A 260383-nucleotide genomic window follows, 5' to 3' on the forward strand; every position below is an offset into this window, starting at 1 on the left:
TCTTACATATGGCTGAATCCCAGAAAAATGCTTGCGTTATTTATATGAAATACCTTTATATAATAAGGTAAAATTCACAATGTCTGGCCTCCAGTGAAAAACAGGCATGCAAAATCAAGAAAATGTGGCCAAAATGAGGAGAAACATAATCCTTAAAAATAAACCCAGAAATGGGGCCCTTGGGTGGCTCAGTGGGTTGAGCATCTGACTTTGGCTCAGGTCATGATCTCACGGTTCGTGAGTTCAGGCCCCACATCGGGCTCTGTGCTGACAGCTTGGAGCCTGGAGCTTGGAGCCTGCTTCAGATTCTGTTTCTCCCTCTCTCTCTGCCCCTCCCCTGCTCACTCTCTGTCTCTGTCTCTCTCTCAAAAATAAATAAACATTTAAAAAAAGCTTTAAAGGGGTGCCTGGGTGGCTCAGTGGGTTAAGTATCCAACTTCAGGTCAGGTCAAGATCTCATGGTCCGTGAGTTTGAGCCCCATGTCCTGCTCTGTGCTGTCAGTTCAGAGCTTGAAACCTGCATCGGATTCTGTCTCCCTCTCTCTCTGCCACTCCCCCACTCACACTCTGTCTCTGTCTCTCAAAAAATGAAGAAACGTTAAAATTTTTTTAAATAAGTAAAAAAATAAAAAAAGCTTTAAAAAAATAGACCCAGAAATGTCTCAGATGATCAAATTAATGGAAAAGAACAATAAATCAGCTATTAGAATAGGAATCCATAAATGAACATTTTAAGTAGAGAGTAGAAAAGCAAACTTCATCTCCAACCGACCTAGCATACAAAATAAGTTTTAAAAAATCCTTCAGGCACAAATAAAATGATAACAATTAAAAATCTCTACCTACCCAAAGGAATGATGTGCACCAAAAATGGTAACTACATGTGTAAATATAAAAAAAATGTTTTTCTTAATATTTACATCTTTTTTAAAAAAGTAATATAATATATGTAGAAGTAAAATGTATAACGCCTATAACATAAGGGGGAAAACCAGAAGGGGAAAAAATAAGTATAATTGTGATGGTTATTATACTAAAGGTGAAGAATGTAACCTCAATGTGGGCTGTGATAAGGTGGAGCTATTATATACAATAACACTGAAGCAACCACTGAGAGAGCCAATAATCCAACAAAGGAGATAAAATGAACTCATAAGCAATACTCAAATCAAAATAAAGGAAAAAATAAAAAGGGAAATAAAAGATAATTGGGAAAAAGTAGCAACATATTAGATTTAAAACCAGTCTTATCAATCCCATTAAATGTAAATGGTCTAAACACACTAATTAATAGAGATTGTCAGGATGGATAAAAAAATGAAGACACCATTATGTACTGCTTAAAAGGAATCTGCCTTAAATATAGATACAAAACTAGCTTATAAGTAAAAGAATGGGTATTAACCCTTTATCAGATATATCATTTGCAAATATCTTCTCTCACCAGTAGGTTGCCTTTTCATATTGTTGATGGATTTCTTCACTGTGCAAATGTGGTTTGTTTTTTGTTTTTTGTTTGGTGTAGTCCCAATAGTTTTGTTTTTGTTGTTTTGCTTTTGCTTCCCTTGCATAACGAGGTTTTTCTAGAAACATATTGCAAAGGCCAATGTCCAAGAGATTATTGCTTGTGTTTTCTTTAAGGGGTTTCATGGTTTCAGGCCTCATATTTAGGTCTTTAATCCACTTTGAGTTTATTTTTGTGAATGGTGTAAGAAAGTGGTCCCATATCATTCTTTTGCATGTAACTGTCCAGTTTTCTCAGTACCATGTATTGAACAGATCATCTTTTCTCCATTATACACTCTTGCCTTCTTTGTCATAGATTAATTGACCATGTAGGTATGAGTTTATTTCTGGGCTCTCTATCCTGTTCCATTAATCTATGTGTCTATTTATGTGCCAGTACCATACTATTTTGAATAATATAGCTTAGTATATCTTGAAATCTGGGATTGTGATATTCTGGCTTTGTTATTTCTTGATATTGCTTTGGCTATTCAGGGTCTTATGTGGTTCCATACAAATTTTAGGATTATTTCTTCTAGTTCTGTGAAAAGTACTATTGAGAATTTATGCAACTCAAACCAAAAAACAAATAATCTGATTAAAATGAGCATAGGAACTGAATAGACATTTTTCCAACGAACACATACAGATGGCCAATATACACCTGAAAAGATGCTTAATATCACTAATAATCAGGGAATTGCCAAATCAAGACTACAGTGAGATATCACCTTATACTGTCAGAATGGCTAATATCAAAAACACAAGAAATAACAAGTGTTGGTGAGGATGCACAGAAAAGGGAACCTTCACGCACTGTTGGTGGAAATGTAAATTGGTACAACCACTGTGGAAAACAGTATGGGAGTTCCTCAAAACATTAAAAATAGAAATACCATATGATCCAGTAATTTCACTATAGGGTATTTTGCCAAAGAAAACAAAACCACTAATTTGAAAAGATATATGCACTCCTATGTTTACTGCAGCATTATTTACAGTAGCCAAGATATGGAAGCAACCTAAATATCCATCTATAGAGGAATGGATAAAGAAGATGGTGTACACACACCCACACACACATATATATATATGTGTATGCACACACACATATACATACACAATGGACTATTAGTGAGTCATGAAAAAGAATGAGATCTTGATGTTTGTGACAGCATAGATGGACCTGGAGGGTATTATAGTAAGTGAAATAAATCAAACAAGGAAAGACAAATATCATATGATTTCACTTACATGTGGACTCTAAAGAACAAAACAAACAGAAACACAAATATAGAGAACAAATAGGTTGTTGTCAGAGGGGAAAGGGTTGAAAGCACAAGTGAAATAGGTGAAAGTAATTAAGAGGTAGACACTTCCAGTTATAAAATGAATAAATCATAGTGAAGAAAAATACAGCACAGGGAATATAGTCAGTAATATTGTAATAAGGTATGCTTATTGTGGAGAGCATAGCTTAATGTATAGAATTGTCAAATGACTATTTTGTACACCTGAAACTAATATAACATCATATGCCAATAATACTTCAATTTTTTAAAGATGCAAAGATTGGAAAAATGTATACCATGTTAACATTAATTAAAAGAAATCTGGAGTTTCTATATTACTATTAGACAAAGTATGTTTCAAAATGATCTATACATCAATTCATCCAGAGGATATAGCAATTCTAAGCATTTATGGACCTAATAAAATACACGGATTAAAAACTTATGGAGGGGCGCCTGGGTGGCTCAGTCGGTTAGGCCTCCGACTTCAGCTCAGGTCACGATCACATGGTCCGTGAGTTCCAGCCCCGCATCGGGCCCTGGGCTGATGGCTCAGAGCCTGGAGCCTGCTTCCGATTCTGTGTCTCCCTCTCTCTCTGCCCCTCCCCCGTTCATGCTCTGTCTCTCTGTCTCAAAAATAAATAAACGTTAAAAAAATTAAAAAAAAAAAAAACTTATGGAACTGTAAAGAGAAATACATGTATCTATAATTATGGTACAAAATTTCATAATAATTGATAGGTTAAGTACCCACAAAAAACCAGTAAGAATATAGGAGATTTGAACAGCATTCCAATTATTTTAACCTACTTGACATTTCTTGAATGCTCCATCCAGGAAAAAGTGGGGAAAAAACATTTGTTAGAAGTGCGTTAAGAACATTTGCCAAGTAAGATCAAATGCTGTGCCACAAAAAATACTAAATAAATGTAAAAGTTTTCATAAAAAAATCAAGCATATATCTATGACATAGCCATTACACTCCTACATATTTATCCAAGAGAAATGGAAGTGCATTTCCATACAAAGAATTATACGTAAATATCCATAGATATTTACCTGTTGATAGCCCCAAATTGCAACAACCCAAATATTATCAACAGGTGAAGAGATAAATAAATTGCAGTATATCCATTCAGTAAAATATTTCTCAGAAATAAAAAGCAATTATTGACACACACGAAAACATAGGTAAATCTCAAAATAATTATGCTGAAGGAAAGAAACCAGACAAAAAGAGTACATATGGTGTGATTACAGTTATATAAATTTCTAGAAAATGCAAACTAATTTACCATAACGGAAAACAAATCAGTGGTTGCTTGGGGAAAAGGATGAAAAGCAGGAGGGAGAAATTATGAAGACACCTGAGAAAACTTTTGGGTATGATTAATATCCTCATCTTCTTGATTGCATTATTAATTTAATGGTTTTATATGTACATCAAAACATTGAACTACACACTTGAAATATTGCATGTCAGTTATAACCTCAATAAAACTGTTTTAATAAAATAGTCACACAGTTAACCCTTGAGCATTGTAGGTAGGGTTAGGAGCACTGACCCTTCAACACTTAACTGCCAATAACATGAACGTATTTTGTAAGTTATTATATACTGTATTCATACAATAAAGTAAGCTAAAGAAAATGTTATTGAGAAAATAATAGGAGAAAATGCATTTAAAGTACTGTATTGTATTTATCAAGAAAAATTCATGTGTAATTGGACCCACACACTTCAAACTTGTGTTAGTCAAGGGTCAACGGTGTATGACTTCCTCCAAATTACCATTGAGTTATTTGAAATTTACACACAATGCAAAAACCTAAATACTGTGATAAAAAAAAAATGGGCAGTGGGATATACACTTACTTATTTTCTGTAAAGTTGCTCCTTCATTAACTTTTCTAGACGAAACAAAAATAACAGCAGGATTTTATCATGATACCTATAAAATAGTCCTTGGGAATAATTTAGGCTTATAGGAACATGCTTTCATGATTTAAACCTCTAGTGCCATTAAATGCACAGCAGAAGTAATTCATTTAATGATTCCTCAGTGACCTAAAAGAATGAACACACCTGTCAAGGCTTCTAACCGTCTTATGCCAGAAGAAAGAAACTGATGGGGGAAAAGCTTTTCCCATTTTATTCTCATTAAACCCCACAAAATTACCAAAACATATCAATCTAGCATAACTTAGATTTACATGAATTACATATGGATTTTAGGACTTGGTTTTCTTTTCATGAATTCCTGTATCAAATTACTTTTGTTTGGGGGTTGGATATAAATTTTGTATTTCTTGTAAGTGATTAAACAGGCTTTCTTTCCTTAGATTATGGACCTCTTATTTTATTTTATTATTTATTTATTTTTTAGAGAGAGAGAGAGAGAGAGACAGAGAGAGACAGAGAGAGAGACAGAGAGAATCTCAAGCAGGCTCTATGCTCAGCACAGAACCCAACATGGGGCTCGACCCCACAACCCTGGAATCACTACCTGAGCCAAAATCAAGAGTCGGACCCTCAACTGACTGAGCCACTGAGGCGTCCCTGGAACTTTTATTTTGTTAAGGTTGGTAACTCTTCCAGAGTTTTTTCCATGTTTAGTGCTCAAGGTGCCAAGTGCTGGATTCTCTAATGGAAAGATAATTAGAGGAAGTAAACATATCATGATGGCACCAACCAGATTTAAGACAGGTTTAAAATGTTATTCTACCAATATAAGGCAAATATTTTGCTAGTATATTTTGAGATCTGTATCCTATATATAAAGATATTACATTAGATAAGAAAAATATGAGTACATAATAGTGATTTAATGAAATCAAACTCATTCATTTTGTGGAATAGATGAATGAAAACATTCTACTAACGTATATTTTCTCCTTCATAGGAAAATTCATATTTATGGGTTAGTGATAGGGGAGAATTGGAGTAGGAGTTAAAGAATTAAATTTTAAACCATGATTCACTGTTTATAAGTTATGTGATTGTCAGGGAGAAAGACCTTCCTCCACCCTATGGTCCTTCTAGCTGGACTTATAATAAAAATGCCATGAGACAGATTAACAGGAGAAAATCAAATGTAATAGGTGTATGTACAGGCAATCCACCCAGACATGAAATTTCAAAGACAATGAGGCAACATAAAGTTTATATGAGTTAAGGAGAGGGGCAGGGTCTGAGGACACAAAAGGGAGGAAGGCCATTAGCGGGAAGACAAAAGGGGATGTTTGGAAACAAGGTTTGCCCTATTATTACAGATATGTTCCTCAGGTAAAGGGAGTCTTTGTTAGCGGCATCTCTTTTGTGGTATAAGCTCTCCTTACCAGCATAAATTTAGGCAGTTGAGGACCAGGAAGAGAGCTTTTCCTCTGTCTGCTGGGTTTTGATTACATTTAACCAAAATAATATTCATGCCAAAATGGCCTGTCTTTGGCAGGCTGCCCCTGGCCTCTACATGATTAAGTGATGCAATATGCTACTGTCATTTTCTTCAATATTACAATAATTATTTTAAAATTATCTCATAGTATTATATTTTATGCATGTACCATGATTAACTTCACAATTTTCTTAATTTGGTACATGTAAGGGATATTCAAGCATTATCCTCCATAAATAGAGTTACAAGGAGTAATACCATCATTAGTTTCCATAGTGATCTATAGACAGCAATAGCTTCATGTTGGTAATATTCACACATCAAGATAGGCCACAAATTTCATTTCTATAATGTTTGAGGCTAATGGTCAACCAGAAATCCAAAAGATCCTCAAGATGAAGATTAGACAAAGCACCTATGACCCAAGACTGCCACACCTATAATTCTGGATTCATTCATTATCTGCCTCTCCAACACCTGCCTTTTGTCCCTTAATGGGCCATAACCTTTCAGGCTTCTGTGCCTTTGGATGTGTGGACTCCACTTTCCTAGAAATCACTTCCTACTCCCCCACTCCATGTGGCAAAATATCACTTACTTTTCAACGTTCAGCTGAAATGTACCTCTTGATTACAGTTTTCCAAACTGATTTAGTTACTTTTTCTGTTCTCAGGCAGTTTTTTTTTTAATATTTTTATTTATTTTTGAGACAGAGAGAGACAGAGCATGAGCGGGGGAGGGGCAGAGAGAGAGGGAGACATAGAATCCGAAGCAGGCTCCAGGCTCTGAGCCATCAGCACAGAGCCTGATGCGGGGCTCGAACTCACAGACTGTGAGATCGTGACCTGAGCCGAAGTCGGACACTTAACCGAGTGAGCCACCCAGGTGCCCCCTCAGGCAGTTTTTAAACTTTCAGTGTTATAGCATTATATGCTTAGTAAGACCTAGGACCAGAGTTTTCCAAACATCATATATCCAGTTCTGAGACTAGTGCTTGGAACTGAATAAAATTCAATGAATTTAAATTGAATTCAACTGGTGTAATGAACTGAATGCTTATGTCTCCCTCAAAATTCATATGTTGAAATCTTAACCCCCAATAGGGTATTGTAAAGTAGGGCCTTAGGAGGTGATTAAGTCATGAGGGTGGATTCCTCACAAGTGGGATTAGTGCTCTTATAAAAGAATCCCAGAGAGTTCTTTTCACCCTTCCTTCACGTGAAGACACAGTGAGAAGATTGTTGTTTATGATCCAGGAGGTGGTCTCTCACCTAAACTGAATCTGCTGGCTCCTTGATTTTGGGCTCCCCACCCCCAGAGTTGTGAAGGAAATATTTTTGTTTAAGCTACCCAATCTTTGGCATTTTTGTTATAGCACCCAAACAAAACAAAACAAAGGATAAAAGAGATGAGATAGGCAAGAGCTTTTATCTTTGAGTATCTTACAGGATGGAGCGTTCACATTCCCTCCAAAGTAATTCTTAGAGTATATTTGTTTGATTTTCAACATAAAATTCTGCTTTTGCAGAGCCTTAAAAAATGCTGTAGCTTTTTCATCAGTGTTGACCAAATGGTCTAGAACACTTACAGGAAGCTTTCTTCTAACATTGAAACTGGTGGTACAGAAATCTGGGGGTGAAAGTGAGGCTGATGGCGGGGGACAGAGCATAGGAGTGGGAACTGATTGAATATCACACGTGAACTTGCCTCTTCCGATATTCCAGGACAATGTGTGAATCAAAAACTAAGACTATAAGAGTAATAACTAGACTTTAGAGTTTTGAGAGATGAATACTTGGTAGGATTATTAGAACAAGAGATGATAACAGTTATTTATTTCACTTAGCACAGGCATCAATGAAGACAAAATCGGAAATTAAGAGAAAACAAAATCAATATATGAAATTAACAGAAGTAGCCCCACTTACTCTTACACTACAGGAGCATCACCTTACCAGTCTCTGGTCTGATGCGTTGTTCTCAGAGTTAGATACTTTGCTTTAGAAAGAGCAATAAATGGGTGTGCAGTTTAACCCAAACCTTTAGTAAAACAAATTATACGTTTATTTTTGTAATAAACTTAGTATTTTTTTTTCTTTTCAGATTTCCTATTTAAGAACCAAGTAGGTTAGGGGCACCTGGGTGGCTCAGACAGTTGATCGTCTGACTTTGGCTCAGGTCATGATCTCAGGGTTCATGAGTTTAAGCCCCACATCTGGCTCTCTCCTGTTAGCATGGAGCCCACTTTGGATCCTGTCTCCCTCTCTCTGCCCATCCCCTGCTCATGCTCATTCACTCTCTCTCAAAAATAAATAAACATTAAAAAAAAAAAAGAACCAAGTAGGCTAAAGGTTCTTAATACCTAAATGTAGAAGTCTCAATCTGATCACTACAATGATACCTCAGACAAAGTCTGAGGCAAAGTCTCTGCCAAAGTTGTGGCAGAGCTAAAAATTGATTATGTTCAGCTACGGAAGCCTGAAGAATATTACCAGGAAAAGCCATATATCTAGACAATTCCCAAGAAACTTGAATTTCATAAGAAATAAATTACTACTGAAAAATTTTGGTAACTAATGGTATATGCTAAAATGACCCATTCTATCATATTAACAGCAAACACATAAATTCTATTCATAGGTCAGAAATTATAATGGAAATAATGAAAAGGTTTCTACTGCAGGATCTTACAGTGTGCTATACAAATTTACTACATAGGGGCGCCTAGGTGACTCAGCTGGTTGAGCCTCCGACTTTGGCCCAGGTCATGATCTTGCAGTTCATGAGTTCAAGCCCCGCGATGGGCTCTGTCAGCTGTGCTGACAGCTCAGAGCCTGGAGCCTCTTCGGATTCTGTGTCTCCTTCTCTCTCTGCCCCTACCCCACTTACACTTTGTCTGTCTGTCTGTCTCTCAAAAATAAATAAACATCAGAAGTATTTTTTTAATTTACTAGATAAAATCTCAAGTCTGAGATTTAAATTCTATATCTGTGTTCTAATTCTATATCTCTGTCTTTTTTTTTGAAAGACAGAGAGAGAGAGAGAGAGAGAGAGCACATATGCCCTAGCTGGGAAGGAACAGAGGGAGAGGGAGTCAGAGAATCTTAAGTAGGCTCCATGCTCAGGGCAGAGCCCAGCACGAGTTCAAACTCACAAACTGTGATATTATGACCTAAGCCGAAATCAAGAGTCAGGCGCTTAACCAACTGAGCCACACAGGCACCCCGAGACAATTTTTAAACGGCTGATCACCCATTAAGGATTAAAGGCTTTCTGTCTATTTGCCCTTCTGGTACCCAGTTCCTGGGGCTTTTTTTGAAGTTTATTTATTTTGAGAGAGACAGAGACAACGTGAGCAGGGGAGGAGGGGAGAGAGAGAGAGAGAGGAGAGAGCATTCCAATCAGGCTCCACACTGTCAGCACAGAGTTGCTTTTGTTTTTTAATCTCAAGGTAACATATCTATAGGTTAAAAACTATCAAATATCTACAATTTTATGTGGTTTAACCTAATAACAATAATCCAATGAGTATAATTGCAAACTAGATATACAAACAAATCTAACTGTAAACACAATAAAAGCTATTTTAGGATATATAGAAAGAAGATGCCCTCCAAGGAGAGCAGACCAAATAAGAATATTGAGGCAGCTAACTTAAATAATTTCAGAAAGCCAAAGTCCACAATAAATTGCAGATTGCATTAATATTTATAATATCTTCATGATTATTGAAGTCTTATAGTTGACAATATTTAAAAAAAAATTGATTATATAGCTGAGTCCATGGCTTACATTTTAAGTAAGGAAGAACCTGCTAAAAATCAATTTTTAGCATTTCTTCTGCTTAGAGACTTAGTCATAAAACTGTCAATATCATCATTAAATCAGCATCAACAGCATGATATATTTGTACTTTATATATTGTGTCATGAAGTGGATTCATTGTAAATTTCTCAGTGACAATGAATTCCAAAGTAACAGATATATTAAACATATTTTTCCTCATGTACTGGAGAACTTATTTGCAAACATAAGTAAGAAAATGGTACATGAACTGTGTTAAAACAATGAGTTATTCATTTTTTAATCCATTGTTTTACAAATCAAGTCATTCACATGAAAAAAAAATAGAAGTTTAATTCCAAATAATAAAAAATTCACTCTTGGGTATTTATGGCTATATAGCTTTAAATCTCTTTTAAACATAAATAAATAGTTCATCTTTCACCTTTCCTGCTATGATTTGAACTATCAGCAAAGGATCCCACCTAAAATATCCTAGAAAAGATATTTTATTTTCACCATGTTATAGACATTTCAAGTCTTTCCTTTGCCATACCTATGTGAGTGAATTCCATTACCCAGATGCAGGGGAAAAAAGATGTGGGGGAAATGGCATAGTAAGAAGGAGAACTTCTTTTTTTTATGTTTATTTATTTATTTTGAGAGAGAATGCAAGCAGGGGAGGGGCAGACAGAGGGGGAGAGAGAGAATCCCAAGCAAGCTTCCTGCTGTCAGCACAGAGCCCAACACAGGGCTCAAACTCACAAATTGTTAGATCATGACCTGAGCCAAAACCAAGACTCCAATGCTCAACCAACTAAGCCATCCAGGAACCCCAGGAAGGAGAACTTCTGAAGTCAGATCACTTTCGTAGGGAAAACATTCCTTCATAGAAAATAATAATAGCAAAATAATGGTGATATGTCACATTTATCTAGCACTCAACATTCTCAAAATACTTCCTTGTACTTTATCTTATGTACAGAGGATTTGATATATACTAAATTATCAAGTGTCAAATGTCAATATGGCAAATGACAGATAAGACCTTGTACTGAATGATATACAAAACAAACTAATAGCTAAATAAGTATGTAGGTAGGTCACAGATTAAGTAGATTTCTTTTATAGATTATACTAGCACATAAAAATCTGTTTGCCTATATCATGAATGAACACTCCTTTTATAGGCTATATGCAGTCATAAACAGTTAATGTTCTACATTATGTTTCAACAGTTATGCTCAAGTGAAAGAGTTATTTCCTTCCCCAAAACAGAGATTGCTCGTGGCAGTAATCATATATTAGTCAAAACTATCTATCACAAACACATAGCATAACCCAATCTTCATAATTAAACATTAAATCTAAAAACGCTGTTTGTGATTGATTGCAAAATATTTTAAGGCACTTTTCGATTCATGAAATTTATCATAAATATCTTAGAAAATGAAAAAAATTGCATTTTGAGAGATTGACTTTGCAAATAAAATTACAGTTTTTACTGTCATAGATGAGAAGTAAAATATTCTTTCACTCGGAAATATAGCACTTATTTCCCAACCTTTTAAAAACATATAAGAATATTACTTTAAGAATTTCCACATTTCATAGATTAAGTATTTTTATGATCACATTTCTGGGGAATTTGATCTGTTACAGATCTTATTTGAGAATTCGAAAACAGACATTAATTTGATAAGTCAAAGGTCTCAATATTATATTTTTCCATGTTGCCCCACTGACCTTTAGAAAAGATATGAAATTTTCTTTCTAATGGCTTATCTCAAAAAGAACATGAACAAAAGACAAAAGGCCTTTGCCCTCTGAATCTCAAGGTGACATTTAAGACTGACATCCAGCTAGCAGAAGAAGATCTCAAAATTTATTCTTGTCCTGTGGGGATAAGCAAATCATTAATATAAGAAGGTATCAGGCCATTAAGTGCTTTAAACATCAACAATAAAACTTTAAAATCAATGCAAACCCTGACAGGAAGCCAATATAAAAACTGGAAGACAAAACTGATGTACTTTGAACAGGTAAGTAGCCTCACACTGTGAATGAACTGAACCTCGGAGATTGATTTATCAAGAAATCGAAACATCAGATGTTGAACCAGTCCAGTCTCAGTGATTATCACATTGTAGTATTTTCAGTACCATTCACGTCTTCGCCCTACTCAAATGATGTCCCAAAGAAGAGAACTAGGTCTTAACAAGAGCATCATCCTACACTGAAACCAATAACTAGACTCAAATTAATAGTAACACCAATCTTTGTACAATACTTTGGATTTCACAGTGTTCTTTTTTAAATGGAATTTTCTGTAATCAAGGAACAAGGAGATTCACAGTCGAAAGAATATATTCACATGCTTATTTTTGTCCTACTATTATTCTAATCATAACCCTAACAATGAAGACAAATATTAAAAAGTGAGAGTTATGGGGTTCTAAAACTTCTGATGTGCAAAATTTATAATTTATGGAGAACAGTTCTAATTTCTTTTCAATATACTTTCGCCATTTGATACCTTACATAAAACATAGTATAATAATAATAACAATAATGCTAATAATAGCTGACACTGGCCACTTTTAAGAGACATTCATGGACTGATTTAATCTACTACTACTATCCTAATTTACAGATGGGGAAGCTAAGGCAGACAACATGAAGTGACTAAGATTTTATAACATAAAAATATTGGGACCAGGGGCACCGAGGTGGCTCCATTGGTTGAGCATTTGACTTTGCCTCAAGTCATGATCTCACAGTTCGTGAGTTCATGCCCTGCATCAGGCTCCCTGCTGTCAATGCAGAGCCTGGTTTGGATCTTCTGTCCCCCCACCCCTTTCTCTGTCCCTCCCTTGCTCATATTCTCTCTGTTAAAAATAAATACAAACATTTTTTAAAAATATTCGAACTAGGATTCTGACCCCAGAAACTAATATGCCACATCTGCCCTGTGTATGTGTACACACACACACACACACACACACACATATATATATATATATACACACACTAATATATATATGCTATTTTAATACCTATATATACCATATATACTATTTTAAAATTTAATATGTTGGGGTGCCTGGGTGGCTTGGTCACTTAAGCGTCCGACTTCGGCTCAGGTCATGATCTCACGGTCCGTGAGGTCAAGCCCCGCGTCGGGCTCTGTGCTGACAGCTCAGAGCCTGGAGCCTGTTTCAGATTCTGTGTCTCCCTCTCTCTGACCCTCCCCTGTTCATGCTCTGTCTCTCCCTGTCTCAAAAATAAATAAACGTTAAAAAAATAAATAAATAAAATTTAATATCTTTAAATATCTAATATATATACTATTTTAATATGTATCTATTTAATATGTATGCTGTTATTCATATATGTGTTTGTGGGTTTAATTTGAAATGATACAATTGTCACATTGCAAATAGTGAAACAGCAAAGTGAGAAGTAAATCTATTCTCCAAAAAAATCACCTCTTTTTTAGTGAATAAAATCTTTTCATGTCAGTGTTCATACTCAAATGACTATTTCAAACAACAGTGATTGGAAAAGGAATTCTGTGCCTATTATTATTTTTTTCTTTCCTTAAAAGAAACATACAGAGTGTGTGCTTACATTGATTACACAGGGTCAGATAACTGAAAGATGCACAAGACTCCTCAAGGTGTATTCACACAAGCTTTGTTAAAAATAAAGGATATAGTACAATAGAAGAAAGACACTCCAGGCAATCACCAAAGAGTTCCAGGCCCCAGGATTCTTTCTAAGTCACACAGAGTGTGCTTTGTTTTCAGATTATGAACCACCAAGATATGCACAAAGTATCTTGATTTTAAGGGAACCCAAGTAAAAGTTTACAGCAGGGCTCTGCACTGTGTAACCAGTTAAAACAGGTGTAAAACATCAATAGAAACATTTCTAAACTGCATAGACAACCTTGCAGCAGGCGCCTCCAGGGAAGTTTGAACTTTTAACATCAAATCTCAAAGGACTAAGATGTCTCATCCTTACTTTGGCCAAAGATCAATTCCAGATTTTAGGCATCCACAGACATAAGGATAGAGCATTCCTAATTCACCTACAAAATAACCCGATCTTATACAGTGCTCATTATTGAGTGAGGCAATTTATTGAGCAGGTGCTGAGTAAGTACTGGTGGATTCTCTGGACCCTCAGCTAAAATTTGATACTTCTCTCTGTCTTGGTCCCATATCCTACTTTAAATGTACCAGCCTTCCCTGGAAGGCATGGTGGCAAAATTAAGAGGTTGATATTTACTTCCAGGGGGAGCCACCACACAGTTTAAAAAATAATAATAATGACAAAGCTAAATGGTGACAAAGAAGACAGAAGTGAAAACATGGCAGAGTATATCCTATTCTGGGGTTGGGAGATGCGATTTTAGTGCTCTCCTTTCTTTGCTTCTTTAGCAGATGCAAACACAAAACTCGGAGATGGGAATATCAATAGGAAGGGACAAAGAATTAGACAATTCATTTGAGCAAGCTGGAAACCAAATATTCACCTATTGCTTAGAAATGGTGATGCAAAATTCGTGTGTTTCCGATTTGACTGGTGTCAACTTGAATTACAAATGGCAGCTCAGGGCATAATTTTTCTTGGGTGAAGAAGAGGAGCTGCAAGTTAGAAATGCTGCACGTTTTTCCTGCACTGTATGTATAAATCATGTGGCAACTGCCACAGTCCCTACATCAAGATGTTGATGATATGTTACAAATTAACTTCTACCTTATTTATTTATTGCTGCTATGGTAACATTATTATGCAACTGATAAAGAACATAGCATTCTTTGTTATTTTAAAACAAATGGTTTACAGTGAAATCCAAAGACACTGAGGCTTCTCCTTTTTATCTTTAGGGCTGGGGGGCTACATAAGTGTCCAAGCCTGTAGGTCAAGTAGGTGGGGACTGATGGAGGTGGCAGAAAAAGGTAGATGGTGTATGTGGAGAGACTAAGGTGGAGTCACATGATCCTTTAAAAAGAGTGAACTATGGAGTCAAACTGTCATCTCTACTGTTGCTTATAATCCAAGATTTGTATCTTTTATGTCATATTGTCTAATGAATGTGTTAAGTATCTTATAGTAAGTTGAAAGTGTTAATATCAAGTCTCATACTGACCCAAACAGGTAGGATAGAATCAGCAAATTGTCTTTACTGCCATACAATTTCCATATCCCCATTCATATCAAACCCGAATGTGAAACAGCAGGATATCAAATTACTTTTGCCTTCCCATAGTCACACATGTATACTTGATGAAATAGCTTGAATACTGATAATGCTACAGGGAATGTGCAGAAATGAGACTTCTAAAATAGTGCTTATAATCAGGAGCTAGACCTTTATCATCTGGTCATGCTGATATCATCTTGGTAAGCAAGTTTCCATTTTTTTCCTCTAGAGGAAACTGACTTTTGTCCATTGTTCCAGCTGTTAAGAGTGTGCACATTTCAATTCAAATGCAAATTGTTTCAAAAGTCTTAGACATGCATTTTAATCTAAATTTAATAATGCCTATTAACAGAGAAATAGAACACCAAATATTTATCTTTTATTAAGGATTATCAAGTTTACCAAACTGGATAACAATGTATTTAACATTTTATTGGTTCACTCCTGACTCTTTGACTTTTGAGAAGATAATAACAGTCCTGTACAAAGGCAGTGTTTACCAGCAGGAGAAGCTAATCATTTGTTGACAACTGACAGTATGAACATAGTAGGTATTCATGTTCTCACTGAAGGAAATCAAGATTCTGTGTGACCTCCAAGCTGATTAAAGCACAAACTCCTAACTATGATTAAAGACGACTCCCTTATTTAGGAAATGCTCTCTTTGCTCAGTGCAAATTTAGGAGTCTGACATGTAAATGGTAACAAAGGCGAAGAGGAATATTGCTACAGTAGATGCTAACAAGAGCAGGATCTCTGGGCTTGTTGGACTGTAGGTGTTTCAACCAATTCGTTATTTACTTTTGCTCCTCACACGGGCTGCAAGGATTGCCCTAACTTTTATTTGTCTACATTTGATTAGAACCAGCTTGAACACCACATTCCTTTCCAGGAGAAAAGTCAGCACCTAATGCCGGGAGCTAGTATCTCCCAGACAATCATCCAAGTGACTCAAATTAGATGCTCAGTAAGATTCCAACCTCAGGCAATGAGGAGTGTTGGAGTTTGTCAGCTCACGGCTGCTTTACCTGCCTTTGCTCCTTGCTGTCACACACCCCTGTTGTAGAAAACTGGTCCTTGGCCATCTTTCCAAAGATGCTATTTGCACTGCAGTAAATTCTTACTTGCCTCGGTTTCGTTCTAAGGCGTTCTTCTCTGGAGGACAGATTTCCTTTTGTATCCTGTTCAACCCTGGCTGATCTCTACCCTGGCCCTTAATGCTCATTCTTTTCAGTGATCACTCCTAGCCATCCTGTTCCCCTGAACTCTCACTGCCCAAGAGATTCTCTGCCTAGAAAAAGTTGGGCTTAAAACAATTTCAACCACTGTTGTTCTTACCCAGGGACACCACCACCCAAGGGCCTGCTGTCTTTCAGTAAATCATTCATAGGACACTTAGTTCTTCTTGATAGCAAGGAAGATCGAGACTTTAACATACAGGAAGCCTAATTTACCAGGGAAGCGAGGGACCTTCTAAGGAGTGGTCCTTTCCTTTCTTCCCATGCCCACCACTGTCCTCAAATAGTCAGACAATAAAGTAACACAAAGTAATATTATAATACTCTGGTGAAAGAAGTACTGTGGACAGTGGTAACACAAGTTAAAAGCCTGGAGATCAGAAGAAGATTGGTAAATTTTGTAATACAAAAGGCCAATGTAGCCAGAGCAAAGTGAGCAAAAAGCATGTTAGGAGGAGAAAATTTTGAAAAAAAAAATGAATGAGGCAGGTTTATAGGGCCCAGGAGTCACTGGGAAGCAGTCTGGATTTTAATTAAGTGTTTTGAACAGGGGCTTGATATAATCTCATGTTTTAAGAAGAGCACTTAAGATTGTTATTGTGAAAAAATTCAGACACAAAACTTTGTGGACAAAAATGATGCAATATTTATTTCCCACAGTTGTTTAAGAAATGACTTAACAAATATAGTTGCAGTGTCCTATGTACGTTTCCCTAAGCAGATCTTCCTTCTATCCCATTCTTTGCACACACAGGCAACTGTTCCTCTGAATTTGGGGGTTATAATGTCCATTTCTTTATACTTTAAGGACATATTCAATGTTTAATAACATTATACTGTACTTGCTCATATTTGCTTAACAGTTATCTATGTTGATATGAATTACTCTGGTTCATTCATTTTTGCTGTCACATATTATTCCACAGCTAAATACTATCAATCTTTCTCCCATTAATATTACAATCAGTGATTCTATGAATATTCTTGTACGTCATCTTCTGAACAACATTATGTTTGTGTACATTGAACCATCTTGGCATCCCTTGAATAAATCCCACTCGATCATAGTGTTTGACCCTTTAATGTATTGTTGAATTTGATGAGCTAATATTTTGTTGAGGATTTTTGCATCTATGTTCATCAAGAACATAATTTGTCCTGTAATTTTCTTTTCTTGTAGCGTTCTTCTCTGATTTTGGTAACAGAGAAATGCTGGCCTCATGAAAGGAGTTTGGAAGCATTCCTTCCTTTTCTATTTTTTGGAAGAATTGAGATGGATTCGTACTAGTTCTTTAGATGTTTGGTAGGATTTGCTAGTGAAGCCATCTGGTCCTGGACTTTTGTTTGTTGGGAGATTTTTGATTACTGATTCAAGCTCCTTACTAGTAACTGGTCTTCTTACATTTTCTATTTCTTCATGATTCAATCTTGGTAGGTTATCTATTTCTAGGAATATATTCATTTCTTCTAGGTTGTCCAATTTTTTGGTATATAATTGTTCCTACAATTATATATGTATGTATACAATTACCCCTTAACATGAGCTGAGGAAAATATGACATTACTGCAGTGCAAATAGTCTCTTGTGATCCTTTGTATTTTTGTGGTATCAGTTGTATCATTTACTTTTCATCCTGATTTTATTTAAATGTACTCTCTCTTTCCCTTGATGGGTCTAGCTAAAGGTTTGTCTGTTTTGTTTACCTTTGAAAAAACCAGTTATTTTCATTGACCTTTTCTATTACCTTTTTAGTCTTTATTTCATTTATTTCTACTCTGATCTTTGTTATTTACTCCCCTCTACTAACTCTGGGCTTAGTTCTTCTTTTTCTGGTATTTTTAGGTGTAAAGTTAAGTTGTTTATTTGAAATATTTTGTTTTCTCTTTTTTTTAAACACTTTTATTCATTTTTGAGAGACAGAGAGGGACAAAGCGTGAGCAGGGGAGGTGCAGAGAGAGAGAGAGAGAGAGAGAGAGAGAGAGACAGATCCCGAAGCAGGCTCCAGGCTTGAGCTGTCAGCACAGAGCCCGACGCGGGTCTCAAACTCATGAACTGCGAGATCATGAACTGAGCCGAAGTTGGACACTTAACCAACTGAGCCAGCCAGGCACCCCTGAAATATTTTGTTTTCTTAATATAGACATTTGTATTATGAACTTCCCTCTTAGGACTGCTTTTGCTACATCCCTTAAGTTTGGGGACGTTGTATTTTCATCTTCATTTGTCCCAAGGCATATTTTTATTTATCTTTTGATTTATTTTTCGACTCATTGGTTGTTTGGTAGCATGTTACTGTGATTTTTTTAGTTTTCTTCTTGTAACTGATTTCTAGAATCCTACCCTTGTCATCAGAAAAGATGCTTGATAGGATTTTAGCCTTTCTACATTTATTAAGACTTGTTTTGTGGCCTAAGATATGATCTATCCTGGAGAATATTTCAAGTGTGCCTGAGAAGAATGTGATTTCTGTTGCTGTTGGATGGAATGTTCTGTAAATGTCTAAGTCCATGTGATCTAAATTCCAATGTTTCCTTATTGATTTTCTGTCTGGAGAATCTACCCATTGTTGAAAGTGGGGCATTAAAGTTCCCCACTATCATTATATCCCTGCCCATTTCTCCTTTTGAGTCTGTTAATATTCTCTTCCATGTTTAAAGACGTTTGTGATTACATTGGGCCCAAGTGGATAATTCAGAATATTTCTCTATTTTAAGGTTAGTTTTTTTTTGTTTTGTTTTATTAGCAAAGTTGATTCCATCTACAACTGCGATTCCCCTTTTCCATGTAACCTAACATATTAATATGGCCCAAGAATTACAACATGGACTTTTTGTGGGAGGACATTATTGTGACTACTACATGCACACACGGTAGAGTTTTCTAGAAGTGTGATTGCTTAGGAAATAAGCAATCATGATAGCCATTGCTAAATTGGTCTTAAGTAGCAATGTTGCTTCATATCCTTATCAACAGTACTAGACATTATTACTTGCAAATTTGACATATGTGAAATGGGATCTCATTCTGGTTGTAATTTTCATTTCTCATTACTTGTGAAATTAAGCAGTTTTTCTTAAGTGTGTTGGACATTGTTTTTTTTGCTTCTATGATTTGCCTGGTAATGTCCTTTAGTCATATTTTCCTTCTGAGTAACATTTTTCTTATTGATTTCTAGAAGTTATTTATATGTTCTGAATTTCAGGGAAATAAAACTGCACTAGATTTATCAGTGCTCCCTCAACAAGCTCTAGTCTCCTATGACATGAAATGTACATGATATGAAGATAGGGAATGCTTGCTTTCACTTCCTCCAGAAATATTTTATTCTTGGGGCGCCTGGGTGGCTCAGTCGGTTAAGCGGCCGACTTCGGCTCAGGTCATGATCTCGCGGTCCGTGAGTTCAAGCCCCGCGTCGGGCTCTGTGCTGACAGCTCAGAGCCTGGAGCCTGTTTCGGATTCTGTGTCTCCCTCTCTCTGACCCTCCCCCGTTCATGCTTTGTCTCTCTCCGTCTCAAAAATAAAAGCGTTAAAAAAAAAAATTAAAAAAAAAAATTTTACTCTTCATATACCTTGAGAATCTTATCTGTTTCTTGAGTTAATGGGTCTGACACAGAAAAGATAATAAAACTTCTCTTTTTTCCCTGAGTGAGTCAGATAGTTCTAGCCAGTCTAGATGCCTAGATTAAGCCTCTGGTGTGCCAGGAAGGCTGGAGCGTGATCTCCCCAGGTATTTGTATTTCATGGTAGAATGAGACCTAGAACTTAGAGACAATGCTAGTGTCTTAAAAGGCAAAAACAGATGGGGTTATCTGACTCCTTGAAATTTTATTTACATACTAAATGGAACAGGAAGAGAAGAGAAAGGGATGACTGTCTCCTTCATCTTTATTAACAGAGAAAAATCATTTTTTCCTTATCTCTCATCGATGGGGTATCTAACTACTGGAATAGAACAATTGATTTAATTCTCATCATGTTGCCCTAGATGTAAGGACTAACAATGAGACTTAATGCCATTATTTTAGTGAGGCATTTAATAAGAACCTGGTCTGTGTACATTCATATACAAGTAATAAATATAAAGATTAAAAAATCAATAAAAATAGTAATTTCACCATAACTGCTTCATGTTAAAGCCAAATAGATGTTTAAAAGGAAGGATGCAAGAGACAGGAATTGCAAGATACCTGTCTGTCCTAGTTAACCTACCCTGTTTTCGACAAGTGATTTCTTAGTTGTCCTCACTTGAAGGATAAGTTGTTAGGGGTTTTGGGGTGCCTGAGTGGCTCAGTCAGTTAAGTGTCTGACTTCAACTCAGGTCACGATCTCTCGCTTCGTGGGTTCGAGTCCCGTGTCAGGCTCTGTGCTGACAGCTCAGAGCCTGGAGCCTGCTTCAGATTCTGTGTCTCCCTCTCTCTCTTCCCCTCCCTCCCTCTCTTCCTCTCTCTCTCTCTCTCTCTCTCTCTCTCTCTCTCTCTCTCTCAAAAATAAATAAATATTAAAAAGATTTTATAAAAAATAAGTTAAAGGTTTTGACATGTCGTCATAATTGACTTTCACTGGGACACTGACAGGATACACCAAATTCTTTGCAGCCAGGATTCAGATCTCTACAAAGGAAAAATCATTTGAGGTCGAAACAGTAGAAAGTAGAAGAATGGGTAGAAAATCATTCAGGTAATGAATATGAGGGATATCTATCAGTAAGTAGTGACTATTCATTCATAAAGACAGGAGCATGGGGCATAAATCATAATGTCTCAAATGATTAGATACTTTGGGGGAAAATATTGACCTCCTTTCCCAAGTGAGCAGGAACCAAGCTTTTCAATTTGGCCTTGACTGTCAGGAGCAAAGGCTGGGTGAGATCGTGGGCATGGTAGATTTTTCACAGTAGTCTGCAGGAAATACGAAATGAAGACATCATCCTGAAGGGGACAGAAGGGCAACTCACAGAGAGGGGCCTGTATACTGTAAGTGGTAAGAAGGTTAGAGAACGAAGCCTAGATCCAATTGAAGGGTCTACAGTAGAACCACACAAGATAGAGCACGGCTTTAGGAAGTACAGCCAAAGTGTAACAGAAGAAAAAGTAACTTGGAAGTTGGGATTAAGGGGGCCTTTACTGAGCACCTTGTACTGTAAAGTAGCTGTGGACAGAGTTGAAAGAGAGAGGAAAGAGAGAGAGAGAAGGGGGGGTAGACAGACAGAGAGAGAGAGAGGGAGATTGAGAGAGGAGGGCAAGACTGATGTCCCAGAGAAACTGGAAAATAATGTGAAGTCAATCATGGGAGGAAAGATAGAGATCCAGTTACTGGAACTATAGAATAAAATGAGAATTTTTTATGTTATTAGGCTAAAGTAAAAGAGTTATTCCTTCTTTTCTCTCTTTTTTCTTTTTGCCTCTCTAAGTACTTATATTAAGCAAGGATAAATAAAGCTAGTCATTTAACTCCACCCAATGACTCTATGACAAATCATTTCTGTTTTTGAGTAGATGTTCCAAAACAAGAGGAATTTCTTTTAATATGGAGTAATCTTGGAGTACTCACTTCCAAAATTATGCAGTCACTCTAATTTTGTAAATTGAGAGAAGTTTCTTAAAGATGAGTATCTCTGATGCATATGCTTGCATAATTTCTAAATAGCACAATCATATTTAGGAAATATGTTTGCCATAAGATCCAGCATGAAAGTATCTTTAATTATCTATCATAGTATGAAAAAAAAAATAAGGGCTACATCCAGATTTTAAGATCCAGAAGTGTTTGTACCAATTTTAATTGCCTTTTACCCTGCAGTGATATGAACTTTGTAAGGATGGTTTACAACCATTTTCAAAATGTTTCCCAATCTTAAGGCAATTTTAAAGTAACTCTCCCTTCTTTTAAGTATGTGCCAAGCTTGAAATTGCAACACCAAACTATCAAAAACAGCCACAAAAAAAAAAAAAAAAAAAAAAACTAACAAAGAGCCAAAAAGCCAAACTAACAAAAGAGTTATGTTTACCATCTAATACTTTTGTTACTAAGAAAGACAAGATGGTGTGTTAAAATCATCTGAGATGAAGCCATTGAGAAAATGATAATTAAATGAAATCATCTGAAATACATCTGGCAGTTCATCAAATATAGTATCCTGCTTTAAGTAAAGGCGAATACATGATGCTCTAGCGTGGTGTTTGAAATGGGGCTACTGCAACTGAGGACTGAATATGAATTTATTTAATTCTAATTTTCTTATCTACATGTCGGATAGCATGGCTGTAGAGAAAGTGAAAGTTGATATGTCAGTGAAGAGAAGAAACGTTCTCTTCATGCTACACTTCACTGAAGAGTTGAGGGGAAATTTTTTAAAAGCATCTTACAACATGTTCAAAATGGAAAATAAACTGAAATTAGTAGAAAGGGTAGTTTAAGGTCAACCATCCATCAGTATTTTGCTGTCTACTCACACATACGGGATTATGGGAACATTTTACAGGAATTATGGGTCCAAGAGCAAAAGAGAATATAAAAACTTAGAAAATATGAGATATTAATATCAACACAATTGCACTTATTTGGGGGAAAAGTAAATGGTTTTTGTGAACCACAACCTGATCCGTGCTTTATTTCGAAACTATTAGGGAAATATGGTTCCATAATGGTTTCAGTCTTCCCAAATTTACAAGTTACCCGTTTAAAACCTTGGAGTCTCCTCTGTACCTCATGTCACTCAAGAGATACAAGAATTTCAACTTTGGGGCACCTGAATGGCTCAGTCAGTTAAGCGTCCTGATCTCAGGTCATGATCTCGATTTCATGAGTTCAAGCACTGCATTGAGCTCTGTGCTGACAGCTCAGAGCATGGAGCCTGCTTCAGATTCTGTTCCCCAATCTCTTCCTGCCCCTCCCCCACACAGGTTCTGTCTCTCTCTCAAAAATAAATAAAACCTTTTAAAAAAGTAAAAATAAAATGGGGTGCCTGGGTGGCTCAGTCGGTTATGCTTCTGACTCTTGGTTTTGGCTCAGGTCATGATCTCACAGTTCATGAGATCGAGCCCCACATTGGGCTCTGTGCTGAAAGCTCAGAGCTTGAGGCCTGCTGTAGATTCTGTGTCTCCCTCTCTCTCTCTCTCTGCCCCTCCCCTGCTCACTCTGTCTCTCTCTATCAAAAATAAATAAAATTAAAAAAGAATTTTTAAAAATTAAAAAAAAAAGAATTTCAACTTTAATCTTACTAGAAATTGATATCTTTATTCAGGTAACAGCCCCTGATTTTTCACTATATGAAGACCTTTGGACAAGGTAGCAATAGGAATTAGGAAAAAAAAAAAAAAAAAAAAAGAAACTAAGTAGGAAGACAAAACTATGCAGGTATCAAATGTTTGATAAACTAACAAAAGGCATCAACAGTAAGAGAGTGACCTGCTGAGTACCTGGGAGGATTTCCGAGATGTAAACTGTAGGAAACACTGCTGAGTGCTTGAAAACCAAGAAATGAGGGTGTGACAGCGACCCCTGGGTCTTCTGGAGCCTCAGATGCATGTATTCGTCTGTATGAGTACAAATGCCTGTGGACAGCCCATCCTCTATTATTTCTCTTTCTATAATCTGCCCTTTGCCTAAACCTGAACTGATGAAACCGGATTAGAGCTGATAAGAACTGAAGTGAGAGGAAGTATAGGTTGTCATTGTCCCTTAATGTCCTTGTTCTCCTTGCTTTTGTTTTCCCACTTTCACTCAGCACCAGTAGCCACTGTGTGTTGTGACTGTGACGTGAGTGTGAACCCTCTGCCTGAAGGTCACTGAAACTTGTCTCAGGTCTGAATGGCCTACATTATTATGAAGTTGAACCACTCAAAATTACCAATATCCAATCATTTTCTTACCTACAAAAGTGGTAATTTCAAATGTTTAACTTATAATATTGGTAGGGAATCTTGATTTTAGTAATAATTATTACAAAAATAAAATTAATGTATACATTATTGTTTCAAATAGTATTTTGAAAGAAAAGCAATTTGTTTCAATTTCACATAACATAGAAAATTTAAATTCTTTCCATTTGCCAATCTTTATTATTAAAATAGGAAATGGTGAGACATGGTCCCAATTTCTTATCTAAGTCTTACTTTCATTTGTGTGTCTCCCTCATTCACAAAATAAAGACTCTGGTTTTATAGTAAACAAAATGGACTATTAGTCTCTTTGGAACTTCAGCTTTCTTAATTGGATCATCTCCTCAATAATCTCTTTTTTAATGCTATCTTATAATGTGAAGTATTAGCAAATATCAGTAAGGTGACTTAATTTAATAACAGAAAATCTTTTAGGCTAAGAAGTAGAGTTAAGAATATGTAATGAAAATTACAGAAAGAATATTTTAATGAGTGGTAATGTGCACTAATATGAAAATATTCAAGATATGTTAAAATGACAAAAAGCAAGGCACGGAATACTGTATGATTTTCTGTCTTTTGTGAAAGACAGGAGAAAATGAACATATCTCCATAAAAACAGTAGCAGCATATATAATAAACTAGTAAAAGTGATGAAGAGGATGAAAGCAGGGTGGAAGCAAGAATAGTAACTGTAGGGGCACCTGGGTGGCTCAGTCAGTTAAATGTCCGACTCTTTTTTTTGGTTCAGGTCATGATCTCACGGTTTGTGAGTTTGATACCCACGTTGGGCTCTGCACTGGCAGCAAGGAAGCCTGCTTGGTATTCTTTCTCTCTCCCTGTCTCTGAGCCTTCCCTACTTTCTCCCCAAATAAAGAAATAAATAAACATTAAAAAAGGGAATAATAACTATATATGTCTTTATAAGTTAAAAGTTAAAAGATATCCTTGTAGGTATTTTAATTGGCACCAGCTTATAATTTTAATGTTTTCAATATACAGCTGTTACAGAGATGCCTGGGTTTAGCTATAGCAGCATTTTAGGAAAGAAATTCTCACAATGTTATGTGAAAGATAACTAACATTTAGTACAATGGTTCTCAAATTTTATTGTGCATAAAATCTCCCAGATGCTTTGCTAAAAATCCATATTCTTGGTGCCTAACCCAGATTATAAATTAATAGATTTGAAGTAGAGTTTAAGAATATGAATTTTAATAAACCCTAGGTAATGGTCATCCAAAAATTTATTGACCCTACTTTAAGTAATACTGTTTTATATTAGGGTATCTAATATCTTTACATTTTAATGCTATTGCAACATTAATAGGTTCTCAAATATTAAGAGAATAAATGTCTAAAAATAGTTTTTTCTTAAAAGGAATTGATTTTTTTGATCATGATTTAATTTTGCTCATTAGCTAATTTACAAGTTAATATTTAGAAGTCCAAATCTTTCTTTATATGTGACATTAACTGGTAAGGTTATATAATAAGCCATAAGAAGACAGTAAAGAACATTATAGGTTTGTCATTCAAATAATAAAGAAAGGCTCTATAGCAATTACAGAGTAAAATTGAAACTTTTAAAGTGAGTAGTAGACATTGTTAATCTTCATACCTGTTCATCTCCTGAACTTCATTTCAACATTTAGGAAGTTCTCTCAAGTGTTAAGAGGCAGAACCTACCCTTAGATTCAGAAGCTGGATACTCTCTTTTCAAAACATTATTTAGAGCTGCAACCAGACATGTAGAAAGCCTAGAAAAAGCAAAAGGGGGTACAAGTAGGTTAAAAGTAGGTAGCAGAAGGATTGGCTAAATCAAATTTTACACATTAATAAAGACTATGACCATGTTCGTAACATTTGATTTATAAATAAGGGATGGGAAGGCACCTGGGCGGCTCAGTCGGTTAAGTGTCTGACTTTGGCTGAGGTCATCACCTCACAGTTTGTGAGTTCGAAGCCCTGCATCAGGCTCTGTGCTGACAGCTCAGAGCATGGAGCCTGTTTAAGATTTTGTGTCTCCCTCTCTCTCTCTGCCCCTCCCCTGTTCACATTTGCTCTCCTCTCTCTCTCTCTCTCTCTCTCTCTCAAAAATAAACATTAAAAAATTAAAAACATAATAAAAATAATAAAAATAAAGGTTGGTAATTTTAACATTCTACTGTTAGAAATACACTGATCTGTGTTAAAGGTGATAAGCAATTTCTAGTAGTTGTTTCCTTGGTGATATGATATCCATTACTGGAACATCTTTTTTTTAATGTTTATTTATGTTTGAGAGACAGAGAGACAGAGCACGAGTGGGGGAGGGGAAGAGAGAGAGGGAGACACAAAATCCAAAGCAGACTCCGAGCTCTGAGCTGCCAGCACAAAGCCTGACATGGGACTTGAACTCATAAACCATGAGATCATGACTTGAGCCAAAGTCAGATGCTTAACCAACTGAATCACTAGGGCGCCCCATTACTGGAACATCTTTTCAGCGTATCATTTCACAAGGTGTAAATATTAAACTATTTCATGCCCATGGTTTGAATATTGACTTAGTTTCTCATTGATATTTACTAAATATTAAGACTGCTTTCATTTATTACTAATCTTCTTTTACAGTAACTTTTAGCTACCAGCAGATAAGGTTTTTTCTTTATACCTTGTCACGAAGTTATTTGCATGAAAATATGTAAATGTGTAATTGGTACTTCTATTTTAACACACTTTGCTTTAGTATTTTTTTTAAATTTTTTAAATGTTTTTTTAATTTATTTTTGAGACAGAGAGACAGAGCGTGAGCAGGGGAGGGGCAGAGAGAGGGAGACACAGAAACCGAAGCAGGCTCCAGGCTCTGAGCTGTCAGCACAGAGCCCGACGCGTGGCTCAAACTCACAGACCTCGAGATCATGACCTGAGCTGAAGTCAGACACTTAACCGACTGAGCCACCCAGGCGCCCCTGCTTTAGTATTTTTAAGTGAAATAAGCAATAATTTCTCTGTAAAGAGAAATATGCTAAAATGTTTCACAAGTATTTTCATAACATTGTGTTTTATATAGTAGGTTTTCTCAAAAGAGAAATCATTTCCATATATCGCATTTTGAAAATGAATATGTCCAAGTATCCCAGAAAACATGGATTGTAATCATGTATAGATTACTGATTTAAAATTGTCCCAGGCTTATAGAAAAAGGAATATTGTTGCAAAGGAATCCAATTCAACAGATTTCCAATGCAGGGCATTATTATTGTCTTCACATGAACTTTTATTGAAGAATTCTCACTGGGAAATAAGTAAACATAAGAGAGCCCAAGCTATGAAAAATCCATTTAGACCACTTTGAATATCATGCTAGATGCTATTAGACATTTATAAAGTGATTCATGTTGACACTCAGGAGTTCCGATTTATTTATTTTATATAATAAAAACACAACTTTCCATGAAAATTTGATGCAATATAAGAATTACTCTGAAAATTCAGTTTCTCTCATTTAAAAAGTTCCAATTGAATTACCACTTCCAGTAGAAATACTCATAAAGTTGTCAGTTTGTGTCAGCAAACTTCATGAGAAAGGCAATGTAAATTTTAAAATAAAGCAAATTTAACCTACTATTTATAGCAACTTTTCTTAAAGTGATATTCTTTTTTAAAAAAATGTTTTTTAATGTTTATTTGTTTTTGAGAAACAGAACATGAGTGGGGCAGGGGCAGAGAAAGAGGGAGACACATAATCTGAAGCAGGCTCCAGGCTCCGAGCTGTCAGCACAGAGCCCCACATTTGGCTCGAACCCAAGAACTGCGAGATCATGACCTTAGCTGAAGGTGGATGCTTAACTGACCAAACCACCCAGGTGCCCCGGCACATGTATACTTTTAAATGTGTGTATGTTTTATTGGAAAAGAGTGAATAGATTTTTGGTTTTATGTAATGCAGGCTGTGTAATTTAGACTGCAACTTACATATAACACAATCTTAAAACTATACAAAATATTTCAAATACCTTCTCTAGAATATTAAAGAGCAAACAACAGTACTCTGACAAATAGCAACAGGTTGACAGTTGTCCCCTCAGTAGCGAAATGAAGTCAAAAGACTGGAATAATTTATCAATATGCTGAAACTAAACATCTTTTATCTAAAAGAAACTCCTTTCAGTATGGGACCTAAAATAAAGCCATTCTCAAACCAAAAATGAAAGAATTCACTACTAGCAGACTGATGCTAAAGGAAATTCTACCAGATGACAAGTGAATAATGCAGGGGAAAAAAAAACACAAAAAAACAAAAACGAAGAGCACGGAAGCTACCACATATGTGGGACAACTAAATTAACATTGGCTTGTAAACTAATAATAAATATAACAACAGTAATAATAATGTTTCATGGCATTTAAAAGTATATAGTGTGGTGTTAGCCTGGGGATACAGAAATAGGTGAGTGGGATAGAGCATCTAGTAACGGACTGATGTGATGTATATATACTTGGCATATGACAGACGTGGTTTTGCACAGAAGTGCAAAAATAAATGGTCTTCAGACAATTAAGTATTCATGTAGAAAAATGAAATAGGGCTCTCCTCCAGACTACCAATATTCACAGAACTAAATATAGAAAAGAAAAATGATAGACAATAGAGATTTTAGGAGATAATAAGGAATATCCTGATAATACTTGGACAGGAAAATATTTCCAAAACAGGATGGAAAAATAAATAATGATAAAGAAAGGATTTATAAATTCAGCTACATTAAAAGTCAGAATTTCTGGGGTGCCTGGGTGGCTCAGTTGGTTAAGCATCTGCCTCTTGATTTCTGCTCAGGTCATTTCTCAGGGTTAGTGAGTTTCAGCCCTGCATCAGGCTCAGCATTGACCATGTGGATGGAGGCTGCCTGGAATTCTCTCTCTCTCCTTCTCTTTCTGCCCCTCCCCTGCTCTCTTTCTCTCTTTCTGTCTCTCAAAATAAATAAGTAAACTTTAGAAAAAAAATCTAAAGCAAAAAAAAGTAAGAACTTCTATTAAGGGCACCATTGGGGGTGTAAACATGCAAATCACATAACAGAATACAGTTAACAGCATACACAAAGAGCTTGCTTCCAGTACATATAAAGAATGCCTACAAATCTTAAACAGAAAAAGGCAACCCAAAGGAAAACTAGCAAAGATGAAGAACGGCCACTTCACAAAAGAGAATATGTAATTGGCTGGTCTACACATAAAAAGGTACAACCTCATTATAAATCAGGGAGATTAAAATTAAACTCCTAGTGAATTATCACTATGCAGGCACCAAAATGGAAATAATAAAAATATGACAGAAAGCATTAGAGAGAATGTGGAACAACAGGAATTCGTATGACGCTCCTAGGAAGATAAACTGGTACGATTACTTTGTAAAAAGCACCCTGAAATTATCTACTAAAGTTGAAAATATACAAAGCCTAAGGCAAGCAAATCTACTCTTATACCTTGAGCCATGGAAATTGCAGGCATATGGACCCCTAGGAAATAAGCATGAGTATGTGGATGGCAGCCTTGTAGGAGTGTCCTAAAAATCCATCAATAGCAAAATAGATAAATATATCTTGATTCATTCATACAACAGAATCAGATAAAATAAAAGGAATGAATGGAACTGAAACATTATTGACAAAATTATAAAAGGAGTACAGAGTAATAGAAGTCAAACACAGAAGAAATACATGTATTTCCTTGTGTTTTTTTTTTAAGTTTATTTATTTACTTTGAGATAGTGCATGCGTGTGAGCAGGGGAGAGACAGCGAGAGAGGGAGAGACAGAATCCCAAGTGGGCTCCATGCTGACACCACAGATGGTGCAGGGCTCCATCTCATGAACCTTGAGAGCATGACCTGAACAGAAATCAAGAGTCAGATGCTTAACTGACTGAGCCACCCAGGCACCCCAGAAATACATGTATTTCTGCATGATTTAATTTGTATAAAGTTTTAGAATAGCAAAAACTAAGTTACGGTACTTAGGAATGCATTTTGGGGTTTAGAAATATAGAGAAAAACAAGGAAATGATTACATAAAAGTTGAGGAAGGGAGGTGGAGAGTAGAAAAGGGCAACTGGGGAACTTCTGGGAACTCACAATGTTCTCTTGACCTGGGTAGTTTAATTGCTGTTCACTTTTTAATAATTTGAAACTGTGTACATTTATGTTTTGTATATTTTTTCTGTGTGTAACTTCATCATATTTTAAAAGAGATAAAAATTTTAATGGAAATAACTAAATTCTGGAAATCAAATGTTTAGACACAAAAGCTGAAATGGTATAAAGATTAAGAAAATAGGAACATGAAAAAATTATATGACATACTTCAAAGGAGGTTGATAGATCTAAAAGTATAAATTAATATAGTACTTGAATTGAATATTTAAAACACTCTTAAGGTCCCATAGGAGAAACAGTAAACAACTTGACAAATCTGGGAAGTAGATTTTTTTATTTTTGTTTTTAAAATCTCAGTCTTCTGACTTATGCTAATACTAACTTTCCTGTAATAAAGCATGTGGGAAAAAGGCCCTGCGCCCCCTACTTCTGAGCACACCCAAGAAAATAAATTTGTCTTCCATTACAGAAAAGAGTGATTAAGAAGTAGAATGAGAGGGGAAAATATAAGGCAGTAACAACTAGAGAAAAAGGGTTTATGGCATTAATATTATTTTTAATGGTAAATGCTAATGAGGCGTAATAAAGAATCATGATTTTATGATTAAATAGTGACTGAAGGGAAAATCTCAAGCCATAAATGTGATGTCAAAAACTGACCAAGAAGGTAAAATACATCAAATAAAACAGGCAGAAAAAAATGCTGTAAGAGAACAATGAAAATCTGTATACCGTATCTCTAAGAGACAGAGATATGGAATTAATACATTGTGTGTGGAATTTCAATTTCTGTCTATAGCTTCAAGAACGAGAAAATAATTGTAATGTACACAACATTAAATCTTCATTGTAATAAAAAAGTATGAAAGTTGCATGAGGATGAAAAAAGGAATAATATAGTAGAGTGAATTGTAAAGAACTATTAAAACTGAGAACAGGTCCAAAATGGAGTCACTTATGCAAACCCCTGGTCACCCAACTGAAACTTGACTTAATTATGGTTCGGTTCTCCCAGAAATGGAATCTTAAACCAGATAATTAGGAATCACCTGATCAGCACAAGTTAGGTAAGGAAAGTAACCTTGAAATAACCAAGTGCTATTTTGCCTGGTATAACTTCCTTGTCCCTGTTCCCCTCTGCCTGTAAAAGTCTTTCATTAAAAACAAACAACAGCAACAACAACAACAAAACAACAAATATATATATATATATATATATATATATATATATATATATATAATATTTATTTATTTTTGAGAGAGAGACAGAGCATGAGCGGGGGAGGGACAGAGAGAGAGGGAGACACAGAATCCAAAGCAGGCTCCAGGCTCTGAGCTGTCAGCACAGAGCCAGATGCAGGGCTTGAACTTGCTAGCCATGAAATCATGACCTGAGCTGAAGTCGGACACTTAACCAACTGAGCCTCCCAGGCGTCCCTGAAAGTTCATTTTAGACAGCTCCTTGGAGTTCCTTTCTATCTGCAGGATTAGATGCCACTGATTCATGAATTATTAAACAAAGCCAATGAGATCTTTAAAATGTACTCAGTTGAATTTTTTTTTAATGGCCAAAATAAATTTTTTCTTTGTCTTTTAAGGCATCAATATCCACCTGCTCCCACCTCCATGAAAATTCCTTATTTAAGGGGATTCTGCTCCTCAGCTATCCCTCAAATGTACATATTTTCTGTGGTTCCATCCTTGAGCCTCTTCTATTTTTTCTCTGTTTTCCTTGATGTGATTAAAATCATCCTTTCAAGTGTTTAAAATCACCTACATATCACTGATTTCCAAACACAGCCCTTATTTCTGTTGTTCTCATTGCCTGCTGGATATTTCAACCCAATCCCTCCATTTTCCATTTCCCCAAAGGAATATATAACTTTTCTGTGCAGAATCACAATTCTGAAATCAGAAATTCTGAATCAGAATTTCTTACACGTATGATTTTGGCAAACAGTATTAACCATGCATGTAAGTAATTCACGTAGAAACCTTGAAAAATTCCCTGAGCTCCCTTTTCTCCGTCAGTGACATTTTCAACCTTCTCCTCATATACATGCACAGAGATCATCATCATCATCTTCACCTTTGCCATTCTTACCAACACTCTCTGCATAATTCTGTTCTCTAGGACACCGCCAAAATTCCCTTCTTAAAAAGCAAGCCTGACTGTATAATATAGTTGCCTGCTTCATGTTCTCTGCTACTCCATAATTCTTCCGCTTGTCACTTAGAGAATTTTTAAGCCAGCATATAACAACCTAGTTTTATATCTAGTTTTCTACTTCGTTTACATGCCCATCTCTACCAGAATGTAAATTCCTTAAGAGTCACTCATGGGCTTCAATCCTCAAAATAATCAATATAAAATACAAGAAATGTATGGACTGGATGCATTCTTTGCATGGTTGCTTGCTGTAGACTGAGCATGCTTTAAAGCAGGAATTATTATTTTTTTAAATAGTTTATTTTTTACTTTACATCGCAGTTAGTTAGCATATAGTGCAACAATGATTTCAGGAGTATATTCCTTAATGCCCGTTGCCCATTTAGCCCATCCCCTTCCCGGAACCCCTCCAGGAACCCTTTGTTTGTTCTCTATATTTAATAAGAGTCTCTTGTGTTTTGTCCCCCTCCCTGTTTTTGTATTATTTTTGCTTCCCTTCCCTTATGTTCATCTGTTTTGTATCTTAAATCCCTCATATGAGTGAAGTCATATGATATTTGTCTTTCTCTGACTAATTTCACTTAGCGTAATACCCTCTAGCTCCATCCATGTAGTTGCAAATGGCAAGATTTCATTCTTTTTGATTGCCAAGTAACACTCCATTGTATATACATACCACATCTTCTTTACCCATTCATCCATTGGTGGATATTTGGGCTCTTTCCATACTTTGGCTATTGTTGATAGTGCTGTTAAAGGAGGAATTATTAACCTAGGGTCCTTGGATCCCAATGGGGTCCATGGATAGAATTTGCAGGTCAGCAAACTTAGTTCGAAAAATATGTACTTGATTTTCACTAACCTCTGACTAAAGTTAGCACTGTCTTCAAACCATAAATTATAACTTTGACACTAATAAAATCATAGATTTATTCATATTATATATGAGTTATTATAGATATACTGAAATATCTTTAAGCCCATAACTACTTTGGAATATGGCTACTATGAGATCCATGCTATACTATTCTATGTAATATGTTAATAATCATAAGCATATATTATTGCATAAAAATTTAAAATATTTTGGTAAACATATTCCACAGTAGTACATCCTTTGCATTTCATTTTAGTTTTTTATTATTCATTAAACTGTGAAAAAGAAGCGGGGGTACCTGGGTGGCTCAGTCAGTTAAGTGTCAGACTTCAGCTCAGGTCATGACCTTAAGGTTCCTGACTTCCTGGACCACGCTGGGGCCTGAGCTGACAGGGTGGAGCCTGCTTCAGATCCCCTGCCTCCCTCTCTCTCTGCCCCTCCCCCATTTGCTAGACAGGCATGTACTCTCTCTTTCTCTCAAAAGTAAATAAATATTTAAAAATTTTAAATCTGAGAAAGAAGGGTCCCATAGACTGCAACTGATGACCAAGTGGCCCATGCCACTAAAAATGTTTGGAATAGCTGTTTTAAAAATGAAATGAACAGAACACACCATTAAGAGATTTATTCACCATTAAGAGATTTATTTTGATTCTTCTATTTGATAAAGAGCTCTTTTTTTCTACACACAAAATCACTAAAGATGGACCAATAAATAAGTTGAGTAAAAAACCCTCAAAACCTCAAAGGATCTGAAGGCCAGCAACATAAGCAGAAAGAAGAGGAATTACTATCAATGCCTACCCAAGGAGACAAAGAGAGGCATGAGTAGAAAGAAAGGTAAACTACAGAACTAAAATTAAAATATAAGAATGTATAGCAAGGGGTAAAAAACCCTTGGATAATGGAAATAAATGGACATTGAATTGTTTAATCAGAATGTCTAAGTCTCCTGGAAAATACATAACAAGACAGAAGCATTTCCAAAGAAAATGGTTTGCTGAGATGGATAAACAAGAAGATTTGAGGCACTTAAGAATACAAATAAAGACCAAGAAACAAATAGAATAAAACCCAAAATAAGATAAAACGAATAAGCACAGGCCTAACTTGTAAGTTAGTGAATTGTTATAAATTCCACATGGAAGAGAACTTCATGGTCAAATATCAAGTCACAATTATATAGTTTTCTTAAATAAAACTGTTATTAGTTTTATGCATTTAAACTGACCTCCTTAGGAAATTCAACTTCAGTTATATTGTCATTATTGTCATATTTTGAGTTTCCTGCTTTAGCTTTTATTAGGTTTTATTCACATTCAAAATATAGGCCAACCACACTAAGTACCTGTTATCTACCCTATTTACCACTATCCAGTGATAAAGTATCTTTGGATCTTTTTACCTGTATTTCTTACTACCAAGAACAGAGAATGAGAAGAGATGGGAACAAGTATTTACCCAATGAAAGAGACACTATTTCAAAACCATTAAAAAATATGACTGGGGCGCCTGGGTGGCTCAGTCAGTTAAGCGTACAACTTCGGCTCAGTTCATGATTTCGCAGTCCATGAGTTCGAGTCCCGCATGGGGCTCTGTGTTGACAGCTCAGAGCCTATAGCCTGCTTCAGATTCTGTGGGTCTCCCTGTCTCTCTGCCCCTCCCCCACTCACACTATGTCTTTCTCTGTCTCTCAAAAATGAATAAATGTTAAAAATAAATAAACATTCTCTCTCCCTCTCTCTTTGCCCCTCCCCCCTCACTCTTAAAAAAATATTTTTGACTGACTGTACTCTGCTTATATACAAAGGTGCCACGTGCCATTCTTTAAATATTGCATGATACATTGAGTATTATTCTGGGTCTAGTTAGGCCCTGTGTTAGTTACTAAGGATAAAAAGGAAAAAAAAGCAGACACCATCAGTACCTTCATGAACTTGTCATCTAGGTAGACGTCACATTCAATCAAATCAACACACAATATATAATTTAATATGGCAAGTGCTACAAACACTATAAAGGAAAGATACATGGCGTACACAAGGAGAAATAACCTAGTCTGAATCCCTAAGGAAATGATATTTGTGCTAAGATCTGAATGATAAGTTGGCTAGATGTTGAGGGAGGTGCATTAGAGGATGGGGTGGCACAGACTCAAGATGAGAATGAATATGATATAACCCAAGAAATGAAAGGTAATCAATGATGTGTACTGAGCATGAGGTAGGTGGCAAGAGGTAAAGCAGAAGAGATCACACAAAACTTTATAGATAGTTTGACCATATACTACAGTTACCTTGAATTGTCTGAGTTTAAGATCAGTAATAATTAAGAATAATAATTACTAATTAATGTTGCCCTTTCCAGTCTTGGAATTATTCCTCATTGGTGATATATTATTATTCTACTTCTCTTTAGAAGTATGATAGGATCATGGTATTAGTTAGGAATTGCACTTGGTTGCTAGTATCCCATGTCAGAAATAATAACAGCTTTAAAAAAAAGATAGAAGTTTAATTTTCTCTCTCTCTCTCTCTCTCTCTCTCTCTCTCTCTCTCTCACACATACACACACACACACACACACACACACACACACACACAAAGTACAGATACAGAACGTCCTGATGATCTGATGCAGTTATCTTCTTTGTCTCTCAACATTCGTAGATTATGGTTTCTCCTTTTGTCATTGCATGGTCCTGGATGACTTTTTAAATCCCAGCCATCATGTCCACATTCCAGGCAAGATAAAGGAAGAATAAGAAAAAAACAATAAAAATAAAACAACAAGGTCTATATCATATTAAGGAGGCTTCACAAAAGACTGAGGTTAGGAGGTTAAAAAACCTTCCATTTATGTTTCATTGACAGGAATTTAGTCACATGGTATCACTTAGTTGCAAAGAAGGCTTTCTAGTTGAGCACACTGCCACCTCATCAAATGGAGGGAGTAGATATTGAGTAGGGAATTAGCAATTCCTGCAAAAAAACACATTAACAGTTTTTTATTCTAAATGAAATGGAAACCATGAAGAGATTTATGTTTTTAATTACTATGCTTTCCTACCTTTCTCTCTACAAGAAGCATCCTTGATTCCTTCAACCGTGAGAAATTGCTTCATACACTCTAGCCTGAATTGCTATACTGCTTGATCTGGACTTGTAGCCAGTCATTTCTAGCCACCATTAGTTATAATTATTTATAAAAATGTTGTAATTAGATTACCTACTAGGTGGTAAAATTCTCCGAGGCAAGGACTGCTTCTCATTCATTTTTTTTCCTATGACCTAAAAGACCATAGTTCTATTGTTTATTGGGTAGTAGCACAAACCCTACAGTCACAGTCTTGAGTAGACTCGATGTTACTGATTGGCTGTGTGACTTGAGCACAGCCACTAAAATTTATATGCCTGTCTCCTTGCAAAATGGAGTAGAAATCTTTCTTGTATGTTTGTTATAAAGATTAAATGAGATGATGTATATAAAAATTTTAATATAGCTCCTGATGTATAGTGAGAACTCATGAAATATTGATTATTTCCATTTTTCCAGCACATAATAGGCCTCAGTAAATATTTGTTGAATTCTAGTGGGGCGCCTGGGTGGCTCAGTTGGTTGAGCATCTGACTTCCACTCAGGTCATGATCTCACAGTTCATGGGTTTGAGCCCCACAACCAGATCTGTGCTGACAGCTCAGAGCCTGGAGCCTGCTTTGAATTCTGTGTCTCCTTCTCTCTCTGACTCTCCCTGCTCACACTTTGTCTCTCTCTCTCTCTTAAAAGTAAATAAACATTAAAATTTTTTAAAAAATATTTGTTGAATTATTGATTCTGTTTTTGAGATTATATATTGATCTGGTTGGTAAAAAGCACAGAAGAGGCCATACCTAGTTAAAGTCACGGGAGAAATGTTTTAAAATATAATTGCAATCAAGCAGTTCTACTTTAAGGTAAAATGACTAATTATCCATTCAAATTTTAACTCTCAAGGAATAGCTGTCAATTATTACCCAGTAGTTTATTCTTACGCATGTAAGAATGACATTCATGAGATAATATCAGATAGGGAAGACAAGGGGCTGCTTTATTTGAAAATTTACCCAGAATATTGTAAGATTTCCATCTATAAAAATGAATAATAAATCACAACCCAAGATTAAGGCTAATTATATTTGTAATTTAGGAAATGAAAATAAGAAATATTAAACATAATTATTCAAATTAAATCAATTGGGACTGAGAACAAATGGGTTTATGGGTTGTTTATTGTTCTAAACAGCAACAAGAAAACCAGATGTTTTCTAAGAAATAGGCAGCAGATAATTATTTTCATCCAACCCTGGATTGTAGTCTTTATAGACTGCCCTCCTTTGATTCTCATGTTGAAATAGTTAATGAAGGATGTTATGACTAAGTTACACAAATAATATTGCATGCTTGAATTTCTTTTCTTTGACTATTGAAAAGTACAAGTACTATATCATCCTCTCCTGTTATATTTATTTTTGGCTACATGGGAAATGCTATATGAACTACAAATCATTGCTATAGTGGAAATACAAACATATGTCTGTATTTTTTCTCCAAAAACTTCCCCAAAAGAAAGTTATTGTATTACTCTGGATGGGGAAGGGAGGCATTACTTTAAATGAATCTGCATAGCATTTAAAATGCCACACATGCCTTACTTACATGGTTTCTCTTTATCCTTCACCTTCTTAGACTTTCACTCTCTCAGAAGATTTTAACAGAATACTGATAATAATACTAACACTCTTGAAATGCTGAAGGGGAAATAAGATTAGAGGTAGGGAAATCATTTAGAAGAGTATTTTAATCATCCAGGTTTAGCTTGATGAAGTCTTGAGTTGGGATTAGTTTCTGTTATCTAAAAATAAACTTTTTATCCTTTATAAATTTTTAGTTCAAGTTCTGGTAGTAAAGGTGTTTCTCATAAAATGGACTCACAATTTAATGAAGCAGTAAGCCATCCAAATCTGAAATGTATAGGGAGAAAGTAGGTGATATACTCAGAGTTACTAGAGTTGAAACATAAATTCATTTGATTTCATGAGTCCTGGAGCCTCTGTGTGATTACTCAGTTCAAGTGGGGAATCTTTGAGAACCTTAAAGCAGTGAACTCGGAGAAAAAAGGAGCTAGCTTGACTGATTGGAAAAGGCAGAAGGGAAAGCCCCAGAAGTAGATAATGTGGAAGCTGGATTAACACATCATGTCATGCAGCAGCAGAAATTCTCTTTAGGTGGATGTAAGATGTTCCATAAGATGCAAGGGAGCTATTTCCTGAGGGATTGCCCTGATGTCTCTAAATTGGAGTCAGCCTAGAATATCAGGCATGATTATGCAGGGGGATAGAGCGTTAACAGAAAGGGGAAAAAAGTTATAGTGTGGGGAAAAAAAGTTAAAAAGTACAAAACAAAACCCCAAAGCAGTGGTTGCCAAGGGCTGGGACTGGAAGCAATGGATTATTTTTGCTAATAGAAGCAAAAAAAAAAAAAAAAAAAAAAAAAAAAGCACTACATGTGTGAGTGAATTAATCCATGACATTTTAATTTTTCAAAATGCTTATTTATTTTTGAAAGAGAGACAGAGAGAGAGAGAGAGAGCGAGCGGGGTAAGGGCAGAGAGAGAGAGACACAGAATCTGAAGCAGGCTCCAGGCTCTAAGATTTCAGCACAGAGCCCAATGCAGGGCTCAAACTCACAGACAACGAGATCATGACCTGAGCTGAAGTTGGAGGTTTAACCAACTGACCATGACCCAGATGTCCCAATCCATGACAATTTTAAGCTACAGCATGTGGATTAAGAGATGACCAGAGTTGAAAAGAAGAAGGGGATGGGAAATTGCATATTAACTTGATGTTTTTATTACTGGCTTAGTGATACTGTGTATTCTTTATGTGCAGGGATTTCACGTAGTTCTGTGCCTTGAACGTGGATCCTGATGGCAGAAATAAAGAGAAATGGTTCCCAGTTTGCCTTTCTAAACTGGTGGGTCATCTGTTGGGTTTTCCAGAAGCAAAAGGTGACACTAGATTTAGTCAACACGGTATTTTTTCCAAAAGAGAAAGGGGAATAGGCAAGATTGGGCAGACAAAGGAATCCAACTGCGATGAACTCAACAAAGCTTGGACAACCGGACATGGGGCTCTGGAGAGAGCCCAGGTGGTCCTCATGGGCATGTATTGATCCTCCCTTACCCAGTCGTGCTAGTAAACCCCAGGCTGCCTAAAGTGTCCAAGTGGTGGGGCACCCTGGCCCACTCCTGCCTTACTGCGTCACTCGTGTGCTGTAGCTGAGGCACACTCTGAGGAAGCTGACCCTGAGGCTGAATGCTGACTGCACTCCCAGCAGCAAATCATTATTTGAAGGGCATCTGGGTGGTGCATCTTCGTATTTGTCACAGTTCACCCTTTCAACCACCTTTGAACATATACTTTATATATGTTTAAAAATCAGCTCCTGGTGGGGCAGAAACTGGCAGGCCTCTTTTCCTAAAGGGACTGTGAGAAGTAGGAGGTTAGTGAGACAAATGACAGGACCTGACATGGCAGTTGTGCTTGGAGCCACGTCACAGCTGATACTCAGTTGTGATCTTCTCCCTCCCCCACTATCTACTGTAGGTTTCCTTCAACCTTAGCTACCCCTCTGCTAACATCAGTGACTTACCTGGTGGTGTGAACCAGACCCCCCATTGCAACAGGCCTGAGTCCCTGGTCACCACACTTCTCAGCCTGGGGTATGATGTACCTGTCTACCATCATCATTGGGTAAGGGGTTTTCAACAGGTGCCAGTGTGGATCACCTGAGTTCCTCCTGTATTCTCTCTCTGCTCCTAGTGCATTGAAAGAACCCTATTGCCTCCTGATGATCAGAATCAATTATTCCTGCCAAGGAAGTTATTCCTCTTCTTTCATGTTGGTCCATAGACACAAGGAACCCAGAATGGGCAGATAGCTGCTGTAGGTTATCATGCAATGAGATACTGGCTGTGGTCCTTGGAGAAAGTGTGTCCTCTTTGGGGACCAGGGCATTGAACACTGTAGAGACTAGAGTTGTGAGGACAAAAACACAAAGTCATTGGGAATGATCATAAGTGGGGCCACTTCTTCCACTCTTTGATTCTGTGTCCCCTCTTTTCTTTATTTGGGAATATAGCATCATTGAAGAATACTTGATTGAATGCATATACTATACTCTGGAGGATGGCACACTTTATCCTGTAAATTTTTGGTCACTCCAGCTGTGTCCTCCAGTCCATTGCAATGCTCTATTATGCCAGAAACTTTTAATGCAGGAAATGTAATAACCAATAGATAGCATGGTTAAGTGTCCTCTCCAGCATTTCCTTTGCTAAAAAGAGGGTTCCCTGATCTGATCTGTTATATGGGATCACATGTTGGATGGATGGATCAATCATTCTATTGGTTTTCAGATAATAGTGGTGGCTGAGGCCCTGTATTCAGAGAAGGCAAACCCTTATGTGAAATATGATGGGCTCATTATGACTAAAGGGGACCAAAATGGTGCTCTTGATATAGAATGGTCAGCTGGTCTCCTTAAGGTATGGTGCCATATCATATCAACTAAGAATTGATCTCTATTACTGGCAGATTGAATATGTGGCAGAAACAGTACCTGAATCAGTCTTAGTAAGTCAGAGTCTATACTTTTGGGTCCAGGCATAACCTCTAATTCTACCTCATGGCTACTTTGTTTATGTGTCCATCATAAGTTCATGGGAGGGGTCAGTGAAAGAAGCTAGCTATCATCAACCTACTGGTCACTTTGAGTACTTGATTGTTCATGACTCTTGTGGTGAATGCTCTCTTGGGCCATTAACATGTGGAGTGAACATTTTTCCACTTTATGACTACTCTCCTGTGTTCACCCATATGCCTATACTCCAGACATTTTTGTCCCCAGTCTTCCAATCGTTTTCTTTTCAGGCCTCTGAGCAACATCCAGGTCATTTCCTACTGCCTATGAATCAGTATGCATTCTAGTTTTTAGGGGCACCTGGGTGGGTCAGTTATTTAAGCACCTGACTTTGGCTCAGGTCATGGTCTCACTGATTGTGAGTTTGAGCCCTACATCAGGCTCTGTGCTGACAGCACAGATCCTGCTTCAGATCCTCTGTCTCTCTCTCTTTCTGCCCCTCGCCCATGCTCTCTCTCTCTCTCAAAAATAAACATTAAAAAATTAAAAAAAAAAAAAAAGAACTCTAGCTTTGAGCCACAACTTTGTCTACACAAAGTGGATGATCAGGTGTCCCACCTGAAACTTTTCCTATTAGGGTTTCCCCTCATCACTGTCTTTCAAGACTGTCCCTGAATAGATCTGTAATACAACTGCCCATGTTGAGTGGACCCATCCATAAACCAAGTTTTGCCTTTTATTTCCTCCTTCATAGAGCTGTATGGGATCCCTCCTACAGCCCTAAGTGTGGACTAAGGGAAGTGTGCTGATTCAGCAGTTGTGCCTGCCAGGGGGGTCTGGGCTAACTGCCACTATAACTTACTTGTGCTCTCTCCTGCTGCTTATGCTTGATTTCAGATGCACCATTGCTATCTTATAGTCGGTCACTGCTGGGTTTGCCTGACCTTATAACTTAGTAGGGCTGACAGAACTAGGCCGATTAATGGCAATATGATCTGCAGAGTCACTGGATGTCCCATGAAGAGGCCCAGTAGCCAGGAATTATTCTATCAAAATGTATAAAAGGTGTAAAATATTGTGCTGCAGATGACAATCATGCTTCAGAACCCCAGCGACCTTCGGAACCCCAGAGTCTCCTCCCACTGGGGATGGCCACAGACGCTATATGATAATTTTGTTTCTCACCATTGCTAGCACCAACACAAAGAGGGAGTTGAATTGTGTTTCTCAAGAAGCAGAGACCTTTCTTCCTCTGGGCCTCACTCAAAGACAGCAGCTTTTCACATCTCTCCATCTATGAGCCAGAACAGTGTCTACAGGTGTAAAATATGCTGCCTCAAACACTCAGAGGCAAACAGATGGCATTCTTCCCTTTTCATGGTAGGAGGTACAAAATGTAATAATTTATCTTTGTTTTGGAGGGGATATCTGGGCACACCATGAAACACTAGACCCCTATAAATTTTAAAGAATTGGAAGATTCCTAAATGTGTTTATCTCCCATCCATGCATCTTGCCATGAACTCCATTGTGCTTGCCATTTCTTGGTCATTCAGCCTGATAAATATGATGTTATCAATGTAATAGATCAATATGCTATCCTGTAGGATATCCAGATGGTCAGCTCTCTTCATACTTTATCATGAGAGAAGACAGGAGAGTAGCAGAGCCTTGAACAAAACTATAGATGCATATTATTGTTTGGGGTGCCTGAGTGGCTCAGTCAATTAAGTGTCCGACTTCAGCTCAGGTCATGATCTCATGATCCGTGAGTTCCAGCCCCGCGTCAGGCTCTGTGTTGACAACTCAGAGCCTGGAGCCTGCTTTGGATTCTGTGTCTCCCTCTCTCTCTGCCCTCCTCTGCTTGCACTCTGGTGTCTTCCTCTCAAAAATAAACATAATTTTTTTTAAATGCATATTATTGTTCATTCCATATGAATGTGAACTATTCCCATCCTCTTTTCTAAATGGCATAGAAAAGAATGTATGTACTCTAATTGGTGACCCCATGCCATGTATTGGAAGCTGGATTCATCTGCTCTAGCAAAGAGACCATTTCTGGCATGATGGCAACAACTGGGGCTACTCCATGGTTGAGCTTGTGGTAGTTTATGATCACCCATCAGAAATTATTTTCTAGGGGCGCCTGGGTGGCTCAGTTGGTTAAGCGTCCGACTTCGGCTGATGTCATGATCTCGCGGTCCATGGGTTCAAGCCCCGTGTCGGGCTCTGTGCTGACAGCTCAGAGCCTGGAGCCTGTTTCAGATTCTGTGTCTCCCTCTCTCTCTCTGACCCTCCCCCATTCATGCTCTGTCTCTCTCTGTCTCAAAAATAAATAAACGTTAAAAAAAATTTAAAAAAAGAAATTATTTTCTATACGAACCAATTCAGCTAATTAAGTGAAAATATTATGGTATCACCATCCCTTCTTCCTTTATGCCTTTAAGGGTGGCACTGATCTCCTTAGCTCTACCTCTGGCTCCTTACCATGTGCTCTTGTTTTTGATTTCCTTTCTTGGTTGGAAGGGAGTGGGTTAATTTCTAGGGCCTTTACTTGGTCTTCCCGCTATAGTAACTTTCACCTCAAAGACCAGGCGTTCAATGTAGAAATTACTCCCCAACTATCCAGTGTTTAAATCCACTGAACAGGTCCATTGACTCAGTGAATTTACTGTAAGCTGGATGTTGGCAATACTTCATTTATTATCTGGAGTGGAGTCCATATGCCCAAAATCTAAGAAGGGGTGTGATGATACTTTGGGTTTTTAGGTGTCAATGTCCACTCATTAACTCTGTCCTCCAGTCCTCATATTTGGGCTTCCCTCTTTCCTAATAAAGTAGCTATGGCTCCTTTGGGGAAAGACTGGGGGGGACCACTCAAGTATAACTGTTACAGTTTTACAGGGCTGTTCTCCTAGGAATCAGCCACCTCTGTGATCAGCATTCCAATTGCAGGTCTGGAAATAGTGGAAATGATCTGTGTGTGTGTGTGTGTGTGTGTGTGTGTGTGTGTGTGTGTGTGTGTATGTATGTGTGTGTGTTTATGGGGTCACTGCCCTCTACCTCCCCACCCAGTGATCCAAGTTTGATTTCTTCTGCTGGTTCAAGATGAACAGTGCTCTTGTCAGCTGTCCATCTATTATGCCCATTGATATGTCATGTTCTATTAATCATCTTATTAACTTTCTGTGAATGAGCCCAGTTAGGATGCCAGACCAGACTTATTAGTCATTACATGTATCAGCATATCCTGAGTTTTGGAAGTTAAGCATTATTATCTGGGGGCTCAGTCAGCTAAACATCTGACTCTTGGTTTAGGCTCAGGTCATGACCTCACGATTCATGAGTTCAAGCCCCACCATCAGGCTCTGTTCTGACGGTGTGGAGCCTGTTTGGGATTCTCTCTCTAATCCTCTCACTGCCCCTCCCCTGCTCACACTGTTTCTGTCTCTCTCAAAATAAATAAATAAACTTAAAAAAAAAGCACTGTATCTGGATTATGTTGTTTTGAGGTCATATAAGTCCTACTGTTATTAGTGAGTCTAGTCTTGCCTGAACTACAGAGGAGAGATACCACTGAACACTCTAGTGATGCTGGTGTCCCTGTCACTGGCACATTCATCATGCCCTCACTTAACACTGTGCTGTATGGCCTTCCTGTGGAATAGATACATTCCCTTGATGCTCTTTCTCTGGAGAATGCTAATAGCATTCAGCTAATAGCAGAATGCTGCTATTATGTTTTCTATTTTTTAAGGAGCCTTTTAGTAGAGAATTCATACCAATTCCTGAGGTAGGTGCCACTGTGGTAAATTCTGTATCTGAAAATGCTCTTTTCTGATCCTGGGCAATTCTCGGACACCAGCAGGGTGTCCAAGAATTCAGTTCGATTCTGAAACCATCTACCTAGAGATAGAATCAGATTCCACACGTAAAGGGCTCAGTTCCACAAGACTGCCCTCCACTTCAGATGCCCAGGATGTTATCCCTGCTTCTGAACAACTGGCTATTAATCAGAGGTTCCTACTACCCCTCCTTGGGTTCGATTAATTTGCTAGTACAGCCCACAGAACTCACAAAACCTGTTAGCTCACTAGATTACCAATTTATTGCAATGGATATTAAAGCATACAAATCAACAACTAGATGAACCGATACATAGGGTGAGGTCCCGAACAAAGAAGCTTCAGTCGTTGTAAAGCTTGGGACTCGGCACAATGGCACATGGAAGAGCTCTTTTTCCTCAACCTGGAGGCTCTCTGCACCCCCTCCTTTTGGGTTTTATGGGGGCTTTGATACATTTGCATGATGAACCCAATGGCCATTGATTATTGTCCCAACCTCCAATCTCCCTTTCTGGGGAAATCAGGGGTGGGACTGAAAGTTCCAACCTTCCCTTCAGAGTTGTTTCCCCTGGCAACCAGTCCCCCTCCCCAGGTGCTTTCCAAAAAGTCATTTCATTAACATAAACCTAGTTAAGGTAGAAAGGGACTTTTTATAACAAGACATCCATTTCACCTTTATGGCTCTGAGGCATTTTCAGGAACTGAGAACAAGAGACCAAACAGCATAACAAAAGACGCTCTCATCACTCTTATCGCTCAGAAAATCTCAAGGGCCTGGGGAGCTGTGAACCAGGAAATATGAATGAAGACGAAATATACACTGTCCTCTGAATGACCAAATACATGTATTTCTTATAAATTATACTATCGCAACTGCCAAGTCCACCAACTTTTTACTGTTTAATTTTGTTTTGACCCCCTTGATTAAACGTCCTTAGAACTCAGTCACACAAGCACTCCCCAGTTTCACTGGCCACGTCTTGTAACTGCTTTGGGGTATGGTCCTGTTATGCTAATAGATACTGTTTTCTCCCTACAATAAACAGTCTGATACTTAGCTCTCACTAGTGCATACCTTCCACTGGCTTGTCCCCCAAACACGGCTGAAAAGTCTTAACAAATAGACCACCACCTTGTCCCAGAAGTTGTTTGTGATGGCATCTTCACTGACAGCAAGGTGATGAATAATGCCGCTCTAAGATCCTATGGTTCCATTTGCATTTTCAGACCCCTCTTGATGCCAGCTTTCAAAGGCTGGATTACCTAAAGGCAGATTCTGAGAAGTTGAGGGTGCAACATATTTATTAGGAATCAACACCTAAGATAGGAGAGGAGAGTTAGCAGGATTGGGCAGAAGAGGAAATCAAATTGTGACAAAAACTGGCAGGGATCTCCAGAGCAAGTATTACCCACCAGCACATCTCACCTCAGGCCAAAATGACTGGGTTTTTATACACTTCCCACACTCAGTCAACAGATGCATGCTACCCCAAAAAAGAAGCTGACATCAGAAGATATGACTTCCTGCAGCTAAGACAGAGCGTGAAGTTGCTGACATGCCTGCTAACCACACTGTGCATCCGGGCTGCATATGGGATCCTGGAAACACAAACGTTTCTACCACATGGTCTAAAGTTTTCAAGAACAGTACATGAAACAAAACAAAATCAAGAAACACAGAACAAACTGCTTGGTTCTTTTCCTGTATCTCGCGCCTGATTTTCCTAAGAAAAATTGTAGGCAAGTCCACTTACCAATTAGCAATTTTCTGCTAATATTCCTCCACTGGTTTTCCAAATAGAGGAGGTGACAGAGAAAAAAGCAAAGGAACAAAGTGTCGCAGGTTGTGTTTGCCAAACTGCAACAACCCCTTCCATCCCATATGCTTTCCTAAGATACATCCTGGCTGCTCCCCATCTAAAGGTAGGATCTAATTCCTCTTCTCTGATGTGGTAGGTAGAATCAACCTTCCTAAAGATATCCACACTCCAATCCCTGGATCCTGTGAGTATGTTGTTTCAGGATTTTGCAGATACACGTAAGGTTATGGGCCTTATGATAGATCATGCAGGTGGGCCCAATATAATTACATGAAGCCTTAAAAGCAGAGAAGTTTCTCCAGCTGGAGATAGCAGAGATGCAATGTAGGGCAAGTCAGAGTCGAGGCATGAGCAACAGGTACTGTTGCTTTTTGAAGATAGAGGGTCAGTGTGATGAGGAAAAGAGGTGACCTTAAGGAACTGATAGTCACCAAAGAACTGAGGACCTCAGCCCTACAACTTCGAGTACTTGAATTCTGTAAGCAACCTGAATGAAATTGGAAATAAAATTTCCTCCAGATTGTGAGACCCAGAGCAGAGGAACTAATCAAACTCACTCCGACTTCCAATTGACAAACTATGAGCTCATAAATTTGTTTTGTTTTAAATCACATGGTGTTTGATAATTTGTTACAGCAGCAATAGAAAACTAATATGGACTATGACTCACTAGTTATCTGTAGGATGCAGTGGAAAAGACCCTGAGTAACTTCTGAATTTAGGTCAATTTCCACGTGGATCTTGGAAGGCTGGCTCTCACTAGGTTGCCTTTTGGAACACAGTCATCATGCTGTAAGAATCCCAAGCCATAAGGAGAAGTCATGTTTCAGTGCTAAGGAGACCCAGGTGAGACTAGCCTTTGAGTCATTCCAACCCAGGAACAGATGTGTGATTGAAGAAGCTTCTAAGTGATATTAGGACACTGTGTTCTGACCTTTGTGGTTGAGGCTCTAGACATTATGGAGCAGAGGCAAGCCAATCCCGCTCTACAAACAGAATCCATGAACATACTGAAATTGTTATTGGTTTATAATACAATTTTAACCTTTTTATATAAAAATAGTAACCAGAGCAGAAAGGAAGAAAAACCTCTCAAATAAAAAGAGGGATGATCTTTAAAGATCCCACACCCAGCTCCATACCTAGAAAAAGAGATAAAATTCTCCAGAATAGTTATGAGGAAAAATTTTATTAAGCTATAATTTGGTTGAGAGACAGAGGGAGAGAGTACAATTTTATGTACTACTCTACAACTGGGTCTGTAGCTTATAATAAATGATTTTTCTTATAGCTAATCATATATATGAGTAATCTTAACTGAACAGGAATTTATTTAAAGTTATGAAGCCAAAAAGTGATTTTTATTTATAAAACTATTTCTGGATTTTGCAATTGTCTGATTTTTTCTTTAAAAAACTTATTAAGGAGATAAACTTAAATATCAAATTTTAATTAATTTTACATTGCGTTTGATTGTTTACACAATTCAAATGATGTCAAATCAGTTTGCTTTACTTATTTTATTTCTGAGGGATTATTTCCTAAAAATTTACATATTTTACATATGATAATACCACCTTTCATTTCTATTAAGCTTTATAATTTAGAAGGCAATTCCATTTAATTATCTGGTTGACCCTTCTTTTTTTTATGTTTATTTTTGAGAGAGGCAGAGCGTGAGTGGGAGAGGGGCAGAGAGAGAGGGAGACACAGGATCCAAAGCTGAGCTCTGAGCTGTCAGCACAGAGCCTGATGCAGGGCTCGGGCCCGGGAACCATGAGATCATGAGCTGAGCCGAAGTCGGACGCTTAACTGACTGAGCTACCCAGGCGCCCTGTCTGGTTGACCCTTCTTACTAAGCCAAATCAAATTTTTACTACTTATGAAGACAGTAACATTTAAACATATTTGTGTCTTTGCCAATTTAGTGCATTAGTGAAGGGCCCAGCTAGACCTATATCCAGTATTCAGATGCCGAGTATCTGAAATACTCATTTCAGACATTATATTGCTTTAACAGTTTTTTATTTTATGTTTTAAAAATCAAACTTGATATGATAACACATGTCCACAGAAATACTTGTATTTAAATATTTATAGAAGCAAATAATAAAAATCATCCAACTATGCATCAACATGTGACTTGATAAAGAACTTGTGGTATTTCCACACAATAGAACACTACTCAGCAATGAAAAAAACAAACTACATACACACAACTAAATGAATGAATTAAAGATATACGTACAGAATGAAAGAAGTCAATAGATTATATCATTCTATTTATATAACATTTTAGAGTAGGTAAAACCAACTAGTCTTCGATGATAAAAACCAGATCAATGATTGCCTGGGCTGTGCAGACAATTGACTAAAAACAGCAAGAGGGAACTTTCTGGGATGATGGAAGTTCTCTAAATCTTGACTGGAGTAGTGGTTAAGTGGATATATAAATTTTTCAAAATTCATCTAACTACACACTTAAAATGCAAGCATGTTAATGTATGTAAGCTATATTTCATACACATTTATTTGACATGAAATAAAGCTGCTGTATTGACAAAGAAATCCACAATTTCTGATTGAGTCTTTGGCCTCATGGAAGAAAGCACATTCTCCTTCATAAAGTCTGAGGAAGAACTGTATGTGTCTTTTTTGAAACCTATTTCTGAGTGTGTGGGTAACTCTTCAACTCAATGACTAGGATGGTCTATTCCTGTTTGGATTTAAAAAAAACCTACAAAGAATATCATTTAAGAAACCTAATATCCAAATATTTATAATCTGGTGTGTATGTATGAAGAAACATAATTATGCAGTGGATGTAATCACAGCATTAGGATCATAATCAGTCTGAAAATTAAATAAACAGTGTATAGGCTGCTTGAGACAAGCACTACATACATCGAAAAACCTGATCACAGTGCCTGGCAGGTTGTCTAATAAATATCCTGAATGAATGAAGTTCATTGAAGATAAATATTTCAAAGTCATTACTGGATTCCATGACACTGGCCTTGTATTGAGAAGTGAAAGTTTCTCAATGAAAAACAACAACAACAACAACAACAAAATCGATAAATCTCAGGTAACCACCTACACTGCTAGGCTCCAGCCCAAATCCTAGGGCTAAAAAGGCATAATCACATTCTGTTAATTTGAAACTGATACCATATTTCATATAACAGATCTCACAGAGATCATTTCTTGGGAAAAAACCTGTAACAAGTGATAGTACAACATCCTTATCAACAAGATCCCAGAAAAATTAGCCAACATTAACAAATCAATTACTATTACATAGCAAAAGAGCACAAAACAAATATGTAGCTTGGGTCAATTCCTGGCAGAGAGGAAGCAGAAGAAGAGTTCCTGAGTGAAAAAATGTAAGTGTGGCCTGAACTTTAGCCACAGAAACAAAGTAAAGGCAGTTGAAATTTCAGTTTACTGAAAAGCAGGTAGCTGAGAGTATTTTAGCAAGAAATTCTCTAGTGACCTGTGAGGCATTATGTAAATACAAATAGTGACTCAACCTTCAAGGACATTCCGGGCATCTGGCAAGTTACTCAATGTTACAAGTTAAACAGGTAACTTTATGGTTGCATTTTATGAAGTGCATCCATATAAGTAAATATCTATTTTTAATTTTTTTTAACGTTTATTCATTTTTGAGAGACAGTGCATGAATATGGAAGGGGCAGAGAGAGAGGGAGATACAGAATATGAAGCGGGCTCTAGGCCCTGAGCTGTCAGCACAGAGCCCGACGCGGGGCTCGAACTCACAAACTGTGAGATCATGACCCGACCCAAAGTCGGACGCTTAACCAACTGAGCCACCCAGGCGCCCCAGTAAATATCTATTTTTAGTTAATTAAAAAAAAAAAAAAACTCTACATAAATATTTCCTTCATTTGTTAAAATTATGCATGATCTTTGTGGATCTCTGCACCCTTAAAGTGCTTGAAAGTACCACAGAGTTTTAGAAAGTTAAGATTAAGTGACCCACCTAAGTAACACTACATGCACAGGAGAAGGCACTGAAACTTAGGTTCCTAGGTACCATCTTCGGTCATCACTGATTCATTTAAGTAAGTTCAGTAAGTATTAAATAATTATAAGACACTATTTACAAGATCCCTGCCAGAATGGTTTACAGTTTAGAGTGAAAACTTTTAATCCAAATTTCTAATTTTATATGCTTTCAGAATAATTGAAATATTCAGATGAAGGCATGTATAAGACACTTATAATTAGAATCTATTAAGCTTACTTCATGGAGAGCATTAAATAACATGTAGAATTAGAAAAATGCCAATGGATAGGAGTTTCAATGCAGAATCCATCAAGAGATTTTTAGAACTCCAAAGGTCATCTATTTTGACAAAAGACCTCTCTGGGCAATTGTATAGTTATGGAAAGTCATGCCATACAGCAATGTCCAATACAATTGTTTCCCTTTTTTTATTCTTTGTACAATGAGAATAGGTCTGCATTCTCCACAATTCTATGGGAAGCTTCCATAGAAGGTATTTCCAAAGTAGCCTATATGGATGTACTCAAGATAAGAATCTATAAGCAGTGGAAAGACGTCTTTCACAATTTGTACATTCTGTGAAACCAGGTCAGAGCAATCATAGTCACAGCTGCTAGCCAGCTGCAATCTTAGTTACTGGCTGGCAGGTACACGTTTCTTTTCACTCAGCCTAAGGGGATTATTTGGACATTTGGCCTTTTGTCCTTAGTTAAAACCCATCTATTGTGTGTAGTTTACCCACGCACACGCACACGCACACACACACCCCTACTCTGGATTCACAGAGTCTTGCCATGAAAAAGCTGCTAAAAATCTATTGTGAGTTGTGAAATATCTATAGTTAGTCTTGACTTAACACGTTATGGCATTCTCTTAAGCTCAATGTTTCATTGGCTCTTTATTTCATTATGATTTATAGTCTTACTAAGTAACATTGTGTATTGGTCATAATAGGCTAGGCTATGTTCTTGTAACAAATAAAGCCTGAAATATTAGTGGCTTAACACAATAATGGTAACTTTCTCACCCAAAGACCAGTGCAAGTCTTTATCTTTTAGTGACTCTAGTTTACAGCTACTATATCTAAAACATGAGACTGTTAGAGCAGGGAAAGACAAGAATGGAGGAGGCACACTGGCTCTTAACTCCCTTTGCCCAGAAATGATATATGCCATTTTCGTCCATACTCTATTAGTTAGAACTAGTCACGTGGCCCCAATATAACTGTAAGAGAAACTGGGAAAAGTAGTGTCATGCAGATCATGGATATTGTGAACACCAACAGCCTCTAGAATATATCTGTTGCCTAAAGTCACACTATCATTTCTTTCCTCCAATTGTCAAACATTATTGATTACCTTCTAGCTGCAAGAATTTGTGCCGGACGCTGGAAGACTGCAGAGATGAATAAACCGTCCCTAACAGATTGGGGAGACAGAAAAGAAATTATAATACAGCCGTACTGTGAAGCAGAAAGAAAATGCCCCAAATAGAGGCATATACCACGTTCTGTGAAAAAGAACAAAGAGGAAGATGGACTTAATTCTTATTGGAGGAATCCCTGAAATGCTAGAGAGATGATGACATATTTGCTGGACCCAAAGGGGGAAAAAAAGACTCAGACCAGTTTGAGATGGAAAAGAGAACATGGGGAATGCAACAAGTAAGCAAAATGTGCGAAGATATGGCATGTCTGAGGAATGAAGAACCTGAAAGTATACAGCTGAGGGTAGACAACCTGGAATATGAGGCTGGGGGTAGACAGTGAAATATGTTTAGCTTTATTAGTTTATATGTTATTTATGTATTCACTAGTTTACTTACTTGTGGAAAATGGGTTGCTAGAATATTGAGTATATTGCTATTTGTTTCTTGCACTGTTATTTCCCCTTATGAATACACATTAAGGCAAAAATTTTTACCAAAAACATTTCAAGTTCTGGTCATATGGTTTGCCTTTTCCCTACATTGTATTCTTTTCTCAACTTCTGAATAATATTAAGACTATAAGTCACAGGATAAATTGACTGGATTTATTCCTACCTAATTCTCCTTTGAGATTACTTTTTTTTTAAGTTTATTTATTTAGAGAGAGAAAGAGAGAGAGGGAATCACAAGCAGGCTCTGCACTGTCAGCACAGAGCCCAATGCAGGGCTCCATCCCACGAACTGAGAGATTCCTGAGAGATTCCCATGAATCTGAGCCGAAATCAAGAGTCAGATGCTTAACTGACTGAGCCATCCAGGTGACTTGTCAGATTCCTTTCTAATCCAACCATATATTTACATAGCATGCCTGGCCAGAGCAACAATGCACCTTAAGGATGAATCCCCAAATACTAACACTGGGGCAGTATGTAAATTGGATTGAGTTTTTAATGTTGGAAAAACAAGACTTAAAAAAAGAATTCTTGTTACAGTTATGATTAATGCTATAGGGTAGTGATGTTTAGGAGTTTGAAAATGAGTTAGACCAAGAACACGGCACAATAAAAACAAACAACAAATGAGACAAAAAAAAAATAAGGAAAAAGGAGAATAGGGTCAAAATTCAGGAACTATATGGTCTTTCTTCTTCTTCTTCCTCTTCTTTGAAAGGAAATGAGTGATGAATGAGCAGGAAAAATGTCAATAGCAAACACTCAAGAACATGACCTAGAGAGATATGTCTTAGTTTTGCTTCTTTTCAAAACGTGCCATTATTCTTTGTAATAAAAATGAAGTGCTTACAGTCACTGTTAAACATCCCATCACTATAAAATGTACCTTATTATAAATGTCATTTTACACATTTTTGTTTTTATTTTATTTTTAATGTTTATTTTTGAGAGAGAGAAAGAGAGCCAGCGAGCACAGGGGAGGGGCAGAGAGAGAGGGAGACAGAATCCAAAGCAGGCTTCAGGCTCTGAGTTGCCAGCGCAGAGCCCGATGCGGGCCTTGAGCACAAGAGCAGTGAGTTCATGACCTGAGCTGAAGTTGAATGTTCAACCGACTGAGCCACCCAGTTGCCCCACTTTTAAAGAAAAACTAAAGTTCTTTCTAGCATTTTCTGCCTTCGCCTTGTAGTTTTTGACACCCCTTCCTCGGTAAAACTGTCATCCCAACCTTTTAAAGTTACTAATAATAAGCCACCATTAATTCATCTCATATTATCTACCAGCTATGTCACATATATCATCTCACCTAAATCTTATGACAGTAATACGAAGTTGATATTATTTCTTTTGTAGCTGCAGATACCAAGATTCAAGTTTTGCACAAGACTACAAACCAGCCGTGGCAGAAACAAGTAATGTGGATTTAGCTAAATGACTTAACTCTGAAGGGGAGCAGAATATGCCACCCCCAAATATGCCACTTTGGCATATTGATTATTTGCTTGAGGAACAGTCAGTTCAAGGACACTCTGACTCTGTTCTGTCCCCCTTGAAATAGGAAGTAAATCTTTCAGGTGAAGTTACCCTCCCAGTACCAGGAGGAAGAGAGCCATCCTTATCACCAGAGATAGGGAATTCAGGGCCAGAAAGGAAGTATAAATAAACCTTATCTACTTTGGTCACTTTTTGGAGTCTCCTATTTTATGGGCTCCTAGACATATGAAATTAAATTTGTTTTTCTCCTGTTAATCTGTCTTGTGTCAATGTACTTATTAGGCCAGCCAAACAACATAAAAAGGAAGAAGGGAAGAGTTTTCCTCCCCTACACCTGTCTATTTCCAAATTTGTAAACTGTGAAAAATCATAGTATTCATCCAATAGGTTTATTTAATTAATTGAGAAAACCCATAAAACTGCTTAGGACAGTGCCTGACAACGAGAAGGACTTAATAAATCAGTGTAATTATTATTATTATTATTATTATTTTTATTGCTGTTACTACTATTACCATTTGGATTCCTTGTCCCGTGGGCTTCAACGCTCCAGTTACTTCAACTAAGTTATCCTGGCTTCTTACAAATTATTTCAGTTCTAGAATAAACAAGAAAAGCTTCTAGGGAGTTATATTAATATTTAGAATTCACATCACTTTGTATGTTTCACTTTTCAGGAGCAGACACGTGTGTCCGTGGGGGAGGGGCCTGCTACATGGGCAGAAAAACTGCAATTATGAATTCTCACATTCAAGCCCACATTTAGTCTTCTGTTCCTTTTCTTCCAAGCAGCACTTCAACAGTAAAGGCACTTAAGGAACCCGATCTTTGGTGTGACTTACATGTTCATTTCCTCTTTTCAGCTTCCCCAAGAAACATGTTCTAGACAGTGGAGGGAAAAAAAAATAAAAGCAGGAGACACCACACCAATGGCTGCGGGAGGACCACTATCCCTAGCGCTACTCGTTGACAAACCCGAAGCCCTACTTTGAAGACTTAAAGCATTTGAGAAACAAAAAAATGGAAGGGACTGTTTCTAAGGGGCTTTCCTATTTCCAAGTTCTCCTCGCACTACTTTCGGCACTCCTCGTCCCACGGTGTACATTTTATTTTTCCTTTAGAGTGTGCCGGTTGGTGAGCCTCAACTCCCGACACCGCCATTCCTCCCTTCGCGGCAAAAAAGACCTCGATGGCAAAACGGCCCTACCCTTTCGCGCCACACTCGCAACGAGAAGCTTCCAACCTCCCCGCACCGTGCCGGCTCCTCTCCGGCGCACACGCTTTCCTCTCACACCGATTTCACAACTCCCCGGGGGTTATCGAAACGGGGCAACGGGCACACCTGGCTGCTAGGTTCGCCGCCAAAGTACTTCGGGTAAAGCGTGTCACGACCGATCCGGAACAACAGTTCTCCCCACCTGATTTCTGACTTTTTTCTCTCCGGGCCCAAACTAAAATCCGAAGTGGAGCGCCCCGAGCCCCAGAGAAAGTGTCTACAGCGGCGACGGTCGCTTGGAGCATGCTCAGTCGGCCCGGAGTCACTGGGCGGGGTTCGCCCCCGCCCGCGGGCGGCCAGCTCGCCGAAAGCCCGGCGCGCTAGCCCCCGCCCTCCTTCTCCACCTCTCCCCTCCCCCCACCCACGCCGGGCGCGCGCTCCAGGGCACCCACGAGGGCGCCCGGCGGCCGCGCCTCCCCTCCTCCCCCGCCCCCGGCTGCGGCGGGCGAGGACAAGTCTAGGGCCGTAAATAAATAAATAATTCCATTCACCCGGTGACGGCGAGGCGAACCGGCTGCGGCGGGGGGGGTGGGGGCGGGCTGGGGATCGGAGAGCTGCGGCGCCCACCCCGTGCCAGAGACCGGGTAAAGTAAGTACACCCCGGGAGGAAGGGAGGAGGCGGCGGCGGCGCTGGCCCAGAGGCAGGCGAGCGTGCCTCTGCCACCCCAGCTGCCAGCGGAGCCGCACGCGTGTGTAAAAATAATGGCCAGCCCCTGACAAACGCGCCGACGCAGAGCTGGCTAGCGAGCCCTTATATAGACAAAAACCCCCGAAGCGGCCGCGGGAGGAGAGCTCGCGTCAGTCAGACGCGCAGACAGCCGCGCGGCAGCTGCAGGGGCGCAGCCGGCGCGGGGTCGTGCGCGCGCGCGCGCGCGTCAGGGAGGTGGGCCCGGGGGGTCCCGGGCGGGGAGCGCCCGCGCGCCCGCGCGCTTATGGCCAGGAGGTGCCTGTGTCCCGAGCTGTTGCGCGGAGACTCTGCCGACGCTGTGCTTCTCCCCCTCTGCTCGGCCCACGAGTCTCCCAAGCCGGTTCCCACCAGGCGCGTCCCCTGCCTGCTTGTCACCAGCATCTCGCCCTAGGCCCGCGAGCACCCTGGGGTGGCCTCGTTGCCGCAACACCTGGGGACGAGTAGTGGTGAAAAGTGTGGGTAGGGGCGTCTTTTCTTGTAGCAGACGATCGGGAGTCCGAGAGGCTGGGAGGGGACGGAATACCAGGGAGGGAGGTGTCGTTTTCTTTTTTGGTCCCCAGGTTGCATAGTGGGGCGGAGGCGTATGGAAAGATGTGTGCGGGAGAGGCCTGCGCTCGGGCAGAAGGGAGCATGACTAGACCCGGGCCGAGGAGGGCCTGCGCCGCCCGGTATCACGCTGGTTTCCTGCGCCGCTGCGCCGCTCTGGGGGCGCCAGGTCTGTGCAGGTAGTGCGGGAGGCTGGAGACGCGGCTCGCGTGCGAAGTGCCTCCTCTGAGCAGATGTTACGTTGCTCGGCAGCTGCCCTCTGCGGCCCCTTTTCTCCTTTACTTCCGCGAGAGGGATTGCAGACTGCCTTGGCAAAGGCGGTTGTGACCAGGGCCACTTTCCCGGTAGGGCTGGCGAGGGGAGTTTGTGGTCTACTCCGGGGATATTAAAATTATGCGCGCGCGCGCGCGCGCGCGCACACACACACACACACACACACACACACAGGAAATGAGCGGTTTCTCTACAAGTGACTCTACCATCTCTTCCTGGAGAAGTAGTACTCAGTGGGATGGGTTGAGTGAGGGCTGGCTGGTGTTAGTAGGAAAGCTAGTATTTCATGTCCTCCTGCCTTTCCTGGTCCAAGAAGATTCATAGTGGAGAAATGAAATAGCAGTCGTGAGGGTGATGTGAAAAAGACTGGGCAGGAGTAAACGGTGGGCGCTAGATGCCCTTTCCTGGCACCCTGTACATTATGGTTAAACACAAACCGAGAGCTCAAGAGCAAACTTTCAAAAGACACATTAGCTTGAAGGTGCTGTCATTGGAACCACAAATACTAAATGTGCAGTTTGGGGGAGTGTGGCTGAGAAATCAAAGCTGGGTGGTGGCTGCAGAGAGTAGACGAAGGTTGAACAAGGTGACCCTTATTTAGCCCTGGTGAAGCAATCTTAGCTTCGCTTTCTGCTTCTGAACACATTGCATTTAACGCAATCTAAGCGAGTGGGAAACTGAATGATTCAGTGAAAGGGAAAGATTATTACTTTAATAAGCAACTCCGTGTGTTGTGTAACAACTCATAAAGTCAGAAACCGTTTTTTTTTTTTGTTTTTTGTTTTTCAAAATTCACATCAGCAGATTGCAATTACATACTGCTTCCCCCTGCCCCCCAGGGTGTGTTTTAATAATGGTAAGTGGGCTGAAATTTTAACACCTGTTTCCCAAAGTACATGTTCTTGAATCATCCTATAAATGCTCAGTTTATTTCTGGTTATGCATTTACTCCTATATAATATCCGGCTTGTATTTTCCACCTAGAACCCTCCCAAAGAGAAGAAGGGCAATGTGACCTACAGAAATTTTCCTTATCCAGAGTCATATTCGTTGGTCATGAATCTGGAATGAAAGGAAATTCCCTGCATTTACTTTTACTTCTTATATTTATTCACTGAACATTTTTTTCGAGACATTCACATGGGAAAAGGTAATTAACTTCAGAGTTAGATGTACTTCAAGGTCAGTTTTGCACTTTCGTAAGGTTGAGTAATTATTTAACAATCTCCTCAGTTTTTTCTTATCCTGAAAATATGGTTGGTGGTGCCTACCCTGATGTGCTATTGTGAGGAATAAAGTGTGTGGAAAACACCTAAAATATAGACTAGCTAATTTTGAACCCCTGAAATCATTCTAGACACTGCACTGTGGTTGCCAAGATGGGTGAGGGTGAAATTCTGCTCTCAAAAGATTCATGTCTGGTTATCCAGGCTAATCTTCCTCCAATACTTTTAGCTTTCTTTGTTTCTTTCTTTTTTTAATATAAGTGTTTTTAATTTTTAAGTTTTATTTAAATTCCAATTAGTTAACATACAGTGTAATATTAGTTTCAGGTGTACAATATAGTGATTCATCATTTCCATATAACACAGGTGCTTATCACAATATCCTATTAGCTTTCAATCAATTTCTTTCTCAGTGGAAGAGACATATATCCTAAATAACTTGAAAGAAATGTTTATAAGAACTGCTAAAAGGCAATTGGAGAAAGGCACCTCGCCTCAGAAACTGGTGTATTCAGCCCTATTCTTTTGCTTGTTGAGAGTGACCTTGTAAAAACAGGAAATGGTGATTTTCTTCTTGCTGTGAGGGGAAGACACTCTTTCCCTGGAAATTATCTTTGCCAATGAATTGATTTCCATTTTTTTAAAGAAGAGACTAAATTGCAGTTTATTATATGCTTTGATAGACTACCATTCACCTGCTCTGAAGAACCTGAGTATAGTAACTGTAACATCTCTGTAATGCTTACAGTGTTCTAGGCACTGTGTTAGAACACTACTTTCTGTAGGTCTATTAATATCCATGTTTGCAGAAGAGGAGTTTAGGTACAAAGAGTTAACTTGCTCAATTTGCACAGCCAGAGGTCTAGATCTCTGGCAAAAGAGGGATGAGGGTAAGAGCGGGGCGTCTGTAGTCTGGTCTGTCTGGGTTTTGATCTTGGCTCTGCCATTTACTAGCTAGGGCAAGTTGCTAAACCTCTAAATCTCGGTTTCTTCATGTGTGAAAATTTCTCAAAATCCGTTTCTTCATGTATAAAAAGAGGATAATATTCAATTCCATATATTGGTTGTAAAAATTAAATGAGATAATACCTGTGAAATACTTAGCACTGTGCTGAGCACATGCATAATGGTAGCTAGTGTTAAGATTTTTTTTAACGTTTATTTATTTTTGAGAGAGAGAGACAGAGTGAGTGGGGAAGGGGGAAGGAGAGAGGGAGACACAGGATCTGAAGCAGGCTCCGGGCTCTGAACTGTCAGCACAGAGCCCGACACACGGGGCTTGAACCCACAAACTGGGGGATCATGACTTGAGCTGAAGTCAGAGGCTTAACCGACTGAGCCACCCAGGCACCCTGCTAGTGTTAAGATTTAAATGTGTGGCATTAAGGCTGTTAGGTTGTTAGAAGGATCACTGGCTCATTCTTCTTAACAGATAATTTAGAAATGCTTGGAAATGCCTGTTTTCCCATTAGATGGCCTAACAGTGTTGGATTGCATCATAAACCGTTACATGGGCTCTCATTGTCTGAGAGGTCATCCAGGTTTGTCACAGGCTTTCTCAAAACTGGATCAAAGCGATTAGGAAATGTGTTGGGAAACAACTGTACACCAAGTCTCAGTGAGAATCAGAACTTAAAAAAAAAGTTAAAGAAAAAGCTTCATTTTCTCAGGTGTTCCCCTAAATGGTGAAGCCAGGGGCCTGGTCTGCCTACTTGGGAGATTGAGGAGTTTACAGTCATGATATGAGAGAATAGCCTAATGTGGACAATTGTCTAGAGAAAAAAAAAATAACATTTACCCCACATACATGGCAGTTAGTAAACAAGAAGGGGGTATGTGCATTTATGCATAAACTGTAATCATCAAGAACACTGGGAAAAAATTAAGCACAAGTTAAACAAATTGAACTTGACTATAATATAACTAGTCCACCCAGCACTGGAGTAATTGGTGCTTGGGTGCACCAGAGACGTGTTCAACATATTCATAAATATCAGTGTTAACAAGTGATGCCAATATTTTTGAAAACATTTTTCTGTCCTAATATCAAAACCTCTTGCAGATGTTCTTATTAATATTCATTGAAATCCCAGATGAGTTTATGAAAATCTTATAGGGCATTTGAGTGACAGCTATGAGACGCTGGTATAAAGATATTTTTTGTTAAAAGTTGTGTGCAATTAGGATAGCCATACAAAAGTGGGTATATTGAATGGTTCGATGATCTAAACAGGTAATGAATTTTTGGTAATATTTGGCATTAAAACAGCAATTTTTCAGTTAGAAATATTTAGTATGAATGGTGCACGCAAGAGAAATATTTGTTTAGAGAACAAAGATCTGGATAAAGTGTTGGTATTTTTAGAAAGTGTTTTATGTCAAACACCGGCAGTTTCCTCACCTAGTAATACAATAAAATGTATGCGTGGTGATCGCCTATAGCTCTAAACAGACACTGATTAGAGCTTATATGTAGGTGAATTATAATTTATAAGAAGAAGCTGTCCTGCTAGATAATTTGCTTGAAGACCACTTTCTTTAGGAAGTAGATTAGATATGAATCAAAACTAAGCAAAACTAAGAGGCGTGAATTTACTTGAAGAGTTTCTAAGGAAGGAACTATGTTAATGAGTTTCCCTTATTTTAAATCTGAGTCTCCAAAATTTCAGAATCCAAAATTCTATCAGTTCTTTTCAACTATGCAAAAGGTGTATTCAGTGATAAACGGTGTCATGTGACAGTGTTTCTCAACAGGTGGTACTGTTGGCATTTTGGCGGGGACCTCTTCTTTGTGTGGGAATGCCTCTTTCATTGCAGAACATTTAGTGTCTATGGCCCTGTTAGCTTACCCTCAGTCATGGTAATCACCAAGAATTCCCGTGGTATTTAAATACGCCTCTTAGAAGAATCGTACTAGATGTGGCTGAAAACTGTTGGCCAATACGATCAAATTGAGAATGTTTGAAGAAATGATCCTTGAGATTAGAGTATTTCCAAAAGCATCTTTTGTCTTTGCTTCAAAGGCTAGCTCACGTGAAAATACTTGGATTTGAAGGACTAAGTTCTTTCTTGTAAGATGTATTAAGCATAATTATTTAATAGTCATGTTATCCTAGGCTCCAGACTTTCGTTTGCTTTAACCTGTCATCAGCCTTGGGCAGTGTTGGCATCTGCTGCTTCTGAAACTCCTGTTTTGGCTTCCAGGTGCTCCTTGTTTTCTTACTTCTCTGACTGCTTGTTTGCAGCTCCTTCTTGGGCTCTCTTTTCACCTCCTGCTCATTAAAGTATGTGTTCCTCAATTTCTGTCCCGAGTTTTCCTTTTGTGTATATTCTGTCATTTGACAAAGCTCATCCTGTCTTGGTTTCTGCCTTCTGTCCCACGACTTTATCTTCAGCTTTGACCCTCACAAAAGCTTCAAGCCTGCCTTTCCAAGTGCCTGCTGGACAGCTCCCCTTCACTTGCACTGCTAACATCTTCAACAACACCCTCTGAGCTCTCTGTCTTCCTTCTTTCCTTTGTTCCCATTGCTTTGGTTGGTATTAGCATTCTAGTCTAGAAGATTTGAGACCTCTCTCCTCCTGGAAATGCATCTCCGAGTCAGTTGCTAACATCTGACAATTGTACAACCAAAATACTTCATTTCTCAGAAAATTCTCATTTCCGATGTTGCCACAGGGTTTGGGCACTTTTTACATGCTACCTAGAATCGTGCCAGTCTCTTAGCGGCTCCTCTCACCTCTGGCTTCTCACTCTACCACTTAATTCTGTATGTTCCACCAGATAGTCTTATTGAAATACACCTCTCTTACTGATACATTACTAACACGATGGTGACTTCCATTTTCTGGGTCCAAGGACTAGCATTTCAGCCCCTGTAATTCCAAAAATTTTTCTGGGCTTATCTTCCACCACTATCATACTTGAGTCCAATTGAACTGTCCCCTCTGCCTCATTTTATTTCCTGCCACTTCCTTTGGCCATGTTATCCTTTCATTTTAAAATGCTCTAACTTCCTGCTATTTCGTTTCTAGCTTTAACCTCACCTTCATAACTAAGTTTATGTTCAAATTTCTTCTGAAGCCTGTAGATAAGTAGAAGAAACTTTTACACAATTTTAGTAACATTGCATTTGTAATATGTCTTGTTTTAAACATTTTATTATAGTTGCATTTGTAGAAGTCTTTAGTTTCTCTATATAGTGCAGCTTTCTGGATGCCAGGTATAATTATCCATATTTACATATCTTTTAGCACTTTGGTGCAAGAAATTTAGAGGACATCTGTTTCCATTTTTATGTACTGTTTCTTCAGCATCTTTCATAAACCACCATCTATTGTTTATTTTAAGTATACATACTGAGGGAGTCTATTCTTTTTAAGGCATTGCCAATTATAACAGAGTTGTTTTTGCTTCTACCTAGAGTCCTTACTCAGCTTTCTGAGTCTACACAAAATAAAACCCTTTTGGGTTGATTGACACCCTGTACATAGGTGGTGAAAAGTTATGTCTTATATTTTCTCTATCAATTTCACATATTCAGTCTTTCTTTTTTTCAAATGTTTATTTTTGAGAGAGAGAGAGAGAGAGAGAGAGAGGCAGAGAGAGGGAGACAGAGGATCCAAAGCAGGCTCCACGCTGACAGCAGAGAGTCCGATGTGAGGCTTGAACTCATGGACCATGAGATCATGACCTGAGCTGAAGTTGGATGCTCAACCAACTGAGCCACCCAGGCACCCCTCACATACTCAGTCTTTCTACCTGTTGTTTTTGAAACCTGGTTAAGGCTGCTATGCTTTTGGAGCCATTCAGGTTTAGAAAGTCTAGATAGTGTCAGTGGTTACCTCAAATCAACCTTGGGAACCAGCATAAGTTGTGCCTGTGATATTTCAGAGGTATAAGCAAGCAATGACCCAGGTCAAGTTAGTCTTGCTAAGTAAGCTAAATTAAGCTTTGTTTATATGAGTCAAACTGATTTTGTCCATCCAGGAATTCTCAAGTCTGGTCTCTTGTTTTTTATTTTAGTAATACTGTTTAAGTGCCACCTATGTGTCTGATTTTTTATATACGGTATTTCTAATTCTCATTAATCCCATGTAAGATAGATTGTATTCATTTATAGATAAAGAGAATAAAGACTCAGCAAGATGAGGCTGCCCATTAGGGAACTGCAAGAATCAATGCTTTAGTAAATGTTTCAATGCAGGTGAGATGCTAATGGCAACTAAATCTTGCTCCCATATCTTAAATCATTTCAAATCAGTAAATAATTAGCATTGCTATATGAAGTACTCTCCAGAGATAGCTGAATATATGTGTAAGACATCATTCCTGACACCCTGAGGAGACTATAATTTCAGAGACATTCTTGATGTGCATACTGGTTATGGGTATAATCCAGAGTAGAATTGTCAAACGGTAGAGAGCAGTGATAGTCTGCAGCAGAAGTTGACAAACTATAACCCTGGGACCATATCTAACCTACTGCTGTTTTTGGTAAGTGAAGTTTTCCTGAAATACAGCTACACTCATTTGTTTCTACATTTTCAGTGGCCGATTAATTTCCTGCTGCTGGATAGAGTTGAGTAGTTGTGATTAAGCCTGTGAAACCTAAAATATTTACTATCTGGCACTTCAGAGAAAAAAATATTTGTTGATCCCTGCTCTAGGATTTCTGAAGAGGGGGACTTTACTGTGTGATGGAGAAATCAAAAAAGGCTTAAGTGAAAGAAGTGGGCATGTTTTGGAGCTGAGAGGATAGTCTTTCAGTGAAATGAGGAGCTGGTCTATGTAAGTGCCACAGAACTCAAAAGCAAAACCAAAAACATGGATAAATATAAAGATCTGCTTAATAAGGATCATAATACTGTATATAGTTCATGTAATACTATAACTATTTGTCTGTGAGTGTACCTTTTGTACCTAGAACAGTGGTTCCTAAACTTGAAGGTGTTGCAGGATTCCCGGGATTTGTTGTCTCGCCACTTCAAAGAATGAAGAGGTGGACACAAAATGAGCAGTAGGCAAAAGTTTATTGGAATATAAGATTAGAAAGGAAAAGTAGTAGGAAAGCTGTCTTTACAGAGAGGGGACATTTGAAAGTGAATGCCCAAGGACCATAGGCGAGGTTCTGGTCAGCCCTCCCCCTTCCCTCTACCCCCTTCCTTCTCAGGTTCTACCCTTCCTTATTGGCTTGATAGCTCTAGGTGCTGGGTTGTCCATTCCTGATTGGTTCGTTTCCATTGTATGAGAGGTGGGCTGTGGCCATACTTAGGTCTTTTGTCCAATTCCAGAGGGGAAACCTGAGAGGGAGTAGGTGGGGTCTGTTACATTCTTACAGGAACCTTATGCCTGAGGGGGCTTGCTGTAGTCAGAAGCTCCCAGCAGTGTTCCAAAATAGGGGTTTTTCTGCACCCAGGACCTCAGGCCCTAATCTTATCATCTCTGCCTACTGAATCCTGTCTTCTATCATAAAGGGACATTTGAACCAATTGGTGAATTACTTCAGGATAAGATTTTGGTTTCACTCAGTAATCCGTGATACTAAAGTATAGCCCATGTGGAAAATCACTGAGTCAGAATACTCATTCACTTGATAAAATTGATTATTTCCTGTAGGGCAGAGAAATTTTTTTCTCACAAGTTATCCAAACCTTCAGAAAGTACATGTGTGCTGGACATGTGTTAATTAGTTTTGCTAATCACTAGTTTAGTAAAAAATAAACAACAAAAACTAGATATTGAGAACACAACTAAGTGCCAGCACTGTGTCAAGAGCATTTCATACCTTATCTCATTAAAAACTTACAATAGCCCACTGAGGACTAAGGTGGATGTTGTTATACCCATTCTAGGGAAGAGAATACTAAAGATGAGATAGAACAGATTCTTGGTTTAAGGCTGTAGTACTAGTAAATAGATCACCATTGTTCAATATGACCAAGAAATTGACTTTTTTAAAAGGAAACTTTTGGAGCTGGGACATAGATAGGAATGGACTTCAATACATTTTAAAAAAAAAAGCGAATTTGCCGATTTGTTCTATTGTATGACTGAATTCTTTTTTGTTAAAAGCATTGTGCTGTGTTTTTATAAAACTTGAGTCTTTCACTACAAATTTATCTGCAGATTTTTATTGAAAATACCGGTGTTTTATTGACCCAGAACTTTCTATGTTCTCTCTGTTTCTTTTTGTCTCTGTTACTTTCTGTCTATAGTCCCTTCTCTCTTTTCTTTACCTGTTAATGCTTAGTTGTTTAGAATGTCTTCTTTTATCCCCCTCCATTTTCCTGTAGTATCCCTTCCTAACCTTCATAAAAGTCCCACTTACTTATGGCATGGTGTCTTCACTGAAGCAATCAAGTCCTTCAATGCATTTTCCTAAAGCAATGGCTTTTTTAGAGGAAAAACAAAGAATCAATGCAACTTAATACAAGTTTTTTTCCCCCCTGAACTTAGAAAGCAAGAGATACTGCAGAAATATTTGCATATCACTAATGGATATGACAAAATAATAAGTAGATAGGAAAAGGTGAATGATTCAGAAGAAGCTGCAGGGAGTGTATGAAAATGTAAATCCATCCCTCATGGGCCACATTAGCATCTCTGTGGAGAGTAATCTGGCCACTTGAGCCATGGAGAAGAACATTAATTACATTAATGGCCTGCTACAGGATTCACAGATAACAGTTCTAAAGCTCACCTAAAATTATTTCCTTTTTTATCATTAATTGCCAAGTAATAGATGCTGTTAATTAAAAAAAAAAAAGTTGCTTCATTGAGGAGACATGCAAATTTTTATTGTTATTATTTTTTTTAATCAATAACAGACTTGTTACTCTATCTCAGTAAGGTACCTGGCTGGACCCATTATCTACATTTGTTTTCAAATATTCAGTAAAAGGGGGAAGAGACACTTCTGTAGACTTATCACCAATTAAAATTAAAATCTTATTTTGAATGCTTAGAAACTTAATTATTGTTCATTGGGATATTTCACTGCTTATGATAAAAATTATTATGCATATTGGGTCTATAACTTTCACTTAAGAATGAATGTTCCCTCAAACGTTTTTAGTCTATTAGCTATTTAAATTATTTCACATTTTATTAGTCCTTTTACTTTACTAGCTTTTGTCTTGTAGCAACAATACTTAACGCCTCCTCAGCTATACGTTCAGATATTGAGTTGTGGTCTGTAATAAAATCTAAATTTAAAAATGTGACTTTTAAAGTATTCTCTTGTGTCCTAAGGATTTTCAAAAAAGATTTGCTCACTCAGATTTTTGGTATTGGAAAAGGGGAAAGAGAAGACAAAAAGCATAGTTGGTGCAGGTTATGTGCCAAAGAGAAGGTGCAGGATTACCTCACGGAATCCTGAAAGTCATTATCTGAAAGCCTCAACAACACTGTAACATGGGTCCCATTGTCACTAATTTAGGATCCAAATGAAGAAGCATCTCATGTCTCAGGCATGTTAGATAACAAAGCTCTATTTTCAAAATCCACATTTATCCTGTTCCATGTAGTCTTCCCAAGCAGAGTGGAATCTTCCCTCATGGAACACACATTTTCTAGAAAAGGAAAATATGGGGAGGATAAAAGAAAAATATTTAGGGTTCTGTCCTTTTAAATTATGCTAATTAAAAAAATGTATTTTTAAATACCAAAATCACACGTTTAGGTCGTTCTCAAAAAATAAAAGAGAAAATTAAAAGGACAAGAAAAATGTTGACAAAATTTTATTTTGCCCCTCTTCCACATTGTCTTAGTCTGTTCAAGCTGTTGTAACAAATGCTGCAGACTGGGTAGCTTATAAACAGAAATTTATTTCTCACAGTTTTGGAAGCTGCTGGTCTCAGATCTGGGTGCCAGTGTGGTCGGGTGAGGGCCTTCTTCCTCCAGGTTGTAGACTTCTCCTTGTATCCTCACATGGTGGGAGGGATTCAGGAACTCTTTGGGGTCTCCTTTACAAGAGCACTAATGCCATTCATGAGGGCTCCACCCTCATGACCTAAGCCCCTGACACCCCATCTCCTAATATCATCACCTTAGGCATTAGGTTATCAACATATGAGTTTAGGGGGGCCCTAAACGTTCAGACCATAACACACATACATGATCCTTCTTTTAAAAAATGTTAACTCTGAACTGTGTATGTTGCGACTGATGTTAGCACCAAGAAATTAGATAGACATGGTTAACACTATTGAATTAGGACTGTGTTTAAATAACTGGGATTTGAATATTGTTTTCCTTTTTTTCTGAGTGCTTGATTATGCTTTATTAATAAACAGGTGCATTGATCTCCATTTATATCTTAATAAGAAACTATTCACATCTAAAATCCCAAAATCTTAGTAATAATTGGTTCATTAAACTACCAGAATCTCATCATAATTTGAATTCAGTTTAAGAGTCCATCTTAAACCCATTTCAAAGGGATTTAGGAAAACCTTCATTATATGCAATTTAGCTCGTAACTATAGCATGAAAGGTCAAGTACATTAAGCTGTAGTACCTAGAAGATGGTGCTATAATGAAATTCCAGTATAAAGATTAAAAATATGTTTTTTTGTAGTAAAACAGTTTCAGAATACATGATTGAGATACTACGTGCTGCAAAATGTGAGGCAGTTGAGTTGAACATTGTCTTGTTTATCAGAGTTTTATTGTGTCTAATGGTCATTCAATGTGAGTGGGATTTTTCATTGTAGATGACAAGAGAATATAATTTATGCATTGTAATTATAATATCCCTTCTTAATTCCAAAAAGATATCCAATCAAGGAGGTATGGGAAAATTATCAGGTATTATTAACACTTACTGAACAGTATTTTATAGGAGACAGTTGATGGGTAAAATAAGAAATGCTCCATTGTTAATTGAACATTTTTATGGACAGATTAAGAGCATAGTCCATCTATTTTTAGATAATCTATAGTAATTAAATTTGGTAGTTTACCAAAACCAAGAGTCTAAGGACAATAATTCAAACAAAGAGTGGTTATACAAATCAGATATTCCTGTACGCATGGGTCTTGCACAAAAGTAGAACTAGAGGTTCAAATTGATCTATTTGGATTATTAATCCTGAATTAAAATATCCCCATAAAGTCTGTTGGGGTGAGAAAAGTTTCTATGTGGACTCTTTTGGCTCCTGAAAAGGGCCATCTTTTGTAATCAGATCATTAATGATTTAAAAAGAAATAATTCTAATGTGCTGTCCATGTTACTAAAAAGTATCAGAATAATATAAGCTAATCAAAGTGCCATGGTTCTTTAATGTTATTTCATTAGACAGTCAAGTTTGTTTTAAAAACTAGGCATTCTTTGTCTGTACAGCCAGCTCCTTCCTACATTCCTGGGAAGTCTCTCAGATTCCTAGAAATCTGAAAATAGAAATACACATAATCACATAATTTATCAATTTTTGGGTATAATTTCTGTCTTAAATATGCCAGTGATCACTAATAAAAAACTTTCTTTTCCTTTGCTTGACATTGACTTTTACCTTTTTTTTTTTCCTTTGTAATCTCTTAAATGAGAAATTACCTGAAATTGAAAACAAGGGTTGAAAACCCTTGTTGTTTTCAAGGGTTTGAAACAAGTATATGGAGGGTTGAAAACAAGTATATGGAGAAAAGCGTGTGTGCCAAGATTGGCGAACATTCAGATGCTCAATTTGCTGCCTCTGTGAAACCACCACACTGTGTGTGTAGCCACACAATTGCTCCAGTAATAATACTAGCGAAGTTATCAGTCATTCATATCTTTGGTGACTATTCCTGTTCTTGGATTGCCATGGATGGTGTTGCCATTGCTCCAGAAATCTGCCTTTGGCCTGTTGCTGAAAGTGTTCTAAGCAACGTAAAGACATTTGTGTGGCTGACAGTTGGGTTTTCTGGCCTTTACCTTGCTCACAAGATGTGGATTTATCCTGTGAACTCTAAAGTGCTGGAGTCTAAAATGATGAACCTGTTGAAGCTTGCTTGTTGCCTCATCTTGGACCATGACTTGACTCTGTTGGATGTTGGCATTCACTTTGGCCAGGACCTAGTGACTGTTCCCTGAAATGCCCTTCAGTTTTACTGGAAGGCAAAACTACAAATAATAGTCATAAGAACCTAACAGTTGCCAGAAGTCAAACTGAGAAAGAAAAGTGTAATGGACAGGCAACAACATGATGCCTATAGAACTGGCTTTTAGCTTTACTACCCCAGGCCTGTGACCTTTAAGTATAAATACATAGAATAGGGATTTCATTGTTTAGTATCTTAACTGTCATATAACAGAAGAGTTGGAGGTGCTTATTAAAATATTCTGCAAAGATAAGAAGCATCCTGATAATACCTAAAATATCATTTTACGGGAATTCTCTCTTTTGCTTCTAGCCAAAGTATTTTATCATTTAGTTTGAACAAAACTAAAAAAAAATAGGTACCAACAACAAAAATCATTTGTCATGCAATTGAAATATTCTAGGTAGGCCACTAAAACTTTCTGAATTTGTGCTTAAAATCTCTATAAGGAAGTTCATAGGTTTTCCTGAATTTATTTTCAATATTGATGGATATTTTAGTTTCTTTTTTCTAATTAAAAAAAAAAGCAAGTTTATTTATTTTGAGATAGAGAAAAAGAGAGAGAGCCTAAGGGTGAGTGGGAGAGGGGCAGAGAGGGAGAGAGAGAATCCCAAGCAAGCTTTGTGCTGCCAGCACAACACCCCATGGGGAGCTCAATCCCAGGAGCCATGGGGTCATGACCTGAGCCAAAATCAAGAGTCAGATGCCCAATTGATTGAGCCATCCAGGCACCCCAGGTGTTTTAGTTTTTTTAACGAAAAAAATATTGAGATATTTATTTTTCACAAATGCAAAAAAGAGATATTCTGAGTTGATTTTAAGTTACCTGGTTAGGGTTTTATTGTGTAAAAATAACTCCATTATCTTCTCAAGACTTTGCTTGATTCTATTTCTTAGTTATTCAGTTGTCTTAAATCAATTGTTTGTAAGGGTGAAAAATAAAGAATATTCAGTAGAACGAGCAGGGGGAACTGAGTCACTGTTATTCTGGAAAAAAAAAAATTAGCCGTGGATATAAAGGAATTACAGCATTTCAAGAATAAGCCCGTTGTATGATACATGTTTTTTATTTACACAGTTCCCCTAAAATTCATTATTTAAAAGGGAACTGAAACTCATCTCTTCTATTATATTAATAGTATATTTGCTAGCATCATTCCCCAGTTAGAAGTCATATTCTGTCTGAGAATTTACTTAACATGAGTGACATTTTATAGATTTTAATTTTACATGTTTTGGCACAAATACATTCTTTGGAGAGGTGGCTGGCTAATTTTATTAAATAATCTAGATTTTTTAAGCATTATTGTTAGGCCCATTTCACCATGAAGTATGGAATCAAAAAAATTAATCTACATATATTAAGTGCTATATTCTGTCAGTCTTTAGTCATGTGATTAGTCATGTGAATGTATTACTTAAATTAGTACACATTAATAAGGGCTTCATAAAGGCAAAATGGTTTTTTATTAAATATATGCACCCTTCTCATCCATCATCATTACTATGCTTATAAAGTTCTGCTTGGCTTTGGATAAGCACTAGCCTCTAGTCTAAGTTCAAAATTTCCCAAGCTTATTTGATTACAGAGGTGATTTTGAATAGAATTTCATAGCTTTAGAATTTAATGGAACACCATTTAGGAAGCATTGCCTTGAGACAAGAGCTCTGTGTTTAAGACAAAATAGAATTTGGAAGTATTTATAAAGCCCTGCATGTGTCTGAAGAGTAACTAAATTTTGGATTTCATTGTCACAGTTTAAACATGTGACATATTCTCAGGTGTCTTACGAAGTATGACCAATCAGGTAGCTGCTATCTCTGTTTTCATAAGAAAATGACAAACATCAAGGTCATATGGGTTAGTAAAATTTTAATATTGATATGGCAAACAACAATAAGAAGCAGAATGAAAAATGGAATTATTGAGGTGGGGAATCCATTGTTGAGACCTGGGGTCTGTTCTAGTAGACTCAAAATCCTTTAATCTAACTCATGAACTAAATGAACAATTCCCATGTGAAAATACTATGGTTATCTTGTTTGTTATTCATAGAATCACTCTGCCTTTTCAAATCTTGGGATTTTAATCATTAGAAAAAGCATTTACTACATTGACATCTGGTTCTCCTTGTGTATGTATGATGTGTATTGCCACATCATACATAGAGGCAATCTAAATTTTGAATTCCTTAGCTTGTAAAAGCTTTAGTTACTGAAATATAGCTGTATTTTACCATAGTTGACTGACCAAATTTTGTGCAATCCTGAAGGGTTTTTGTTTTGTTTCGTTTTACGACACAGGAGGCAAAGACATCTAGTGTGTGTTGCAGGAATACTAAGAAAAAAATTGAAACCATTGCTTGTTATCTGTATATAGTGTTGTATTGTAGCTTGTAGCCATATCAATGAAGTGCTTAATTATCAACACCATTTATATGATTACCTGCTCAATAGACTTTACCGATGTCCTTAAACACATAACTCAACATCTCTAAATCATTTTTCTTACCACATTCTGAAGTTTTCTGCCATACACGTCACACTCAAACATTTATTAAAACACATGGCTAACCAACATAAATTGTTATATTATAGATTTAAAAGTATGCTTAGTATTTTTTACTCATTATCTTTCCATATACTGTCATTCCATTCTATCTAGTGTGACTGAGACCAGTGAACCTAAAAATATTGTTGTACTCAATAATGGGGCTAAAAGATGAGTAAAAGTCACCTGCCTTCAAGAAGCACAAGAGCAAGTTTCCTGAATTTTGACTAATGTTTGCCAGTCTACTAAAATAGCACACTAGACTTTTCCTTCCATACTTTCTATACCCTTTAAGGTAATGAAAATTAAGACGATGCAAAGCTAATCCTTTCAAAGTAGCACATTCCCTTCCAGGTCCAAAATGCATGACAATTAGCAGTCTTCCTTGCTCAACACACACTTTGATGGTATATGATTTTCCCTTCTTAATAGTGGCTCTGCTTATAATGTACACAAAGGTATTCAGGTCAAGAAATTCCAAAGAGAAATGGTTGTTCCTTTTGATCACTGCTGCCACCATCCCCTCTTCCTTCCCACAACTCACTTTTTTCTTGATTTTGTGGAAATCACCTATCTGTACTGAAATTTTGGTGCAATAAATGGTATCTTTGATAGTAGCATAATGTTTTGCTTGGAAACTGGCTACACTTTCTACGTAGAATTCTATGCTGATATAATTTTGTGATTTTTCTCTTCCTCTATTTTCCCACTTACAGTACCTGACATTTCCATGGATCCATCTTATTTCTCAACCACACTGAAAATTCTATAGGTTAGATGTATCTAAAATGAGCATTTAAACTTTTTGAGTGAGCTCTCACTTTAACATCAAGATTTTACCACATATTTTCTGTTGAAGTGGATATTTACCTGATTTACAGGGTATTTACCCTTTTAATCATTAGAAAAACATTTACTGTATTGACATCTGGTTCTCCTCGTGTATGTATGATGTGTATTGCCCCATCATTTTATAGGATTTAAAGGATTGAAACATCATTTTATAGGATTTAAAGGATTTAAATGATTTATAGGATTTAAACAAAGGAAAATTTAAGTTCTAGATTTGCATTGAAGACTTTACTTGAATTTAAGTATCATGGATTTTACACAAAATCTATATAAATTGAATCATGCACTCAAAGAAACTTAGAAGTTGTTTAGCCCAATATTTCAACCAGTGTATTAATATTACTTGCTGAATCCATGAAAAGTGATTACCCAGCTTCAATTAAAAGGTTTGCAAGCATACAGTGAACTCACCATCTTACAAGCAGCTCATAGATGTCTTAGCCAGCTTCATTTGTTGGTAAGTTCAGCCATAGAGAAAAAGTCCCTATGAATTGTGTTCTTGACATTTTTCTTAATCTATGAATTGGCAACATAGAAGAGCAGGCAGAGAGAAGAATGGCATATATGCTCAAAACAAGCAATTATAATAATGCTATCACAATGACTTAGATTTATTTAGTGCCTACTGTCTCAGACACTGTCCTAAATATAAATACTTCATGTGTTATCTTGTTTAATTCATACACATAAGATAGGTACCATTATTACTTTTTTTTTTTTTTTAACAGAAAGCACAAAGGCACTGAGACGTTAAGTGATTCAGCAAAGTTCACAGTTAGTAAATAGTGGAGATAATGTTTGGGACTAGACACTCCAGATTCCACATTTTAATACTTAGATCATATTCTTAGCATCTGAACTGTTCAAGGCCCTAGAGAGACAGAGGGGGCCGGCAGCTGCCTAACAACATATGAGTTCTGCAGTTGAATTCTGTGTTGACACTGTTTTTGTTTTTTTCTCTTTTCCTTAAGCTGTGCTGAGTGGATTTTGATTTTTTTGCAACCATAGATCCCTGCCTTTGAAAAAGGTTTGATTAATCATGTTATTCTAAGTTCTGACTGCACAAAGAACTCTGAGTGTTACAGATTCATTGTTGAGATTCTAGATGCAAAGCAAAACATACCAACTTGGAAATTACCTACCAATTCATGTAAAAACCTTTTCCTCTGAGGATGTCCAAGTTATTATTGAATTTATATGTTTATGAAAAATCGCATATGGAGATATCACACTATGGTTTGCATTAGAATTAATACTGAGGAGGCAGGCATCAACCAAGTGGTTACAAATGGGTTTTAAAATGCAGTTTTTGCCACGGGGTGCTGTAGAAGTCATCACATTTCTCGGCATTTTCATTAGCCCGGAAAGTCAATGACTAAGTTTCTTCTCATCAGTTCCTATTCTTGGTTTTGCAAAAAGAATGACATTTGTACTCACAGCTCTGTGACAACAGGATAGAATTAGGGTTGTGTGTCTCCTTTGGAAGGAACAGAACATAGGAAATTGGCAGGAGAAAATGAATAAGAGTCTGTGTAGCAGAGGAGGAGGTAGGAGGCATGTACTTGTGAGGAAGAGAAGTCAAGCATACAATCAGAATATACCTCAAAAGGGAACCATATGGGACTGTTAATCAGAAATAGAAAATTATGCACAAAAATTCACCCCCTCCAAATCTTATGGCCTTTTGTCTGCTTTCCTTAGTTGTGCAAAGTTGGCCTACTGATTATACTTACCAGCTAGCTCAAACCTAATCTCCTTTGGCAGGCCAATCCGAATCGAAGCAGAATATATAATTAAACAGTCTCTGCCTAGGATAGTAGGAAGTAGTGAGGCTAAACTGGAACTGGGTGACCCATTACTGTCAATCAGAGGGGTTGGCTTTTACAGTGTTTTTCAACAGCAAGTTTGTTTCAAGAGTTGGCCGACTGGTTGAACCATGGGTCTCTACCATTGTTCTCTCAAGTCTATCCTCTTCTTTTCTTTAAAAGAAATTTTTTTAATGTTTATTTTTGAAGGAGAGAGGCAGAACGTGAGTGGGAGAGGGGCAGAGAGAGAGAGAGAGAGAGGGAGACACAGAATCCGAAGCAGACTCCAGGCTCTGAGCTATCAGCACAGAGCCTGACATGGGGCTCGAACTCACAATCTGTGAGATCATGACCTGAGTGAAGTCAGTCGCCTAACCGACTGAGCCACACAGGTGCCCGCCTTTTTTTCTTGATAATGTGTTACATGCCTGCACTCATGAGCCTGATTTTCCCAGCCTCACTTTCTTCTGCTGTTAGGGCTACTTTATACCTGTTTCCACATACTGATCACTGCTTGTAGAATTCTCTGGCTCCCCTATCCTCTATGAACACTGGGCACAGACATGTTCTTTACAGTTTCCTTCCCTGGGGAGAGGGGTCTTTGAACTTCAGTCTGGGAGCTAAAGTCCTGCTATCCTAAAGTGGATCATATTTGTGGTAACTTCTAGTTCACCTAGACTGTCAGCTATCACCCATCATACACACTCCATTCATTAGATTGGGGTCCTAATTCATGGTATGGATTCTTCCTAATTCTTACTAGTGATTGTCATATGTCCTCTGATATTCAACCTGATATGAATGTCCTATTATCTCTGCAACTGGCTAGCACTATTCACCTTGTACAAGAATTGCCACACTATTAATTGTTTTCCTCTCATTCTTAGATTACAAAGACCTTGAGGGGCGAAATCATGTCATAGTCTCCTGGGATCCACACAAAGTGTTCCTATTGTCTATTTCTCTCTGACAAATTAAGTCTACTTGTAGAATCATTGGCTCATACTCACACTGCCTTTTCTGAGTGTGATCAAATGACCATGTATTACTGTTTGGCACTTCACGATACTAAGTGATATTTTAAATTATTTGAAGTTGTTTAATATCACTATTGTTTTTACCATATGCCAGAAGCTCAAAAATCCTCTCGTGCTTCTTTTAGAATTTGGTTAAAACTAAGATTTAGTGCAAACTATGCCTCTTGGGTATGTAGTGTGAGTGTAGTTTTGATTCAAATTTTGAGGTATAGAAATATCAACTTTTAAAATTCATTTCATTAAAATATGAAGACTTTTTTTTTCTATATGGAAAGTTAGGAAATTGTGATTTGTTTTTTATCCTGTCTGTGTTGTGTTTTTGGAGAAGAGGGTAAGGAAGTGGATGGTGCATTGAATAATATGTATTCATGTTAATTCAGGATTGGAAATTTTCTTTGCTTTGAGGAAACTACGCATTTCAGTTATATTTTGAGTATTTCCTCATAGTTTACAACTTAATCTCCTTTTTCCATTCCACCCTCCAGGCACACACATGCCTTTATCTTCTCTGATTCTTCTGATTGAGACAAATATGAGATTAATGCCTTAGTCACCACCAAATTTTGCACCCGAGTGAGAAGGTGGTATAAATATGCTCTGTGTGTCCCAAGTACTCTTGTGTGCTCAAAGTAAGGTGAAAATAAATTGTTAAGGGAACTAGAAAACTGTCTTTTAATGAAGGATAAGCTAACAGTAGAAGTATCTACTTAACTACATGTTCAAACATTATTATCAGCCTACTTATATGTTGCTGGGATGCTGTCTAAACCAGTATAATCTTTCATCCAGGCCAGAAAATAGATTGTTGTTGGCCCTCCTTACTCTTGATGATTTAAAATGGAACATGCAAATTTGTCAAACGTTTTAGTATATATATTTTGATAAAATAAGTCAAATTGTTATTACCATTTTCTGCCATCACATAAAGTACCTGATAAGTCTTTTGTCCATTTTTCTATGTGAGTGTTTATCTTTTTATTGCTTATGTAGGTTTTTATATATCCTGAATGTTCCATATATGCATGTTACAAATACCTTCCTTCAGATAAAGGCTTTTTGGGACGCCTGGGTGGCTCAGTCAGTTAAACGACTTCAGATCAGGTCATGATTTCACGGTTCCTGAGTTTGAGCCCAGGGTCAGGCCTGTAGCCTGTTTAGGATTCTGTGTCTCCTTCTCTCTCTGCTCCTTCCCCACTCACATTCTGTCTGTCTTTCTCTCAAAAATAAATAAACATTAGAAAAATTAAAAAAAACAAAGATAAAGGCTTTCTTTTTCATTTTTTATATAGTGTCTTTTGATAAATAGTTCTGAATTTTAATAGCTGAATTTTATCAGTTATTTCCATTTTTTTCTTGTTTGTTTAATTTGTTATTTCTTGCTTGATATATCCTTCTCACCCCCAAGAGCATGAAGATACTATCCTAAGTGTTCTCAGCACTGTCCAATAGACTTTCCCTACTGATGGAAATATTTTGTATGTGGCACTGTCCAAAATGATAGTCACTAGCCACATATTGCTTTTGAGCACTTGAAATGTGAATAATGTGACTGAGGAACTAAATTTTTAAATTTAATTTTAAGCAATTTAAATTTAAATTTAAATAGACTCATGTGGCTCTTGGGTTGGATAGCTCAGCTATCTAGCTTTGTTTTCTCATCAGTGGTGATTCATTTATTCTTTATTTTTCTTCACGGTATGAGGGGAAGATCTTATGTCATAATTTCCAGTGCGGGTGTTTCCCCTACTTGTTGGTAATGCCAGTTTTGGAATAAAAATAAATTCTGTGTGTATTTATTTCCTGGCTTTCTGTTGTGTTTCTTTCGTAAATTCATCTATCCTGGCACTGGCACCTCTTAGTCACCATAGCTGTAAAACCAACCTTGATATTTAGTAATCTGTGACCCCCTCCATTTGTTCTGGTTTAGAACTGACTTTGCCATCCTGGCCTTTGATCTTTCAATACATTTTAGACCTAAGTTTCAAGCAAAAATTTAAAAAAAAAAGGATTTTTCATTGCATTTGAATCAGTACATCAATTTGGCAGTTTTAATGTATTGATATTCTTAATTCATGAGTATTGTTTATCTCTATTCATTCAGGTCTTCCTTCATGTCTTCCATTTTGAAAAATTGTATCTGAAAAGAATTTGCCACATTTTGTAATATTTTTTAAGAAAGAACTATGTAATGAAGATATATGTTGTCTTTTAAAATTGCATATATTTTGTGATGTGTAAATAATTTATTCTTGTATGATATTTTATCTACCAAACTGACCATCTACTTGATTCTAGTATTTTATTTGTAGATTTTTATCCTATGCAGAGAGATATATCTGTAATCTGTGTATAAAAAGAATTTTATTTCCGACCCCTTACATATAATTTCTTTCTCTTGTGCCTCACTGCTTTTCCGGGGACTCTTAATAAGACATTGTATAGATCTGATTCTTGTCTTGTTCCTAATCTCTTACAGTGATAACAGTAAATATGATGTTATACATTTTTATTTGTTTTTCTTTTTGTTTTGTTTTTATACATTTTATTCACGAGATTAAGGCATTTTTCTTCTAATTTTAGGTTGGTAGGATTTTCAGGAGATTTTATTTTTCCTGGATTCTATTAATGTGGTGAACTATAATAATTGTTTTTTAAATAGTAATGTGTGTATATATGTATGAATGTATGGTTTGGTCCTCAAGTTTGTGACTTGCTCTCATTATTCATAGGTATTTTAAGTTACTTGTTAAAACAGTGAAAACCAATGAACCCACTAACCAATTCAAGAGCTAAAGTATTAACAGAAATCGAATCTTACCTGTGCTCATCTCCCTAGCATCATTCTTTCTTCCTCATTCTGCGCCCCTCCCAACTCTTCTCAGAGTTAATCACTATTAAAAATTTTATATTTATTATTCATTTGCCTTCTTTTGGTTTTATTTGGTTTTAATAATAAGTCATATATGGGCAAAAGTTTTTAATGTTCAGTTCTTGTACAATTTCTTCACGGTCTCTTATTCTTTAATCATATTTTAGTCCTTTCCTTTATAAAGCGTATTTAATTTATATTTTATCTTTGATAATTTTGTTATCTAATGTCTTTATGGACCTGATTCTCTGTCTGTAGTTTCTCCTGGTTCTTGCTTAATAATGCCTTATTGCTTAGATTTTTGTCATGTGGGAATTATTTGAAGTTTGGGCTAAGCTGGGTTTATAGTTGAGAGAATTTACATTTCCTTTTGCCAGGAATGTAGAGCATTACTCAACACTGTAAACTGGTTTTAGATGTTTGAGCTACCTTCATAATATGAAATGAGCTGCAAAGCCATGTGAGTGATGACTGTTGGTCATGAATCCTCAGGTGATTTTTGTTGTTGTCTGTTGTTCCTCTTCACTAGTGCCAGGTTTGGAGGCAGACTGTTTTTTTGTTTTTTGTTTTTTTTTTTTTTTTTTTTTTGCAGTTGCCAGCTGTGTGGGTGTGTATATGTGTGTGTACTCTTATAGACTTATTTCTCCTACAATGACGATATAGTTTTATTGGATTACAGGAGGGCATATCACCTTTTGGAGACTTTCCATCTCTGGCTGGCTTTGTGAATTGTGATCTTTGCAAGCAACCTTTGGGCTGTGAAACCTTAAGTCTCAGTCCACCCAGTTCATCAAATGTCCCAAGAGGAAACCTAAATAATGTACTCCTCTTAACCATCTGGTTTCCCCTTTCAGTTAGTTTTATTCTCTGGATATTTCTTTCTTTCTATTTTTCCTATTTTATGTGCAATTTTTAGTTGATTTCCATGGAGGGATTTTTTATACTACAAAGCACAGAGATTTGTACAAATGAACTCAAATAATAAACTCATTGATTGGAAATACGGAGGGATTTCTTAGAGCCTGATTTCAGGAAGTACAGTCAGATCTTGCTGGAATGGTAACGCATGACTGATTTTCCCCAGGGTCTGCCCATTTTGCATGTTGTTGCAATGCTAAATGACCTCATGCTTCTAGCATCCAACACAGTCCAACTGACTCAGTCTCTCCATGAAGTTCTTCAAATTTTTGAGGTAGAAAATAAAATTGTCTTAGCCTCACCTATAGATAGTAGTAAAGTGGCATGCATACTATTTCAGGACAGTATACCATTGTGGTTAGAGTTCAGGTTCAGCAGCTGGACTGGCTGGATTTGAATCTCAGCTCCAAATCTTGTTAGCATTGTAATCTTAGGAAGCTTTCTTAATGATTCTGAGACTCAGTTTCTTCCTCTGAAAAGGGGGATGATAATGATAGTAACTACCACATAGCTGTGGTGAGCAATAAGTGAGTTACTACCTGTGAAAAGTAGTAAGTAAAAGTGATGACTTATATATAGTGGCTGCTCAGTGAATGTTTATTATTTCTTTCCCTTCACTTGATGTAATTGCTGGTCTAATTGGCTATGGCCTGGGGTTAAGATCATGTGGTACAAGCCTGTCTACCTAGGTATGTTCTATCACCATCATCAAGAAGCAAATTGAAAGAAAGGGAGGCAATTGAAAATATGTCTAATGTAGACTCGTGAATTAGAAACAAAACAACTTGTCATTTTGGGGAAGAAATTTTTTATGTAATTTCCTTTACATAAAAATATGCTTGAGTAATAAAATTGTTACTAAAGAGACAGAAATTTCAATTTATCATATATTTAGTGACAGTGATATTTCTTATTTTGTCTCTCGACTTTCAAGCTCATGGCTGATGACAAGTTGGTCAGATTGAGTTACAGGGAAAACAAATTTTGTTTGGTAAAAGCTAAAAGGATATAGATTTTAACCTGGACAGTTTTAATTTCTTTGCCACTGAGTAAAATAGATTTAACTTTCCATCTGAATATATTTTATGTGGGAGTTTAATGTGTACCAACAAAGAGACTTTGTTCTACAACATCTATAAATATTATTTAATATGGTTTTTTTCCTACTCTCAAGAACATGGAGAGAAGTTGTTTAAAGTACTTGACCTTTAAATGCAGAGTGTATAAATTAATTCATGTTATTACTTCAGTTTCACAGCTGAGTTGTCTTGTAAATAAAACTTTTCCCTCATTAGAAATGAAGCCAATCTCGCAGTTCCCTGTAGGTCTCATATCACTTACACCATGCTATGCTTCGTATGTTGACCTGGCACCCAAGAGAGTTTATGCACAATTGGTGAATTAAACCAGAAATAATTTCCTGTGGCATTATGTCACAACCTCAACGATGAAAAAAATCCATTAATTTCTCTTGCATTTAATATGAAAATTTAAATGAATCCTTCCAGAAGTACATAAAATTTGGTAGGTCAGTATTTAGATTTCTTGTGCTATGAAAAGTACATATGCCTTTCTTATGTAAACTGTGTAATCATGCAGTTGTCTATGTGTATGTATGTACTAGTCTTTTATATTTATTTATCTTGTCCTGTCTGATGTTTGTCATTAATTTTACTAGAGAGAAACTTTAGCCTCCCGAGGAAAGATTTTTTTTTTATCTTTCAGTAATGACATATTTTTGTCCACAAAGCTTCAGAGGAAGCAAGATTAAATATGAGGACTCTCTCTGGATAAATCTATCATCTTTACTTAGTTCCTGTTCTTTTTTATACATTTGACAATCTTCCTCCCTATCTTTGTCTCCTTCATAGACTCAACTATTTTTTTTTTATTCACCCAACACTATTTATTTCTCAAATGTCTGCTTTTTGCTTTCCTCTGTCATTTTTTTTTTTCTTTTCAGTGACACTCCTGTCTTCAGAGTTTCAGCTTAGCCTTTCCAAGGGGATATTTTCCAGGTCTACAAATCTTGCCCGAATTGACCTCCTTTGATTCAGTCCTGCATGGCCATTGCAAATATTCTGTTCTCCCACTTCTTGGTGTTCCTCCATCCATTAATATCCACCCAATCTCGACACTGGATATACAAGGTCATTCTTGACACTTCTAACCCATCTATATCCATATTTTCATCAAACCCTTAAGACTTGATAACCCTCTTCTCTCTTTTATAATTCTCCACATCATCTCAAACCAATTGTACTAAAAAACAAAACTAATTATGTCCCTCCCATGCCTGAAGATTTACCTTCTGCTTACTGTTGTAACCCTTAGCTTTCCTTTTACTATCAAGTACTGTCATACATTTTCAGTCTTCATTCTTGCTTTTTGTAATCATGCATCCAATGATTCATGGCCATCATGTGCTAGACCCTTTCAAGAATTATGACTTTGAATATTCTGCTCTTTATATCTAAATGATCTATCAAACCTTTTCCTCTAACTGCTTATCGTTCATGATTACTTTCCATTGCCACTTCCTCTACAAAATTATGCCAGAATCCCATAGGAAGTCTTCATTGCTTTCACAGGGACTTAATCACCTCCATTGTAGCTTTTAGCACACTTGACTATAATTATATGCTTATATAATCTATCACCCCTACCATGTAGTAAAGGAAAACACATCATATTCTTTTGGTGTGTGTGTGTGTGTGTGTGTGTGTGTGTGTGTTTAATATATGAAATTTATTGTCACATTGGTTTCCATACAACACCCAGTGCTCATCCCAAAAGGTGCCCTCCTCAATACCCATCACCCACCCTCCCCTCCCTCCCACCCCCCATCAACCCTCAGTTTGTTCTCAGTTTTTAAGAGTCTCTTATGCTTTGGCTCTTTCCCACTCTAACCTCTTTTTTTTTTTTCCTTCCCCTCCCCCATGGGTTTCTGGTAAGTTTCTCAGGATCCACATAAGAGTGAAACCATATGGTATCTGTCTTTCTCTGTATGGCTTATTTCACTTAGAATCACACTCTCCAGTTCCATCCACGTTGCTACAAAGGGCCATATTTCGTTCTTTCTCATTGCCATGTAGTATTCCATTGTGTATATAAACCACAATTTCTTTATCCATTCATCCATTGATGGACATTTAGGCTCTTTCCATAATTTGGCTATTGTTGAGAGTGCTGCTATAAACATTGGGGTACAAGTGCCCCTATGCATCAGCACTCCTGTATCCCTTGGGTAAATTCCTAGCAGTGCTATTGCTGGGTCATAGGGTAGGTCTATTTTTAATTTTCTGAGGAACCTCCACACTGCTTTCCAGAGTGGCTGCACCAATTTGCATTCCCACCAACAGTACAAGAGGGTTCCCGTTTCTCCACATCCTCTCCAGCATCTATAGTCTCTGATTTGTTCATTTTGGCCACTCTGACTGGCGTGAGGTGATATCTGAGTGTGGTTTTGATTTCTATTTCCCTGATGAGGAGCGACGTTGAGCATCTTTTCATGTGCCTGTTGGCCATCCGGATGTCTTCTTTAGAGAAGTGTCTATTCATGTTTTCTGCCCATTTCTTCACTGGGTTATTTGTTTTTCGGGTGTGGAGTTTGGTGAGCTCTTTATAGATTTTGGATACTAGCCCTTTGTCCGATATGTCATTTGCAAATATCTTTTCCCATTCCGTTGGTTGCCTTTTAGTTTTGTTGGTTGTTTCCTTTGCTGTGCAGAAGCTTTTTATCTTCACAAGGTCCCAGTAATTCATTTTTGCTTTTAATTCCCTTGCCTTTGGGGATGTGTCGAGTAAGAGATTGCTATGGCTGAGGTCAGAGAGGTCTTTTCCTGCTTTCTCCTCTAGGGTTTTGATGGTTTCCTGTCTCACATTCAGGTCCTTTATCCATTTTGAGTTTATTTTTGTGAATGATGTGAGAAAGTGGTCTAGTTTCAACCTTCTGCATGTTGCTGTCCAGTTCTCCCAGCACCATTTGTTAAAGAGACTGTCTTTGTTCCATTGGATGTTCTTTCCTGCTTTGTCAAAGATGAGTTGGCCATACGTTTGTGGGTCTAGTTCTGGGGTTTCTATTCTATTCCATTGGTCTATGTGTCTGTTTTTGTGCCATGTGTGTGTGTTTTAATCCACCAGTTAGCTTAGGGCTTTCCATATGGTAGGTCCTCAATTACTGACAAAATGAATGAATCAATTAATTAATGTCCCACCGGCACTCAGATTAAATTTTCCCATCTTTAGGATGAAGATAGAAATAATTTTTTTTCTTTTTTTAAGATAGAAATAATTTCTTTTTTTTAATTTTTAAAAATATTTTTTAAAGTTTTTTTTATTTATTTTGATAAAGAGTGAGTGAGAGAGAAGAGAAGGGGTAGAGAGACTGGGGGAGAGAGAATCTCAAGCAGTCTCTGTGCTGTCAGCACAGAGCCCGATGTGGGGCTTGAACCCACGAACCATGAGCTCATGACCTGAGCCCAAACCAAGAGTCAGATGCTTAACTGACTGAGCCACCCAGGTGCCCCAAGATAGAAATCTTAGAAAGACCACATTGAGTCTCAAAAGACTATCTTCTATTTTCATTTTTAAAACAGTCAGTTTGTCTTTAGGCAATCCGTCTATCTGCCTAGTCATCTGCCTTAGTTAGTTGCAGTGTTGTAATGAAATCTCATAAACTGGTTGCTTAAACAACATTTATTTCTGCTAATTCTTAAGATTGGGAAGTCCCTCATCAAAATGCTGATTCCTGGTAAAAGCCCTTTTCCTGGTTTGCAAATACCCGTCTTCTTGCTGTGTCCTCAGATGATGGGACAGAGACAGAGACAGAGAGAGAGAGAGAGGGAACAAGTTCTCTGGTTTCTTCTTGTAAGGACACTAATCCCGTTATGAGGACCCCTACCCTCCCACCCCCATGACCTCATATAAACCAAATTACCTCCCAAAGACTCCACCTAATGTCATAATGGGGATTATGGCTTTAACATATGAAGTTGGGAGGGGGACACAAACATTCAGTCTATAATGTTTTTCATCTGACTGTATCTGTCTCCATTGTTTGCCATATGCAATGATAGAACAGTACTTGGACAACCCACTTTTCTCAAATGATAATAATAAAATTTTCTATCTAGAAGCTATGTGCCTGACTATTAAAATGATATGAACTTCTTATATTTAAAACACTTCATTATTACCAGTGTTCATATTATACATTAAATTACAAAAAATTATCTACACATAGGTCGAGCACCTGGATGGATCAGTCGGTTAAGCGTCTGACTCTCGGTTTCAGCTCAGGTCATGATCTCACAGTTCGTGAGTTTGAGTCCTGCATCGGGCTCTGTGCTGACAGCATGGAGCCTGCTTGGGATTCTCTCTCTCCCTCTTTTCTTTGCCCCCCCCCCCACCCCCCGCCTTGCTTTCTCTCTCTCTCTCTCTCAAAATAAATAATTAAATTAAAAAAATTATCTACATATAGGTAATAAAATGAAAGAGCAACTTTTATTTTTTTTAAGTTTATTTATTTTAAGTAATCGTCTACACCCAGCATGGGGCTTGAACTCACAACTTCGAGATCAAGAGTCACATGCTCTTCCAACTGAGCCATCCAGGTGCCTCTGATTTTGTTTTTTGTTTTTTTAATTTTTATTTACTTGTTTTGAGAGAGAGAGAGAGAGAGAGAGAGAGAGAGAACTAACGAGTTGGGGAGGGGCGGAGAGAAAGGGAGACAGGGAATCCCAACTAGGCTCCACATTTGCCAGTGCAGAGCCCAATGTAGGGCTTGAACTCATGAACCATGAGATCATGACCTGAGCGGAAATCAAGAGTGGCATGTTCAACTGACTGAGCTACTCAGGTGCCCCCAGATGCCTCTGTTTTATGAACAACTTTTAAATGGAAGTGGTTGATGATCCTTATAAGTCATTGTTTTAAAAATCCTCCTCTACAAAAGATTTCAGAATGTGTGCCTACGTAGTTTCTTAAACTTCACATTTTATTGTCATTTCCCAAATATGTTATACAACTTTCTGTATCCAGACTTTTGATTTCTCAACTTAGTGTATTTTCTTTTACAATCTGTACCTATTGATACTAAGCCTGTCCTTCAAGGGCAGCTCAAATTCCACCCTTTTGAATAATGTGTATCCTCATGACCCCAATCAGAATAATCTGTTTCCCCTTTTGAATTTTCATAACACTCAGCAATCGAATAATATTTAGAACTCATTGTATATTTTGCTTTGTAAATTTCTATGAATTTCCTGTAAACTTTTTGAAGAAAACCGTTTACTTCTTTTACGCTGTATAGGAGGCACTAAAGTGCCTTATGCACAGTAGGTCCAAATCAAGTTGTTGAAGCAAGGAACAAAGAAGTGTGAACTGAATTGACACTGTGTGAATTGTGATCCTTTCCGATTTTCCCTTGCTTCTCTGTATGCTCCACCGAAAGCCCAGAAGAATGGTAGCTTCCTTTTGTCACTTATCTTGATGTGGTGCATTTCCTCTTGGGAAGCTCAGTCCTTGCTTAACCTTGAATATTATTATAGCTTAACATCAAGTTGCATGTATTGATTCACTAGTGGAGCACTCTTAAAATATGAGCAGATTTTCTGCCCTTCGTAGTGAAAATGTAAGCCAGAACATTTTCTGGATAGCAGTAGTTTGACATGATTGGACGTTCATGCTTTAGAAGCACTGTTTACCAGTGGTATGAAAATTGGCAACTTGCTAAACCTCCTTGAGGCTGTTTCCTCATCTGCAAAAGGTAGGTGGTGAAACCTCTCCTAGCAACACTGGATGTTGCAACCAACATGGAACATATGGAAATTGAATGAGACACCCATGGAAATTACTTGGCTCATAGTGGGTGTTCAAAACAAGTCAGCTGTCTTTTCCATGGATGAACAATTAAAATGATTTTTACGTAGCACAGAGTCAGGTAACACTGTGAGAAAATCTAAGATAGTAGTTCTGTGACCTCACATTTTGGAAATGATCATGTCAATGGAATATATAGGCATTTAATCTTTAGTAGAGTTTTTTTTTTTTCCACACTATCTATTTCATAATAAACTTGTAAGATCAGAATTTAATCTTTCCCAGTGCTACTTAAAGGTTACGCCAATTCCCAGATACGAAGATGAAAAGACTTGGGGAGCCTGGGTGGCTGTCAGTGGAATGTGTGATTCTTGGTTTTGGCTCAGGTCGTGATGTCAAGGTTTGTGGGATGGAGCCTGGCATGGGCTCTGTGCTGAGGGTGAGGAGCCTGGTTGGGGTTCTCTCTCTCTGCCTCTCCCTGCTCACACACTCTGTCTTTCAAAATAAAAAAATAAATATTTTAAAACAAGGTGATGAAATTATTAAAATCAGTGGTTTCATGGTATCCACAGGGGAAAGGCCTTCAGTTTCCTTTCTGTCAAATCATATATTTAGAAACATATATTACATTTGTTTCAAGGATAAATAGCCAAAAGATTTGTATTGTGTTGTATTCTATATTATATTCTTTTTCAATAGGAGGTGTTTATAGTTACGTATTAATCACTTAGGCAGTCATAGCATATTTTTTATTAAAAGTCAAAATTAGAAATGTTTCAGAATAGGTCAAGGTGAGTAGGGATTGTTGGAATGTGCTTTCAAATGGCATCAGTTTGGCTTCCTGAGGAGTTTGACAAACTACAAAGCTATTCCTTCTACTGTTATTAGTAGTTGAGTTTATTTTCTTACTGAATTTGGACTCAGAGCTCAAACAAAGGCAAAGTTCTGCTTCTGCTAGAATAGGCCTTTGGGGAGGAAAGATTCTGGGCATTTGTTTGTAGCAAAATGTCAAGTCAGTTACCTGCTGAAAACAAGCCTTAAAAATTCTGGAAGATCAAACTTGAAATAGGTGGAGACATCTGCAAGAAAAGAGACTTGGTACCAGATTCAACAAGGCCAGGAAATATTATGGTTCATGGTGTCTGTTATGTATTATTTTTTTTACCTGCCTCATTGGTCAGTTTAAAACATACATTGAGTGCTTTCCATGTTCAAAGTACTGTTCTACATAGAGGCAGTTGGGAAAATAAATATAAAGAAAACCTGTCCTGTGCCTATAAGGAGGTTAAATTACTATGTGTGCATTTGTATGCATGTTTGTGTGGGGTGAGCAAATAAGTGACTGCAGTGCAATATAAGAGGGAGAGAGAAATACATTTGAAAAGGGAGGGGTCACATTTTGACAGCAAAGGTATGTTGACATCCGGGAGTTAAAGGCAGTGTGGGTGAGTGAAAGCAGCAGATGGAAAGCCTAGGGCCTGGACACAAGAGCCAGGAAGGAAAGGGTCGAATTGATTTAACTTCATTGCAGATGTGAATGGGAGTAAAGTGGATGGAAGATAATGCTAGAATTCGGGATTATTTCACTTTTAGGCACATTTAACAAAGTGTGATTTTAAATTTGTAACTTTAGGGGTGCCTGGGTGGCTCAGTCGGTTAAGTGTCTGACTTCGGCTCAGGTCATGATTTCACGGTTTGTGGGTTCGAGCCCCACGTCGGGCTTTGTGCTTACAGCTCGGAGCCTGGAGCCTGCTTTGGATTCTGTGTTGCCCTCTCTGTCTGCCTCTCCCCCACTCACTCTCTGTCTATCCTTTCTCTCAAACATAAATAAACATTAAAAAAAGTAAATAAATAAATACATTTGTAACTTTAATTAAAAAAGACAGGGAATCATTTTTCCAACCCTGATTTTCTTTAGATTCTTTAAACCAATCTGGGTTTCTCAACCTTAGCACTATTGATATCCTGGACTAGATAATTCCTTTTATGGGTGCTGTTTACTAATGAGGCCTGGGAGGCAGCCAGGCTACAATATTTAAGGAGGCACCCCTTATCATGGGCATGTTGTTTAATCTTGCACTTGTATGACCCTAAGAATGAGTGAGTGTGTTCTTAAGTGTTAAGTCCTAGGCACCTCCCTTGACTCACCATAGTTTGTCACAGATTCCATCTCCTAGCAGCCTTCCCAACTGCAATGGCCAAATATGTCTCCAAACAATGCCGAATGTCCCGTGGGAAACAAAATCACCCCCGGTTAAGCACCATTGCGATCTATCTGGAATAATTCAGCATATTTCTTTTTCAGTTGTAAAATGTCCAGAAGAGCTGCCAGCAGTGTGACCTTTTTTGTACTCAATGTAGCAACTAAAAACAGGTGTATTTTGGGCAGCTTATGAGTGCCTGAAACACACTTGGTACTCAAGGGAGCAGTACAGGTGTATTTTGGGCAGTGCAAGGGTTTTCAGAGTGAGCTATGGAAAGAGACTGCTGTGATTAATGGGCTGGTGGACACTGAAGTTAGGAACAGACAGGTTTGTAACCTTCAGGTTACCTAAAAGTGAGGAATCCATCCTGCCATTAATAATATACCTGAATTCTAGGCCTTGGCCGTGTGGAAGAATAATAATTCTGCTGTTAATCTTGGGGTGGAGATGACAAGATTTCCAGGTACTTTTTCCTGGTCCTTGTACATAGGCTCAAGAAATCCACAACGTGCACTTATTTTCTTTCTACAAAATTTGACAGTCTTCTTGGTTAATACTTCATTATGGTATTTATATTTGTTATTGTCGATTCCGCTCTTCCCTACTCTATTTTCTTGGATTGGGGAATCGGTGGCAGCTGGGCAGTTGCAGTGTGTACAGTGTGACTTCCAACAAGGCTACAGATCCATCAGCCCCCAGCAGGCTGCTAATCAGATCAGTTAGTGCAAGGTCACAAAGCACATCACGGTGTATGCTGTCCATTTTCACGGGAAGGGTTAACTAGGAGTGACACGGTTACTTAATGCTGAGCAGTGGAGTGTGGTTCCTAAGATTCCATGTGTCTCACATCCAGTAATGTGCCAAGTAGCATGTTGCTTCATATCTTTTTGCATCACTTCCTACGAAAGTTGGTACATGTTAATAAAAATAGCGAATTAAACAAGTGAGTTTCGCAGCTCACTGACTTCTGCCAGGCAGTGTCCTGTGTGTTCTATTTGCATTTATTTCTCAGTAACCCTTAGTGGTGGTTAGTAGCATGTTCCTTATTTAATGGGTTTGGAAACTGAACTTAGCTAGGTTCATTAACTTGCCCATAGTCACATGGTTAAGACCTCTTGATTTCAGATCTGTCAACTCTGGAGTCCATGTTACTTAAATACTACTTCAGAGCTGCTTGTAGATGGCCTTGCAGACTGTGCAGCCGCAATTCCAGGTGGCCCTGTACATTTTGTGTGCATTGTGAGTGCTCTGAGATGACTCTGGTAGGTCATCTCAGGCATTTAAGTGAATTCCAAGGCATTTAAGTGGTATTTATTTTTACATTTTTGTTCTGAATGATATATGGTGAGTGATGGGGCACTAATGTCTTCCTCCCTTCCACCGTCCTTCCTTCCTCTCTTCCTGCCTTTTTCTTTCCTTGCTTTCTTTCTGTAGGGACCGTGCTTAGCAATAAATTCCGTTGAGGAAAGGATGGACTTCACTCGAAAGATTGTGTTTTGCCTATTGTGTTTTCTGTATTCTAGTGCAGCTGATGCACTGAGGAGAATGAAACTACCCCGTTAGAACTATTTCTATAGCTAGTGTTAGTGAAAATTGTATAATGCCACCAGAGTTCTTTTTCTGAAGCCTGAGGCTAGAATATTGTCTCACCATTATTTATTATTGTCATGGAACCATTAGCTTTTGCCATTAGAAACTATACTTATACTAAAGGTGTTACAGCTGGATGTATGTGCTCCAAATTCTCATTACATGCTGCTGACCTTTCCCTATAAATCTCAGCTTGGAGTTATCAGCTTTCTACTTGTTGGCCCTAATTGGAAAGTTCTCTGCTATATCCAGGTACAAAATGTACTATCAGAGCTTGAATTTCTGCCCCTTATTAACATTGCCTTTGTGACTTATTTCCTCAATTCTCTTTCCATTGGCAATCCCGCTGAAACAAATTCCTTAGTTTTATATACAAATTGAGCTTATGGTAGAACATGTTACAAATCATGCAATGCAATAAACTCAGAGAGCACATTCTAACACTTTTACCATTTAGAGGATATTAAAATGTCTTTTACTAATTAATTATTTGCATGCCATTTTTTGACCTAGTAATCTACAAATAAATTAATGAATTTTTAGCAGTCATTTTACAGTCTGAAAATCCAAGTGTCAGGTATCCAATAGCAAATTTCATGAAGGGCTTCGAGGGAGTTGGTTTTATAATTTCCTGAAACCTACCTATACTTTAGATGGATTCCAATTTGGCAAGATTTGTGTAATCCGAAGATGGTAGAAGGAATGTTTGTGACTCGATTCATCTGTCTATGAGGAAAAGTATTTCCCTGAGAAAATCCTTTATATTTCCCGTTTAAGTCATTTGTTTAAGCTTAAATGGTGGGTTTCCAAAGTGGTTTATTACCATGTTCCTGTTTTACAAGGTAGGGACCCTATATATTGTATTTAGAAACTCTTTAACACTCAAATACCCCTGTTACAGTTTTATTTGACATATATATTAATAATGAGATGCTAGAAATCAGTATTACTCACAAAGATCCACCTTAAATGCAAACTTAGAAGTATTTATGTTTTCAGTACAGATTTAAATAATTAAACAATTATTTCACAAATCTCAATTAAATAGCACTTAACTTTGAAACAATTGTGTAGAGTATATTGAATGCGAGTTTTCTTCTTCTTAGGCTTTAATTTACTTAATTTTCTATTAAAACCATATTACACAGTGTAAATAAATGAGCTCAAGCTTCATGAACTCATGAGATAAAATGATCAAAACTGTATGTGTTCTAAGTTACGACTTCTATAGAATTATGGGATGGTGGGCAAAATCACCTGGAGACAATAGATGTGTTAAGATGAACTGAGGCACATTAAACATTTTCAGAGTTTATTTGAGCAAAACTATATTGAAATTGGGCAGTGCCAAACTGCAAGTGTTTAGACTGCCCCTCCGACAGGAGCGTGGGGGAGACTTTTAGAGAGAAAAGGTGGAAGCAAAGTAAGGAAATTATTGACTGGCTGCAGCTTAATGACTAGTTGGCTCTTTATGATTGGTTGCCTGTAGCGTTTTCATTTTGCAACCTTGAGGCATCTACAGGCTGAGATTTCAGTAGGTTTATGTAGGCCACCATGGCATCGCAGCCACCTCAGTCCGGTGGTCTCTTTGTTTAATTAATTAGACAAGTAATCCATATTTAAGGAGATATATTATGAGTTTGATTACATGAATTTAAGACCAGAGATTTCAGTGTTCATGTAGCACCAGACACGATGTGTTAATCTAAATTGTATTCTCTGAGCACATGGGCTTACTATTTTTCGGATACTTTGTAGATTATGAGAAAATAGTTCCGGATTTCAAATAATTTACAAAATTCTGTTCCTATTTTCTTTTTTTAAATTTTTTTACATTTATTTATTTTTTGAGAGACATAGAGAGACAGAGCACAAGTTGGGGAGGGACAGAGAGAGAAGGAGACACAGAACAGAAGCAGGCTCCAGGCTCCGAGCTGTCAGCACAGAGTCCAAAACGGGGCTCGAACTCACAAACCGTGAGATCATGACCTGAGCCGAAGTCGGACACTTAACCGACTGAGCCACCCAGGCGCCCCTCTGTTCCTTTTTTCAATATGGGTCCATACCAGTCAAATACCACTGACCTCTTTGTGCATTTCTTTGTAGAGAAAATGGAAACCCTACTAATGGTTAAGAATTGTAAGCTTCAACCCTTTGAGTATTAAAGAAGAAACTATCAACCAAGTCACACTATTCAATTGTAAATCTAGTCTTTTGTGGTTTAGTAGAAAAGTTGCCTTTGTTTCAACCTCAGATTGCCCTTAGGAAAGAAGCAGTCACACTGTATTCTTTTTATATGCACACTGGAAGAAAGCTGTCACATATATTTAAAATTTTCCAAGGTACATAAATTTAGTATACCATAAAATCTTAATCTCAAATCTAAAGTATTCTGCTTACATGGCTAGGGCTTAAAGGACTAACAGAAAACATTTGGGGCCAAAAGGATCTTTTTCCCTAAATAGTTAGCATATAATAATAGTCTGACATTTTATCATGACTTGCCATTTTCAACTCTTTATGTTCTGTGGCTTTCCTTCTCCTTAGCATTCTCTTTGTTTTCTCCTTCTTCTTTCTGTAAATAGAAATGTATCCTACTGGCATGGTCATTGCCTTTTTAAAGTTGCCATTATTTTCCAATCTTGTGTTTCTTATTTTGCAGAATTCTAGCTGGAGGAAGAATTTTTAAAATAAAGGTTCTAGCAACATTCTCTTTTCTGTTGTCCATTCCACTGGGTTAATAACTGTTTTCTGAAAAAAAAATGTATAATGCTGTGTGTCATACAGGTACTAAGCTATCTGCAAGTAGCAGATCATTTATTCTTTCAATGACCTATGAGGTATTCCCAGTTTAAAAATGAAGAAACATAAAGGGGTGCCTGGGTGGCTCAGTCATTCAAGTGTCTGGCTCTTGATTTTGGCTCAACCGTTTGTGAGTTCGAGCCCTGCCTCAGGCTCTACTCTGACAGCATGGAACCTGCTTGGGATTCTCTCTCTCTCTTTCTCTCTCTCCCTTTCTCTCTGCTTCTCCTCCATTTGCACTCTTTGTCTCTCAAAATAAATATATAAACTTTAAAAAATATTTAAAAAACAATGAAGAAACATTGGTATTCAGGGGTTAACTAAAATTTCCAAATTCACATAGTTCATTAATAGTTGCCTGAAGAAAAAAAAAACAGATCCTCACTCTTAATTCTTAAATGGTCTGTAAGTAATTCTTGAATATCTTAGAATTAAATATTTACTAAGTCTTTAGTCCATCAAGTATAAACACCAAACTCTCTGCCATGATAATTTTTTAGGTAAAAAAAAAGTTTTACAGACTTCTAAAAAAAAGTAGATTAGAATCTCTGATAGTTGTTTGCTAATAATTAACACAGGGAACAGAATACAAGTTATATGAATATCAATTTAAGAGACAGTGTAGGTATTTTCATGTGTTCTGATGGGTTACTATATATTTGTATACCTTTTTTATTAATAATTGTACTGTGGTTGTTGACATTATTTGAGTTAGAATGATTAATTCTTATATGAACATCAAATACTGATTTAATAACTTGCAATTCTATCAAGTTTTTGTCTATCATTTGAAAGTATCAATTCAGTAATACATACCTGAGCAAACTTAATAATCCTTTTGCTCATAGACTTTCACGTTAAAGCCTTTAAAAAAACAATGTTGATTTTATTTTCCAAAGATTCTTTTTTTAAAAAAAAATGTTTATATATTTATTTTTGAGAATGAGAGAGTCAGTGCACACAAGATAGGCAGAGACAGAGAGAGAGGGAGAGAGAATCCCAAGCAGGCTCCGTGATGTCAGCACAGAGCCCGATGCAGGGCTCGATATCATGAACTGTGGGATCATGACCCAAGCCGAGATCAAGAATTGGCTGTATAACCAACTGAGTCACCCAGGAGCCCCTTATTTTCCAAAGGCTCTTGGCAATTCCAAGACTTGATTCAGGAGTTTTGAAAGCTAATTTTTCATAACAGTCTTGTAATTGTTACCATCATTCTTTGGGTTTTATCATTCCCTGTTCTGAAAATAAGTTTTTAGTTTGCTCCATCAATTTTTGTATGACACAAAACAGGGTTGTTGTGCCACTATCTTTTTTCTTTTCTTATATTGTTTTTATAGATATTACTATTTATAAGTGATAAAACAAACATGAAACAACCTAAAAGTACACCACAAAACTCTTTGTGATAGTGAGGGAGTTGAAGCCATGCTGTATAGCCAAAATGATGTAGCAAAAGGCAGTCTTGCCAATAAGGGATGGTAGTGATTTCCACTGGATCATTCTCCTCATGGGCTTACAATTCACATCTCTAGTTAGAGCAACATCAACAGCCTGTTGATCTGTATTTTAGCCTTGTGCCAGATTTAAGTGGTTGTTAGGAAACCCAGGAATATTACTAGAAACGTAGGAGGCATTGGCTTATGAATAAGTAGACCAAAATGACATTTGTGATTTATTACTTGTTTTTTTTAAAGTATTTTTTTTTAACGTTTATTTATTTTTGAGACAGAAAGAGACAGAGCATGAACGGGGGAGGGGCAGAGAGAGAGGGAGACAGAATCGGAAGCAGGCTCCAGGCTCTGAGCCATCAGCCCAGAGCCCGACGCAGGGCTTGAACCCACGGACTGCAGGGCTTGAACCCACGGACCGCGAGATCGTGACCTGAGCTGAAGTTGGACGTTTAACCGACTGAGCCACCCAGGCGCCCCTATTACTTGTTTTTAATATTTAACTTTTGGGGGTAATTCTGTGTTTTCAAATCATACATTCAATAATGAATTTTGGTGAATGTCCCTTTTTGTCATTTGAAATGAAATCTTACATTAACTTGAAGTCTGCATTCTGACAGAAAAAAAATACATCAGAATTTTAGTTTTCTAAACATTGTGATTGTTATTTTTGTTTGCTACAAGAAATTAAATGGCTGAGATTCTGAAAAAAAAATAGTGCTTTCTCTAAAATAATCTTGGATTTTATCTACCCAGATAGCAGAAGGATCCATGTCACTCTTGGCTACTGAAAGTACTTACCATGCCAAGTGTTTGCAATTGTGTAGGCTTTTTTTTTTTTTTCAATGGTATGTTTCTTTTTTACCATTTGACTGACACATATAATGAAAGTCACTGGTGGCCTTACTAGAAACAAGTACTGCCGTCTATTAACAACTGAAAACATACACCTTTCATCTTGACAATCTAATAAGAAGCTTAATAGTCTAAATGTCTTTTCCAAAAATTTTTAAATTTTAAAATGGCATATTTTGGTGGTTAGTCAGAGTTCTCTCAGGAACCTTTAAACTAATGGAGTGCCAGTTTTTTGAGAGGAGTTGCATGTATGAAAAATGACTTGGATGGGCAAACTGAGAAGTCTAACATAGTTTCTAGTTGCACAAAACATTGAGGGCAGCATTTACATAGAAATTCTTTTCTTTTTTAGTTCATGTATATGTATATTTACACATTAACATACATATCAGTTGAAACAATCTTACGTAAATTCTGTAAGCTTAAATTTCTCTGTCTATAAATTGGAAGTATGATAGCTGCCAGGATACCCTGTGATGAGAGCTATGTGAAACATACAAAGTATTTACCTAGGTAAATATTGTATCCTACCCCCACCTTTCCCATCACAGAAGCCTTCCCTAATCAACTAGCTGAAGGAGACATTTCTCCCACCCAGTATTCCTCAGATTCTTTTTTACTTTACTTCATATAAAGCCATTCTTTTAATTTGTCTGTTTGTATCCCCTACTATGGTGAAGACACTGTGTATTCATTCGTTTGCCACCAAATTCTCCTGAGTTTAGTCTTATACATAGCATGCATTCATTTATTCATTCATTTACAAATATTTTTTAGAACTTTTATTGAGATGGAAAAGTGTGATGAAAAAATGAAGACTTTGCTCTGATGGGACTTAACACTAATTGTTGTATTAATAAATACATTTCTGGGGCACCTGGGTGGCTTAGTCAGTTTAGTGTCCGACTTCAGCTCAGGTCATGATCTCGCGGTTGGTGAGTTCCAGCCCCTCGTCAGGATCTGTGCTGACAGCTCCGAGCCTGGAGCCTGCTTCAGATTCTGTGTCTCCCTCTCTATCTGCCCCTCCTCCTCCTCCTCTCTCTCTCTCTCTCTCTCTTTCTCTCTGTCTCTCAAAAATAAATAAACATTAAAAAATAAATACATTTCTTTTTTGATGGGTCCCAATTTATTTTACAATTGTGCAGTAGTTTCTAGGGTTATTATTATACATGTATCAGAATGGAAATTAAGTCAGTCTTGTTTTTTCCCAAATGTCTTCATAATGTTTCTACTTTTACATTCAAGGGAGTCATTTTAGTGTGTGTATTTCTGACTTGGAGACAATCACTAAACAATATTGGGTATCACTGGTTCTTATGCTCTCCATTTGTCAAGAGGGAGCTCATTCCCATGCTTTTCTATAACCAAGGGCTTATTGAACCCTTATTGTTACCAGTTGTACCTGTCAGTGTGTGTCAGTTTCTCTTTATAGAGCGCCATTGTGGTCTTTCCTAGATCTCACTAATAAGATTAGTCAGTTTAGAACTTGTGTTTGGTGGGAAAAATGTACAGTAATGCTAATATTCCACCATTTTGGAATATCGTGACTGTATCTGTGTGACCTGAAACACTGAATAAAATATAACAAAACAGATGCTTCCTAATATTGCTTTATACGGTGGTAAGAGAAAAATGTTTGAATTTACAGATTAGAAAGGATTGTAATGTTAATTCATCTTAAACAAAATCTAGAACAAACCCTTTCCTAATTTATGCTGGAGACATCTTTGTGAATTGACGTAAAAAAAGAGCTTCAAAGTAAATTTGCTGTGTTAGTGAACAGACCATCTATGGTTTCAATGCTTCATACTGGCCCTCAGGCCTGGAATGCCCCTCCCCTTGTCCTTTTAAGCCTGCTGTTTACTCTTTATAAGAACCATTGCTTTCTACGATTCTGTCCCGGTTCCTCACTTACTCCAGGCTGGTTAGATATCCCTTCTCTGTTTTCAGAAAGCCATGCACATAATTATTTCACTTGCCACATTTTTCACACCTGTTTCTAAGTTTGCATTCCCTAATTAGATTTGAGCTCTTTGATACCAGACACCTTACTGTGTTCATCTTTGTAACTCTGTATTCTAGCATGGTGTCTGGCATATAGATTGGGCTAGTCTGTTTCTGCTGCTATACCAAAATTCCACACACTGGGAAGCTTCTAAACAACAGAAATTTACTTCTAACAATTCTGGAGGCTGAAAGTCTGAGGTCAGGGTGCCAGCGTGGTCAGATGAAGATCTTTTCTGGGTGGCGGATTTCGTGTCATATTCTCAGATGGTGGAAAAGAAAAGATAGCTCTCTACAGCTTCTTTTAAGGCAGGAATCCCGTTTCTGATCACCTCTAAAAGACCACATCTCCTAATACCATTAACTTAGACATTAGGTTTTCAACATATGAATTTGGGGGAGCACAAACATTCAGACCAGAGCATGGATGGTACTTAGTATATGCCCGTGAATGAATAAATAAATGTTAGGACTTTAGACTGGATCCGATTCTTCATGCAGAGGAAAGAGCCCGAAAGCAGGTATAGTCCAGAACACAATCTAGGGAAGATTTGCTTTTTCCATTGTGATAGTGGTTGGAATTATGAAATATAGGGGCAATAATGAAATGAAAGTTGATTGAGAAAGAGCATGCAATGTAGACCACAGAATTGAACTAACCATGAATTAAGATTGTAGTTATGGGGACCAACTGAGATAGATTCCAAATGCTTAGGAAGGATTTGGAAGTAGTGTACAGAATAACAAATGATGAAATTTAATTGAAAGCAGCTTACTTAAACAGCTTCTAATAATTGGGAATATAGGCATAAAGGCGCTGGAAATTTCTGTTTAATGCCATAAATTATTGATGAATTATCACTGCGAATGTATCCTCAAAATAGATTGATTTTGTCAATTTTAAAAAGCTCTTGGATAACATTATATATATATATAAATATATATTAACATATAATAATAAACATATTGTAATATATAATAATATATAATTAATATATATTTATATACTTATATATATATATAATTCACTTACAAGCTATATGAAATATTAATAAGTAGTATTACCTACCACATGAAAACCTTGCTCTGTGCCACGGACTGAACTGCATACTTTTGTATGCATTGCATTAATTTTAATACTTTAGTGCAGTTGTTCATATTTTACAGTTGTTTAATACTTACTCCAGTGCAAAACAGAGAGGGGGTTATAGAGTTCAGCCTGCTTGCCTTTGATCACACAGCTATTAAGTACCAGATCTGGTATTAAATTCATTCCATTTGAATTGAAAATCTGTGCTTTGTTATAGTATGCTATTCTATGTGCCACCAAATCTCTGAAATACGTATACATTTTCAGCATGAGTTTAGAGTGACAAGCATAAATGTATACAAATGTAGTTATCTCTTCCGGTCATCATTCATTCATTTATTCACTCATCAAACATTTCTTGGTTGGTCCTCTGGGCACCATACTAGGTGCTACATGTACAACATATCCACAAGCTATAGTGAAAGAGAATGGCATTAGAAATATATAATAGAAACTGTGTAACAACTATTTTGATAAAGGCTATGAAGAAAAATATAAAGCCTTTTATTTAGTGGATTACAGAGCAGGATTCTCATGTACTTGCTTTCCTGTGGGTAAGTGTAATTAGATTTACAATATAGCTTACTGTAACCCAAGAAGATGCTTAAAATAGCTTTAGATAAGTTGTACCACACCAGTGTAATCAAGCTGAACAGTTTGAAAACTGGTCTTACAACAGCCTTTCCACAGCACAAAGGGAATTTTGGTGAATTGAAGAAAATTGTGTTGTATAATGGCTTTGAAAATTTACCAAATGTCAAATCTGTATTCCAGCTTTGGAAGGTGACTTTGAAACTATCTCAGCAATGACCTACATCTGTTCACAAAAAAAGCATAAATATCCATGGAGATGATTCTTGCACTGACCTTTAAAGAGTCGTATCTATCCTGCTGCAACTCTGAGCATGTGGAAGGTTTTGTATTAAAATATTGAGGGAGTTTTTGATAAATTTGAATATTGGGCCTCATCTATTGCTAACGTGGCATAAAATCTAAACAGTGGTAAAGAGAGAATTTATGTCGTATAGAACTTAATAAAGCTAGATGGCCCAAATAAAACAATTAAACAACCAAAAATAAATGCAAAGCAAAGCAATGTGAAACATTGGCAGATGTTAATAGCAACCTACGCTGTTTTTATTGCAGTTCAAGGTTATAAAATCCTAAATTTCAGTTTCAGAAGTTACCTTTGGGCTGTATTATAATGATATTATAACTAACTGGTATTCAAGGAATTTGTGAAAATTACAGAAAAATCGAAATCAATGTCTCTGTTTATTTGATGTTGATTTTCTCTCCAACAAACGTGTGTTGTAGCTTGACTTCTTTTTCCGCCCTCCCCTTTTCAACTCACTTCATAAACAGATGGAAAGCTGGTAATTTTCTGACAGTTGGAGATATTTTTGTAATTATCTGCAAATTTGAAAGGTTTAAGACTCTATTTCTTAGCTGTCAGGGAGCAATTGAAATGCTTTTCATGAAATAAGTGTAAATGTACGTGAAAGAAAGAAGTTAAGCAAGAAACCCAATATCATAATTGAAACTCATTATCATCTATCAGCTCTAGATATTGTGAGGCTTTCTTATTATCACCTTTTCTGGGAGGGTTTTTTCTTTTTTTAATCCTGCCAATACTTCTCATTATCCTCTCTTTCATGTCTTTCCTGTACACTACCCTCACAGAGAAGGGACTCTTAAATTGGGTCTTGAGGAATAAATAGGAGCTTGCGTAACAAAAGCGAGAAGGTTCATCTATGGGCACTGACACCAACTAAGGCAGTAAAGGCACAAAGGTGTGAAATAGTATGGGAATGAACTGGAAACTGAAATTAATTCAGTGTTAGAGCATATAGTGCAAAGGAAGAAGTGGCATTACAGGACACTAGAGCCGGGGGTTCGATCATATGGCGAAACTCTCAGAGGTCAAGAAGAAATCATCACCTATCAGGTGAGGGTCTGTTTGGTGACCAAGAAGGGCAGGTTTTGTGTCCAGCAAAGAACAAGACTTTGTGAGATTTCATGCCTGGTCTGAGGGCTTTCTTTTTCTCTGATGGAGAAAAATGGATGGGCCACAGGTGATGACTGGAGGTGGCTGGGGAACTTAAGGAGAGGGGAGGATGTATAGAACTATAGTGGAAAGGAGAGGAAAATACCAACAGGTGTGAGAAAAGCTTACTGGAGAGGCATTAAAGATCTTGCTGAAATTGGAATGTGTAGTGGCATCGGTCTATACGGTTAATCCATTTTTTTCCAGTTCTACTCAGTCATTGCAGGGTCTACTCTAATTGCAGGGCCCATTCCAAGTTTGGAGTTTTCAAGGTCCTTGTTGCCGGAAGACAAAGGTGTGAACGACCTAAATAAAGTGTTATAGGGTATATTAATATTTATCGAGTACTTATAATGTACTAGGAATTATACTTAGTATCTTATATATGTTACCATATTTATTCCCTTCTTTCCTATGAGATATAAATATTATTTCCATTTAAAAAAATGAGGATCCAGTAATTTTCCCAAGGTATCTTACCAATAAATAGCAGAACTGGGATTTGAATGAACATGGCAACTGAACAGAGAAGAAATTGAGGTTAAAAAAGGTCTAATAATTTGAGAGAAAATGTCAGCGTCAAGGGAGTGAATATTTCAAGGAGATTCCAGAACAGTATTGATGGAAATGACATTTTTAAGGTTGCACGAAAGATGGGAAACTAAGTGAGAAGTAGAATTTCAAGGTTTAAGACTCCAGTGGTAGAGGCGTTCAGCTGGGCCGGTAGGATCCAGTTTGGAAGTTGGTTACTGACGTGAGAGTGGGACTGGAGGCTATGAATTCTCTGGATCAATAAGATATTGATTGCAATGTGTGGGTATTGATTATGGATATTGATTATGGTGAGACCTTGGAATGAAAATAAATGAATTTTAAGGAAATGACCTGAAAGCTGATGTGTCCTAGTATTCAGGGTGATATAGCTTGGTGAAAGGAACTTAATTGAAAAAAGATTTCCTTGTATAAGTTAAAAAAGGAAAAGTAGTTATATGAAAGCCACAGAGGGGAAATAGGATTATGTTGAGCATCTGTTCTGGATTTGATGATAGGGGTATGTCTTCAGGGACTTCATGTGAGTCAGGTCCTCAAGGAGAAAAGGATGTGGATACAGCACAATGTCCATGCTAGGAATAAGGAAGTTTGTTTATTTAAAAAAAAAAAAAGGGGAGATCAAGAAGATATGGTGGAAAATGTTAGGAAGTATATTAAGGGGGTGTGGGAAGGTGGAGAGCATAATGGAAAAAAATACCTAGCCATGTGAGTGTGAGATTGAGAAAGAGGATTAGTGATTAGAGGAACATTCTTTTAGGGCTTGAGAGTGATGGGGACCAGAGTCATTAGTGGAATTTGATGGCTTCAAATTTGTAAATGGAACTTTGCTTTAAAGGTATTTTACTATTTTGATTCCAAATAGTGCCCTGACTCGACTTCAACCACATTAACATTTGAACTAAGTGGGGGTGGTGCTGTTTGAAGTTCTCTAGATGCTGGGCTGATACATGTGCCTTGTTGGTCTGTTCAGGATAAGATTTGGGTAAAATTAACTGGATTTCTACCTCTGGTTTTGTGATCTTGCTTAATAGTATTTTGCTTAAAAATTCCTAAGCCTGATATTAGTACATATTTCATAGACGTATCTTTCTAATATTTTACTTGCTCAAAGCATTACACTGTACTGATTTAATATTTAGTGTCTAGGATTTATATATCATCATTTTTGATTATTAGAACAGATACCTAATTCATAATGTTAATTTCCATTGCTGTATTTAGAAACAACATAGACTTACCTGAGCACTTTGGTAACTGTAATCTGAATTAAGAATTTTAAGTTGGCTGTATTTATACATTTCCTTGTTCCACAGTGTATGAAAAAGAAATGTTGCTTATATGAAATAAAACCGCTCTGACATCGTCAAGTGAATTTTCTCATAAAATTCATCAAAGTTTAGCACTGGAAGTGTTTTTACATACCACACAGTTTGACCATCCCTTGGTGACTGAGGCAAGCATTCAGGATCTTTTCATAGCAGATATGTCTTCTGACTGTATGGTAATTGTGGGGGGAAAAAAGGGTGAGCAAATTTGAGGTTGGAATATTGGCTCCTGCTCCTGAAATTGTTTAACCCTGAAAACTTGGCTTCTCCAAGCTAAGTGTTTCCTGTCCTGTGAAATGGAGATGTTAGTATTATCAAAGAGTAATTGAGGGGATTGGAGCAGTCCATTTAATTTTTAGATACCTCTGATATCAGAGGTTATATTTCCAAGGAACAAAAATCTCTTTGTAGTTTTCTAACCCATTTGTTGTACTTTAGCTTCCTAGAATAACATTGGAAAGCTGAAAATAATTTTATTTCTTTAAAAATTTTAATGTTTATTTTTGAGAGAGAGAGAGATATAGCATGAGTGGGGGAGGGGCACAGAGAGAGGGAGACAGAGCATCTAAAGCAGAGAGCCTGTTGTGGGGTTCGAACTCAGGAATCATGACCTGAGCCACCCAGGTGCCCCTGAAAATGATTTTAAAACTAAGTTTCACACTTAGTCAGTTGCTGATATTTATGAAGCAACCTGGGCTTTGACAACTCAATAATAATAATAGTTTATTTTCCCCAAAGATAACTATTGAATATCCAACTTAGGCCAGGCAAGACTAGGCCCCAAATTGGTCACCAGAGGAGTCCCATGTGTCCTAGGTACAGTCTGCCTTAATATCCCTGCGGTGCTCACGTGTAGGCTGAGAGCAGCCAGTGGGAAGTGTGGACTCTGTGCAAATCCAGCAGTGGATTTCGGAGCTCAGCAGCTGGGGCCGTTGGTCCGTTACACTCCCTCTAGTTGGAGGTTTTGAGGCACATTCTTAAGGGGACCATACCATATTTGTCCACCCTACTCATATGTAAAAATAATATTGCTAAAGGCTCTGGTGCACAATTTGCTTCATAGAATGAAAGATAAATGTAAATTTGGCTGTAGGGGAGAGAACCACTAAGCAGCTAATAGAAGCTCCTATGTGTTTGAGTCTCTTCACTTTGCCCATGCAAGCCCCGTCACAGCCACCCCCACCTGCATCATAGAAATAAACTTGGTGACATATCAACAAGACAGGATTATTAAGATACACTTTTGCAATATGTTTTGGATTTGTCCCTCTTCATGGTTAACATCAATATAATACTAAAGACATTCTATTTGTTTTCCATACCAGTCAATTTTCTTTCATCTTTGACTTCCTCAGTTAGAAGGGAGAAAGATTTATATCTCCATAACGAAGATATTTGAATGAACTTTTTGTCAAAGTTCTGCAATAAACCCTTTGTTTTAATGTGTTTTCACTTTGTGTTCATTCTGAGATAGTGAAAGTCATTTCCTTAGATTCCACTCATGTAATTTTATTACACTTGTTTAGAGATTTTAGATTATGCTGCTTAGTAAGGTGTGCAATAGCATGTCTTGAAGTTGGCCGTGAAAATGGCTATACACAGTAGCTGTAAACGCTGTTTCTGTAGTTGTATGTAATAAGGCTTAGGAGAATCTGTCTCCTATGACTTTCAAAGATCACCTGCGGTGGTTGTATAAACTTGAAACAGTGGATTTGTTACGGGATATCTAAGTATGACGTGGTGCCACATGTCAGTCACGGAAGCAAAAGGAATGTTACTCTTTAGCTTTGCCATAATGCCCTCGCTGTTCTTCAACCCTGGGCCTGTCAGCCACTTGTCAGCTGATGTGATTTTACGTTTTTGCCTCAATCATAACTTACTCTAAATTCTCCTTTCAGTGTTTGATGTTTGCTTCCAAACAAACATCTGTTCTGGGTTTGTGAGGAAAAGAAGGGAGAAAGAGATTTAAAGAAAAATAAAAGAAGGGTTCTGTTATTTTGGGCTTTATTGCTGATGCTAACTACTATCATAAAGTATGGACTTACGATTGAGGGATTAATGAATAATTCATTCCAAGAACTTTTTCTTAAGCCCTAGTGAACACTGAATGTTTAGAAACATAAATGGATGATGCTGTTAAGTTTAAGGAGAAAACACTTTCTCCTAGGAGAGGAGAATTATCTGCTATTTCTTCTGAAAGTTTGAGTGTGGATTTATATAGTGTTAAATATTCTTTTTATGCTTTACTGTGTTTTCCAAAATAGTTCCTTATTTTTGGAAGACTTCCTGTCTATGTTTTCAAATACATCAATAAAATTACCTATTTCAGCTAATATAGTTTTCCCTGTTTATCACTCTGTAGGTAATAACCAACCATGTGTAAATATGAATAATATATTTCCCTTCTCAACATCATACATTCTTAGCTCTTTTAATAAACAACTTTATAAAAGTATATTTTATTTATGTCTTAATTAAAATTTTTTCATGAGCTAGAAGAGATCACAAACCCTGGGTAATGCATTTTAGTTGCAATGAAAATTCCTAAGTCAATTAATTATGAGATGACCATACACCAGACATAGAACTTTATGATGCTGCGGAGTATTAAAATGGCAATATTGAAATAGCTGCCGTTTCTTTCTAAAAGGTAGGGCCATTTAAATCACCTAAGTAATGGTCTCTGAAATTACAGAATTAAAAATACCGTATTTTTTCCTACCTGATAATTGGATGGGACATTGAACATTAACATAAACTTCCAAAGGTTTAGAGTTTCCTGTGGGTTTTTGTTGTTGTTGTTTTTCTTTGTTTCCTTTTCTTATTTGTATTGATTTCAGCATAATGGATCAAGGAATTTCTCTTGACTTGTAGACTTTCCTAGAAGTACACCTAAGATTGGTATCGGTTTTATATTCAGAGAACTATAAAACAAGCTTTTTTTTTTTTCCAATTAGTAAAAGTCTATGTAAAACTTATCTGTGATATAGACTTGCATGTTTCAGAAGGTCATATATCATAACTTTTGTACAAGGTGAAGATTACTCACAAGGTCAAAAGGCATGCCAAAACAAACAGAAAACGTTTTATTTCATTTCAACTTCCTTTCCTTTAAAAAAACATATTTAATGGATATGGTCATTTAACTGTCAATTTAGTCCTTTTGTTTTTTGCATATCAGACACAAACACATACCTTTTAAGGTTTGTTTCTGTTTCTGTTTTTAAAAAAAGCTGCACATTAAAGTAAAGGAGGGAACTTCTATTGCCCTATTTTTGCATAACAAACTACTGTAAATTAAACTTAACTCTGGTTTTCTAATGTTCTAGTTTTAATATTCTAGTTTTTAATGTTCTAGTTTCTAATCAGAGAATTTCTAAACTCACATCGTTTTAATAGGTTCATAGTTGAGACACAGAAAAAAAACCTGCCTTATCTCATTATTCTCAAATATGAGTGACATTATTTTATCTCACATGGGAATCAAAATATGAGAGAAGTTGCTTTTCAGGTATGGGATAAGGAATGTAATTATGCTGATGAAAGCGGATTGTAGCAAATAGTACCAATATGTCATTGTATCTATAAATGAAATGAATTCAAAATTATATACTTCAGTGGTAGTCACTGAAGCAAGAAAGAAAATTAATTGTAGTAGGATGTTATGCCCTTAGATATGTTAACTTTATCATATAAATTTTACTTATTGTGGTATGATAATGCTAGTAATTTTATAAAATGTATTCTAATATTGATTCTAAACTCAAATAGATTTAATTATCATTGGAAGAAAAATTCCTTGCAGGTAGAATGGACAAGTTTTCATGTGGTATTTACTGAATGAGACAATTATATGTACATAGTCCGCTTATGATAGTCTTGGAATTTCACACAGTAAACACTTTCACTGCCAGCCTAAAATTCCTTCCGTTGTAGGCTGTAATGTTAAAGTTCTCTGGTCAAATTAGGTAATGATATCAGTACTATCCAAATGACATTGTATTACCTCCATTCTCTCCTCTTAGTCTTTGCTCCTGTAACGTATATTTAAATAACTTTAAAAATTTTTTGATCTTTTTAAAATATTTTATTCTTTATTTTTGAGAGAGCACAAGCAGGGGAGGCGTATGGAGGGAGGGACAGAGGATCCAAAGTGGGGCAATGAACCCGATGGAGGGCTTGAACTCATGAACCTTGAGATCATGACCTGAGCGGAAGTCAGGCATTCAGCCGACTGAGCCACCCAGGTGCCCCTTGATGATCTTTTTAAAGTGTTCCTAATTTATTGTTAGAGCTTTGAAATCTTACTGCTGCTTCAGTTTGTTTAAATTAATAAATTTAATGTAAATAGAGTTTTAATGTATTTATGTAATAATTTCAAACTATTGCTTTATAAAAAAGACCTATACATACACTTATATATTATCCTACCAAAAGTGGAGGGAAATGTCTCCCAAAAGTTAAAACAGGTTATAGTTTTGAAATCCCAAATACATTGGACTGAAGTGGGTCTCTTTGATGTTTTGTTAGGAACTCCTCAGCACTTTGGGAAATAGAACTTAAGACAGAAAACGTAAAGGCAGGCACAAACCAAGGCAGGCACCACAATTATGATGTAGGATTCATGGTGAAGTGAAGTAATATAATTAGATCTGTCCGTATCTAAAGAGGGCCTTTAAATAAAACTCTGGAGACCTAGAGAAAGCAAACAGCAATTTCAGCCAGCGCAATAGAAAGCTACATGCTACATCTTTCAGAGATGGAGTGAGATACCTTTTTCATTTTTTTTTTTTTAAGCATGCATCTCAGTATTTTAGATAGTTATTCTCAGGTTCTTTTAGGAGTGGCTCTTCAGATGTGATGCTTTCCTGTGAAAACTCAGACACGGGAATCTTAGGAACCAAAGGACTTAGGACTCTGTGCCGACAGAACTGCTTTGTGAGGGCTCTCGGTGGGTCTAGTTTCTGCCAAGTCATGCTGCTTGTGGAATTGGTGGATCTTAATGTGAATGGGCATATCGTCTTGGCTGGTGTTTAAATCTGTTTTTAAAAATAGAATGGATTTGGAAGTTGGCACTCTTAGCCTCTAGTCCTTCTATGACTCTGTATTCTGTGTGATCTCAGGCAAGAGATTAAGCTTCAGTTTCTCTGTCTATAAAAGAGAGCTGGATATAAACCCTTCCTTCATCAGAAGAATATTTGAAAGGTAATAAATAATAAATTTCAATAATAATAAGAACTATGTTATTATTACTAATGTGAATGCTTGTTTTAAAGGAAATATGGAGACTGTAGGTACATACTTTTATTTTTATCTTTGTCACTCTTTGAAAAATAAGTATATTTTGAACAAAAATAATGATACTGTGTTTCTTATGTTTATATTTTATTTGTATGAAGCTTTATTACTCACAGAGTTTTCACAGTCATGGTTTAATCTGATTTGATCCTTAGTATAATCCTGGTGTAGAGTATGTCAGGTGTTATTTTCATACTGTGTAGATGAGAAAACTCATTTGGCACTGAATCAAGACTCATGCATTGTTGAGAGATCATTTGAAGTCAAGTGTTCTTATAACCAGTGCATTGTCTTTTCAGAGCTATGTTTAATTGGCCAAATTTCCTTTTTGGATTTGGATTGCTACGTATTTTAGCTATATTCATAGAGTAGCATGATAAATTTATAAAGATGTGTCATACTCGTGACATGTATGATCTTCTACCTTAAACTCACGAACAGAGTATGGTTATGTCCATATGGCAGGCAGAATCATGTTTCCCCACATCCTAACCCTTACACCCTATGAATATGTTCCTTGGGATGGGAGAAGTAAAGTTGCTAATCAGATGACCTTGAGATTATCCTTGATTCTATGCATGGACCCAATGTAATCACCAGAGGCCTGATAAGTAAAGGAGAAATGGTAGCGTGAAAAGGACTTCAGGTGTTATTGCTTGTTGGACAATGAGGGAATGTGGCCATAGTCCATGGAATATGGATGACTTTTAGAAGCTAGAAAAGGCAAGGAAACAGATTCTTCCCTTGGCCTCCCACTGACACCTTGATTTTAGCTCAGAGAGACTTCTGACCTTTAGAACTATAGGATAAATAAATTTGTGTTGTTTTAAGCCACTAATTTTGTGCCACTTTATTGCAGTAGCAGTGGAAAACTAATATAGGCTGACACACTGCAACTAGGGGAAGCTTGAGAGTAGAGTCATTTATGCCAGGATGACCTCAGGTCGATCATGGGGGGATTTGCTCCTTTTATTTAATTTTTGTTCCATACTAGGTTTATAATTGTCAAGGTAGGTTATAATATGTCATGTGCTTCCTTTGGGATGCATTGCTTATTAGGGGAACTGGCTATTCCTTAACAGTTAAGTGTACAGATTATGGATCCTGAATATATAAGTTCAAATGTTGACCTTGATTCTTACTAATTATAACCTGCCGAAACATCTTTTTCATCTGTGAAATGAGACCAGTAAAAAGCATCTTCTTCATAAGGCCGCTGTGAGAATTAACTGTGTTAATTTATGTTAAATACTTAGCTCAGTACTTGGTACATAGTACTAAGTATTACCTATTATAATTATTATTTTTATTCCGTAAATATTTTCCTTCAATGCTTTCTAGAGTCATACTTTATTTTCAAATATAGTCAGGAGAGCGTCCAAACTTTAGGGTGACTATCTTTGGGGTAGAGACATTCTAATGCAACTAAATTCTGTCAACTTCATAATTTGTTATTGAATGTAATTTTTAAAATTTCTTGTACTTTTAAATAACTCTCTTCCTTGCCCATTCTCATTATCACTAATATGTAGATGGAACAAATTTTGCATATTCTATAATCACTTCATTTGATTCATTTGTATTTCTGTTTTATCTGTCATATTGTAAGCTTTTAGGTTTGTTTTGATGTCATTGTTTAAGCATGCATATTTCTTGGTTCTAGGAAAAGTATGCAACACCCTGTAAAAAGAGCTCCTCGGTAAAAAATAAATAAACAAAATACTCTGCAAGTGAGAGAAACCTAGTCAGAATGTTGAATTTGCAAACATTATGTTAAGAGAGGAACCTCTGAAGTAGATGGATAGAAATTGCTACTTCTGTCAATGTTACATTCTGTGTGTCTGGTAATGATGCGGTAGGTCTTCTTTAGGCCTAATAATATATATTTGATCAGCCTTTTGACTTTGGCCACAGTAACTATATTCCAGGGCACGATACAGGAATTGATTCAGTCAACATGTATTGTGTACCTCTGAATGGCAACAGATAAATGAAGTCTGTTCAAGACTTTCCTCCTGTGGTGGGGAAGAGCCAATGATCCCTGAAATAGCAGAGATCCTAGTAGTGGAGTTAGTTGGATGTAAGAAGTTGAAGAGTTAGGTTGGGTATGACATCAGATCTATGTACTCGCTCTGGCTACCTACACACAATAGAAGCATGCCACGGTTTCTTAGATAGTTTGTAGTCATGAATTGTTCTTATAGAATAGCTTGTCTCTACTGGTTTGTTTCTTTGTTTAGCTCCCCAGGTTCTCTCTAGAAACTGGATACTTAAAAACTATAATCACAGACCAATGAGTATATGGTTTAGAAACAAACCCCAAGGGGTGCCTGGGTGGCTCAGTCAGTTAAGCCTCTGACTTAGCCCAGGTCATGATCTCGTGGGTTGTGAATTGGAGCCCTGTGTTGGGCTCTGTGCTAACAGGTCAGAGTCTGGAGCCTGCCTCAGATTCTGTGTCTCTTCCTCTCTCTCCCCCCCGCCCCCCGCCCCATGCTCTGTCTCTCAATAATAAAATAAAACATGAAAAAAAAAGAAAAAAAAAAAGGAACAGACACCAATAGTCACGTTGTGTGCTTTTATTTTTTAATTTTTTCTTATTTTTATTTTTTAATTAATTTTTAAATTTACATCCAAGTTAGTTAGCATATAACATTGTGTGCTTTTAGTTCAATGATATTTCTATTTTTCTTCAAATACATTTGACATCTTGGTGGTATGCTTTAGTCGATCCCTTCCATACCTATTTCATAGCCTCATTCCTCCCACACTTCACTAAACGGCATCTCTTTTGCCTGGCAAAGCTAAAAATCACAGAAAATTAGGAGGGGCTTTCCTCAAAGCACTTAATTGTGTGGAAATATGTAGATTGTTGTATGCCTTTAGAGAAACTTCTGAACCTACAAAGATATCACTCTTGTCTCTGCTTTAACTTTAATCCAGTGGTTGACAGGGGATGGCAGGAAAAAAGAGAAATTATTTGAACAAAAAAGTCACTGGAATGAATGAGTCAATGGCAGGTTTCAAGTAAATTACATATAGAATACCTTGTCATGTTTTCTTACCTCTATATACCTTTTTACCTTTGAAACCACATCAAGAAATGAGTAGGGAAGTAAACTGAACATGTCTGACAATATTCTCCGTATTAGATATTCTGCTAAGTCACTCACTGTGTCCTTGTTTCTTTTATGTAAACTTTGGATTCTGTTGGTAATGTCAATGGTGATGACCAATAATTAGGCGTTTTCTTTCAGGCAGAATGGGTCAGATTTGTGTACTTTTGGCAGTGTCTTAAACCTAGGGAAAATTTTAAATTAAATGTGTAGTCTTCTCCATTCATGTTATGGTCCAGAAATAATAAATTGAGAGTTCCCATATGAGCAAATCAGTCACATTTGCTAATGTGTCCATGGAAAATCTGGTTGATAATAAATATACTGGTTTCAGATCCAGGGGAACATTTCTATGATATTGTTCTAACATTTCTAACATTCTAACATTTCTAAAATTCTAACATTTCTTAACAGCTTTTTGATGTTACAGCACATGCCTTGAGTAGGTAGTTTTACGGTTTTGGTTCTTGCCTTTAGTGTATGTGAATGTATGTAGCAATGAATTAAATTATACAAGAACTACAGTAGATGACAACTCTAATAATACTTTATATCTCTATTTTAACTTTAATAATTCAGACTTGTTAACTGTATATTAATCTATCTTCCTACATGGAAGAGTGATTGAGAAAAGATAATTCGTCTTATTTATCTTGGCATCATAATATCTTTTGTATATGCTAGCTGCTCACCAAATGTTGGTTAAATTGATTAATTAACACAAGGGAAAAATAGATTCAGCTAGTCCTTTGACTCATCTATTTCTTTAAAATAATGCTAAGCTAGAGAATGTGGTTTGGATATATGGTCAAATGGGGTTTCTAGTTGAACTTATTTGCAACACTTAGGCTTTTCTTTTGTAGGAACAGAATTTGGCCCAGTAGAATTATCACATGGTATAGACCAAACCAGAATGCATCTCCTCTGTAGGAAGGCACATAAGGAAAAGAGAGAACCCAGAAACGTCCATACTAAGCTTACATAGTTGTTTTTTTTTTTTCTTCTTCCAAAGTCATCAGTCACATGGGGGATGAACTGAAGTGTTATTTTACCAGAAGCGTCTCCATAAGGAAATATGAAACCAGTAGATAGGTGAGAAGCCTGAGATTCAGAGACATTAGGTAATTTGTTAAGGGTAAAAAGGAGAGGGTATATCTGAACCTAAACTTTTTAACACTAAATCGAGACTTTTTTTTTTTTTAAAGAATCCTTTAGAATAGTGTGAGGAAGGACAGAAAGGAGCTGTGCTGCACCATGGTAGGAAATAGCTTGTTCCCCAAGGGGTGAAGCCTAGTGAGTGGGCTGTGGCCTGTCTCATAGGGCCACAGCTAAAGGCACAAAGGTTATGTGCTCTGGCTGCTGCTCAGTGGGACACCAGGAAGGTCAAAGCCAAAGTCAAGTCCGTACAGGGAAACCTGAGAGGAATAAAAAAGATTGAAACTGTATGATTTATTTATTTATTTATTTATTTTTTCATTTCATTTATTTGAGAGAGAGAGAGAGAGAGAGAGAGAGAGAGAGAGAGAGAGCAAGTGGGGGAGGGGAGCAGAAGAAAAGAGACAGAGGGATAGAGAATCTCAAGCAGGAGCTATGCCCAGTGCAAAGCCTGCCATGAGGCTTGATCCAACAACCCTGGGATCATGACCTGAGCTGAAATCAAGAATGGGATGCTCAACCAGCTGACCACCCAGGCGCCCTGAAGCCATATGATATTTGTCACCTTCTAGACATGATCATAATTCCTAGAAATTGCCTTTGCCATATGACTTGACTTTACTTTTTTTTTTTTTCCCCAGCTCTCTTGTGATATAGTTGACATGGAACATTGTGTAAGTTTAAGGGATACAAGGTGATGTTTTGATACAGATGTATATGGTGTAGTTATTGTCACCATAAGGTTGGTTAACACATACATCACCTTACATAATTATCATTTTCTTCTTGTTATGGTGAGAACAACTAAAGCTCTACTTTCCTACCAACTCTTAAGTATACGAAATGGTGTTGTTGACTATAGTCACCGTGCTGTACCTCAGATCCCCAAAATGTATTCATCTTATAACTGAAAGTTTGTACCATTTGGCCGACATTTCATTTCTCCCACCCTCCAGCCCTCCACCATTCTACTGTCTCTGAGTTCAATATTTTTAGATTCTAAATATACATGAGATCATACCTATTTGTCTTTGTCTGACTTACTTCACTTAGTATAATGTCTTAGAGGTACATACATATTGTCATAAGAAGCAGAATTTCGATCTTCTTTTATGGCTGGATAATATTCCAATGTGTGTATATGCCTGTGTGCATGCACACGTATCACATTTTCTTTTTTCATTCGTTCGTTGATGGACACTTGTATTGTTTCTGTATGTTGTTTTGGGTATCCGTGAATAATGCTGCAGTGAACATAGAACATAAGAGTGCAGATATCTCTTCGAGGTAGTGATATCATCTTCAGCCAGTATATATATGCATAGAAGTGGGACTGCCAGATCACGTGGCAGCTCTATCTTGAATTTTTGATGAATTCTGTACTTTTTCCATAGTGGCTGTACCAGTTTGCATTCCTACCAACAGTGCACTAGGCTTCCTTTTTCTGCACATCCTCTCCAGCCTTTGTTATTTCTGGTCTTTTTGGTAATAGCTATTCTACTTTTCTTATTTATATTCCATTGCATCTGCATTTGAAGATTTTGTGCTTCCATTTAAAATAATTTAAAGGGCACCTGACTGGCTTAGTAGGTAGAGCATGAGACTCTTGATTTTAAGGCTATGAGTTTGAGCCCCATGTTGGCTGTAGAAATTACTTAAAAATAAAATCTTAAAAGTAAAATAAAATAGGGGCGCCTCGGTGGCTCAGTTGGTTAAATGTCCGACTCTTGGTTTTGGCTCAGGTCATGGTCTCATGGTTTCGTGCGTTTGAGCCCTGCGTTAGGCTCTGTGATGGTGGCGTGGAGCCTGCTTGGGATTCTCTCTCCCTGTCTGTCTGCCTCTTTCCCACTTGTGCTGTCTCTGTCTCTCTCAAATAAACAAATAAAACTTTCAAAATAAAATACAACAAAAAGTCTTAAAGGCTTTTTTTATTAACTTTTACTAAAGATATAAACTTATTTTGAGGTGTGGAAGACTCTCATACCTGGTGACATATGACTGGGCCAGTATATAGAATGTTGCCTTAAACTCTGTTGGCTCATATCTTGTTAATGTCTAATGCCTTTGTGGTATTTTTAAAACAAGGAGGATTAACAGCTTCTAATTTACTAATGGCAGTGAAAAGCGAATGCACGTTAAAACACCAATGTTAGTATTGTTGGCTCTAGCAATAGATGGAAACTACACACTTGATCATATTATTTTATAACCTATCTCCTGGTGTGTGTGTGTGTGTGTGTGTGTGTGTGTGTGTGTGTACTCACACATACAGATAACTGTGGTGTCAATGTTGGGAAGAGGAGGCAGGGAGTTACTGACCAATTTTGACTTGGGGTGTGCCATGGTCTGAGCTTATGTTAGCTGTCTCATTTAGGCAACGATATTGAGGCTTTACTCAAATAGAGAGATTGGATGCCAGGACGACAATTGGAAAGCTACCAGATTTATTGAAATTAAATGATGCTTGTGGGAAAGAAGAAAGGTAGATCGATTTGAGTCTCTGTGGCAGTAGAAACTACAAGGATTGGCAACTTTGATTTGATGATAGAGAAAAGAAGACAATACTGCTGACTCTGAGACTTTGAGCTGAGTCACTGGCAGGATGCTGGTTTATTTAATAGAAAACTATGAGGCCCCAGTGCATGCTGAGGGGATGGCAGAGAGCTAAGCGGATTCAAAGGCTTGGGCTCAAAAGGTTTTTTTTTTAAAGCACTCTGTCTCTGAACATGTTTCCTATATTGGCTGAATATAGTAGGATCTTCTGTTGACTGGATGACGGTCAAAGAAGGAAGGGTCTTAAATGTTCCATATTCTCAAATCACTCTTCCAATAATTCTGTTCAACTAATGAGCTGTGTTTGGGACCATGTTGCTCCCATCTTATTTTAACCTTAAAGGAGGTATTCTGTGCAAGTTTACTGATGACCTTTTCCTTTTTATGCTTATCAAGGTTAAAGAAAAAGATTCCTTTTACCTTGTAACCTAAGGGATAATGAACTCAGGATTGTTTTCTTCTGTGTGCTCCTTTTAGCTTTATTATTATTATTCTGGACTTCAGAAAATAATAGGATCACAATCAGTAGTGCAAAATGAGTGTTCAGATGATGGTACTTGCTCCAGGAAAAGAAGAAGAAAAAAAATTTTACTCAGATGAGGAAAGCAATCCCTACAAAGGTTCCCATTGTGTTTGGGAGGTATTTATTTGATTTTTTTTTTTTTTTTTACCTTCTCACTAGTTCTCTGCTGTTTCTCACCCTAAGTATATACCTGAACTTTCTGCTCTGTGGAATTTCTTACAGTTTTATTCAGATGACAAACTTGGGCTTTCCACATTAATTCAGTTTTCACTCCTTAGTCATAATACACAAAGCATCAAACTCTCACAAGGGAAATGTACAAATGCTGCGTGGAACTTGGGAGTAATGCTATAAACAAATTCATTGCCAAGAACTTATTGTCATGTTTCAAATGCAGAATTAATAACCTGTTCCAAGAGCACACATGCTATTCATCAAGGTTTTCCCCTGAGACTATATTTCCTCTCTCTACTGTCCCCACATTATTGAAGAATTGTGGAAACTGGAATTTAAAAAAAAAGTCTCACATTATGATAGTTTTGAAATTGCTCTTGAGAATTTGTAACCTTGGCAAAGGTTAGTCACCTTCAGCCATTTTTCTCCCCAGGGCTCCTGATGAACAAGTCTGTTTTGCATGTGGCTTTTCTTTTCTCAAAGGTTTATGTAGCAAACATGACTGTCTGTATTTATCTCACATCCCACAGAACTGAATTGTTCAACTTTAATACCAACGTGATTTCTCTGTGCTTTAAGATATATTTCTTGTTGAAAGAAAGAGTCAAATTGTTGAATATTTTAGTGTGATTACAAAGCTGTCCAAAATTGCATATTTAAGTCAATTCATTATTTTTGCCGTTTTTTTCTACTTGAGTAAACACTAAATCTAAATTAGGTAATTTTGGCTTTTTGGTAGATCTGCTGAAAATGCATATTTAAGATGATAAAATAATTTAGTACAGAAATATCTTATGTGACAAAAGTAAATTCTACATTGAGAAAGCAAATATATTATTTATAATCAGAGCTCTTTAAATTTGTCTAACAAACTCTATAAAGTTAACTAACAGACCATGGGTTCTATCACATAGTAATTTTTTAAGGATTTACTATTGTGACACCGATAAGAAAAATCATACAAAATAAGAACAAGATATATTGTACACATTCCTTCCAATTCTAATATTTCTAGACCTTATGTTGTTACTTTCTTGATGACATAATTTTTACATATCAAACTTTGATATATCTGTATTTCTCTTTTTATTTAACTTTGGAAGTTTTTATATATACGCACTTACTTAACAAAGTTAATAATCATTTCTTTGCAAAAGTTGAGTCTTATTGTCATATTTCCATTATATAAAAGCAGTTGATAAAGCATGTGACTTTATTGAAATTTTGTTCTTCCGCTTTTTTGGGAGGCAGCTATGCTCACCACTAACCACCAATGCCGGCTATTTTTCCACTTTTTTTTTTTTTAAAGTTTGTTCGTGTATTTTGAGAGAGAGAGCACAATCAGGGTATGGGCAGAGAGAATGGGAGAGACTTCCAAGCAAGTTCCATACTGTCAGTGTAGAGCCCTACGCGGGGCTCGAACTCACAAACCATGAGATCATGATCTGAGCCAAAGAGTCGGATGCTCAACACACTGAGCCACACAGGCACCCCTGTTCTTCCACTTTTTGGGAAAATAATCTACTTTGAGGTGTATCTACAAAATACCAAATTAAGTTATTATTGATTAATCACCTATATTACATTAGGCAATTTTACTCCAAATAAATATAACTGAACATTGGCTAGCTACTAAGCACTTTGCTGTGTTGGAACAAAGGTATTTGAAGAGTTCTCAGTAAAGATATTCTTTGCTTTTGATTATCAGATATACTACATGATTGTAAAATCCATACTACAATTTATTAAGGATATTACAACCTCAGTGAGTGTCCAATTTTGTATGAGGCAAAATTTCTTAACAATTTTATTTTATTTTTTGAATTGAATTTTAATAAGGGAGAGAGAAAAAATACCATGTCATATTTTGTAAAGGCATTTGCTTTATATCATTAAATAAATTAGGGGAAATGCCCAGAGACTAGTTATGCTATTACTTGGTGATTGAAACCATGATATGCATTTAGAAATGTGGCCTATTGAGGGGCGCCTGGGTGGCGCAATCGGTTAAGCGTCCGACTTCAGCCAGGTCACGATCTCGCGGTCCGTGAGTTCGAGCCCCACGTCGGGCTCTGGGCTGATGGCTCGGAGCCTGGAGCCTGTTTCCGATTCTGTGTCTCCCTCTCTCTCTGCCCCTCCCCCGTTCATGCTCTGTCTCTCTCTGTCCCAAAAAAATAAATAAAAAACGTTGAAAAAAAAAATTTAAAAAAAAAAAAAAAAGAAATGTGGCCTATTGAAATATTTGGGGGACACCTGGGTGGCTCAGTCAGTTGAGTATCTGACTCTTGATTTCAGCTCAGGCCATGATCTCACAGTTTGTGGGTTTGAGCCCTGTGCTGGGTTCAGCCAGTGCAGAGCCTGCTTGGGATTCCCTCTTCCTCCCTCTCTCTTCCCTTCCCTGCACCTGTGCTTTCTCGTCTCTCAAAATAAATAAATAAACATTTAAAAATAAATAAATAAAATAGTTAGGAAGCATATTTTATAGCTAGTTATTACTTAGTGCCTTGGTCTTAATAATGGCATCTTTTACGTGGGGAATCAAATTCTTCTCACCCACTGACTATGCAAAGGATGGTCTACTGTTCAGTGGAGAGAAATACAGATTTGGATTCAGACAAACCAGAATTGGAACCCAGGACCCAATAATTATCAGCTATATGGCCTTACATATGAGTGATCAAAACTCAGCGCTTCGGTGTTTTCATACGTAAAATATGTATCATAATGTCTATATTTTACAGTTTATTTTTATTTTTTTTTAATTTAATGTTTATTTATTTTTGAGACAGAGGCAGAGCATGAGCTGAGGAGGGTAGAGAGAGAGAGGGAGACACAGAATCTGAAGCAGGCTCCAGGCTCTGAGCTGTCAGCACAGAGCCTGATGCGGGGATCGAACTCATGAACTGTGAGATCATGACCTGAGCCCAAGTCGTGCACTCAACCAACTGAGCCACCCAGGCGCCCCTATATTTTACAGTTTAGAGAATGAAGTTATGGTTATAAATTGTTTGGTAAAATAACTAGCGAGGATATGAGAAACACCCAGTAAATGGTAGCTCTTTGTTTCTCCAAAGGTCAGTGTCATTTCTTCAAATACAAAGATGGCAACACTGACCCATCATCAGAATTACTGTCACATTCTTAAGTGAGGACGCTTTCTGATGGAGGTCTTGCATTTATAGAATGGCTGGTCGAATAAGGAGTGTAATTTGTGATTAGGCAACAAAAGGAAGCTGAGGACTCCTGGAGGGATTCAACACATGACCTTGGCCTTATTGTTCATTCCTTACTGAATTATCTAGTTTTAGACTCAGTGAAGATTCACTGGCACATAAACTTATATATTATAGTACTTTTGCAGTGTCTGTACATGAATGAAATCACATTGTGGTAAATACACTTGAAACTGTGGTATATCAACTCAGAGAAAAAGGATTAGAAGATTAAATTTAGCAGTTCAAATTGCCAGACTTGGTTACCTTCTTTGACCCAGGATATAATTTAAGCCAAGTTAACTTTATACTGTGAAAAGTATGAACTAATTGTGACTCTCAAAGCAAGTTCCTCAAGAAAAGAGGCTACCTTTCCCCTATTTGAGAGAAGAGAGAGGGAAGGGAAAAGCAGTCTCTTGAGATAAGTGTGCAAGTTCGCTTCTGGCTAAAAGTTAATGATTAGTTGCCTCTGTTCTCAACTCTGAGCCCTGAGAAAAGTGGAAAACTCGTGTTCCCTATTCAGGTAACTTAAATTAAACAGATTGTATCCATGTTAGGCTTTCCTTAGATTATAGACATGCGGTTTTTTTTTTTAATTTCTTTAATATCCACTGATTTCATGTTATAAGCTTAATGAAAGAACAATGAAAAACTGTAGAAAAAGACTAGCCAACATTTAAAGATTTTGCTTTTGAGTTGTATGGAGTTAAGGCTAGTGAGGTATTCTGTGCCTGCATTAGGGAAATAGGATTTTAAATGTTTTTCTAAAACTAGTCATTCTTCAACCTCTTGGCTGAAAGATGTATTAATCGCAATTATGTAAAATAATATGGTATATTATGTAGCCTGCCAAGTCTTCATTAGTAAGGGAAATCTTAAAGTTTGCTTAACACTGACATTTTGAAAATAACACAATCTTCAATCACTAAAATTTCATTTTTATTTGATGTTATATAACAATGTCAAAAATAATCTAATTTTTCTTATTTTAAATCATTATGTTTTATAACTGTCTGTGTGTACTTTGCTGAAAAAATTGTAAAAATAAATTTATTCTTTATGGGGCTTAGGTAATTTGTTCCCAGAATGTTCGAGACTGTATTATGGCAAGATAAGAAGTTTCTGACAGCTACATTGCAGGTGATGCTGTCTTTATAGGTTAGATGTAATTAAAGACATTGCTTACTAGAGTTTATAGTTTTCAAAGTTGGTTTCTAAAAATAAAAATATTTACTCTGTACATTTACAGAGTAATCATATTCTGTATTGAATTCTGAGGTTAAAGAGATAAATTGCTTAAGCCACTGGAGCCATAAATTAGAAGAATTTATGTTGGGAGTCTTGGTTTTTTTCTAGAGTGTCTGACCATTGTTATCACAATTCAGCAAGTATCCAAGGCCAGGAAAACTTGTTTTGGTTGAGACTCAAGTGATAAAGACGAGTAAAAATTAAAAGCTAAAAGTTAATTGTGGTAGTTTTCCATGTATGTTTCTTTGAACTTCAATTAAATGTCAATCGAGGATTGATGATTTTGCAATTGAAATTTGGAGCTACCAGGGATCTTGAAGACCATCACACTATGTCTGAGAAGCGCAGTTCAGAGATGGAAAGTAACCACAGCTGCTGGGAGAGCTGGGACGAAAACCAGTCTCTACTTACTGGGGGGACAATGGAGTTAATGGGTTATTAGTCAATGTTTATACTGGTTTTGAATGGGAAATCATATTTTAGTCCTTAAAACATTTTTATTTAGAGGTGTATCTAAATAAGCACCAGCATTATTAAGGAATCGTTCTCTAGTGATATTTTCCAGATTCACCCTTCGCATTGCTAAAGTTTGTGTATCCATTTATTATAATGTATAGAATCCAGTCCTTCTCTCTGAATATGGACATGCTTAGGTACATTTAAGTTCTCAAGGTTAGAGAAGAGAGTGTTTCTGGTAGTCAGTATGAGACACAATAAAGCCATGCCAGCAGGTTCCTCATTTATAACTTAATGTTTAAGTGGCTGTAGTAACACTAATTAAAGAAATTTAAAATATGAGTAGAATACAAATATGCAGATAAATATGAAGTATCTTTATTTCAAGTTTTGAAACAATCTGGGAGCACCTGGGTTGGTCAGTCCATTAAGCATCCGACTTCGGCTCAGGTCATGATCTAATGGTTTGGGAGATCGAGCACTGCTTTGGGCTCTGTGCTGACAGCTCAGAGCCTGGAGCCTGCTTCAGATTCTGTGTCTCATTCTGTCTCTTCCCCTCCCCCACTTGTGCTCTGTCTCTGTCTCTCTCTCTCAAAAAAAATAAATGTAAAACAAAAAACGTTTGAAACAATCTGCATGCCATCCAAGATAAAACAATTATTTGACTTATGATTTAAAAAATTAAGTTTTGAGGCCCTAACAATCAAGGCAGTGTTTTTAATTTTTTAAAATGTTTATTTATTTATTTTTACGAGAGAGAGAGAGAGAGAGAGAGAGAGAGAGAGAGAGAGAGAGAGAGAGAGGGAAATTGAGCAGGGGAGGGACAGAGAGGGAGGGAGACCCAGAATCTAAAGCAGGCTCCAGTCTCTGAGCTATCAGCACAGAGCCTGATGTGGGGCTAGAACTCACAAACTGTGAGATCATGACCTGAGCCAAAGTCAGACGCTTAACTGAGCCACCTTGGCGCCCCAAGACGGTTTATTAAAGTGAGGTACGTATAGATTTCTTATCATATTTTTTAGTAAACTCTTCTATTCCTCTTTTATTATTAGATATTCAGATATTCAGAATCATAATATGTAGGTCCTTTTTCCAATTCACTGTGTCCATTGGATATTCACCTACTTCTCAGTTTTCCTTTGGGAATATACAAATCAAGTTACCATCAAAAAGGTTGTCTGTGTTCCTTCAGCCCATTATCCCATAAACTCCATGAATTGCTGAAAAGTTCACTAAGGCCCTTTGGCAATTACCCATAGATATTAACACATACATGCGTGTGCATGCACACACACACACACATGCACACACAAGATCTATCTCAAAGGTAAACAGAGAGTACCAATCCTTTCAATGCTGTAAAGGGTAGGTGTCAAAACCTAGCTCATGGCCTCAGTATCACAGTTAACTTGCTTTGCAATCATGGGTAAATCACATAACCTGTAAGAGTCTCTGTTACATGAGTTATAAGTGGGGGTTATAGCAATAATAGTGCTTCCTCCACTTGTTTAGCATGAGAATCATGTGAATTTATATAGAACGTTACCTGGTAAACTATAAATCCTTGCTAAGCACTTCCTAGGTCTGCTGTAACAACGTATCACAAACTAGCTGGCTAAAAACAACAGAAATGCATTCTCTGTATTTTGGAGACCTGAAGTCTGAAGTCAGAGCTTTGGCTCCTCTGGGCTTTCTTGGAAGCTTCTAGGAAAGAATCCTTCCTTTCTTTTTATACCTTCTGACAGTCCCAGGCTATGGCAGCATAACCCCAGTCTTTGTCTCTGTCTTCACATGACATTCTTTCTGTGTCTCCGTCTTCACATGGCCGTCTTCTTATAAGGATTCCTGTCATACTGGTGTATGATTAGGAGTCCACCCTACTTCAGCATAACCTTATCTTAACTGTTTCCATCTGCATTCGCCCTATTTCCAAATAAGGGCATGTTCTGAGGTATTGGAGGTTAGGACTTAAATGTACTTTTTTTTTTTTTTGAGGGACACAGTTCAACCAATAACACTCTGCCTCTGACCCTCCCCAAAGTCATGTCCTTCCCGTGTAAAAATACATTCACCCAATCCCAGTATCCTCCAAAGACTTTAACCATTCTGGCGTCAGCTCTAAGTCCACATTCTATCTAAATCAGTAAAGGGTGGGACTTGGGGTCTAGTCCCTCAGGGGCAAAATTCCTCTCCGTTTGTGGACCTGTGAAGCCTAGCAAGCAAGTCACCTGCTTCCACAATGCAAGAGGGCAGATGCAGATTAGATACTCCCCTTCAAAAAGGGAGAAATTGGAAGGACGGAAGGGTCACTGGTCTCAAGCAAGTCTGTGACTTAGCAGAGCAAATGCCATTAGGTTTTGAGGCTTGAGAACAATTCTCTGTGGCTCCATGCTCTGTCCTCTGTATTAGGCAGGGTTCTACAGAGAAAAACAAAAACAAAAACTGAGAGATTAATTTTAAGGACTTGGCTTATGCAGTTACAGGTCCTGGAAAGTCTGCAATCTGCGAGGAGGCCGGCAGGCTGGAAATTTGTGTAAGAGTTGATATTTCAGTCTTGAGTCCAGAATTCACAGGGCCTGCCAGCAGGCTAGAAACTCCGACAGGATTTCTATGTTACAGTTTTGAGGTAGAATTCTTTCTTCTTTGGGAAACCTCAGTTTTTGCTCTTAAGGCCTTCAGCTGATTGGATGAAGCCCACCCATGTTGTGGAAGGTAATTTTCTTCACTTAATTAAAGTCACTTGGTTATAAATGTTGATTACCTCTGCAGAATACCTTCACAGCAGTTATCTGGACTATTGTTTGACCAAACAACAGGTCCCATAGCCTCGCCAAGTTGATACATAAAATTAACCATCACAAATAGGAAGTATATGGAGAAGCCCTTGATTTCTTTTTTTTCTTTTTGCTAAGTGTTCTGTCTTTTTTTTTTTTTTTAAGATAAAAGTTGACTGGGAATTTGGACATTTTCTAGGGAAACTAATACTTCCACTTTTTATCTTTTGCCTCTTCAGCCTTCCTTCCTTCTTTTAAGTCTTTTATGACTTATTCTCAGTGTGACATAGACTGCTGAGAAGTTGGTAGAGACCTGAATCCACGTATAGTGCATTTTTCTATCTCCCACCAAACCAGAGTTGTGTTAAAATAACATAACTATTCTTCTTGTAGCTTTTTATTATTTGCAGTGTGCCTCTACATCTATTTCCTTTTGTAAATTATTTTTAAGTTTATTTGTTTTTATTTAATTTGAAAGAGAGCTGGAGAGAGAGAGAATTCCAAGCAGGCTCCGCACTGTCAGCGCAGAGCCAAATGTGGGGCTTGAACTCGCACGAATTGGGAGATCATGACCTGAGCCAAAATCAAAAGACAGACGCTCAACTGACTGAGCCATCCAGGTGCCCTGTCATTTTGAATTTGTCAGGCACACCAGCCTCAGGGCCTTTGCATGTGTTCTACCTTTACCAAGAATTCTTTCCTCCAGACAACTTTTTATCTTGTACTCACATCTTTTCAGATCTTCTCTTAAAAGTCACTTTCTCAGTGAGGCTCTCTCTATGCAGCACTTTCTGACTCTGAGGTTTAGACCTGCAGCAATCTACCCTCAGTTCTCCATGTCTCCCTTTTAGGTTTGATTTTACTGCAGAATGGTCGCCATCATGGGGAATGCTTCACATCTCACTTACTTGTTCCTTCTCTGCTGCCTCCTCTTTTTCTACTGGAACATAAGCTCTGTAAGGGCAGGAGTATTAGTCTGTTTTGTTTATTGCTTAAACCCAGTGCCTAGAATGGTGCCAAGCACACAGCACGTACATAATATAGTTACTGATTGAATAATTAAATCTCGTCTTAGTTACTTAAGTACTAATAATTTGTAGACACAGAGGAACGCCCATGTTACTCTCCCGTCCTGTGGCTCCCCTTTTCCCCTTACCTGCTTCCTGTGATAATGGCCTTGCTGAATTTGAAGGTTATCATTCTCATGATTTTATACTTTATATGTATTTATTTATATTTTGTTATATTTATTTATTGTATTTTATTATATTTTCTGTTCGTATAGATTATATATATTTTTTACACAGTTTTATGAGTTATCAGGCCTCGTGATAAAAGAAAGCATGCATTATTTTGCCACATGCTTTATCTGAGGTGGCTCAAACACACAGCTTGCGCTCATCAGTTTAACTCTGTATATTACATTTTATGAATATGTATACTTTATTTTTTCCTGTTTATTTTTTAAAAATTTTTAATGTAAATTCAAGTTAGTTAACATACAGTGTAATACTAGTTTCAGGTATAGAATTTAATGATTCATCACTTATATACAACACCCAGTGTCATCACAGGTGCCTTTTTTAATACCTGTCACCTATTTAACCAATCCCCTGCTCACCTCCTCTCCAGTAATCCTCAGTTTGTTCTCTATAGTTAAGAGTCTGTTTCTGCATTGCATTTCTTTCTTTCTTTCCTTCTTTCTTTCCATGTTCATCTGTTTTGTTTCTTAAATTCCATATATGAGTGATTACATACAGTATTTGTCTTTCTCTGATTGACTTATTTCGCTTAGCATAATACACTCACTCTAGCTCCATCCATGTCATTGTAAATGGAAGCTTTCATTCTTTTTGACAGCTGAGTAATATTCCACTGTGTGTGTGTGTGTGTGTGTGTGTGTGTGTGTGTGTGCGCGCGCACACCGCATCTTCTTTATCCAATCATCAGTCAATGAACATTTGGGCTCTTTCAATACTTTGGCTATTGTTGATAATGTTGCTATAAACATCAGAGTGCATGTTTCACTTCAAATTACTATTTTTGTGTCCTTTGGGTAAATACCTAGTAGTGCAATTATTGGATTGTGTGATAGTTCTATTTTTAACTGAGGAACATCCACACGTTTTCCAGAGCGGCTGCACCAGTTTGCATTCCCACCAACAGTGCAAGAGGGTTCCCCTTTCTCCACATCCTCTCCAAGCCTGTTGTTTCCTGAGTTGTTAATTTTAGCCATTCTGACAGCTGGGAGCTGGTATCTGTTTGTGGTTTTGAAATGTACTTCCCTGATGATGAAGGGAAATACATTCCCTTCATCCTCATCCTCATCCTCATCCTCAAAAAGTTGAGCATCTTTTCATGTGTCTGGTAGCCATCTGGATGTCTTCTTTGGAAAAATGTCTATTCATGTCTTATACACATTTTTTAATTAGAATATTTGTTTTTTGTGTGTTGAACTTGATAAATTCTTTATAGATTTTGGATACTAACCCTTTTTCAGATTTGTGATTTGCAAATATCTTCTCCCATTCCATCGGTTGCCTTATAGTTTTGTTGTTTCCTTTGCTGTGCAGAAGCTTTTTATTTTGATGAAGTCCCAATAGTTCATTTTTGGTTTTGCTTCCCTCGCCTCTGGAGATGTAAGAAGTTGCTATGGCTGATGTCAAAGAGGTTGCTGCCTGTGTTCTCCTCTAGGATTTTGATGGTTTCCTGTCTCACATTTAGGTTTTCATCCATTTTGTGTTTATTTTTGTGTATGTTGTAAGAAAATGGTCCAGTTTCATTTTTTACGCTTGTGCTGTCCAGTTTTCCCAACACCATTTCTTGAAGAGACTGTCTTTTTTTTTCTGTTAGATATTCTTTCCTACTTTGTTGAAGATTAATTGGCCATATAGTTGTGGATTCACTTCTGTGTTTTCTATCCTGGTCCATTGATCTATCTGTCTGTTTTTGTGCCAGCACCATACTGTTTTGATGACTACAGCTTTGTAATGTGGCTTGAAGCCCAGAATTGTCATGCCTCCAGCTTTGCTTTTATTTTTCAAGATTGCTTTTGCTATTGGGGGCCTTTTGTAGTTTCACACAAATTTTAGGATTCTTTGTTCTGGCTTTGTGTAAAATGCTGGTGGTATTTTGATAGGGATTGCATTACATGTGTAGATTGCTTTGGGTAGTATAGACATTTTAACAAGAATGTACATACTTTAATTACCTATTCTTTTATTTATATACATTTAAATTGTTTCCAATTTTTAAAAACTCCTATTTACAGACAGCTATAAACATTTTTTACATGTCTTCTGCACAAACATGTTCACCTAGGAGAACTGAGGATTGTAAGATATGCAGAACTTCAATGAACATTTCTCAAAATGGAGAAGAGTTCCTACTGTTCAACATCCTGTGCTTGTTTGAAATCTATAGCAATCTACATGTAAGCCATGGACTAGCTTTGTTTGACTTTTGTTGCCCAGTTCTGCCTGTGTCCCATTGGCTCTAATGTCAAGAAATATTGTTCCGGTTGTGATGGGCAACGGTTTGCTTTTTTCTTCCTCCACTCAGGAGGAATTGAAGGAGGAGAAGACAGGCCTGGACTGGCACCCAGCTTACATCATTGGGCAAGTCTAATATCTGGTGTTGCATGGAACACTTGCTCAAGTTCTCCCCTCTATTGTACAGAAGATGAACTTTTGCTTCATTGACCGCTTTGGTTCCAGATTCCAGCAGACTCATGTTTTACCACATCGTGCTTCTGGTCAATGGAAATGTTTCTTGTTGTTGTTATTTGTTTATTGTTCTTCTTATCATCATCATCATCATCATCATCATCTTCATTTAGATTAGTTATTTGCTTTGATTTTCTCTTTTCAGGTTTTATTTTTCATCATCATGTACTTACAGCAGACGTGTTATATCCAAATGCAAATTTACAGAATTATCTTGATCTTGACTTTGGACTAAAGTTGTGTAGCAAATAATTAAGACTGAAGTGTTTGGCAGTTCTGTATCACCTATTGCAATAAGATAGATCCACTTTGTATTCTAATTCGATGGATTGTGAAAATGGCATTGTTATATACAACTCAGAGCCTTGCTTGTATTCTTATCTAGGGGAAGAATGTACCATCTCTGTATCAATATGGTTCTGCAAGGGTACTTTATAGTAGTCCAAGGACTTTAATTCAAATGCAGTTTTGGATCTAGTCAGCTATTTGAATTAAAGCTTTAATAAAGTTACAGAATTCTGCACTCTGAAGCATAAAAGGGTTGACTCTGACCTGGGATGTTTTGTAGGCAGGAAGTTTCCATTTCTATCACCTCTATCATAAAATAACTTACAAGGCTCTTATAAAATTTAGAATTTTGAGCAGTGTAATAAGCATGTCAGGATGATTTTGCTATATAATACTCCCATGTATAATAAAGCTAACCTGTTGCATAGAATTTTTAGCATTTTATACCTGTAGAAGAATAGCTACCAAAAACGATGAGTTAGGTTTGGTGTAATTAATACTGAGCTATTCTTTCAGACAGTAATTGGCAATAGAGTCCGTTGTTTCTTGAGGCTACTTCTGAAATAGTCTGGTAAGACCATGTCATCAACATAGACAGAATAAACACTGAAGATAAGAATCCGAGAACGTTGAATAAAATTAAACCTAATTCAGGAAAGTGATGCACTGTTACTTAAAGACTAGGCAAGTTGCCAGCAAATGTGGGTTTTTATTTTGCTGTTCTTGTTGTTTTTCTACTGGTAGTTCTTAGTGGTTCTTAGCAGTAAAACATTTTATATTAACATTTAATCAATACACTTTCTTTTCCTTAGTGTAAGTTAAAATTATGTAGACTAAGAGGCTATCAGCAACAGTGAAAAAAATCGTAACGTCCATTTCTTATCCATTACATTGAACTTACTTTCGGAAACACTTTATAAGGATGAAACTGTGTTTCTCATTCGGTGTGTTAGTTCTTCCAAGTGATTATAATTTTAGTCTGTATTGGACTTTGCTATGCTGTTTTCTGGGGCATCATTGGTTAGCTATCAGAAAGAGGGAATCGATTTTATCTGTTAGTTTTACAAGTGTACTGGCATCTCTCCTCCCAAGACTCTGTGCGAAATACTCTTTAGTTTTTCTTACTTATTTTTTTAAATGTTTATTTATTTTTGAGAGAGAGTGCAAGCAGGGGAGGGACAGAGAGAGGGGGACAGAGGATGCAAAGTGAAGTAGTCTCTGTGCTGACAGCAGCGAGCATGATGTGGGGCTCGAACCCACGAACCATTAGATCCTCACTTGAACCGAAGTTGGCCACTCAACTAACTGAGCCACCCAAGCATCCCCGCCTCCCGCCCCCTTTTTAAAATAGTCTCCATGCCCACCATGGGGCTTGGAGCCCCACAACTTGAACTCACAACCCTGGTATCAAGAGTTGCATGCTCTTCCAACTGAGCCAGCCAGGAGCCCCCAAAATATTCTTATTTGATTATTTTTCTCTTTTCTTTTCACTTGACTGTTCATGTTCGTCAATAAAGGCTCAACCAAAATGTATTTATAATCTCTTCAGGCTGGTTTGTTTGTACTTCCTGGTGCAATAGTTATTGATACAGACTGTTTTTTTCTCAACTGGAGTTTGATGAGACAATTACTCTTAATGCCATAAGTCTTAGAATGGATTGAATTAACTTACTGTCTATACACTGAGGTACACACTGTTTATGTAACATACTTGAGACAACTGAGAAAATAGTCACTGAAGTCATTTCTATATTTGCTGGTTCAGATCATTGCAGTTGAGAAAAGCTGCCACAGGGTATTATTCCCCACCCCTTTAAATTTTTTTTTAATATTTATTTATTTTTTGGGAGACAGAGAAAGACAGAGTGTGAGCAGGAGAGGGGCAGAGAGAGAGGGAGTCACAGAATCCAAAGCAGGCTCCAGGCCCCGAGCTGCTAGCACAGAGCCCAATGTGGGGCTCGAACTCACGAACCATGAGATCATGACCTGAGCTGAAGTTGGATGCCTAACTTTCTGAGCCACCCAGGCGCCCCTGCCCCTTTTTTATTGTTATCTCCCAACGAATTACATACTGTGTGAATGCATGGGCTGCATCTTGTTCCATGGTTGTGTCCCTAATCTTAGCCTGTTGACCTCTTTCCATGTAGTTTGAAAATATTTGTGAATCAAATGCTAGAATGAAGGAAGCTTCTTTTGGCAGAAGTTTGATAGTAGAACTATTTAAGGCGATCACTAATTCATGTCACAGTGTCCAAGGAGGAATATGTGGAATAATGGTATTCCACTAAAGAATCACTAATTCATGCCACAGTGTCCAAGGAGGAATAGTGTTAGTATTTGAAAGGCCCGGTGAGGTGGGGAGAGTGGTAGTAATCTGCAATTATAATTGTCTCAGAGTGTGGTAAGACTGATCCTCAGCTCTCAGGTCATTTTACTCATGAGCTAAGTTAGTCTGGATCAGCAAGAACAAAGATGGAATAAGGCCACGTGTCTCTTATTACCCAGCGGGCTACCTCAGACTCCTTTCTCGGGTAGTGATGATGGGGGTCCAGAAAACAAGAAGAAAGGAGGGACTCAAATGCACAAATGGTCTTGAAGTCTCTGTGTCATATTTGCTGTTGTTCCATTGGCCATAATGTTACAGACTGAATACTTGTGAGTTCCCTGCTTCAGTCCATTTATTAAACTCCTCATTCCCAATGTAATGGTATTTGGAGATGGGGCCTTTGGGAAGTAACTGGGTTATGAGGGTGGGGACGAGGTCTGATGGAATTGTTACCCTTATACAAAGAGAAATCAGAAAGCTTGATATCTCTTTGCACACATGCATTAAGAAAAGGCCATGTGAGCACATAGAAAGTGGCTTTCTGCAAGCCAGAAAGAAGGTTGTCACCAGAATTCGACCATGCTGGCACCCTGATCTTGGGCTTCCAGAAAAAATAACTCTGCTGTTTGAGCCACCCAGCCTATGATATTTTATTGGGACAGCCTGTACAGACTAATACATACACAGTAAGTCACATGGCCAAGCCAAGAGTAAATGTGAAAGGGAACTATTTAGAGAGGTGGATATAGAGAGGGGAATATTTAGTAGGCAATTTTGCCTTATTACCATTTTGCATCATGGTCTTTAAATAAATATGATGCATGACGTAATAAAATTTATGTAGGTATCATAAATTAATGAATTATGTTTCTTTGCATATGAAACATTCTTTAAAAACTCCAAAAGCTAACCCTTTAGAAAAAATGATTTGGAGTCACACATTCTGATGTTATTCAGTGCTTATATGCCATGTGATTACCTGTTAAGTATACTTCAGGACTATTGTGTGTTTTACTAGTTTTGCAGGCTATCTGGTATCTTCCAAAGTATATGTACATGAGACCAAATGACAGTGCAGGCTACATATTCATTAAATCCACCTTCACATAATCTGTTCAAAATTTAAAATTTCTATTATTTCATTGCCAATTGACCTTGAGGCAAATTGTCAAGAAATTTATGAGGGTAACAGCATGAATATTGTGTTCTCAAGTGCCTCCTGGATAAAATATGACTCATGGCTTTCTTGCTTCTAAAATGATTAAGCCTCAAACCTGAAGTTGACAGCAGAGTCATTGTACAGATTGATGTTCTCAATGACTAACATTTGACAGAGTTTGCTTCTGATTTATTATGCTTCTAGGTAAAAAACAATTTACCTCATTTTTTAGTATTTTGACTATGCGCTTTCACTAATTGGATAAAAAATTCAATTTCTTTTATATTGAGGACATGTGCATTTTAAATAATCTAATCATTTTAAATTAAAGCTTTATTTTTAAAAAAGTAAAGTTTCATTGTGTTTTTAATTATGCTGACATGGTCCTGCTCTTCTTTTTAAATGGCAAGTAGCTCCTGAGATTTTTTTTTTTTAATTTGTACCTAGCAGTAAACCTAATACTTATATGAAAAAATCTGTTTACTAGTTATTGGATTTTTGCTACAATTATCTATTTGAGTACAGCAAATGTACTTGAAAAACAATCATAGATAATTAGGTGCAGCCCTCACTAACTGAACTTGTAATTTCTGGAAAACAGAAAACTAACAAATCATTTTTCTCTTTCTTCTCAAGGGTACTTTGTACTATTATAACGTTATAAATTTATTTTTTTAAAGAATTAAGTGTGTCACATTGAAAAGGAAACAAAATGCAAGAAATGGAAGGAAGGAAAATAATACACATTTGCTATAGTTTTCTCATCTACTAAGAAAATAAAATAACACTACTATTACTATGTATTTTCTTTATCACTGAAACATATGTGATAAATACAAAACATTTTAAGTAACATTTACATAAATTAGAATGCATATTGATATGATAAATATCCAGAAACCTACCATTCAGCTGGAGAATTTACTAGAAACATCCCTTGAAATGACTTTATTCCCCTCCTGTTTCCTCTCCAACCTGCTCCCAAAGGAGGTAACAGTTATTCTAAACTTTGTATTGATCCACTGTGTGTGTGTGTTTCTCAGATTTATTGAGATATAACATTGTGTTAGTTGTTGTGTAAGATGTGTTAGATGTAAAATGTGATTTTTTTTAAGTTTATTTATTTTGAGAGAGAGCAGGGGAGGGGCATAGAGAGAGTGAGAGGGAGAATTCCAAGCCTGCTCCACACTCTGTCAGCGTGGAGTTGGACACAGGGCTCCACCTCACAAACCATGAGGTCATCACCTGAGCCGAAATCAAGAGTCCAACACTTAACCAACTGAACCACCCAGGCGCTGCTACAATGTGATGATTTGATACATTTAAATATGGTAAAATGATTACCACAATAGGGGTAGGTTACACCTCCATCACCTCATATAATTACCATTTTTATTTTGTGGTGGGAATATTTAATATCTATTCTGTTAGTAACTCTGAAGTATATAATAAAGTTTTGTTAACTATAGTCTGTGCTCTATATTAAATCCCCAGAACTTATTCATCTTATCAGTGGACATTAGTACTCTTATTTAACATCTCCCCAATTCCCACACCCCTCAACCTCTAGCAGCCACCATTCTACTCTCTGTTTCTATGAGTTCACTGTTTTTAGATTCTACATATGTGAGATCATACAGTCTTTTTTTTTCTTTGATTTATTTCACTTAGCATAATGCCCTCAAGATCCATCCATGTTGGCATCAGTAGCAGAATTTTCTTTTTCTTGTTTTTTCAATTTTTTAATGTTTATTTATTTTTAAGGGAGAGACAGACAGACAGAGGGTGACTGGGGGAGGGGCAGAGGGAGAGAGGGAGACATAGAATCCGAAGCAGACTCCAGGCTTCGAGCTGTCAGCACGTAGCCCGACGTGGGGCTCAAACCCATGGACCACGAGATCATGACCTGAGCTGAAGTCGGACACTTAACCCACTGAGCCACCCAGGCACCCCCCCCCTTTTTTAAATGATTGAATAGTATTTCATTATCTGTCTGTATATATTTGTGTTTGTGTATATATATATACACACACACACACACACACACACACACACACACACACACGTGTTGTATATCTCACATTTTGTTTATTCATTTAACCATCAATAGACACCACTTAGGTTGTTTCCATGTCTTGCCTATTGTGAATAGATGCTGCAGTGAACATGGGGGAGCAGATATCTCCTCGAGATAGTGATTTTATTCCCTTTGGATATATACCCAGAATTGGTATTGCTGGATCTTACGATAATTCCATTTTTAATTTTTTGAGGAATCTCCTTGCTGTTTTCCATAGTAGCTTTACTGATTTATATTCCTGCCACCAGTACACCAAGGTTCCCTTTCCTCTGCATCTTTGCTCATTCTTCTCTTGTTAATAATTTGCCTTCTATATCTTGACTATTGTAAATAATGCTGCAATAAACATAGGAGTACATATATCTTTTGAATTACTATTTTGTTTGTTTGTTTTCTTTGGGTAAATATCCAGTAGTGGAATTACTGAATCATATGGTGATTCTATTTTAAAATTTTTGACAATACTCCATAATGTTTTCCATAGTGGTTGCACAAGTTTGCATTCCCGCCAACAGTGCAGAAGGGTTCCCTTTTCTCCACATCCTTGCTAACACTGTTGTTCCTTCTTTTTTTTTATTTTTTTAAATTTTTAAATTTGTTTATTTTAGCCTACCTGACCGGTATAAGGTGGTATTTCATTGTGGCTTTGGTTTGCATTTCCCTGATGGTTAGTGATGTTGAGCATCTTTCCATGTATCTATTGGCCATCTTTATGCATCCTTATGTTTATTGCAGCATTATTTACAATAGCCAAGATATGAAAGCAACCAAGTGTTCATCCATAGATGAATGGATAAAGATATGGTATATATATTCAATGGATTATTACTCAGGCATAAAAAAGAATGAGATCTTGCCATTTACAACAACATGGATGGAACTAGAGGGTATAATGCTAACAGAAACAGAAATACCATATTATTTCACTCAGTGTGGAACTTAAGAAACAAAACAAATGAACAAAGAAAAAAGAGACAAAATACAGACTCTTAAATACAAACTGGTGGTTACCAGAGGGGCCATAAGTGGGGGGAATGGGTGGAACAGATAAAGGGGATTAAGAGTACACTTATCTTGATGAGCTCTGAGTATAGAATTGTTGAATTGTTACTTTACACACTTGAAGCTAATATAACTCTGCATGTTAATGACACTTCAATTAAAAAAACTTAGAAAACATAATGAAAACAATAGTCCTTCTAACAGGTGTTATGTGATATCTCATTGTGGTTTTGTTTTGCATTGCCACAAGGATTAGTGATATTGAGTATCTTTTCATATATCTGTTGGCCATTTGTATGCCTTATTGGGGAAAATGTCTATTCAGGTCCTCTGCCAAATTTTTAATTGGAATGTGGTTTTTTATTTTTTTGTTTGTTTGTTTTTTGCTTTTGAGCTATATGAGTTCTGTATATACAAGATATTAATTAACCCTTTTTATAGAGATGGTTTGCAAATATTTTCTCCAGTTTTATAGGTTGAATTTTTATTTTATTGATTTTTTAATTTAGTTTGGTGTAGTCCTACTTTTATTTTTTGTTTTTGTTTGCTGTGCTTTAGTGTCATATCCCAAAAGTAATTGTGAAGACCAATTCAAGGAGATTTTCCCCTGTGATTTCTTCTAAGAGTTTTAGGATTTCATTCTTATGTTTTAAGTTTTTAATCAGTTTCAGGTTATTTTTTGTGAGTGGTGTAAGATAGAGGCCCAGTCTCATTCCTTTGCATGTGATAATCCAATTATCCCAAAACTATTTATTGAAAAAGCTATCCTTTTTCCATTCAGTGTACTTGGCTTCCTTGTCAAATATTAGTGACCATATATCTGTGGATTTATTTCTGGGTTTGTGACTCTGTTATAATTGATTTATGTGTCTATTTTATGATTATACCATAATGTTTTGATTATGCTAGCTTTGTTTTACAGTTTGAAATCAGAAGTATGATGCCTTCAGGTTAGTTCTTTTTTCTCAAGATTGCCTTGGCCAGTCAGGGTGGTTCCATATGAATTTTAGGATTGGAATTTTCTATATATTAAAAAAAATGCCATTGGTATCTTGATAGGGATTGCAGTGAGTGTTTAGGTTGCTTTAAAATTATTAATTCTTTTTATTTACTGCAGATATGTTTTCACTTATTTCTGTCTTCTTCAATTTCTTTCATCAAAGTCTTATAGTTTTTAGTGCACTGATCTTTCACCTCCTTGGTTTAATTTACTCCTAAGTATTTGATTGTTTTGATGTAAATGGGATTTTGTTCTTAATTTCTTTTTCAGATAGTTTACTAGTAGCGTATAGAAATAACAACTGATTTCTGTGTATTGAATTTGAATCTTGATTAATTTTAAGTTTTTTGGATGAATTATTTAGGATTTTCTATGTATAAATTCATATCATCTGAAAATAGAAATAGTTTTACTTCTTTCTTTCTAATATGGATGCCTTTTATTTCTTTTTCTTGCCTAATAGCTCTGGCAAGGACTTCTGGTACTGTTGAATCTAAGTGGCGAGAGTGGATATCATTGTATTGTTTCTGGTCCTAGAGGAAGCTTTCAATTTTCCTCTGTTGAATATCACATTAGCTCTGGGATTATCATATATGGTCTTTATTATGTTGAAGTACATTCATTCTATTCCTAATTTCTTGAGAGTTTTTATCATGCAAAGATGTTGAATTTTGTTAAATGCTTTTTCTACATCTACTGCGAAGATCATGTGATTTTTATATTTCATTCTCTTTATGTGGTGTATCAGATTTATTGATCTGTGTATACTGAACTATCCTTGCATGCTAGGGATAAATCCCACTTGTTCATGGTGTGTGCTATTGTATTTGTTTGCTAATGTTTTGTTGCAAATATTTACATCTATGTTCATCAGGGAATTTGATGTTTAATTTTATTTTCTTATAGTGTCCTCATCTTACTTTGGCATCAGGGTGATGCTGGTTTCATAGAATAAGTTTGGGAGTGTTTCCCCACCCAACCCCCCCCCCTTTTTTTTTTAACATTTTGGAAGCATTTGGGAAGGATTGGCATTCATTCTTTTTAAATATTTGTTAGAATTCAGTACTCAAATCATCTTGTCCTGGCCTTTTTGTTGTTGGGAAGTTTTGATTACTGAATCAATCACCTTAATTGTCATTAATCTGTTCAGATTTTCTCTTTCCTCAAGATTCAGTCATATTAGGTTGTATGTTTCTTCTAGTTTATCCTATTTGTTGGCATATAACTTTTCATAGCGGTGTCATGATCCTTTGTATTTCCATGCTATCAGTGGTAATGTCTCTTCTTGCATTTCTGATGTAATTTATTTGAATGTTCTTTTTTTCCTATCCTAGTCTAGCCAAAGATTTTTCAGTTTTTTTATCTTTTCAAATAAACCAGCTTTTAGTTTCATTGATCTTTTCTAATTTTTCTGGTCTCTAACTTATTTCTGACCCAATCTTTGTTATTTCTTTCCTTCTGCTAACTTTGGGCTTATTTGTTCTTCTTCTTTTAGTTCCTTGAGGTTTAAAGTGATTTCATTTCAGATCTTTCTTTTTTCTCAAGGTCGATGTTTATTGCCATAAACTTCCCTCTTGGAATTACTTTTGCTACTTCCCATAAGTTTTGGCATGTTGTGTTTCCATTTTGTTGTTGTTGTTGTTTGTTTCAAGATATTAAAAAAAAAAAATTTAAGTTTATTTATTTATTTTGAGAGAGAGAGTGTATGAGCAGAGGTGGGGCAGAGGGAGAGAGAATCCCAAGTAGGGTCTACACTGTCTGTGCAGGCTCAATCCCATGAATGATGAGATAACCTGAGCCAAAATCAAGAGTTGGATGCTTAACCAACTGAGCCACCCAGACACCCCACAAGATAATGTTTTTATTTCTTCTTTGACTCGTTGGCTCTTCAGAAATATATTCTTTAATTGCCACATGTTGGTGAATTTTCCAATTTTTTTCCAGTTGTTGCTTTCTAGTTTAATTCTATTCTGGTTGAAAAAAATACTTGGTATGATTTCAGTCTTCTTAAATTTTTTAGTACTTGTTTTGTCACCTAACGTATGATCTACCCTAAAGAATGTTCTGTGTGCAATTGAGAAGAATGTGGATTCTGTTGCTGTTGAGTGGAATGCTTTGTATATGCTGTTTGGTCCATTTGGATAAAGTATATTTCAAGTCCAGTGTTTCCTGATTGATTTTCTGTCTGGATGATCTATCCATTGTTGAAAGTTGGGTATTGAAATCCTCTAATATTATTATATTACTGTCTTTTTCTCCTCTTTAGATCTGTTAGTGTTTGCTTACTGCAGTTAGGGGGTCCATTTTTGGCCTCATATATGTATTTATAATTGTTATATCCTCTTGATGAATCGACCATTTTACCATTATATGATTTTTTCTCTTCCTAGAGTTTTTGACTTAAAATATATTTTGAGTGCTGTAAATACAGCACTCCAATTTCTTTAGATTTACATTTGTATGGAAATCTTTTTCCATTCCTTCACTCTAAGCCTATGTGGATCCTTAAAACTGAAGTGAGTCTCTTATAAGTAGCATATATTTTTTTTCTTTTTTTTTCCATTTGGTTTTGGTGACTCCATGACTTTTGACTAAGAATTTAATCCATACATTTAAAATAATTATTGATACCATTACTAATGTCATTTTATTGTTTTAACTATTCTATAGCTCCATTATTTTTTCTTTTCATTTCTTGCTGTCTTCTTTTATGAATTGGTGAGTTTTCTTAATGGTATGCTTTAATTTCCTTCTCTTTATCTTTTGTGTATCTTCTATCGGTTTTTGCTCTGTGGTTACCATCAGGCTAACATAAAACATTTTATAGATATAATGGTCTATTTTATGCTGATAACAACCTAACTTCAATTGCATGTAAGAACTCTACTCTTTACTCCCCTTCTTTTCACAGTTTGTGTCTTTAATGTCATAATTTACCTTTTTTATGTTGTATATCCATTAAATTATTATAGCTATTATTTTTAATAAATCTGCCCTTCTGTCTCCCTGGATACTGTTTTCTCATGTCTTTTCTAGATTACTACAATAGAATTTAACTACTTTGTTAAACCATCTCTTCAATCATCTTCTTCTCTACTCTATATCTAGGATTATTTTCTAAAATGGTAACTAACTAAATCATCCCCTTTCTCAAAAAGCAGAATGTAAGTCCCCAAACTCTAAGATGAATAGAATATATGCCCTTTCACCTAATTTCTCTCCAACTACATCATGATGTCATGCTGTCTTTTATTTCTGGGACATACCAACTGATATATTTTCTTGTCATCTGTTACCACTCCCTATCCCACCAGGCCCCAGTCCATCCCAGTAGTGGATCCCATTTATATTTCAAGAGTCAGCTTACCCAGGTCATTGTGACTTCAACTACTCTTGAGATAATTCCTTAACTTCAGTATGTGGTCTCAGTTTTCCTCATCTTTCTCCATAGAAATCTGAATTTACCCATTTAATTATGTTTATCATACTCTGAATAGACCTACCCTATGACCCAGTAATAGCACTGCTAGGAATTTACCCAAGGGATACAGGAGTACTGATGCATAGGGGCACTTGTACCCCAATGTTTATAGCAGCACTCTCAGCAATATGGAAAGAGCCTAAATATCCATCAACGGATGAATGGATAAAGAAATTGTGGCTTATATACACAATGGAGTACTACGTGGCAATGAGAAAGAATGAAATATGGCCCTTTGTAGCAACATGGATGGAACTGGAGAGTGTTATGCTAAGTGAAATAAGCCATACAGAGAAAGACAGATACCATATGGTTTCACTCTTATATGGATCCTGAGAAACTTAACAGAAACCCATGGGGGAGGGGAAGGAAAAAAAAAGAGGTTAGAGTGGGAGAGAGCCAAAGCATAAGAGACTGTTAAAAACTGAGAACAAACTGAGGGTTGATGGGGGGTGGGAGGGAGGGGAGGGTGGGTGATGGGTATCGAGGAGGACACCTTTTGGGGTGAGCACTGGGTGTTGTATGGAAACCAATTTGACAATAAATTTCATATATTGAAAAAATAAAAATAAAAAAAAAGAAACGGAAAAAAAATATCATACTCTGTTGTAACCATCTACTTCATAATTCACCTCCTAGATGGAGTTATTTCATAGGTCAGAGACAATATTTTGTGTCCTGGTCATCTTTATATTTCTAATGCCTTGCATAAAATGAGATACCCAGTATATGTTAAGTGAGTGAATGAATGTATCACCACAGGAAACAAGAAGATATGAAAACACAATGTTCTGTCTTGATTTCGTCATGAGGGCAGACAATTAGAATGAAGGAAGAGACTTGCAAGGCTTATCTCCAGGAATGAGAACTCAGGATAGAGATTCATTTTCCACTTTAATTATCATCTCAGAGACAGGCAAAATCTCTAAAGACCAGCACAGTTAATACTCTAAGCTGTAAAACTTACCATATTTATCATTTTTACTATCCCCGTGTATTTCCCCACAGTGATGATTCATAATAACCCCCAAAACAAAGGAGTTTTCTGTCTAACTTTAGGACTGTCAAGAAATGAAAGATTTAGGGAAACTATCCCACTTTCCAGTCAAGACTACAAGAGTAGAATTTAAAAAAAGACAGAGAGGCAACAGACAAGAAGACTAGAAAACAGGCTGAGTTCCTGGGACCCATAGCCAAGAAAGAATGAAGCAGGCGGTGAATTGATCCTTAGAGCATCCAAGAGCCCTGGGGCTGAATATCACAGAAAATGGGGGCATTTTCCAATATAATGTTTTCCAGAAAACAAACGGTTAACTATATTTGAAAAACAACTTTGAACTTCATAGGGATTATATCTAGTCTTATTTCTCTTAGACTGAGGATGAGTTATCTTGATTGCAATTAAGTTTTGGATTGAGAAGAAGTCAGGGAGAGAAGGTTCTTCAACTTCTATTTAGAAGGAAGTGAAATAAAAATTCCTCCACATTTTACTTCCTTTACTTCCCCTGGCTACTTTATTTGCAAGCTTGTTTTTTGTTTGTTTGTTTGTTTGTTTGTTTATCCCACCCGTGAATGATGAATCTCTATCATTATACCCTGTTTATTTTCCTTTTTACATGGTATCAGTCTGTTATTATCTTGTCTATATTTATAACATTCTTTTTGCCTCTCTCCTCCACTAAAATATGCAACCACGGGTGGGGATTTGTTTTGTTCAGCACTGTAGCCACTGCACTTGGCATACAGTAGGCTTTCAATTCATACTTCTTGAATATTAACTGAATATGGAGTCAGGTTGATATTAATGATCCCAGTTCTTCTGACTCTTCACCTTTTACTTTTTTATAAGGACTTTGAATTCTCTGAAAAATCTTCCATCAAACATTTCTGGGAATCACATGAGATCAGAAAGAGATCAGATGAGGTTTTCCACTACTGCTTCTCACCAGTAATGCCCTCAGTGAAAACAACAACAAGAAAAACGAAACATTGCCAATGGAAAAGACCTTGTCTTCTGATGCTCCAAAAGTAATTGACTACTGAGGGCCTGAAGCTGGCCAAACTTTATCTTCTGAATCTTAAAACTTCTGAATATACCAAACTTTATCTTCTGAATGTTAAAACATCAATGTGTACAGACCTTCAAAGTCTTTTGGGAAAACAGTTTTCTTGAGGTTCTGTCCCTAAACTCTCTGTCCATTAGAATCTGCAGACTGAGCATGGGTACTATGCCATACATCTTGTTTACTGGATTATTTTACTCTCTCCTGGGCCTCCATGCACTCTTCTCTCTGCCTTTAGCCACATAGCAAAACAAAACAACAACAATAACAACAGCAGCAACAACAACAACAAAACAGAATTGTTAATTCGTGCAAATAGATTCCTAGAATCATCTTCAGCTCACTAGCTCTATGAGCATAGTTTGGAACCTCAATTTTACCTGCATCAGAACAATCGTCTGTATAAACATATTGTTCTCCTTTGAATCTAGAAGTCTCCATACCTCATTACAAACATTTTCTTAAAATTAGAACTGCTCCAAAAATTGTAGAAAAGTTGTTCATAACATTTTTTGTAACCAGCGAATCTGCTGTAATCTCCTGGTTTACCAGGAGATGCATAGTAATGAGAGAGAGGTATAAGCATGGTTATGAATGAAGAGAGATGAAGAGTGTTTCTCATTTTGTAGCCCCTTTTAAGGTCAGGTGTTACTGAACATAATATTTTAAATAGTGATTCAACCTACAGCATGTCTTAGTCTTTTATTTGGATGGGGATCTCTATTACAGGTTCTTTTGAGAGAGTCAGCTCTAGACATAGATGGCATCTGTGTCATTCAGGACATTTTTCCTTAGGTCCCAAAGGAGCATGGCTTAGTCAGTCTGAACTCCTCTCAAGAAAGGGCTAGATTCAAAGGCATATTTATTTCCATCACTTTGATGGGTCAGCTTAGAACCAGGTAGAATTATGAGCCTCTAGGAATCCCATGATACAGCTTTATTCCCCACGGTCCTTGGTAATACATTTTACATGTTTGACCCCAAAGGAACTGGGTGAAACTAGAAATTCTAATTAGTTTGACTAGAATCTGACTGGCTTTTACAAAGTTTTCTGTGAGGGACGCCTCCGTGGCTCAGTCGGTTAAGCTTCCGACTCTTGATTTCAGCTCAGGTCATGATCTCATGGTTCGTGGGTTTGAGCCTCACATCGGGCTCTGCACTAACAGTGTAGGGCCTGCTTGGGATTCGCTGTCTCCCCCTCTCTCTGCCTTTCCCCTGCTCACACTCTCTCTCTCAAAAATAAATAAACATTAAAAATTTTTTTAATTAAAAAAAGTTTTCTGTGAGACCAAAATTTACCTAGTTTCATTTAGTTCTGTGTGAATCCCCGACCCCATTTACTGAAATAAATTGAGCCATTGAAACTAAATACATTGAGTAAATTTTGTCATTATCTGCAGATAATGATTCTAGCACCAATGTCTATTTTAGGATTGTATGAGTAACAAACTCCATGTTAGGATTTTTATGTTATTACTAAGTGCCAGCTTATATAATTGAATGTACATAAATTTCTTCATTCGAAAGGACTATAAGAAGTGAAGTACTCTAAAACACAAAAACAACCTGTGTCAAGTTTTATATATCCTGGAATGAAGTTATTTACTTAATCTGAGGTTACGTGGTAGGTACTATAGAGAATATAATATGATTTATTCATGATTCATGGTCTCAAGATACTTACAGTCCAGGATGGAGGATAGACGTGAATAATTTCAAAATAAGATATGGCATAGTGTAATAAAATGGCTTTCAGAGTTTAGAGAAGGTAGATTTTCCCTTCTCATAAGTTATTAGAAAGACTTCCATGATTTTATTTTAAAAGGCATCGTTTATTTGTGTGGAAGGATGGGCATTATTTCATCATGTGACTATGTAGGAGGATTGAGTAAATGAAGGGAAGGTAGACTTCTTGGGGGGAAAAAGCCCCTTTCTGCCCTAAAACAAGTCTGGGAGCTTTGTATCCTATAACTAAAGCAAACCAAAATGCATATTAACAGTGAAGACTGAGAAACTGTGAAATAAACACATCATTTAGCAGAGAATTCCTCAAATCTACCTGATTACTTATATGTAAACATCTCGTGGGACAGGTATTTTATGTAATATATAGAGTATTATGCAAATTTAAAACTTGAATGATAAGAATGAGCAAGAAAGATTTAGTATAGTCAAATATTGCAATGCCTTGTACTCTGCGGTACCACTGAAGTTTTTGAGTGATGCAGTAACCCGATCTGAGGGTACTGTTGGAAGGTTAATCCTGCTGGGGAACATCAAAGGGAGGCTGGCTGTGTGAAGAGGTTATAGGAGGCAAGCATGGGAAATTGAAGATGGGACAGTCCCTTAGGAGACAATGTGAGATGAACAGGAGTGTGAACCATACTGGTCAAAGAGAAATTAAAAGAAAGATGCATTCAAGAGCTATTAAAGAAAAGTATCCATGCGTAAGGAAGGACTTATGGATTTACAGCCTAGGACCTGACTGTTACTACAATTAACAGACTTAGGGGAATTTAACATTTCAGTGGCATATCCTTTTGAAAATGTCTAGGGAGTAGTACGAAATAAAGAACTATAAGTTAGGAAAAACATAGCCACAAGGGATAGAGAATTGCTACCTCACGTGTAAAAGTGGTAACTGAATTTTTAGAGGTAGATGCTATTATGGAGAGTAGGTAAAGGAAAAAGAGAATCAACAATATGACCTTTATGAGAACCCACATAGTTGGACCTGAAGAGGAAAACTAGTCATGGAAGGAGGTAGAGTGAAGGAGTGAGATAGAAACCAAAGTCTCAAGTACAAAGTACAATTAAATATTGTTAAATACCATAGAAAATTCTGAAATGAGCGCCAGTGGTTTTGGAGATTAGGAAGTCATAGCTCGTTTTTAAGAGAAAATTTATTCAGCAAAGCTTGCAAGTGAAAGGTTCCAAGCAAGGAATTACGAGTAGATGGTGAGAAAATAGAGGTTTTAAGGGAAGATGTCTCTTGCATGAAGTTTTGAGGTAAAGATGAGAGAAATATAATGAAAGCTCAGGAAAAAAATGGTAACTGGAGTAAGTTATGCTTTCCTGTTCTTTTTAGGCTTGAAGAGGTAAACACAGGGTAAAGGAAAGAACCAGAATAGACAAATACATTAAAAATTAAAAATAACGCATGGAAATTATTGTTTCCAAAGCCCTTAGAAAGGTCAGAGAGATTTCCTTAACAATGATAAATAAATGAATTAGCATGAGAAAAGCGAAGGATGTCTTTTTGTCCAGAACAGAACAGGAAGAGAAGGTTTGTTTGCAGTGGAGGTTAAAGATAGGAATTCCCTTTCTGCTGTCCCCAGGTTTGGAAAGTTCTAGGGAGAAACGGTAGCAGCCTGTAGTTCCTACCTCAGCTGCTTGTCTTGCTGTCAGTCAGGCTGGGATGTGTTGGACGAGCAAACTAAAAGAGAAAGCTTAGCGCTGTCTTGTAAAGCAGCAAGGAGTGTAAAGAAAGCCTCAGGGTGGGGGAGCTCTTCCCTGGCTGAGGCAAATTCAGAACAAATAGGAGTGAATCGCCTGGAACAGAATGGTACCCAGTCAGGCAGGACAGTCTCTTGAGAAGATGGGTGGATGCCAGGATCTACAAGGGAACAGCAAGGTGGAAACAAAATTAAACTAATAAAAATTGATTAAAGGTAGAGAAATTAAATTGACCTCAAATTGCTTGGAATTATCGATATCATCCTTGCCCAGGTGGCAGCAAAATCTGAGTGAAGCCACCAGGCTTTTAGGAGAAAGCTAAGGGGAAAAAATGGATACAGCGTGCAAAGATGAAAGGGTTCTCATCATTTCATTACTCTAACTTTGTGTGGTACTAGTGTGTCGTCTGTTCTCAGATGACTGCATTTGTTTCTGTATTTTTGTGGGAGTCACAGCCTTGACTAGTACTGTAAGGAAAGGAGAAAAGGAGTGAGACGATTTTCTTTTCTCTGCATTGGGGATGATGCTTCTTTCTGGTGACCTTCTAGAAGTGACAAGCGGGATCCAACCAATGGATTTATTTTCAGTGGCTCCTGTAGCTCTCATCTAGGTTCTATTTAACTTTGGGTTCATTTTTGTTCCAGTCAGCATCAACTTCATTATCAGTGTTCAGTGCATATCACATAACAATAACATCAGATTTTAAATACGAGGGCTTAAAATTGTGGATTCTGTGGGGCTTTACAGGGAAGTTTCCTGAGAGGATCTTTAGAGTGATTCTTGAGAATGTCATAAAATGGGATGAAAGTAATCACTTCGACTCTGCCTCCTATTTCAGCTGGGTTTTATTGATCTTTTATAAGAAATGACTGCAGTTAACGGTCCCCACTGATGTCAGTTTCATAAAATTTATATATAAATTAGACAAGAGGGATACCTTTTGGAATGTTTGTAAATAGTCAATTCTTATGCATTATTAATGATATCTTCAGTGACTGTTTAAAATTCTATCGAACATGTTATTTTTACTGAACAATAATATGATGACCTGATTCCCTTTTGGTAGTTGTATAGTACATTTTTTTTTTATTTAGGGATATATAAATTGGGCAAATTTGGGAACTAAAAATATATAGTGTATGAATTGAAATATTACATAGTTTTTAAAACACTTTGAATATATCATGTGCAAGGTGCTGTTTTCACTCTGTTTTGGAAAGATGCCTTCACGTGATTTATTTGCAACACTGAACCAAATTGTCCTGCTTTTATGGGAACATATTCTGTTAAAGAACATGGCAATATGCGTCAATATTTTAATCCTGATCATGAAAAACCATTCAAACACATACCAACCAGGTCCTCTGAGGATCTCATATAATAATTTTTATGGAAACTAAATTGTGATTTGGGAATTGAATAAAATTCTAAGCACACTTAAGGAACTAATACTTGTCCTGTAGGAGCCTTCTTGTATTTAAGTATGTGGCCCAGTCCCCTTATATAATGAAATTCCTTCAGAGGATTCTTTCAAAAGAACTTTTCTCATTTCCAAGTTTTTGGAATCTTGGAAAACTTGCTCAAATAATGTCTATCTGTTCATTACTTATTTTCGGAGAGAAAGAAATTTGTATTTCACAAGCTAAGAGAGTCTGTAAAATAGGACTATTTTTGTGTCATAGAATCAAATATAAGCTGAAAGGGACCTCAGAGAACGCTTAATCCTGCTGTCTTTTTACAAATAAGGAAACTAAGAGCCAGTGTGAATGCCACTTGCTCAAAGGGTTACAGCACTTTAGTGACATTTAATGTGATCTATGTATTCAAATTTTCCAGTGTTAGATCTCTGTATGTCACATAAAGCAAGATGCAGGATATAGGAGTCATTTTAATCACTTGATCATTTTATATTTCCAACAGACACTATTCCATTCTATCCAGGCTGATGACAACATTTTATAATATAACCCTTTAAAATGTTTTTAAAATTATTTGATTCCAATTAGTGCAAATAAGAACATTCTCAGTTTTTTATGAGCAATGCCTCTCTAAATACACTTAATGAGAGACAATTTAAGGTTACTAGACCTTCAGAGACCAACGATTCATTTCTTTTCCACCCCTGCCCTCAACTATTTTTTAAACTGAAAGAACTTACTGGTGTCTGACTCAAGCCAGTAAGAGATTTTAAGAAAAAGCACTAAGGCTGCACCCTTGGTTTGGCCTTTTCCCATGACCTTTTGATTCAGTTTTTGCATTGAGGCAGTGTCTTAATTTGAGAATCTTTTACCAGGCTATCTATAGGGGATGGAAATGTGTCTTACAACCCTCCAATTCCCTGTAATACATGGATTGTCCCTTTTTCCTTTCCACCCTTGCTTGCAAGCAGATCAAATCTATTATGACCTTATTGCCTCTGCTAGTACTTATTAAATGTAGCTAGTTAAAACCAACTCATGATACCAACGTTCTTTATCTAAATCTCTTGTCCCAAAATGCCAACTGCCCTGTGTGCATTTTCTGCCTTCCAAGACGCCACAGACAAATAGTTTTACCAAATATTTTGCCTCTGCTTAACATAAATTGTCATTTTTCTAATCTCTTCTAACAGGGTCCTTCCTCACAACCATCGGCCTATCCCTAAAACCAATGCCACACATTTTAGGATTTTGTTTTACACACACCACCTCAAATTTTGTTGTTCTGTCAAACAGCTCTAATATGTTAAGGCTTATGACAATAGATATTTATTTCTTATTCATGCTACTTGGAAATATGGGTCAGCACTAGCGCCGGTTGGCTCCTGGCTAACCTTCAAACATCAGGGATCTAGGGACATGTTTTCATATTAGAAGTAAGGACTATAGGCATAGTGTCAAAAGATGCAAACATATTTTAAGGTGACTCTTACTGCTTTATATCGCATTGACAAAGCATGTCCAAAGTTAGTGGGAAGGGAGTATATTTTGCTTTCAGAGACGCAGGGCAAACATGACTAGACCAGGACAAATAATGATGAAGAAAAAATAAAATTGTCAATCAAATCCATTGCTAAGTGTGTAGTAAAAGAAACAACTGACAACTTGGTTAGGTTTCTAAGAGTTGCACAGCCCTTCCCTTCAAAGCCTTATAGTCCTGACTCTTGATACCATTTCCTGAATGCACTGGATGGTTAATTTTCCGTGGGCTCCAGCTTTTGTTTCCTCTTCCTAGTTTGGCAATTACCAACTGAATGTCTCCTGAAGTCTCCTGGGAAGTACAGAGCTGAAATGGGTGGAAGGCAGAAAGCCTAGGCAAGTGACAAGAAGCAAAGCAGAATTGGAACAGGCAAAATAGATAGTAGGGTGGAAAAAGGGCGGCAACGTGCACACTGCCAGTGGCTCAGGATTGCAGAGTAACACGAAGATAGTAGGAAGCGTACAGTTCTTAACTCTGAGCGCCTTGTCCTAGAGTGAAACAAGTGCAGCAGGTAGACGTAAGGAAAGATACCCGACATGGTTGGCTTTCAGTTCATTGTCTGCAAAATGGAGACAATAGCTACTCAATAGAATTATGAGAAAATACAGGTCAAAATGTCAGGTGTCTTAATCAGTGATGCTTACTTGTAATTTAAGAGGTAACAAGAAGTGTTATTTACATGGGTAATTGGTAGTGAGAAAATGTAATGTATATCTAAACTGATACATGGAGACCATCTCTGGGTATCCTCTTTACAATACAAAAGCCTCATCATTTCATTTAGGTATAACTAAAAACAAAATCATATAAAGCAAGACAAAAGGAAACAAAAACAGAGGAAAGGTCTCTAAAAATATAGCTTCCAATTTCACTCTATTACTTAAAATAACCATATTTGAATTGGTTGTGTATGAGTTAAAATTAATCTATTTTTCAAAGCAGACATAAACCCCAAAATTAGGGCAAATAATTAAATGTGTAAGATTAACTTAAAGCATTTTATATAGTAAGATATTATAATAAGTGTTATTCCAAACTAGTATAGTTAAATATATATATTTTTTACCAACCTCACCCAAGACTATGACCTATGTGTTGTTGTTGTTTTTTTAAATAAATACTCATTTTTGAGAGAGAGAGAGAAAGAGCAGGACCAGGAAGGGGCAGAGAGATGGAGACAGAGGATCCAAAATCCTGATGTGGGGCTCAAACTCACAAACCCTGAGCTCATGACCTGAGCTGAAGTTGGACGCTCAACTAAGCCACCCAGGTGCCCTTTATGAGGTCTTTTTAAATGCATCTCTTTTGTCATATATTTTGAATTTTGCTATCATACACATTTTTAGCATCATGTTTTCACTGAACATTATATAATACATATTTCCTTTGTTACTGCACAACTTTTGTAATTATCATTTAATGTATGTATAACAGTTTACCAAGTGAATGGCAGTGACATATGTTCAACCACTTCCCAGCATTGGTCATTTAAGTTGTCTTTACTTTCCCCATATTATAAATACTATTACTCAAGGGTGAGAGGATGCAGGCATTGTAGAATTGGGTTACAATTCTATTGGGGGACAAAGAGATATGTCATAGATGGAACTAAAACAGGATTCTAAAAGGAGCATTGCTTCACAGGAAGCTTCAGCCACCTGGTGAGCAGAGGAATAAGGGAGCTTATCTTGGTGAAATGGAAGACCATGTTACTTCATGTCTCTGGCTGGGTTGATTCACCTTGCTCTGGTACTGTATCTTAATCCTGCCCTCAACAGTATTGTATTTTATAGAAACTTCTAGGAGATTCTAGCATATTTCTCAATCTCATCCTTGGTATCCGGAGATCTTACGGATTTTTTCTTTACTTAATTTTTTAAAATGGGCTTTGTAATAGAAAAGTGAGAAGGGTATTCTATGGCCCTGTAATCTTCCTGGAAATCTTCAGGAATTTTTTTTAACACCCCTTTCTTAGTGCCAGTTAATTACCTTCCTTTCAAATTGAGGAAAGAAACAAATACCAGAAAATCTTTGAAGACTAAATGCATAATGGAAGACCCAAAAATCTGTAAATATATTCCATTTTTCCAGGTTGACCAGAGAATGTCACTAAAATATAAGAGGTAAAAAAGATAATGTCAGACAGCATCCTGCCCCCGGTACCGAGTTTTATCTTAGTCTGTTAAGGCTGCTGTAACAAAATACCATATACTAGGTGGCTTATAAATAACAGAAATTATTTCTCACAGTTCTGGAGACTGGGAAGTCAAAGATCAAGGTGCCAGCAGATTCAGTGTCTGGGTAGGGCCCTCTTCCTGCTTCATAGTATCCTCATTCGACAGAGGGAGCAAGGGAGCTGTCTCGGGGCCTCATTTAAAAGGGCATGAACCGTATTCATGAGAACTTCACCCTGGTGACCTAACTGCCTCCTATAGGCTCTGCCTTCAAATACCATCACCATTTGGGATTAGGTATCAACATCTGAATTTTGAGGGAACACAAGCACTCAGGTTCTAGGACCATATGAGGTATATTGCAGATTCTAGGGATTAGACATGGACATCTTTTGGGGGGCCCCTATTCAGCCCACTCAAACTGCTTTTACACAATTCTAAAGTATAGGATTAGAAATTAGGAATTGCTTGGTGTGGGATGTCCATTTCCAATTCTTTATAAATAATTATGTGCTGGTTCATATTATTTTTTATAATTTGCCCATTATAAAAACATCTTCAGTTAGTTTGACCTTTATTATCAATTAGCATTCTCAGAGTCCTTTTAACTACAGCAGTAGTTCACATCTAAAAATAGGTTTTGTGTTACTGACATTTTGTGGGCCATGCACTATTGATATCTCTCTTGTCTAGTTGTCAAAGTAAATCAGTCTATAGGATTTAAAAGATGGTCCATCTGGAAGAATAAAATAACCTCTCAGCATTAGATTCCCATTTTAATTCAATTACCTGTTGGAAAAGAGAAGATTTGGTTCAGTTTAATTCCTATTGTAAAATTGGGTGAGTTATCATCTAAACTTAAATATCGTACGTTAATTTGACACAACTCTATCCTTTTGTATAAGTAAAAGGAAGTAGAAAGCAAAAAGTCTTCTTCATTATTCTTTAAGGAACATAGTAATCCCTTTAGGTGAAAACACAGCCAAGGTAGGATGTGAAGAACAAGCTATGCTTTATCTATGGGGCTATCTAGATGAATTTATAATGAAGTCAATAGTCTCCTCACATCAATTGATTTAATTTGGGACTTAGTTTCCTGGGAATATTATTTCTGGACTGTATTTTGCAACACAGACTTCTGGATGGCTTGGACTATTGATAAGGGTTCATAAAATTGAGGCATCCTGATTTAGATTTGGGTAGTTGAAGAAAAATTATTTGCAAAATATATAAAGGAACATTCTGATATTCTGTGCAACTGAACGAGAAAGGGCCCTAAATATAACATTGGAGTCTACCCATTGATCATCACTAATAGTTATATTATTTCTTTGTACTACATCTTCCTCTCCATAGATTAGTCAACCCATATTGATTGCTAGAAGATAAAGCAAGGTTTTGGGGCTTTAGTATGTCCCCCCACATAAGTTTTTTTACTTTAAAAAATTTATTTTTTATTTTTTATTTTTTATTTTTGTACATTTATTTATTTTTAAGAAACAGAGTGAGACAAAGTGTGAGCAGGGAAAGGGCAGAGAGAGAAGGAGACACAGAATCTGAAGCAGGCTCCAGGCTCTGAGTTGTCGGCACAGAGCCCGAAGTGGGGCTCGAACTCACGAGCTGTGAGGTCATGACCTGAGCCGAAATCAGACACTCAACCAACTGAGCCACCCAGGCGCCCCCTAAGTTTTTTACTTTATAGCCAAATGTTTTCAGTAGTCATTAAGTCACCCTTTTTGTCAATGACAATGATATATTTTAGTCTATATACTCAACCACATTATAGAGAGGGTAGATGTAAATAAGCTGAAATAGTGATGAATTCCTAAAGACTTTGAAGGATAGTTGAGGTTTAGAATTAGAGAACAAATATTTGAATTCCAATGGACCAGACAGACAAGGATATATGCAAGAATTGAAATTTGGAAATTCACCATAGAAATAAAACCGAAGGAATGTATTTGTTAGCAGAAAGAGCAGCCTCTAAGTTGCTGTGTCAAAGTGGAATCGGTAACAATGGGCCTAACAAAAATACTAGTCATGGTACCAATTTGATCACTTACTGGACATTACACATAGGAAAAATCACTTAGCACCTCTAACTCTTCATGCCCTCATCTCTCTCTCTCTCTCTCTCTGTGTCTCTCTTTTCACAGAATCCAGTGATTTGTTTTGTTTTAGCTTATTTATTTTGAGAGAGAGAAAGAACATGAGCAGGGGAGGGGCAGAGAGAGGGAGAGACAGAGAATCTGAAGCAGGCTCTGTACAGTAAGCAAGGAGCCCAATGGGGGGCTCAAACTCATGAACTGTGAGATCATGACCTGAGCTGAAACCAAGAGTCGGATGCTTAACCGAATGAGTCATCCAGGTGCCCCATATGCCCTTATCTCTAAATGTGATTAAAAACACCACTTCCTCTTCATTTATGGAATTATGATAATTAATTGAATCTTTGGGGGAAAAATTAAGCATTGCTGTTTTTTTTTTTTCATGCATCCTGTTGTAAGTAAAAGCCATCATGAAACAAGTGGCATATGTGAGAACTGCTAAGAAACCAAATTAGCTGAGAGCATAGTCCAACTTGCACCTATGGTAATTAATCCAGCTTTTGTAGGGACACATAAGCTTTATGCCTTCTTGGACTTTAGGAAACAATCTCCAAAATAGTTGCTTTCCCAAATTAAAAGAAAACCTTCCCATATTCTTAAGGATTGTTGATCTTCTACTATTTTTTTAGTAGGGCACACAATTCTAAAACACTACTTTTCATTTTTAAAACTAAAGACTGGAGCACCTGGGTGGCTCAATGGGTTGAACATTTGACTTTGGCTCGGGTCATGATCTGACAGTTCGTGAGTCCCGAGTTGGGCTCTGTGCTGACAGCTCAGAGCTTGGAGCCTGCTTTGGATTCTGTGTCTCCCTCTCTCGCTGCCCCTCTCCTACTTACACTCTGTCTCTCTTTCTCTCTCTCTCTCTCTCTCAAAAATAAATAAACATTAAAAAAAATAAGAAAAAACCTAAAGACCAATATATGGGTTGTATGGATATAAATATATTTGCATAAACATGTATTAAAATATGATAGTTTTAGAGATGTAGAGAAAGGGGTGTAAAATAGGTTAATATAGTTATAATTACCAAGCAGGAAGTTATAACTTACTGGATTTTTGGCCAGTTTGTTGAAAAAGCCATGCATATGCGTTGGTCTTTCGGTAAGAAAATAGACCAGTCAGGTTAAAGCACTGTGAAAGTTTTGTAGAAATGTTAGATGGCATTTAGAATGTGGACTTGTCAAGATTGCTTGTTGTGGCCTCTCTGCTGACCTCCATAAAGCATGATGATAATTAAGCATGGACTGCAAGGTCGGAGCCCAATTTTCAGGAATGCCTCAGGCTTTCCTCTGAGGCTTTGCCCTGAACTCAGGGCAGTTCTCTGTGCCAGAGGAAACGGACAGAAACTGTATTTTGTAAAATATAAGAAGGGTTTTCTGCATTCGGATGGGCTAGTTACATGTAGTAGGATGGGGCTGCCATCCCTAGATTACCCGGCTTAAAGTTACCAAGGTTCCCAAGGCACCTGGTAAGACCAGAACAGATGTTTCTCCTCGCTGCTGTTACCCCAGACCTGGGAGACCCATTTAGCATGAACTCTTTTTTCCTAGTGTAAGTTAAGACTTTAATTCCAGCCTTGTCCATTTATCAGATTTTATTCTTGACTTTATAATCCCCTGAGTACTCTTCATTCTGGTCCCCACCCTCAGTTTCTCACTGACTTGGCAACTAGATCACAGGCTTTGCTCATCCTGTCATACAAATCTCATTTGTATGGTCTGGTGGCTCTGTTGCCTGCCTTCAACACTTTAGATACAGCAGCCTTGTGTGCAAAACAGGAAACTGATTATTTAATTGAAAGAGTTGACTTTTTCTCAGCTTTAATCTGGGCAAAGGAATGTCTAACCCAAACAAAATAAACTCTAAGTACTAGCTTCTATATATTCAGCACAAGATTCAAGTTGAAATAATAGTATTTGATGTATTAGGGAATTTTAGCCTATTTGTCTGTCACCCAGATCTGATTAGGAAGTTTTAATTCTAAATCAGAAGGTCCCTAAAATACTTTTATTCCTTTTCATGACCCAGTCTGTCTCATTGTGAGACATATATATTATTGGTAATATTTCCCATAATTCTCTTTTAAGCTTTGTTTCCTTTGTCAATGGATATTTTCTTTAATTGAATTTTACAGCAAATTATTTAAATGAGTATAGAAAATTATTTGAGTGACAGCTAATGAATACCAATAAATTTCCTTCTCATATTGTTAGATATGCAATCTATTATTTACTTTTTTAAAAAATGCCTAGTTCTTCATTTTATACTTATAAATTTTTTTTTCTCACACATGTATGTTTGTCATTTTGTTCATACTGTAGTAATCCAATTGATGGGTTGACAAAGAAATTTTGCTAATTATTAAAACATGGTCACATGTTTTCCTGGGATGATTAAAGCCAGTGGCTTTAATGAGGCTTATGGGATTGAATTATACATGTAACCTTTGTTTTTTTCATTTCTTTAGGAAATACAGAGTCTGCTCTACTCTCCCCCTTGCATTGCCTTCACATATCACTTCAAGGAATAGTGACTAGGCTTAAAAATTCCACGGATAATCCAAATAAATCTGTTCAATTTGGCATCTATCAACAGGTAAAATTATACTTTTAATTCCTATTTTTTCTGATTATTTCCACAAATAAAAGGAAAAAGACACAACAGCTATAAGTTGTGTAATATATTAACAGAATTGTGCACAGGAAACTAACGAGACCATTGAATGTGTGAATTGGATCTGACTTAATCAACTCAGGAGTTTTTTAATACCGAACAGGTTGGGGGCACCTGCATCGGACTTTGACCCAGGTCATGATCTTGTGGTTTGTGAGTTCGAGCCTCGCATCTGGCTCACTGCTGTCAGCACAGGACCCACTTGGATCCTCTGTCCCCCTTTTTCTCTGTCCCTCCCCTGCTCACGCACACGCTCTAAAATAAATAAACATTAAAAGAAATAATGAACAGGTGAAAGTGGAATATTTCAAGGGCTAATTGGTTAGGCTGTACTTTGTAATGATTTAGTTAAGAGATCATGAGATATCAATTTATATGGAAAAAACTAAACAGCTAGGAGATAAGGAAGTGAAGAGGTATAAATGGTGCCTCTCAACCTGGAGTATGTGGTTATAATTAAAATCAAGCAAATGTGCTGTAAACAGATAACAAAAGATCACATACTAAGATAAACTGGTGAAAAAATAACAATACAAAACAAGGATTGAGGAGAAAAAATATTTCAGTCATATAATCCTTTTTTGTTAAAAATTTTTATTTTAGAGAGAGAGAGAGAGTGAGCGCATAAGCAGGGGAGGCGCAGAGAGGAAGGGAGAGAGAATCCCAAGCACGTCCCATGCTGTCCGTATGGAGCCTGACTCGGGCTTTATCCCATGAGCTGTGAGGTTATGACCTGAGCCAAAATCAAGAGCCAGATGGTTAACTGATGAGCCACCTACGCCACCTATATAATCCTTTTTTTAAGGGCCTTTATGAGCATAGATTCCTGTCTATACAATAGAAATCCTAACATCAACCTAGCTTATTAGTAAATTTCAGTATTCATATTCATAACATGATTTGAATATTAGTAAATTTCAATATTCATATTGATATAATGCTTAATTATTTAAAAGTGTATTTAAGATTATTTAGAAATGTTATTTTTGAAATGATAAAACAAATCATTCAGTTGTATTTCTGAGTGTTTACAATAGCAGATGTAATAAAAACTTTAATAGTTTAAACACATGAATTAATAATGAAAGACAGATTCTTTTATGCAAACAGGAAAATTGCAGAGAATTGCTCTACCTATTTTAGGTTTCATTTTTATCATTCTTCCTATGTGAATTTCTGAAAGCAAAGTCCTTCAGTATAACTATCAGCAGATTATAAAATTTTAGAATTTAGACTATTTTCATTCAAAATCTAAATAAAAAACACATATAAAAGATCACTGAAAGTATCCCTGATGTAATCTGACATTAAAATAAAAAATCTGTCTCTGTTTTTATAGATATCTGTTTAGTTTTTCGGTAGGTTTTCTGAAAACAGGTGGCAAAATTAGTTTTTATTAACTCATTTCCAACATTATTTTACTAACAGAAAATTGCTTCTCTCTTTCCTCTACATTGCAATTGAAATATGTTCACAAATAACATGAGAGTTGTAATAAGAAGACACTGAGAAAGGCTGGCAATTACAGCAAAAGCTAAGCAAACAACTTTACAAAGAAACATTGATGTTAGGCAACCAAGGAGTTTTAAAGTTAACTTCAGTTGTATTAAGTATGTGTGATCATTTCTTCCACAGGAGAGTGGGTGCTATGTACCATAAAGTTAGTGGTTAAGTGTTCCTAGTCAAATCCAGAGAGAAAGTCCTTTCTTTTAACAAACAATAACATGCCATTCATTTGTTTGAAAGAATTTCATTGCTATGAAAAAAATGCATAAAATATATCATTCATTAAATGGTAGCACCATTTTGAGAAGAGTGGTAATATTAATTCATTAAAACCATATAATTTCTAATGCTATGAGTCTAGAAAACAGATGCATGTGAAATATTTTTAAGGGTTCTCAATTATTAAAAGAAAAATTCTAAAATGTATCTAATGATCTAATATTTCTACTAATTTAAAAATCTATTCTTTAAAATCTATCAGATTTAATACATGGTCCTTTAAAATTTTTTTTTAATGTTTATTTGTTTTTGACAGAGAGAGAGAAACAGAGTGCGAGCAGGGGAGGGGCAGAGAGAGAGGGAGACACAGAATCTGAAGCAAGCTCCAAGGCTCTGCGCTGTCAGCACAAAGCTTGACATGGGGCTTGAACTCAAAGACCGCGAGGTCATGACCTGAGCTGAAGTTGGACGCTTAAACCAACTGAGCCACCCAGTTACCCCATACATGGTCCTTTTTAAACTTTGTAAAGAAAATACTAAGTATTTTGGATTAAAAATGTAATCTGGGTTTTCTTTTTAAGTTTTTATTTATTTACTTCAAGAGAGAAAGCACAAGTGGGGAAGGAACAGAGAGAGAGGGAGAGAGAGAGAGAATCCCAAGCAGGCTCCACAGTGTCAGCCCAGAGCCCAAAGCAGGGCTCGAGCTCATGAACTGGGAGATCACCACCTGAGTGGAAATCAAGAGTCAGACACTTAACCTACTGAGCCACCTAGGACGCTCAACCAACTGAGCCACACAGGAGCCCCAAATGTATTCTGTTTTTAAGTGATAATAGCTCTGTTTTTACTATGTTTAGAAATCAGATTGAGATAGCTTTTATTTTGGAGTTGGTACTTCAGTACAGAACTGAAACTGTTGAGTAATTTTTATTTCTGTAAGTGAATTAAATGGTTTCAACTTTTAGCCCATAGCAAAGTGACATACCTCATTCCATTTTTTTTTTTGTTAATTTTCTGAGTATAAGAGTATTAAAAAGTATTCATGCAAAGTTATGTAATTGTAGCTATAACTGGAATATACTATTTTGGTGATTATCAAGAGTAATGTATGAAAATGGAAATATGGTTTCAACTGTTATTTCATTTTCTTTAAACAGGTTATTTGAATTTCAAATAGAGGAGCAGACATGCCACCCCCAGCAGGTGCCCCACTGCATCCACCTCCTGATGGAGGATGGGGCTGGGTAGTGGTTGGAGCATCTTTTATCTCCATTGGATTTTCATATGCGTTCCCCAAAGCAGTCACGGTGTTCTTCAAAGAAATTCAGCAAATATTCAACACTACCTACAGTGAGATCGCCTGGATATCATCCATTATGCTGGCTGTTATGTATGCAGGAGGTAAGGTTTCTGGTAATAAATGGAATTGCCAATTAAGAAAACAATTCTTCCATACCACAGTGTTTTACATGTAGTGTCTTGGTGTATATATTGTCACTTAAAACCAATCAAACATAATTCCAAATGAATTCTTAATAATTTTATTGATTCCACCTCTTGAACTATTCACCTGAATCTGAGTATTACTAGAGTATTTATTTGAACGATAATTTCTTTGAACAAACTAAGATTCACTAAATTATAGAATTTCCAAGGGAGCTACCTTTCCATTTAATTTGGAGTGAAGTCTATACTGTAGTGTCAGTATCATTTCCTACCACTGCTACAGTTGGTAGAAATGCTTTCTTCTTAATGAGAAATAACCTACAATTGCTGACAATCTATAAGCCTAGGAAGTACTTCACTTTCAGCTGCAAAAATGGAGTGTTATCAGTACATTCTGGATCCATTCAGGTTTGTGTGATCAAAATAATTCCTTATCTCTGTAGTATTCATTAAATATGACAGGTTTTTTTTTTTTTCAACGTTTTTTTTGTTTTTTTTTTTTTATTTTTGGGACAGAGAGAGACAGAGCATGAACGGGGGAGGGGCAGAGAGAGAGGGAGACACAGAATCGGAAGCAGGCTCCAGGCTCGGAGCCATCAGCCCAGAGCCTGACGCGGGGCTCGAACTCACAGAGTGCGAGATCGTGACCTGGCTGAAGTCGGACGCTTAACCGACTGCGCCACCCAGGCGCCCCAATATGACAGGTTTTAATTTAAATGGTTGCCTGAAAATTATCTCGTTACATTCCTTGTTTAAATGAGGTAAGATTCATGAAGGATAAAAAATAAAGTACCGTATCACTTCTGAATATTTTTTAAAAAATGGAATTATTTATGCAGTATTATGTAAATTATTTTCTTTAAATCAATCTCAACAGCAGACTAGACTGTCTCTAATTTTTTTAAGTCATTGCTTAAAATATTTAGGTTTTCGAGTTTTCATTTTTCAACTGGATACTTGATTTTAAGATACAGATGTAGGCTTAGAATATAAGCACTAAGAGAAACCATACAAATCATTTAGCACAGTTTCTTACTTGGCAGTTGAAGGTAATATGGCTCATTAGTGATAGGAAGATACCATTAGAAATAATATTCAACATTTATTAGTATTTACTTTCACATAAGTTCTCTCTAAAACGCTTGTTATGTATCATATGATTTAATCCTCTTAACAATATGTGAAATAGGTATTATTTTCTCTCCATTATATAACTGAGGAAATCGAAACATAAAATAGTTTCCCAAGACAGACAGCTCATTAGTGGCAGATGGAAATTGGACTCCAAACATTGTGACTATGCTCTTAGGCCTTTCTCATTTCTTCCTCTCTGCCTCTAGAAAGTGATAGAGCCAGATCTAGGCCAGGCCTTCTACTGACCTGATTCAGTGATACCTCCACCGAGGTCATTTGTCAATGGCATATGATTATTCTGTAGGATATTGGTCTCTTTAGTGTGCTACCGAGGTGAAAATTTTATCCTCCAATAATCCTGTGTGTGTGTGTGTGTGTGTGTGTGTATGTGTGCCCATGTGTGCTCATGTTGATATATGTGTTTTCCATTTTCTATATGTCACTGATTTTACATTAATCCAGTTTGCCTTTCTTAGCTTTTTAGCTAGGTTAAATTGCTGCATTTTTTGTTCTGGTACCAAAAGAAATCTTTAAAATGCTACTTGGGGGCGCCTGAGTGGCTCAGTCGGTTGAGCGTCTGACTTTGGCTCAGGTCATGATCTCGCGGTCTGTGAGTTAGAGCCCCACGTCGGGCTCTGTGCTGACGGCTTAGAGCCTGGAGCCTGCTTCGGATTCTGTGTCTCCCTCTCTCTCTGCCCTTCCCCTGCTCATGCTCTGTCTCTCTCTGTCTGTCAAAAATTAATAAACATTTTAAAAAAATTAAAATGCTACTTGGGTGGATCAGTGAAAACTTCTGCTTCTAAAACACTTTCTGAGTATCTCCTTTGGACAGTTGCTTTAAGGAATATAATTATAGTATTTCTGATGACTATAGAAACAGTAGATACTGTGCACCCTGTCTTGTTCCTCTGGCAGAGGGTCAGGTGTTCTTTAATAACACTTCACTAGAACTACACACAAATTCCTCTTTTCCTGAGCTACAAAATGTGCTAATGTTAAGATATGAATTTTTTCCCCTTCTTAAATACAAATGAAACAGATTCCTCTAGAAGTCCATTGAATTTGAACATCATAATTTTTTGTTGAATAGGTAGTTGACTAACTCACAAGCAAGACAAAAATTTGTATAACTTTTAGATTAACTCAAGTCTTGAGTTTATTACTTTTAAGCAAATAACCCAAAAATCCCAGTGCCTCAAAGGAATACATGTTTATTTATTGCTCAAGCAATGTTTCATCTAGTGGCTCTGCCATCACCTGAGACTTTGTGGTGTTTCTAAAATCTGTTCCATTTGTCTGGAGAGAATGAACACAGACATCATGGAAGAACATGTGGAGATATTTTAGGGCCAGGCCTGGAAAGGATAAACAGTACTTCTGTAATATTCCACTGGTCAGAATTTGTGTGTGTGTGTATGTGTGTGTGTGTGTGTGTGTATTTTTCAAAATTTTATGTAAATCCAAGTTTGTTAACATATAGTGTAATAATGGTTTCAGTAGTAGAGTTTAGTGATTCATCACTTACATATAACACCCAGTGCTCATCCCATCAAGTGCCCTCCTTAATCCCTTCACCCATTTAGCCCATCCCCCCACTCACAACCCCTTACAGCAACCCTCAGTTTGTTCTCTTTAAGAGTCTTTTATGATTTGCCTCCCTCTCTATTTTATCTTATTTTTCCTTCCCTTCCCTTATGTTCATCTGTTTTGTTTCTTAAATTCCACATATGAGTGAAATCATACGATATTTCTCTGACTTATTTCACTTACCATAATACGCTTTAGTTCCATCCATATTGTTGCAAACGGCAAGATTTCATTCTTTCTAATCATTGAGTAATATTCCATCGTGTATATATATATACCACATCTTCCTTATCCATTCGTCAGTCGATGGGCATCTCGGCCTTTCCATAATTTGGCTAGTGTGGATAGTGGTGTTATAAACATTGGGGTGCATGTTCTCCTTTGAAACAGCATAAGCATATCCTTTGGATAAATACCTAGTAGTGCAATTGCTCAATCATAGGGTAGTTCTATTTTTAACTTTTTGAAGAACCTCCATATTTTCCAGAATGGCTGTGGCAGTTTGCATTCCCACTAATAGGGCAAAAGTGTTCCCCTTTCTCCACATCCTCACCCACATCTGTTGTTGTCTGAGTTGTTCCTTTTAGCCATTCTGACACGTTTGAGGTGGTACTTCATCGTGGGTTTGATTTGTATTTCCCTGATGCTGAGTGATATTGAGCATCTTTTCATGTGTCATTTGGCCATCTAGATGTCTTCTTCTTGTGTCTTTTGACCATTTCTTCACTGGATTATTTGTTTTTTTGGTGTTGAGTTTGGTAAATTCTTTATAGATTTTGGATACTAACCTTTTATCAGATATGTCACTTGCATATATCTTCTCTCATTCCATAGGTTGGTTGCCTTTTAGTTTTGTTGATTGTTTCCTTTGCTGTGCAGAAGCTTTTATTCTTGATGAGGTCCCAACAGTTCATTTTTGTTTTTGTTTCCCTTGCTTCCAGAGATGTGTCTAGTAAAAAATTGTTGTGGCTGAGGTCAAAGAGTTTGTTGACTGTTTTCTGTGCTAGGATTTTGCTGGTTTCCTATCTTACATTAGGTCTTTCATCCATTTTGAATTTATTTTTGTGCAGAGTGTAAGAAAGTGGTCCAGTTCATTTTTCTGCATGTCTGTGTCCAGTTTGCCCAATACCATTTGCTAAAGGACTGTCTTTTTTCCATTGGTTATTCTTTCCTGTTTTGTGGAAGGTTAGTTGGCCATATATCTGTGGGTCCATTTCTGGGTTCTCTATTCTGTTCCCTTGATCTATGTGTCTGTTTTTGTGCCACTACCATACTGTTTTCATGATTACAACTTTGTAATACAGCTTGATGTCCAGAATTGTCATGCTTCCAGTTTTGGTTTTCTTTTTCAGTGTTTCTTCTTTCTTTTTTAATATGAAATTTATTGTCATATTGGCTTAAATACAACACCCAGTGCTCATCCCAGAAGGTGCCCTCCTCAATGCCCATCACCCACTTTCCCCTCCTTCCCACCCCCCCATCAACCCTCAGTTTATTCTCAATTTTTAAGAGTCTCTTATGGTTTGCCTTCCTCCCTCTCTAACTTTTTTCCCCCCTTCTCCTTCCCTATGGTCTTCTATTAAGTTTCTCAGGATCCACATAAGAGTGAAAACATATGGTATCTCTCTTTATCTGTATGACTTATTTCATTTAGCATAACACTCTCCAGTTCCATCCACGTTGCTACAAAAGACCATATTTCATTCTTTCTCATTGCCAACTAGTATTCCATTGTGTATATAAACCACAGCTTCTTTATCCATTCATCAGTTGATGGACATTTAGGGTCTTTCCACAATTCGGCTATTGTTGAAAGTGCTGCTATAAACATTGGGGTACAAGTGCCCCTGTGCATCAGCATGCCTGTAACCCTTGGGTAAATTCCTAGCAGTGCTATTGTTGGGTCATAGGGTAGATCTATTTTTAATTTTTTCAGGAGCCTCCACACTGTCTTCCAGAGTAGCTGCACCAGTTTGCATTCCCACCAACAGTGCAAGAGGGTTCCTGTTACTCCACATCCTCGCCAGCATCTGTAGTCTCCTAATTTGTTCATTTTAGCCACTCTGACTGGCGTGAGGTGATATCTGAGTGTGGTTTTGATTTGTATTTCCCTGATAAGGAGCGACGTTGAACATCTTTTCATGTGCCTGTTGGCCATCTGGATGTCTTCTTTAGAGAAGTGTCTATTCATGTTTTCTGCCCATTTCTTCACTGGGTTATTTGTTTTTCGGGTGTGGAGTTTGGTGAGCTCTTTATAGATTTTGGATACTAGCCCTTTGTCCGAATGTCATTTGCAAATATCTTTTCCCATTCCATTGGTTGCCTTTTAGTTTTGTTGATTGTTTCCTTTGCAGTGCAGAGGATTTTCATCTTCATGAGTTCCCAATAGTTCATTTTTGCTTTTAATTCCCTTGCCTTTGGAGATGTGTCAAGTAAGAAATTGCTGCGGCTGAGGTCAGAGAGGTTTTTTCCTGCTTTCTCCTCTAGGGTTTTGATGGTTTCCTGTCTCACGTTCAGGTCCTTTATCTATTGTGAGTTTATTTTTGTGAATGGTGTAAGAAAGTGGTCTAGTTTCATTCTTCTGCATGTTGCTGTCCAGTTCCCCCAGCACCATTTGTTAAAGAGACTATCTTTTTTCCTTTGGATATACTTTTGCTTTGTCAAAGATGAGTTGGCCATACTTTTGTGGCGTCCAATTCTGGAGTCGTTATTCTATTCCATTGGTCTATGTGTCTGTTTTTGTGCCAATACCATGCTGACGTGATGATTACAGCTTTGTAGTAGAGGCTAAAGTCTGGGATTGTGATGCCTCCCGCTTTGGTCTTCTTCTTCAATATTACTTTGGCTATTCAGGGTCTTTTGTGGTTCCATACAAATTTTAGGATTTCTTGTTCTAGCTTTGAGAAGAATGCTGGTGCAAGTTTTACTGGGATTGTGTTGAATGTGTAGATAGCTTTGGGTAGTACTGACATTTTAACAATATTTATTCTTCCAATCCATGAGTACAGAATGTTTCTCCATTTCTTTGTATCTTCTTCAATTTCCTTCATAAGCTTTCTATAGCTTTCAGCATACAGATCTTTTACATCTTTGGTTAGGTTTATTCCTAGGTATTTTATGAGTCTTGGTGCAATTGTGAATGGGATCAGTTTCTTTATTTGTCTTTCTGTTGCTTCATTATTAGTGTATAAGAATTCAACTGATTTTTGTACATTGATTTTGTATCCTGTGACTTTGCTGAATTCATGTATCAGTTCTAGCAGATTTTTGGAGTCTCAGGTTTTCCATGTATGATATCATGTCGTCTGCAAAAAGTGAAAGCTTGACTTCATCTTTGCCGATTTTGATGCCTTTGATTTCCTTTTGTTGTCTGATTGCTGATGCTACAACTTCCAACACTACGTTAAACAACAGTGGTGAGAGTGGACATCCCTGGCGTGTTCCTGATCTCAGGACAAACGCTCTCAGTTTTTCCCCATTGAGGATGATATTAGCTGTAGGCTTTTCATAAATGGCTTTTAATATGTTTAAGTATGTTCCTTCTATCCCGACTTTCTCAAGGGTTTTTATTAAGAAAGAATGCTGAATTTTGTCCAATGTCTCTTCTGCTTCGATTGACAGCATCATATGGTTCTTTTCTTTTATTAATGTGATGTTTCACATTGATTGATTGGCGAATACTGAACCAATGCTGCAGCCCAGGAATGAATCCCACTTGATCATGGTAAATAATTCTTTTTATATGCTGTTGAATTCGATTTGCTAGTATCTTGTTGAGAGATTTTGCATCCATATTCTTCAGGGATATTGGCCTGTAGTTCTCTTTTTTTTGCTGGTTTTGTCTGGTTTGGGAATCAAAGTAATGCTAGCTTCATAGAGTGAGTCTGGAAGTTTTCCTTCCCTTTCTATTTTTTGGAACAGCTTGAGAAGGAAAGGTATTATCTCTACTTTGAAGGTCTAGTAGAATTCCACAGGGAAGCCATCTGGTCCTGGAGTCTTATGTGTTGTGAGATTTTTGACAACTGATTCAATTTCTTCGCTGGTTATGGGTCTGTTCAAATTTTCTATCTCTTCCTGTTTGAGTTTTGGAAGTATGTGGGTGCTTAGGAATTTGTCCATTTCTTCCAGGTTGTCCAATTTGTTGGCATATAATTTTTTCATAGTATTCCCTGGTAATTGCTTGTATTTCTGAGGGATTGGATGTAATAATCCCATTTTCATTCATGATTTTATCTATTTGGGTCTTCTCCTTTTTCTTTTTGAGACGTCTGGCTAGAGGTTTATCAATTTCGTTTATTTTTTCAATAAACCAGCTCTTGGTTTCATTGATCTGCTCTACAGTTTTTTTTAGATTCTATATTGTTTATTTCTGCTCTGATATTTATTACATCTTTTCTTCTGCTGGGATTGGGGTGTCTTTGCTTTTCCACTTCTATTTCCTTTAGGTGTGCTGTTAGATTTTGTATTTGGGATTTTTCTTATTTCTTGAGATAGGCTTGGATTGCAATGTATTTTCCTCTCAGGACTGCCTTCACTGCATCCCAAAGCATTTGGATTGTTGTATTTTCATTTTCATTTGTTTCCATATACTTTTTAATGTGTTCTTTAATTGCCTGGTTTACCAATTCATTCTTTAGTAGTGTGTTCTTTAACCTCCATGCTTTGGAGGTTTTCCAGACTTTTTCCTGTTGTTGATTTCCAGCTTCATAGCATTGTGGTCTGAAAGTGTGCATGGTATGATCTCATTTCTTGTATACTTATTACAGGCTGTTTTGTGACTCAGTGTGATCTATCTTGGAGACTATTCCATGTGCACTCAAGAAGAAAGTGCATTCTGTTGCTTTAGGATGCAGAGTTCTAAATATATCTGTCAAGTCCATCTGATCCAATGTATCTTTCAGAGTCCTTGTTTCTTTACTGATCCTGTGTCTAGATGATCTATCCATTGTTGTAAGTGGAGTATTAAAGTCCCCTGCATTTACCACATTCTTATCAATAGGTTGCTTATGTTTGTGATTAATTGTTTTATATATTTGGGGGCTCCCATATTCGGCGCATAGACATTTATAATTGTCAGCTCTTCCTGATGTATAGACCCTGTAATTATTATATAATGCCCTTCTTCATCTCTTGTTACAGCCTTTATTTAAAGTGTAGTTTGTCTGATATAATTCTGGCTACTCCAGCTTTCTTTTGACTTCCAGTAGCATGATAGATGGTTCTCCATCCCCTCACTTTCAATCTGAAGGTGTCCTCAGGTCTAAAATGAGTCTCTTGTATACAGAAAGTAGATGGGTATTGTTTTTTTATCCATTCTGATACCCTGTGTCTTTTGGTTGGAGCAGTTAGTCCATTTACATTCAGTGTTATTATTGAAAGATATGGGTTTAGAATTGTTGTGATTTGTAGGTTTCATGCCTGTAGTGATGTCTCTGGTACTTTGTGGTCCTTGCAACATTTCACTCACAGAATCACCCTTAGGATCTCTTCTTGTAGGGCTGGTTTAGTGGTGATGAATTCCATCAGTTTTTGTTTGTTTGGGAAATCCTTTATCTCTCCTTCTATTCTGAATGACAGACTTGCTGGATAAAGGATTCTTGGCCGCATATTTTTTCTGTTCATCGCACTGAAGATTTTCTGCCATTCCTTTCTGGCCTTCCAAGTTTCAGTAGGTAGGTCTGCTACTACCCTTATGTGTTTACCTTTTTGTATCTTAGGGACCATTCATCCCTAGCTGCTTTCAGAATTTTGTATTTTGCAAGTTTCACTATCTTATGTCATGCAGATCGATTCAAGTTACCACTTTAGGGAGTTCTCTGTGCCTGTTGGATTTCAATGCCTGTTTCTTTCCTCAGATCTGGGAAGTTCTCAGGTATGATTTGTTCAAGTACACCTTCAGCCCCTTTGTCTCTCTCTCTCTTCTTCTTCTGGCATTCCTATGATACAGATATTTTTTCTGTTTGATTGCATCACTTAGTTCTCTAATTCTCCCCTCATATTCCTGGATTTTCTTATATCTTTTTCTCAGCTTCCTCTTTTTCCATAATTTTATCTTCTAATTCACCTATTCTCTCCTTTGCCTCTTGAATCCGTGCTACGCTGCCTCCATTTTATTTTACACCTCATTTATAGCATTTTTTAGTTCCTCATGACTATTTCTTAGTCCCTTGATCTCTGTAGCAATAGATTCTCTGCTGTCCTTTTTGCTTTTTTCAAGCCCAGCAATTAATTATGACTATTATTCTAAAATTTTGTTCAGTTATATTGCTTAAATCGTTTTTGATGAATTCGTTAGCAGCCTCTACTTCCTGGAGCTTCTTTTGAGGAGAATTCTTCCATTTTCTCATTTTGGATAGTCCCTGCAGTGGCTCCCAACTGTAGGGCACTTCCCCTGTGCTGTCTGGAGTAACTTGTGTTGGAGGGTGGGGTCATAGTCAGACCAGATGTCTGCCTGCAGCCCACCTCTGGGGCCACAGTCAGATGGGTGTGTACCTTATCTTCCCCTCTCCCAGGGGAAGGACTCACTGTAGAGTGGTGTATCCCCTGTCTGGGCTGCTTGTACACTGCCAGGCTTGTGGTGCTGCTTTGATGGAATCTGGCCAAGGGTGTATTAGATGGGTGGATCCGCAAGGTACACAGGGGTGAGAGGGACAGGCTTAGCCTGCTTTGCAGTTGGTGGTACCCTGTGGGAAGGTCCCTGCAACACTTGATGGAGGCAGGCCCATAGGAGGGATGGATCCATAAAAGCACAGTGTTGGGCATTTGCGAGGTGCAAGCAAGTTCAGGAATGGGAACTGGTTGCTTTTTGGAATTCCAGCTGGGGGATGTGAGAGGGAAATGGCACTTGCCAGCACCTTTGTTCCTCCCGCCAAGCTGAGCTCTGTCTTCTGGGGCTCAACAAGTCTCCCTCCTGGCGTCCTCTCGCCCTCCCCGGTCTCCGAGAGCAGAGCTGTTGACTTTTAACACTCCAGATGTTAAGTCCCGCCTGCTGTCAGGACTCTTGGAGTCTGGCCTCTCCACTTTTTCAAGCCAGACTTCTGGGGCCTCTGCCTTGCTGGGCAGGCTGCCCCTCCACTGCCCTGGCTCCCTCCCGCCAGTCAGTGTAGTAGACACCGCCTATCCTCCCTTCCTACCCTCTTCCGTGGGCCTCTTTTCTCCACTTGGCTCTGGAGAGTCCATTCTGCTAGTCTTCTGGAAGTTTTCTGGGTTATTTAGGCTGATGTGGGTGAAATTTAAGTGATCAGCAGGACATGGTGAGCCCAGCGTCTTCCTGCACTGCCATCTTCCCCACCTAATCTCTTTCAGGGTTTCTTTGGCTACTCCAGGTCTTTTCTGGTTCCATCCAAATTTTAGGATTGTTTGTTCTAGCTCTGTGAAGTATGCTGGTGTTCGTTTGATAGGGATTGCAGTGAATGTGTAGTTTGCTTTGTTTTAACATTTTTAAATATTTGTTCTTACAATCCATGAGCATGGGATGTTTTTCCATTTCTTTCTGTGTTTTTCAATTTCTTTCATAAGCTTTCTATAGTTTTCAGTGTATAGATCTTTCCTAACCTGTTTGGTTAGGTTTCTTCCTAGGTATTTTATAGTTTACGGGACAATTGTAAGTGGGATCGATTTCCTTGATTGCTCTTTCTGTTGTTTCATTATTGGTATATAGAAATGCAACTGAACAACTGATTTCTGTGCGTTGATTTTATATCCTGAGACTTTGCGGAATTTATATATCAGTTCCAGCAGTTTTTTGCTGAAATCTTTTGGATTCTCCATGTAGAATATCTCGTCATCTGCGAAGAGTGAAAGTTTGACTTCTTCTTTGCTGATTTGGATGCCTTTTCTTTCTTTTAGTTCTCTGATTGCTGAGGCTAGGACTTCCAATACTATGTTAAGTAACAGTGGTGAATGTGGACATCCCTGTCATGTTGTTGACCTTAGGGGGAAAGTTCTCAGTTTTTCCCCACTGAGGGTGATACTAGTTGTGAATCTTTCATATATGGCCCTTAATGATCTTGAGGTATGTTCCTTTTATCCCTACTTCTTGAGGGTTTTTATTAAAGGATGCTATATGTTGTCAAATGCTTTTTCTGCATCTGTTGAGAGGATCATGTTATTCTTACTCTTTCTTTTATTAATATGATGTTTCACATTGATTGATTTGAGGATTTTGAACCACCCCTGCAGCCCAGGAATAAATCCTACTTGATCTTGGTGAATAATTATTTTCATGTATTGTTGGACTTGGTTTGCTAGTGGTATCTTGTTGAGAATATTTGCATTCATGTTCATCAGGGAGATAGGTCCTTAATTCTTTTTACTGGGGTCTTTGGTTTTGGAATCAAGGTAATGCTGGCCTTATAGAATGAGTCTGGAAGTTTTCCTTCCATTTATATTTTCTGGAGCAGTTCAAAAGAGTAAGTTTTAACTCTTCTTTAAATGTTTGGTAGAATTTCCCTGGACAGTCATCCAGCCCTGGACTATTATTTGCTGGGAGATTTTTGATTACTGATTCAATTTCTGGATATGGGTCTGTTCTGATTTTCTATTTCTCCCTGTTTCAGTTTTGGTAGTTTATATGTTTCTAGGAACTTGTCCATTTCTTCCAGATTGCTCAATTTGTTGGCATATAATTGCTCATAGTATTCTCCTATTAATGTTTGTATTTTTGTGGTATTGGTTGTGATCTCTCCTCTTTCATTCATGATTTTATTTATTTGGGTTCTTTCCTTTTTCTTTTTTATAATCTTGGTAGGAGTTTATCAATTCTGCTAATTCTTTTAAAGAACCAGCTCCTGGTTTCATTGATGTGTTCTACCGTTCTTTTGATTTTGGTATCATTGATTTCTGTTCTAAGCTTTATTATTTCCCTTCTTCTGCTAGTTTTGAGCTTTAATTGCTGTTCTTTTTCTAGCTACCTTACGTATAAGGTTAGGTTGTGTATTTGAGACATTTCTTCCTTCTTTAGGAAGGCCTGGATTGCTTATATACTTTCCCTTTATGACCGCCTTTGCTGCTTCCCGGATGTTTTGGTCTGTTGTGTTTTCATTTTCATTGGCTTCTACGTACTTTTTAATTTCCTCTTTAATTTCTTAGTTAATCCATTCATTTTTTAGTAGGATGTTATTTAATTTCCAAGTATTCATGGTCTTTACAGTTTTTTTCTTGTAGTTGATTTCAAGTGTCATAGTGTTGTGGTCTGAAAATATGCGTGTATGATATCGACTTTTGTACTTGTTGAGGGCTTATTTGTGACCCAGAATGTGATTTATTCTGAAGAATGTTAATTTTCCATGTGCACTCGAGATGAATTTGTATTCTGCTGCTTTAGAATGAAATGTTCTGAATATATTTGTTAAGTTTATCAAAGTATCTGTCATTCAAAGCCATTGTTTCCTTGTTGATTTTTTGCTTAGATGATGTGCTCATTGTTGGATTTGGGGTGCTAAAGCTCCTTACTATTATGGTATTATTATCAATGAGTTTCCTTTTGTTTATATTAATTGATTCATAAATTTGGGTGTGCCAAGTTAGGGGCATAAACATTTAGAATTGTTAGATTTTCTTGCTGGATATACCCCTTAATTATGATATAATGCCCTTCTTCATCTCTTGTTACATCTTTATTTTAAAATATAGTTTGTCTAATAGAAGTAAGGCTACTCCAGCTTTGTTTTGATAACCATTAACATAATAGATGGTTCTCCATTCCCTTATTTTCAATCCGAAGATCTTTGGTTCTAAAATGAGTCTCTTCTAGGCAGCATATAGATGAGTCTTTTTTTTTTTTAATCCATTCTCATACCCTGTGTCTTTTGATTGGAGTATTTGGTCCATTTATACTTAGAGTGATTATTGAAAGATATGAATTTGGTGCCATTGTGTTGCCTCTAGGGTTCATGTTTCTGGTAATATTCTCTGGGTCTTTCCAGTCTTTGTTGCTTTTGGTCTGTTTTGTTTTGTTTGTTTTGTTTTTCTCCACTCAAAGAGTCCCCCTTAAAATTTCTCACGGGGCTGGGTTAGTGGTCATAAACTCCTTTAGTTTTTGTTTGTCTGAAACTCTTTACTCTCTTTCTATTTTGAATGACAGCTTTGCCAGATAAAGAATTCTTGGCTGCGTATTTTTCTGATTCAGCAGGTTGAATATATCCTGGCATTCCTTTCTGGCTTGCCAAGTTCCTGTGGACATATCTGCTGTGAACCTGATCTGTCTTACCTTGTAGGTTAAGGACTTTTCTCTCCCTTGCTGATTTCAGGATTCTTTCCTTGTCTGTGTATTCTGTGAATTTGACTATGATATGCCTTAGTGATGGCATTTTTTATTGAATCTAATTATCTGTGCTTCTTGGATTTTGATGTCTGTGTCTTTCCCCAGATTAGGAAAGTTTTCAGCTTTAATTTGCTCACATAAACCTTCTACTCCATTTGCTCTCTTTTCCTTCTCTGGGACTCATTCGATTCAAATGTTATTTCTTTTTAATAAGTCACTGAGTACTCTAAGTCTCGTATCATGATCTTTCCCCTTTGTTTCCTTCTTTTTTTCTGCTTTATTATTTTCCATAATTTCTTCTTTTATTTCACTTATTTGTTGCTCTGTTTCATCCATCCTTGCCATCATGGCAAGATCCATTCAAGATTTCATCTCAGTTATAGCATTTTTAATTTTGTCCTGACTAGATTTTAGTTGTTTTATCTCCACCGAAAGGGATTCTCTGGTATCTTCTATGCCTTTTCAACCCCAGCTAATGTCCTTATAATCGTGGTTTTAAATTCTAGTTTAAACATCTCATATCTATGCTGATTAAATCCCTGGCCATAATTTCTTCCTGTTCTTTGTTTTGGGATGAATTCCTCCATCTTGTCATTTTGGAGGAAGAAAAAGAATAATAAGATAAAAAAATAAAAGTTAAAAAATTAAAAACAAAACAAAAAAAAATCAATGAAAGGGAGCTATATCCTAAGTGTGTTACTTTCTTCTGCTTGTTGAGAAAGAAACAGAGAAATAGAAATAGAGAAAGAAGATGAAGGAAAAAAATGTTAAAATAATTTAAAATTTTTAAATCATAAAATTGAATAAAACAAAAAAGAATTTGGTCTTTCTGTTTCCAAGAAAGAGAAATAAAAGAAAGAAAAAAGAAACAACCTAAGCAAAAACAGAAGCAAAGAAAATGAATAAATAAACAAACAAGCAAACAGAATGAAACCTGAATAAAGTTACATCCTGTTTCCCTTATAATTGAAACTCTGCAGTACACTCGAGTCCATAGATTGATTTGCAGGTGGAAAGGGTTTATGCTGGTCTTCTGGGGGATTGCCTGAAGGGCGCAGGTGGGTGGGGCTTGGTGTAATAGCTCTGTGTCACTTGGTTGTGCTGCTTAGCTTACTGGGGTGGAACTGTGTGTGCTAGCGTGCTAGGCATGCTAGAAATGAAAATGACTTCAGCTAGCTCCCTAGTCTTATGCGCAAGAATTCCACATCCTCACCAACCCAGGATCAAGCATCTCTCTTTTGTCTCAGGCTTCTGTCCGCTCCCTGCCTCTACCCTGTCTGTGTTCAAGCTGTCTACCTTCCAGGCAACACCTCCCTCCAGAGTTTTATCTCAGATGGGGATGTGTTTCAAAATCCCACACTTCAGAGACCCTTGCAGCATGGACCTGCAGCAACTCTCTGGGGCAGTGTCTCCCTGAGCAATGGCTAGATGCTGGCTTGTCCCAGAAAACATTCATGCTTTCACACAGTGGCAGAGGCCCAGAGTTTATGGCAAATCACATTACTGAGCCCGTGTCTGATTTTGCTGCCCTCAGGCAGTTTCAATATCAGTCAACATGGCTGTTCTCTGGGCTCTGCTGGGACTTTTGCTCATGGGGAGGCCATCTGACCTCTACCAAATGCAATCCAGTCAGGGGAACCGCTTCTCCCTGTGTGACACACTGACCCCTCAGACCCTGCTTCCTGCTCTTGGGGATTCACCCTACTTCCTCACCAGAGCACTGCTAGTCACTGAGCTCTGAAACTTCAGACTCTGTGCTCCAATATTTATGGAATCCTGGCCATAGTGAAGCCCTCTCCTCCCTCCTCATCAATGGTTTCAGGGAACAGATTTTTTTCTCCTGTCTCCTGCAAGTGTTTCACTCTTCTCTCTCTTTCTTTCCAGCTACTTTCAGGGGGAGTGCTTTTTTTGCATGATCCTGATGCTCTGCACTCTCCCCATTTCTCTTTCTCTCTGTCCTCTCTCTGCAAAAATGGCTCCCTACCCTATGTGGCTCCATGGCTTTTCTCTTTCCACTTATTCACCTCTCTGTACCATATACCTGCCAAGTTCTCTGTATCCAATTATGCAGATTGTTGTGTTAATCCGCAGATCAATTTCCCAGGTATTTAAAATGGTTTGATTCTGATCTAGCTGCATTTCTGGGATGAGACAAGTTCAGGATGGCCATACTAATCCACCATCTTAACTCTTCCCCCATTGTCTTGACTGATCAGAATTCTTATACTGCTCTGCCTAAAGACAGAGGCCAGGGTTGCTGGAAAATGCAAGATTCCTAGAGGAAAAAATAGAGCTGGTATCATCCAGTGAGTCTCATATAGAGCTTGATACCCCAGCAATTATTCTTCATCCAATGGAAGCACGATGTGTTTATAGACTTGCCAGTGTCAGTTGATAGCCTTCTGCTCCCTGGCTGGATCTACAAAAAGGCTTATTAGAATGAAGAATGATAAATTTCTTTTCTCGAACCATTAAATCTCAGTATCAAATTATAATATGTCAATGCCTATAATATATATTTATCATGAAATAGTTTTTATTTTATTCATTTTCCTATTTTAAATACACATAGTATACATGTTTAAAAAGCACAAAAGCGAACTCTTTTGAAGCTCATAAAGAAAATGGTAGTTTGGTTAAGTAAGTAGTTATCAATTTGGGATAAAAATGCCTTAAATGTTCAGGGTAATAGATGAAAAAATGTGTCTAAATTAAAGATCAGTAGGGAGTTTCTATCTGAATGTTTCAAGAAAGCAAACGCTAGACACATAAAAATACTCAGTATGTAGTAATTGATAATGGTAATATCTAGGTGAGATCCAAGTAAGTAATTGGAATATTGCTAGAGTCCTTAGTCATTAGAGCTGAGACATTTTGTTTATTATCCCTGGCCATAGAGAAAAGTCAGGAATTCTAGGAATTCTTCTACACTGTGTTCTTTCCCATGAATTTTGAAAGCAATCCCAGGCCCATGGGCTGCAGGATAGAAGTGTCATTGCCTTCCATGTCCCCTGGTTAATGGAGAACTCATTACACTTTACATGGTTTGTTGCAAATAACATTTGTGTTTCATCTCAATAATTGTTTTTAATTTTTTAACAAGAAATAATTGGTACATTTAAAACTGTAATCTCAATATGAAAACAATCCCCCTTATATGGATTCAGATAATTTTTTCAGAAACCTAATAACTATTAGAAAAAAATTCTGATACATTCAGTTAATCTAAGAGACAGATATTGGTCCTGTTACCAAAATGGTAGTGCTTTTTCAAGCATGGTCCACAGACTTTTTGCTTTTTATTTAATGGGTCTCTTGTTTAAAATGCATAGTCATGGATCTTCTCCTAAACCCCCTTTTTTTAAATCAGAATTTCTATTGGTAGAGTCTAGATACTTGAATTTCAACAAGCATCACTGAAAAATACTTCATTTCATTTATAGCATGGGGTTTCACTTTTGTTCAAGAAAATCCATAATTGATGTAAAAATATTTAGCTTATCCTTTAATATTTGAAAGATCTCTATTTATGGAGGACTTTTAGGTTGATGATTATGAAGTAAATTTAAAGACCAAGATGTGAAAACACATAGTTTAGTATGAAGTTTAACGAGGCTCTCTACTAAGTAACTGAAATACTCTGTTCAACATAATGCTAATTACATTAGCCTAGAGAACATCTAAGATCTGACACACTCATTAGGCCTTAGCACTCAACCTATTAATCACCATGGTGGGGTCACCGGGTAAGATGGAGTGTGTTCTGAGGCCTGGCCTGTGATGTCAGGACTGGAGTCTCTTGTAGTAATTAGTTGGCATCTGAGCCTTGGTAGCAAGGTATTATCTTCCCTTCTGATGTCTGAATTAAAAATGAAACTAACAAAAGGTATGCAGGAAGAATGGAAAAGAATGCAAATTATGTTTATACCTTACTTCATCCTTCCAATAATGACATTAAATTACAGCAACCCATCTGGTCATCCATATGGTCTCCTGGAGCTCTAACGAATTTCAGCAAATAGGTCAAGCACAGTGGTCACTCCATTAATAAAGCGCTAAGTAGAGGTAGAAAACATTACAATTTAAACTTTCCACATTGTTTAGATGGATATAGGGGTTTATTTTGTAAACAGTGATTACATACGATTATCTTTCAGTGCAATGTTTGCCTTTGTTACTCTATCAAAAGATAATGCAAACTTGCTTAGCTCCATGATAACTGAATATGGATTTGGGGCTGCCAGTCTCTGTGAGTACCTCTTGTTATTTTTCTGGTAGTATCTGTTATGACTTGGAAGAATCAACCATTCTGGAGGGGAGAGTTGGTTTGTCTCCATGGTAACATACTCTTCTGTTTTATGTGAGCAGTGACTGCCAGTTGTACTAAGGTAAGGGTGATGGTTTTATGATGGAATACTTTACACAGGGGGCCAAGCATCAGACCACCAAGTTTTGTTTTGGTTTGTTTTTACTGGAGGCCAAGAAGCAAAAGATTTTAGGCATGAGTGGTTGGTGGTCATAATATATAATGTGTATTTTTCTATTCTTTCTTAAGTCTAAATAAGCTCACTACATTATTTTGCTTTCTACTCTGAATATTTTGCAGAATAAAAGAGCCATTAAAATAATTCATAAAGTGCTCTCTTTTAGTAGCCAAAAAAAAATGAAGTTTATTCCATTCCTGTGATTGAGATAACGCAGGGCTTTCATATTAGCTTTATAAAATCTCAAAAGTACCAGGTACATTTGGATAGTCCTATGCAAGCAGGCTATGTACCTTTTATACCTACAGGATGGTAGATTTTTTTTTAAATCCATGAGCATTGCTAAAGATATTGCTAAAGTTTTCCTAGGAAATATGGTATAGTGTGGCAGAAAGCATTTTGCTTACTGTATATATCCATGTGTTCCTGTACATTTTCCAGCTTCTCTATGCTCACATTGAGATCAAATGATTAGTTCTGACCAATGAAATGAGAGTGAAAGGATGTATATATTCCCTGGACACCTGGACAAAACAGTTCCAGCTGGTGTGCAACTTCCTTTTTCCTCTTCTGGCAGCAGTCTTGTTCCATATGACATGGCTACAAGGGGAAGATCCTTGGTCCGCCTTATACTTTGAGTAATTAAGAAAGAAATTTTTATTAAGCTTCTATAGTTTCTTGTTCCAAAAAACCTATATGATACTGACCAATACAAACATGAAGGCCTAGATTGTTATGTAATTACAATATAAATTATGGAAATTGTAAATATGGACTAGAATATACTTTAGTCATTTGGCTCATATCATGAGAAGGTTTCTACATGGGCTCCTTCTTCAGAGCTCTGTTAGGGAAGAAGGAAGCCTTCAGTTTCTCAAATGAAAAAGGAGCTGCACATGGAAATAGTCATTGCCAGTTTTCATGGGGATAGAAGTGAGAGGCAAACACTTGCACCTTAAGGCACAGAGATTGGGATCAAATCATGCCAATGGAGCTTTTTATAATTAAATGTCTCTTTGTTCCTCCCAGAACTTGGATGGTAAGAGACAGGATCAAGGGCAGATCTTAAGTATGCTTAGGCCTAACTAGTCCAGGAGATACCGTCCCTATAGAGGGGTGATAATTCAAATAATATAGGATTATTACTAAATTTTATTTCCAGGAGAAAAAAAAATTAAGGGGTGCTTGTGTGGCTTAGCTGGTTGAGCGTCCGACTCTTGATTTCGGCTCAGTTCATGATCTCATGGTTCATGAGATCGAACCCCGCATTGGGCTCTGTGCTCACAGCTCACAGCCTGCTTGGGATTCTCTCTCTCTGTTTCTCTGTCCCTTCCCTGTTCTCTCTCTCTCTCTCTCTCTCAAAAATAGATAAATAAAAACTTAAAAATATATGCATTAAAAAAATTAACAAACTATTTAAATCCTTTTTGATGTGTGTGCTTTAGATAGTGAACATTTATCAATGTATAAAAAGAACCTTCTTAATTTATGGCTTAGTAAGAATAAGAGTACGTTTCCTGAATTGTGGCTTAAATTCCTCTGAAATATGCTATTGTATCATTGCATATGCAAATGTGTTTTGGTTGCAAATGACAGAAACCTGATTCAACCCCTTGTCTAAAGAGAAGTGTTCCTGCATACAAATCAGAAGTGGCACACAGGTGTCAGTGCCTTCCAGGTCAACCAGCAGCAGTGATTTCTGTCTGTCATATTGCTCTCTCTTCTCTCTCCTCTGCCTCTTCCAGTGAGGTAGCTTTGTTTATTTATTTTGGTATACTCCCATTGACAGAGGGGAAATGATTACCAGCATCGCAGGCTCATATTTCAGTCTCAAATTTGACATGAGACTGCCCCTCTTCCCTAAGTTATAATTTGACAAATGCTAAGGACGATTGCTAGGATCTGGTCTACTTTGCATCAGCCCCTGCAGGCAGTGGATGAATGAGGGGCTAACACTGGCAGTCTGAGTGGAACAATATATGTGGGGTAGGAAAAGAGCAGTTCCTAAAAACTAGGGTGACACTCTTCCCAGAGGAGAGAAGGTTTTTGAAGAGACAAAACAATCAGTACTCACTACTTCACTGTTTTTAAAGTAGACTAATATGTGATTTTCAAGAATAAAATATGTTGCTTTTTTACTAGTCATCCATGATTACATTTAGATAGTTTCTTTATAGCTAAGTGGTTAGATGTGTGTCAAAATCCATATTCTGTATTTAGAAACTCGATCACCTAATGAAATATAATACTTAGTAGTTATCTAGACTGCTCAGTTGCACCTTACAAGGTTTGGTCCTTTGAGTGGAGCTTAGATATGGAAAGTCCTGGGATCTCATGAGGGTTTTTTAATGGTTTATGTTCAGTGAGAGGCAGAAGAGTATTGGTGTTAAAATAATGAGCTCCAAAATAACAGACATAAAGTGTGGACTTTGCCATTTCATGGCTTGGGCCACCCATTGACCTCGGATTTTCACTTTCCCCATCTGTAAATCATAGAAAAAATACATGTGAATGTACATATGATATCTACTCCTCAGAGTCATGATAGAATGCAACCACAGATTAGGTGCAAGGAAGATAGTAAGTCTGATTAGAACAACCCGTGCCAGTAAGGTTTTTAAACAGACGTTAAAGTAACAAATAGGTCAGTAGTCAGTTCTAACAACAATGCCATGGCCTTTACTCGTATTTGCTGTGGCATTTCCCTACGCCACGTGCTATTTGGGTAGCGCAGTGGATATTTGTCATTCTTCTGGGCTATCATATACCTTTGGGATCCTTCCTATGTTTAGGGGACTCCCAACTTTGTGATTTCTTGCCTTCCCAAATAAAAAGTCAGAAATTTACTTTCTGAGAATTCCTTGCACCTAGGGCACCCAAGCCCCATCAACCTAGTTTGGTAAGGCCAGGTTTAATTCAGAAACTACTGATGTGAAGAAACAGATGCCTCAAAGAATACATTCAGGCAAGGAGGTTACAGATAATCCATGATCCAGAAGTAGCACAAAAATAGTGTCACTGTTGGAAGTCGGTGGGATGTGTTTCATAAGCTGTAGTGTATGTGGCCATTGGTAACAGCGAGTGATGTGCTTACTGGAGCAATCAGTTTATAATGTTGATTCGGGCAGTGCTGTGGACTGAGTAGCATCTCTCCACCAAATCTCAAATTCATATGCTCTGTAATTTCTATAAAGAAATAATCTTCCTTAATATTCTGTGAGTTACTGTTAGTCCTCAATGAATGTGTTCTTCTTTAAGTAGAATAGACATATGATAGATATATGTCAGGTTAAGTTCCTAAAAGGTCCTAGCATAAAATACTTTCCTGAACTATATTGATTAATTTAAAAACTGTTTCTGAGAATATTTCTTTTAAAACAAGGAAATATTCTATCCCCTCTCAATCAGCATTAGGATCGAGAATATGTAACAGGTGTTTTCAATTAGTTATCTTAAAAGGACATTAGGAAAATAGGAATTAATTTTCATTTTTTTTGTATTCTGTGAGTGACTTAAGTTTGATGATTATGGAAGAGAATTTGAAATACCCTTTGATTACTTCTTTTTCTCCCCTTCCTTCCTCCCTTCCTCCCTTCCTCCCTCCCTTCTTCCCTTCCTTCCTTCCTTCCTTCTTTCCTTCCTTCCTTCTTATAGCAGTAGTGACAGACACAGTAATTGCACTTTTCCAGAGAGTTTTTTAAATGATTAATCTAGATGGCTGTTCTTGTGCAAGTATTTGCTCAGCTAGTTAGAATTAGATATGCAGATACGGGGTTCATAGATCTGACCTTAAGATGAGGCCCCTGGCTATGGCAGAAACTCTGCTTCTGCCTAATTAGTACACAAGTACACAATTAGTACACAAGTATTTGTTTGTGATCATCAGAGGTAGAGATAGGTGGGTAATCCAGTGTCATAACTGGGGAGAATTACTTATGGGGAAATTACTTATGTAATTTCATTCATTTATTTATTCTTCAGATACACACTGAGCATCAATAACATGCAAAGCACTGGTTTACCTGGGAAAGTCACATCGAGCAAGCAGATGCAGTCTGTGCTTACAGGATAATAAATTTCATTTATTTAATTATAGCTATCATATGTATAAGTAAGGAAGCACAGCAGTTGGCATGAAACTGATAAGAAAGGTAATAGATCTCATAAGTGTGTGATCAGGAAATGTTTCTTGGAGCTGAACTTAAATGATGAGTATGCAGCATTAATGAAAGTAAGGAAAGTATTTGAAGCAGAGCACATAATACAAGTGAAAGCCCTAAAGGGAGAAAGGTCATAGAGAGTTCTAGTAGCCCAAAGGAAGTGAATGTGATTGATACAGGATGAAAACATGGAGAGAGGTCTAGCGGATAACCTAAAATTGACTCAAATTATCCTGGACAACTAATTTGTGTCCATGCAGACACGAAAGAAGACAATCAGAAGATGACCAGCTGGGATACCAAAATCACAACTCTGGGCAGTGTCCCAGTTCTTTTCCTATTTTAGGATCATAATTCTGAATGTATTAAAATGCAGCTGATTCTTGGTATTCACATTAGTTATGTTGGATGAAATTGCAGTGGATGCCGAATCAGTGAATACTGAGCTCCTGCTCCCAGGGAAAATACAAGGTTAGGTTCCTATGAGCCTCTGGTCATATTTTCATCCACTGCTCAATATATAATCTTGTTTTATGTGTTTCTGTTCAAAGACATTTTTCTCCATAAGGTACAACACAGCCTTCTTGTGCTTAGAAACACTAGCCAGTACTTAAGCATTTACGCCTTAAGACCACTTTTAAACAACAAAATCATCAACAAAAAGTACAAAAATGTGGAAAACATGGGAAGGAAAACTAAGGAAGGAAAAGGATACTTGTTTACAGTAGGAGAACTGAAATAAGAAGGCAGAGTGTCACCTTGCTTGACCTTGGGAACTTGCATGTCAGGAGGTTCCATTTTTCCCCTACTCTGCACATCTCTGAATGACTGTGAGTACTGATTTGGGAGTTACAAATAAATTTTAGTGAGTAGGCAAGTTCACCTAAAAAGGGAATCCAAAGAGAAGGAGGAACCACCATACCTGTAGACTTTCTCTGATAGAATTACTGTTTCCTGTGCTGTGTACAATAATTTGAAGTTACCCAATGTTTTTGTTACAGTTGTTTTCCCTACACTAACATTTATGTAGATATACCTGGATTACAGCCATAGATTTTATCAAGGTCCTTCAAAAGGAATACAATTTTCTCAGGCTATTAAAATAATAATAATTACACCTAGGAACATTATAGTAACGAGAGGGGCATTAATTCTAAAGCTTTGTAGAACTGCTATGGAAAGCACTGATGGATTTTTGAAGACTGATACATAGGTGATGCCCCATAGCCTTGAATTATTCTGATGAGAATGTGTTCTGCATGGTGCTAGTGGCAAGATGATATGGTATGTGCTGGGGAAATGACAACTGTGAAATCCGTGTGGCACAAAGAACAGGCAGTTGGATATTTGACTTTTTGGGCAAGAACTGGGCTACAAAAAGTTTTTGAAACAGAAGTCTGTCTCAACGGTACAGATTTCTATCATCTTCCCAAGGGTGGATGCAATCTAAAGATTGAGAAACTTTTCAAAGCTTCTCTGTGTTCTGTGCCCTTGTTGTTGTCTGGGACAAATTTTTTATCTTCTATCAGAAATCTGGAAAGGGTTGACTTTTAATAACCTCACTTAGAGTGTTCTTGAACACATAGAGGTTGTTATTAATCTTCCAAATACTTCTTGGGTAAGAGAAGTCACAATTAATGTAAGATACATGTAAAATATCTGTGTAGAGTTAATTTTTCATTTTCAGATAAAGAAAGACAAGTTTAAGGCAATGACTGATAAAATGAACAATAAGCCTTTTTGATGAATACCCCTTCACACGAGAAATGATACTAAATACCATTGTGTTGTGGCAAAAATATTACTTCAAGGTGTTCCTTAAATCAAACATGATGTGTTTTAGAAGCTGAATAGAACTTTCCACAGGCAACATAACCTCTGCTCCTTAAAGTTGGCTCCCATTTAGTTCAAACACAACTCAAGTAGAAGCTTGAGGCAATTCGAAAGTGCTTGCGAAACTACATGTCCTGACAAAACAGCCTGGCTCCATACACTCTTGACATTCCAAAATAAATCTCTGGGAGAAGAAAGGAAGACCGTTTTATTCACTTCATATTTTAAGTTCGTATTTGTGACCTCTTATTTTGTCTTTTTGACTACTTTTACTCTCTTAGGTTTAATGAATGAAGCATCAGTTAATGTTGAATAGTTATTAGACACAGGTATTTTTTTCTCTCTACTTGTGGAAGCATCAAAATTGAAAACAGAAATGTTTCTGTTTCCTTTATGTTCACCATTCATTCGTTCTCCCTTGGGGGTCGGCAGTAGCAGCAGAAAAACATATCTCACAAAGGACCTGAATTTCTGTTTGGTTTCAGACAATACTTTTTGTTGCTTTAGCTAAGTCATAACTATTTCTTTACCATAATAGGAATCTAATAGCCTGAAATTCAATTAGCTAAACATTTGAATATTAGTTTTACTTTCAGTGATAGTTATTCCTGATCTTCCAACTGTAACTGTTTTTTCGAAGAGGTGCTCCTCTTTCAACTGGCAGGCTGTGTCACTTACCCTTTTGTGGTGCATAATCATTGAGTCTAGATAAATTGTTGTTTAAAAACACACCAGAAACTTTCAAAGATGAATAACTGATTTTTTTCTTTACTAAATTTCTAAGCAAAAGAAGTCTTATTATGCTTTTTTTTTTTTTTTTAGATGTAATGTAACATAGTGGAATAGTGGTTTAGGGCACGGACTTGCATTTTTGACTGTGCTCAGATTCCAGTGCTGCCACTTAACTAGCTGAGTAGCTCTGGCAAGTTAATATTTCTCAGCTCAAGTCCCTTATAAATAAAAAGTCTGTGCTTTTTTTCATGAATATATATTTCTGAACTCTCTGTGGATTAGTTTCATCTCACCTAATTAAACACAATAAGGAAGAACAGTGTGGTTATCTGGGCAAACATCTTACCATGTAAACCTGTATGTGTTAAGATAATGTTCTAACAATGAGCTTAGTTTAGGTGTTTTGAAAATTCAAAATTATTCAGAGACCTGGACACCATCACCAGTGTGGAAGAATGGATTAAGAAGGAAAGAAAACTTCCTATGATAATGTAAACTTTGCCTTAGATTTCAACTTAGAAAAAAAAATCACAAAAAATAAAGGGGGGGAAAGGATCCATTTTTCTATTACTTTGACCACATTTTGCCGTTCTAGACATTGTCTAAATTAGATGACTCAACCTTTAAACTAGATTTATGTTCTGTCTTCTAAGTTTCCTCCTTTCTTGTCTTTTTCAATGCAACATATGGAGAAAGTATGTGAGAATGTATGAGTTGCAGAATCCATCGTAACAGCAGCTAAGCCATTGTGCTTTATTTTTGTGGTGAATGGCTGTATATTATGTTTGAACAGATTTTGATTCAGTAGATGCACAAAATGAGCACCATACAAGTAACGTAATGCAGGCAGAGAAACTAAAATGATCAGAAACACATATTTGTGAGTTTTTGTTTGTTTTTGAAATGGAGAATACTCTTCTATCAAGACAAATCATATTTTATCTTTACACGGTAGAAATACCAAGTCTAAGAAAAGATAAAACAATAAAACAATATGAAGTTCTGAAGGGTATGTATTATGTGAATAGATGTGCTAACTGAATTCTACAATATTGGAATTGTAGTGAGAGAAGAAGGAAACGTGAGGACCAACAAGAGGAGACTGGAAAAGATAATTTTTATTATATAAGGGAATGATGATCCCATATAATTTATGATCCCAATAAAAAATGAATTAGGCAAAATTTTTAACAGACTCAAAGTTTAGATAAATTCATGCATGATATGTCTACATAAAAGTGGAAACAAAGTAATTTAATACATATTCTTAATCAAGTCATCCTTATTAGAGTCTTACATTTAGTCTTTCATCCATTTTGAGTTTACTATTGTGTATGGTGTAAGAAAGTGGTCCAGGTTCATTTTTCTGCATGTCACTGTCCAGTTTTCCCAGCACCACTTGCTGAAGAGACTGTCTTTATTCCATTGGATATTCTTTCCTGCTTTGTCAAAGATTAGTTGGCCATACATTTGTGGGTCCATTTTTGGGTTGTCTATTCTGTTCCATTGATCTGAGTGTCTGTTTCTGTGCCATAGAAATATATCTTTCTATTTCTGAAAAGGACCAGTCATTGTAGTATAAACTTCTCATGTCACAAAAATTAAGAGAAAAAAGTATAACTTTGAAGACAGATAAACCCAGGAATGTCCTGTTTTGGATACCTCCTTAACCATGTTATCTATTCCCTCTAAGCTTAACTGCTTTCTCTACAAATTGGAAGGACATTATAGATTCCAACCCAGACATTTGGTGAAATAAAAAAGGTAATGCACAAAGTAGTAGTTATCACCACCTTCACCATCACCACTGCCACCATCATCCAGTCCCTCTATAGTAACTCCTGTGTTCACATCCTTAAACTGTCCTCACCAGTAACTTTTAAACCCTTCATAATCCCAATTTTCTAATATTTGACTCTCTACCAGTAGGTCCTGTCTTCTGCCCATTTCCTTTAGTCTCCCAGCTCTGCTAATCCTTCAGCCCCACTGGTCCTATCCTTCTATTTATGCTGCCGTATTTATCACAGCTCCCCTGATGCCATCTTTCCAGTCTTTACCTAACTAACTGTCAGATTCGGTGATTACTACTTTTTTTGTGTGTACATTCTCAATTTGCTTACCTACTGCTCATTTTCCTGTACCCCTTCATGCAACCAGAGCCAGTTAAAGCAGGCTGTCTACCTGCTCAGTGCCTGCATCTACACAGCTGACTGTCACTAAAGAAAAATATGCTGCAGGATTTACTGCTCTATTTTTATTCACGATCAGTAATCTCAAGTGGATCCTTAAACTGTCTGGTCACTGTACTTTATATTCTGTTGTCCTAACTCAGTCTTTCTCCCATTCTATGAGATGGGTATTTCTCCTTGAATTCTCATTCCTCAATTCCACTATCATCTCCTTCATCCCAGGTGACAACTTTGATTTTTACTTCATTTAGAAAGTTGAAGTAAGACATGTCACATATTTCTACCATCACAGTTTCCTACGTGTTTACATCTGGACCTATCTACCCCCCCCCCTTCTGTCTTGCACTGTCTGCATCCTAGCTGGGATCAACCCCTTTACTCATGCCATTTCATTTTTTTACCACTCACTAGCTGAAAGACATGACTATAGACAAAAATTGCTTCCCGTTAAAACAGAATCATGCCCGTAGCATATATACATACTTTATCTTCCAACTTCCAAATAGGTTAACTTCCAAAACAAGATAAATAAAAAATGTTCTCTCATTTCCTGTCAGCCACAAACCCTACTTATGTCCTTCCCTTTAAGCAAAACTTCTTGAAAGCATTGCTATATTTAATATCTCTGCTTTCTTTTCCATCTCTTTACCCCATTCCAGTTGGATGTTTGTTCCCACCATTTACCTGAAATCGGTGTTTTCAGGGTCTCCCTGACTGCTATGGGATCAGTTTTGTCATTTCTCAGTTCTCATCATACTGACCTTTCAGCGATTTTAGACACAGTAGCTGTTCACTCTCCCATCAAACATTTTCTTAATCTTACTTGTAAAAGACTGCACATGTTATTTTCTTCTGATGGTGTTAGTCATGCCTTCTCAGTGTGTGTTTCTAGCGCTTTTTATTTCCTTAAACTCTCAGCGTTTGAAAGATAGGCTCTTGGATTTCTTTTCTGTATGTATTTGCTCCATAGGTGGCTTGTACTTCTCTATGACTATAGCTGTTATTTCTACGTTGATGCCTTTCAAATTTATATCTCCAGTCCTAATCTCTTCTGAACTCTAGACCTGCATATAAAGCATTCCTTTAACATTTTCACTCAACTTCTTAACAGATATCTCTAACTTAACCTATCTAAAATTGATCTCCTGAAATTCTCCCCCCGTTATTGATCAGTTCAAAAACATTGGAATGTTTCTTAATCTCTCTCTCTCTCTCTCTCTCTCTCTCTCTCTCTCGTTCTCTTAATTCTGATTAGCATATCTTTTGGTTCTACCTTCCAAATACATCCAAAATTTGATCACTTTTTATTACTTCTGCTGCTCGGTTCAAGACACTATTATTTGAAGTCTAGATGAATATTATAGCCTGTAATTTGGTGTCCCTGCTTCTGTATATAGCTACCAGTGAAATCTTGTAACCTAAGTCCAATCTTTTCTTTCCTCTGTGTGTGTTCCCATCTCACTCAGAATGTCTGCTGTCCCCCATTACTTCCCTGACCCTATTATTCTATCTCCCTCTGCTCTAGCTATATTGCCCACCTGCTGTTTCTAGAATATACCAGTCATGCTTTCATCTCAGGGGCTTGGACTTATTCTTCCCATTATTGGAATGATGTTCCCTTGATTTTATAAATGACTACCCCTATGCTCTCCATTTCTTTCAGGTCTTTACTCAAAATTCACCTTCCTAGAGAGGTCTTCTCAAGCTTGCCAACATCATATCCACACAATTTTATCCTCTTTCCTTGCACTGTTTTTCCCACCTGTGTCATTTATCACTATCTATTATTTAGTTTTTACTAGAATGCTACTGCTCTGTAGAACTTTGTGTGGTGATAGAAATGTTCTATAAATCTGATTGTCCAGTAAATGTTATCCACTAGCCGCATGTGGCTATTGAACCCTTGAAATGAAGTTAGTTTGAGAAAGGAGCTAAATTTTTATTCCATTTTAATTTAAATTTTAAAAGCTTCAGTTGGTCAATAGCTACCATATTGGACAGTACAGGTTCAGAAGGTAAACTTTCAACCTCAAGGAGTTTTATCCAGCTGGGAAGAAAAATAAATAAAAATTACTAAATCTATGTGATAATTTTAATGACAGAGATATTAAGCGATAGGGGAGAAAAGAAATAAAAAATATCCTTAATGGTCAAAGGAATAGTTGGTGGAAATGGGAATGATACAGCTTCCTGGAGGATAGAGAGGATTTAAACTGTTTAGAAAAAGTCAGCATTTTAGTATAAGGACAACAGAGATCATCTTTGAAACTAGTTCCTTCCTCTAACATAAAATGTGGAAGTATTATGGGATATTTGAGTGCAAGGCATCGCATGATATGACTTTGTGTGCTATTATGAGGTCACAGTATAAATATTCAGAGAATACTTTTACAAAGTTGGAAGTCCTTCAGCTACTTTCTGTTATAAAATTCTAAAGCAATAATTATTTGTTTTCAACTGTTGTTACCCCATTTCCATTGTTCTTTTTTTATTTCCATCAATTTTCCATCTACACAAGAAATATTTTCTTGCTTTATAGTGAATACTTTACAAATTCTTCTTTTTTCATTCCTAAAGAGGCATCCAGTTTACAAAAACTGACAATGAAAGATTGTTTAGACAAACTTTAAGTTTTATTTTACTTTCAAAGATTATGGTCAAGTTCTCTCTGCTATGTGGAATCTTTTTGAATTGTCTAATTTTCTATTAAATTTTTAATTTTAGGGGAGGCTGGGTGGCTCAGTCAGTAAAGCGGCCGACTTCAATTTAGGTCATGATCTCATGGTTCTCATTAGTTCAAGCCTGCATCAGGCTCTCTGCTGTCAGTACAGAGCCCGCTTTTGATCCTCTGTCTCCCTCTCTCTCTGCCCCTCCCCCGCTTTCGCACGCTTTCTCTCTCTCTCTCAAAAATAAACATTTAAATTTTTTAAAAGTTTAATTCCAAAATATTTACCATACAGTGTTATATTAGTTTCAGGTGTACAATATAGTGATTCAACAGTTCTATACATTATTCAGTGCTCATCATGATAAGTGTACTCTTAATCTGCCTCAGCTATTTTATCCATCCACTCATGACCACCCCCTCTGGTAACCATCACTTTGTTTTCTATAGTTAATCATCGCCTTTTTGGTTTGTCTCTTTTTTTTCCTTTGTTCATTTGTTTTTGACAATGACAAATTTAATTGTGGAGATAAACAATGTATGTATATATAATGTCTGTTCTATATAACATATGTGTGTCTATGATTTTAATATCAGAGATACCTCATAAGCTCCATAAGTCGTCATAGACACTCCAAGAAAACTTGAGTGCAGAAAAACCTGAAAGGCCACCTGGTATACAGCAGCAACTCATAGATCCTTTGTAGAATACAGCTTTTGTGTCCTTCTCTTATTCTAGTGCCGAGGATTAGGTGACAGTGGAATGAAGAGTACTGTTAATTTGGTAAAGCAAGGTGCTATTTCAAACCTTTCACACCAGCCAAGGAACTTATCAGGTATCTCCCCTGAAAGCATAGCTGATTGTCACAGTTCAATATCAGTTTTCAGGTGCGCATAGGAAAAAGAAAATAAAATTATTAAATATTAACATCAATATTAACAATATGCTTAAAAACCCATATCTCAAGTCTTTCTTAAGGTTAGTCTTCAGGTTTTTATATCAATTGTATACAATAAAAAAGAATCATAATTGAACTTGCTAATCGGATATGTTATTTACCAAGTAAACATATGTTGCATTTGGTAAGATAGAACCTAGGGGAGACTTGTTGGAGTTAGTTTGGTGCTTCTATCTGAGGTGTTTGCTAAGTTGTCAAACAGAATAGGACTAGAATTTGAGACATAAATGTGATTCTAACTTAATTACGCGGAGCATTAACTAGTTAATTTTATCATAAGAATATTTTCATTAAAAGTATACTTGAAGAGTGAAGGTGCTTTTGCATTTTAGGAATAGTTTTTTTTTAATTGAGATGTACATGAAATTTCTACATTTGAGAGTATAATAACAAGAAGTCCAATATAAATCTTTTACCTGTGAAATGAAGGTGATAATAGAAAACTTTTGGTTTATGAAAATTCCAGTTAGATAAATTACCCAAAGTGTAGTAATGCTATGTAATAAGTTCCAAAAAAATTATAGTTATTGATATTCCAGCGCCAAAGAATAATAGTATATCTCCAGAAATACTGTTGCATGAATACTTTCCCTCAAGAACACAATCCTGTTGAAAGCGCAGAGATACAGGAATTAACTATTTGGCTTATATTCATAACTAAATGGAATGTTGCTTATGGGTTCTTAGTGTATGTTATTGGTGTGGTTTATCATTAAACAGCTAGAATCCACTTCCAACTCCATATAATTTAATATTCTTTAAAGAAACATTTTATACTTTGCCTCATAATTACATGTGTCCATAGACCTTTACAAAGTGAAGGGAAGTTTCTTCCACTTTACTGCTGTTTTATTTTATGGATAAAATACCAAGAAAGTTCTGAGTTTTTCAAAAGCCATATAGTATGTACCAGTGAGAGGATGAGGGCATTGGCTTCTGACTTCTAGGAGTCATCTTTCAGGATTCCTTCTGCTAGATCATTCTCTATCCTTCCTATTCGAAATAGCACATAACATTCTTTGATTAGAAATAACTTTCCTCAAATTATTTTCACCACAAAAAAAAAAATGTTTGATGGGTGTAAAATGTTTGTACTGCTTAATTACACTCTGAGGTATGTGAGATGTATTTTGAAAATTATACCAAAGAAACATAAGCTATATAGTGATTATGATTATTATCTACTTGGTAAATAATAAATGCTTTTACTTTTCAACATGTTAAGTCCCTCAAAAAATATAAGTAGTTATTTCATTGTCCTCCTTGGCATTATTTGACCAAGCTACTTATTTTCTGTTCTCTTAATCATCCCTCATAAATCAGTCTCTAAGCCTTTTAGACATTTCACTTATTTCTCCCTGAACTGCCTCCTACATGTTCTTATTATTGTAATTTATTTTTTGAGTGTTGACGGTTTGTTTGGCACCATTCAAAACATAACATCTTTCTATTTAGAGAGGTGACTCAAATTGCCACATTGAGTTTGTGTGGTCTCAGCAGACCACAGATGGAGTGTGGACTAACCCATCCCAATCAAGTTGGAGATATGAGGAAGGGATTATAACGATTAGTTAGTGCGTAGAGCTCAGAAGCATTTTTTAGCCTCAAACTCATGGTCCCCATGACGGTGTTTAAAGTTATCTCAGTTATAGTGCAGAATGAGTGCATGTGGCTAATTTGAGTTGCTTTGGACCTATAGATTACCAGAGAGCCTTGAGTACCAGTGGAATTCATATAGAAAATGAACGTGACTTGAAACTCTTTTGAGAAAGGTCTTTGGAGTATGAAGAAATAGCTATATTAAGTTAGCCAAAGTGTAATTTTTAAACTGTTTTGAAAAAGCATATTTAAAGTTTTTAGGTATAGATTGGTAAACATTTAAGTATATGGCTTAAATTAGACATTTCACTTTAAAAGAGAAAGAAATTAATGTAAGGAGGGAAAAATGAAAGGAAGGAGAAGATACAGATTTCAGGAACTATGATAGGCAGGTTGTTGTTTACTACAACCTTGTCACTACTCTCACTGACCTTGGATATCAAATTATATGGTCTAAAATCTTATTAGCCAATTTCTGATCCACTAGATCTTAATGACTCTGTTAATAGTGAGCAAGTTAGTACATAGCATTGGAAATTAATAGGGTACAGAACTAGGCACCAGGAAATCTGACTGTTAATCTTGTATCTTCCATCTTTGGGCTATTAGGGTTGCTGGCTATGATGGTACAGGCTGTGCTCTGCCTCACCTTCCTGTCCTGGGACCTAGCACTCTCATTCAAGTCCTCCAAACATTTGCCACTCAGTAATCATTACTTATATCTCTGGAAAGAAGTTAGGAATTTTATGTGATATAATACTTGGGAATAAGATTGTCCAGTGATGTATTCTTTATGGCCAATGCATAAGTGGATTAGAATAAAGATAGGCACCATCACCTTAAAGGGTAAGAAAGGAACTCTAAGCTGCAGTAGTAATCATACTAAATCCAGTTATCTAAATAAGAATGTTTTTCAAAAAGAGGGTCATAAGATATGTAAGTGATGAATCACTGGGTTCTACTCCTGAAACCAATACTATGCTCTATGTTAACTAACTTGAATTTAAATAAATCTGTTTTAAAAAGATGGTCATAAGGCAAAACTTGTCAGTATCAATCCAAACACTGTCCAGTGGTAAAGGAACTTTAGCCAACTTATACTGAATATTATCATTATATTAGCAAGACCATTGAAAATATGGAATGAATATAAATGTACTGGGGAAGGGATAAGTGTGCACATAAAGGTATAGTGGGGTTGTTGTTCTAGAAGATGAGTAAGTCCCTGGTGATGACTTCTCTTGTCTCACCACAAACTGACTGCAGGGAGATGGGCATGGGAAGAGGGAGAATAGGGCTTTGAGGACCAAGGGAGTTGGGTGTGAAACCTCAGACAATGGGAAAGCTAGATTATTAGAAATCACATAGCAGTATTGAGACACTGTTGAGATTCCATTTGGAGTTTGATATCATGAAATGTGAAGGCATCTGTTACTACAGTCCTGTGATTTTTCTACAGCAATTTTCAGGTCTTTAGTGTAAGCCATCCAATTTAAGTTCTACAAGGGAAAGAAAAGTAGGAGACCTTGATAAATGTTGGATGTTGGAGGGGGAGCAGTAGCATCTATAGATTGGAAATCTTGATGAGACCTTAGAAGTTATTAATAGTGAGATTGAAAGCAAGTGAAATGAAAGGCCCAAGGTGGTGAAGGGGATGTTTGCATTCAAATTGTCAGGGGAGAGAAATGCCATATTGGTTGATGACAAATTCCAACTATGACCATTTCAATGTATCATTGAGGTAGAATGTGACAAAAAAGAATTAAAGGAAAAAGTTTGGGGTGGGGGGGAAGCTCAAGAAATTGAGAAGTCACATGTATATTGATGTCCCTAACGAAGATGATTGGCAGTGGGGTAGAGAGAGGCTCTTAGCTATGTGCCAGCCTCAAAAGCATGATTGGGTAAGAGACCCAGGTGCCAATCGATAATAGCAAGAAGGGGGGTTGGAGAGAGTGCAGAAACTTGATGGAAATAGCTTAAAAGAAGCACAAAGATTTATAAAAGAAAGGGTAAAGTTGGAGAGGAGGTTTAAATTTGATAGAGAAAAGGTAGAACGCTTATGCCGCCCCCTAGCCCTGAGGTAGTTGGGTGGGGGAAGTTCCCAATTGAAAGGTTATCAAGGGAAGTAGTTTCGCTTTAAATTTTTCTGTAATGTTTATTTTTGAGAGAGAGAGACAGACAGAGCACGAGTTGGGGGAGGGGCAGAGACAGAGGAAGACCAAATCTGAGGCAGATTCCAGGCTCTGAGCTGTCGGCCTTGAGACCCTGATGCACGAACCATGAGATCATGACCTGAGCCGAAGTCGGATGCTTAACCGACTGAGCCACCCAGAGGATCCAAAGGAAGTAGTTTTGTAATGAAACAGTTAGGGCACTCAAGGCAAAACAATGAAACACAAACAGAGCATCTTCATAGTGTACGGGAGAAGGACAGAACAGCGTAATGGGAACAGGACAGGTAAAAAAGCATGGACACTCACTCAGTTCTAGTTCTCTGTTCGTAAACATTTTCTTTAGTGATGTGGTGACACTGACTGCATACTCTCCTCTGAACTACACGCAAGGGCATGAGCCTGATGGCTGTGAGCAACCCTTTAGGCAGCAAAGAACAGTGTGTCAGTGAACAACAGTGGCTTAAACTAGGATGGCAAATGGTCAGTATGAGTTTGCCCTTGAGAAGTGGATATGCTTGCAGATTACTGACAACTAGTGTTTAGTCTAAACACTAAAAACCTGCCATCAAGCAATGTGCAACCTATGGGGTAATATCACCCATGCTTCCCCCTGAAAGGACACACGCTTCTACATACTGTGGTGTACTTTTCTTTTTCTATTGCACAGGAAAATAGAAACCTAGAAATTCTGAAAGTTTACCAACTTCTGAAATGAGGAAATATCAAACAGAGAGGTTTCCTATGTAGATATGTATCTGAGATTGTTTTTTCCAATTTGCCTAAACTTTCACCTTATAATTCATTTTTTTAAATTAAAAATTGCAAAACACTTTTACACTTCAGAGTATTAGTGGTACCATTATGTTGGGTGAAACTCACGACCCATGTGTATTGTCACCGGATACACCAACACATTCTCATTAGTTGTGTCTATGTGTGGTTTGAAAAAATAAGTTCATAATTATTCACATTTCTTCTTAAAGTCATTTCTTCTTAGTAATGAGCTTGCCATTAAGATCACAGTTTCAGGGGACCCTGGGTGGCTCAGTCGGTTAAGCATCCGACTTCGGCTCAGGTCATGATCTCATGGTTTGTGAGTTCAAGCCCCATATCGGGCTCTGTGCTGACAGCTCAGAGCCTCGAACCTGCTTCGGAATCTGTGTCTCCTTCTCTCTCTCTGACCCGTTCCCACTCACACTTTCTCTCAGAAATAAACATTAAAAAAAAAATAAAAAATAAAACCAATTTCATAGAATCCATAGAGTTTACGGGAATTGATTGGTATTATAACTCACGAGATTGATTACCAGTCAGGTCAGGTGGGTATTTCCTTTCCTTTCCTTTTTTTTCCCCTAAATTTTATTTTTAATTTTTTAAAATTTACATCCAAATTAGCATATAGTGCAACAGTGATTTCAGGAGTAGATTCCTTAGTGCCCCTTACCCATTTAGCCCATCCCTCCTTCCACAACCCCTCCAGTAATCCTCAGTTTGTTCTCCATATTTGAGTGTCTTCAGTTTTGTCCCCCTCCCTGTTTTTATATTATTTTTGTTTCCCTTCCCTTATGTTCATCTGTTTTGTCTCTTAAAGTCCTCATATGAGTGAAGTCATATGATTTTTTTATTTCTCTGACTAATTTCACTTAGCATAATACCCTCCAGTTCCATCCAGGTAGTTGCAAATGGCAAGATTTCATTCTTTTTGATTGCCAAGTAATACTCCATTGTGTGTGTGTGTGTGTGTGTGTGTGTGTGTGTGTGTGTGTATATATATATATCACATCATCTTTATCCATTCATCCATCGATGGACATTTGGGCTCTTTCCATACTTTGGCTATTGTTGATAGTGCTGCTATAAACATGGGGGTGTATATGTTCCTTCAAAACAGCACATCTCTATCCCGTGGATAAATGCCTAGTAGTGCAATTGCTGGGTCATAGGGTAGTTCTATTTTTAGTTTTTTGAGGAACCTCCATACTGTTTTCCAGAGTGTCTGCACCAGCTTGCATTCCCATCCTTTCCTTTTTTTATCATCTCTTTATTATTTCTTTTATTAAAATATTTATTTATTTTGAGAGAGAGTGCATGTGCATGTGGGGGAGGGGCAGAGAGAGAGGGAGGGAGAGACTCCCAAGCAGGATGGGGCTCAGTCCCTTGAACCATGAGATCATGAAGTGAGCCAAAATCAAGACTCGGATGTTGAACTGACTGAGCCACCCAGGCGCTCCATCTCTTTATGATTTCTTACATCATGTAAGTGTTCTGTGAAAAAAAGAAAAGAGTAATTTGGAAAGGGTATCCTCACTCTGTCTTTCTCTCCCTTTTGTTTCTCTTTATTAAATGTCACTTTCTAATTCCCATGTCATTATTTATTCAACATTTTCATGCCTCTCATTTGATAATGTTATAGTCTTAATTCTTTATTTGTGAAAACTAAAGGTTTTATGACTCAACCTTTCTCCATAAGAAGTTCAACTTTAAAAACAAGATTGTGGAGAGACTCTCGGAAGATGGTGGCATAGGAGGACGCTGGGCTCACCTCATCCTGCTGATCACTTAGATTCCACCTGCATATGCCTAAATAACCCAGAAAACCACCAGACTCTAGCAGAACAGACTCTCTGGAGCCAAGCATAGACAAGAGGCCCACAGAAGAGGGTAGGAAGGGCAGAGACACATTGCGTACTACACAGGCTGGCAGGAGGGAGCCAGGGCAGTGGAGGGGCAGCCAGCCCGGCAAGGCAGAGCCCCCATAGTCTGGCTTGCAAAAGCACAGGGCCCGGACTCTGTGAGTTCTGAAAGCCAGCGGGACTTAACATCTGGAATGTTAAAAGTCAACAGCTCTGCTCTCAGAGAGCTGGGAGGGTGAGAGGACACCAGGAGGGAGAGCTGTTCAGACCTGGAAGACAGAACTCAGCTCAGCAGGGGACCAAAGGCCCTGGCAAGCGTCATCTCCCTCTTCCATCCCCCAGCCAAAATTCCAAACGGAACCAGTTCCTGTCACCAAACTTGCTTGCACCACGCAAATGCCCAAAGCTGTGCTTTTGTGGATCCATCCCTCCCACGAGTCTGCCTCCTTCCAGGTGATGCAGGGCCCCTCCTGAAGGGGAACACCAACAGCAAAGCGAGCTAACCCTGCCCCTCCCACCCATCCCACCCCTGTGCACCTTGCAGATCCACCCCAGCTAATACACCAGATCCCACTGAAGCAGCACCACAAGCCTGGCAGTATGCAAGTAGCCCAGACAGGGACCACACCACTCCACAGTGAGTCCTGCCCCTGGGAGAGGGGAGGATAAGGTACACACCAGTCTGACTGTGGCCCCAGTGGTGGGCTGGTGGCAGACATCGGGTCTGACTGTGGACCCACCCACCAACACAAGTTACTCCAGACAGCACAGGGGAAGTACCCTGCAGTTTGGAGCCACAGCAGGGACTACCCAAAATGAGAAAATGGAAGGATTCTCCTCAAAAGAAACTCCAGGAAGTAGAGACTGCTAACGAATTCATCAAAAATGATTTAAGCAATATAACGGAACAAGAATTTAGAATAATAGTCATAAAATTAATCACTGGGCTTGAACAAAGAATAAAGGAGAGCAGAGAATCTATTGCTACAGAGATCAAGGTCTAGGAAATAGTCATGAGGAGCTAAAAAATGTTATAAATGAGGTGCAAAATAAAACGAAGGTGGCCATAGCACAGATTGAAGAGGCAGAGGAGAGAATAGGTGAATTAGAAGATAAATTATGGAAAAAGAGGAAGCTGAGAAAAAAGAGAGATAAAAAAATCCAGGAGTATGAGGGGAGAATTAGAGAACTAAGTGATGCAATCAAATGCAACAATATCCATATAATAGGAATTCCAGAAGAAGAGAGAGAGAAAGGGGCAGAAGGTGTACTGGAACAAATCATAGCTAAGAACTTCCCTGATCTGGAGAAGAAAAAGGGCATTGAAATCCAAGAGGCACAGAGAACTCCCTACAGATGTAATTTGAATCGATCTTCTGCACAACGTATCATAGTGAAACTGGCAAAACACAAGGGTAAAGACAAATTCTGAAAGCAGCTAGGGATAAACAGACTCTAACTTCCAAAGGTAGACCCATAAGAGTAGTGGCAGACCTTTTCTACTGAAACTTGGCAGGCCAGAAAGGAATGGCAGGAAATCTTCAATGTGATGAACAGAAAAAAGTATGCAGCCAAGAATCCTTTATCCAGCAAGTCTGTCATTCAGAATAGAAGGAGAGATAAAGGTTTTCCCAAACAAACAAAAACTTAAGGAATTCATCACCACTAACTAGCCCTACAGGAGATCCTAAGGGAGGCTCTGTGAGTGAAATGTTGCAAGGACCACAAGTACCAGAGACATCACTACAGGCATGAAACCTACAGACATCACAATGACTCTAACCCCATATCTTTCATAATAACACTGAATATAAATGGACTAAATGCTCCAACCAAAAGACATAGAGTATCAGAATGGATAAAATAACAACACCCATCTATTTGCTGACTACAAGACTCATTTTAGATCCGAGGACACCTTCAGATTGAAAGTGAGGGGATGGAGAACTATGTATCATGCTATTGGAAGTCAAAAGAAAGTTGGAGTAACCATACTTATATTAGACAAACTAGACTTTAAATTAAAGGCTGTAACAAGAGATGAAGAAGGGCATTACATAATAATTACACGGCCTATCCATCAGGAAGAGCTAACAATTATAAATGTCTATGTGCCGAAAGGGGAGCCCCCAAATATATAAAACAAATAATCGCAAACATAAGCAACCTTATCATAAGAATGTGGTAATTGCTGGGGACTCTAATACCCCACTTACAACAATGGATAGATCATCTAGACACAGAATCAATAAAGAAACAAGGGCCCTGAATGATACATTGGATCAATGGACTTGACAGATATATTTAGAAGTCTGCATCCCAAAGCAACAGAATATACTTTCTTCTCGAGTGCACTGGAACATTCTCCAAGATAGATCACATACTGGGTCACAAAACAGCCCATAATAAGTGCAAAAGAAATGAGATCATACCATGCATGCTTTCAGACCACAATGCTATGAAACTGGAAATCAACAACAGGAAAAAGTCTGGAAAACCTCCAAAGCATGGAAGTTAAAGAACACTCTACTAAAGAATGAATTGGTCAACCAGGAAATTAGAGAACACATTAAAAAGTATATGGAAACAAATGAAAATGAAAATACAACAATCCAAACACTTTGGGATGCAGTGAAGGCAGTCCTGAGAGGAAACTACATTGCAATCCAGACCTATCTCAAGAAACAAAAAAATCCCAAATACAAAAATCTAACAGCACACCTAAAGGAAATAGTAGCAGAACAGCAAAGACACCCCAAATCCAGCAGCAGAAGAGAGATAATAAAGATCAAAGCAGAAATGAACAATATAGAATTTTAAAAATCTGTAGAGCAGATCAATGAAACCAAGAGCTGGTTTTTTGAAAAAATAAACAGAATTGATAAACCTCTAGCCAGGCTTCTCAAAAAGAAAAGGGAGATGACCCAAATAGGTAAAATCATGAATGAAAATGGAACTATTACAACCAATCCCTCAGAAATACAAGCAATAACCAGGGAATACTATGAACAATTATATGGCAACAAACTGGACAACCTGGAAGAAATGGACAAATTCCTAAGCACCCACACACTTCCAAAACTCAAACAGGAAGAGATAGAAAGCTTGACCAGACCCATAACCAGCAAAGAAATTGAATCAGTCATCAAAAATCTCCCAACAAATAAGAGTCCAGGACCAGATGGCTTCCCAGGGGAGTTCTACCAGACATTTAAAGCAGAGATAATACCTATCCTTCTCAAGCTGTTCCAAAAAATAGAAAGGGAAGGAAAACTTCCAGAATCATTCTGTGAAGCCAGTATTACTTTGATTCCTAAACCAGACAGAGACCAGTAAATAAAGAGAACTACAGGCCAATATCCCTGATGAATATGGATGCAAAAATTCTCAATAAGATACTAGCAAATCAAATTCAACAGCATATAAAAAGAATTATTCACCATGATCAAGTGGGATTCATTCCTGGGATGCAGGGCTGGTTCAACATTCTCAAATCAATCAATGTGCTACATCACATTAATAAAAGAAAAGATAAGAACCATATGATCCTGTCAATCAATGCAGAAGAAGCCTTGAACAAAATTCAGCATCCTTTCTTAATAAAAACCTTTGAGAAGTCGAGATAGAAGGAACATACTTAAACATATTAAAAGCCATTTATGAAAAGCCTACAGCCAACATCATCCTCAATAGGGAAAAACTGAGATTTTTTCCCCCCGAGATCAGGAACATGACAGGGATGTCCACTCTCACCGCTGCTAACATAGTGTTGGAAGTTCTAGCATCTGCAATCAGACAACAAAGGGAAATCAAAGGCATCAAAATTGGCAAAGATGAAGTCAAGCTTTCACTTTTTGCAGATGACATGATATTATACATAGAAAACCTGATAGTCTCCACCAAAAGTCTGCTACAACTGATACATGAATTCAGCAAAGTCGCAGGATACAAAATCAATGTACAAAAATCAGTTGCATTCTTATACACTAATAATGAAGCAACAGAAAGACAAATAAAGAAACTGATCCCATTCACAATTGCACCAAGACTCATAAACCTAGGAATAAACCTAACCAAAGATGTAAAATATCTGTATGCTGAAAGCTATAGAAAGCTTATGAAGGAAATTGAAGAAGATACAAAGAAATGGAAAAACATTCCGTGCTCATGGATTGGAAGAATAAATATTGTTAAAATGTCAATACTACCCAAAGCTATCTACACATTCAATGCAGTCCCAATCAAAATGCACCAGCATTCTTCTCAAAGCTAGAACAAGCAATCCTAAAATTTGTATGGAACCACAAAAGACCCCTAATAGCCAAAGTAATATTGAAGAAGAAGACCAAAGCAGGAGGCATCACAATCCTAGACTTTAGCCTCTACTACAAAGTTGTAATCATCAAGACAGCATGGTATTGGCACAAAAACAGACACATAGACCAATGGAATAGACTAGTGACTCCAGAATTAGACCCACAAAAGTATGGCCAACTCATCTTTGACAAAGCAGGAAAGAATATCCAATGGAAAAAAGACAGGCTCTATAACAAATGGTTCTGGGAGAACTGGACAGCAACATGCAGAAGAATGAAACTAGACCACTTTCTTACACCATTCAAAAAAATAAACCCACAATGGATGAAGGACCTGAACGTGAGACAGAAAACCATCAAAACCCTAGAGGAGAAAGCAGGAAAAAACCTCTCTGACCTCAGCTGCAGCAATTTCTTACTTGACACATGTCCAAAGGCAAGGGAATTAAAAGCAAAAATAAACTATTGGGACCTCATGAAGATAAAAAGCTTCTGCACTGCAAAGGAAACAATCAACACAAGTAAAAGGCAACCTTTTATGGGAATGGCAAAAGATATTTGCAAATGACATATTGGACAAAGGGCTAGTATCCAAAATCTATAAAGAACTCACCAAACTCCACACCTGAAAAACAAATAATCCAGTGATGAAATGGGCAGAAGATATGAATATACACTTCTCTAAAGAAGACATCCAGATGGCCAACAGACACATGAAAAGATGCTGAATGTCACTCCTCATCAGGGAAATACAAATCCAAACCACACTGAGATACCACCTCATGCCAGCCAGAGTGGCTAAAATGAACAAATCAGGAGACTACAGATGCTGGAGAGGATGTGGAGAAACGGGAACGCTCTTGCACTGTTGGTGGGAATGCAAACTGGTGCAGCCACTCTGGAAAAGTGTGGAGGTTCCTCAAAAAATTAAAAATAGATCTACCCTATGACCCAGCAATAGCACTGCTAGGAATTTACCCAAGGGATACAGGAGTGCTGATGCATAGGAGCACTTGTACCCCAATGTTTATAGCAGCACTCTCAACAAAGCCAAATTATGGAAAGAGCCTAAATGTCCATCAACTGATGAATGGATAAAGAAATTGTGGTTTATATACACAATGGAGTACGTGGCAATGAGAAAGAATGAAATATGGCCCTTTGTAGCAACAGGGATGGAACTGGAGAGTGGGATGCTAAGTGAAATAAGCCATACAGAGAAAGACAGATACCATATGTTTTCACTCTTATGTGGATCCTGAGAAACTTAACAGAAGACCATGGGGGAGGGGAAGGGAAAAAAGAGAGAGAGAGAGAGAGAGAGAGAGAGAGAGCCAAACCATAAGAGACTCTTAAAAACTGAGAATAAACTGAGGGTTGATGGGAGCTGGGAGGGAGGGAAGGGTGGGTGATGGGCATTGAGGAGGGCACCTGTTTGGATGAGCACTGGGTATTGTGTGGAAACCAATTTGACAATAAATTTTATATTTAAAAAAATAAATAATAAATAAAAGTAAGATTGTAGTATAGTTGAAGAGTAGTACAGATAGTTTTTACTAATCCATGCTTTTGTGGCTTTTAAAATAATCATGCAACAAGTGGACAGATCCTTACCTTGTAAACAGACTAGTTTCTTTCTTTCCTTTTTTTTTTTTTTTGTTTTTTGTTTTTTGCCTAGGCCAAGTTGTTATTTGTCACTTAAATGTTAAATGTTAAATGTAGGTATTGAAAGGCAGAATGACAGTTCTGGAAAAGCTACACATAGCTTTCAAACAGCACAATGAAGCTTGCTGACAATGTAGCTGACTTTGATACCTAGATAGTACTATCTACTTGTCTGTCTGTGTGTAAAAGTTTAAAGTAGGTCTAGGAAGAGATTGCTTTAAAATTATTGGTAATTATTGAGGATCTACCTTTGTTATAATAGGTTGCCTGCCAGCTTTCACATTTACAAAAAGATTTTTCAGTGTCTATACAGAGGTCAATTATGACCCAACCACTTGTGAGAATCTAGAATGAATTTTCAGGACAGAGGTCCTCAGTCATTAGTTCAAGATCTACCAGGTATTATTGAAGCCTTACCTTGCAAGTATCCACACCAGTTATTGCTGCCACATTTTTTTTTATTGTTGTCAGTGTTCTTTGGGATCTGTCATACCAAAGGACAAAATCCTCTAACACTTAGAAGCATCTCTGTCAACACTGTCTGCCACAAGAACTCTTAATCTTTTAACCCTATCCACATAAATAGTCTTAAGTCTTCTCTAAAATATTGGGCTTGCTAAAATTAAAAATAACCAGAACACGCAGCTCCTAAAATGATAAACTGCTGGTGTTTCCAAAATTTCCCCTATTTCTTGAGCTAGTATATAAATATAGTTTTAGTGTGAGAATTAGATATGTTAGCAGTAAGTATATATAGACTTACTGTTACATAGTTTCATCTGAGGAAAATATTGATAAAGCAAAAACAGTATTATTTCATAAAGGAAGCCACCAAAAAGCACAAGGAGTGACTTAGCTACGGAGGACTAGAGTGGTGGCCATATCAGAGAACATCTTGCTTGAGTATCTGGACCAAGTCCATCTATTTTACTTTCTATTTTCCTAATATATTTTGAGATGTATTCAGATTCCAGGTGGCATGTTTTTCATGATCAGAAACTTTTTTGAAATACATGCTTTTCAGGATGGAATGGTTTAGTGCTATTTATTCTACTAAAATATGACAGTGGTCATAGATCTCAGAAACTTTCAAATTCTCAAGTCTCTTCACCACCTGTGCTTATCCATAGCAGTGTTATCCATCCAGCCTTCCCACACACATCCCAAGATGTGTGGAGAGCTTTTTAATAGATTATAAACAAAAGGGGAGGAAAACCTATCATTCCATAAAATGAATAATCATGAAAATGTAATCTAAAGCATATGTATTGAATATCTGCCAGGACAGGTTCTAAATATCTTTATGTCAAAGTACCTTCTGTTTTGACCTGGTCTGATTCCTTTTATGTAATAAACAGTTAACAATGCATACTGCAAATGAAATTAAATGCAGAGTATTCAAGCTCAGACATGTTTAGACTTTTACATTTTATTCTTGTGTATGCCCCAAACTTATAAATTAAGTAAGAAATTACCCTTAAGACGTTTTCAGAAAATCGTGACAAAAAACACTAACATTTTGTATTTGTATAGCATTTTAAAGTTTGTAACATTCTTTAACATGAATGACCTCATCTGAATTTTAAACAGCCTATGAGTTTGGAGAATGATCTGATCATCATTCTCCAGATTACAGAACTTCTGAACTGCAGTTCAGAAAGGTTAAATGACTCACGAAAGATCACAGGACTAGTCCCTAGGACACAAACCTTGCAGCCCCCTCGGCTTAGTGCTTTGAAGCGTTTGCTGGCATTGTAAGAGTCCCAGACACATGGCCCATTATCCTTTATGTCTACTCTTTCAAACCCTTGAGTTCATAGACTATCTAAACATTTTGGATTTAGTATAAAAAGACCATATTCAAATCTTTATTGCACTGTCTGTTAGCAATGTGACCCTCATGCAAGTCACCTGAGCTCTGTGAACCTGACTTCTTCATCATAACGTGGTTATAATGCAGCTCTTGGCTCGGCCCGCAGAGGTCATATGACCCACACTCGAAAGGGAAAGTGTTCCAAAGAGGACTAAGTGCTGCTGTTCTAAAGTATAAACAAATACTATTTCATAACATCATGGCATTTTGTAATGAGGGTTTCACCTGGACGTAAAGACAGGGGGTCAAACTTCAGCTCTATCACTGGGAGCTATGTGATTCCAGGCAAGTCCTTGATCCAGTGTGAGAATCCGTTTTGTCCACTATGAAGTAATGATTGGGAGTGATATTTATATCACTAAAATAGTGATATTCATGCCTTACAGTGTTTCAAGAAGCCAAATGGAATAAATAAAATTGTGAAGTTCTTTGTAGACTGAAAACGTGCTATGCAAATATATGTGTATGTGGAGAAAAGCCTCATTAGCGTGTAGCATATTTTAAAATGTTACATTTTTCAGTCCTTCTGTCAGAAAATGTAGTGGTTCCTGAATCTTTGTGGGTTCTACAGGAAATAAGCCAAAGCAGTATGAAAGGGAACTATGTCCAGGTAAAAGGCCATATGTGACTAAAGCCTAGTGTATGACTTTTAACTGGCTTATTTTTTGCCCTTCTCTGCAGATTTCAACCATTCTCTTCCTTTATTTCTTAATTTTCTCAAGTACACAAGGTTCTTATTTTTCTGCTGCTTCATAAGGAATTTCATAAAGGTTGAAGTGACTTTCCATACTGGCTCCTCCCTTCTCGTGTGACTTATCAGCCCATTGACCCCGTGCCAGTGCATGTCCCTCCGCAGCTTCAGTTAGACTTCTAGCCTGGCCAGCTCTAGGCCTCCTCACCCCCTCCCACCAACACCAACTTGAAGAAAGAGAGGGTGTTAAAGAGTTGATTTCTATTATAGTTGACATAAGGGATCACGTTTGAAAATGACTTTGTTGAAAAACTATGCAGTATGTTCTCACTAGTATATGAAAAATATCCCTGAAGTTGCCAACACGGGAGAGCCACAGGGGGAGGGGGACAAACAAACGTATCTAAGTGTAGCTTTACACCCTCAATATGGAGATGCTGTGGGTTGTCTCAATTCAAACCGGACTTTCTGACTACAGAGGGAATCCACAGAATAATCTGGGAGATTCATGTTAGAATTGGAAATATTCCTAAAATTTTCTTAAGATTCCAGTTGATGATATGGATTTGGGGACTTTGATGATGGAGGTAATTGAAATTCTTCACTTTCTTTATGTAATTAGCTATTGTTCAAGTGTTATATGCAAAATAAGAAAAATTGTGAAGAGATTAAGAAAGCTTGTTTCATTAGGTTTATAATCATATTTAAAAATCCTCCCATATTGCTATAAATTCATACATTCATGCATCACTCTCTGGTTTCTTAAAATTCAACTTGAAGTTTCCTTTTCTATGACACTAACAATAAAGCCCACTGCATTTCCTATATAATTAAATCATCTTGAAAAGAGCTTAAGACATGATACAAGAATGAAAGCAAAATAGTCTTTTACAGCTCCTGAATATATTTTGAACACTCCCTGTGTGCTTTGTGATTTAGGTGGCAAACAGCTAAGATATAAATAGTCTACCACTATGAGGTCCTGAAAAAGTCATTTTGATTTGAGGCATATTTAATTTCTACCTCAAAAACATAGTTTTTATAATGGAAGAAATGCGTTTTGCTACCAGGAAACCTAAATAATATTCTCATCACAAGCATAACATGCTATATCCTTCCTGAAGTCAGTGTGTATTTCATTGGATCATTTTAATGTGCTCTGACTGAAGAATATCAATATCACTCTTCAGATGAAAGGTGGTTCCAGTAATGCCTGATGTCTAAGCATCATTTGTAATACAAATGATGAGGAGCCTGTGGCTTAATGGCCACTAATTTATTTTGAATGTATGATGCATTGCAGCCATTAGGAGTAAGCTGCTTTACATCAGTTCATGGGGAATAAGAGTTCTATTTGTGGTAGGTTTTATTTCTTGATGTCAGATAGGAATATATGCCCATTTCAAAAGGTAGAAAAAGGGAACAGCTCTGTAGTAAAGTGGGATAGGTTAGAAGTCTACCAGTTCTGTGCAACAGTTCTCATACATCATGCATTTCACTGTGCCTTATCACAGGTGACCATGAAGATGTTTTTAAATGAAAGAATGTTCATCTGATAGTTTTGCATTATATTTCAACATAAGTTTAATAATAACTTTCACCATTTTCAACACTGTTTCTCAATATATGTTTATCATTAAATACTTAAAGATTAGGTAAAATATTACAAATTTTGCATAATGGAGATTGCTGTACATTTGAATACACATCGACACTAGAATAAAGTTAAACTCTCTAACACGTATCAAGTATAAATATTCTGTGATTGGTACTATAGGAAAAAGAAGCAGAGCATTCATTTATCCATCGAGATTACCATCTACTTGAGATAACAAAATTTTTGTAGGAAAATACATTTTGATGCCTGGTTTTCATAAGAACTCAAGGCAATAGGCAGTGAGATATATAGTCCTGTTAACCAGTAAGAAATTGATTCCTACATCTGACAATAGATGGCGCCAGTGGTTGGAAACATGAGAGCAAGGCTCCAAGGACAGCCCTTAGATGTGGTAGCATTTAAGCTGGATCTTAAAGGAAGAGCAAAATATGAGCTAAACTCCATGTGCATGTAGTATGGTAGAGGCAAAAGAATAAGAATTTCTAGAGCGTGGATGTGAAGTCAAATTGTCTATCCAGGAGCAGAGATTTCATAAATATGGAAAAATAGAAGGTAGAGTAGGCTTGGGTGAAATGCTTTAAGTGCACACCAAAAAAACCAAAACCAAAACAAAACAAAACGAAAACAAAAACAAAACTCTTCAAAAATAATTTCAAACACAGTATGCAAATTTCTAACTGTAGCAGCCATTAAGGTCCATTGAAGGGTGAGTTCCAGTAGTGAATTAATTTTCTCCTCAGCCTTCTGTTCAGGTATCGCTTCAAGGCCGGATTGGTCCAGGAGGCTACAGATGGTCTCTTTGCACCATAAACTGCTGCAGATGTCACAGGCACTGCAGTTAAAAAGTCCCTTTTAAACAGTTTTCTGGGAAGATACCACTTTAGGGTCTCAACAAAAGAATTTTTGACCAGCCTCATTAGACCTCACTGCCTGATCCTGCCTGGAAATTAAGACCATTGAGTTCCTTATTTCTGTCTAGCCTTTAGTACAAGCATAAGTTTTCCTGATCATCTGCTTCCCTCACACATACCTTCCTCCACATGCTGACTAATGTTTCTCTGATGATTTCTAGTCCCCCCCCCTTGGCATCCTTACCAATCCTTCCCACTGAGCTCTATGGAACTTCCTTTATGTATTATGTATTAGAGGACATGTATTATGTTCTCTAGGCTCTACATTGTCAGCCTCTTTTAATGAATTAGCCCTCTGTCTCCTTATCCTAAACCCACCCTAGTTTCTTCTCAGACTCTACTTCCTCTCAAGTGGGGACTGCATATTGTCGCACAGTATTTAAATTTTTTTTTAATTTTTTTATTATTATTTATTTTTGAGACAGAGAGAGACAGGGCATGAGCGGGGGAGGGGCAGAGAGAGAGGGAGACACAGAATCCGAAGCAGGCTCTGAGCTGTCAGCACAGAGCCTGACACGGCGTTCAAACTCATGGAGTGTGAGATCATGACCTGAGCCAAAGTCAGACGCTTAACCGACTGAGCCACCCAGGCACCCCTGTCCCACAGTATTTTAAAAGCATGTGGCCAACACCCTCCCCACCCTCCCAAGATTCAGTATTTGTGCTTCTGCACCAAGGCATAATTGCAGATGTGGTAGGGGGAGCAAATGAAACACAAAGGACATTGCAAGCCAGCTTCAAATAGGATGTACAACTTATTTTGCCTCCTCTACCTAATGCTACAGCAGACCATCTTCTTTGAAAGGGTTTTGGTACATACCTAAAAGCTTGGCAAATAATAATAACGAAGAGACTGCTTGTTATTCTATGAAATCGTTGACAAATTAAAATTGAAGTTTTATAATGAATGAAAATTCCAATATTTGAGCTGATCGCATTTTGGAGAAAGAGGAATTTCAGACCAGTTTATTGGAGTTCTCAGAAGTGATTATTGCTTAGTAATGGGCCTTTTAAAGTAATCAACGCAGTCTCTAAAACCCCATTCCTCTTGTAACGCCATAGAATAATTTTATTACTAACCAAGTGTTGATATTACTTAACATCCTTAAATCCCTGGCTGGGATAAAAGTGAGCTGACTTTTTGAATAACTGAGTAAATTACATGGGACTTTTCCTAGTTTTCCTAATGCCATTGCTGTGATAGGAAGAAACAGAAACTGGGCTTCTTTAGGGTGACTCGGCCTCTCACCTTGACTCTAGATTTGTCCCTGTAACAGCTCCCCTGTATCTCTAAACCAGTGTTCCTGACCCTGGTAGAACAGCATAATTGACTCATACTTTGACTATGGTTCTGTTTCTATCCTGCCAACCAGTCCAACTAATGAAATAGTTCCTTGCTTCTTTAATGGTTGAATATCTCTGCTTGTGTCCCATAAGTCATTGCTCTAAACTAGACCACATGCAAAGAGTTTGTGGATTGCAAAACCAAGTAATGCTCAGCCTTTATGGTATGAGATAATGATCACCATTCTCATATTGCCATTCACTCTGTATGAGCTTTATATAAAGTAAAACCTTCGAAGAGCTCTAGGCTATGCATTCACAGAATGACGCTTTATCACAGAAATATTGCACTTGAAAAAAAAATAGGTTCACAACAATTCCAGGACAGATATCTGGTCTCAGTACACCTACCAGGTTCGATTTGGGAACTGTCGGGTGGTCTAGATCACACCATCACAAGAATGAAATCTTTCCATTAAAGAATAAATTTAAATTCATCCACCAAGTATGGAACTATACTGTAAGATTTTCAAAGATAGCCCATCATTTACTAACAAAAATATAACTCTTGAAAGCCTATGTGTGAGTGATTATGAAACGCAACTATAAATTGGAACTGAGTGTGGAAGATACAGCCAAACTGAAAAATCAAATTAGGGTTTTAAATATTCCAAAATACTTGATCTTCAGTCTTCATCATCTTAATATTTCCTGCGTTGGTAGGTTGCAAGAAAGTTTATAGTTTTGCACACTGGAAGTTGAGAAGTAGTTCTTGCCTGGTGCCTTCTGTGTTCTCCACTTAAGCCTGGGAAGTGCCTTCTGTGTTCTCCATATAAGTCTGAGTGATGGCAGAGTGGGAAAGAGAGAGACTTACACATTTGAAGAGATTGGAAGAAAATATAAAATAGGCTTTGCATATATTTTGAGTGACCTGACTTGAATTGGAATAGGATGGCTGAACAGCTTGGAGATAGATACCTTTAAATGAGACAGGTGACCATGAATTTCAATTAAGTATAATTTCTTCCTAGACCTTAAGGGAATAAATACTAGTCAACATCAGATGACCACAGCAGGTCTAATGAGTAACTTGTGACATTGTCGGAAATCGGAGTAGGGCACTTTGCTATTGGAAACAGGACAAAGAAAGCATTCATGCTGGATTATGATCACATTTATATGTGAGGCGAATTGATGACAGGAAGACTTTTTGCTTTGAGAACTTTCCCAATTTCATCATATTGAGGAATTAAATTATTTCTAAAACATTAGCACCACTTTGATGTTAGAAAACTGACTTGTTTAGCTACACCTTTCAAAGGCAGAAAGGTGGCAACAGGCAACATGGTATTGTATCCTGACAAAAACACAGTGGCCCAAACAAATCTCTGAAAGAATTACTCTGGCCTGTGTCCTCTTAAAAATTCTCCTGCTTCATCTTCTTATTTGCCCCTGTGATTTAAAAAAAAAATTTTAATTGTTTTGAAGTTTCATTTTATTGTGGTAATAACACTTACCATGAGATATACCCTCTAAACAAATTTTTAAGTATATAATACAGTATTATTAGCTGTAGGGACAGTGTTGTGCAGGAGAGCTCTACAACTTATTATCTTGCTTAACTGAAACTCTGCCTTTTGATTAGTAGCTCCCCATTCCCCTGTCCACCCAGCCCCTGGCAACTATCATTCTACTCTTGATTCTATGAACTGGACAACTTTAAATACTTCATATAAGTGGAATCATATTGTCCTTCTGTGACTTGCTTATTTCACTTGACATAATGTCCTCCAGATTCACCCATTCTGTCCCATGTTGTGGAGTTGCCTTCTTTTTTAAGGCTGAATCATATCACATTGTATGTAAGTGCCACATTTTTTTCGCCATTCATCCGTCAATGGACATTAAGATTGTTTCCCCATCTTTGCTATTATGAATAGTGAGTACTTTAATGTACACCGGAAAGTGCTAATAGCTCTTTAAGATTCTGATTTTCATTTTTCTGATAAATACTCAGAAATGGAATTATTGCATCACTATTGGTGGTTGCACTTTTAATATTTTGAACAGCTTCCATACTATTTTCCAAGGGCTGTACCTTTTTACTTTGCCACCAGCAGTATCAGGGTTCTAGTTTCTCCACATCCTTGCCAACACTTGTTGCCTTTTGTTTTGTTTTTAAATAGCCACCCTGACAGGTGTTAGGTGATGGCTCATTGCTGTTTCGATCTGCAGTTCCTTGATGGTTAGTGATATTGAACAACTTTTCATATACCATTTGTATGTCTTCTTTGAGAAAATGTGTGTTTATTTAAAAAACCAATTCTTGGGGTGCTCAGGTGGCTCAGTTGGTTAAGCCTCAGACTCTTGATTTCGGCCCAGGTTGTGATCTCATGGTTCCTGGGATCAAGCCCCGCTTCGGCTCCACACTGACTGTGCAGAGCCTGTTTGGGATCCTCTGTCTCCCTCTCTTTCAGCCCCTTCCCCCTCAAAATAAATAAACGTAAGAAAAGAAACCTGTTAGTTTTGTTGAACTTGTGTTGTTTTTTTTTTTTAATGTTTGTTTGTTTTGAGAGAGAGAGAGAGAGCACACACAGAGAGAAGGGGCAGTCACTCAACCAACTGAACCACCCAGGTGCCTCTCTCCTGGATTTTTAAAATCTTATTTACTAGCTCCAAATTCTGATAGAGAACAACTCTTTGCCCGTTTCTAAAATATGGACTGTGTTTTGACATTCATGTTACCTTTTACTGGCATTTCAACCTTTTGCCTTCCACTGCGTTTGTCTCTATGTTCCTGAGTATCTATAGCTGACATTAGTACTGGGCCACTGCAAAACCTTGCTTCAGAGAAGGAAAATGCTGTGAGCTCACAGCTTAACCCGGAGAGTTAAACTTTAGGTACAAAAGAATCACTTGAGGATACTGATCATTTTTAACAGCAGATTTCTTTTCCCATGCGCAGAGGTTCTAATGCAGTAGGTATAGACTGTAGCCCTTTCTACCATGGAGCACTTGGAGAAAACTTAACTAGTTTGTTTGCAAATGCAGTGTGAGGGGTAACAGTTCCTTCACATCTGGGTTGCAGCTGCCAGAACCTTCTTCTTTGCTCATGGTACTGGGTTAGTCCCAGGGCCCACGAGTCTGCTTAGCTTATAGTAGACCCTTACTAAAAATAGGGCAAAACGGGCACCTGGGTGGCTCAGTTGGTTATGCATCCGACTTCAGCTCAGGTCATGAACTCACAGATTCATGAGTTGGAGCCCTGCCTTGGGCTCTCTGCTGTCAGCGTAGACAACTCTTTGGATCCTCTGTCTCCCTCTCTCTCTGCACCTTCCCTATTTGCACATACTCTCCTCTCTCTCTCTCTCTCTCTCTCTCTCTCTCTCTCTCTCTCTCTTTCTCTCTCTCAAAAATAAATAAACATTAAAAAATTAAAACTAAATAAACATTAAAAACATAGGGTAAAACATTCCAAAGGTAAATAAGGGATGAGTTGCCCTGGAGATAGCATGCTAACGCTGCCACCATCCTTTCCACTTGGAAAGTTTTGGAACTTTTCTTTTAAGAAGCAAGAAACCATTGGCTTGAATCTAAAGAAAATCACCTGGAACCCCTGAGGCCAACCAGTAGCTGAAAGCAGGAACTATATGCTATTGATTAGTTGGTTCACAGCTAATTTTAGGACATAGAGGAAAGAGGTCCACTATGTCCCTGAATGGCAACCTAGAAGGGGAAGTGGGGAATTCAAGAGGGTTCTGAAATGGAAAGAGGAATTCAAGACAAGGAAAATATTCTAAAGATAGTTGATGGAAACAGAGAAGTTTAAAATAAGCATCTACAGAGACTATCATGATCTAAAAGATAGAGGGGGTGAGAGACATCATATAAATTGTTTATAGAAAAATAATGTTATATAACAATATGAATTTCTAGAGACATCTTTTAGGCCAGGTGAAAAGGAAGGGGGAATTAATGATGTGCATGGGCTCCATCTATATCAGTATCTTCATCAATGGATAGAAATGTATTTGAGAGGTTCCTTTTTTTTTTTTTTTAGCATATTCCTTTTTTTTCCCTCTGTCTATATAAATCCTTGCACAGTAAACTTGACTTAATGTTCATCATTATTTTTATTTTAGTTTTGTTTTGTTACTAAAGCTACATTTACTGGATGTTTAAGAAAGGATCTTTCTATCTACAAGAAAGCGTACATTTGTAAATCGTGAAACAAACAGATGATTTAAAGCATGGAAATTATTCTGACAAAGGAGGAGCCATTCTTTCAGATTAATGTGTAGAACACTAGGTTCCAGGAGGAGCGATGGCTGGTGTCCCAGAGGAAAAACACTCAGGAATACCAGCTATTAGCAGACTCACTGTGCTGTTTTACTAATAATTAGCAACATTGTGTTAAAAAGAGAAGTTTATGAGGCATTAGAGGAAGAGAAGTTAGAATAATTACTAATGAATTTGGACAAAAGTTAAACTTTGTAAATTACTTATCTCCAAACTGGTAGAGTTTTTCTGCACTGATTTTAAAAAGCACCAAAGTTATATTGACAAAACATGTCATTGGGTTTCATTTGGTTTTAAATATCATTCACGCAGTTTCTCTACACGAGAGAAACATACTAAGAGAAAAGGAGACATTATAATCTGGTATGACAAATTCTACATTTTTAAGTGCATTTTACTGTAGAAGCCCTAACCAAGTCTTTTCTCCCATTTTATTGGCCCAAAATAGTGTAGTTCTAATCAACCCCATACTGTACCAGCAAGAAGGATGAGATTTCTGTCACTGGTTTGGGCTCCTTCCTAAACATTTCACCTGGGGTTAGAATGAATGTTGGAGAGTTTATCACAATGTCCATGATAACGATGATGACAGAGAGGACGAAGGTAATTGCTCTAGAAATTGATACAAAAGTTGCTAAATTTCAAGTAAAGACTTAAATCAACAGGTATGATAATGGAAGAAACTGTACATAACAAAGCAGAGATGTAATGGGTTAGTCACCAAACCCACAGTGAATGACACAAAAGAATTTACATTCTGGTGAGGAAGACAGATGTATCAGAAACAAAGTAATACATGTCATAATACAAAATTGTACCAGTTATGATACATGCAAAGTAAAGAAGCAGATACTTTTCCTGACAGATAAACTCCACAGGGAGTTACATTTAGGACAAATTTTGGAATTTATGTAGACGTTTTCTATGTTGGAAAAGAAGGCATTCCAAGCAGAAAGAATTAAAATGAATACAGTAAGAGAATAGGACATTTAATTCTCTTTTGTTTTGTATCTTCAATGCCTAGACCTGTCTAAAACATAGTAGGCACTCAATGTCTATAAGATGAGTTAAAACAGCATTCACAAATATAATAGATCTTGAAAGAATGTAAAAAAACAAAGTGGAATGTTGTGAAGTTAAAGACAGATAATATGATAAATGGGTCATATCTCATTTTTAAATATTTAGTCTTTATTCTAAAGCTGATAGACAGTCAATTAAGGGTTTTGGAAAGAAAAACCATGTTCAATAAGATGCTTTTTGAAAGATCGCTCTGGTCATCTATTTGTGTCCAGTAAAAGGTGATACAAACTCTAAGTAAGGAAATGGAACAAGGATGAAAAGAAGCAAATGGTTTCAAAGTATAATTAGGAACTGAAATCACCAGTACTTTATGATTAATTTGATATCAGATATGAAACATAAAGAATTATTTAGGATGGTATCTAGCTTTCTGGCTTGATTGAATGGATAGTGATGTCACTAAATGAAATCAGAAATACAGGAACAGAACCAATTTTTTCTGAGGCTTGAATGAAACAATGTTTGTGGCTTGACTGATTTTGAAATGGTGGTGATTAATGCTGCTGAAAATGCTAGAAGGAACTTGTTTTTCCTGTGCCATCATCATTAAAGAGTTTTGGTCTAGAATTTTGGATTTGGGACTTCTCCAATAATTAAAGTCTGAAGAAAGCTTTGAGAGTAGCTTCACATTTAATTGTGAGCTGAGCCAAAGGAGACAGTAAGATAATGTGTCATTATTATTATTTCCAACCAGAGCATACCTTAAGAGTATCTTAGTTTAGTTCTAGCCAGTTGGCATTCCTCATAGGCTGTACCCTCATGCATCTGAATCTAGCAGAAAATTATTTTAGGTTTCCTTCAAAGAATATTGACAGAGTAGACAGCAGAATAATTAGGGATTTTATGGATGAAGATGTCTATGCAATCTGATTTTTTCCCTAAAGTCAGGCAGGCAAGATTTAGTATTCTCATGAATAATAGTTAACTACCAAGAAATACACCTACATACATACATACAGTGACATAGTAACATGGGAGAAAGACTTTGAACATTTTAAGTTTCTATTTAAGCAGAAATTACTACAACTATTAGACTGACTTGTAACAGTTATTACTGTGCTATGCATTCAAATAAATTAATTACAGCTGTAGACATATAATGAAATTATCATTTGATATAATTCAAAATATATCTGTGCAGAAAATATATATATTTATATTTTTTTCTGATTATAAAAATTACGAAAATTTTTTTTCTATTTGTTTTATCTTTATTATAATGAGTTAACACTAAATTCTGTCTTCCTATTCCCTGATTCCCACCACATATCTAGATCTTGTGATCTTACCTTTTTCTGGCTTGGTAAATGAAGGAGCAAACTTGAGTAAGAAATGAAGAGCATAGAAGTAAGACATCATGAGTGAGAGGGTGTAAGGTACCTAGCTCACATATTTTAGAGCAGATGATATCATTAAATAGGTTTAATCCATTCCCAGACTCTAACCAATCAGATTAAAATCCATCCTTGTCAGGCCTGGAATAGGCTATGGTATTGGAGCTATAAAGAAAAGGGCATAAGCAGGGGTGATCTTGGTGCAGGAAGAGGAATTGGACTTTATTTCTTTAACTGTCCCAAAACTCTTTCATGTGTATTACCTCTTTTGATCCTCCAGAGACCCTGTGAAGTAGTCTATAGACTGTAGATTTAAAACTCTATTACAGGGGCGCCTGGGTGGCTCAGTCGGTTAAGTGGCCGACTTCGGCTCAGGTCATGATCTCACGGTCTGTGAGTTCGAGCCCCGCGTCAGGCTCTGTGCTGACAGCTCAGAGCCTGGAGCCTGTTTCAGATTCTGTGTCTCCCTCTCTCTCTGCCCCTCTCCTGTTCACGCTCTGTCTCTCTCTGTCTCAAAAAATAAATAAACATTAAAAAAAAAATTAAAAAAAAATAAAACTCTATTACAGAAGTAATATGATCACCATAAGCCACTAATTTATAAATTTTAATCTGAGATTTGGCCATAAAGGTTTCCCATTTTTTTAAAGGAATTATACCCGTGATTGTACTGTGTGCTATCCCACATATAGACTTCATTTTCTATGACACACAGCATTATATGTCTTTTGTGTTGAATGTGTGCATTTGACATATGCAACCTGCAGATAAACATTTAAAGCCAGTGTTTGGTACAAGTGCTGGGTGATGTCTTTTCTGATCAGTGGGTGAATTGACCCAGATTAAAATAGGAATTTTTTTGTGTGTGTGCATGAACTCTCTTAACCCTACCTAGCAAATTAAAAATAGACATACCCAGTTGAATATGAATGGAGTCACTAATGGTTATCCAGTTTATATGTATATAATGCATATTTGAAAATGTGTAAACCATTGTCGACTAATGTGAATTTTTAGTAGCATTTCTAGATCTTACAAATTTAACATATTTCTCAGCTGTGATAATTTTTCATGATGTTGCATTTTCATGTGCACATTTCTGTTTCCCTCCATTTTGTTTATTTATTTTTAAATGTTTATTTATTTTGAGAGGGAGAGAAAGAGAACAAGTGAGGAAAGGACAGAGAGAGAGGGTGAGAGAGAATCCTAAGCAGGCTCCAGGCTGTCAGCACAAGCACAGGGCTTGAACTCACGAACCATGAGATCGTGACCTGAGCCAAAATCAAGAAGAGTCTGATGCTTAACCTACTGAGCCACCCAGGCGCCCCTTGTTTCCCTACATTTTAAAATAAGTCTGTACTTTACAGTTAACTGATTCTTGAGCATCTATTTCTGAAAAATAGACACGTCTTCATTTGTCAGACTGCTTTAGGATAACATTATTTTAATGAATATTCTTTTCATTTTTGTGTCATCTTGTTGCCATTTTTAAGGCTGTCAGCTTTATTGTATAATTTGATATAAAAGATATTCTTGGGCCAATCATAAATTTTTATCATGACTCTTCTGGATGGATTATTTTACTACTTAAGGAATTATTTCTGTGTATTCTGAAACTAGACATATTTTAATTCACTGTGTGATAATTGCTAGCTATGAATGTAGTACAAAGCTTATAATTTGGAACTTTTATCTTTCAGAATCATAAGCAAACATAAGTATCATAGTACTTACAAAATATTAAAAAAATATCTGGTAGAGTACCTAAATTAAAATCTGTCAGTCTCTCTATTATCTACCTGCCCTGTCCATCTGTAAAGATCCATTTTTCATATGAGATTGTATTCATAGCAACATTAAAGAGTCATTAAAATAGTATGCTATTTTTTATTCACTTTGTAAAATTCACTTCATAGTTATGTTTTTCTTAATACCTCTTGACACAATTAGGGAATTATGAAATTATAAATTCCACAATATTCCATTGGTTTTCTACAAATTATTAGACTAAGAAAAAAAATCCAGACTCCAAAAAAGGGATACAGCTTTTTTTTAAAATTTTTTTAATGTTTATATATTTTTGAGACACAGTGACAGAGTACAAGTGGGAGAAGGGCAGGGAGAGAGAGAGAGAGAGAGAGAGAGAGAGAGAGAGAGAGAGAGTCCGAAGCAGGCTCCAGGCTCTGAGCTGTCAGCACAGAGCCTGACAGGGGCTCAAACTCATGAACTGTGAGATTGTGACCTGAGCTGAAGTCGGACGCTTATCCAACTGAGCCACCCAGGTGCCCCAAGGGATACAGATATTTTTAATAAATGGAAATAGACATCTCTCTAGAGACCTATAGTTTTAAGACGCAACAAGAAATATTTTATTGGATAAATTTAGGATAAATTCTGAGGAAAACATTTTTTGTTTGTTTTATTTTGAGAGAGAGAGAGAGAGTGCATGTGAGCAGGGGAGGGGCAGAGAGAGGGGGGAGAGAATCCCAAACAGGTGCCATTCTCTAAGCGTGGAGCCCGATGCAGGGCTCGATCCCATGAACCAAACCATGAGGTTATTACCTGAGCTAAAATCAAGAGTTGACACTCAACCAACTGAGCCACCTGGGCACCCCAGAGGAAAACATTTTAATTCAGAATGCTTTCATGTTCTGCCTCTGAGTGATAGAACAATGCAGTGGTATATTTAGGGTAAATTATGCAAATATTGAAAGCTGTGTCTGTTCAGCAGAATTATTTTAGGTCAGTTCTTATAACTCTTTGTTTCTTCAGTTGTACTGATTACTAATATTAGCATGACATGAAACCTTGTCATTGCGTTTTTCTAATGAGATTTATTTGTGGATCAGAAATAGATGGCCTGTGTCCTCAGTTGTCATAAAGAAACTAAATGTTATGTGTTTCTAGCACCCTGGAATTTTTCCAACTCTCTAGATCACATTAGTTTAACAATCATAGATTATAGTAGCTAAGAAGTGCACAGACAATTCTCCTCTTACATGATCAAAGCAATCTAGGCTTTGTGAAACTAAGTCTAAACTTGAAATTTTATTTATATTGCAGCCAAAAAATATTGGTATTTCTAGGAGTAGATCTAGATTTTGTTGTCCTTGTAATCTTGTAACATTTGGAGGAAACTTTTCAAGAAAAAAATGTAAAAATATCTTACTTTTCAGAGTTTACTAAATGTATGACCTTGTGAATACATCTCTAGCCCCTTCCAGGGCCTTGCAAGGGACCCATGAAAGTGTAGGGTTTGTAGCTTAAGCTGCCTTCATTTGACAGTAAGAGTACATTTGGATATAGCAAAAAGATATGAAGAAAGAAGCAGATTGGCTAACGGCTTCATTATCATTAGTTAAATATTTGGTAACAGTGCACATAGATACTCCTGTTAAATATTAAATCAAGTATTTTTTTAACCAACTAGTTCTCAAGACTTTCAATATTTAATTCCATTTGCAAAAAAAATTCACATGTATCTTAATCTTTAATTTCAGGGATTAGTGCAGAAGGTACATATGTTTTTGCAAGTAGAATATTTGAAAATGTCTTGTTCTCTACAGCCTTCATTCAGTGCAGCTTAATCACAGGAAATCTCAAGGCCATGGAACTATTCATTGTTAAATCATCAGTAGATAAGATTTAGTTTTTTTTTTTCCTTTCCTGCATTAGGAATATTTGTGTTGATCCATTTGCTACTAAGTTCAACTTGGGGGATATACAAATGCTTTCTTTATTATTTGTAATGGAACATACAAAATCTTAATGCATTTGTGATTCTCTCACTAGTAGCCTATGTTATAAAGATGCAGGAAATATAGTACGGCTGGGTGGCTCAATTGGTTAAGTGTCTGACTCTTTATTTCGGCTAAGGTCATGATCTCACAGTTAGTGAGATCAGCCGCGAATCAGGCTCCAAGATGATATAGACCATTATCTGCTTGGGATTCTCTCTCTCTCATTGTCTCTCAAAATAAATAAATAAACATTTAAAAAAACAGAGATGAAGGAAATCGCAATTTACCTTAAACTCTGTTGTACTGGAGTCTGTCTACTCAACCCTTTTGTATTTTTTACCTTCAGTTAGCTATCATAAATTATTTTATTTTTATTTTTTGCTAATCATAGTGATAACAGATCTTAGTACACAGTTTTATTTGAAGCATAGATTGGTCTCTAAAAAACATACCACAAATACTTGTATGTATCAGTGAATATTTGGCATTTGGCATTTCAGGTTAAACTATTTCAAGTGAACAACACACATTCTTAGCAAGAAACAGAAGAAAATACCTGATTCCCTGATGCCGAGGCACAATTCCCTGAAAATAACAATGCCAGAATGTCCAAGAAAATTTTGGCAGGGCTATATATTTTCACATGTTTCTCTGTTTATTCCTTTGGTATCAAGTCTCTACACGCAAATTCAGAACATTTGCGTAGTGTCTGGGCATAGTTCTAACATCTCCTCAAAGAGGAGTACTGAAGGTAGACATTCTATGAGAGGAATGACTAGGAAGGGCCTTAGGCGGTGTTGTGTTTGATCTTACCAGGATTTTTCACTCTGTCCTCTTAAGAGGCTTCTTTCTTTACTACTCAGGGCTCTCACCAAACTACCGCCATATACAGTGGAGGGATGGTACACATTTAAGCTCGGCTGAATTGTTGTCTAACATAAACTGACTCAAGCAAAAGAAATAAAGAGGGGCTTTACCAACAATCTACTGCTTTTTTTTTTCTTTTCTTTTTTTTCTTTTTTTTTTTTTTTGAATTATCTTTCACTCTAGAGTCAGAGTTGCTCTGGCCTTAACCAGTTATTGGAGAAAATTCCACAGATTGTGTCTCTTAAGCCAGAATGCCATGGGTGGGTCAGGAGCCATTGTCTTTATACTGTCACTTGCAACTCCTCGTGGAAAGCTTTTGAAATGAGTTGTTTCACTCTACCTTGAATATTCAAATATAATATCTCATAATTACATTTCCTTTATTATAGAATGTATTTAGTTATGACATTGTGGATTATGTGTAAGGTTTTATAAAACTTTATGTGTAAGGTTTTATAAAACTTCGAAAATCTTTGCTTATGCATTATTTCTAGGCATGTTTAAAATTAACCAGTAAGTAACCTTGCAAAATGTCCATCAGCGACAGTCACTACCAAACAACCATTCCCAGAAGTCAAACAGGTTTAGAGAGTTTTTTTTTTAATTTTCTCTCTGATAAAAATTTCTATACGAGCAAAGGATAGAAATAGTGACTTCTTTCTGAAGCAATAATAGAATCCAAATACCAAAATGATCTGTTGACCATTATCATTCATCTAAAAATAAATGAATGAATGAGAATTCAACTACAAAGTGGCAAATTTTGCATTCAATCCATATTTGAACTTACGTTTCCATTATACTCCTGCAAATTACTTTCATGCTTTTAAGTATTTTTAATTTCTTTTTTCTTTCTTTGGAAAAACATGGCTTATATATCTAAATTAATTTGTAATTTTTTGGGATTCTAAAGTATTCACAGAATTATTCTGATCTAGTTTCATTATAATATTATTATAGCAGATTTGATCAAAATAGGGTAATTCAACAAAAAGTAAACATTTAATGGAAAGGTGTCTTTTAATGAGATTAACAGGCCACCTTTGCTTTTATAGATGAATATTCTTTAGTGCTGGTTGAGCAGATACAGATTTTGTCTCAATTATATTCCTGTTTTGTTTCTATAGATGTAAACACTGAGTAAACTATTTACATAATAAAGTAGATCACAATGGAATGTACTTGATTTTAGCAATATCAGTCAACTCTCTGAATTTGCCAAAAATCATATAATGATTTCTAATAAAAAATTGTAATGATCGATTAGCTAACAATTTAACTAAGTCTTCCCGCAAATTATGAAAAGCAAAGCATTGAAAATCTATCTCACCAAAGAATTATTTTTCAGTCAATAAATCTCTCAACTTTTGAGAAGTTTATTTAAAACGTTTACCAAAACTAACTAAATGATAAAAATTTATATTGCTTTTTCATAATTCAGAGGCAGATTTTTAATCTAATAAAGTCATAAGGGGTAGAGAAATTAAAATATACACCTTTTTAAATAAGGTGTTTGTGACTAAGAGCTTTGTCTGTCATGTGTTTTATGTATATATTTGTAAAAACATTGGAGGCACCGACTTAGCTTGTTCAGTGTGTGGGAACATGATTCCTTCTCATTTAATTAGCAAAGCCAGTCCCTACTCGAACTAATCAGCTAAAACAATTTAATTTCAGTCAGAGAATGTCTGAATTGATTTTCAAGTTCAAATAAATATTTTAATATGCATTTGAAGATTATTGTAAAAGTACTGAAAATTAATTACAGGGTACATCTTATAAAAAGTTAACCTAAATTAATTTTGTAACATATTTAGGTGTTTTTGCAAAAAGCTTAAAAACAAGAACAAATTTGTAAGCTGTTCCTGATACTTAGTATAACATGCCTCTGATTCCTATTTATTTATGAAGTCAGAATATGACAAAAGGCACAATATTATTTTAGTAAATATGTATCTGGAAGTATTTTAAGAATCAGGTGTACATATCCACAAATATCTTACTTTATTTTTAGATTCATTATTATGAAATTTTCATATGAATTTAACAAACAGAAAAGTATATGCTGCTGAAATACAATTAGTCCCATGGCTATCTTAGTATTTATCCATGAATTTAAAGTAAAAATGTGGTGTTCCAGAAAACATTTCAGGTACAATTAAAGGAATACGCTCCAACGATTTGAACTGCTCCAGCTGATCAAAGGTGCTTTTATTTCCAATGACGTGTCCTAAGAGTGAAAAGAGAGAATAGCTGGAAATTATTAATTTAAATTTTGAATCTTTAACAAGCATTCATTTTTATTAATGCTCTGTTTACATTGTTCTCATCAGACTCTCCGTCAAGAGCAATGCATTCTTTGTAGTTGGAAGACCTGAAGCTGCTGAACATAAATTGCTATCACTTCCTCTATCCACACTACAATGTATGTGGTTTCTGAACTCTTAAAAATAAGACCTCAGATACCCCATGGACAAGCCTGCATTTCCCCCAACATTAATATGCACAAGATAAAGAAAGGAGGCTTTACAGTGGGTTTTTAAAAAACCTTTATTAATCCTTTAAAAGCATCTAGGGAAACTTTCCAAATGTCTCTCTAGTGCTTTTGGGGGTTTTAACACCTCTAAGCGGTGGACCCTTATGAAAACAGAGGTAGGATAGAAGAATCTACATGATATTTGAATTTAGAGCATATGGAAATTGTGGATTGAAATAATTGAATACCTTAAACTACAAATGCTTTATCCTTTGGAAAGTTTGCATTACCTACAAGGGTAAGAACACCTCAATTTGAAAACCACTCTTCTAGAGAGGTTCCAACTTACTGAGTCATACCACTCTTTCCACCATCTAGAATGTTCTCCCTTTTACCCACTGTTCAGTTTTCTTGACTCCTGGAGGCACCTTTAAGTGGTCCTCTCTCATAACTGTTTTGAGATCTCCATAATAACAATACAGGATTGCAATTTGTTCTATTTCCTTATATGTCTGAACCACCCTCCTTTACTGAACGCTGAGATCCTTTAGAATAAGATTCTCCTGCCCCCAAGTTTGGGGTAGATAAGGTCTCTTTATTCCCAGCAACTGAGGAAACACTTAAAATTCCTGGTATATAAACAAAACTGTCTATATGTTTATTGACTGAATAAATGAATTCCAGAACAAGTTACTGAGGCATAGGATTCTCAAACTTTTCTATAAAGAAAACCTAAAAGTCACTTAGCCTAATGGTTCTCAACAATCATATAATCAAGTGAAGCACAGTCTTTGCTGACAAGAAACAAAAACACTCACTTTTTCCGAGTACCTTTTTGGATGTGAAAATCTGCCTCTCTTTGAAAGTACTATCTCCATGACTGCTCAAGCACAGATGGCTGATTGATAATTGGAGATTTTTAGAGATATGCTTAAGGTTATAGAACCACGACCCTTTTTTTCCCCAGCTTACTAAACAGCAGTGACACTTAATCTTATTTTCTCAGTTTGAAATGAGAAACCAATTATCCATTACAAAATTTTTGGAAAAGCATCCATCTCACTACTTTCCCAACAGTGTGCCCAACATCTAATTTTTGTTGAGTCAATTCTCCTTATTAACTTAAACAGGAATGAACTGTGTATGTTCCAGAATGCTGAAATTCACTTGCATCCTTTTAAAGTTCTCTGCTTTTCCAGCATTCTTTCATACTCATGTTATTTTTAATACTGTAAATAAAATTATAATAAATATGTCATGAGTAATGACTGTTTATACTAAAATAGCAAAATCAACAGAAGGTAGAAAAGCTGAGATAGTACTTTACTTAATAATGAATCTACAGATTGCATGTTTATTGTAGGAAACTACTTTTGAGAAGTAATTTACATTGTTTTTTAAGAAATGTAAGGTTCACCATAGTAGTTAGACTTAAAAATCATTTCAAAACGAGATTGGAATCAGTCATGCAAGGAGTTCATAATTTAGCGTACTTTAAACTGCAGCTTTATATGTAAGATATATGAAATATTTTCTTTGAAAATCCTAGGATTAAAAGAACATAAATGTCTGACCAACTTTCATTCCTTAAGTCTCTTTACAATATTCTTATTACGTGGTCATATAGCTTCTGCTTGAACAGTTCAAGGGCAAGTAACTATCTCTCAAAGAATTAAGAATATCTTTTCTATACACAGATCTTCTATAACTTCTGTTGTATCTAATAACCCTCTCAATGTTCTTCAAAAAATGAAAGGAAGCTCTTATTTTTTTTCCTATATCATCTTTATCAGAGCTAAGTATATACATTTTTTTCAACCATTCCTCATTTTATCAGGTGTTCATGTGTGAAAACACTCTCCTCTTCAGGTAATCTGCCTCTATTTTTTTAGCCCAGAGTATTCCATTGGGAGCTTAGTGGAATTTGAAATTGGCCAAATCTGTGTAATGGGTTTTACACCTTTCAGGAGGTTTAGCATCTCTGATCCCATCCACCAAATACTAATAGTGCTCCAAATTCCCATGAAAACAGACATATTCTCTAACACTGCCAAATGTCCCATATGAAGGATAGATTTTGCCTCAGTTAAGAAGTTCTGATAAGCAAAGGACCTGAATAGATGTTTTTCCAAAGAAGACATCAGAGAGCCAACAGATATATGAAAAGGTGCCAAACATCATTAATCATCAGGGAAATGCTAATCAAAAACACAATGAGGTATCACCTCACACCTGTTAGAATGTTTATTATACAAAAGGCAAGAGAAAACAAATGCTGGCAAGGATATGGACAAAAGGGAACCCTTATACACTGTTGGTAAGAATGAAGATCTTTACAGCCATTATAGAAATCAATACAAAGTTCTTTAAAAAATTAAAAGTAGAACTCCCATATGATCTGTCAATCCCACTTCTGAGTATATATCCAAAGGAAATAAAATTACTGTCTTCAGGAGATGTCTGCACTCCCATATTCATTGCAGCATTCTTCACAGTAGCCAGGATATGGAAACAACCCAACTGTCCTTCAATAGCTGAATAAAGACTGTGCGGTATATGTGTATATGCAGTGGGATATTGTCCAGCCCTAAAAGAAAGCAAATCCTGTCATTTATGACAATATGGATGAAGCTTGAGAGCATTATACTAACTGATTAAGTCAGAGAAAGACAAATACTGCATGATCTCACATATGTGGAATCTAAAAAAGTTGAACTCCTAGAACCAGAGAGTAGAAGAAGAAGGTGGTGTTGCCAGGGGGTGAGGAAAGTGGAGGAAATGAGATGTTGGTGAAATGCGCAAACTTTCCATTATAAAATGAGTAATTCGGGAGACCTAATGTACCACATGGTGACTATAGTTAACAACCATGTAATGTATACCTGAAATTTTCTAAGAAAGTAGATCTCTTATGTTCTTACCCACCCCCCCACACACACACAGTAACTATGAGAGGTGATGGATATGTTAATTAGCTTGACTGTGGTTATTCATAATGTAGGCATATGTCAGATCATCATGTTGTACACCTTAAATATATACAATTAAAAACAAGCTCTGATAATGTAGGTGAATTTTGGGGTGGAGTAGTTTAGTTTTTATTTGTTTTTTGGTAGTCACAAGTTCTCTATTACTTGACTAGTAATTGATCATAGCTTTCTATTCTAGTTTTTTAAAAAAAACATCTTTCAATAATGTATGCTAATTTGTTCCTAGAAACCTTCAGATTTATTATTTATTAATCTATGGAAGACATATTTTTGTTTGTTTCTGACAAGTGGGTCTATATTTCCCTGACTCTACTTTTCTCTAACATCTTCTTTGTTCTTTCTTTTTATCTTAACACTATAATTTAATTACTTCATCAGCAGCTATCAGTGCTTAGAGATACTCCTTATTCTTCCATATTTTTCTCCATAAAAATCTTAATTTTCAGAGATTTGAACCTCATACCTCCCTTCTCTCGGTTTCTCTTCATGACTCTAGTTTTAATTCCATGAGATATACCATTATTCTTCTCTTGAGTTGCCATTTCTTCTCCAAAAATCCACACTTGTCTTCCATTTTGGTCATCTCAGGCTTATTTTGTATTTGTGTAATTTTTCTAATTTCGGTACCAAATATTTTTCTTTAAAAAAGTGGTTTAAAATATCCTAGAAAGAATGTTGGAAATAATATAAAAAGTGAAAGAGTAAGTGTAAATGTCTGGAAATGTGAGTTCAAGCCAAAACCAAAAGATGGGAAAGTATATTAAGGAAAAATATTCTGCAAATACCTTCTAAGGTTGCTTCTGGAAACCACTGTTCAGTGCCCATATGTCAGTTTACTCCTCTATCTGTAGGCCTGCATTGCAGGTGTTATTTCCACAGGTAACCTGTGATGCTTTCTGGAACTTGTTGATTCCTCATTCAGAAAGACAAGAATATCATACATCATATATTTACTAAACAGTTGGATTCATTCATTCATTCATTCATTTTTTTAAATGTTTATTTATTTTGAAGGAGAGAGAGAGCATGAGCAGGGGAGGAGCAGAGAAAGAGAGGGAGACAGAATCTGAAGCGGGCTCCAGGCTCTGAGATGTCAACACAGAGCCCGACTTGGGGGCTTGAACTCACAAGCCATGAGATCATGACCTGAGCTGGAGTCAGACGCTTAACCGACTGAGCCATCCAGGCACCCCTCATTCATTCATTTTAGACTTACTCTGTGAACACTGTTATAGCTGGATCCCACTCATAGAGGTTCTAGAAGATGCCAAAGGATATAAAATGTCTTACTGTGACTTTTAAAAAAAAAATATTGTTCCCTGGATTGATAGTAATGTTACATAAATTAGAACATATATGTCCCATAATTAATAATAAATAATGAGATTTCTGAGGCCATTATTAACATTTTTTTAAAATTTTATTTTGAGTTCATATGTGTGTGTGTATGTGTAAAAGATGGTGGTTATAAAGAGGTTAAAATATAAACCAACTGCAAAGACGTATCTAGACAATGTCATATATTTTATCTAAACCCCCGTGAAATTCCAAACACCAAAAAACCCTTGTCAACTTAAAGTTTTTATTTAATTTATGAATGTATGTATTGCCATAAATTTATGACTGCCACTTACTTCAGGAAATCTGTAAAACAAGCTATTAAACGAAATACCCAGTTCTTCAAAGTAAAATTACAGTTTTTCACTTAGGCATGTGATTGAACCAAACTTCTTTTGTTGTAATTACTCTTGGTATTTCCAAATCTATCTTTCATTAGACCACAATATTTAAGGAAAAGTAGTCTTTTTTTGCACGTTTATCTGCTAGGGTGCTTTCAGTTTAAACACTAAATAAATACATTCCTTCATTTAACGAGGATTTAAAATATAGAGTGACCATAAAATGGCATCATTAGGTTCAAAGTCCACTTCATTGTGATGCTCTGTGAAGTTCTCTAGCTTCTGTGTTTCACCTTTTCCTCAGGCCAGCTCTCTTCATGTTTGTAAGATAGCTGCTGTGTTTCAAGGTAACATACATATAGGAGACAACATTTAGTGATTTATTTTTCGTATCTCTCTCTGTCTTTTTTTCTTTTTCTTTTAGAAAGAGAGAGTGGGAGCAGGAGAGGGGCAGAGAAAGAGAAAGAATCTTATGCAGGCTCAACACTCAGCGTAGAGCCCCACATGGGGCTTGATCCCACAACACTGGGATCATAACTTAAGCCGAAGACTCAGATGCTCAACTGTCTGAGCCACTCAGGTGCCCCCTCTATGTATCTCTTTTTAAGAAAAAGACTTTTGGGGTGCCTGGATGACTCCATCAGTTGAGCATCCAACTCTTGGTTTTGGCTCAGGTCATGATCTCCTAGCTTCATGAGTTCAAGCTCCGCCTTAGGCTCAGTGTTGCTTGGGGTTCCCTCTCTCTTCCTCTCTCTCTGCACCTCCCCCATTTTTGCTGTCTCTGTCTCTCTTGAAATAAATAAATGAACTTAAAAAAAATGAAGAACTTTTCCCAGAAATTGCTAGATTTCCTCTCATGTCTTGGCAGCCAGAATTGTGTCATAAGCCCAGACCTAAATCATTCAATGGAGAAGGGAATGATGTTATCACAACTGGCTCTCTATGTAAATCAGGATTTACTCCTACCTCCATAATTCTCTTAGCATGTGGCTGCACAGTGAAAAGCAGAATCCTGCAGGGAATCCACGTTTTCTCAAAAGAGAAAGCAGGAGAAAATGGATGCAGAGATGCAGAGCTTATAACCAAGAGTATTAGACACAGGAGGACTCACTTAAATATAAGTTATTGTTTCTCTGGTGATGACTATTCCCTAGAATAAGTGGAGAATACTAATTATTATCACTCTGTAGTACTTTATACCAGCACTTATGTAAAAAGTTCACAAAGGACAGTAGGAGCACATTTGCTTGATACTGTGTCTCTTAGGTTCAAAACACACCTACACACACATACATCTATATATACACTACATATACACTATATATATGCTATATATACACTATATATACACTATATGTAGTGTATGGAGTCAAATATGGTAATAAGTAGTGACAGAGATATTGGGGTAAGTGGACCTCATACCTTTAGTTAGGAATTTTGTATGCATAAAATCAGTCTTCACTCATAAACAAAGGCACTTTAAAGAGAAGAGTTAAAATCAATGGAGCTCATGTACTCATCTCTAAATTGACCTTTAACCTGGCATATGTGTTTCTTGTTTTGTTTTGTTTTACATATCATCTTTAGATGAAAAGAAAAAGGAACCCAGTAGATTAAATACCCTCTTTAAAACCTGTCTGCTGTGATAAATACTGATATCATGTCGAAGTGAGGGTGGCATCATATGACAGTTCTAAAATCAACTTAGAAAATAATTTCATCTAATTAAATTAAAAAATAATTCCTATCTCTTATATGAAATAAATTGTCTTAAGTCTAAGTAAATTATAAATGAGTCACATTATGCCCTTGCCCTCCAAAGAGCTGAAATTCTAGTGACTAATACAAATATGGAAATAAATATCACAAAGTAGAATATTAATACTAACTTGAGAGAAGAACAAAGTAGTTTAGCAGCTAAAAGATTAGAATATATTAGATGGATGCGTTCATGGAATGCATTAGAACCAAGTTATTTAAAGCTAATTTTGAAAAACACATGGAAGGAAATAATATAAAATTTCATAGGACTTCATGCAATATTCTATGTACAGTAAGAATTATGAGGGAAAAATATCCATGAACAGAAACATATTTTAGCACCGTTTAGAAATGGTCATATTGTTTATTAGTTGCCTAAGACAGGTTTGAACCTTCAATTTACAGATTGAATTTTCCTGACTGGTTAAGAGAAATACATATATTTTAAGATACATTATCAATTACATATCCACATTTCAAAACTTCCATTGAGGTTAAACTATTACATTTAATTGAGTATAACAAATTGGAAAAATGTTAGAATCACTTTAAATGTTCTATAGTTAGATGGGGTGCCTGGGTGGCTCAGTCAGGTATCCAACTCGACTTAGGCTCAAGTCACGATCTCACAGTTTGAGTTCAAACCCCACATTGGGCTCCCCACTGTCAGCTTGGAACTCTGTCTCCCTCTCTCTCTGCCCTTTCCTGCTTGCTTTCTATCTCTGTCTTAAAAAGAAAAGTAAACTTAAATATATATGTATATCTATGTAGTATTATATATATAAATATATCCATATCCGGGTGCCTGGGTCGCTCAATCATTTAAGCATCTGACTTTGGTTCAGGTCATAATCTCATGGTTCATGGGTTCAAGCCCCACATCAAGCCTCTGTGCTGACAGCTCAGAGCTTGGGGCCTGCTTCGGATTCTGTGTCTCCCTCTCTCTCTGCCCCTACTGTGCTCATGCTCTGTTTCTCTCTGTCTCTCAAAAATGAATAAATGTTTTAAAATATTAAAAATTATTAAAAATATATAAATAAATGTTCTATAATTAGATTTCACTGAAATAATTCTGTGAAACTAAATAAATTTTTTAAATAATATGTATATATTTTATTATTTGTTTTAATTTAAATCCAACTTACTTAACATATAGTGTAATAATGATTTCAGTAATGGAATTTAATGATTCATCACTTACATATAACACCCAGTGCTCATCCCAAGTGCCCTCCTCAATGCCCACCACCCATGTAGCCCATCCCCACACCCACACCCCTCCAGCAACCCTCAGTTTGTTCTCTGTATGCAACAGTCTCTTAACGGTTTGTTTCCCTGTTTTTATCTTACTTTTTCTTCCTTTCCCCTATGTTCATCTGTTTCATTTCTTGAATTCCCCATATGAATGAAATCATATATTTTTCTTTCTCTGACTTATTTCACTTAGCATAATACACTCTAGTTCCATCCACGTTGTTGCAAATGGCAAGATTTCATTCTTTTTGATCCCTGAGTAATATTCCATCGTGTGTGTGTGTGTGTGTGTGTGTGTGTGTGTGTGTGTGTGTGTGTGTATGGATAAAGAAGATGTGGTGTATGTGTGTGTATATATAGACACACACATACACCACATCTTCTTTATCCATCCATCAGTTGATGGACATTTGGGCTCTTTCCATACTTTGGCTATTGTCAATAGTGCTGCCATAAACATTGGGATGCATGTGTCCCTTCAAATCTTGAATCAGCACTCCTGTATCCTTTGGATAAATACCTAGTAGTGCAATTACTGGGTTGTATGGTAGTTCTATTTTGAAACTAAGTAAACTTTTAAGCTTTAGGGGAAAAGAAGGTATTTAGTAGGTGTCAACTACTTTTTATTGTGAGATAGTATTAATAGATTTTTGAGATAGTGTTAATAGTATTAATAATAGTGCTTTATGAGATAGTATTATAGATACTATAAAGACTACTACAAATATATTTTATAGATCTTATTAATACTTTAGATAGTATTTTATGAGATAGTATTAATAGATTTTATTTTTTATGAAATATATTTAATAGGAATTGAATTTTTTCTATTATATCAGAATGTCTTAGACTGCAAGCAGGGAAAAATCCAATGCCCATTGGTAAACTAACCAGCACTGAAGCTTTATGATGTTATATCACAAGAAGTCTGGTTTGGTTAATTTATTGGCTCTTTGGTCTAATCAATGGCTTAAATGTCTGTCTCATCTTCAAGAACACTTTACAGTCAAAAGATGACTATGGAACCTCGAGGCATCACATTCTCATGAAAACATACAGAGGCATTTTATTGCTTTATTGCTTTATAAGACTAAAGACATCCTTTCCCAGAAGCCCTCAGAAAATTTTACCCTATATAAATTGCCCCCAGATGCTCATGTGTAAGCCAGTATTTGGTGATGGGAATGGTCCTATCATGATTGGCTTACAGTACTTACGATTCATTCCCCAAGCGTTAAGGCCTGGGGTGTCACAGAAGAGATTAATTATAAAACAAAATCAGGATTCTTTTAGGAAGAATGAAGGGCGTAGACAACCAGCAGTTTCTGCAATATAGTCTTATTTTTTCTGTCTTCTTAAAAATTATTCCAAAGATCAGGGATTATAAAGTATACATTTTGCATAATGTAATATTAAATATAAATTTTTATTTTGAATAAATGAGCATCATACATGTAAAAGAAATGTGATCTCTGCTCCCAGGAATAATGATACTTGTGCGAGGCATGCTCTAGAACAGGTAGGTATAGCAGAGGGCTTGAGCAATCCTTCAAAGTTTTCACTCTGCAACTCAGTTTCCTTATATATAAAATGGGAATGAAGAAATCATGCCAACTTTTAGAGAGATTTTAAGGATTCAATGTGATTTTATATGTGAAGAGTTTAGAAACATGCCAAGTCCTCAAGAAAGGTTTTTGTTTTTGTTTGTGTTTTTTTACGGAGCCATTGTGCCAGCCTTAAACAAGTGAAAATGGTTTTCCTGGTTGGGAAGAATGTAACCTGTAAACACCAAGGAAGTGTTCGGCATTTCTGCCAGTGCTCACAGAGAATGTTCGTTTTCAAACACTTTGATTTGTAGTAAAAGGTTTTGAGGTCAGTTTGTTCACTCTCTCACCCCTCCCCCATGCAGAGTGACCATTCCTTTAAACAGCTGTAATGATGCCAGGTTGGTACGTTCATCCGTTGAAATGGTGAGATGTCTGTCTGAGGAGGTGACATATGCACGGAGACCTGAATGTGAGAAAAAAGAAGCCATTTATATATAAAGGGGAGAACATTTCAAACAGAGGGAACAGCAAATGCAAAGATGAGTTCGCAGACCATGTCACCCTCCAGTACCCTCTGTCCCTGTTATGCATCAAAATACACCTAGCATATTAATCACCCCTTTCTTGATTTCTACAGCTACTCAAACCGTACATTCAAAACCCTCATATACTTAAAAATCTAAAATACTAGTTGAATGCTGAATGAATATACTATGACTGCCTTTGGCCGACATAAAAATTCATCTTTTGTAAGAGCCTGAATGAGCTCTAGTAAATCAAACCGGCGCAATTATCATTGAGCAACATGCTAACTGACGATGATTTACCGGCATAACATTTATATCTCCATCCTTTGTAAAGGTAAATGCGATAGCTGCTTCCTAATCATTAGGGACTCTCCCCTCATGTTTTTCACTGACCTTAAGTGAAGTGAATCACTTGGAGAAAGAAAGCAGGGGAATTTTCAATTCCAACTTCAGTGCAGGGATAAATGTCAGGCAAACAAGTAGTTAATGAGGAGGCTCCCACCCTCTGTCCCAATTAAAATAGCAACAGTTTTCTAATTCAAAAAATCTCTTTGAAAAATCTTTCAAATTTAGAAAGTCCCTGTCAGTAAGAAAAATACTACAGTAGTAAACACAGATAAATTTCTGTAATTGCAAACAACTTTCTCCCAGCCCTGCTCTAGTGCTTTTTATCATTTGATTTGACAGGATACCACATATACAAATTTGAAATAAAGCAAATGAAAAATAAATTATAGCAGTTTATCATTTCTTCTGTTAGTGTTTATGCTATGCATAAAAATTTTATATAGCTCAAATTGATAGTCAATTCCAATTCATGGTTTTAGATTGATCAAATATATTTTATGAAATGTTCATTACATAACATATTCTCTACATTTTCTCACAGCATTTATCATGTACTCATGCCATATACCAAAGAAATAAAACAAACACTATGAGTTCATGTTTACAGAACAGAATAACAATGCACAAAAGAATAGACCAGCTCCTGTATACGTAGGTCGTACATTTAAAAAATATTTACCGAAAAAAAAAATCAGTTGTTTAAATATAACTACATGCAAAACTCAAAATTAGAAGAGATATACTATAGTAGTTGTATTCAGAATCCCCAAGACAACTTTCAGGTTTGATGATTCACTAGAAAAGTTCACAGGACCCAACAATGTCTTTTTCATGGCTATGATTTGTTATAACGAAAGGATGCCAAACAAAGTCAGGAATAGCAAAAGCCCATGGGTCAAAGTCCAGGAGAAACTAGGTGCAAACTTCCAAGAGTCCTCTCCCAATGGAATCACAGAGGATAAGCTGAATCCAGCAACTAGTTGTGACACAGGTGAAGCGTTGTCTACCAGGAAGATCACTGGAGACTCGAAGCTTATGGTTTCTATTGGGTTGCTGGTCACATGGGCATTCTCTGTCGCGCATGACCTAAAGATCCACACTCGGGGTAGGAAAGCAGATGTTTGGCGTAAACCACATCGTGAAACAGTTCAAGCACAGTGAGCCAGCTCACCAGTTAGGGAATGGTGGGAACACGTCTGAAATCCAAGTTCCCAGGTGCCAGCCTTGCAGGCAGGCCTTTCTAAGGATGGCAGTCTCATACATGATATGTTAATTCTTTTCTGCACAGTAGTAAAAGGTGTAAGTTTTATAATCAGATGACCTGGGGCTCATATCCACATTCTACCACTTATATTGATGTGTCCTTAAACAAGTTATCTAAACATTTTGCATATATCAGTTTGATCAATTCTTACATTACTGTAATTATCAATTGCCATGAATATCACATGCAATAATTCATGTACAATTCTTAACACACTGCCTGCAAAGAGTAATAATTCAATAAATGTTGATGAATAATAATAGTATATGTGGTGACTAATGTCACAGAGCTTCAAATAGAATATATGAACAAGACTCAAACAAATAAAATAGAGAGTAAATAAGTGTTGCGGTATGTGTGTGTGGGGGGGGGGAGGGGTGACGAACTATAAATGCAACAGTTCTAAGAATGGGCAAACACTGTCTGTAATTTGTAAGAACCCACAAAAACTTCCTTGCCAGAGTATTCTTTTGCTAAGTGTTATGGAGCCATAGTCATTAAAAGACAGAAGTAGCTGACAAAAGTAGCTTTCAGAAAATAAAGAAGGTGAAATATGGGTGACAACACTGTGATCTTTATACTGCTCTCTGAGAAAGTCCTCCTTTACAGCATCACAGCTACCATGAAAGTGACTATTATACTTGACTCTAAAAATCCTGAGATAGTTTGGAAAGCTGGATCAGAAGAAATTAGTGGGTAGATCAGGCTGGTTTGGATACAGTCTGATACTTTCTTGGATTTTTTGGAAGTAAGACAATATTAATAATTCTTACACATCTTTTTTTTAACTACTTGAGAAATAAAACAGTATTTGGATGAGTAATACCTTTGCTCTACTTAGATATGGGCTCAGATACAACTCTCAGCAGGTAGAGAATTTTTTTGACATAACTAATGATTAAACATCATGATTACTTAGAAACATATGCTGAGTAAAAACTTCCACACATTGAATTAATAGATAAATGAATGAATTGGCTCAGAATATAATTAGGCCTATGATTCATCAACAAAGGATAACTGCGAGGCTAGTGCATGTTTAACAAAAATTACATGTGATGAGAATTTATTTTCTTAAAACTTTATCTTTCTTGTGAATACAATGAACCAAGCTGTTTGTAGGTTGGAGAAAGAGGTATTGAGTGGCACTGTGTTTTACATCTAATTTTAGATGCCTTCTCAAGCTAATATTAAGCATTTAAAGATTCTTTACAAAATAAGTATAGTTTGTCCTGTATCATAATTTTAATTAGATCCACAACCGTTACAAATAGAAATACTTTATGACATTTTATAAGCATTTAATATGAAGAGGTAAGGAGCTTTGATTATTTCTAAATAAATCAACTTAAAAAGTATATATTTTTAATATATTTTTTATATATTTCTTTTTGCTAGGAAAAGATTATAGATGAATTATGTAAGTATATTCCTTATAGATTATTTTAAGGATTATCACTTAACTAAAGTATATGATTCACAGAAAAATCATTTGTTAAAATCAGAACTCCCATTGCATCTTGACTGATACTATGGTAGAAGCTATAAAGGCCCCTTCCAAAAAAAAAAATGTTAACACCTCTAAATATTTCCTTTATTGGCTACCCTTTTTTTTTAATTTTTTTATTGTTTATTATTTTTGAGAGAGAGAACCGAGGAATCGGAAGCAGGCTCCAGGCTCTGAGCGCTCAGGACAGGGCCCGACGCGGGAGCTCAAACTCACAGGCCATGAGATCATGACCTGAGCTGTAGTTGGCCGCCCAACCAACTGAGCCACCCAGGCGCCCCTTTATTGGCTACTCTTAATCAGTCACAGTTGTGGAGGGAGATGAAAGCCTTTATGTCGTTATCCTAAACTATAGACATAATTATTTACAATGCATTGCAAATTAAGTTGTGATTCATAGCTCTGTTCAAATTTAAATTTATACCGTTTAGGCAAATACATTTGTAAAATGTAATTAGCCCTTGTGTTAGTTATCCAGGCATCACATAGAAAATGGCATATATAATTTCAACGATACTAAGAAAATTGTTTTTAGTCCAAGTAATTGATAAATGCCTTTGAATAGTCTGGTATTTAATCAAAGCACTCATCACAGTTCTTAAAATAACTTGTTGTTAATTTCCTCTGGACTATAATGCATTGATGTTTATAGCTGTGCGTTTATTATTTTATGTTTGGTGTATGTCAACTGGTTTTATACTAGAAGCTCAAGAAATATTGCATTGAACTGATTTGAGTTAAAGTGAAGTGAAGTGAATTGGTTAAGTAATTTTAAGAAAAGGAATATACACTAAAGTTCAATACTTAATCAAAGCTAATCAATTCAGTTCTCACAAAGGCTATCTGAATTTAGCTATGTGCTTTTTGATGAAAATGCTCATTTCCTAAATCATATGAGTTTTTACCATCTTATAGAAATCTATTCTTTTCACATTATCTTGTACAATTTTCATTGATTTCTCCCCCAACTCTGTTGTTTTTATAGAGCTATCTTTCATATGGCCCTTTCTAGTTTTGCTTTGTTTGGTATTAAATGCAAAATGTGATATTCTGTTTTTGAGTTCTTTTTGTAAAATAATGTGTTTTTACCAATACCATTTCAGAAGATGTGTGGAGTAATATTAGGCCATGAAGTTTTTATTTCAACTTATAGTTAAGGAATAAAAATAATAACTATAGTTGTATGAAAGAATAAGGCTTATTGACAAATGAATCTGAACATATTTCAAATACTATCCACGTAAAAATTCTCAAATGCAGTACAATAGCACTTAGCAAATTTTTAAGTTATAGTATTAACTAAAAATCATTAATTATTTTCTAGGCTAAATATTGGACTGAGAATTCTGACCTAATGTAGTTTTTTCCTCAAAGCAATGGCCCTTGTTATAGATGAAATATGATTTTTAGTTAAGAAGGAAATGTCAAATCAAACCATTTACATGTTGACAGTTCTCATAAAACAGTATAAACTTTCACGGAATCTAAGATGACCTCAATTGTTAGGTTGTACCATTATTTTATGAGATACTGCTAAAAAAATTGCTGTGATTAAAATAAAACAGCTCTTACTATTTAGAGCCTTTATTTTATAACTACCAAAAGAGCTTTTCTAGATGTAAACATAGATGATTTTAATCCTTTTAATCACTCTTGCACATTTTTTATATATACACACACACACATGCATTAGGAAGTGTACATTAAATAAATTGAGTAAGGCATTTCTAAAACTTCTTCCTATTCAGTATATGGCTCTCCTAAATTAGTTTTTGAGTCAGCGTTCTCAGTGTTTGTGTTTCACACGTAAGCTTGTTCTCTTTGCCAGTGAGGCAGCATATCTTACTAGAGAGATCTGCCATTTTCTCCGGTAATTTCATCTCAGCTGCTCTACCTATTCAGTATGTTTTGATGCTGGTACTTTCTTGACATTATCAGAATGTGTCAACAGGAGAATATTTCAGACAATAATCAGGATTCATATTCATATTACTTCTTCAAGTGGTCCTTATATGGTTTGATTGCAATTTGAAATATATGAAATATGAAGAATTGCCATTGTCCAACCAAGCCACAGAATTAACCAAATTCAAGCATGCATAGGCTGTGATAGCTACTTTGCTACCTATGACCACCACCTGTCAAACAGGGATTGTTAAGAGACCTCTAGTGTGAGACATCCTCATTTCTAACATAATAAAATATGAAAACAATTGGTATCTTAGAATCAAAAGAAATTTTTCAAAAAAGGATTTATAAAGAAAATCATACTGTGGTATCATAAAACAATTTTGAGCTCTAATTAAGAGGATGTATATGTGTGTGCCCATAGAATATATTATTCTAGAAAATAAAATGATAAACAAGTGATTTCTATAATCTCTAGATTGTTACATCAATTTGTTTGCATTTATTAAATATTGGGTAGTATAATTATGTCCTGTTGAAAAACTTTTACATCAAAAGTTGAATGATTATGGTCGTAAACTATATGTTAAACACTTAGAATTTATTATTTTGTGTGCTGTCATATATATGGTTAAAGAAAAACAGTCAATCTGATTAGGAAGTATTGAAAAGTCTTCATTATATCCTATGTGAACTAATATTTTTGTTTGATCATTAAAACGTGCTTTCAAAATTAACAAATGTTAAAAAATAAACTGTAAGTAAATGACCCAGCAATTGAATATTTCTTCATTTTCTCTCTACCTCAGGTCCCATAAGTAGTGTGCTGGTGAATAAATATGGTAGCCGACCAGTAGTGATGATAGGAGGTTTATTATGCTGCTTGGGAATGGTCACAGCCTCTTTTAGTACCAGCGTAATAGAGCTCTACCTCACTGTGGGATTCATTACCGGTAAGTCGTTTTGTTTTCTGCTTATTTTCTTCTTAACACTTCCATTGTTTGCAAAGCTCTGTAAGAAGCATAAACAATAGAACATTTACATTGTTTTACTTGAGTTTGTGTCTTATAGCAGATGCTATCTTAAAGTATTTTCATCGAGTACAATGAAATACTAGCGTGGAATGGCCAATCAAACTTATTTCAAGAAATGGAAGAAACAAAATATTAGATACATTAGGTGCTATGATATCAATGTCAAAAAGAAAACCATTTTCATTCAATTTTACCATTTCACCATTTGCTCATCAGCCAGTTAAGATGGGGTATTATGGACATAAACTTTCTGGCATATAAATAGCTTCATTTTTTTTAAAGTTATTTTTCATTACTTACCACTATTTAGAGTATCTGACTTATGACTCATTATAGGTTAAAAAATGATGCCAAAGTATATTTTCTGCATGCACTGATTTAGCTCTAACAATAGAATTATTTTTGTTTGTGTTCTGGTTAGTGGTAGGGCTCTGTATTAGGGTCCCTTCTTTTCCTTACAAAAGATTCCAGTTGCTTAAAGGCTCTGTAAGGCACATTTGCTGCTAATATTTTTAAATTTTATACTGTCACTTGATTACAGTTGTTCCTCATGTGTAATGTCTGTTGACCTAAACTGACCTAAATATGTACATTTGGAAAACACTACTTTTATTAGCCTTAACAATAAATTGCATTAAGCAAATCTACACGCAAAGTTTTAAGGAAAATTGGATTCAGTGTATAAAGAAATTGAATCTTTTCCTTATGCTCACAGCAAAACAGTAAGTGTATTTCTCTTTTTATAGTAATTTTAGATCAGTCTAACCCTGCAGTGGCATATCATTTGATGAAAAAAAAAATAAGATGTAGTAAAGCCTATAGTAATAGTGATGTTAAAATCTTTCTCTTTACAGCCTATCCACAACACTCTACCTTTTTGATGTGATAAAATACTTTTTGACATTGTAAATGAGAATCTTCTATCTAAGAATTGTCATAGTGCAGGGAACACCTTTTTTGTTTTGTGCAGAAATACCGTATATTGCATTTAACCATAGAAGTCAGGCTGGGCCCACAAACAGATGTAATATGGAAATGATCATTTTGATATTACTGTCCCACAAATTTCAACAGCGTTATATGCTATTCTGACTTCAATTCCATTTATTTTGAGTCTTGAAGACTTTGGTGCTTCTGGAGTCAACCCTTAAATACACCTATGAGATTTATCTTAAGGCGTTATCAGCCAATACTTTTTGATAGACAATCTAGTTTTAATCCTGACTTAGCACATATTAGCTGATCATGGGTAAATTAGCCTCTTTCTATCTTTTTGTCTTTAGAATATGGAAAATGATAGCTCTTTCCTTTTGGAGTTGTTGGGATGATGCATGCAAAAAATGAATACTCAGTACCTTACAGAGTGCCCAGAATTTCATTACTTTTAAATAAATATTTGCAGATAATTACCATCATAATGTCATTATATAACATCTTAAGAGTTTTAGAACTTACTTGACTTTGGCAAAACCCTCATTTGTTATTGTTGAGGGGATTGGAACTCAAGAAGTCTAAGTGTTTTGCCCAATAATGCATATAGGTGGGGCGCCTGGGTGGCTCAGTAGGTTAGGTGTCTGACTTCGGCTCAAGTCATGATCTCACAATTTGTGAGTTCAAGCCCTGCATCGGGCTTTGTGCTGACAGTGTGGAGCCTGCTTGGGGTTCTCACTCTCTCCCTTTCTCTCTGCTCCTCCCATGCTTGCGCTCTGTCTCTCTCAAAATAAAAAAACAAAACTTAAAAAAAAAAATAACAAAAGTGGTCACATAAATTGCACTCTTGCCCACAAGGTAGCAATCTATTGTATATGTGTGTATATAAATATAATGCATATAAAAATATATGTTACATAAATGGAGAGAGAATTAGCCTATCTGTTTAATTACATGATTTTAAGTAAGAACTAATAATTCTGTCCTAATTTCAACCTATTCTATGAATATGGAAACATCAGAAGTTCTTGGGTTTAATTTTGTGCTTTTACATGAAAGCAATATGAAGCTGTCATACATGTCAAATGTCCAGTTATGAGAACCTCTTTGTTGATGTGCAATTCTGTGATAATAATTATCATCAAAAATTACCACCTGGTGTTGTACTTTGGGTCCTGACTTACCCACGTGAATGTACCTTTTAAGGAGTGATTTCTTTTGTGAGTGACATAATGTGTTTGTGTTTTTCTTCCTTTTTGTCTTTCTTTTTAGGTTTAGGTTTAGCGTTCAACCTGCAACCTGCCCTAACAATCATTGGCAAATACTTCTACAAGAAACGACCCATGGCTAATGGCCTCGCCATGGCAGGAAGTCCTGTTTTCTTAAGCACATTGGCTCCTTTCAATCAGTACCTTTTTAATACTTTTGGTTGGAAAGGAAGCTTTTTGATTTTAGGAGGCTTATTGTTGAATGCTTGTGTGGCTGGATCCCTCATGAGACCCGTTGAACCCAAACAAGCTACGAAGAAGTCTAAAAATAAGATTGGCATAAAAGAGAATGACCCAGATGTGAAGAAAAGCCATAGGAAGAAATCAAGATGGGAAAGAGTTAATAAGTATTTAGATTTCTCCCTTTTTAAGCATAGGGGATTTCTGATATACTTATCTGGAAATGTCATTATGTTTCTAGGGTTTTTTGCCCCCATTATATTCTTGGCTCCATATGCCAAAGACAAGGGAATTGATGAGTATTCTGCAGCTTTCTTGCTGTCTATTATGGCTTTTGTTGATATGTTTGCTAGACCTTGTGGAGGAATCGTTGCAAACTCCAAATTTATCCGACCCCGAATCCAGTACTTCTTCAGTTTTGCAGTCATGTTCAATGGAGTGTGTCATCTCCTGTGCCCGTTGGCAGACGACTACACAAGCCTGGTGTTGTATGCTGTGTTTTTTGGTCTCGGATTTGGGAGTGTTAGCAGTGTCCTCTTTGAAACGCTCATGGACCTGGTTGGCCCTCAGAGGTTTTCCAGTGCTGTGGGACTCGTCACAGTGGTGGAGTGTTGCCCTGTTCTTCTTGGCCCTCCTCTTGCTGGTAAGAATCATTCTCATCCAGAGGAGAAGAGAGCATAGAAGGAATACCCACTAGCCAGGACCTTCTTTGGAATGTATGATATAATGTGGCTTATAACAATAAACATGAATAGCCTACAAGGCTGTGGGTGTGTTAACTTTAGGGTTTATTATACATGTATTTTTAAATTGCATAAATAGTTGATTTTAGACATAAATTTGCTTCAGAGCCTGGACCTATGAACTTAAGAATTTAAGTTAGACTGGGGCGCCTGGCTGGCTCAGTCAGTTAAGCGTCCGACTTCGGCTCAGGTCATGATCTCGCAGTCTGTGAGTTCAAGCCCCAAGTCGGGTTATGTGCTGACAGCTCAGAGCCTGGAGCCTGTTTCAGATTCTGTGTCTCCCTCTCTCTCTTACTCTCCCCCGTTCATGCTCTGTCTCTCTCTATCTCAATAAATAAACGTTTAAAGAAAAATTTAAAAAAAAATTTAAGTTAGACTGATAATTAGTAACATAATCTTCAGGTTTTTATGCATATCTGTTTTTTGTGCTTATAAAAATGTATCATAATAATAAAATTCCACCTTTTATTTATCAGTGATGAACAAATTTCTGTTTATATTAAAAAGAGTCAAAAATTTAAAATAATGCTATCAAAAGGTCAGGATCTCTTTTCTTATTGGAGTACATTGGTTACATTAATATGTTACGTGCCTAAGGATAGCATACTTTTATAACATTGCTGACAGAAAAATATGCATATATATACATATGTGTGTGTATATATACATATATATATATATATATATATATATATATATATACAGGAAGGAAAAGAAATTCATTTTGAACAGATACTTACATTTCACACTTATAAACTATAAGGATTACTTTTAGATTTTTAAGATCTGAAATATTTCAGTCATGCCTATGAAAGTATCTGTGCTAGGGGCACCTGAGTGGCTCAGTCGGTTAAACATCTGACTTCGGTTCAGGTCATGATCTCACAGTTCACGAGTTCGAGCCCTGTGTCGGGCTCTGCACTGACAGCTCGGAGCCTGGAGCCTGCTTCGGATTCTGTGTTGCCCTCTCTCTCTGCCCCCCCCCCACCCTCTCTCAAAAATAGATAAACATTAAAAACAATTTTAAAAAAGAAAGTATCTGTGCTAAATTGCACACTAAGGAGACTAAAACAAATGTATAAGTGCATTTTTGAAGTTAAGACTTTGTTTAATCTTAGACTTTCATGTTGTAAACATTATGTGGGTCAGTCTTCCAGTAACCACTGGAAACCATTGTTTTGCTTAATACTAAACTTAGGTATTCAGTTAGACTCTTGGCCTGACATCCAGTGGTCACAGTAACTGCCAGGCTCAATGTAAAGTTTTCCATGTATGTAAGTCAGTCTTTAAACTGTTTCCTACATGACATTTAGGTATAATTTTTTTAATACCAGTATAATTTACATACATTGTTACATTAGTTTCAGGTATACAATATAGTGACAAGGAATCATTTTGAATTGGGAAAATTTGTATTTAATTTGTTGATCTTAAGGTATCATTGACCTTTTGCCTTGCTTTTCCACTTGGTCAGGAATGAGTGGTACAGCTATTGACTTTTTCTGTCTACCAGGGAGGGCTGTCCTCTCCTGTCTAGCACAGATGTTTTGGGTGGTATACCTTTTAATATGTATATACTGTGGCACCAAAGCAATTTTCAAAAAGAATGAAAGCTAGTCTTATTTATCAGCCAAATGATTTTGCTGCATAAGACAAATACAATTGACCTGTCTTTTCCTACAGAATTAGTTTTACCAAATGGGTTTTAGAAGCCTATTCATGAGCAGCAGAATTCTTAGTATTAACAGAGAAAATTGTATTTCACCAGCCATGGTGGGACTAAAAAAAAAAAAAAAGAAGTCAGGTCAACAAACATGGTAGGTAGGCTGTAAGAATGAAAATGAAGGAATATGATTTGATTATTTCTACCTGTGCTGAGAACCTGTATTAATGGGGCTTCTGGGTGGCTCAGTCGGTTAAGCATCCGACTTCGGCTCGGGTCATGATCTCACAATTCGTGAGTTCGAGCCCCGTGTCAGTCTCTGTGTTGACAGCTCAGAGCCTGGAGCCTGCTTCAGGTTCTGTGTCTCCCTCTCTCTCTGCCCCTTCCCCGCTCATACTCTCTCTCTGTCTCTCAAAAATGAATAAACGTTAAAAAAAATAAAAAAAAAAGAATATTTACATCAGTTTTAGTGTTCTTGAGTGCTTATTGTGTTAATATTGCCAAACCATTGCACCAGTAGTGACAAAGACAATAATTAATATGGGGCTCCTTGTTGAAGCTCTCAGACCATAGCCACAATTACCCATTTTTTTCATACTGTATATGTCTCCTGCTACCACTGATTCTCCTTGATGTTTAGACTGGCTTCTTTTCTATAGCCTTGATCGCTGATAGAATAATGTCTGGCACATGGAGGCACCCAGTAAATACTTTCGAATGAATGAGTGTTGTATTTACTTCTCATACAGTTGCTGTTGGTGCTACTTTTTTTTTTTTTTTTTTTTTTTTTTGCTACTCTTATTAGTAGAGCAGTGGAAGGTAGAGAGAGTATGGTTTTGATTTTTTTTTTTTCAGCTCAAATTTTCACTGCTGTCTCACAAACAGCTGAAGTTTCAGTACTGGAAATCACATCTGGTTTCTTGATGATGCTAAGAAATTCCCCAAACATTTAGAAAATATGTCAATATGGTAACCCAAAGTGATATTAATTCTGATGGGGGCCATAGACCTAATGTTTATGTATTTAGAAGTAGAAAAATTATTGCATGAACAGAAATATTTGACTTAAGTTAGAATTGAAATGTAAGTTATGCATTATTGTTATGTTTATATATATGGCACACTTAAATAAGCCAATTTTAAAAGTCAATAAACCTTCAGGTTGTATGATACCAGGCTAGTTTTTAAATTTCTTAATAATCAGATGGGATACATACTTTCTTCCTGATTAGTATGGCCTTAATAGGGTCAGATAAACTAAAAAATTGTGATCAGCCTAAAGAGTTAATGACTCTTAACCAAGAGTTTCGCTGAACCTATTTTGCAGAGTAGTTAAGAACCAGAGATTCAGACAGATTTTGGTTAGATTCTGCCACTCACTGGCTATGTAACCATGGTCAAATTACTTCCTAGTGCTCTTATAAAGATTAAATGAGATATTACCTCATTTAAAAGTGTTGAGCCTAGGGGCACCTGGGTGGCTCAGTCGGTTAAGCGTCCTACTTCAGCTTGGGTCATGATCTCATAGCTCGTGGGTTCACAGCCCTGTATTGGGCCCTTTGCTATCAGTGCAGAGCCTGCTTCAGATCCTCTGTCCCCTCTCTCTCTTCCCCTCCCCTGCTCGTGCTCTGTCTCTCTCTCTCTCTCAAAATTAAATAAATAAACATTTAAAAAAAAAGTGTTTAGCCTAGTGCTGGGCATAGAGAAAGCATTGAGTAAATATTATGCCCTGTCGAGAACCTTATAAAAGCTTTTGTGTCTTACCTAAAAAATGTAATATTTTCCTCTGTATTTTCTTCATTGAAAAGAAGCATGGAAAGGATGAAGCAGTCTCAGTGTGTAAATATTAATAGATAAATAGATCTATTTATATACATATAAATACAAAAAACATGCCTCACACATATATGTATATGTATGTGTACATATTTACATACATGTAATACATACATGTATTTACAAATATACACCCAAAAAGATATATATACCTACTTTGTCTTGGTTGTACAATTTTACTGAGGGGAATAATCTTTAATAAATTTAGCATACTGGTAGTATAATGCTGTGTGTGCCTGTACATGCCTTTTCTATGCATATATAGAAGACATAATTGAGGACTTTTTTTGTTAAAGTCTCATTCAATATTAAATAAGAAATAGGTGTACTTATCAAAAATTTCATCATTTTATGGCTGTTTTATTATGCTATCTTAAAAGATATTCTTTTGTCTCTTAGGTAAATTGGTGGATCAAACTGGACAATATAAATACATGTATATGGCCTGTGGAGCTATTGTGTTCCTATCAAGTGTGTGGCTACTTATCGGCAATGCTATAAACTACAGATTGCTTGCAAAGGAAAAGAAGCTGGGAGAAACAAGGAAGAAGAAAATGAGTTCGCCTGAGTCCAAAGAATCTGAACCTTTGAACAAATCTAAACATCATGATGTCAGCATCAAAAGTACAAGAACAGAGAATAATCCCTCAGAAAGAGAAACTAATATTTAATAAGAATCACATCTCTGATTTCAATGTTTATGACTTTCTTAGGAGTATTTTTTTTTTCAAAATATTGGAAAGGTTTTTACTTGAAATGAAAAGTCATAATTAAGGATGGAAGTGAGATTTTCCTCAATGGCAAATTTTTATAAGTTTATTTTTTAAAACTTGTTTGGGTAGTTAAAATTTGAGGTTATGCCTATAAAGAATCCATGCAATGGGTTTATTTCCATACGTGACTCTGGTTGTGGTGGTTAGAGTAATTGTAGAGTCTTCCAATGACTTCTGGTCTTGGTTATAGAAATCTGAATCCCAAATCCCTGGTTTAAATAGCGAGAAGGAATATGTTTAATCAAATAAGAATACCCTGTCTAGATTTTAGTTTTCAGTGTTAGATGGAATTGAAGGAAAATGAATTTTCTTCTAATGTGCACATGCACACACACACACTCACCTGTATTTACACACATGCGCACAGAGTATCTAGAGGACAAAAGACAAATAGGTTCAGAAAGAATATTATCACTATACTTTTTTTTTAACTTTAAAAACAAATCCGTGGAGAGTGAAGAAATGTATTAGGTCTGCATACTACTTTGTAGTGTAGATTTTAAATATAAGAACATGGGTGAAATGAAGATGATCTTAATTTGAAAACGCAACTAACTGCTGTAAAAAAATAAAAGTATTTGCATATATAAAATAAATTTGAAAAAAAAAACCAACCCTCCATTTTAAACCATTATTTCTGAGTACTGTTAAATTTGATGAATCCATGCATGTAGTTTCTTTGAGGATGGCCATTAGTACTTGGTGCTAGAGAATAGAACCCTCAAACAATTTTCAGAATTCTTACTTAATATATAAATCAAATTAAAAGCCTAAATGATTCTTAGCAATGAGCTACGTTCATTAATTTTAAAAGGATTTTAGTTGCTAAGCCAGAAAGTAATAAGCAGGGATTTCTTTTAATCAGAACTCAATCCAGACTCCCTGTCATAGACTTCAAAATGGAATCTACCAGCAACCTGGTTGACAGACTGACAAATAGGCCAAATTCTAATTTTTCCCAGTCATGTAGCAGTGATCAGAGAGTTACTGTTATGAGTGACCCATCTGAATAAAGCTGACTAAGAGTGAGAGGTGCTTCTACTGAGGCCTCCAAGTTCTCCCATTTTTATCCCCTCGCCAAAATGCAAAAGCGAAACAGAGAAACCCCAATGGGCCTTTCACTCCACCACTGAGATTCCTCACGTTGTGGGAATGGCAGCTCTTCAAAATCTCACCTACTCCCAGTCAGACTTCCTGCTGCCAGTGAACATGACTAGGAGACTGTTAAAGGTTTCTAGAACTGGAAGCTGTATGTTAGTTGGCATATACTTGTGAAGGGTAGGCATAGTTTGTCATACGATAGTAAGAAGCTTGCAGCATTGCGGGCTGGGTTAATATAGCGGTTTCTCATTTTCATAGCGATGTTAAAACATCTGAGAATCTGAATCACCCTTGAGTATGGAAGTATATGACAGTTACTGTGCGCTCAGAACTATAAATACAATTTAGAGTAATAAAGTACTTCTAAACAAGGAAGAATTTGTGCCTTATGGCTAATGCGATAAGTATTTATATTAATAAATCTAAAGTTTAAGCATATGATTAATGAAAAACATTTAGTGCTTGATTATTGAAGCGATGTTACAAAATGAATTTGCCGTTCTTTTTTTTTTTAATTGCTGTAGAGGCAGGTGCTATTCTTGTTTCTTATAGAGTGCACCTGGACACCAAGCTTTTGTGATATTTAATGTTAGGGATTTGATTTGTAAAATTTATGCACTGGTTAAGCATGGGGCTCATATTTAGGAAGCTATAGAAAATTCCACATCTCATTTATCTTTTTTGCAGATGAAGAGGTATTTGTATTTTTTAAATATTAAATAAAACAACTTGTGCCAATACGATAGGTAGATAAATCAGGCAAAATGTGGCAGTGTTTGGCTGTCTTTAATTTAGTTTTGCCCAGTCTTGAGTCTTGAATGAGCTGTTTTCATTTTATTAGTGCTTTTGTATTCAACTCTGATTCATCGTAAGAAATGCAACATGATAAATTGTGTAGTGGCTGTCCAGTATTAAAGATTTCCAAAAACTGTCTTCAGATTCTCTGAGGATACCTATTTAAATTAATACAGATATAATATCCCAGGGGGAATAAACAGCAAAGTATTGATAGTGGGGTTTTGTGCCTAAGGCTTTATAGTCCTTTTTGTCACTTGCTGGTACAGACAAGCTGGTGGGTGCATTCCAGTGCCTTCCTCCATGGAAGGGGGTTTATTCACTTATTGATGAGGTTTTTGTCAGGTCAAAACCGATTCGAATTTGTTGTGTTGGTCTTTGGTCATCCTCATTAAATTTTCATTCCTAACATTGTATATTAGATTGTTAAAAAAGAAAGGGAAGTAAAATTGCACAAAGCACGTGATAGGTATGTAGCCATACCCAGCAGTAGCATTACACAACGTTACAAAATGTGCAAATATTAATTCCCATACGTACATGTTGGAAATTAGATCAGAACACACCTGAAACACTGACACAGACTCACGTACAGGATTGAGAATTGTTCCGGGGTAAAGTAATCTTCTAGTCATTCGCTCTCCACTCTCTTGAACTTGTTAGAATACCTGTTGCTTTAAGAGAATCTTTGGAGACTGAGCAGAAGGTACCAACCTAGAAATTCACATAGTTGCGTAACTAGAGGAAGCAGTATAGTTGGCCTCTGAGTCTGCAGCAATTAGCATATTTCTTCCCCTAGGGAATGATGGGTTTTAGATGTTCAAGGTGTCATGAAGCAAATTCAGAATATACACCATTAAATTTCCTTTTAGTGTCATTCCGTCACTGAGGAATTGTGCAGAAGGGAGGTTATAAACCAAGGTACCAAAATAATTCATGATCACTGGATACTTTTAGGTATTTTTCTACTTGTGATAACTGAGCAGCCCATGTTTTTCACAATTTAACCTTAAATATGCCTTCACTAATTTATGAATCGAATATTGGGTTTAGGCTTGTCCTGACCTATCCCTACTCTTTTTCCCTTTCTGGGTCAGTATCTAGTGTATTTCACATTGGAAGACCTGATGTTTTCTCAATGTAAATTCACAAGGCTCATGAGTTTCATTTCTTTAGTATCAAGTTCCAACCACCCTATCTCATGACCCATCCCCTGAAACTAGAAAATAAATAAAATAATTGTCTGATATATTTAAATGTGCACTTTCAAAATCTAGGCACGTTTTTTCACTCCTCCTTCTGTGGCTGTACATGACAATTGAGGATACAGGAAAAAGACTTCAAGATACATGATACAAATGTAAGTTTTTATATTGATGTCATAACATGTAGAGATATCCCTAATCACTTAATTCAAAATAATTTTCCATCCAAAAGGACCTTTTAAAAAAAGGCCCTCTCAAATGTATAATATTGCACACTTTTAATAAAACAATTAAAAATCATGATCATTAGGATGCATTTAACAGGGAGAAAGGATAGGAAGTGAAAAGAGAAGTAATATTTATAGCATGCATTTTGGCTACATAATACCTTTTAATATTCAAACCAAATTATAAGTAGAGGCTATTGGCCTGATATAATAGATGAGAGAAACAAAACAAAAAAATCAGACACACAAAGTTCAGCTAATTACCCAAAGTTGAAAAGTAGTATGTGACAGAAATAGAACTAAAACTCAGGTTTATCTGAGAGCAGAAAGAGCCCCTAGGGTGTTCACTACCATGCTTTCTTCCAATAGAATCTATAGAAGCAAAGGTAGATAGAATATAGATATAAGAAATTTAAAACCTATATGGTAAACTAGTTAGGTTTAACTGTAATTTGTAATCTGATTTATTTAGTGTTCATTAGAGACTGTTTACCATAAACTGAATATATAATTTCAAGTTGCTTGCTTTTCTAGCCCATGAAAATTATCCCAAATAATGGTAATGATTGTATAATAACCCTAATTGTTTTAATACAGCTTTTTTTTTTCATAAAAATAATGACATTTATATGACTCAGGCATAATATATTTTCCCCGAGGTTGGATTTAGAAGGAAAATGTTATTTTCTTTATGGATAAATAATTCCCATATTAGTTGCTACTTATTATGACTCAAAAATAAAAAGTACCTTATACAAATCATATTCAGAGATACAGAGATTCCCATTTATAGGATCATCCCAAGCTATCAAAGAAATTTAGAAAGATTGTAAGATATAATTGACTTGATTTATCTATAAAGTATTTATTTTCCTCATTGAATGCAACTGCCCCTTAAAGCCCTAACTCATTTTTCAAGTTTCCTTGAGCATGTGTAATTGCCATTCTCCATTCTGTCCATTTGTTCTTTAGACAGAAAAGTGTCATTGCTTTTGTCCTTTCCCTCTAGACTTTTAGCATCCATAGAATATTGTTCTCAAAAAATACATATATACATATGTATATATGTATATATATATATATATTTTGTTCTCCTTAGCATTGTCTCAGATAGTACACTTCTAGTGTCTTACATCTTTCACAAAACCACACATGCTGTATCTGGTCTTCTTTATTTGTGATTTGTAGGAATGGCCATATTCCTGGAGCCAGCAGTATATATTTTTGGCCATGACCTCTCATCTTCACAAATAAGAGAACTTGTGTGTGACTATAGGCTTGAGGTATCCTGCATAAGGAACGTGCTTATATTCTAGAAGACATTTTGTTAATGAGTCTTTCTTATGCATGATAGATATATAAATGAATATGATTTTTAGGAATCTAGAAAAATCGATCTTCCTGTCCTTGACACTCACTATCTTGGATGTTTCTAATTTTCTTAAAGTACCTCACAACTTTGAGAAACAAAGCTTAACACCCCATCACAGCACCATTACATATCATCCTATACGCAGTTTTAATGTAATGACATCCCGACACATCATACCAAGTAGATTCCCTACCAAAACACTTCACAGTATCAAGAAGCATCAAAACTATTCAGATATAAATTGAAATTATCATCTTTACTTTATTCAACTCACTTTGTTTATTATGTTTTGATTTCCACACATCCATGTGCATGGTCTCCATGCACTTAGAAGCTGAGGGGCTCAATTATCAATAATTATAATGCTTGTATAATGAAAACCATAAACTATCTTTGTTGGTAATTAAAAAATGAATAATTTTCTGAGCTCACATCATTTTTTATAGTTCTCATTTTCTCTTCTTTGCTCTCAATTGTTTGCACACTATTTCATTTTTAGCTCCTACAAGATCCTGCAATCTGATTGATGTTAGTCTTCCCCCACTACTGCCTTTCTTTCACTTTATTTCACTTACATGCAGTTCTTGAAAGAATTGTTAGAGTATTGAGAATCATAATTTTAGGTCCTTGCCTTAAGAGGAAAAGTAATACTGCAAGCAGAATGTTTGGCGTTAGTAGAGCATATGGGAATTTTTTAGACCAAATTATTTCTCCCATCGCACCCCTGTGCTACCGTAACTCCTCACCTCCTTTTTTTCCCTCATAACTATTAAAAAAATTATTTTTTTTCCTTTTGGGGTGCCTGGGTGGCTCAGTCGTTTGAATGTCCAACTCTTGATTTCTACTCAGGTCATGATCTCAGGGTTCGTGAGTTTGAGCCCCACATCGAGCTCCACACTGAAGTGCCCAGCCTCCTTGGGATCCTCTCTCTCTCTCTTTCTCTCTCTCAATCTCTCACTCTCTCTGCCCCTCTACCACACATGCACATGCAGGTGCTCTCTGTCTCTCTCAAAATAAACTTAAAAAAAAAGATAAATAAAAATTATTTTCCTTTGTTTTTCACAATATCTAGGTCAGCTTCTTTAACATTTTTCATCTAATTCTGGGCATTTTTAATATAGAATTCTTGTTTTTCTGGTGGGTTTTAGTTACACTTCCCCTATGTGCATGAATGCCATGTTTTCCAGTGTCTGTATGTACTTATTAATAGTGTGAGTAACATTCAGAAATATTTCAGTAGGTGATTAATTCGTTACTTTTTCAGCAAACATTTCTTCTTCACATGGCAAAACAAGCTTTTTTTATTTCCTTGTTTAAAATTCACATATGGCAAAATAAGAGAGGCTCTGTATGAAAACACAGATATTCAGTATCTGTCAAGGCATAAGTTGGTAACAAGTTCTGTTTGGGGACACCTGGGTGACTCAGTAGGTTAAGCATCCACCTTCAGCTCAGGCTATGATCTCGTGGTTCATGTCAAGCCCCACATCGGTCTCTGTGCTGACAGCTCAGAGCCGGGAGCCTGGTTCAGATTCTATGTCTCCCTCTGTCTGCCCCTCCCCCATTTGCACTCTGCCTTTCTCTCCAAAATAAACATTAAAAAAATGTTTTTTTAAGTTTCATTCAAATGAACAAAAGAATGGAATTCTTATGTGAATTTCAGGGTGAAATTTTAAAACACATTCTTTTAAGCTTTTTATGCTGCATTTGTTTTTGTTTTACTTTAATATGCATCTAAAAAAGATTTTGAAGTTAGTCCTAGTTTATATAGCTTGTTCATTAGAGTAGAGTACAAATTTTGGATATACTATTTAAAGGACTTTATTTTTCTACCACATGCTTTCTATTTCTAACTGAAGGATGAAGATTTCTGGATTTAGTGAGAAAGGATACGCAAACTAAAATGTTTATTTTCTGATCATTAGATGTAATTGTATTTTGATTTGTATTGTATTTTGGGTCTGATCTATTTATGTATCAAAAATATATTTAATTCATTTCATCTTCTCAACCCTCTAAATTAGGTTTGTTAGATATGCATGTTTGTACAGAATAAGACTATAACAGGTTAAGGGCTTTGCCTAAACAGATGTTTTGAATTTTGAATAAATGCAGGGTAGGAAGTAGAACCCAAGTCTTTTGAATCCTGACTCATTTTTTTTTCTCCATTGCACTGAATAGGCCATACTATTTGTAATGGTGAACTTTATAGACTGAATACAAATTTACCTGGAAATATTTATTCTAACCTTGCTTCATAAAACCTTTATTTCCAGAGTGAATATATTTCTCCTGAGTCATACTTTGCAAAATCACATTTGTAAATTGAATTTGAAGAATATTTAATGATTTCCCACAGTAGATAATTCTGAGTAAACTGGACATAATAATTGGTGGGATGAATGATTGTGCACAATATGTATTGTTATAGCAATATCTAAGTCATTAAACATACTCTCCAATAATGTGTTTATAGAAACCATGTGTCAGTAGTCCATTAATTCCTTTATTGTGTATGTTCATACTTTATTTTAGAAGCATCATTCACTTGTTTCCTAAAAATTTAATGCCAGAGCACAGAAAACACAAATGTGTTAAATTATTAAGTTCTATGCAAGAAATTATTGCCACTGTATAATCTTGAAGAGAACACTCAACAATATTTCTTGATCCAGGTATCTGAGGATGGGTTGATAAAATTATTAAGATAAAATCTATCTAGAAAATTCTTGCTTTGTTAAATGGTCATTTCATGTATTTAACACCAAAATCTACAACAGAGGTCTGGCAACAGTAAAACTATAGTTTCTTTTACCTTAGAGATACCATCTTCCTCTGTCCCCATTTATCTAGATAGATATTATTTTCAGATTTTCCCTTTGATTCTATTCTAGAAAAAAATCAGGTCTAAATAGAAAATCCCTTGTGAAGAGGGGATAGTGGTTGTTATTAGGAATTTGCTCTGTGAAAGTGTAAAAACAATTTGTACTCTGTATTTGTTTGCTTAATTCATCAAGGCTATTCACCCTAAGAACATACTTTAATAAAAGTTTTGATAAACTGATGTGTCACAGTAAAATCTTTCATGAACAGGGCACATTACGTGTTTGCGGTCAGTGACGTGTTATTCAGCCAAACAGATATCCATATGTACTCACTGCCTTGTCATTGGGATGGGAAAAGCCTCAGTAGCTGCAGTGAGCGCATCAATAAATATGAGGCCCCTTCTTTGTAATGATGATAAAAATGAGATCGCAAATTGCTTAGATACGAGTCAGGTATAGAAATTCCTATGTTGGATATGGGAGAGTAGGATATTTCCACATATTTGCTAAATATTCCCTCCAGCTATTTTAAACTACTGTGTTGATTAGTATTTCCTAGGGTGAATAATTTCCCATTTCTGAGGAATTTAAAAAAGTATTTTATTGGGGTGTCTGGGTGGCTCCGTTTGTTAAGCATCTGACTCTTCATTTTGGCTCAGGTCATGATCTCATGGTTCTTGGTGTGGAGTTCCACCCCTTGCTGTCAGGCTCCACGCTGACAGCACGGATCCTGCTTGGGATTCCCTCTCCTTCTGTCTCTGCCCCTTCCCTGCTCGTGCTCTCTCTCTGTCTCTCAAAATAAATAAACTTAAAAAAATGTAAAAGAAAATTTTAAAAAATTACTATTTATATTCCTTCAATAAACATTTTTTTCTTATCCCATTGGTATATTGGAGCAGATATTAAAAGTAAAATTATGGGATAAAAGTCATGCATAATGACATGTTGTTAAGAAGACAAAAGATATTCCTTAGCAATAGCCACATCTAGCTAACTTTTGCGAGAATCCTTTAGGAGCTAGATTTAGGGGTTAATCTGTAGGATTACTTTTTTAAAAAATATAAATTGTATCGTGGGCTGTATTTTTATGATTTTTTAAGTGGAAGAATTAAAATGTAGTTGCTTTGTTCATCCTAAAGACCACTGAACAAAATGATCCTACTGTCACAGGGCCTATAGACTACAATTAAAATTAAAGAGAAATTAAGAGACAGGGTGGTTTTGCTTGATAGGTAAGATGATTCGGTCAGTTGTTTTTATGACCTAAACCATGGTTGCATATAATTTCACTTTCCTAAAAAATCAGTAAGGTATAAAATAATTTGAACATCGATCAAAGTTTTAAAATGTAAGATAGAATGCACTTCTTTTTGCCTTCTTACAGATGAAGGTACTTAAAGTATATGTACTTATTTCTATAATTTTTGCATATCCAGTAGTTCTGGACTTGGTAAATAAAACATGGGGGGAAATTAAAATGAAAGAGCTAGCATTTTCATACAAATACATATTTTGTTGTTAATTAAATATAATGTAGATCTATTTCAATCAGGAATATATTATGTTGTTGATTATTTTAAAGTATATTCAATTCAATATGTTCCTACTTTATTTTTTTCCTACTTCTTCATTTTTAATGAAACTTGTTTCACTACTGAATCATTTACCACTTAACTTTCATTTATACTGTCTCCGTTAATTGTATCTTCTGTTTCTCAGCATAACTAATTTGAAACCAAATGTTGAATTCCTTTATGGGAGTACATATTTTGCCTGCAGTTTTGAATATATTTTCAAATTCATCTGTTTCTTACTAGAATGTGAGTTTCTTGCAGACAAAATGTTAGTTAACTTTGTTATAATAACAGCTTAAATGCCTACCTAGCTAAGTACCATGCACAGAATAATTCATTTATTGAAATAAATAGATGGATCTAGATTATTAAATTAGTACTATAGCATCCTATGATGCAGGTTGAATGGATATTAGAGGTATTCTCTGGCTAATTTTCAAAGTAAGGTATAGAAAACAAATATCTGTACCTTTTTTGTTCTTAAAATTGATAATTCTGCTTTGAGGAATTCATTTTTATTTCATTAGTAAACACTCTGGGTAAATTCTGAAATATGCAGTAGCCAAACTTCCATGGTACATATTAACTAGTTTTATTTACAAAATCAGAAATGCACTATTAGGCTTCCTGGAAATAAATGTTGACAATGATTTTATTGACCAGAGGTGCTACTTATTCCCAATATTTACATTCATCATAAGTGCTCTTGTCTACTAAGCTTTGGTTCTTTTTTGGGTGTGGGTAGGGGGAGAAGCACACAAAACTAAAGCATCTTTTTGTCTGAATTATGCAATTTAGCATTGTATATATTCCCTTGTACCGTATTCTTATTGTATTTTAATTATTATTTCTTATTGCTCACTAATTTTTATTGCAGGCCTATGCTGTTTCTTGGAAAGTATATGAATATATATTTATATAATATATAGAAAACCTGTATTGCATATTAGGTTAAAATGACAAATAAATATTCATGCTAAATTTTGAAATGAAATCTGCCACGGCTTTTTTTAAGGACCATTAAATGCTATGCTATACTATGCTAATCAAAACAATTTCCCACATCAGCTCAAATATTAGGGTACTACTTTTTTCAGAATGCACAAAATTGATGAATGTTATTGGAAGTCAAATACAGCCAAAATACAAATTATTCTTAAGGGCTAAAATGAATGTCTACTGTTTGTTATTTTCCATGAGTATACAGAAGGAACACACTCATTTTAAAAAGAGAATATTACCTGCACCATAGAAGTTCCCGTCAAACCACTTTTTAGCTTATTTTCCCTCCTTTAACTTTATTAAATAGACTTTATTTTTTTTAAAGCAGTTTCAAGTTCAAGGAAAATGGCATAGAAAGTACAGCAATTTCTCATACTCGCCCTGTCCCATACATGCATAGTCTTCCCCATTCAGCATCTCCCCCACCCCCACGGCTACCCAGAGTAGCAACTTTGCTACAATTCATTTTTGTAAAAATACAAAGTATTTTAAATTTATCTTCACATTTCTTCTTTGAACTCTGTGTTACTTAGAAATGCACTATGATTAGAAGTACGATGTTTAATCCCCAAGTGTTTGGGGATTTTCAAGTTCTCTTTCTGTTAATTGATCTCTAGCTTAATATTATTGTGGTCTGAGAACAGACATTGCATACTTTCTATTATTTTAAATTTATTAAGGTCTGTGTTATTGCCCAGAATGTCTATGTTGGTGAGTATTTCATGTAAACTTGATAAGAAAGTGTACTCTGCTCTTGTTGGATGAAGTAGCCCATAGATGTCATTATATCTAGTTGTTTGATTGTGTTGTTGCGTTCAACTGTGTCCTTACTGATTTTCTTCTTGCTGGATCTGTCCATTTTTGATGGAGGATTGAAGGTCAACAGCTGTAACAGTGGACTCATCAACATCTCCTTGCAGGTTTGACCTCATATTTTGATGCTTTGTTGTTAGGAACATACATATTAAGGATTGTTGTGGAAAACTGACACCTTTATCATTAAGTAATGCCACTCTTTATCCCTGATAACTTTCCTTGCTGTAAATAAAGTGTGTACTATCTGAAATTAATAAAGCTACTCCTACTTTCTTTTGATTAGTGTTACCATAGTGTACTTTTTCCCATCCGTTTACTTTGAATCTATAGGTGTCTTCATATTTCAAATGGGTTTCTCAGAGGCAACATATAGGTGGGTCTTGTTTGTGTTTTACCCTAATAATCTCCTTGTTAATTGGTGCATTTAGACCACTGATATTTAACATGATAACTGAATAGTTGGAGTAATATCTACCATAATTTGTTACTACATTCTATGTGCTGCCCTTGTTCTTTGTTCCTATTTTTGTCTTCCACTCTCTTTCTTTAAAGGAGCATTTTTCATGGCTTTAAAGGAGCATTTTATATAATTCCATTTTCTCTCCTTTCTTAGCATATTGATTATATTGGTTATATTTCCTTTTATTTTTTTTTTACTTTTTTAGTGGTTTGCCTAGTGATTGCAATACACATTTACAACTAACTCAGTACTTCACAGGTTGTGCAAGTACCTTGTAAAAACAACACAGTCCTAATTCTGTTCTCCTATCTCTTGTATCATTGCTGTCATTCATTTCATATATGTAGGCATATGTATATGTATGAATATACATGCATACTTGAGGACATTATTGCTATTACTTTTTTGGACAAAATATTATTTTTAGAGCAATTAAGAATAAGATGAATAAAAGTTCGTATTTTACCTTCATTTATTCTTTCTCAAATTCCTTTCCTTTCTGTCTATAGATCTGAGTTTTTGACCCCTATTATTTTCCTTCCCTCTAAATAACTTTTTTAAACATCTTTTAAAGGCTGGTCTACGAGTGAAAAGTTCCCGTAATTTTTGTTTGTCTTAAAAAACACTTCTCCTTCGGTTTTGAAGGATAATTTTGCAGTATACAGAGTTATGGGTTGGGCTTTTTTTCTCTCAACATTTTCAATATTTCCTTCTACCCTCTTCCTACTTGAATGGTTTCTGAAGAGAAGTTGGATGTAAGTCTTATCTTTGCTCCTCTACAGGTGAAGCGTTTTTTTTTCCCCTCTGGCTTCTTTCAGGTTTTTTTTTTTTTTTTTTTGCCATATTTTTAATTTTCTATAGTTTGAAAATCACATGCCAGGTATAGTTTTCTTACATTTATCCTGCTTAGTGTTCTCTGAGCTTTCTGGATCTGTTTGGTACCTGATATTATTGGAGAATTCTTGGTCATTATTGTTTCAAATATTTCTTCCTCTCTTTCATCCTCTTCTGATATCCCCATTATACGTATGTTACAACTTTTGTAGTAGGCCCAATTGTTGGATATTCTGTTCTGTTTTCTGTCTTTACTCTGTGCCTTTCAGTTATGAAGGTTTCTATTGAGATAGTCTCAAGCTTACAGATGTTTTTCCTCTGCTGTGTCTAGTTGACTAATGAGCCCATCAAAGGTGTTCTCCATCTCTGTGACAGTGTTTTTGATCTCTAGCATTTCTTCTTGGTTCCTTCTCAGAATTCTGCCTCTCTGCTTCTAGTGCCTCTCTGTTCTTTCACGCTGTCCACTTTATCCATTAGAGCTCTTAGCATAGTTGTTTTAAATTACTGATCTGATCATTTCAACATCCTTGCCATAACTAAGTTTGGCTTGAATGCTAGCTCTCCATCTTCAAGCTGTGCTTCGTTCCTTTTAGTATGTCGCATAAATGTTTTTCTTGATTGTCAGACATGATGTTGGTAGAAAGAACTGGAAGAAGGAAGTGCTTAAGTAAGCCTTTAGTAAGATGTTCTGTGCCCTGCACTGTGCAGTTCACATGTGCTTCTTATTTTTCTTCCTTGCCACCCTACCCCCCACCCCCCACCAGCCCAGCCCTGGGTGGGACAGGATGGCTAGAGTAAGCTAGAATTGAGTATTTTCCTTCTTTCTCACAGAAAGCTTGCAGGGGGGAGTGTAATTGGATATCTCCCTTCCTTTATGTGGAAGGCTACAGCCAGCTGGAGCTGGGTATATCCCTTCCCTCAAGTCAGTTAGGCTCTGATAAGCCCCAGCAGGTTAGGCCCTGGTTAAATAGTTTCTTCTGAGGAAAGACCTTGCTGAGTAAAAACAGAATGCTCTGGAGCATTTCAAAATGGTTCCTTTTCCCTTCCCCCTGCCAGAAGCACAAGGGAGTTTTTCTCTGATATCCACCGTAAGCACCTGGTAAAGCTCCTGGAGGAAAACCCAGAATGTGTGGGCCTCTCCTCTCTGACTGAGTTCCCCTGGAGTTTTTAATTCTCAGACTTTTTCACGCTGAGATTTCGGCAATCACTGTTGAGGTTTTCTTACCCCGGCCCTGGTTCCTGTGGAATTGCTGCTCGCAGGTGTCTGCTCTGGTAAGTCGTGGTTATTTGTATTTGCCCGTCCAGCTCTCCAATGTGGGGGGCAGCAGTGTGCCATGGTACCTCATCTCTCTCAAGGCTCCAAGAAGAAATGTTGATTTTTCAGATGTGTTAGCTTTTTCACTTAATGTTAGGACTGGCAACTTCTAAGCTTTGCATAACAGACCAGAAAGCAGAAGAGTTTTTGTTTTTGTTTTTGTTTTAAATGGCCTTTGAAATGGATCTCATCTCCTACTTATTTTTAATTTAAAGACATAATTCAACATTTAACTTTTGTCATGAGCTCTTGTCCCCACATGATTTCAAATTAGTGATTAAACCTACATCTTCAGAATAATAAAGAAATGGCTCTGAGAGTTATCAACCTAAAAAGTGTAGCTCACGGTAATGGGAAGACTTAGTTGCTTATATTTAAAGTACATTCAGTGGGGCATTGGTATTGAATTTGTGTGTCAATATCGTCTACTAACAAGCTGTCTTAACACAGTCCTATCTAGAATGAAATTAACTAGGTCATATCTCCTTTCCCTTTTTTTTATGATGTGGGATTTAGAGAATCTCCTGTGGAAAAATGATGTATGCACAACAAAGAGAACTACAGAAATAAGTACCATAGGTTGACATTTGATTTCACACAAAGGTATAGCATCGGGTGGAATATTAAATGTTAAGCACTCACTTGCCTCACTTGTACTAAACAACGTGTGTGAACAAGTATCGTTACTATGAGATCCTCCCCCCCTTTTTTAAAGATCCTCCCTTTTGAATATAATTTTACCTCATGAAGCCATTAGCTCATTTCAGTAAATTAAAATTGTATATTAAATTCCCTAATACCCCATTATTACTTTAATATAGCTCGTTGTCATCAAAGTATTTCACAAGGAATGTACTATTGCAAATAAGCAAGATGTGTAGCATGGTGTTATTGTATTTATGCAGCTAATTACATCAACACATTTGAGTCACTACTACATCAGTTAGGAATGTAATCAGAAATACAGAAAACCCAAGTACAGTGACTTAGGCAAATCGATTTTTGTTTTCCACATCACGAGAAATCCAGAAGTCGGCTGTTTGCAAGCACTGAATGATGCCATCAGAGACCAAGGGTCATTCTGATTTTCTGCTCTGTCAGTCTTACATTTTGGTTCTGCTCATGTTTATCACCTTATGATGGCTACACCTGCCATTATCACATTCACAATGCAGGCGGGACGAATGAGGAAGGGGAAGGATGAAGTGTAGAAGAGTAAAGCACCCTGCCAATTGGATTTGACCTTATTATCGGGGAAGCAGAGACTCTGAAGCCCATTTCACTAGCTTCCCACTTCTATCCCACTGGCCACGCTAGGTCACATGGCCAATCCTAAACAAATTTCTGGCCAATGAAATTATTGTATCCACTTTGGAGTCCAGTGATGATGATTCTCCTGGGGATTAGGTAGAATTTGTCTTCACTGAGCTCAAGGGCCCTTCCTATATTTCTAACAAATCAAGGCAATAAGTGGGAGATGAATATTGGTGTCTTTCACTTTGTGGAATTTGGCATAATATATATACTTTCCATTTAGGAGAAAAACAACATGAAATATAGCACCATCTACACTGATATTAAGTCAGAACAAAAATATATATTTTTTCTTTTCTTACATTCTCTGAGAGAGAGAGTAGGGGTAGGGAAGGCCTGGTAAGTGGGACTAGGTGAGATATATCTAGTGTCCAGAGATTTTCTGGATGCCGATTAGGCCAAATTCACAAAGTGGTGGTGATAGGAGGTATAAATGAAGGAATGAATAAAAGTATAAAAAGCACACAAGCAGCTACATACATTGCAAAGCATACCACTTGATAATTATTTGACAAATATATTTGAATACTTGAAATTGTAGAAACATTTGTTCTAAATGCTAAGTTTATGGTAAACAAAATGGTGAATATATTTAGACCTTATGAAATTTAAGTTCTACTGGAGAAAACAATAAACAAAAAAATGAACTCATTTACTATGTTAGATACTAGATGCTAAGGGAATAATAAAGCAGGGAAGGGGATAAGGAGGTTACAATTTTAGGCAGGGTGGAAAACACAGATAAGATGACATTTGTACAAAAACCTGAAGGAGGTAAAGGAAAAAAATATACAGATTTCTGAAAGAAGAACATCCCAAGCAGAGGAAACTAGAAGTGAGAAACCTCTGAGTTAGGAGCATGTCTGGCAAATTCAAGAAAGGGCAAAATGTTCAGCCTAGGGAGAAGAGCGACAATGAAGGGGGTCGGGGGGGAGTTGTAAATGAGATCAGGGGAGGCCTTGGGAGTGTTTTTAGAGACTTAGTGGTCAACTAAAGGACTTTGACTTGTATACTGAGGGAAAATACCATTTAAAAAAAAAAACTTTCATCCAGATAGAAGACAAAACCAAGAAAAACAATGCAATTGTAGAAGAAAGCTGCAACCAAATCAATGGCATCCTACCTTTTCCACGTACACTACCACATCTCGTCTGTAGTCTCTGTTCTAATTCACATAGGTCTTGAACAGTCTATTGTTAGCATCCTTTTTTTCTCTATGACTATTTTATTCACATTCTAGCTCTATTTCTATCAAATAACCACCACTCTCCCAAATACTCAATGTACTCTGTTTTGTGAAGAAAAAGATCAAAGTCCTGAGCATAGTATTAGAATTCTCATTAGCTATTGCCACTTACCTTTCCAGACTGGTTTCTCAATAATCCTTCTGTAATTACTAAAATACAGTCACATGGGTGTCTCCTCATTTTTATAAAGCTGTCATTGCATTTTGCCTCGTGCTACCCCATAAGCCTATAATATTTTTTCTCATTCCTTGACCTGATTAATTCCTTCTTATAAGTGTTCAATAAATGTTTTTCAGCTATGGACTTTTATACTGGCAGACTTAATTATTAGACTTCAGTTAAGAAGGAAGCTTAAATACATACATCTAATATCACCCATTTCAAAGTCTGAATAAAATTATCAGCAGAGTAATAAGAAAAATAGTCTACAGTTGTATTTGAAATGGGAAAAAGTTACATAAGTGTGCCAGACTCTGAAATTTCTTGATGAAGTCTAGAATGGCCATGTACGAAATACCACAGGAACATTCCTTTTTGGGAAAAAGAGAGTGAGGGAGGGAAGGGGTGGGGGAGGGAGGGGCAAACTAAGAAAGAGACTCTTAACTATAGAGAACAAACCCGTGGTTACCAGGGAGGGAAGGGTGGGCGAAATAGGTGCTGGGGATTAAGCAGTGCACTGTGATGAGCGCTGGGTGTTGCATGGAATATTATACCGTATATTATTTACACTGTATATTACAGTGTATATTACACTGAAACTGTATATTAATTGGATTAATTATTGACACTGTATATTAACTGGAATTTAAGTAAACACCTAAAACAAAAACACCTTCCCCTCTGATCATGCCGGGATTCCAGACCCTGCTGCACTACTAAGCCAATATTCTACCCTCTTTGGACCAAATTCTCTAGCTCCCCTGGATGGAACAAAATCACTGAGACAGAAAATAAACTGCGATGGGAACGCGGATCTCTGCTTTTGTTAAATTAGAAACTTGAATTATTCTTTTGTGCTTTGTCCACAAATAGAGGATAAGGTCCTTGATATGCTATTATTTCAACAAACAAAAGGCTGAGCATCCTGAATTGTTCCTCAAGTAGATGCCTATTTATCTGGCTTCTATTTATTTCATACAGTGATCTGGAGAAGACAAAATAGGATTCGAGTTCTTAAAAAAAAGAGAGAGAGAGAGAGAAGAAAAGAGCATTCCTAACATTGGCTCCCGATCAAATGTCCCCTATTCCTCTTACAAACTCCTATCTTATTCATTATTTAACATAGATATAAAACTCAACATTTTCTGTAAACTTTCATCTGGTTAATCTCTCTGGTTTTAGCCCTTTATTAGGTTACTATTTCCAGAGTCTGACTCTTGGCCCAACTCTACTGAGGTAGACTTGACCAAAAAAATTGTATATATTTAAGGTGTACAATATGATGTTTTGATATATGTTGCAAAATGATGACAACAATCAAGCTGATGAACATATGCATCGCCTCTCATAGTCATGATTGTGTTTGTGTGTATGTGTATTTTTTTGTTTGTGTGTGTGGTGACAAGCAAGATCAACTCAGCAAATCCCAAGTATACAATAGAGTATTATTAACTGTAATCACTATGCTGCATGTTAGATCTCCAAAACTTCTTTATCCCTCATAACTGAAGCTTGTACCCTTTTACCAGCATCTCCCCATTTACCACCCCCCCAGCCCCTGGCAACCACTATTCTACTCTGCTTTTATGAGTTCGACTTTTTTAGATTCCACATATAAGTGAGATCATGTAGTATTTGTCTTTCTGTGTTTGGCTTATTTCACTTAGCATGATACCCCCCCAGTTTCATCCATCTCCTCCCCAAATGGCAGGCTTTCTTTCTTTCTCATGGCTGAATAATATTCCGTTGTATATACACCACATTTTCTTCTTTTAAAATGCTTATTTATTTATTTTGAGAGAGAGTGAGCGAGTGAGCAGGGGAGAGGCAGAGAAAGAGGGAGAGAGAATCACAATATACTCTGTCAGCACAGAGCCCCAGGCGGCGCTCAAACTCATGAAACATGACATCATGACCTGAGTGAAGATCGGGAGTTGGGTGATTAATCAGCTGAGCCACCCAGGCTCCCTTAGACCACGTTTCTTTATTCATTCATCTGTCGATAGACACTTGGATTGTTTCCATGTGCTGTCTTTTGTGAATAATGGTGTAATAAACATGGGAATATAGATATCTCT

The 260383-nt window shown here is 36.7% G+C and overlaps 1 protein-coding gene across 3 annotated transcripts; it reads left to right on the forward strand.

Annotated features, from left to right (window-relative positions):
• Positions 1 to 56047: 56047 nt before the first annotated feature.
• Positions 56048 to 241985, forward strand: SLC16A7 (solute carrier family 16 member 7). Of its 3 annotated transcripts, none has more exons than XM_042992652.1 (6): positions 56048 to 56106; positions 152901 to 153028; positions 155989 to 156232; positions 234442 to 234585; positions 236869 to 237687; positions 241686 to 241985. In XM_042992652.1, exons 3-6 carry the CDS (start codon positions 156019 to 156021, stop codon positions 241955 to 241957), a joined length of 1449 nt encoding a protein of 482 aa, XP_042848586.1. In that variant the 5' UTR covers positions 56048 to 56106; positions 152901 to 153028; positions 155989 to 156018; the 3' UTR covers positions 241958 to 241985. The 3 variants fall into 3 exon arrangements, with proteins under 3 accessions (XP_042848586.1, XP_042848587.1, XP_007075064.2); XM_042992653.1 differs by lacking the exon at positions 56048 to 56106 and adding an exon at positions 139543 to 139699; XM_007075002.2 differs by lacking the exon at positions 56048 to 56106 and adding an exon at positions 147760 to 147897.
• Positions 241986 to 260383: the final 18398 nt, after the last annotated feature.

The sequence above is a fragment of the Panthera tigris genome, chromosome B4 (assembly GCF_018350195.1).
Source record: "Panthera tigris isolate Pti1 chromosome B4, P.tigris_Pti1_mat1.1, whole genome shotgun sequence".
Classification (NCBI taxonomy): domain Eukaryota; kingdom Metazoa; phylum Chordata; class Mammalia; order Carnivora; family Felidae; genus Panthera; species Panthera tigris.

Coding starts and splice junctions, on each gene's coding strand:
- SLC16A7 (XM_042992652.1), top strand. CDS start 156,019: ATGCCACCCCCAGCAGGTGCCCCACTGCATCCACCTCCTGATGGAGGA. Junction 156,233..234,441: donor GGCTGTTATGTATGCAGGAG/GTAAGGTTTCTG, acceptor TCTCTACCTCAG/GTCCCATAAGTAGTGTGCTG. Junction 237,688..241,685: donor TCTTGGCCCTCCTCTTGCTG/GTAAGAATCATT, acceptor TTTGTCTCTTAG/GTAAATTGGTGGATCAAACT.